Source organism: Hyperoodon ampullatus (assembly GCF_949752795.1).
Source record: "Hyperoodon ampullatus genome assembly, chromosome: 2".
NCBI classification, from domain to species: Eukaryota; Metazoa; Chordata; class Mammalia; order Artiodactyla; family Ziphiidae; genus Hyperoodon; species Hyperoodon ampullatus.
In genome coordinates, this window is record NC_136915.1 from 77536724 (window position 1) to 77825081 (window position 288358).

General features: G+C 37.4%; 2 protein-coding genes across 4 annotated transcripts; one reads left to right on the forward strand and one right to left on the reverse strand.

Annotated features, from left to right (window-relative positions):
- Positions 1-13383: 13383 nt before the first annotated feature.
- Positions 13384-50799, reverse strand: SELENOF (selenoprotein F; the record flags this gene model as incomplete). 2 transcript variants are annotated; one of them, XM_079697445.1, is made up of 5 exons in its annotated part: positions 13384-14251; positions 16986-17035; positions 25262-25325; positions 41592-41759; positions 50716-50799. In XM_079697445.1, 5 exons carry the CDS (start codon positions 50797-50799, stop codon positions 14120-14122), a joined length of 498 nt encoding a protein of 165 aa, XP_079553571.1. In that variant the 3' UTR covers positions 13384-14119. The 2 variants fall into 2 exon arrangements, with proteins under 2 accessions (XP_079553571.1, XP_079553572.1); XM_079697446.1 differs by lacking the exon at positions 16986-17035.
- Positions 50800-51753: 954 nt separating this feature from the next.
- On the forward strand, positions 51754-240254 carry HS2ST1 (heparan sulfate 2-O-sulfotransferase 1; the record flags this gene model as incomplete). 2 transcript variants are annotated; one of them, XM_079697448.1, is made up of 7 exons in its annotated part: positions 51754-51877; positions 201592-201830; positions 211486-211571; positions 224164-224302; positions 236344-236441; positions 238622-238779; positions 240025-240254. In XM_079697448.1, the coding sequence occupies 7 exons, from the start codon at positions 51754-51756 to the stop codon at positions 240252-240254; spliced, it is 1074 nt and encodes a 357-aa protein (XP_079553574.1). The 2 variants fall into 2 exon arrangements, with proteins under 2 accessions (XP_079553574.1, XP_079553575.1); XM_079697449.1 differs by having other exon boundaries at positions 240028-240254.
- Positions 240255-288358: the final 48104 nt, after the last annotated feature.

Sequence of the window (288358 nt, forward strand, 5' to 3'; positions counted from 1 at the left end):
TCTGTCTGGTGTATTTTTTATTTCAGTTATTGTATTCTTCAACTCTGTTTGGTCCTTTATATTTTCTAACTCTGTTGAAATTCTGTGTTTATTCATTCTTTCAAGTTCATTGAGATTCTTTATCTTTAAAAATAAGAGCATCTTTATCTTTATGAAGTTTGTTGAGCATCCTTATCAACTTCATGGAGCATCTTTACCTTGAACTCTTTATCAAGTAGATTGCTATCTCTACTTCATTTAGTTCTTTTTCTGAGGTTATGTCTGGTTCCTTCATTTGGAACATATTCCTCTGTCTCATTTTGCCCAATTCTCTGTGTTTCTTTGTATGTGTTAAATAGGTTGGTTACATTTCCCAGTTTTGGAGAAGTGGCCATATGTAGAAAACATTCTATGGGACCCAACAGCATGCTCCCCTCTGGTCACCATAGTTCTATGTTCTAGGGGTGTCCCTATGTGGGCTGTGTGCACCCTTCTGTTTTGGTCGGCCAACTACTGTGAGTGTGCTGGTAGGCAGGGCTGGCCTCTGGCCTGGTTGGCTGTGAGGCTATGCCTTGTGTGGTGGCTGTGGGTACACTGGAGGGAGGGATAGGCTTCCTGCTCTGTTGGCTGCATAGGAGGGGCACTGGTGCTAGCCCACTGGTGGGAGGGCCTGGTACTAACAGGCTAGAGGGAGTGTTCCAAAATGGCTCTTTCAAGTGCCAGTGTTATTGCAGTTAAACACCACTTGAAAAGGCCTGCTAACATCTCCATCCCCAGGGGGTGTCCCAGTTACCTCCTGTCTCTCTGGGAAGCTCTCCAAGATCAGCAAGTGGGTCTGACTCAGACTCCTTTTAAACTACTGCCTCTGCCCTGGGACTTGGAGTGTGTGAGATTTTGAATGAGCCCTTTCAGAGAAGAATCTGTTTCCTGTAGCCTTCTGGGTCTTCCAAATGTAAGCCCCACTGGTTTTCGAAGCCAGGCATTCTCACTTTTCCCATTTGGGCCCCCTGGGCTGTGGAGTGTGGAGTTCAGTCCCTTTGCTCCCTGGAGAGAACTTCTTCAATTGTGATTTCCTCCCATTTGTGGGTCAGTGACCCAGGGGTGGGACTCCTGACTGTACCACATCTCTGTCCCTCCTACCTGTTTCATAGTGGTTTTTTCCTTTATGTCTTTAGTTGTGGAAAATCTTTTATGTTAGTCTTTAGGTGGTTCTCATAGATAGTTACTCTGTAAGTAGTTGTAGTCTTGGTGTGTCCATGGGTAGAAATGAGTTCTGGGTCCTCCTACTTTGCCACCTTTTCCAGTGAGGAGTACTTAAAGAAGGGACTATTTACAACAGTAGCTACATAAACCAGACACACTATCATTGCAGCAAGATTCCAAGGGATGGCAGTGTACCCCAGGGCTAGTGAGAGCAATGAACTATTACTACTCCTAGATGGGATTGGGGTAGAGAATGGAGCAGTTTTCCAAACCCAAACAGAGCTGATGGAGGGGGCCACCAACTGTAGCTGTGGTCTTTGAACCTAGCCACTGATCCAGGGGAATCAATACCCTAACCTCTCTGTCCTTTCATCCCTTTTCTGCTACTTTCCTATTGGCTGAACCCAACAGGAAGCCAGAGCACAGGAAACCTGTTGATGTAGTCCATCCACACAGGCCAGCCTGCCAGGACACAAACAGGGAGAGGGAAGTGCAAGAACAAGCAGAGAATAGTGACAGATCTTGAAGGTCTTCTAGTCCCATGGTTAATTTTTTTTTGCAACAGAAATGTTTATTCTTTATATATTAGACTTAAGAAGGAGCCCAATGGAGAGCAATGGAGATGAAATTGGATGAGTGTGGAATGAGCACTTGCTGAGTGTCCCTCAGTCTCTATGGCAAACTCTAAGGCACTGCCACAGAAGCCCCTCTGCTAGTAGAACATAGTTTGAATGTCACTGGTAGTTTAAACTGTTCATTTTACAGATGAGGAAACCGAGATTCCAAAAACTGATTAAGTAACTTGCTAAAAGTCACCCAGTGAGTTAATGGCAGAGTTGAGTTCACTAGAACTCAGGCCTGTTGGTCACCAGTTCAGTGCTCAAGCACTATTTAGGCACAGAGGGTATAGTAGGAAATTCCCAGAAATGGGAGGCTACGGTGGGGAGGCAGGGCAGCACAGTTCAAGTTCACACTTAGACAGCTCTAGGTTCCAATCCTGATTGTGGGACTTTTAGGCCAATTTATTGTTAAATCTCTCATCCTTATTTGCCTCATTAGTAAATTGGAAATAAAAATGCCTAATGTTTATAGCTGTTGGGAGGATAAACAATATAATATTTATTAAGTACTTAGTATTGTATCTGGCACTGAAACCTCATCAATAACAGCTGGATATTATTAATAGTAACTCTGTTTAAGGATCTCTAAAATTATGCAAACAGTTCATTGACATACTTTGAGAAATGTCCAAGACCAGAATGTGACCAACCAGGGAAAAGTCTCATAACGGACATTTGTAGATTTTGCTAGGAAGCTGGCATTCTTCCCCCTTGGAGAACCTCTCCCTTATTCCTAGTCCCTGTTGCTTGTGGTGACTGATCCAACCCCAGCACCAGGATGGTGTGACCCAGGCCTAAGCCAATCAGTGAAAAGTCCATCCTCCTACCCATAAGGCATCAACCCAAAGATGGGTACGTCATCCAACTCGTCAGTTTAGAGTAAACCCTAGGATTTTGGCAAGAGTTACTGGAAAAGAAGTGTTCTTCTCAACTAAGACTGTTAGCAGAAAGGAATGAAATCAGCATGGAGATGCTGGAGATACATGTGACACCCAAAAGTGAAGCCATCTCAGAGGATCCAAAGGCAAGAGCTTAGAGAATCCTGATGACATCACCTGAGCCCCTAAGTTAGGAGCTAGCAAACTTTTTCTAGAAAGAGCCACATAACAAATACTTTAGGTTTTGCTGGTTATAAGGTCTATCTTGCAAGTACTCAGTACTGCTGTTGTAGCTTGAAAGTAGCCATAGACAATACTTGAAAGAACAAGCATGTCTGTGTGCCAATAAAACTTTATTTACAAAAACAGGCAATGAGCTATAGTTTGCTTGCTCCTACCCTAGACCATACCTAAAGCCAGACAACCTTGGGACTTTTCAGTTAGGTTTGCCATTAAATTCCCCTTTTGGCTTAGTTTGAGTAATTTACAATGGGAAGAGTCCTGATACAAGTTTCCATTTGATAAAATATGATCTTAATTAATCTAGTAGGTCACAGATTGCATAATGGTGGAAAACCTGGTCATTTCTGTCACTAAATAGAAATTTTAGGGGGAAAAATCCTCTTTCTAGGTCTGTTCTACAACTGCTGGTTGTTTGGGGTCATGTGTTGCCACAGAAGTTGGATTTTTTTAAAATAAATTTATTTATTTTATTTATTTATTTTTGGCTGTGTTGGGTCTTCGTTGCTGCACGTGGGCTTTCTCTAGTTGCGGTGAGAGGGGGCTACTCTTCATTGCAGTGTGTGGGCTTCTCATTGTAGGGCTTCTCTTGTTGCAGAGCATGGGCTCTAGGCATGCAGGCTCCAGTAGTTGTGGCACGTGGGCTCAGTAGTTGTGGCTCGCGGGTTCTAGAGCGCAGGCTCAGTAGTTGTGGCGCACGGGCTTAGGTGCTCCGCGGCATGCGGGATCTTCCTAGACCAGGGCTCGAACCCGTGTCCCCTGAATTGGCAGGCGGATTCTTAACCACTGTGCCACCTGGGAAGCCCAGAAGTTGGATTTTAACTGGTGTTTATCTCCTTCTTGTCACGGAGGAGAAGCAAGTACTCCCACGAGTCTTTGCCTTAGAGCAAGTGGTCCACAAGAGACTAAAACACTCATTTGAGTGACTGCAGGACAAAATGATCCCAGAGGCTGTCATCCACAAATGCTTACAACCCTATAGAAGAGCTCTTACTCAGTCCATGTAAAAATTGGAGTGAGGGTTTGTTGTGTGGAGGGGAAGAACTGGATGTTTAGAAAAGTCAGTCCCAAATGTTCCTACTGAGGGAATTTATCACTCTTCTTTGGAAATGACTTTGCTCTAAGGAGGATCTTATGTTCCTTGGATCAGGACTACTTACTCTATATTTTCTGACTAATTTTTTGCAGTTAGTCAGACTTTCCTGGGATTAAGCCGACTTATTTGAAAGCTGAACACTGCAGTCCTGATCTCAAAACATTTAGTGGAGCTCCTTCTGGCAAGTTGCAGATATTATAAGTGTCCACTTGAGTTTCAGTGTTCACTGAGCAACCAAATGTGCTAGGAGCAGCAAAGAACCTAACAGTCGACTATGTCTTTTCCTGAAAACTGAATGGATATCACCAGTGTGGGATATATTCAAACACTAAATTGTACAGAGCAAATTTGAAATGCCATCCGTTAGAAGAATGAGATTACCTTAGTCAGTTTGGGCTGCTGTAACAAAGCATCCAGACTGAGTGGCCAAAAAACATAAGTTTATTTCTCACAGTCTGGAGGCTGAGAAGTCCAGGATCACCAGATTTGGTGTCTGGTGAGAGACAGCTGGCTTCCTGGTTCACGGATGACGTCTTCTTGTGTCCTCACGTGGATGAAGGGTTGAGAGCTCTCTTGGTGCTCTTTTATTTTTATTATTATTTTTAAATTATTATTATTACTATTTTTTGCGGTACGCGGGCCTCTCACTGTTGTGGCCTCTCCCGTTGTGGAGCACAGGCTCCGGATGCGCAGGCTCAGCGGCCATGGCTCATGGGCCCAGCCGCTCCGCGGCATGTGGGATTTTCCAGGACCGGGGCACAAACCTGCATCCCCTGCATCGGCAGGCGGACTCTCAACCACTGCGCCACCAGGGAAGCCCAATGAAAGGGTTTTTGGCTAAGATGGCGTTTAAAAAATTTTCCACTGTGGTTGCTTTTACATGGAGTATGCCTTGTCTCTTTGCCAGAGTTCTTATCACTCCCGATTAATTATATCTGACCTTGTTGTTACCCGCCTGGCCCCTGCTGCCATTTGAATTCCTAACACTTGACAGAGAGGAGGGGCAATGAGGGACAACTTGCAGTATCTGTGGGGTAGGCAGAGGAGAGGTAACAATGAAGGTTAGAAGAGAACTAGGAAAAAGTGGTGTTTTGAAAGCGAAAGGTGTTCTAAGATGGAAGTGAAGTCGGTACAGAAATTTCAAATAGAATGAGAACAAGGAGTTAGCAATTAGATTACTGTTTGAGGTGGGACAAAACTAGATTATAGTTGGGTTAAGCAATGCAAGGAATTGAACTAGGACTAGTAGCCAGTGTAGTTTTGACTAAAAAAAATAATGATTCAGACTTAGAATCCAACCTTCTCACTGAAATGCAGCTATCATCACCAGACTTATGTTTCTAGAAAAAAACAATCTTTCATTGAATCTTAGCTACATTGTCATACTGACTCCGAGACTGATTGAAGGATCTTAACTAAGTCATTGGGGGAAACGAAAGAGATGCCAAGAACTAAACAGGTTAATTTCTTGGCACAAGGAAGCGCATGAGGTCTTCTAGAAGCCACTAATGCATTTTACAGGATTGCTTAATTTCAGGAAATCCTGACTCATTGCCCCTGTAGAGTAAGAAGCAAAGGCTGGTCTCAGTTTACAATCCTGTAAACCAGCTTCGAGTAGAGCAGAGGTAATTCTTGGCAGAAATCTGTCTGTTTAGTGCCTATTTTAATTTGAAAATGTCTTGGTATGTGTATGTTTTATTTTCTTTGAGGAAAAAACAGGCTTTATTTGGGATGTTCTGGGAATAGTTAAGACTAAATGGGCAAGGAAATACCTTCTGGCTTAACTTTTGAATGGGAAATGGGGATACCATCATCAAATCTATGCAATCAGACAATGATTGCCTTGATAAATGGCCCAGGCAACAATTGAATAAAGAAAATGAGATGTTAGAATCAGTTTGCTAAACCAGGGTGCCAGTGTTGAGTAATGCAAGAACTGGAATGCTACTAATAGTGTCACTGAAAATTTAACCACTTTCTTATTTAATCCTCATAATAATGTAGAGTGTTCACTGTAGCTATTATTAACCCTATTTCACAGATGAGAAGAACATGAAAAAGAATAATTAGAAACTTGAGCCAAACTCACACAGTAGGTCAGCCACGATCCAGGGCTAGACTCCAAATAGGAGGATCAGTGTCACTCTAGATCTGTCCTTCATCTACTTCCTCTTCTGCGTTCCTCAGCAACTATTCCAAACCTTCTCTACTAATCCATTACTCACGCCTTTGTCTGCTTTCTCCAGTCCAGATGAATAACCTTGCCTCCTGTGTCACTGAGAAAGCAGAGGTCTCTAAACTGCCCATATTGTCCTCTTACCATGTTAAGCCCTTGCCCATCCTCATGCTTGTCCTCCACACTCTCCCTGCTGCTTGAAGCCAAGTCTCTCCACACATGTATTTGACCCAATGCCTTTCTCCTTCATTTTACTTCTTCATTGGCATCTTCCCCTCTGTTTATAAGACACTCAAGTTTCTCTCCTTTGACTCTCAAATCCAGTCTAGTTCCTTCCTCTCTTATTCAAGTTTTTCCAAACAGTTGTCTCTACTTCCTACCTCCCAATTTCTCTTCAGCTCACTTCTCCCCTCACTGCCCTGAAATTTGGTTTCGGGCAGTGTTATGGGCTGAATTGAGTCCCCCCAAATTCATATGTTGAATTCCTAACCCTCATTGCCTCAGCATGTGATGAGGGCACAGAAGAGACAAAGCTCCAATGCACCCAGTGATCGTGAGAAATCAACATGAGGCAAAATACTAAGAAGAGAGGGCAGAGGGACTACCTTCACGGATGGCATCAGGGAGTGTGAGACTGAAGCAAATGTATCATCTATTCCAAGAGACATCTCATGAAGGGGAAACAAAAGTCAGACGCCGATGGGAAAAAATGACAGGGAGTAAGAGAATCCCCAATTGTCGGTACCTTTTCCCCTCTTGGCTACTTACCAACAAGTGCCGTGATTCTAGCAAGTCATACATGATGGAAACCTGAAGATGTCACTTGCTTTGCTCTATGGTGATATGATCTATTGAAAATAACTGAGAACAAATACCTCAGCATTCTTAAACGCACCCACTCAAAAACTGAGGTGTTAGATCATATTTTTTCCTAGTTTACAAATAACTATGTAATGTCAGACAGGATAAAATACCTGGCTACACTGAGGACAGATTACATCCATTGTTTCCCCCTGTCCTAGTAGGCCAATAACTCTGCCAAAAAGATTACATTGATTTGACAAGAGGTTTTTTCTTCCAGAGCATGATAGTTTACTACCCAGTAACTTTTCCCCTTCCGTTTGCAAATCGGTTACAAAACATTTTTTTCTCAGTATTGTTTTGCCTTTCAGAAACTTCTGAACCAACTGACATCACTGTTTACACTCAAAAGATGACTTTCTTCTTTGTGACATCTGTTAAGTCTTTTCCTGTAAACAGTGTTAAATGACTCATTTAATCAGCTTTGATGGTATATACTGTGTACAGTCAAACATAAACACAATCTCATGTGTTACTGCTAATGAGGAAAACACCACCACCTTGACAAAGACATTGTGGCTTAGGTGGCTATGAGGAGGAGCCTGTCAAAAATTCTGTTAAAATTGAAAAAATGTCAGTCTGACAATCTCTGAACATAGGTTGTATAAAGAGCCTATAATAGTCTAGACTTACATTGAGCCTTTCCTTGCAAATCTTTATAAGTGAAAGTTAATCATTAATGCACAGAGTATTGCAAGATGTATATTAGAGTTCTCTAGAGAAACAGAATCAATAGAATCCCTTTTTCCCTATTTGTTTATACAGAGATATACAAATATTGAAACCATTAAGTTTTGGGATGGTTTGTTATCCAGCAATGGAAACTAGACCAGAAGAGCTTGGCTGGGATCTGGGGCTGGGCATTTGGGATAAGATCTTCCTGATTCTGAGTAGATATGCAAGGGGTAAGGCTGGACAACGATTTCACTCTATATGGGGAAAAATGAAAGAGTCCTGTATTGTTGGGCTAAGATGTAGAGATACGTGAGTTTAAAAGTAGATGAATTAGTCATTGCTCACAGGACTAGGTTAGGATCTGAAATCAGATCAGAGAGTCTGGGCTATAGGTCCAGATGTTCAAGCCAGGAAGGAAGAAATGGAAACACAATTCAGGCCAGAATAGATTTCAAAATCTGGAATGGCAGATAGAGCTGTCTAGTTGGGTCATATAGGTATTCAGGATGTGGGAGATCAGGTAACAGGAGCCAGGGACTTGGGTCAAAAGCCTGAATGTAGGTAGGAGGTAAAACCAGACCCAAGAACCCTGGTACTAGTTATAATAGAGGTGGCGACAGAAAGACTGCCATAGATATTGAGTCACATAGTTCCAAGGCTGGAGCTTCATGTTCTTTCCTTGGAGCTAGAATTGAGATTAGTGCTCAGCTTAAAGGTGGGGTGAGGACTGCCCGAGTGTGGTGTGGATTAATAGGCACCTCCTATGAGTCCACATAACTAGTGAATATTCTAAGAATCCTTTGAGCATAGAAACAAATGAACATTGGAATCTCATAAAACTTAACATTTTAGCTTAGGCTTGACTTTTTGTTCTCAAAGCAAGTTGATGAGTAGTTTTAAAGAGTGAATTGTATACTAGATGCTTCCAAAGAGGTTATTAGTGCACTAGATAAAGCACTTATGTGTTTACGTAGGCATAACAATCGTTGCTGACTGTGACATTTAGAGTTGAACTTACTGGATTTTGTCCCTCCCCTGCTTGAGGTTTTCTCCTTTTCTGGTTTTATTCTAAAAGCAACTTAGAATGCAGCTAAATTCTTAAGACAGCACCAACTGGGTCCTCCTTGCCTACCTTCCCAACCACATTTTCTACTATTCTCTCCTCAGGCTCACTAGTTTCCAGATGCATTGGCTTCTTTCAGGTGTGTGGAAATGCCTGACTTTCTACTAAGTCTGGGTCTTTTCATGTGCTCTACCTTCTAATTGGAAGGCATTTCAATTTATTCTTTTCCTGAATAGCTTCTGTTCATATTTCAGGCCTTGGTTTAAATGTCACATCCTTCAGAAATCTCTGAACTCACTAGTCCCCTTTATAACTCTCTTCTAGTAACTTTTTTCTTCATTGCTTTTACCATAATTGCAATGCTGTATTTGTTTAATGGTTGCCTCTCATTTGTTTAATGCGTCCTCTATTAGATATGGGAACATTAAAGTTTTTTTCATGACTGAAGCTGGGGAAGAGAAAAATGAATTAAAATCCAGTAAAGTGACAGAAGGCAGAAGAGGCAGGAAAAATTGAGAGAATAAAACATACCATCTAAAGAATTAAAAGAAATTGCAGTCTTAAGACTATTTAGTGGAGGGCACAGTGCTTATTAACACATCTCAATGGCCCCTGATGGTAAGACTGTAAAATGAGTACCCTTAATGAGAGATGAAGAATACAGGATGGGCAGAAATTAGAATTCTTGTACATTGCTGATGGGAATGTAAAATGGTGTAGCCACTTTGGAAAAGTTTGTCAGTTCCTCAAAAAGTTAAACATTAATAGTATATTACTCAGGAATTCCACTCCTAGGTTATGTATCTAAGAGAAACGAAAACATTTGCACACAAAAACTTGTATGTCAATGTATATAGCTGTGTTATTCACAGTTGCCAAAAAGTGGAAACAACCCAAATGTCTACCAAATAATGGATAAAATATGGTATATTTGTATAAAGGAATATTATTCAGCCACAAAAAAGAAATGAAGGACTGATACATGCTATAATATGGTTGAACCTTGAAGACATGCTAAGTGAAAGAAAACAGACACAAAAGGCACATATTGTGATCCTGCTTATATGAAATGTCCAGAATAGGCAAATCCATAGACAAAAATCCATAGAGACAACCTAGACAGGTTGTCAGGGACTGAGGGTAGGTGGGTGTGGGATTGACTGCCGATGCATATAGGATTTCTTTTTGGAGTGATGAAAATATTCTAAATTCAGATTGTAGTGATGGTTGGATAACTGTGAATATACTAAAAAACCATTGAATTGCATACTTCAAGTAGGTGAATTTCATATGTGAATTATGTCTCAATAAAAATGGTAAATTAGTCAATCCTCATTACTTACAGTAGTTATTATGTTCTATAAAGTCACTGCAAACACTGAATTGGCGAACACAGAACCATTGCTCTTAGGGGATACAAAGGGTTAGATTCCTGGAAGCCTCTGGTCACATTTTTGCCAACCTATCAATATATAACCTTGTTTTATGTGTTTCTGTTTAAAGGCACCTTTTTAAAAATAACTGATTTACTATCGATGAACTCATGGCCAACAGCACTGTAACTCATGCCTGAACAAAACATCTAAAACATTTGTTTTTCCCACAAGGCACATCGCAGCTTTCTTGCACTTATTAGTAACACTAGACAGCACTTTAGTACTATGCTTGGGGGCCATTCTAAAGAGCGAAATCACCAACAAAAAGCACAAAAATGCAAAAAATGTGGCATTAAATAGACTGTGAAAAGGATGCTTGTTCACAGCATGAGCTGAAGCAAGGCAGTGTCACTTTGTCTGACCTTGGCTGGGAATGTGTGCACTGGGGCACTCAAATTTTTCACTGCCTTGCGCATATCCGCGGATGACTTCAAAAGTGCCAAGAATATTGTGACTGTGGGGTTACAATTACATTTGAACAAGTAGGTGACTTTGCAAATATAGAATTTGTGAATAAGGATCAACTCTTAGTTTTTCTACCAAAATGTTTTTTTTTTAAGTTTTGGATTTTAAGGTCTAAACTTCAATCTCTTCGTAATGGTAGATAAAATGCTGCACATATTCATAGTCTGTTTCAGGAGTGGCTCACAGGAAAGAATTAGTTTTAGAGGTCTCAGACAATTCTTAGTTTTATTCCTTTCGTATTTCTAGGTAATGTTTCATGTTACTGATTCCTGGGCTAAGGACCAGTTTGAAGGTAAAATGTTTATTTTAATCAGCAAAAGTCTAATTTGAATTCTGGATCACAAACGCAGACCCTCTCCTCCCAGAAAAAAGTTCTCTGTCACCACAGGATATAATTAAAAGATACTTTAATTTTCAAGTAAAAGAAATACCTAGCTGTGCTCATATCTGTAGTCTGTACTCCTACTTCCCATATTTGTAGACATGCTTTCACATGCTAGCTACTGCCAATTTTAATTTCCAAAGTTTTGCAGTTTTGCTTTCAAAAATATTTTATGCATTTTATTAACTTTAATTTTAGACTGGCTTTCAAGTCTCAAATCCTCTTAAAACAGGAAATGTCAGTTCTTGCTCATAGCTCCTTGTAAGAGGCTTTTGCCAAATTCAGGAATTTAGAAACTCGTTAACTGTTTTAGGTTATAAGTAACATAATTCTGGCAGGGGGAGCAAATTTATAAATATCAACTGACTATTACATATCCATATTTGTGAACTTGAATAAGCTTAATCAAATGTCAAAATTCGGCTATAAAATGGTACTTTTTTGCCTCAGTATTTATACACCCCTTTCTTGGTAATCAAGATTTGTTTCTTTAAAAAGGTTTTAGCTGTTGATTGGAATTGGTGAAAAACAGTTGGATTGGCTAATTAACTCAAACCTCCCAATTAAAATAGTGGAGCTTGGTAGATAACACATTTATTCATCAACTCAAGAACTTAAAGCTTCAAGTTCTTCAAAGTTTAAGGTTCTTCAGCCTCTTTTGATCTCTAATAATAACTTGAATATAATAGACTTTTCAGGCTTCTCGCTTTAAATCCCAGTGCCAGATACTCATTTGATTGGCTCTTCCTGCTCAGAGAATAGTCCAATTAGTTTTCTATGCCAATCCCAGAAGTTCTGAAGTTTCACGCCTTCTATCCAACTATTTTTCTGTATGTGGCAGCAACTCTTCTCGTGCTGTTTTTTCCCACTGTTCATGATTGGCTTCACCTCCCTTTTGCTCTGAAGTAATAACCACCATTAGGGATTAATACATCATCCAAGGCCTTGTACTATCAAAGTGATGGCCCTCTGCATTACTATGGATGACCAAAAATAGACCACAGTTTGTTTGCCAGGACTTCTCATAGTATTTTTTCATTCTCAAGCTGGCTTAAAAAATGTCTTAAAATTTAAAATGACATGACATAAAATGCCAGTAAAGATGAATAATGGACATTTGCTAAATATTCTACAAACATTTTCTGGTAGAGTTGTCTTTAAGGCTTTCAAATATCCTTCATCAAGATAGTTTAATTCAAAATAAAAAATAAAAGTTTCCAGATTATAAGAATTTATCCTAAGACTGAGCTGACATAATAGGATATTAGACCAATTTGTTAAGTTAGTAAGGTTTAAATGACCTAAAGTCATTTGGATGAATGCTGCTCTTAGTGAATCACCCTTTAAGAAGTCACTTTCATCACATAGAAAGTTAAGCAAAGAAAAATCATTTAAAAAATGTTTTAATTTTTTAAATTTATTTTTATTTATTTATCTTTGGCTGTGCTGTGTCTTCATTGCTGTGGGCAGGCTTTCTCTAGTTGTGGCGAGCAGGGGCTACTCTTCATTGTGGTGCGGTGCGTGGGCTTCTCATTGTGGTGGCTACTCCTGTTGCAGAGCACAGGCTCTAGGCGCACAGGCTTCTGTAGTTGTGGCACACAGGCTCAGTAGTTGTGGCTCGTGGGCTCTAGAGCGCAGGCTCAGTAGTTGTGGCGAATGGACTTAGTTGCTCTGCAGCATGTGGGATCCTCCCGGACCAGGGATCGAACCCGTGTCCCCTGCATTGGCAGGTGGATTCATAACCACTGCGCCACCAGGGAAGTGGAAAAATCATTTTTAATAGCTCCTAGAAAACTATATATATATATATATATATATATATATATATATATATATATATATTTTTTTTTTTTTTTTTTTTGCTTGTACGCGGGCCTCTCACTGTTGTGGCCTCTCCCATTGTGGAGCACAGGCTCCGGACGCGCAGGCTCAGCAGCCATGGCTCACGGGCCCAGCCGCTCCGCGGCATGTGGGATCTTCCCAGACCGGGGGACGAACCTGCGTCCCCTGGATTGGCAGGCAGACTCTCAACCACTGTGCCACCAGGGAAGCCTCTAGAAAACTATATTTTAAGAGAAATTCCTTATATGATATAAATGAAAATGTGTTCATAAATGAAAGCACTTTGACAAATAAAAAAATCATAGACAAAATAGTATTACCTACAATAAGTTAGACATTTTAAACAATGTAGACATTTTAGTGTTTTTAGCTTAAAAAAAAAGGCTTATATGAAAAGAAAATGCACTGAGAAATATGTCATTTTTAAACATGGAAGAACAAATAGATTTCAAATTCAGATAGATTTTTGAAACGTTTTATTTATATTCTGGTCTTACAAATGATAATTTTTAACTTTACTCTTCTGTAAGAATGTAAAGCACAAAAATTTGCTAAATATCAGATCCACACAAATCCACAAAAAGGTTTTCTGTGTAGTCTTCATTAATGCGAATCTTTGTGTGAATGTTTCACTCTTACCGTAAATCTTGAATCTGTTTTACAATAATGAAGCCATACAGTTTTTATGCAGTGCATTCATTATAAGCTATAACGTTTCTATTAAAAGGAAAGCTGGGTAATACAAAAATATGAGAGGATCTGAGAAGCAGGCAATCTGTTGAGGCTCGGTATATCTTATTTGCTTTGTAGTTTTCTGTCTTCACTTTCAAAAAGCACACAGCACGTGAGGCACAGTAATCATCTCCCTTATTAACCTCCCTAATTAAAAAATCTGTTGTTCGTAAAACTGGACCAATTATCACAAATTATCATTTGCATAATTAACCACAAGACTATTACAAAGCATTTTGTTAGTGGTATCAACAAATGGAGGATGGAAACTTATAAAAAATGGGTTTTGTTAAGCTTGCCAACTCCTTACATAACATGGGTTGTGCTGCCACTTCAACTTTTAATTAGATGTTTAATGCCTCACAGTAAAAGACTGATCAATGGAAAAAAGCAAAACTAAATTATTTTCTAGGTGCTGCAATATTTCATTTGACAAGGTAAAAAAAGGATAGGACAAAATTTAAGCAAGATTTATATGCGTTCCAACTTTTCACTCAGGAATTCTTCAACACTGTCTGTGTTCCATTTGAGGATGCTTAGTTCTTCAGCAATGTTCCCATTGTCGTCCAAAAGCTTTAGCACAGGGTCTGAACCGCGAACATACTACAAAAAAGGGGAATATCATTTTCTGCTTAGAAAGAGCCTTTTCAGTTTCAACCAAAGTCCAAATCAATTCAATCCAGCTTAATTAAGTTTAATAGTAATAAGCTTTTAGACATAACATCACAACAGCTCTTAAAGGAAGTCTTTTAGAAAAGAGTGTAATGGGATTTCATCAAAAATGACAATTTAAAAAAATCACATTTTACTTCTGAAGAGAAACACCTGTTGGTATGAAGCAGTTTACCTGGGATTTAAGCTTATTCTTGAATGCAACAAGTATTTACTGCATACATGACACACTCCAACTCTCAAATGAGTTGAAAATCTAATGAAGGAGGCAGACAAGTTCAAAATATTGAATGAGAATGACTCTTAAGAGCCATGTTGAAATAGGCTGTGCATACAAACTATCAGACAATTCTGTATTGGACTTTCGTTAGATTTCTTAAACCAAAGAAAATTTATTCTGTTGTAATTAATTTATAATTCGGCTGGATTCCTGAATCTTCAGACCTACTAGTGGGTTCCAATATTTCACCAGAGAGCTCTGAGGAATTCTGACTCTGGGTAAATGTGATAACAAACCTGATCCCATTCGTTAAGTGATCAATCTTCAATGCTAAATTAAGGACCATGTAACTAAAAATGCAGCAGTGATGATGAAGGGAGCAGAGAAACTCAGCAATTATGCTTCAGTTTTTCTAGGTCCTCTAGAGTTGTGAACTTTAGAGATGGAGACAAGCTCTGCTGTGATTATTTGCATTTGGTATATTCTCAACCCATTTCTGGAATTTAGAAATTGGCCCCCGAAGCTAATAAACCAATAACATTACTACTAAAATCTTTTGGGTCAGTTTATCTACATAAATTATTCTTAAAAATTCAATTTTTTATTCAAAGACTCATTTTAGTCCAAAAATTAGAAACTACATAGCCCATAGTTGCAAAAATGTTCAAAATATTAAATCAAATCCAACAGTGTATAAAGAATTATATACCATGGCCAATTTGGATTTACTCCAAGTATGCAAAGCTGGTGCAAAATTTGAAAATGAATTAATGTCATCTATTACTACCAACAGGCTAAACAAGAAATCTTATACCAAGAGATGCAGAAGAAGCATCCTGTCACCTGCTACAACATGGATGAACCTTGAGGACATCATGCTAAAGTGAAATAAGCCAGTCATGAAAGGACAGATACTATACGATTCCACTCATATGAAGTATCTAAAGTAGTCAAAATCATAGAAATAAAGTAGATGGGTGGCTGCCACGGGCTGGAGGCAGGAGAGAGGGGGAATTACTGTTTAATGGGTATAGAGTTCCAGTTTTGTGAGACAAAAAAATTCTCCATCTGTTGCACAACAGTGTGAAAATACTTAACACTACTGAACTGTACCCATAACACTTAACTTACCAGTACTGAAATGCACCCTTAACATTTAACTTACCATCTTAACTATATTTTTTTTTTTTTTTTTTTTTTTTTTTTTTTTTTTGCGGTATGCGGGCCTCTCACTGTTGTGGCCACTCCCGTTGCAGAGCACAGGCTCCGGACGCGCAGGCTCAGCGGCCATGGCTCACGGGCCCAGCCGCTCCGCGGCATGTGGGATCTTCCCAGACCGGGGCACGAACCCGTATCCCCTGCATCGGCAGGCGGACTCCCAACCACTGCGCCACCAGGGAAGCCCTTAACTATTTTTAAGTTTTTCTTTTTTTACCATAATTAAAATTTTTAAAAGTGAGCAAAAGATCTCAGATACACCAAAGAAGATATACAGATGGCAAATAAGCATGTGGAAAGATTCTCAATTAGGGAACTGCAAATGAAAACAACAATGAGATAACATCACACACTTATTAGAATGGCTAAAATCCAAAACACTGACAATAACTAATGCTGATAAATGTGAAGCAATAACTCTTATTCATTATTAGTGGGAATGCAACATGATATAAGCATTTTGGAAAATAGTTTAGCTTTGTAAGAAACTGCCCAACACTCTTACTATATGATTCAGTAATCGTGCTCCTAGGTAATTACCCAAATAAGTTAAACATATGTCTACACAAAAATGTACACAGCACTGCTGCTCATAATTGCTAAAAATTGGAAGCGACCAACATGTCCTTCCATAGATGAATAGAAAAGCAAACCATGGTATAACAGAATACTATTCATATTATTCAGCATTAGAAAGAAATGAGCTATCCAGCTACAGAAAAGACACAAAAGAACTGTAAACGCATATTAAGTTAAATCTGAAATCTGAAAAGGCTACGTACTGTATGATTCCAACTATATGACAATCTGGAAGAGGCAAAACTACAGAGACAGTAAAAAGATCAGTGGTTCCCAGGAGTTTGGTGGGGTGTGGAGCACAGGGAATTTTGGGGGTAGTGAAACTTCTGTATGATACTGTAATGGTGGATACATGACATTTGGTAAAACTCCTAGAACTGTACAAAGTATAAGCTCTAATGCAAACTATGAAATTTAGTTAATAATAATGTATTAATATTGGTTCATCAATTGTAACAAATGTACATCAATGCAAGATGTTAATAAGGGAACTGGAGGGTGGGGGGTGGGAGTACATGGGAACTCTCGAATCAATTTTTCTGTAAACCTAAAACTGCACTAAAAAATAAAGTCAATTAAAATATCTGAATAATTTTTAATTAAAAAAAGAAAATGCTGGAAAAAAGGATCACATTAAAATTGCATTACCTTGATTTGTAGTCCTCTGAATAGTCTGGGTTTATCACTCCTGACGAAAGCTTAAAAGAAAAAAAGATTCAAATTGTTTACTTCCAAATCCAAGCTAGCTACAAAGATCAACACAAAAAGTAGAAATAAACTCAATAAATAAAAAATTAGATCCTATATGGAAAAACCAAGGAAACTAAAACACATATAAAATGGAAAGATATCCCATATTCTTCAATGGGAAGACTAAATATTTTAAGATGTTGATTTTTTCAGATTAATAAAAATCCCAAATTACAATGGGATTTTGAGGGCTTGACAAAATGACAGTAAAACTCAGCTATACAAATAAATGTTTGAGGGCTTCCGTGATGGCACAGTGGTTAAGAATCTGCCTGCCAATGCAGGGGACAGCGGTTTGAGCCCTGGTCTGGGAAGATCCCACATGCTGCGGAGCAACTAAGCCCATGCGCCACAACTACTGAGCCTGCGCTCTAGAGCCCGCGAGCCACAACTACTGAAGCCCATGCTCCACAACAAGAGAAGCCACCGCAGTGAGAAGCCCACGCCCCACAACAAAGAGTAGCCCCCTCTCACCACAACTAGAGAAAGCCCGCGCGCAGCAACAAAGACCCGATGCAGACAACAATAAATAAATTAAAAATAATAATAATAAAAGAATAAATGTTGGAGAATAGGGCAGTTTAGAAAAAGTAAAATACGGGAGGATTTGTTCAACTGTTTATTGATATACTATGTGATATTTATACCAGAATGATAAAACAAAGAAACCGATTAGGAAATCTAGAGAGAGAAAAATACCTAGATTTTTTAATATGGTAAAGCTAGCAAACCATAGAGAGAAAAGAGAGAGAGATTATGTGTGCATGCATCTGGGTGTGTGTGTGTGTGTGTTATTCAATAAATCCTTTTGAATATCTATTGTATACCAGATAGCAGATATAAAGCTATATAAAACAGACAGAATTCCTGCTCTTACGGAGTTTATAGTCTGATGAGGAGAAAGATGATAAACAAGCAATCACATCACTGATAATTTCAGTTGTGATAAGTGTTTTAAAAAAAAAGATTCAGAATACTACCACAGCATTTAACACAGACAGCTTGGAATATGGAATATAAAATTCTTCTCTTATGCATGATCCTAAAGAAAATGCTTTATAGATGTGCCTATATAAAAATGGACACTCAGTACAGCAAAACACTACTATAAACAAAGTTAAAAGTAAAAATGACATACTGGGAAAAATTATCTCTTACACAGTATGCAAGAGAGCTTCTATTAATAAGAAAAAAATAAATACTAGGTACTAGAGAAATGAACTAAGGAGAGGAACATGTAATATACAAATAAAATGGTCACTAAACATTTGAAATAAATGTTCAATCTCACAAATAATCAAAGAACTGTCAAAACAATGAGGTAACCTCATTTGGAGTGGCAAAAATTAAAAAGAATATTTAAGGTTAGACAGGGGGGTAGAGAAGATTTTGCCTGGGCTTAGCTGTGGGAGAAATATAAATGGACACATCCTTCCTGAAAGGTATTTAGCAAAATGAACCAAAAGTCTTAAAATGTGCATACTCTTTAGATCTGCAAGTCTCTTTCTAGGGACTTCTTTATTCTGAGGAAATAATTACACTATAATGCAAAGATATATAAGATCCTGCTAACCAAGTCTGGAGATCTGAAAATAATCTAAGTGTGTAAAAGGCTATTGGTTAAATAAATTAACATGGACCACTATGAAGTGAATCCAATCATTAAAAAATTATATTCATCTGTATTTAGTGATATAGATGCAAACTCATATATAAAGGTTTATAGATCAGTTTGTTCCCCATGGTTGTTATAAAAAGATAGATATATTGTTTTTATATATTTACACTAATGTTTTTATATATTTATCCATAAATATATATTTGCAAAGGAAAAAGCCTAGAAGCATTGAACGAAATCTTTAAAAAAATTAAGTGAGAAAATATAAAATACTTAGCACAATATACCTAACAGTTCAAAACAATAACTATTATTTTAACAGGGGTTATATCTGGAGCATAGGGTTTGGGGAAGTTTTAAATAAATGTTTTCCTTTTTGGGTGGTTGTTGATCTACATTTTACCAAGTTTTTAGTAATGATCACGTCTAACTGTCCAAGTTAAAATATTTTAGAATACATTAAAAAAGATAAATACAAGTGGGATGTTTCATTTGGATACCTTAAATGAGGACAGTTCTTAATTCCAGTTCTGTTATCATTTGCAACAGCTTCTAATTAGATTTTATAGTGACACACATGCTTTTGAGAACTTAGTTTTTAAACTTAGAATTAACTAGCAATAGCACTATAGACATGTTTCACTATGAAGAGCTTTATATATGTGCATCTAGGACAACTAAACAAAGATTAGTAAATGCTTTTTCTTTTTAAGGTTTTGCAGGCTTGTTGGAAGACACTCAGATATCCCATCTAAACTTCCCCTACTAAATTTAGTTCAAAATAAAACTGATTATATTATTCTGGCTTATTAGAATATCTTCTCTATTAACTTCATCATTTAAGAGTTGTCCAATACTCCTGAATCCCCAAACAAAAATGAGCTTATGATATGCTGTTGCATTTTATAACCATTCCTTTGGCAAATGCTATATGCACATCTGTGCAAAGCATAATTTAATACACAGTGTGGTCACTACTACATAAGAAACTTCTCTGGAGAAAAGAACTATTCTTAAGTATTTTTTTTGTATCTATAACAGAACCTATAACCTTCTGTCATTCAGAAGATTTTTTAACAGGCCGGAATGAGGGAATAAATTGAAAAGAAATATTAAGATGAGTCACTAATGTCTATTTTCATCAGTTCTTTTCTCTTCTCTCTGCTACGTATAAATCCACAAGCTCCTAATTTTGACTGAGGGGAATATCTATTAAATACCCTGCGGTAGCAAATCACATTTCACAGGCAGTAAATTCATCTTTTAAAATATATTTGAATACTTACTATATACACATGGCACTAGGATAGGCTATATGAGCATATAAGAGACTTGCAAAAAAGACCTCAGTAACTTATTTTACTAGTTTTCTTTCTGCTGTTTTAAAAATAACTAAGTGATATCAGTTTGGAGATTCCTAAAGAGATTAATTCAGTCACTCTATTTCAAGAAAATGTTCTCATGCTAATTTAATTATTTGTCAATTACTAAGGCAGATTTGTAAATAACACTTCAAAACGATCAAATATGCAGAAATGATTAGAAAACATTAAGTGGTAACATTGAATGTTTCAGTTTTGTCCTCAAGATTCTTATCAGCATGTCATTTGTGTAGCTGCCTAGGAGACCTTAGAGCCAAGTTTTGCTGTATACACTGCTTAGAAAGTCATGGTACTCTTCTTGTAAATCAGAGGCTCTTCAAAGTTAACTATGAAGAGTATTAAAAAATAAAAATTTATCTTCCTCCTCATTCCAAAAAGAGGATAAGTGGGGATGAGGGGTAATAGGAAGGATATGTCTTGAGGTCAAAGAAAAATGTTTGAACTATGTTATTTTCAAAATCATAAATAAGTGAAAATATAGAGGCAAAATACACTTGGCTAGATCTAACAATGTACCTTTGGTCACATTACAAGTAGTCATACAATGTACTCTATTGGTTTTAAGATTTAATAAATAAGGGCTTATGGCAGGTACAATTAAGATTTGTGAATTGCCATATAAAATTACATGGAATGATAATTAGATGTTTTCCCCTTGAGTAGAAATAAGTATATTTGAATCAGAATATAAACAAAAATGTCATATCATACCCAGAAACAACAATACAAAGAGAAGAGCAGCAGCAACAATAAACAACAGAACTGAATTCTCAATTGTGCTCAGTGAAAACTACTGGGTATCGAAGAGTATTTCTAAAACAAGAATATTTACTTACCAACTATCTGGAGTGCAAAATCATGAGTCATTTGGGTCCTCCCAACAAGACAATTTAAAAGCACTTAAAAACGTTCAGAGAACGGCAATTTAAATAAGAGAATTTGGGGAGACTGGAGGTACCATAATGAAGACAAGACAAACTAAAAAGATTATGACTTTTCAGATCAGAATAATAAAGTCAGAAAAGGACTATTTGAAGACTATAAATTCATAAAGGCTATATAACCAATGTAAACACAGGCTTTTCACCAGTTTCCCATTTGTCAAAAGTGGAGCCACCTTTGAATTAGATAAATTTAGCAAATCCATTCATTCATTCAATAAATACTTGAATTCCTCTTAATGTGAGGTGCAGTGTTAGCAAGATTTGGGATACATTAGTGATAAAAAAAAATTAAAAAATTCTGGGCTTTAAGGAGTTCCTAGTTTGGTAGAGGCAGAAGACCAGTAAATTAAATAAATACATTACAATATTATGTGGGAACTGCTATGGAACACAAAGGGGAGGGTCTAAAATTCTGTCCAAAGCCAACCCCAAAATAATGCTTGAACTAAATTTGGAATGAATAGGGGTTCGTCACAAAAATGGGTAAAGGCGTAAGTCAGGAAGAACATGCAGTGTGTGCAAAGACTTAGAGGTCAGGGTTCAGAGAACTGCAAACAGTTCTGCACATAAACTAGATATGTGAACCTAGAAAAGAGAATCCATGTCATGATAGGTCTTGTATATGATGCTGAATTTGACATTTATATGTGATGGGGAACTACAGGTAATTTTAAATAAGAGGGTCACATAATCAAATCTGTCTTATGGAAAAGGTTTTTTTTTTTTTTTGTAGTTGTGTAGAAGAGAGAATAGAAGAAAAGGGAAAAGAGACAGGCAGGCCAGATAATAAGTAATTAATCCTTCCAGATAAAGATGCTAAGGGGCTGATTAAAATCATAGAGAAGGGCAAAGATATGAAGGTTTATTAAGGAGGGGGAAGAGACACAACTTGGTAACTAACTGGGTATAAAGTGTGAAAGAAATACTGATCATGACTCTCGGGTTTCATGCTTATACTTTGCTTGATGATACTGCCATTTGTGGAAACAGGGAAGAAGATGGTATACTTTTATCAGAGAAGAGGATTAATTTAGTTTTTGAACATGCTGGGTTTAACGCCTCTCTACTAAAAATGTAGGCCACAATCTACAGGACTGTTAGAAATGTAGAATCTCAGGATGCAAACCAAATTTACAAAATTACACTCTGCATTTTAACAAGATCCCCAGGTGACTTATATGTACATTGGTTTAAGATACTATGAGACCATGCAAGTGGAAACATCAATTTGCAGTCAGAAATATGGTATCTAAAAAAAGAAAGATTTAATTTAAAGATACAGATTGGGAGTCATCAGGTGAACACTGCAGTTGAAACTGAGGGAGTGGGACATCATTCAAAAGAGTAAGAAAATAAGAACACAGACCCCGACTAACACCAATATTTGAAGTGTGGGTGGCAGATGAGATGCCAGGAAAGGAGAATAAAAAGACCTGTTCATACAAGTGAAGGGAAGAGTTTCAAATGCTAGAGAGTCATGTTATCTCATTTAATCCTCAAAACAGTCCTATGAGGTAGATATTAACTGATTTTACACCACCTATTAACCCATTTTATAAATGAGAAAATTGATGAAGATAGTGCTAATGAATCAGTATTCCTTCCAGCAAAACTCCAAGATAGCATCATAATCCTAGGCATCACTACCAGTCAACCAAAGTGGGTACGAGAGGCAAAAAGCTATTTGCTCTCAGTTCTACATTATTTTAAAATTCCTTTCTGTGTCTGAAGGTTTATGATTCTAATACGGAGGCTGGCAAACTATGGTCCATAGGCCATATTGGGCCTCCCTGATTTTATAAATAAAGTTTTACTGGAACACAGACACATGTATTCATTTAAATATTTTCTATGGCTGCTTCCATACTACAAAAACAAAGATCAATAGCTGCAATGGAGACCTTGTTGCCTATAAAGCTGAAAATCTTTACTATTTGGACTTTTACAGAAAAAGTTTGCCAAGACCTACAAAATTAGGGAAAATTTACATTTTTTGATAGAGACAGACTACAGATATATCCTTATCATGGTAAGACTCATGCTTGAGAAGGAAAACATACTTACTTAACATCATTACTTTTGATGTCACCACAAGTGATAAAACACTAGGTCCAATATACAATGAGATGTTTTTATACATACTGACTTTCCTACTTAACCATAACATGGAAAACGAAAGTATTTTAGGAGGTATACCTGGAATTAGCTAAGGCATATGATCTGGGACTTTTTTTTTTTTTTTTCATAAACCCTGAGTTATTCAATGTGGATAAGACATTTCAAATTTTAAATCCTTTTCTCTTCTGGAATAATTTAACATTTTTTTCTTCTGTTTTATGATGTGGCTAATTTAAATTAAGTAAACTTAAGAAAATGTATTACTTTCTCATGGGCTCTGAAAATACTGGTATTATACATAATTATATTAAATATGGTTATGGACTGTGGAATTAAACAATCTTTTTAATTTAAATAAGCTTGTACTAATTAAATATTTATACATAGAATTAAAATCCAATGTTTCAAAAGGAAAAGACAGTATGACTACAAATACCCACCAGTTTCATAATTTAACTATACATAAGAAATATATATATAGTTAAGTTGTAATCCAAGGATTAATAAACTTCACTCAATCTTTTAAAGACTGAACTAGCAACTGTAGAAATTATTACCATGGACATAAGAAAACCTGATATCACAAACAGGAGAGCTAATTGCAAGCTACTCTTGACCTTGTGAAAATATGAGTCACAAAAGATTATTAATAAGACAAGTCAGTAAATATGAATAATGAATATAATTAAAAAGCAAATGCCAAAACTTTTTAGGAATAAGAATGATCACATTATCATTCAGAGAACTGATATAAAAAAAGCCAAAACAACTCTGTTTTTTTTTTTTTTTTTTTTTTTGCGGTACGCGGGCCTCTCACCGCTGTGGCCTCTCCCGTTGAGGAGCACAGGCTCCGGACGCGCAGGCTCAGCGGCCATGGCTCACGGGCCCAGCCCCTCCGCGGCATGTGGGATCCTCCCGGAGCGGGGCACGAACCCGCGTCCCCTGCCTCGGCAGGCGGACTCTCAACCACTGTGCCACCAGGGAAGCCCCAAAACAACTCTGGTACAATACTGAGTTTAAGTGTTTGAGGCAAAATAAATCATACAGAGTAAAGAATTTTCTCCCTAAGCAGAAGTGGATGTTATATTCTGTACTACATCAGAATATGAGCTTATTCTGACAAAGAATGTATTTAATTAGATGTGCATCTGCTCTGGGTCTCATATAAAATGTCCCCAAGTCCCCAAGTTGCAATCCAAGGATTACATTTCCATGCCAAATGAGCAATATTTTATTATAAACAATTCTAGGTCAGCAATAAAGGGAATGTGCTAATACAGGCAATTTTATAAAATACTAAATCCAAAAAATTCTCTTGCCATTAAGTAAACAAGGCAAGAAATCATGGACAAGCAGCAGAAACAAAAACAAAATAAGGTATATAAATAGAGCACTTATGTATTTTAGTTAAAAAAAAAAAAAACCCAAAAAACAAAAACACAACTTCATTACCTTCATAAAACTGATTTTCAGCTGACATGCAAGGATGGAATAGAAAAGCTTTAGTCTAAGTCTTTTTGGAGATACAGAGCTCCATTACTGTTTGTTGTCAACCAAAAGAATACACTTTCACAATTATCCTTTCACATATTTATCTTTAATTCCTTTCACATATTTATCTTTAAGGTGAAGATACACCTGTATGACCTCCTCTCTTCTACACCTCAAGTTCTATGGTAATTAATTTTCTTCTTGATGGTTTGTTTTTTGTACACGTCTACTCTCACTTAATGCAATTGTTCCTTAGGAGTTTTATATAAATCAGTTTACATTAAAAATATTATTTAGAAGGATTACACTTCCACCTGGTAAAAGAAAGGCTCTCATAAAATTTGTACTTAGGAAAGTCTCTTTTTTTAAGAAAATAATCACCTCATCATGTGCTGTATTTAAATTTCATATTTTATTCTTGCTTAGAGTCAAGTAACTTAGTATTCAACAATTATTATAAAACTCCACTCCCATGAAGACAAATGTAGAAAAAATTCATATACTGTTGAGAAAGTATAACCTTAAATATTCTTATTCTTGGGAGTATTTAATGAAATTATTTTTGTGAAATGTTGATCTTAAATTATTAACTGAAATTTTACTAGAGTTGATTTTATATACCTTGGACTTGAGGGAACCTCCCCAATTTTCATCCACAGACTTCAAGAATAGCTCCTGCATACAGCTGCAAAAGGAAAAACAGGAGTTTAAAAAACTGGTTAAAATTTTAAAAATGTAGTTATAAAATAAAATTTCATAGCACAAACATTACAGTTAAGCAGATATACAGATCAAACAAATGTCAGAAGAGAAAATGGAGGCCTAAGGGTATTAAATAGTTGAGGAGTTCAAGCCCTACATGGAATATTCTCAAACTTAGCCAAAAAGATTGAAGAAGATACAGAGACTTGACAACGAACTTGAATAGGTAAGCTGTCCTAGGAAGTTCTTCACAAAATTTTAAAGACTTCCCACAGTTTTTTTAGGATGCTAAGCTGAACCCAGGTATGTATCCATCTATTCAACATAAATAATGAGAATTCTTTTTGGTTGTTTTTAAAATTAAGTGATCAATGTTTTAAAACTAAACAGTACAAAAACCCAATACCTTTAAAAAGTAATTAGAGTACTAAGTAAAGATATTACAGAAAAGCCAGTAAAATCTCATTATAAAGAACATAAATGCAAATATTTCCCTTAATGAAATTCAGCTGAAATGGTAAACACTGCTTCTCTAGCTATAGAACCTGCATGTTCTCTTTATAGTAAAAGCTCATTATAAAAAACTCAAATGCAATTATTTTATTGCAATGAATTTAGCTGAAACAGATTTAGTAGTAAACATCACTTTTTTTGTGTAGGTAGGGGAATGCTGTGACTCCGAGAAGGCAGACAATCATAAGAACATACTATATCCATTTTATTTCTTCTTAGCTTTTAGACTTTTTTTAACTTGTAGGTCCAAGAGCTAAAGATGGATTTTACTTTTCAAGTTCTAAAATAGCACAAAAAATCACATGCACTATGCATGTTTATTTTAGATACTTTGGCAAACACAGAAAAGCACAAAATAGAAATTTAAAAATCACCTTAATTCTAACTCCTCTCAAAATAATGACTTTAAAAAAACATTTTGGTGATTGTGGGTAGGTCAGTAAAGTTCTTAAGTTTTTGAGGGGCACAGATACTGAGAGTCTGATGGAATTTGTTTTAATTCAGGCTACTCATGGACTCTGAAACCACTGATGGATTTCAGATTAAGAACTCTGATGATCTCTAAGATTTTTAAATAAGATTTGGTTAATCTTGGTTAGACCCCCCCCCAAATCTTTAAAAGTATAAGGCCATATTACCAATGAGCTCATAAAAAGATGTTTCACATCTCTAATCATTAGGGAAATTAAATCAAAACCACAATGAGATACTACTTCACACTCATTAGAGACTATTATCAAAAAAAGAGAAAACAACAAGTGGTTGGCTAGGATGTAGAGAAAATTGAATCCTTGTGCACTGCTGTTGGGAATGTAAAGCGGTGCAGCCGCTGTGGAAAACAGAATGGTGGTTCCTTAAAAAATTAAAAATAGAATTATATGATCCAGCAATTCCACTTCTAGGTATACGCCCAAAAGAACTGAAAGCAGGGACTGGAATAGTTATTCGTATACCAATTATTATTCCCAATAGCCAAAAGGTGGAAGCAACCCAAATGTCTATTGACAGATGAATGGCTAAACAAAATGTGGTATATACATACAATGGAATAGTATTATTCAACCTTAAAAAGGAAGGAAATTATTACACATGCTATAACAAGGATGACCCTTGAAAACATTATGCTGAGAAATAAGGCAGCCACAAAGGATAAATACTTTTTGATTCCACTTATTGAGGTATTTCGAGCAGTCAAATTCAGAGACAGAAAGTAGAATGATGGTTGTCAGGGATTGGGGGGTGAGGAGTGGGGAGTTATTGCTTAATAACTGTGTTTCAGCTTGGGAAGATGAAAAAGTTCTGGAGATAGATGGTGATGAAGGTTGGACAACAATGTGAATGTACTTAATGTCAATGAATTGAACACTCAAAAACAGTTAAAATATTTAATTTTATGTATATTTTACCAGAATTAAGAAAATAAAAAATATAAGGCCATATTAAAATTTGGTTATTAGATTTATCTTTTATTTCCAAGTTTATGATCCCTTGGAAACTCTAAGTGGAGATTCCATTACCTGGAAATACGATGGCATTTCTCTACACCACTGTTTCCCAAAATTCTTCATATCTTGACACACTGAAAACGGTAATAATTGTTTGGAGCACTAGGGTAAAAGGAGGTGGCTGCTTATAACTGGAGATGACTAGCCTGGGGCCCTTGCTCACCCCAGTCTCCATTTGGTTGTCCCAGGGATTGAAGGATTCAGTATCCTAGCATACTTGTAACCCATTCTCTGTACCACAAAACACGAACTGATTAATTAAAAATATTAGAAACCTATTCTTTTAATGAATAGGCAGCTCAGATGTGAGCTTCTCAAGGAAAATTTCTGTTGACCTCCTACTCTGTTAGGGACTTTCCTAGTAAACTTCCACAGAATTCTGCTCTTATCATAATGTACTATAAATATCCTATAACTTGACTGTGGACAGGAAATGTCTTATAATTCCCCCCAGAACTGGACACAAAGCTGTTGTTCAATATGTGTGTGCTGAATGGACAGAACTGTTCATTTAACGGAATTAAATGACTCTTTTTTCATCGTGTAACTTTAAAAATATTTCAAGTTCCTTTCACATACTTTGTAGATTATGCTTAGTTCCAGTCCAGGGTAAACAAAAAGAAAATGTAACTCAAAGCTGCCTAACATTATTAAAGTCAAATTCTAAAAGCATTAATTTGTGATGCTAGTTCGGCATTTTATTTATGATTTGTAGTGTTCATAGGAAAACACTTGTTTTTCGCAGTGAATAAATATGCTAAATTAACTACAAATTGTGGTAAATTTTCAATGCCTTATAAAGTATTCATAAGCATCTTTGGCAACACATACATTCATACACAAGGAAATATATGCTACTTAGAATTTATCAAGGGCATGAAGTATGAAAGGATTAAAAAAGGTTAAAACTTGAAATTTCCTTGAATTTCACCTTTAGCATTTTTACTTTTTAAAGTAACATCACTGGCATACAAAAATGCTGACCTTCAAACATTTGCGGAAAAATAACAATAGAAGAAAAATCAAAGAAGCAACAAGTTATATAACTTTTATACAGCAAACTTATATTTTTGATACTAAGTTGGTAGGCCTCTTTTCTATATGCATTAGAGAAGCCTTATTCGTATAGACAATCTAACTCTTGGCACTATTCCATTAGGATCATATTATACTAGCCCAAATAATTTAAATGGAAATATACAGATACCGTTAGAAAAATATGAAAATGATGCACAAAACTGAATTTGCCCCTTGGGAATTCACACCTATTTCCATATTACTCATTACTGCTAGTTTTCCTAAACTTCTCATAGTGTCCTCTGGGTGGGAAGCAGAAATATCTAACTACCTCAGCTCTATAACTAATTTACCTTATTTGTAACAGGGTCTTTGAATATGCTAATTTCCCTCTCATTTAAAAATAAGTGATTTTAAATTTATTATTCTTAAAATAAATTTCAGGTTTGTAGTTAGCTAATATTTTTGCAATTAAAAATATATTTTAAGCATTACCAAGATTATTATTTATACCTATCTTAATTTTAAATTCTGTACAATTCATATATTTTCCTAATATTTTGGGACAATGTACTCCCTTCATTGTTGAAAGACTTCCCTGATAATTTACTTTTGGAATATAATGATTCTTTCCCACCTGACCAACCTCTTGTTATAAAATTTTAGTAAGGCTTATAATGAGGTTTTCCCATATAGAAAAAGGCCAAAACCTTTATTTACTTTGTGGTGATAACTTTGCTATAAGTCTATGTTGCTATAAAATGGATCAGATTAACAGCAAGACAAAAAAACTGGTCTATGCTGTTTTCTACCAGATAGCTAGATTCCTAGATAAGTTAACTTATAACACCAAACAAAGGCAACACATGTGAGTTACGTATATTTTCTAAAGAATTTTTTAAAAGTGTTGTATTCGTTAACTTTTACTGCCACCATCATACCACAACCATCACAACAAATCTGTAAACTTGGTCCAAGTCAGAAATATTCTACTACTTTCCAATACTGAGCACTTAATATATTTCTGTTGGTGATGACACCCATGGCTCTGAAGAAACATGACAGTAAGAAAACCTTGAAATAGCTAATTATTTGAACTAAGTCAAACTAAATATCAAATTTTCATACAGCATGGTATTGTTAAATTAAACAAGGAGGCCATCACACTGAGGTGGTTCTAGGGCATTAGCAGCCTATGTAACCAAACCGAAACCTAAGCCTATAAATGCTTCAAAGTTAAGAAATAAAACCTAAAATAAACAATCACAAATAGCCAACTAGGCTTTCCCAAAAAAGGCAACCACTTAAGCTATAGCCAATCAAAAAATTTCCTTGCTTTGTTTCTGCATCTTATCCATAAGTTTTGTCCCTAATTCCTGTTGGTGGGGCGCTCCTAACCACTTCTAGTTTGGTGTTACCCAATTTGAATTGATTTTTGCTCAAATTATTAAAAATGTTCATATACCTCAGTTTATCTTTTAAGGTACAGTGAAAAGAGCTTAAGTTATAAAATCAAATGTGCATGCGGGTCCAATTCTGGTTCTGTGACTTACAGGCAGCAAGTCATTCTCTTTGAGCTTCAGTTTACTGTCTGAACAAGAAATATTCCCTACCTTCCAGAGTTGCTAAATGGAGTTTAAAAAAAAAAAAAAAAAAAAGACAAAAACATGCAAAAAGCCTGGATTCTTTAGATGCTCAATAAGTAAGAATAGTGAATATTATAATATTTTCTTTCACACTATTGGTTATGTTTAAGGTATGCACCCATTTTCATAGAGCTTTAGGTAGCCCTGATAGCCTATTCAGGGCTATCATTCATTGTTCCTCTGTTATTAGAATAGCCACTTCAAAATTTCTCAAGCTTTCAAATTCAAATGACCTTAGAGCAGGGTTTTCAACCCTTACTGTATACTTGGATTACCTGAGAAGATTCTGAAAATTACTGATCCCTGGAACCCATCCCAGTCCAAGTAAATCAGGATAGTTGGGTTGAGATCTAGGCATCAGTATTTTAATTAATATTACTACTTTTAAAGCTATCCAAGTGATTGTAAAGGGCAGCCAGGGATGCCTTGGACTATACTCAACTATTAATGAGGCAAAAATTACAAAACAATCAAACAGTAGAGGCTTTTGCTCAAGAGACTAACCAAATTAATTCTAAAAGGTAAACCAGGTAAACACTGACCAGAGCAAGACAAATGCTGCAATACTCTTTTTCTTCTCATATGAAGTATTGCTTGCAGCCATACATTCTTATTTTTGAAATCCTCTTTTATTTAAAGCAAAACTTTAGAAAAAAAACTTTGAATATTAAGTAGCAATATGATGAAAATGATCTAATGTTAGGTGAACAAAAGGAAAAATTTTGACTGCTGAACAAATTCAGATCTGAGAAGTAACTATTTTATAGCTCTTCTGAAGGTCTGTTCTTAAATAAAATGTAGGAATTTAAAAATAAGTAAGTATGGCTATAACATGATGAAAGCTAGGTATTATTTAGAGATCTTAAATGAAAACCTATTATGATACGTTCAAGTATATGTGAGCCACTCTTTAAACATTAATTATATCCAGTGTAATTTCTTAAAGTCAACTTTACTCCTTTCACATACATCTGGTAGAGAAAAAATATCAACACATCATGCAGAAGCTATTTTTTTTTAGCAAAATTTAGTCAGTTAATTCTCAGGGAAAATGTTTCCAACTAAAACTATGTCTAGTGATCTGCTGATGTTTTAAATTTTAATTCATTATTTATCAAGGTCATTCCTGTATTTTGTGATTTTTTTTTTAAAGTGCCTGTAGTGATAGAAACAAAAAGCTACAATTACACATGGACAAATAAGCAGGGTACTAAATAGTTTGTGATCTTACAGTAAGCTTTTGTCAAGATTTTAGTTTGTCACCTTAAGTGTATAAGGCAAATAGTGTATTTATTAACATTTTCATACACACACTGACTGATGGCATTCTTGCATAGGAACGATGAATGAATATGGAGGAATAGGGAAATAAGTTGGGTTTTACAATTTTAGCAAACTAAGCTGGTAAATAATGCTCTAATATTATACCCCTGAGATTAAACTATTCATTTTTAGGTACTTTCTACCAAACTCTGAAAAAATATAAAACAACAACTGTGCCTAAGGAAGATCCCTAAGTTTAAAACTTATTCTACTACACTATTAAATTGCTATTCTTCTTTGAATCTCGTGTCTGACTTAAGATTGAGAAAACTAGAAACAAGCAAGGTAACATCTACCTTAATTCAAATTAGGCTCTAAAGAAGGTAGGAGTACACTGGGGGAATCTTTCCATAAAGATACAATTACTGTTCCACTAAAAAGCTCAATGAAAATGTATAAAACTAAACTAAAATAAAAATGTTTCTCTGACATCACCACGATCTAAATTAGACCATTTCAACTATGAAATTTGAGGAAAAAAAAAAAAGAACGAGGCTTCTTTCAATACTGTGATAAGAACTAGAATTTGTATATATACCTAAAACAAAGAGAATTTCATCAGCAAGAGGTTAAGACTGTAACTATTAGACTTTCACCTGGAAACAAATACACCCACAGATATAGACACACACACATTCCTATACATACTTCAGCTACAAGTATGAATAATTCATGGTATCATTTGGAAACAATGTATTCAATCCTACTAATACCTAGGGAATATCACACAATACAAAGAAATAACTTGACACAATGCCACTATATTTCCTGAGGCCAAAATATCCAAAGAATGGTAAAAATGACCCTAAGCTTGACTATCTTAGTAAGCAGTTTTTAAAATAAAACCAATTAGCTCCTTGGTAACATGTGTAAGTAAAGAAAATGGTAAAAAAATTCAATGTATTTTTCCTCCTAAATGTTTGAAAATTATAACGTATATCCCTGTTAACTTGAAAAACTGAGATCCTGTTAAAATACAGTTCAATATCCAACCGTTCAATAGCCTCAAAAAATGAACGTGAAAGTGCCATATATGGCAGGAAAACCTTTTCAAAAGAGAATTCAATTCTTTGTGTTAGTGTTCCCACTACCACTCCAATACTGAACACTGTCATAAAAAAAGGGGCAATTATTATTATCTTTAAGAAAGGTTACAAATATCTGAAATAAAAAACAAGAGTTGGCTCAAATGATTTTATTCTATTAAAATTAATCACCTAATACATTTTAAGAACATATACAAAAAAAGCCATAATAATCCAAAAGTTAAACAGTACACAAAAATTAAGAGCAACAATATAAAATTAGAACGAAAGAAACTAGGCCATTCCACACATTTTTATTTTTTGTGCACTCTCTGACAAGTATACTATCTATTTTAGGATTGACTATGGTACCAGATAAAATTCATGGCCTGCTAAATTAAAACTTAACACTTATTTCTTCAAAGAGAAAACTGAAAAGGCAGTTTGGAGCTAAGGGTTGTATGCTATATTAAAAATTATCCTCTATTGCTGTCCCTTTTCCCATCCACCACCATCGTCTTAAGGGGCTACCTTGTAGTTAGATGGAAGTCCTTTGTAGACTTACGTTGGGATTAGCAGTTTCTCAAATAAGAACACTGGAAAGCATCCTCACTCATCCCTTCCCCATTCCAATCCAGTCAGTCAATAAGTCCTGTAACTTTTATTGCCTAAATCTCTTTCAGATCTGTCCCTTCTCCATTTTTACTACCAGTGTGTTAGCTTAAGCCCCTGCATCTTGCCTCTGGAAATTGGCAATCTAAGTTCTTTTTCTGGCAACAGTATTCCCCTCTGCCCTGTCAACTATCATTCACAACACCAACAAAAGTTATTAAAATACAAATCTGATGTCAATTCACCATTTATAATCCTTATATTTTGTCCCCTGACTATAGGATAGAGTCCAAACTTCTTATCAAGGTACACTGGCCCTACTTACTTACCTATGATTATCTCTCCTCACAATAAGCTATCTGATTTATTTTAGACAGCCATCTCTCTCATGATGACCCTGTATCTTTGCATTTACTTTTCCTTCTGCCAGAGACGACCTTTTCCTAATTATTTTCCAACTTATTATAAGCATCAACTTCTACATAAGCAAGTGGTAATATTTACCTGGCCTGTCAAATGGTTATACCCTTCCTTTTACGTGCTTTCATACCACATATTTTGTTTACAGCACACATCTCACTGAATCCTTGAAAGAAATCAATGCATCTGGAAAAATAATAAAAGGAAACAGTACAGAAGGGTATAAAAGAAGAAGTAAAAATTTTCCTTTGCCTCCTATCTCATTCAATAACTTTTAAATTGTTTTTAGTTCTTCTACTGGTCACTTCCATAGTGATTAATATGGTTCTATCTATAGTTCTTGATTATGCCAACTTGAAGAGATTTATTGATTCCTTCCTCCTTCCAACTTTTATTTATTTTTTATTTCTAATTTTTTAGCAGCTATAACATTGGATATTATGCTTTAGCCCAACAGAATATCCTGCCAACTGCATTCTAGTAGTCCAATTTCCATGTCTATTTCTTCATCTCCTCCAGGACAGTGACTATTGTCTTATTTTGGCATTCTCAGAGCCTATAGTAAGAAGTAATAGTCAATATATAAACAGAAAGTTTATTTTGACTCTGAGGTAGGTATGTCTAGGAAAGGCAGTGGTAAGACAGCCTGGAGATAGATTATGAATTACTTTAAGGATTTATTTCCCTTTTAAATATTACAATCTGCAAAGGTGACAGAATGTTTTAACATGGTTAGATAGAAGCTGATGCTGATTTGTAAATACCTAAAAAAAATTGACTACATTTAGTTTTCATATTAAAGGCAGAGAAATGCCACATCTAGAAAATATAAAAAATAAATTTAAATAATATTTTCAGTCCACTGAATAACTGCACAAAAGAAACTTTAAAACTTTTGTTACACAAATATATGACACGTATGTTTATTGCTACTTGTTAGCTGTATGACTTTAGGCAAGATCTCCATGCCCCAGACTCAGCTATGAAATGGAGATGATAATGGTAGTTACCTCATAGAGTTGTTGTGAGGATTATACAAGTTAATTCATGTAAAGTCTTGGAACAGCACCTTCATATTGTAAGAACTTAATGAATGTTAGTAGCTATTATTATTAAGTAAATATTTGGTCATTATTTACTTCTGTTGCTACTCAGGAGTCTTACTTAGTGATTCTCACACTGAATTTTAACTGTTGCCAAACATTATTCAGATTTGTTTTTCTTTAAAGCTTCTTTCTGGACAATGTTTTTATATTATAATTAGAATAAACTGTTGAATTAAATTTGTTTCCTTTGAAGAAATCAATTCATGTATTTGATGCTACCGACACTACAAAACTGAAGCTATTTTAAGCAACTGTGAAATTTCTTTAGCAACTACAATTTCACGCAGTTAGCTTAACCTCCATTTCATCCTTCTATGTTTTAGACACCAGTAGCATTCTGCTTTTGATAAAAATTTGCCACTGTTTTGCATAATGCTGTTTAAGCTGACTTAAATTACTCTAAAGCTGGCTACAGAATTTCCATGTAAATTGAAAATAACAAAATGTTTCAATGCTCTTTTATCAGAAATAAGAAAAATTATGTGACTTACTTAAAATGTTTGGTTGGGCCTTCAATAAAGCCAAACTCATTAACATATTCTTCAAAAACACCAAGTAATGGAAGCTATTAAAGTCTGTGGTAAACTGAGGAGTAAAGATTTGGTAACTTTAAACAGAAACTAGCAATGGGACTGTGTTATTAAATTTGTTAACTATAAATGCAAAAGGGGCAGACCTTCAGAAATCCTGTCTGGTGTTTTACATTTAACTCATTCATTTTCCTACAGTAACTCTGTGAAGTAGGTATTACTATTAACATTTTCAAGATGGGAGGCAAAACAGTGTCGATGTTTAAAAACTTGGGGCTCTGGAGTCAGAGAGACTTGAGATGAAGCCAGGTTCTGGCACCAGTTTGGTGGGCAACGTCGAGCAGATTACACCCTAGTTTCCTCTTCTGTTAAATAGGGGTAATAGTATTTACCTTATAGAACTGTTGTGAGGATTAAATAGATAACATAGGTAAACCACTTTAGTACATAACCAAGGTAAAATAAACACTTAAAGCTGAGCCAATGTAATTATTACAACAAAACTGAAGATTTTTAAGGGAAATAAAATCCTTTTATCAAATACCTGAACTGTTGAGGTATTTTACAGAACCAGTAATGGTATAATTTGGTGATCTGCAGCCTAGGTTTCTACTGATATTCTGTAAATAAGACCAAGATGTTCCAAAATTCAAATAAAAGAAATCTCTTCTCAATCTGTAGAGTTTAAAAAAAAAAATTCACTTCTAAGTTTTTCTCTTCGAAATTTTCTTAAACCTTTGAAATCTGTTACTAAGTATTAGATTAAAAATTGAGCTCCACTTTATCAATGGTTTTGAATATTTTTTAGTAGCAAAACCTTTTCTCTTCAAATGCAATCTTTCATATGGCATTTTAAAATGATCAAAATGCTACACATTTTTAAAGTACAAATTTGCAGTATTTTCCTTATTAAAAATGTGTCAACCAAGGACTCAAAGAGTTGAAATCTAGGGTTATGTTTGACATAATTTACTTCTGTATTTTGCTGCACTTAAGCAAGTAATTACAAATGGTCAAAGTTTTCATACTACTAATTATTTTATCATAAGATATTTCTTCTTGATTCAACTGATCCAAGAGTTTGAAAGTGGAATAATAGAAAATTTTGTTCCAAATTTTTATTACTCGCAAATCTAATAGTTCATGTTATATCTCTTATCTATTTTCTTTTACCCTATTTTTCTAATAGCAATAATTATTACGCTATCCTCTGAGTTCTCCAAATTTGCTGTTTCTTTCTTGTTTTTTCTTCATCAGCAAATCAGATACTACTACTATTACTGTCATCACCACCAGCCCCAAGTATTTACCTGGTAATTATTACATGCCAGGCACTATTTTAAGCAGTGTATGTATATTAACTTATTTAATCCTCAAACCACCTTAGGAGATAGGAACTATTATTACCCCCAATTTATAAATGAGGAAACAGGCACAGAGTGATAAGTAATTAGTCCAAGTTACCAGCTTGAGTAGCAGGGGATCTGAACCTAGGTAGTTTGGTTTCAGAGCCTGTGCTCTTAAGCACTACTCTAAACTCCCCCCCCCCCCCAATACAATCAAGACTGAATGAACAGCAAATTAAGTTGAAATAAGTTGGTTATTGGTTCATATATATATAAGTAATTCGGCTAACTGGATTCTTTTCTCCCAAAAGGTACTCTGGTTCGGTAAGTAGCCAAACTTTCAGAATAGTAGTTCAGAGATAAAGTAGGTGTGAACGCAAAAGAATAGAAAGTACTAAAAACCAATTAAATAAAAATAATCTGAAAGAAGAAAAAAGCATTGGGACTATAAGATCTTAAAAAGAACAGGTACTAGCTAAGGAAATAGGAGCATATAACTAAGGAGAAATACAGAAGTTCTACAGTAACAATGTCTGGAAGAAGCTGAAATCATTAAGATATGAAAAGTTAAATGAGACAGGAAAAAAAAAGCACCTAGCTGAAAACATCAAGTTCAAATTCACAGAACTGGGAAGATTATAAAAATATGAGAAAAATAACCCATTTATTGAAATACTACATTTAACCTTATAACCCTTAGAAAATAGAAGTTAAAAAATTCTTAACAGAATCAAAATGATTTGATTGTTTGTTCTCACAGGAAAATCCCAGGAAACTTTTTTAACTGGATGGTCATGTACTCCTTGAAAAAGTGTCTATTAATCCTTGTGATCAGACTGGGAACACTAAAAATTTGTGCTAAATAATTAACATCTTTTTTAGATAGATTTGGGAAGCTTATGGTATCTTTATAAATAAAATACAGAAATGAAAATTCTATATTTGTAGTTAGATGAACAATTAGTGTTACTAATAGACTGATATCATGAAGACAAACTTTCTTATTTTTTATATATTTTATAAAAATATATAAAAAATTTATTTTATATATATATTTTATATATTTTATATTTTAGGATATATAAGTGAAATACATGAAAAAGGTATTTAACAAGCATCTACAAAGTTCAAGTATATTTTCAACATAATTAAAAAAATGACCTTTTAAAACTTGTTCTTAGTAAAAAGAGCCTTATTCAAGGAAAAAAACTTATGAAATACTGTAAGCTAAAGGCTGGGGATTCAGAAACATAAAACATAGTTCCAGGCTTCAAAGAGCATGAAACATTGGGAGAGAAAAAAAGCCAAACAACAGATACAATATAGTGGTGGTAAGTGCAAATCAAGGGTATCCTCAGGTGCTTTGGGAATACAGAGGTGTAGCTAATATAACTTGGAAGGGCCAAGCGTAGTGGGTAAGGAGGAGAAATTGGGGAAGAGTTCCCAGAATAGGGGACACTTGAGCTAAATCTTTAAAATGGCTCAAGGAGAAGTGATTTACTCTAGTCACTGAGGAAAAAAAAAATAGCCTGTTCTTTACCTAAGAGCTGCTTCATCCACCTGCTCCCTAGTGCAACTTTCCACATAGGTAGTGTGACAGCTAAAGGTTCTTACATTATTCCATAATCCTAGCTAATAACTGGTTAGTGACCCAACTTGAGCTAGTAACAATCCTTGTCTAAAATACTTCAAAATTGTAGATGGGGAGAATTAGTCCTTTTCTGGTGGGAAAAGCTATAAGATAGAAGACTTAGGAACTGGCTGTTATCAATACTATGTTTTCCCACCACAAGGAAAAAGTCAGTCAGTAGTGAAAAGAAGAATGGTCCCTCCCATTCCATCTTAAGATTCTATATATAACGGGCTTCCCTGGTGGCGCAGTGGTTGAGAGTCCGCCTGCCAATGCAGGGGACACGGGTTCGTGCCCCGGTCTGGGAAGATCCCACATGCCGCGGAGCGGCTGGGCCCGTGAGCCATGGCCGCTGAGCCTGTGTGTCCGGAGCCTGTGCTCCACAACGGGAGAGGCCACGACAGTGAGAGGCCCGCGTACCGCAAAAAAAAAAAAAAAAAAAAAAAAAAAAGATTCTATATATAAAAAGCTGAAGTCACTTATCCTACTTAGTAAATATTAATAGCACCAAGAATTAAATATTTTTTCTTTCATTAGTTTACCTTTTTTTACTTTAAGCTACAAATTAGAACGCTCCTCATAATTCAGTCAACATCCTTACTAATGTTTGTAAACTGTACCTAGGTATGTATTTATGAGCAAAACTAGTTAAAACAGTAGTAAAATAGCTTACAAAAAAAATCTCCTTCTAGGTAGTATTTGTGATGCTTACTTAGGTCTTTTATGATCAAAATGGGGGGTGGGGGGAGAGAAATAAGACCAAATAAAAATAATAAAGGAATATCTATTTGCAGAACAAGGGATTTTGAAGACATTTTCTGCATTTATTATGAATAAGGTTTTTTTTTTTTTTAACAGCAAATTTTGTGCTTCTGCCTATCAAAGGCTAAATTCAGCCTGTTGAATGAGTAAACATTCGAAAAATGATTAGCCTCATCCCTGGACAGACCTATAAAGCATGCAACTAAGCAAGAACTAAAATGAGTATTCAGGTAACATTTATTATAAATTGTGGAAACATTCCTGCATATAAACTACAATTTTTCTCTTCTAAAGAATTTATATTCCCAATGATTTACATACACACATGGCCATGTTTAAGTATTTTTAATATTTTTGATGTAAGGCACTAGTCTACATACTGCATATTTTTACTTTTATTAAAGTAGGACTAAATTAAACTATAATTTCAAAATTAAGCCTTAAGCCAGAGTTGAATGAGATAGAAAAACTATTATATATATTGTTACCTATAATTATGTACCAATAATCCAGACAGCAATACTGTACAGATTAAATCAAGTACCACTTCTATACTTGAATGCATTTTGCATCTAAATGGAGGCTTGCCTGACATGCCTTACTTTTATATTTCCAGTACTATTTTAAGTGTTCTAGTTCCACTAGGCTTATTAAAAAAAAACATTCATTTATTTTGTACAACACTGTGCTAGCAAATGCTTAATGAGAAGTACATCTTAACAGATTATGGGCAAGGACTTAAGAAAAAAACAATGGGTACAGTATAAAAGGTATATTAGGATACAGGCTCACTTGCACTGAGATATAATAATCATTTCAGTTTGTAATTAGTTAGGTATATATTAAATGGTGGACTACTTGCCTACTATTATTGCTGAAGAAGCAATAAATAGCTCAGTTAAAAATGAAAACTGAACAGGAATATAATGAATTTGCGAAGTGTGTGACTGAAGTTTGGTTCCACTAAAATTATACCACAGGGACTTCCCTGGCGGTCCAGTGGTTAAGACTCCACGCTTCCACTGCAGGAGGCTCGGGTTCCATCCCTGGTTAGGGAACTAAGATCCCTCATGCTACACGGCATGGCAAAAAAACAAAAAAAATTATACCATAAAACTGGTAATATTATAAAGAATTACTAAAGGGGCAATTAGTAAAAGCTTTTATATGCACTTGGTTTACAGTTTAGGCACATCTGATATCAAAGGGTAGAGTTTCTCAACTTACCCTTAATTACAAAGCGGGTGTGTGATAAAGATTATTTATTATAAAACACCCCTTGTTATTCAATCCCTGTAAGTTTGGTGTCTCACAAATAATCATTGTTAGTTGAGTAGTTGTACAGACCATAGAATAATAGCCTAAGGACGAGAGGATGAATCACACTTCAGCAATTTGTCCCATGTGAATATGTCATTGATAAAATGAAACAAGAAACAAGAGGGAAGGGCCCTACTAAACTAGTTAGGTCCTAGGTCTTAAATCTATTTAAAATCAAGTTTTAAAAACTTGTTTAGATTTTATTTACATGCAATAAAGACTAACTTATATGTATGGAAATCTTCTAAACATTAAAATATATCATTGGTATATGTGAACCAAGAAAATGAAAAACATGGAAGACTTGGAAGCCATTTGTGGGACACAGGAATTTCAGGTTTACAACTGAGAAATCAAGTGTAAATTCTGGTTGAACACTAACATGGTGAAAGCTTGTCGGCTTGTTTTTCTTACAAAACTAGAAAACTGTACTCAGTGTTAGAAGTAAACCTTTACTACCTAATAATGAGAAGATACAATTACTGTTTGAAAGCTTTACAAACCATAAAGCCTCAAACAGGATTCAGTAAGTACAACTGAAAGAGAATATTAAAAGGAAACAAAGCAGAGAGATGCTAATATTTTTTCTCAAACACAGGGACCTCATTAATTCAGCTTTATTTGGATGATATAAATGACCTTTTCAGTCTACTTTATAAATTAAAGAAGTCTAAGGGTTTAATGAAAAGATTTAAAAATTGAGCAAGTTTACTATTATTTTGAACAGTGGGTAAAATAGTAGCAGATTTTATTGGACTGTTAGAACTACCTACTCTTGGCTGTTTTCAGGTGTTAAAGGTGAGAGCAACTAAGCCCGTGCGCCACTGATACTGAGCCTGCGCTCTAGAGCCCGTGAGCCACAACTACTGAGCCCGCGTGCCACAACTGCTGAAGCCCGTGCGCCTAGAACCCGTGCTCTGCAGCGGGAGAGGCCACTGCAATGGGAGGTCTGTGCACAACGCCAAGGAGTGGCCCTCGCTCGCCGCAACTGGAGGGCCTGCGTGTAGTAGCAAAGACCCAACGCAGCCAAAAATAAATAAATTAAATAAATAAATTTATTAAAAAAAAAGAAAGTTATAATTTATTGTTGACAATTATGTGCCAGATAATAGGTGCTTTACTTTCATCTCAAATTTCATTATAAGACTGGGTTCTTATTACAAATGAATAAAAGCATCTAATTAATTATTCTTTGGCTTTATGTGGCCAGAAGTTAGGAAGACTGGATAGATTTACAATCTTAGCATGCTATAGTAATTCTGGTTCCCTTCTGCTGGACAACCATGGTAGGATGGTATATCAATCTGTAACCATACTTTTCCTCCCTATTTGCTTTGATTGATCTAATGGGTCTGCAAGAAATCAGTGGAGTTTCTAAAACTACAGAATGTAAAAGCTAAAGACTTCTTTATATTTAAGTTGATTAAGCAATTTAACATTTTACCTTATCTCAACTAAACCATAAAATGGAAGAGAGATACTATAAAACAATACCTTTTTGGTTTCAAATTGTGCTTCTTCCTGACAGCATCCTCTACAGTCAGGATCCAGTTGAAGAAGGTTGAACTGTCCAAGTAGATCACAGGAGCTGCAGAGCAAGTTGCTGGAGAAGCCTAACTCTCTGCAAGACTCTGATGAAAACTCTGCCCCGAACGCAGAGACCTGAAAACAAAAAATGAGAAAAAAAAAACCCCTTAACTTCATGTTTACATTACAAAGCTTCCAAAAAAGGAGAAACTAGGGTTGTCAAAATCTAACACACTACAGACAGTTCGTGAAATGCCTCATTTGGAGACAAATTCTTAATTATTTTTATACTTTATAACTTTATATGAGTCTTTGGTTCTTCCCACATCCCCAACAAATTTTTTTCTTAAAAATTTGTCATACTGCAGCTTGGCTAAAACATGGATTAACAAAAAAGATCATATATTATTTCTTTATGATATATATATTACATATCTTTTGAAGAAAAATGAATTTCCATTTCATTTTAAGAACTTAGCACCTGTTCATATGATGTATGGAGTAACATTAACTTCTAGGTCCCTTCTACACCCTACAAACTTATCTTCATTCACATCTAGCAGGGGAAGGGTACAGAAAGGGATGAAGTGGGGGAGAGCGGGAGCACATCAAAAATAAAACTTTGGGGTTTAGGTGCCAGTTCCACCACTTACAAGATGTGTGACTCTGGGCAAGATAACCTCCCTGAGTTTTAATTTCCTCACCGATAAAGCAAGAAACTTCCCACATAAAATAGACTGCAGTAAAGATTAAATGAAATGACTTATGTAAAGTAACCAAACAGAATGACTGGCAAAAGCAGGCTTCCAAAACTATTCTCTTCCTTTATCCATTCTTCTCTCATGTCTCAGTGAGTGTGGTATACCTACATCTGTCTAAGGTCAATACCTGTACCTCTGCTTTAACTTCTGTCTTCTGCCATCTCCACAGGGATTTAATTTCATTGATAACTCATATCTTCAGTGTACCCAAGACCCATAGTTCTAACTGCTCTCCCCACATTCTGTTATTTCTGAATTGTTACTACAGTATGGTTTCTGATCCCACCACACCACTCAGCTAAACTTGCCAAAAATCACTAAATGCAATGGCATTCAAAACTTTTCTGCTCCAGCTGCTTCTTCCATGGCTTTCCCTCTCCTTCTTCTGCTATGCATCTCTTAAATGCTGTTGTTTCCCATTTCTATTCTTGGCTCTCTCTTTGCTTTGCATACTTTCTATAGAGAACTGCATCTTTTCCATGGCTTCAAATACTCATTTATTGAAAACTCCCAAGTCTTTTTAAGTGTCAAGTTTCCAAAGCCAACAGCCTACCTGAGATCTTATTTAGATGTTGTACAGGCACTGCAAATTCAAACTCTCCAACAGTGAAACATCTTTTCTCCTTAAATCTATTCCTTCCAATGTATTCAGTATCTTGGCAAAATGACACCATTTTCCCTGACCGCCTAGTTGCCCCGGTCAGTTCATCCTAGACTCCACACTCTTCACCATTCTTACAATCAGTCAATTAACTTGTTTGTTAAAAAAACAAGTTTTGACAATTCTGTCTCTTAAAGAGCTCTCAAATCTTTTCCTGCCTCAGGGGATTAAATGGTCAGCTACTCCTATCTCTCATTACGTCTCCAATCCCACTCTACTTTTCAGCTATAATGAATTCCTATAGTACCTGAGAATATAAAACCCCTACTCAAATGTACATTTGCTCATACTTTTCTACTCTAAGGCTCTTTTACACTTTTCCACCTTGTTAAATTCTACTTATTTCTAAGAACCTGATTGGTATACCAGTCTTCTTAGGAAGCCTTCTCTGAAAAAAATCAGATCCCAGTATTTAGCCATTGTCTTTTCTGAGAATGAAATTTATGCACAGCTGTAAAATAGCACCACTCATGACACTGTACTATGTAAATCTAGGATTGTCGGATTCCCCGGTAATACTGTGAACTCTTTCAAGGGCAAACATTAAGTTATTTCTCTGTATTTCCAGCACTTGTGCTAATTCTCCTGTGTGTTAAGCAAATGAATTGGTCAAAACCACAGCCTCAAATAGGGGGCATTTCAGATTGTTTGACTGTGACTGGTTGATCTTCTAGACCAAGGGTCTGCAAATTTTATGTAAAGGGCCCCGTAGCAATTATGCTAGGCTTGGGTGGCTATATAGTTTCTGTTGGAACTACTCAACTCAGCTACTGCAGCACAAAAGCAGTCACAGAGAATAATAAATGAATGGGTGTCTGTGTTCCAATAACACTTTATTTACAAAAACAAGGCTTGCTGGATTTGGCCCACCAGCTGACTAATCATGCAGATTAAAACCCAATGGCATATCCCAATGTGAAAAACTTTAAGTACTGCTGGCATACTCTTCCAAAATGCTGATCATCCCATTGACCTAACAGTAAGTCAACATCCTAATTTGATACCATATACATACATCTTTTACCTTATCTCAGTAATAATGTGGACTGTATATCATAATATATCAAAATAGATCAAGTATCCCAGTCTAGTGGGAGGGACTTAAGACTCTCGCTACTACACTAGCACTTTGAGTAATTTATTTACTAGTAAAGTGATCTGCTTGATCAATTTCACAGGTTAATTTCTATTTTTTTCCCAAAGAAGGCCACACCAATATATACACATCATCCCACGTGTGACTAGCAGTCCTCCACTGAGGAGTGGGAGTCTATGTTCCCTCCCCTTCAACCTGCGCAGGGGCTTGTGACTGTTCTGACCAACAGAGTGTAAAGGAAGTGATACTACATGATTTCTGAGGGTAGGTCTTAAAAAAGGAAACAATCTCTGCTTGGCTAGTACTTGCAGGTGCTGTTATCTGTTTCTCTGTAATACTCGACTTTGGAATTTAGCCACCATGCTGTAAGGTAGCCTAAACTACAGAGAGAATGTAGAGAGGCCCATGTAGAGAGCACCTGAGGCCTCCAGCTGACAACCAGCATCAACTACTAGACATGTGAGTAAAAAGCCTTCACATTTTAGTCCTTCAGTCTCAGGCGGAGGTCTGAGACACCATGGAACACACAGGCATCCTGCTGTGCCCTGTCTGAATTGCTGACCCATAGAAATTTGAAAGCAAAATAAACAATGGTTTTACACCACTAAATTTTAGGGTGATTTGTAGCCATGGTAACTAAAACAGGCGATAAAAATGAAATAACTTTGAAACTGTGAACTGCTTAACAAACATAAGAAATTGTTACCAAAGCATGTTTCACAAAACAAGAATCTCAAATGAATAATCATGGGATCATAATACTTGGTTTTATTCTGGCATTTACTGAGCACCTACTGACAGGCAGCATGAACATGTGAAACATGTATTTGAGTCTGATGACATCTTGATTCAAATATCAGCACAGAGCAACCTTACTTCTTAACTTCTGAATAGGAATAATTACCACTTACTTCACAAAGTTTTGGGGATTAAAGGAGAAAAAGTACAGAAAGCATCTTGTATTCTGCCCAGTACACAGTGAGTACTTAATAAATTTTAGAATTATTCCCACCTTCCACTGTGAAAGCACACTTAAAAACTACAAAACACTACTTATTTTTAAGTCATTATATTAGACATGGGGTAGAGATAAGCACAGGGGAGATATAATGTATCTTTTAAATTTTTTAAAATAAATTTATTATTTACGTTTTTTAAATTTTTGGCTGTGCTGGGTCTTCGTTGCTGTGCGCCGGCTTTCTCTAGCTGCAGTGAGCGGGGGCTACTCTTCGTTGCAGTGTGCAGGCTTCTCATTGTCATGGCTTCTCTTGTTGCGGGAGCACGGGCTCTAGGCACGCAGGCTTCAGTAGTTGTGGCTCATGGGCTCTAGAGCACAGGCTCAGTAGTTGTGGAGCACGGGCTTAGTTGCTCCACAGCATGTGGGATCTTCCTGGACCAGGGATCGAACCCGTGTCCCTGGCATTGGCAGGCGGATTCTTATCCACTGCGCCACCAGGGAAGCCCTAGAATGTATCTTGAGTTCCATGAGTGAACTACTTTTTTCTCTTATATCATTGGTTTTGCAGACTTAAGGCTTTGAATCTAAGAACATCAGAACATATTTTTAAGCACTTCATAGGTAAGTACCAAATTCTAAATAATATAGAAGAGTTCAAAATTATAAATTATGCCCACCCACCTTTTTATTATCAAAAAGTAATGAACAGCATTTAAATGTGCACAGTAAGGCCAAATATTAAATTTTATTGTTGCTTTATTATTATTTTTGGCCACACCATGTGGCTTGTGGGATCTTAGTTCCCCGACCAGGGACTGCACCTGCGCCCTCAGCAGCGAAAGCTTGGAGTCGTACCCACTAGACCGCCAGGAAATTCTCCTAAATTTTAAAATAATTAGCCACCCTTCTAAGAAAGACATAGATTTTTTTTTTTTTTTTTTTTTTTTTTTTGCGGTATGTGGGCCTCTCACTGTTGTGGCCTCTCCCATTGTGGGGCACAGTCTACGGACGTGCAGGCTCCACGGCCATGGCTCACAGGCCTAGCCACTCCGCGGCATGTGGGATCTTCCCGGACCGCGGCACGAACCCGTGTCCCCTGCATCGGCAGGCGGACTCTCAACCACTGCGCCACCAGGGAAGCCCGAAAGACATAGATTTTAAGGACTGGGTGGGATAACCCTGACTGGGATAACCACTTAACAGTTTATGACTTCTCCAATTCAAAGTAGGATTGACAGGCTAAGAGACTCCTTTGCATTAGTCACTGATTTATTTTTCTGATATTACTGAGTTCTTTATAAACATAAGGGTTGTTGGCTGGGAAGCTGTAATAACTATAATGTAACATCACCTTTTCAGGCAAAAGCCTGGTATAGCTATACATTTTATTACACTTATACATTCACATGATTACCTGTCTCTTAACCAGTCTTTACTCAGAAAACTCATAGGTTTCTCATGTAATAATTCTGAACGGATTTCAAATCTGAGACGAAATACATGGATTTACAGACGAACCCCATGAAAACAAATACCAGAAACATAGCCTTTATGGCAAGCTCTTACAAAGCACCAGATACTTTGCTAAACACTTTACATCACTATTCTATTTAATCTTATCCCCCTATGAAAGGGGTATTATCCTCATTTTACAGGATAAAAGGGAGAGAAGGGAACAGAGGCTTAGGACAGTTGAGGTAATCTACCTTAAGACAATACAACAAACATTAGATGGCAGCATCAAGATTCTAATCCTGGCCTGCCCTCAAAACCCTTAACCACTGTTATTAACTACCACCTTTCACAGAATCCATGATACACCATTATTGTATGCACCACTAAAAATAACAAAAATGCTGACACTTGCGCCACCCATTGAAATAAGACCAATCCAGATGTTAACTTGTGAAGAAAAGGGGGTAGGCGTAGGGGATGGGGTGTGGTGTCTCAGAATCAATCATACATAAAATCATTTTATACTGCTTCCAGTACAGTGCCTTTCTTTTTAAATTAATTAATTTGTTTATTTTTGGTTGCATTGGGTCTTCATTGCTACACAGGGGCTTTCTCCCATGTCCCTTGCATTGGCAGGTGGATTCTTAACCACTGGACCACTAGGGAAATCCCTACAGTGTCCTTCTGAAAGAAGTAATATGTATGAGCTGAATGAAGAACTGAGTACCACTTAGTTCTGGGACACTCTAAAAAACAGCTCCTTTAGGCCATACGAAAATATTTTTTTCTAATGCTTAAGCATACTCAGAATGTATTTTCAATTAAATCATTTATATCCTCCCCGTTGTCACCTCATTGGAATATTGGTAACTATGTGTTGCTACTAACTTTAATTAGAGCTATTCAGAGGCACAGACAGTAATAAAAGCTCAACCTGTCTAGTCTGAGGACTCAGAGGTGTGAATTAACAAAGTAGGAGCTAAGTCTTCTGCCGATACCAGTAGCTCAACCTCAGGGCACCAAGAAAGTCTTCCTTCATTCCCTTTTTATTCATTTGTCAGGTTCCAAAGCTTTGGCTTATTTTTATTACTGCCAGCTACTTATTCCACCTGGCCTTTCTTCCCCCTCAGGCTAACTGTGAGATGCAGTTTTTCTAATTTCTTAAGAGTTTTTTCAACAGTCCTCTGTACTTCTCTTTTCATTTTCAAGATTTTATTGCCTTCTTTTCTTAAAAACACTAGTCATTACAGAAGAAAGAGACAGGAGTAAGCTTTAGAGAAGTTAAAACAGTTCAACAAAAAGATGAATTGCTCAGACCACCCTTTCTAAATATTTTCAGAGTCATTATGTATTTGTTGGAGGGGGTGGGGTTCATCACTGTTCTACATAACCTACTACAGATATCTTAATGACTTTGATAGCAAGGAACAAACACTAATGAACTAGAAGGCCTTTCAAACCTCTGAAGGATCTAAATGTACACTGAGGCACAATAAAACAATATATAAAAGAAAAGTGGCCCCTGTATTCTCTTTGGCTACACTCGGCATGGGAATGGAGGGATACAAACCACACACAGAGCTTTGGTGCAGTTGTGAATCTGTAATACAGCATAATGTATGACGACAGAATATGTAAGGGAGAGGGTATGTAAGACTTTGCAAATCTGGAAATGGGATGTAAGTTAAGCCTTGCATTTTATCTAAACACCTTACTTTAGGTCTGGTGAGAGGGAACATGGTATGTGAGAGGTACTAAAATGACCCCAATTTTCCACCTCTACCATTTTGCTCTCCCAGTAGAGGTAAATGCTGGGAATTAAGCCTGGAGAGACAAACAAGTAAGTATTAGGTCAAAGAGGCCCTGTTAAGGCATACTGAAGATAGACTTCAACTTAAAAGCAACTGAGAGCCATTGAGGAGTTTTAACGATGACCGACCTAAGTTTGAGAAAGATGACTTGGATGCACTGCAGAGACTGAATTAGGAAATGGGGGAAAATGAGATCAGGAGACCAGTTACAGAAGCTGTTGTGGCAATCAGAGGCAAGCAAAGATGGGGCCTGAATTTAGGTACTACCTGTGGAGGTAAAATTAAATGAACTGGCTTGGAGATTTTTAAGGGTTTAATGACTAACTGGGGTCAGAGAGTGAAAGGAAAGAATTTAAAATGAATAATTTCCGGCTTGGGCAATTGGGAAGCTGGCAAAAACAACAGCTTAGATTCTGATAATTAAATGGCGAACTAGGAGGTTGTTATTTCTAAGGAGAGAGAGGTTGGTGGCCTAAATAAGGGATTAATAATAAGTGGATGAATCTGAGAGATATTTAGGAAGTAAAATCAACAAGACTTGGTAATTACCTGGATGTGAGGTATGTAAGAAAAGGTAGGAGTCGAAGATGAGACCCAAGTTTCTGGCTTGAATTCTGTGGATGGTCACTTTGGTAGATTGTTTAATGGGCATAAATTCCTCCTACCTTGGTATGTACACTTCTTTGCAATGTGACTATGTCACTCTTCTCATGCAGAGATGGAGTCCATATCCCTAGCCCTGAAATCCAGGCTGGTCTTGTGACTTGCTTTGACAAATACTGTGATGTGAAAGTGATGTATGTGATTTCTGAGGCTAGGCTTTAGGAGGCATTGCAGCTTTTGCTCTGTAGGAGTGCTGCCTTGAGACTGCCACGAAAAGAAGTTGGTCTGGCCTATTGGAGAATGAGATGTCACATGGATGGGAACCTAGCTGACAGACAGCACCACTAAGAATGAAGCCATCCCGGACCCTTCAGTTCAGCTGACCTACCGGCTCAGCACAGCTGCGTAAATGAGGCCAGAGGAAACCAACAGAGAAAATGCTCAGCAGACACACAGAATTACAAGAAATCGTTATTTTAAGCTTTGGGGGTGGTTACACAGCCACAGATAATGAAACAATCAAAGAGAGTGAAATCAGGAGAAGGCAACTTGAAATGTTATTCTTTTTTATCTTTTCGAGGTGGTGAACGCAAATTACCTAAGACTGACAATAAATTCTTGAGTACGAAGTTTAGAAAGGGGTCTTCCAGTAATTTCTAAGGCACCAAATGACTGAATAATGGAGTATTGTAAAGCTAATTATAGAAGTAAAGAATCCACCTTTTAGGCAAGGTTACAAAAGGAAACAGGCAGGATCTTTAAACTCCTTGATTAAAGAAAAGCCCAGGTGTTTGTAGGGGCTTTCGGTATAGACCCTCACTGCTCCAAACCTTGGATAAATTAATTAAACCAGGTCTCTAGGAGAATACTTCTCAGCAGGTTCAATACAGAGAACTCGTGAAAAATTAGGTTGATAAAAGACACTTGTAAAAACTCCAACCATAGTGTATATTAAACAGTTTTATTATTCACATAAACATGGACTAAAAACTTCTAAGGAGAAATTAACAAACAGTAAGTTGTTTGTGAGTGAATAGGAAAATAAGTAGAATTTAGCCCTTCCCCATTCAAAGATAAAAAACGCATCTGTTCTATTAATTGATAAAAACGAAATAAAAACAACTTGGTTAAACACCGTCCGATTTTAAACGAGATGAAAGCTATCATTTTAGAAAATCAATTTCAAAAAAATTATGCTTTAGTATGAAACAGCTCCTTTTATTGCAACAATGTTAAGATCACAAATGGCACTGAGGTGTACCCAGCAGCATATGAATTCCACAGAACAGATATTAAAGGCTGTCTAAAAGTGACATACAGAGACCACAAACAACTGACAGAAAGAAGTAAAAAGGAAGTGCACCCTGGACCAAAGACCTCAGGGCTTTAAGATTTGGGAGCCTTGCCACAAGGACGATAGTTCCTTGCATTTCTGCCAATTTAAAAACAATCTTCATTCCTGTGCAAAACCTAGTGCCCTTTATCTCGTTCACGGTGTGTCTTACAAATTGTACTCAAGATAGTCTAAAATCAGGAGAAAAAACCGCTAGAAACCCGGGACGGGGAAAGATAAGTATCAAACGAGGAATTAAGCCACGTCGCACTCTGGCCGCAGCAATCGCTGAGGAAGCCCTATCCTCCCACCCTTTTCAACTGTGGCTCCCAAACGGGACCGAATGTTCTGTCTTCCTCGGCGCAATCCCTCCTACTCGCCCTGGGGCTGCAGCGGAGGTGACCTCCACTCACCGTCTGAAGCACAGTCACCAGCAGCAGCCGCAGCCCAAAAGCCGGCAAAGGCCACCCATCCAGCCCGGCCGCCATAGGTGCCATCTTCCGTAGGTCTCCGGCTGCCCCGAGGACCCCTCTGCTCGGGGCGTCTACTCCAGAGCCTGATCCAAAACAGGATGCTAAAGGCCGTTAACGTCAAGTCTCTTATTCTGCAGAGACGGGTGTTAACTAAGGGCATATGGAAGCTTAAAGGTGAATAAATACCTTTACATTTGATATAAATATGAAGTCGCTGGGTCCTTTCGATAACCCATTTCAGGCATTTTCCTAGACTCCCCAAATCTGTGTTTCCCTGGGCTCTTTCATTCACGACATTTCCTCAAGCAGCCAAGAAGCCCCGCCTTCTCCAGTTTCGGCCTGCCTCCTTCTCCAAGTTTACCCAATCGAATGCCGCTTTCGTTGACACCTTAGGCAAAGGAAACCAACCGTGACACGGGCCAAGAGCTAAACCCTGGGGCTCTTCGGTCCAATAAGCACAAGCGAACGGGAGCAGTGGGCGGAGCCTCTGGTTGCTGAGCAGCGTACGTGGATGCGTGCGCATGGTGGCCGAGGGGGATGGGCAGGGGGCGGGGCCGAGGGCGGCGCAGCCGCAGCCGCAACGTTGGCGGAGGAGCGCGCGGCGGCGAGCAAAGGAGGGAGGGAAGGAAGGAAGAGAGGGAGGCAGGCAGGCAGGCAGGCGGGCGCGGGGCTCGGGGACTGAGGCGGTAGAGGGAGGCGAGAGCCCGGCAGCCGCTTCGCACTGTGTTCGCTGCGCGGGCTTTTGGAGGGGCGGCCGTGGAGTCGGCCGAGGAGAAGCGGACACCGGCGGCGTTGGTGCTGGCGCCTGGGGGCGGGGGACTGGGGAAGCGAGAAGGGGGGTCGCTGCGGTGCTTCTTTCGCTGTCGCGCTCTCCTTGCCTTTCTCCCGGCTCGGTGGGCTCCTCCCGGCGTCTCCTTTGCCTCCGGGGCCCCGATCCCCGCCCCCCGCGGTATGTCTTGATCCCGAGCGGCGGGTTTCATGGGGCTCCTCAGGATTATGATGCCGCCCAAGTTGCAGCTGCTGGCGGTGGTGGCCTTCGCAGTGGCAATGCTCTTCTTGGAGAACCAGATCCAGAAACTGGAGGAGTCCCGGTCGAAGCTAGGTGAGGAGCCGTGCCACTCTGGGCTGAGTGGTGTGTGGAAGCGGCCGGGCCAGGGAGGCAGTGCTACCCGAGCAAGTGGGCGTTTGTCTAATATGAGATCTGGCTCCTCGGGAGGAGGCTGAAAGAGGTTGCAAAGAGAGATGGGACTGGGGCCATGGAGAATACAAGCTTCAAGAATGGTGTGAATTAAGCTTGGGTGGTATGCTGGGCTCGCGAGGTCACGGGGCAGAGGTTGCAAGGTTGGGCTTCCCGGAGCCAAACAGTTACCCTGAAGTAGGCATTCCATGGGGAGAGAGCAAGATAAGAGCGAACTCGTTGGGGAGTGGGTACTGACTGTTGGAGGAGACAGCAACGCTCAGGCTTGCGTGTTCTCTTAGAAGTCGTACAGAAAGCCTCGGCAGTGTCAGGCGAGGGGTATTCTAATTTGAGATGTGGGCACCTGGTTACGGAATCTTTTGGGGATGGGGAGGTTCGCGAAGGGATAGATGCGCAGAAATGGAGGGAGATGCTGGAATGACGGTGAGTAAAAGAAATACACTGTAGTGAGTTGCACTCTTGTGCTGGGGGCAGCAAGGGACCGCACAACTGACGGGAGAAATAGGCTGTGCCCAGGTAGGACAGGAAAGCAACTAAAAAGCTTCCGTGAGGTACTGAAACGAGGCATCCAAGCATTTAAATTCTTTTTTAGCGGCGCTAAACTGCCATTATTTTGAGCTTAAGAATAGGGATGTGTGTGTACGTTACTTCGCGGCAATGTTGGTGTAGTGAATTTAGGAGGAAAGGTTGAAGGGGAATTGCTTTAGTGAGATTTAAGTTTATGAAAAGAAGAGTGCAAAAAGTTTACCATAGGTTAAGTACCTTAAAGAGTTAACAGTGCTTACTTTAATTACGGAAGAGGTCTGAAGTACAAAAAGTTGGAGTGTGATGTTGTGAAAGACCCGAAGAATGCACAGATAATAGGTACTTTCAGATTAGTAGGGAACTTCGGCATTTGGGAAGAGCTCGGTGTGGGGAGGGAGTATTAAAAGAATGTCAGCAGTACATTTTGATTTAAAAACGTACATGGCACTGAAAAATCAGCTCAGGAGGCTGTAATTTGAATGTGGAAAAGTAATGTGAAGTATTTTTATGCGTACACTTTCACCTCAAAATCATTTAAAATACTTTTCAAAATGCAAATAATAAAATACCAGCAGCACTATAATTTAGACTAAGAAGTAACAGATGCTGCTGTGGGTGATGATTAATATTTAGGAAAAATGTATCAGAAAATAATTGAAATACTACAAGTAGTAGCTGACTATTTGCAGTTTTGATAGACTTTGCAAAAAGCCTTGGAGACATTTTAAAGAGCAGTGTATCAAAGAGCATCAAATAAATCTAGCTGAAGTGCAAGTAAATTTGAAGAGGAGCTAGGAATAATTCCACTCCTCAACTGTAGGGTAGAACTTGCCCTGTACAGTTTCGAACAGATATCAAATTTATTTACTATGATTTTATTAATATGAGTCTTGTATGATGGAAAAAAATTCACTTTAAATATTGAAGGTTGGCCAATACACTCTTTTTGTTTGTATCTATTTAGCAGCTTTGAGGGTATTGTGGCCTGATTAATGATCCAGCTTTACAGAGAAAAAAATGACTGCTCTTAAAGAAAGTTGAAAGTTATATTAAATTAAAATTTGTATTAATTCTTTGTTGTGTTGCTCTTTGAATTTCTTAGACACATTACAGTAGGTTGGGATAATTCAAATGTTAATTTTCCTTTGTTGCCTAACATTTTTTTTTCCATAATGCTTGAAAGTGTTTTCTGTAGGCACAACCTTAATGATTTTAAAAAGAGTTATCTGAGGATGTAGAAAGCCACAGGTAGTAGTGTTTTTTCATGATTTTTTACAGGAAAGGAACCTTTATATTCCATTAGAAATAGTAAATATGGATTAAACTAAATAATTCTCAAAAAGGAGCCTCAGATACAAAACACTAGAAGGAGCTAATAATGGAGATTCAAAATTATGGCAAATAAAATATATAACTTCGTATCAGCAGAGTTTTGATTAAAAATAAGTCTTATGAAACAGGCAGTACTAAAACAGATGTTGTCAGTTAGTAATCTTCCTTAGGAAAGGAACACAGAAGGAGGCATATTTTGACAATCAGACTCTGTACTAGACACTTTCATATTTGATATTCTTATTTAATCTTCCAAGAACACCATAGAAAGCCATTTTTACAGATGCGGGAACAGGTTCAGAGGTTATATAACTTGACCACATAGCTGGTAATTGGCAGAACCAGGACTGGAACCCAGGTATGTGTGATTCCAAATCAAGTTCCCCTTTAATTATACCAGGCTGCTTGGGACTTTATATTGACATTACACTAAGATGTAGCAGTTTGAATAGAATTTTTAAACTGTAATACCAATGTTTAATTGCATTTATTGCTAAGAATGAATGTCATTCTTAGAAAATTCAATTTCTGACACAAAGGAATTAGTTTAGTGTAATGTCTGTTGCTTGTTTATACCCGTGTAACGAACATAATTATATTACCCAATGAAAGGACTGAAATAGATAGCTTATTTCTGCTACAGGGGAAAAAAAACTCTGTGGTGGTTTTCTGTAAGTGGTAAAATCACAACATTAAAAGCATTTTTGTTTTGACATCAGAAAAACTTAAACACACATCACTTTTCAGAAACTTTTGTGGTGTCATCCGTCACACAGAATTTTGACTTACAGTGTAGTCAAATTTATTAAACTTTGCATTTATGGCTTAAAAAAAAAGAAAAAGTTAAACATTTTGCTCTTAAAAGTTTTCATTGTTTATCTTTTCTGTTATAGAAGATTCCAAAGGATTGCATTTTCTGATAATGCTTTGTATGCACCTTGGTTTCAGAATATTTTGATGGTGAGATCTCTAATAGAGCGATAGTTGTATTCAAAACTTAGGTGTATTCATTGACCACTTGGGACATTAAGTAAATAAACAGGAATTCCTAAAAACCAATGTCACATAATAGAGTTTTCTTTTATCTTTTTTTTTTTCAACGAATATTGGATGGCAGTATACACGTTACTTTGCATCTTGCTTTTTTCATTTAATATCATAGACTGTCTTTCCAGGTCAATAAATATAAATTTGACTTACTCATTCTAATAGCTGTATAATATTATATAGTATACATGAATCATAAATTCTCCAGCCATTATGCCAATAATGAACATTCAGTTTATCTCTCCCCCACCACTTAAAAAAATTTTTTTTTTACCATTTTCTTTCTTGGTATTATAAACAGTGTAACAAGAAACACCCTTATATAAGTTTATTTAACTCCTTATTTGTTGGTACTGTTTTCAGTAGGATAAATTCTCATGTTAAGCGATTACTGGAACAAAAGATGTATGTATTTTATAATTTAACAGATCTTAAAATCTGTTACTTTCCAAAAAATTTATTTCCCAAGGGTTACAATAACCTGCACTGTCAACACATACAAGCCCTGGATGGGATGCTGTCAGCTTTTAATTTTTGCCACTCTGAAGCTGTGAAATGGTATGTTGTTGCATTGATTTACATTTCCTCAACTTCTAATTAGGTTGAACATTTACTTGTTCATTTTCATTTGTCTGTTGGGTAGTAGTTTATCTTACCAATTTTTAGGGTTTTGAAAATATATTAGAAGTATTAATCTTTTATCTGTTTTATGTCTTGTATCTGTTTTTCTCCAGTTTTGTCATTTGTCCCTTGATTTTATGGTATATTTTGCTTATACAGAAGTTAAAAAATTTATGCAGTCAAATCTATGAATTTAGGCAAGTAGGTGCCTTACATTGCTTGAGAAGACTTCCCCCAACCAAGATTATGTTCATTCTCTATATTTTATTAGTATTTTATAACTTTTATTGTTTACATTTAGCTCTTTAAAGCAGTCATATGTTTATTGTAGTTTCTCTCAGTGAATGGCCACTTATGGCAAATATTATATTAATAATTTATCTTTTTTCCCCACTGTATGTTACAGTTCTTCTTTTTGTCATATATTACGTTTTCATATGTTCTTGGATTAATTTTGGACTCCATTTTTTTCCACTAATCAGAGATTCTTTAGATCTTAGGGACCCATATATAGGCTTCAAGGCATCCATGAATTCCCTGAAATTATATACATAGCTTTCATCAGATTTGCAAAGGAGTATGCAGTCTCCTTAATGGTAAGAATCACTGATTTGTAGTAGATGGTTTATATTTAATGGAGTGAGTGCATTTTTTGTTTTTAATATTAATGTATTACAACATGCAACTTGTGAATTAAATTTAGGATACAAGCACATTAGTTATGAACAATTTCTCTGGGGTGTTATACTGAAAAAACTTTGTTAAAATGTATACAAACTTAATTTTTCTAATGAGGTACAGTCTATAACATGGAGTCAAAATGAACACTGTCACTTAGGTTACTAATTAGTTGCTTAGCTGTTACTTAGAACTCTGCATGTCAGAATTTGTTGCTTTTACAAAGTAATTCTTTCTGAATCTTGAGAACACACTGTTGCTAATGCTGGCTGGTGGAACAGTCAATGAAACCTTTGTTACATAAATGTAAGAATTATGTGCCTGATAACTTTATTTTCTATACGGCCTAAGCATTTAAAATAATATTTGTTGTTCATATGCTTATAACACAACTAAATAAATTTATGGATGCATTAGGACATAATGTTTTAAATGAGGACAGTAACTCAGAATGGATATGTAGGCATCTTCACTGGTCAAAATTATGTTAATCCCTATGTTCTTAAAACCCTCCTAAACTAATGAACTAACTCCAGGGCCAAGGTTGAGACTGCTGTTTGGAATTTGGTAGTTTTTACAAGTGCCTGAAACCATACATACCTATAAAATATTCCCAAGAATGATAGATTTCTCTACTTATGAAATTGTTTGCAAACCTTACAGTAGTTACTGTTTAGAGGACTTATGGTTTAATTGGAATGCAGTTATTCTAGAATTGCTAATTGGTGTCTCACTTATGAGTCCTAGATAGGTTATCTAGTGCCATGGAGTAGTCAGCTGCTACAGTTGATCTCAATTAAAGTAATCCTAGGATATCTCTCTACCACTCTGTTAAGCCTTCTAAGAGATTTTGGCACTTAGTGAAATTGAAATAGTAATGAATATTCAAACACTGCTCTCCAAAATGACCACTTTTGAAGGGTGTACTTATAGATGGACTTTATAATCAATGGTTCACTATAGCCTAATTATTTATAATTATCTGCCCACCTACTAGTAACTGCGTTTCTGTACTTTGCCTTTCTGCCTGTTAATTATAGATTAACTGCCTGTTGGACCACTTGTGCACCTGATTCTGTTCCCTCACCTACTTAGAGACGTGGTTCCAGAAGTTTTCCCTCATTCTCCTATAGTTATCATTTCTCCCTTTCTGCTGGATTCTTCTCATTAGCATGTGAACATGCTATTATTTCTCCCAACCAGAAACAAAATGGTATTTTTCTCTTGACTCCTCTTTCTCAGCCAACCTCTGTCTCATATTTCAGCTTCCTTTAGCAGTAAAACTTTAAAAAATTGTCTATTCTCACTGTCGCTGATTACCACAATCACCAGTAACTTCCCTAAATCCTACGGTCAATTCTTGGTCTTCATCTTACTTGACCAATCAGCAGAACTTGACACAGTTGATCACTTCCTCCTTTTTGGTAGACTTTCTTTACTTGGTTTCCAATATATCATACTCTTGGTTTTCTTCCCCCAGCACTGGTCATTTCTCTGTCTCCTGTGTTTGATTCTTTTTTTTTTCTCTTCAACCCCTTAACATAAGAATACTCCAGGGCTCAGTCCTTGGAACTCTTCTCTATTTACTCTTCCTTAGTTGGTGACTTATATGCTGACAGCTTCTAAATATGTATTTCTAATTGAGCCCTATTTCCTAAACATTAGATTCATGTAAGTGAGCTGCTTACTTGAAATTATCTTTGAGTAATTAATAGACTTCTCAAACTCAGTATGGCCAAAACAAACCTTCTGATACCTCTGTACACTGCCTCAACACCACCACCCCTCAAACTCATTTTGTCTCTGACCTTCTTTATCTCAGTTGATAACAGCTCTATCCTTCCATTCGCTAGGGTTTTACTTTCCTTTTTCTCATGCTTTGCATCTAGTCTGTCAGAAATATCTTGTTAACTTTATCTTCAAAATATTTCTAGGATATGACTACTACTCAACACTTCTACTCTTATCACCCTAATTCTACTCTTATCACCCTAATTCAAGATACCATCATCTCTTCCCTGGATTACTGCCATGTCGTAACTAGTCTGTTTGATTCCACACTTGCCTCCCTACAGACTATTCTTTTTTTTTTTTTCTTCAGTACGCGGGCTTCTCACTGTTGTGGCCTCTCCCGTTGTGGAGCACAGGCTCCGGACGCGCAGGCTCAGCGGCCATGGCTCATGGGCCCAGCCGCTCCGCGACATGTGGGATCTTCCCAGACCGGGGCACGAACCCGTGTGCCCTGCATCGGCGGGTGGACTCTCAACCACTGCACCACCAGGGAAGCCCCAGACTATTCTTAATATAACATTTCGGGTGGTCCTTCTAAAATGTAAAAAAAATCATGTCACTCCTCTGCATAAAACTCTTTAGAAGCTTCCTTAAGAATTAGAGTAATGCTAGCTGCTTTTAAAACAAAGTCCACAATTTTATTGGCTAAACACAATAAATGGCCCCTTTTTTCCCCCATGATGTTTTAGGTGATCATTTTGGTGGATGGTTTTCCTCTTCACAAGTTATTCAGGGTCTTGGGTACTTCCTGTCATGTAGTTATGCCATCCCCTCTGGCTTTGGAGCTCTCTGCTGTCAGCCTGGGGAAGAAGCAAGAGAAGGGTGAGGAGGTGCATACCCCTTTCTCAACTTCTTTGACTTCTTTTACCCTCAGTCTCTTGATGAGGACTAGTTACCATCTATCAATATATGCAAGGGGGGAGGCTGGGATATGGGTTTTTTAGCTGGCAGTGACTTAGTTGCAGCTGTGTCCTATGGAAGGTGGGGGCATACATTTGAATTTTTTGAATCCTTTTGAATAAATCTTACAATTTATTTAGACTTGTTTTGTGACTCAGAATATAAACTGTCTTGATTAATGTTCTGTGTGAACATGAAAAATGTATATTCTGTTGTTACAGGGTAGAGTATGCTGTAACTGTCAGGTCGAGTTGTTCCAGTCTTCTGTATCCTTGATTTTCTTTCTGCCTACTTGTTCCATCAGTTATAGAGAGAGGGGTTTTGAAGTCTCTGGTTATGATTGTGGGTTTGTCTATTTCTCCTTAGAGTTCTGTTACTTTTTGCTTCATGTTTTTTTGAAGTACTGTGATTAGCTGTATGAATGTTTAGGGCTATCATGTCTTCTTGATTAATTAACCCCTTTTTCATTATGAGATGACAGTGTTTGTCCTTGGTAATATTCTTTGCTTGAAACCTACCTGGTCTGTTATTAATATAGTCACTTCAGTTTTGATTAGTGTTAGCGTGGTGTATCTTTCCCATTCTTTTAGTATTAATCTATTTAAAGTGGATTTCTTGTAGGCAGCAAGTAGTTGGGGCTTGTATCCAATTTCACAATCTCTCTTATAAATGAGGGTGTTTAGAGCATTTACTTTTAATATAATTATTGATGTGGTTTGAGTCTCAGTTACTGTTTGTTTTCTTTTTGTTCCATCTGTTACCCTTTTTCTGTTTTTCTGCCTTCTATAAAATTAACTGAGGATTTTGATTCTATTTCATCTCATTTGATGACCTATTAGCAGTGCTGTTTGTTGTGTTTTTTTAATGGTTGCTTTAGGGTTTATGGTATACATTATACTACTTAAGGTATAGTATAAGAACCTTAGTCATTGTACTTCCATTTTCTCTCTTCCGGTTTTTCACTATTGTTTTATATTTTACTTGTACATATAAGTCCTGTGATACATTGTTATTATTTTTGTTTCAGGCAATCAGTTATCTTTTAAAAAGATTAAACAAATTTTATAGTATTTTATATTTACTCATACATGTATCATTCCCAGTGCTTTTCATTTCTTTGTGGAGATGCAGATTTCCATCTGGTACTCTTTTCCGTCATCCTCAAGGATATCTTTTAAAATTACTTGTACTGAAAATCTACTTGGTGATGAATTCTTTTCACTTTTGTATGTCTAAAAAAGTCTTTGTCTTACTGTGTAAGAAATTTTTGTTGGGTATAGAATTCTAGGTTGACATTTTTTCTTTCAGTACTTTAAAGATGTTGCTCCCTTGTCTTTTGGCCTGCATTATGAGATGAGAAGACTGCCATTGTTCTTACCTTTGTTAAGCTGTACATAATGCCTTTTTTCCCTTTGACTGCCTTTAAGATTTTCACTAGGTTTTAAGTCGTTATAATGAACCTTGCTGTAGTTTCTTCACTTTTTTGTGACTGGGGTTTGTTGAGCTTCTTGGATTTGTGGGTTTATAGTTTTCATTAAATTTGGAAAGCTTTGGACATTATTACTTCATATAGTTTTTATGTACCATTTCTCTTCTTCAGGAACTCAGATCACATGTATATTGGCTACATTAGCTGTCATAACAGTTCAGTGATGTTTTATTGATTTTTCCCAGGCTTTTTTCTTTTTGTATTGTTTTAAATAGTTTTTTACTGCTATGCCTTCAATTCACCAATGCTTTCTTCTGTGGTATGTAATCTGCTTTTAATTCCATTCAGTGTATTTTTCATCTTAGGCATTTCTTTTCCATTTCTAGAATTTCATTTTGGGCCTTAAAAAACAAACAAAAAAAGACTTCTGTTTCTCTCCTTAATATGCTTTTACTTTATTTTGTTGAACAAATGGAATATTATTATAATGACTCTTTTGATGTTCTTGTCTACTAATTCTGCTATCTGTGTCATTTTGGGATTGCTTTCTATTGATTTATTTTTTTCTTTATTATGGAACACATTTTCCTGCTTTTTTTTACATGCCTGGTAAGTTTTAATTTGATGCCAGACATTATGAATTGTACCCTTTTCGGTGCTGAATATTTTCAGATTCCTAAACATATTCTTAGGCTTTGTTTTGGGACACATTCAACTTACCTTGAAACAGTTGGATCCTTCTAGGTTTGCTTTTAAGTTTGTTAGATGGGATCAGGATAGCCTTTAGTCTACGATTAATTTTGCCCCACTGCTGAGGCAGTACCCTTGCAGTTCGTTTCAGAGTACTCTACCCAGTGCCCTGTGTATTACAAGGTTTCCCCACCCTGGCTAGTGGGAATGATGGTTGAGTGAATCCCAGAAATTTTTCCACCTGCCCCTTTCGGGTGACCTCAGTTTCTTCACACATATGCACTGATTGGTACTCTGCTGAAAATTCTCTTTTTTTGCAGCTTTGTCTTCCTTATTACTCTGCCCAGCAAACTCCAGCTACCTTGGCCTCCCTGAACTCCCAATTCTGGCTCCTTAAGTTAGGGAGACTGTTGGGCTCTGAGTTCCCCCTCTCTGTACTGTAGCCTGGAAACTCTTCAAACAGTCATATGACTCACCTCATTTCTTTTCTCTTTCTTAAGGATCACCATCCTGTACTGATTTCCTGTCTAAAGTTCAGTGCCTGAAAACTGTTGTTACATATTTTATCTGTTCTTTTTCAGTTGTTTCAGGTGGGAGGATAAATCCCCTGTTGCTCCATCTTGGCTGGAAATGGAAGCCAGGTGGCCTAGTTATCTTTGATTGTATGTCCCTAGGTTGACTTAGGGGAAAGTAGTGAAGTTGGATAATTTGAATTACGATTGACAACTAAAACTAATATTATAAACTTAGGGGCAAAATAATGTTTTATCCTTCTCTGTTTCCTTATAATTTCTAGCATGGTGTTGCACACAGGCCCTTAGTAAATTGTTTACTCAAAGTTAGAGGCAAGTCTTACCCACAGTAGCCATATCTCCTTCCTTCCCCATTGAAGTTTCAAGAGGACTTCAGTTAATTCTTTTGCCTGTTACCAATTTTACTCTAACTTCAAGAAACCAGTTCTTATTTCATCCCTTTAGATGCAGCTGAGCCAAGTGAAGGCTCTTTCAAACTGGGCAATGAAGTCTCTGGCTCTAGAAGAGGTTTCTGCTTTTCCTGTCAGTATGGTTCTTGAGCTAATTGATCACATCCTTGCTGGGATGGGTGAATGCATAGTCCTTTTCTTTCCTGTATTCCTTTTGTAATACCCCTATTGCAAGCAAAGTAGTAGAGAAGGAAATCATAAGGGATGTTGGTACCAGTAGTAGTTGTGATCATTATGTTGCATCAACAGAAAGCATACCTAGTTTACCTTAAGGTGAACAATTTTATTATAGTTACCAGATCTTCAACTTTGCATGATATAATTCTTGCTAAAGATAGTTATATTGTAATGAATCCCTATGGGTACTATAAAGTGTCAGGGGCAACCATTTTTAATTGAAATTGTTGGATTCTCCTTTTGGGAGATAGTGATTTGAAAAATTGCAAATTGATTTGGTACTTATATAAGAATTTAAAACTGGATTTAGAGGGAAAGAAATGCCCATTTTGCTAAATTCCAGTAGAATTTAGGAATCATCCATTGTCACCTTATCACATATCACCTTACATGTTTCTATTCTTTATTCCTAAGTTTGTGACATAGCTAAAAATAAGTGATTTGTACAGTAAAGCACACAAAAATGAATTTAGAGATTCATTAGATGGTGTCTGAGTTGGAAAATACCTTAAAATTTTGCTCAGTATGGTTATGGAATGAGGCTAAGGGGTTATGCAGGTACAGACTAGCTCTTGGCATATTTATTTCTAATCATAAATTATGCTTGAGTTGATTAATGAATATAATTTAGAGATGTTATTGGTTCATTGATAACATGCTCCTGGTATATATATTCCCTTTATGCTTTGAAGCAAAACAGTATGGGAAATGGCCTGATCAATCTAGTTGATTTTTTTCCTGATAAAATAAGTCAGTAGGTGTTGGTATCCGGCTCTCCATAGTTGTCTTTATACAATGAATTCTGTTCTGAGTTCTCTGTTACTGTTGTGCTTTCAAAATAATGCCTTGTTACAGTATACTTTTATTTTAGTTAATAGTAACTTAAAAAATATATAAAGTTAAAAAAAAACTAGCTGCACAGCATAAACATTATAACTAAAATCCTACTGCAAAAAAATGACTTTTTATTTGGTCTTCAATAAAGAGAGTTGTAAATTCTCCATATTGCTGTTTTTTCAAAGAGCTTGGTGATTAAGTAGGGCTGTTTATGGTTCTTTACATTTCTAAGGTATGACAGAAAAGGACAATATCTTAAGAATTTAGTGATAAGAAGAATATTTTGAATATTTGGAGGAATATTGGAGCTTTGAGTGAATTGAGTTGTTGGATTTAAATAAAATCAATAAAATCCTCCTTCAGCCTTGCATTTGTTAGTTATTTCAGCTTTGTCCATGTCAAACTGAAACTAGTTCAGCAATCAGATTTGATACTAAGATTCTTGATCAAATATGACTGAGAAATTTATGATTATTTTGTATTTGGATGTTAGAAAGCTGCTTTCAGTTGCCAGCGTTTTTTAATTTCACCATAGTTCTATTGCTTTTGGACAAAATGCACCCATCTCTTTAATAAAGTGTTACATGTTCCCAGTGTGTTATACATCTGGCAGAAAACCAACTTAGCTCTGTTGTTTCCTGCATAGAAGAGCTGATTAGAAAGACTGACTTGACATGATCTTAAGGTATGTTTTAATAGACAGCTTCTTCATTTTGTTGAAGAGGATAGAATAAAAACCATTCATTTTTGTCCTCTAGACTATAAATATCGTATTTTCCCTTCATGTTTTGAAGGTTAAAACAAAGAAAAAAGGCAAACTTGTGATGCTATTTTAGTGTCTCAAAATACGAGGAAAATTAGGGGTATGTATGACTTTTTGCTTCTGAACCTGGGTATAGTTAGTGATGATAGTTACTGTTTGACTTGGGATGAGCCTGTCCAGGAATGTCTGATCAATGAGATGTAATTATGTGCCTTTCTTGCCTTTGCACTTGGTTGGAACTCTGTGACTAATTAAGCCTGTGACTAGTTATAATCTAGTCTTCCTCATGACCACTTTGACTTCCCTTTGGTCTTTTTTTTACTTGTTTAGAATCTTTCCCTACTTTGCCCTTGGACCCATGTTTCTTAAATGGTTTTCTGCCTTTCCCACCAATGGCAAGCCATCATGACCTCTAAACCTTCTACTGTAACAGGCAGTGATAACCAACAGTTGTTGAATACTAATTGTGTACTGGGCATATTTTAGGTATTTTATAAATTTGTAACTTACTTAATATGAAGGATGCTTATTCTGCTGTCCTCAGAGTTACTGGGAAGATCACATAATCTTCAAATGGTATAAGGAATGTGAAAATGTTTGTAAGGTATAAAAACTACAATTTTGAGTTGTTGTTAATAGTGATAATAATACACCTGCTTTCTCTTTGATGTTGTCTTTTGGTCTAACGTAGTTTAGACTTTACACTTCTTCCTGCTGTAGGCTTTCCGCAGGGCCCTACCTCATAGGATCACAGTTGTCTGATAAGTGTTCAGATAAATCAAATGACAATGTTACATGAGTTATAGATTTGACATTCAGATTAGCTATTCATTTCTTTCCTCTCTTAGGAAGGAGTAATAATCACTGTGAATTCATATTATTATTTGCTCTTAAAGATAGACATCTAGGGGCTTCCCTGGTGGCGCAGTGGTTGAGAGTCCGCCTGCCGATGCAAGGGACACGGGTTCGTGCCCCGGTCCGGGAGGATCCCACATGGCGCGGAGAGGCTGTGCCCGTGAGCCATGGCCGCTGAGCCTGCACGTCCGGAGCCTGTGCTCCGCAATGGGAGAGGCCACAGCAGTGAGAGGCCCGCATACCGAAAAAAAAAAAAAAAAAAAAAGATAGACGTCTATTTACTTTCATGTAGATTATAGAATAGCCCTTGCCTTTTATTTTTTATTTTTTAAATTTTTGGCTGCGTTGGGTCTTCGTTGCTGCACGCGCGGACTTCCTATAGCTGTGGTGAGTGGGGGCCACTCTTCGTTGCAGTGCGCAGGCTTCTCATTGCAGTGGCTTCTCTTGTTGCGGAGCACGGGCTCTAGCTGTGTGGGCTTCCGTAGTTGTGGCACATGGACTTATTTGCTCCATGGCATGTGGGATCTTCGCGGACCAGGGATCGAACTTGTGTCTCCTGCATTGTCAGGTGGTTTCTTAACCACTGTGCCACCAGGGAAGTTCCAGCCCTGGCCTTTGCCCGGCCTTTTAACATGACCAAACTTTCTTCCCTCTTTCCTACTAATCCTCGCCAGCTTGGCCGTTTGAGGATACATTTTTTTAAAAAGGCAGATTAAATTTGGTTTGTGAAAGGAATTTCAGTGTGTGTGTGTATGCGCATATATGTATTAAATAACTCCTTAGATTCTAAGTAGTTTTTTAAAAAAAAGCATTAATGATGGTCAAATTAGTGAAGGAAAAAACCCTGTTTCTCCACTATGGAAAAAGTTTTACGTGGTAGTTCCTTTATTGTCAGTTATCCCACAGTGATTCATTGTCATATTCTCAAATAGAAAACATGTGCTTTGTATCCTTAGTTTTAATTTAGGAATTTCAACTTTTTCTTATTTTTTCACTCAGATATAGAATACAGTAGGTTGTACTTTTATATTAATTGCTGGGATCATGAGAATCCCAAAGACCAGAATTCTTGGCTTATACAGAGTTTCAAAGGTTTTTTGTTTTTTGGTTTTTTTTTAAGTCAGGTCAACAATTATTTGCCATTCTGAAATCAGAAAATTTGGTAGGCCAGAGTGATAGAGGCTTTGAGAAATAAACTGGTGTGATCACCTCTTTCATCATATATTACTGCTATTTGTTTTTTCTGGCATTAGAATGTTATTCTTAAGTACTGGTCAGCCATGCTGAAGGTTTAACATAAAATTGCTATACACAATTTCATGAATAAGCAATGATCTGATTTGCATATTATAGTAACTTTTATGTTTATGAAACATAAAACTTTTAATTTTCCTAATTAGCAGTGAAAACATTTTGACCAAGATGCTGAATTTGTTGGGGGCTCTATTTACTTACATTTTAACTGCACATTTAAGACTTTTCTTAATTTATTTCTTAGTGAGTTTGCCAATCCAGAATTGAGGATGTTAGAATTGAAGAACTCTGTAAACCTTTTGCACTTCACCTAACCTTCCCCTATCCTCGTATGAAGTTACTGTCTTTTTTTTTCCACATTTATTATTAATTTATCTTGTCCTGAAAAATTGTTGAGGAGATTTACAGATGTACATGTAATATAGTAAGAGAGAAGAAGGCAGACTGAAGTAGGAAAAGAAGTATTTGTGTAAATATTAACTGCCGTTTTAGGTTTTTTAGCCCATTTTCTTTTGGACATTGAGGTATTAAAATACTAGAAAGTTTTCTATAGATTGTCTTTTAAACAACAATGAAATATAATCCTTACTTCAGACTCTGAGATAAATTTTGGAGTAATAGCATATCTGCTGCCTTTTTATTTAAGGAGCCAGGGAAAGCATTTTCCATACTTGCATTTTGGTCACAGAATAAAAGTGGGAAAGTCTTATTAATTTAGTAATAACAAGGATAGTTTGGGAAGATCAGGAAACTAATTATAAGAATTGAGTCTGGGATATTGTAGCATAAATGATTTGTGATGATGCTGTTCTTACTGGGATACCGGAGGCTCTGATTGTGATTTAAGGTTGTTTTCAATGTGAAGTCCATCAAGGTAGAAATTTATATATTGATTATTAATTACATTTTGACAGAGAATTTAAGATCATGTAATTTGTAATTTCAAATTTGTAATTTGAAAAAGAATTTATGATATGTAAGTAATCTTTTTCTTTTATGCTTTTTAAGAAAATCTGATAAAGTAGTTTATGGCTGATTAATATAAGAAAAATATGGATTGAGTTGACATTTCTAAGCTACAGTATTCATATATGATTTAAAATAAGTGCTGTTAGATTAACATTAAAGGCTAATATGAAATTGCCAAAGCTTAAATTAAAGATAGTTTCGAGGAGAGCTGTTGCCTTTCTTTTTTCTTAAACATTCCTCTGGTTGTCCATGGTATAGTACATAAAATTTCACATGGTAAATGTCATATACCCATTTATTTTGTATTCAAAGTAATTGACCCTTTATTCTCTCCCTTTCCAAACTGTGGATGCTTTGTTTTAAAAAAAATGTATTAAGAGTATTTTCATAATTTTCCTTAGATAGTAGTTGGCTTTTTAATTTGGTTCATGGTATTTTTATGCATGCAATAGATTTTGATTTTGATATAGTCAGAATCATTTATCCTTTAGGTTTTTTGCCTTTGGTTACATGTCTTAAGTGAAGATTAAATCGTGTGTGTGTGTGTGTGTGTGTGTGTATAAAATCTTCTCTAAATATGTGGTAATGATATGTGGTAATGGTATTTTACCTTAATTTATTCTTTCTGTAGGGCTCTTCCTTTCTTTATGTAAATCTGGTTTCTGACATACATCATTTTCTGTCTCTCTAAAGAACTTTTAACATTTCTTGCAGGGCAGGTCTACTGGTGACAAATTCTCTCAATTTATGTTTCTCTGAAAAAAATCTTGATTTGTCCTTTACCTTTGAAGGATCATTTTGCTAGATACAGAATTCTAGGTTGGTATTATTTTTGTTTTGTTTGTTTCTTTGTTTTTTCCCTTTCAAGAATCTCAGTATTTCACTTCAGCCTGTTCTTGCTTGCATGACTTCTGAAGAGGATACTGATGTAATGCTCAATGTTGTTCCTCTTAGGTAAGGTGTTTTTTCCTCTGGCTTCTTTTAAGATTTTCTCTGTATTTGATTTTCTGCAGTTTGAATATGATATGCCTAAGTGTAGGGTTTTTTGTTTGTTTTTTTATTTGTTTTTTGGTATTTATCCTGCTTCGTGGTCTCTGAGCTTCATGGATCTGTGGTTTTAATTTTTATTTATTTATTTATTTATTTGGATCTGTGGTTTTTTAATATCTATCATTTATTTTGGAAAATGCTCAGCTATTAGTAGTACTGCAAATATTTTTTCTGTTTTTCCTCTTCTTCTGATATTCCCATTATGCATAGTTACACCTGTTGTAGTTGTCCCACAGTTCTTGGACATTCTGTTCTGTGTTTTTGATTTTTTTTCCTCTTTGCTTTTCTTTTTGGGAGGTTTCTATTGATGTTTCTTCAAGCTTACTGATTCTTTTCTCAGCTGTGTCAGCCTATTGATGAACTGATCAGAAGCGTTCTTCATTTCTGTTACAGTGTTACTGATTTTTGTCATTTCCTTTTGACTCTGTCATAGGGTTTTCATGTCTCTGCTTACATTGCTTACATTATCTACCAGTTTTTGCATGATGTCTACTTTTTCCATTAAAGTTCTTAGCATTAATTAAGCATAGTTATTAAATTCTCAGTGTGGCAATTCTAAAAATCTCTGTCAAATCTGAGTCTGGTTCTGATCCTTACTTTGTATCTTCAGACTATGTTTTTTTGCATTTTAGCATGCCTTATAATTTTTTTGTTGATAGCCGGACATAGTGTATTGACTGAAAGGAACGGAAGTAGATCGGCCTTTAGTGTGAGGTTTTATGTTAAATGGCTAGGAGTTAATTGTTTGCTGTAACTGTGGTGTCAGAGGCTAAAATTTCCTCTTTTGTGCTTGTTGTCTTTGGGCTTCCTTAGTAACTCCTGAGGCTTGTAGTTCTTCCCGCTATACTCTCTTATATAGGAGCTTTATTGATGGTAGATGAGGTGTAGAGGAGAGGAAGCATTCTATAATCCTATGATTAGGTCTCAGTCTTTTAGTGAGCCTCTGTTTCTTGGCTGTGACTTTCCTGAGTAGTTCTTAGCGCTCCTGTCCTCCTCCAACATTTAGGTGAGTCAAGAAGGCTAGAGAGGAAATTAGGTATTTTCCTTCCCCCAGGTTGGTTAGTCTTCGGTAAAAAATTTCCTTTGAGGGCAGGACTTTGTTATGGAGAACAGAGGGAGTGCTGGGCTATTTTAAAATAGTTATTCCCCCCTCTGCTAAAAGTATGAGGGGATTTTTCGCAGATCTTCATAATGGAACCTGTTGGTGCACCTAGAGATAAAACTCAGGAAAGAGTGCCCATTCCCTGAGTTTTTAGCTCTCAAGCTAGTTCACACTGAACTTTCAGCAAGTTGTCAATTATAGTTTAAGTGTTCCTAAGGATACTGGCCCCAAACTGTGGGTTTCTGATCCCTGTAAGCTGTGATTCTCTGTCTCTCCAGTTTTAGGGCAGCGGTTTGCCTTGGACCTCAATCCTCTGATGGATCTAAGAAGAGTTGTTGATTTCCGTTTGTTCAGCCTTTTTTCTTGTCGGGAGAATGGTAGTAATGACTTGTAAGCACTTTACATGTCAGACCAGAAACCTTTAATGATATTTTATAAATTGTCATGTAATTTTATTCTTTTAGTTTTTGGCTTTTATTTTTCAGTCCATTTGGAATTTAGTTTTGTGAGGATATAGGGAATAAGGTATGCTTGTGGGCCATCCTGTTTCACTGCTTTGTCTAATAATTCTTGTTAGGGTTATACTACTTTCAGTTCTTAACAGTTTATATTCTTTAGTGCCTGATATGGTTAATCATTCCTACATGATTCGTTGTTTTACATGTCTGTTTATTATTCTAGTTGAACCTCAGAATTGTTTTGTTAAATAAAAGAAAAAAAATTAATATTATAAATAGAACTGCTTAAGATTAGTAATATGATTAGAATGATAGTGTTATGTTTGGACTTCCCCATCTGTAAACATATTTCTCTTTGTTTATTCAGGTCTTCTTTTACATTTTGGAAGTTTATAATTTACTTTGTCTCAGTCATGCAAGTTTCTTGTGAGATGTATTTTCTGCATTTTAAAAATCTTTTTATTTTGAAATAATTTTAGACTCTAATGGAAGTTGCACAAATATAGTACAGAGTTCTTGTGTACCTTGTACCTAGCTTCCTCCAGGGATAACATCTTATAAGACTATAGTACAATTATCAAAGCCAGGAAATTGACATTGGTATACTATTAACTATAGACTTTACTTGGATTTCATCAATTTTTACATCATTCTTTAAAAAAAAAAATCTCTCTCTGATATTATTGGAATGGCCGTCCACTACACACTTCTTCCCATCCCCACCCCCACCTCCCTTTTCTATTTTTTTCTTTTCCTTCTCTTTGCTGGAGAGGGAGAATGTTATTAATTTTCAGGGAGCTGCTTTTTAAATAGATTTTAAATTCTAAAGGTTTTTCAGTTGCTTTCATTCTTAGGATTGTAATCTTCTCATTTGCTAATAATGTTATTTTTGTTTCTATAGCATGCCATCTTGCATTGGCAGGGTTTCTAAATTTTACTTATTTTGTGCTTGATTTTTACATAATTTTCCTTGGGCTTTACCTTTAAGGAATATTAGCTACAAATGTATAATACTGATTTCACTAATATCTGGCATTAAAATTAATTATTGATAGGTAATGAGTGCTTTTACCATGTTTCAGGAATTCTGATCACCTTAAATGAATCATCTCATTTTATCATCACAATTTCCTAAGACAGATGTCAACATTTCCTTATTTACAGATGAGTAGTAATTGGCTTAGGTTAAATAATTTACTTACTTAAGGTCACATTAAGAGGGGACTCAAACCCAAGTTTTAAAATTTTGTATTCATTTTGCATTTAACCATTCTTTCATATTAACCCCTACAGCAGTAGAAAAGATGAATATTAAGGTACTCAGATGAATTTGATTCTAGGGCATGCATTTATTCTATGGAAGTGGCAGAGAATTGAATAAATTAAGTTTTCTAGAACTCAGATTAAACACTTTTTACAAACTGATATTTTAATGTTTAAGTAGACATCAAAAATATGTTTGTTTTTTAAAGGATGGAAGTACTTAAGCCTGCTCTCCTCTCCCTCCCTTTCTTCCTTCCACAGGTATTTGTTGGGAGGTATAGCCAATATTGAGTATCTAAATATGTCAAAATGTTTTTAGTTAAATGGGTGTAGAATTAAGTGTGGTAGTCCACTGAAATTACTTTATACTTAATTATGAAGAACAGTGTGTAGTTACCTTTTGAGGAACATTAAAAGTTAATTCCTCTGCGGTTTAAATTTAGTATGCATTCTTATTTCTGATGACTTCAGATGATGTCAAGGTTTTAACTGTGACTTAGAGTGAATGAATCATAAAATAATAGTATCTTTTATTTGAAAGGAGCCATAAAGGACGTTCTACTTAGCTTCCTTCCCAGTGTAGGAATGCTTCCTTCACTGACATTTTTTAGCTGTTATTTGTGGGAAAAGGGTTAATTTTTTATTTATAGTTGCAGTCTTTAACAGTTTTCTTAATTCTTTGTCACTCTTGTATTTGTCCTTGTCAGATTGCGTTTTCTTATATCTTGTGCCTATATATTCCTTTCAAATCTGAGCTGATAAGTTTTAGTGTAGCTATATTGTTTCCTTTGGGTAGCTTTGTCTTCTGCACTGGCATTCATTGGTACCTTCTCTTCTACCTTTCTTACATTTATTTAAGTGACTTCATTAGGTAGAAGCTGTAAAAACCACACTTGTGCTTACAGATCTTAATGTCATAAATTCTTTAAAATGCATTTTACTTCTGTCATTAACCTTTGTTACATGTGTACTCAAACAACAGTCATTCTCTGAGATCTAACTAGATCATTTATTAAATGTTCTTAGCTTTGCATGCTTTACACTGAGTTGTTGCCATAGCATTAATACTCAGAAGTCCTCTGGAAGGAAAGGTAAGATTATATGTTAATTTCTTCTGGTCAAAGGAAAGATACAGGGTTTCCCTGGTGGCGCAGTGGTTGAGAGTCCGCCTGCTGATGCAGGGGACACGGGTTCGTGCCCCGGTCCGGGAAGATCCCACATGCCACGGAGCGGCTGGGCCCATGAGCCATGGCTGCTGAGCCAGCGCCTCCGGAGCCTATGCTCTGCAATGGGAGAGGCCATAACAGTGAGAGGCCCGCATAGCACAAAAAAAAAAAAAAAAAAAAAAAAAAAAGGAAGGATACATTGGTAGAACAGAGTGTATAAAGTGTAATTCAGTTTTATGTTTGAAAATAGACTGTATGTAGAGACATCTTTTTTCTGGAAGTTCTGCACTAAGTTAATGAGAAACTGGGTGAGCTTATTTACTTAGTTGTAAACAGCTTGAAATTTGGAAATTAAAGTGTATATAGATTTTTCTGTATGGGAATGGGATATCTTCTAGACTTGATTAAAGCACTGTTGCTTAATTTTTTAATGAGAATCTTTTCCCCTAATGCTTAAAATATCAATCACTTTCAATTAAGTTGCTGTGAATAATTCTTCCTGTCCATTTCTCTTCAGTTTTTCATTCTCTTCCCAACTGAGTTCTTTATACTTGCTCTCTTTTGACAGGTTTTTGTTGGTTTTTTTTGGTAGGTGAGGACTCCCTACATAGATTTTGTGGTACCCCAGTTATGAAAAACAGTGGGATAAATGTTCACATGTTATAACTTCCCTTTTTTTGGCTGGGGTGGGGTGGATTAGTAAGACAAAACAGAACAACAAAACAGTGAATGTTGGCAAGTGTTCAAATATTTCTTTATTTGTCTCATTCACCTTGGCTCAGTTCAGTAACTGCTTATGAGTAAGTTTTTCAGTCTTAGAATTAAGGAGCTGAGAATAATGTGTGGGTAACTGATTAGTATCCACCTCACAGAGATGTTGGATGGATTGATTCTTAGAGAGCCTAGGAAATGTCAAAACAGTATAAATGCAAACTACCATTATGACAAAGTAAAGGCTACTTTGAAAAAAAATGTAATTCAACTTGTAAAAGAAACTTCCTTTAAGGGAGAAGACTGGATTTGAGTTTCTGTATGGTCTTTCCTTCTGAATACTAATTAGTACCTGAACATACGTAAAACTTAAGTGTTGTTTTTTAAAAATATATATATATAATTGTGAAGTGTTTATGCAAATAGATTCAATTTAAATTTCTTGCTGTATAAAATGTGTAGGAGGGCTTCTTGAGGTTTGCTTTCAGATGAGGTGTTTTCTCATTGATAGTGATGAATTTCATCATTACCATTTGGACTTTTATCAACATTTTCGTGAAGGACAAGAGTCAAATATAAGTCCTTAGGGAAAATAAATGTTTCATCTCACACTTATTACAGGGTACAGACTAGTTGCAAGTCTATACAGCCATCAGTTATATAGGAAGGTGTTTTCATTCCTCCTAGTTTTATGGCTTATCTCTTGTATCTGATGGATTTGCTGAGAGTTTGTTTCTGTGGTGGGAAAGTTCAAGTTCATATGAGCTGAAGTATGTCAGGCTCACATAGACAAAGGTTACTGTGTGTTGTCCTACAAAAAAAGCAGACTACTTAATTTTTTTTACTGCATGTCATGTGTGTGTTTGTGATTTCTCTTTGTGGGATACCGAAATCAGGTGTATACTGTTAGGATCTCAGAGCTGTGGTTCGCAACCTTAGTTACTTGTGGGAATCACCTTGGAAACTTTCAAAAGTTTGCTGGTGCTGTTGCCTGGGTCCCACCCTTCAAAGATTGATTTGATAGGTCTGGGGTGTGACCTGGGCCTCAGTTCCCTCAGTGAATCTCATGTGCACATAAGGTTGAAAACCTCTGTTCTAGAGACTCATACTGGACCTACTTAATTAGAATGCGTGCTAACTTTTTTTTTGTTTTTTTAAGCACCTGAAAATTCTTGTCATAGTTACAAGACTAATATATCATGAATATTTTAAATTATGTTTAAATTATGAGTTTACCATAGTCACCTTAAAATAGGCGTTGTTAATGCTACCTATATTTTGAAAGTTGTTTACCAGATATGGTCAAAAGACCAAAAGGCTTAACAATTAACTGCCTTTAATAGTGAGCTGTTATTTCCTTCAAAATACAGAAAGTAACAAGATAGGCAGAAAAATAACTGTTTACTTGGTCAGCCCCCAAACTTACATAATTCAGGGAGATGAATAAAATCCCAGTTAGTCCATTTCTTGCTAGCACTGGTTTTTCACAAGGAGTTTTGTAAATCGACTATGTACATTCTAGTCCTGTTTCTCTCAGTCTCAAAACCTGAACAGAGATATTTGAAGTTGTGTGTGCAAACGTTACTAGAAAAGCTTCATCATTCAAATACTTAATTACTGCTTACTAAACGTATACATTTAAAAGCTTCTATATGTAACTTCTCATATGTTATTTTCAAATTCAGTAGGCTATGGTAGGAAGTCCAATTAGATTGAAAGTTATATTTAATGTTCTATGCAGAGTAATTGATGTCACTTGGGGAAAGGCTGGTGGCTGTCTTCTTATTTCAGCATATTTGGGTATGAGAAAATTAATTACACTAAAATTCTCATGATTTTGGAAAATGATGACTATTAAAAACACATTGAGACTACAGTCCTGCAGCCTGTGGACCAAAAACCACATTCACAGAAAGATAGACAAGATGAAAAGGCAGAAGGCTATGTACCAGATGAAAGAACAAGGTAAAACCCCAGAAAAACAACTAAATGAAGTAGAGATAGGCAACCTTCTAGGAAAAGAATTCAGAATAATGATAGTGAAGATGATCCAGGACCTCGGAAAAAGAATGGAGGCAAAGATCGAGACGATGCAAGAAATGATTAACAAAGATCTAGAAGAATTAAAGAACAAACAGGGTTTCCCTGGTGGTGCAGTGGTTGAGAATCTGACTGCCAATGCAGGGGACACGGGTTCGAGCCCTAGGCTGGGAAGATCCCACATGCCGCGGAGCAACTAGGCCTGTGAGCCACAACTACTGAGCTTGCGCGTCTGGAGCCTGCGCGTTTGGAGCCTGTGCTCCGCAGCAAGAGAGGCCGTGATAGAGGCCCGTGCATCGTGATGAAGAGTGAACCCCGCTTGCTGCAACTAGAGAAAGCCCTCACACAGAAATGAAGACTCAACACAGCCAAAAATAAATTTAAAAAAAGAACAAACAAACAGAGATGAACAGTACAAAAACTGAAATGAAAACCACACTAGAAGGAATCAATAGCAGAATAACTGAGGCAGAAGAACAGATAAGTGACCTGGAAGACAGAATGGTGGAATTCACTGCTGCGGAACAGAATAAAGAAAAAAGAATGAAAAGAAAGGAAGACAGCCTAAGAGACCTCTGGGACAACATTAAATGCAACAACATTCGCATTATAGGGGTCCCAGAAGGAGAAGACAGAGAGAGAAAGGACCCAAGAAAATATTTGAGGAGATTATAGTCAAAAACTTGCCTAACATGGGAAAGGAAATAACCACCTAAATCCAGGAAGTGCAGAGAGTCCCATACAGGATAAACCCAAGGAGAAACACGCTGAGACACATAGTAATCAAATTGGCAAAAATTAAAGACAAAAATTATTGAAAGCAGCAAGGGAAAAATGACAAATAACATACAAGGGAACTCCCATAAGGTTAACAGCTGATTTCTCAGCAGAAACTCTACAAGCCAGAAGGGAGTGGCATGATATACTTAAAGTAATGAAAGGGAAGAAACTACAACCAAGATTACTGTACCAGGCAAGGATCTCATTCAGATTCGATGGAGAAATCAAAAGCTTTACAGACAAGCAAAAGCTAAGAGAATTCAGCACCAGCAAACCAGCTCTACAAGAAATGCTAAAGGAACTTCTCTAAGTGGGAAACACAAGAGAAGAAAAGGACGTACAAAAACAAACCCAAAACAATTAAGAAAATGGTAATAGGAACATACATATCAATAATTACCTTAAACGTGAATGGATTAAATGCTCTAACCAAAGGACACAGTCTTGCTGAATGGGTACAAAAACAAGACCCATCTATATGCTGCCTACAAGAGACCCACTTCAGACGGAGGGACACATACAGACTGAAAGTGAGGGGATGGAAAAAGATATTCCATGCAAATGGAAATCAAAAGAAAGCTGGAGTAGCAATACTCAGATAAAATAGACTTGAAAATAAAGAATGTTACAAGAGACAAGGAAGGACACTACATAATGATCAAGGGATCAATCCAAAAGAAGATATAACAATTATAAATATATATGCACCCAACATAGGAGCACCTCAATACATAAGGCAACTAACAGCTCTAAAAGAGGAAATCGACAGTGACACAATAATAGTGGGGGGCTTTAATACCTCACTTACACCAGTGCACAGATCATCCAAACAGAAAATTAATAAGGAAACACACGTGTTAAATGACACAATAGACCAGATAGTTTAATTGATATTTATAGGACATTCCATCCAAAAACAGCAGATTACACTTTCTTCTCAAGTGCGCACGGAACATTCTCCAGGATAGATCACATCTTGGTTCACAAATCAAGCCTCGGTAAATTTAAGAAAAGTGAAATCATATGAAGCATCTTTTCTGACCACAATGCTATGAGATTAGAAATAAATTACAGGGAAAAAAACATAAAAAACACAAACACATGGAGGCTAAACAATAAGTAACTAAATAACCAAAAGATCACTGAAGAAATCAAAAAATACCTAGAGACAAATGACAATGAAAACACAACGATCCAAAACCTATGGGATGCAGCAAAAGCAGTTCTAAGAGGGAAGTTTATAGCTATACAAGCCTACCTCAAGAAACAAGAAAAATCTCAAATAAGCAATCTAACCTTACACCTAAAGGAACTAGAGAAAGAAGAACAAACCAAACCCAAAGTTAGCAGAAAGAAAGAAAGAAATAAAGATCAGAGCAGAAATAAATGAAATAGAAACAAAGAAAACAGTAGCAAAGATCAATAAAACTAAAAGCTGGTTCTTTGAGAAGATAAACAAAATTGATAAACCATTAGCCAGACTCATCAGGAAAAAGAGGGAGAGGACTCAAACCAATAAAATTAGAAATGAAAAAGGAGAAGTTACAACAGACACTGCAGAAATACAAAGCATCCTTAGAGACTACTACAAGCAACTCTATGCCAATAAAATGGACAACCTGGAAGAAATGGACAAATTCTTAGAAAGGTATAGCCTTCCAAGACTGAATCAGGAAGAAACAAGATATGAACAGACCAATGATAAGTAATGAAACTTTGATTAAAAATCTTCCAAGAAACAAAAGTCCAGGCCCAGATGGCTTCACAGGTGAATTCTATCAAACATTTAGAGAAGAACCAACACCCATCCTTCTCAAACTCTTCCAAAAATTGCAGAGGAAGGAACACTCCCAAACCCATTCTGTGAGGCCACCATCACCCTGATACCCAAACCAGACAAAGACACTACAAAAAAAGAAAATTACAGACCAATATCACTGATGAATATTGTTGCAAAAATCCTCAGCAAAATACTAGCAAACAGAATCCAACAACACGTTAAACAGATCATACACCATGATCAAGTGGGATTTATCCCAGGGATGCAAGGATTCTTCAATATATGCAAATCAATCAATGTGATACACCATATATTAATAAATGGAAGAAGAAAAACCATATGATCATTTCAATAGATGCAGAAAAAGCTTTTGACAAAATTCAACACTGATTTATGATAAAAAACTCTTCAGAAAGTGGGTATAGAGGGAACCTACCTCAACATAATAAAGGCCATATACGACAAACCCACAAGCAACATCATTCTGAATGGTGAAAAACTGAAAGCATTTCCTCTAAGATCAGGAACAAGACAAGGATGTCCACTCTCACCACTATTGTTCAACATAGTTTTGGAAGTCCTAGCCACGGCAATCATAGAAGGAAAAGAAATTAAAGGAATACAAATTGGAAAAGAAGAAGTAAAACTGTCACTGTTTGCAGGTGACATGATACTATATAGAGAGAATCCTAAAGATGCTACCAGAAAACAACTAGAGCTAATCAATGGATGTGGTAAAGTTGCAGGGTACAAAATTAATGAACAGAAATCTCTTGCATTCCTATACACTAATGATGAAAAATCTGAAAGAGAAATTAAGGAAACATTCCCATCTACCACTGCAATAAAAAGAATAAAATACCTAGGAATAAACTGACCTAGGGAGACAAAAGACCTGTATGCAGAAAACTATAAGAGACTGATGAAAGAAATTAAAGATGCTACCAACAGATGGAGAGATATACCATGTTCCTGGATTGGAAGAATCAGTATTATGAAAATGACAGTACTACCCAAAGCACTCTACAGATTCAATGAAATCCCTATGAAATTACGAATAGCATTTTTATGGAACTAGAACAAAATATCTTAAAATTTGTATGGAGATACAGAAGACCCCGAATAGCCAAAGCAGTCTTGAGGGAAAGAATCGGAGCTGGAGGAATCAGACTCCCTGACTTCAGACTATACTACAAAGCTACAGTAATCAAGACAATATGGTACTGGCACCAAAACAGAAATATAGATCAGTGGAAGAAAATAGAAAGCCTAGAGATAAATCCACTCACCTATGGTCAACTAATCTATGAGAAAGGAGGGAAGGATATACAATGGAGAAAAGACAGTCTCTTCAATAAGTGGTGCTGGGAAAACTGGACAGCTACATGTAAAAGAATGAAATTAGAACACTCCCTAACATCATACACAAAAATAAACTCAAAATGGATTAGAGACCTAAATGTAAGACCAGACACTATAAAATTCTTAGAGGAAAACATAGGAAGAACACTCTGACATAAATCACAGCAAGATTGTTTTTAATCCACCTCCTACAGTAATGGAAATAAAACCAAAAATAAACAAATGGGACCTAATGAAACTTAAAAGCTTTTGCACAGCAAAGGAAACCATAAACAAGACGAAAAGACAACTCTCAAAATGGGAGAAAATATTTGCAAATGAAACAACAAAGGATTAATCTCTAAAATATACAAACAGCTCTTGGAGATCAATATCAAAAAAACAAACAATCCAGTTTAGAAATGGGCAGAAGACCTAAATAGACATTTCACCAAGGAAGACATACAGATGGGCAAGAGACACATGAAAAGATGCTCAACATTACTAATAATTAGAGAAATGCAAATCAAAACTACAGTGAGGTATCACCTCATACCAGTTAGAATGGGCATCATCAGTAAATCTATAAACAACAAATGTTGGAGAGGGTGTGGAGAAAAGGGAACCCTCTTGCACTGTTGGTGGGAATGTAAATTGATATAGCCACTACTGAGAACAATATGGAGGTTCCTTAAAAAACTAAAAATAGAATTACCACATGACCCAGCAATCCCACTACTGGGCTTATACCCAGAGAAGACCATAATTCAAAAAGACACATGCACCCCAATGTTCATTGCAGCACTATTTACAATAGGCAGGTCATGGAAGCAACCTAAATGCCCAACGACAGACGAATGGATAAAGAAGATGTGGTACATATATACAATGGAATGTTACTAAGCCATGAAAAGGAACGAAATTGGGTCATTTGTAGAGATGTGGATGCTTCTGGAGACTGTCATACAGAGTGAAATAAGTCAGAAAGAGAAAAACATATATTAAGGCATATATGTGAAACCTAGAAAAATGGTACAGAAGAAACCGGTTTGCAGAGCAGAAATTGAGACACAGATGTAGAGAACAAACATATGGACACCTAGGGGGGAAAGCGGCGGGGGGGTGGGGATGGTGGTGTGCTGAATTGGGTAGTTGGGATTGACATGTATACACTTATGTATATAAAATGGATGAGTAATAAGAGCCTGCTGTATAAAAAAAAAATAAAAAACACATTGAAAGGTAGAAAAGCTGCTCCCACACTGATCAAAAGTGTGTTGCCCAAACGTGTAATTTGCTGTAGAACTGGAAAAAAATTAAGGATAATTTTAGAAGCATCTCCAAGGATAGTTACTGATACAGGTACTTCTTGGCAAAATTATAATTTGTTTTTAGTACTTGCCTGTTTTCTGGAGTCTTTCCTACTCTGTATGCCCTGGATTTGTCTTCCTATGAAATGTATAACATTTCCAAACCATTTCTTCTTTCCCCTTGACCACAATTGCTCTTAGCTATAGATTGTTCCTTGGTGGGGTGGTGGTGAGGAGCAGGGGAAGTTAGGCGAGTGGGTTGAGAGACAAAGCAATTTTTATCATTTTTCCCTCAAGCATATACTTAATTTATGGCCTGTTTACCCACTACTTGGATTTATTAAATAGTAATATATTTTCACATTCGTAATAAAACATTACAGGTATGTCAGAGCCTCTGGTACTTCTCACTGAACCCATTTCCCTCTCCTGCACAGGTAACCAGTGTGTGGGGTTTATCTTTTTCAGAAATATTTTCATAAACCAAATCAATCTCTTAAGTAATAAATCAAAACGAGTGAAATTTAGGAGGGAAGTGTTTTTGAGCAGAAAGTTGATACCCCACTAAGGATTTAGTGATGAAACCAATTCTGCATCTAGCCTTTTTCATCTTTCTGTATATGCATGTTCAGTACTAATTGTTTAAAAACTTTCCTGTTAAAAAATTGTAGAAGCTTGAGAACCTAGGCTATAGGGAGACACAAAGGGTTAATTCTACTTTGTTAAAATTTACTAATGTGTGTCTAAATGTGATTATGGCTTGTTGACAAAGAACCATTGGATGAACAGAATCCAGTGTTTACGGTACTAGGTTGTTGGCAGGCACAGTTAACAGTGCCTGCACACCAAAACAAGCCAACTCTTTTTTCTTCAGTAAATTCTCTGTCAAATAAGAGATCAGTCCCTTTAAATTTTAGATAATGAATAGAATTCATTTAGACTTTAATTCACAGTGCACAGTTAAAATAGGTTATTGTTGATTAGATTATCTTGGTTCTACATGCTATTCTCTTTGGTTCACATGAAAAGGGCTGAAGTAAAGCTGAAGAGGGTCGAACAAAGATCATAAATTTGGGCTTCCCTGGTGGTGCAGTGGTTGAGAGTCTGCCTGCCGATGCAGGGGACACGGGTTCATGCCCCAGTCTGGGAAGATCCCACATGCCGCGGAGCGGCTGGGCCCGTGAGCCATGGCCATTGAGCCTGCGCGTCCGGAGCCTGTGCTCCGCAACGGGAGAGGCCACAACAGTGAGAGGCCCGTGTACAGCAAAAAAAAAAAAAAAAGATCATAAATTTTTTTAGAGTTCAAAAATATGAGCAAAATTATTTCAGAAATAATGGAAATATTTAGTATCATTCATAAGAAAATCAAGTCCTTTTGGGAGGACTTGTCACTAATTTAGGTATTTATTTTGTGGGAAATGAAAAAGGATCAATGTATGGGCTAGAGGCAGAGATTTCCTACTTCAAGCTGGGGCAGTGATTAGCTTCCACCCCTTCCACCACTCCCCAGCCCTCCCGTTCATCTAGGAAGAGTGAGCTTTTCTTCATTCAGAAGGTAAGATTAGTGTCACACTCTGTTTATTTAAAACATCAACAGCAAAACAACCTTTATCTTATTCCACTCTTCCTGCCCCCCAAATTAGTTTCCCTTCTAAACTCTACTGAGCAATTGCTTAATATTTCCATATCTCTTTGACTTGAAAACTAGGAGTCATCCTTGATTCTTTTTCCCTTTATATATAGTCAGTCACCAAACTTTATGGATTCTACCTCTTTGTCTTTTCTAGGCTTACTTTGAGCCTTAACATTTCATAACAAGTACGAGATATTCAAGGTTTCTTCCAGCTTTAAAATACTATGATGACCTTTAAGATCTAAAATTAAATGTTGGAATGTAGTATTAAAACCTTGTTGAAGGAATATTAATAATAAACTGTGAACAAAAAGTACAGATTTTAGATCAGATTCCTTCAAATGTATCCTAAAAAGTTCAGAATAAGACATTTAGAAATTTGTACTTAGTGTGAAGTCTTAGTATTAATATTACATATGAATCATTGAGTATTTATTAATATGGCTTAAGTGGCTAATATTGAGGTTTACATCTAACTTTTGCTGAAGAAAAAGCTTAGTTCTTATTGAAGAAAGAAGAGTAAATTTAGTATCTTAATCAGTCAGCATCTGGGCAGGTGGGACTAGACTTTCTAGCTACAGATACTGAGAGAACCTGGTGTGTCCCTAATGATAAAAATTTTAATTTAGATTTTTTATTTCTGAAGGCTTCTTACAAAAGACTTCAGAGTCACTTGGAAAGATTTAATGTCTGTCATTTCTTTGGGGGATCCTAAATTATGAAAAGACACTCTATTGATTGGCCTTAATGCAAATACTATAAAATTGAGAAAGAATTTGATAGTGGAAGGAGATGTCTGGGAGAGAGGATAGTAAACATAAAGTTTTGAGGACAGGTAGCTTTTGAGGATTTGACTTTTGAGGTAGAGTAGGAGGTAAATTTGAGCATATAAATCAGAAAATATTAAGTGCCAGAATGACATAAAAACTTTTGACCTAGTGATTTAAAAAATGAAACTTTAGTAAAAATTGACACGTTTTTCTAAATGGTACCTTGATATTTAGGATTTTTTTTTTTAATGTGGAGAGCATATTTGCTTGAAGGCTATAGTGAGTCTTTTTCTTTGACATAGCTATCAGGAATCATGAAAAATAATATTTTTACTTTCCCAGGCTTTTTTCTTACATTCATCAACTCAGATAGCCATGAAGCAACTCCTGTGTATACTGGACATTCTGCTGTCTTTGCCGTGCTTTCATTATAAGTTTAGCTGCACAATGAAGATTTATTCTTTTGGCCTATTTCTAATGTTCAAGCTTCTAGTTTCTACTTTCTACAAAAGTAGCACCTGTTATCTCTTACAGTCTTCTAAATTTTCTTGGGGGTTAATAATTTGTTTCCTTTTGAGCACCAGCTGCAAGCCCCAGGAGTCTGACTGACTTTCTGAAAGGAGTAGGTATTTGAAGTTCTCTTGAAGGAGAATGGGATTTGATCAAGGGTTCTAAGAATGGATAAGAATTGCCAGGGAAAATTCAGGCAGAGAGTATGACATGATCAAAGCCATGAACATGGGGCACGTAAGGTATATTCAATATATGAGATGTGATATGGCATGTTAAAAATGTACAGTATTGTTAGGAAATAGTGGGATACCATTGGGAAGATAGGGAAAAGATCATGGAATGTCATAAATTCCTGGTCAGTTAATAATATTACCTATCATTTATTGAACGTTTACTATGTGTCCAAGTCTGTGTTAGGCCCCTTATGAAATAGTCTCATTTAATTCTTACAAACAGTCCTGTGTTGTAGATATTATCCTCTGAAGAAACTGGGGCTTAGGGAGGTTAAATAGGTTAAAAAGACTCAAACAGCTAATAAGTTAGCTTTGAATCCACATCTCTCTTAAAATGTGCTGCCATATTAGTCCTCTTTAGCTGTTTGGTGTTGCTTTGCAGTGACCTGTGTATTTTTTATTTTTTTTATTTATTTTTTATTTTTTATTTTTATTTTTTTGCAGTATGCGGGCCTCTCACTGTTGTGGCCTCTCCCATTGAGGAGCACAGGCTCCGGACGCGCAGGCTCAGCGGCCACGGCCCACGGGCCCAGCCGCTCCGCGGCATGTGGGATCCTCCCAAACCGGGGCACGAACCCGCATCCCCTGCATCGGCAGGCGGACTCTCAACCACTGCGCCACCAGGGAAGCCCCTGACCTGTGTATTTTAGACAAGAAATTTGCAACAATCTTGAACAGCTTCTTATAGACTAGGTGATTGCTGTTATATTGGCCTGAGGGAAGAACCATGATTATTAATGTGCCAAGTTTCAGAAGAACTTCAAATATAAATACACTGCTACAGGAACATGAGCTGATGGCCCACAAAAGAAGACTGAATTTATTAATATTTTGGATAACAAAACACCCTCTTGGTATCCAAGGCTCTTTAAAAAAACAAAAAAACTAGGAAGTCTCTGGGACAAATGCTCAAACTGGTATGTTCAGGGAGACCCTCATTATCTAGGCCATAAATATTTGACAGTTTAGGTCTGGTGAAAAGCATCTGGTTTTAATAATATTGATAATATGGCTACCTACCTCTTGGCTCCTTGGATTTAGAAGGTGATTCATATGTGTTTTAATTGTATTCTAACCCAGAGGTAGCATTGTATCTTAATGGAATGTCGAACTGAAGTATTTTTGTTATTGTTGTAGTGGGTGAATGTCTTCCATTGAATCACAGCAATTTTAGTAACTGGTAGCCTATGAATTAAAGAAATTTAGACGTGAAGGCATCTTAGTAATCGTCCAATGGTCTTCTTGTACAGGTAAGGCAAATGAAGCATGGAACAAGAAGATGTGGCTGTAGTTGCTTATTCATTTAAGGCTGTTAGAACTAGAACTAGGACTAGAACTCTTTTTACCAAACTGCACTACCTCCAGTTTTTATAAGAGAGTGTTAGGTAGACTGTCACCCTAATAGTAGAAGTCTCTTACTGTTTATGAGGCTGGAGTTTAAAGCAATGATCTTACCTGGGTGAGATATAGGTAGCTGTGTATCAGAATTTCTTGGGCATCTTTCACAAATACATACATTGACTGCCACTTGGCTAGAGAGCCCATCGTATCAAGAGCACCTTTAATCATTAAGCATAGGCCCTGTGGCTAGAAACATGCAAAATATTCTTGTTTTGGAAATAGGTGTCTAGAAAACAGGTAGCTTGATAATCTAACTAATGATTGCATTGCAGACGGATACCATAAGGTTATCCTTTCCAGTGCTCACAAAGACATTTGATTGGATTATCATATGTTCTGAAAAACTAAGTAAAAAACTTTGACTTGTGAGACCTCTGATATTTCAACATGATTATGTTTATGGATATACAGATTATGAGATTTTATTGCATACCAACAAATTAGCCTGCTGTAGTTTCATGGAAGCTGGTAAGAAGACATGAGTATCAGCATTTTTGCACTGGTTTCCTGGGCTCCACCTACCATAGGTGACATGAAGTGGGCTGGATGACATCTGCACCTAGAGTGGGGTGCATTACTGGAGAGCAGCCTTGAGTTAAGGGAGCACAAATTTTTGCTCTAGAAGGAGGCACAATCTCTATCTTCCAAGGCTATTGCTTTACAACCACCCTTGAAAAGATAGTCTGGAGCAAAGAGCAGTCAGTGCCTCTGCTTGCAGGGCATGCAGAAATATGAGAGGCCAATGGAGAATTGTCTCCCCAAAGACATCATATTATATGAGACAAACTAGCTTATTGTCTATTCTCAATATAAATGAAATATGTTAAAAAATAAACAGGGTTTCAGAAGTGTGACCTCTGTGCACTTTTTTTTTATTTGGAGAGAAACTTTTTTGTTTGCATGTTACATGCCCCTGTAACTAAAGTAACATGAAAGTTAACTTGCTTAGTTTTTTTTTTGTTTGTTTGTTTTTTTTGCGGTACGCGGGCCTCTCACTGCTGTGGTCTCTCCCGTCGCGGAGCACAGGCTCCGGACACGCAGGCCCAGCGGCCATGGCTCACGGGCCCAGCCGCTCCAAGGCACGTGGGATCCTCCCGGACCGGGGCACGAACCCGTGTCCCCTGCATCAGCAGGCGGACTCTCAACCACTGCGCCACCAAGGAAGCCCAAACTTGCTTAGTTTTGATGAAGGGTGTTCTGGTCAACTGGATTTTCTTTTAAAATATTCAAATTCCTTTATGCCAAAAGAACACACCCTATTCCTTTTTATCTCTCCTCCCTCTTTTTTTTTTTTTTTTTTTTTTTGCGGTACGTGGGCCTCTCACTGTTGTGGCCTCTCCCGTTGCGGAGCACAGGCTCCAGATGCGCAGGCTCAGCGGCCATGGCTCATGGGCCCAGCCACTCCGCGGCATGTGGGGTCTTCCCGGACTGGGGCACGAACCCGCGTCCCCTGCATCGGCAGGCGGACTCTCAACCACTGCGCCACCAGGGAAGCCCTCTCCTCCCTCTTTTTATCTCGAAACGATTTTCCTCTGTGTTGTTTTATTTCAGCAAATGACTAGAGTGTGCCTGTCATGGACCAGATACTGTATACTAGTAGGGTATATACATGATTGTGTGTCCTTTATTCAGAGTTGTTATAGGCCAGGCATTTTTATTTTTATTTCATCCTCACACCAATCCTGTGCCACTTGAGAGGAGGAGACAGCATAGGCTAAAGGTTAGAAGGGTTTTCCTGGGAGAGTGAAAAACATTTACAAAGGGTTTACAGAAGACAGATAATGATAGGCAGCAAAGGATATTTCAAGAAGAGCAATATATGTGAAGGTCCAGAAGAGAGAAAGAAGGCAAAATTGTGAGTACTTCATGATACTGATACTAACCTTTTTTTTTTTTAATTAAAGTTTCAAATTTAAACCTGTTGAGGTCTTTGCAGATTGTATTCTATCAGGGAGTGAAGCTCTGCTTTTATGGATCTTGGTAGTTGTGCTTATCATATATGAAACCTTCCATGCAGACTTTTAAAATATCTTTTTTGGCAGGGGAGGGTGGAGGAGGGGGACAGATATTTCACTATATATCTTTTAGTGTTAGAATGCTACTGTATTAAAGGTAGCAGTTTTTGGAAGAGATGGCTTATGAGTTTGCTGTTGAAAGCATAGTTTTCATTCTGATATAGTTGTATATCAGTAACACAATTTTCAAAATAGCTTTCTTTAACCAAACCTCTATATTTGTCTGTTGACCAGAATTGTGGTTTGTTTTTCATTTGAAAAGCTTATCACTTGCTCCAGGCACAATATGGTTCATATTCTTAAGTTATCCATGACATTAGAAATTAAATGAAGTTTCCCCAGGCCATTTATTTTTAATCAGGATAGTAAAGGTGTTGCTAACTTTTAAACAAACCTCTAGCTATTAGAGGTTTTCATTAGCTATTGGTTTCTTCCAACAAATGCTTTAACTCTAGTATTAAAATTTTTAGCATATTAAAATATTGATTCAATTAACAGTTTAACCCTAGTTTTTCTAAATAAATTTTACTGCTCTAATTACGTGATTAATTTCATCACAAAACATTTCTCAAAAAGGTATACTCTTGATTAGAGGGTCATAGTGAGGATTAAATGAAAATGTATGTAAAGTACCTTATATAAAACTTGGCATATAAAAAGTTCTCAAGTGATAGTTACTATTCCTCTTACCATGTTATTGTTTTTAAAAGCTGATTAAGTTGGTGTTGCATGCATTTGCATTTAAGTGGCAAATATAAAAAGTTTAGAGTGGAGATTGTCTAAGCCTACGGTAATACAGTATCAGTAGCCTCATGTGGCCATTTAAATCTAAATTTAATTAAAACTCCTGTTTTTTGGTCCTACTAGCCACATTTTAAGTGCTTGGTAGCTGCATGTGGCTGGTAGCCACTCTTGATGGTGTAGGACATTTTCATTGTTGCAGAAAATTGTACTGGATAGTGCTGTTCTAACCTAGTGGTTTTTAGTATTTTTTTCTCCCAATCAGTAGAACATTTTATTCATGAGATTTTAACCAGAATCCCATACAAAAGGTTGTAAGATGCAGAGATGCTCTTCAGGAGATCCAAGAATCACTCCACTACTCCACTTAACCTCCCCATGGCCCTCACAACACAGGGCCCTTAGGTACATAATTAGAAAGTGGTCATTTGCTCTTCTTTTAATCCAACTCATAGAAGTGGAAAGAATTCTAGAAATAGAAAAATCTGTAAATAGAATAAGCACTACAGAAATAATTGATTGAGATAAGATGCTGAAACCGTTGGGTGAAAGATTTTTGGGACAGGATATGGAGAAACTTAGTTACCCAAATGATCAAACTTAACATTGTAGCATGAACTGGTATTATATGCATCTTGATGTGATGCACCAAGAAGAATAAAACTTCACCTGTGTGGTATTTCAGCCAATTTTTAAAAAATGATAATGAAGAAAAAAATCAGATGAATCCAAGTAGGGGATCTTCTACAGAACAATTGGCTTAGACTCTTGAAAAAATATTGGTAATATGAAAGACTAAATAAATAGGGAAATTAAAGGAAACAAGAGACATGGCAATTAACTGTGTGCTGGATCTTTCATTGGATCTTGGATTGGAGGGTAAGCCATATAGGACATTATTGGAATGATTGGAGAAATTTGAGAATGAATGGTATTAATAATAATAATAGTAATAATAGATTTTTATATGGTAATTATATTGTGGTTATGGAAGAAAATACCTGTGCTCTTAGGGGAGTACGTGTTGACATATTTAGGAGTGAAATGTCATAATGGTGCAAGTAACTTTCAAATGGTTCAACCAAAAAAAAAAAGTGTGTATGTGTAAAGAGAGAAAGCAAATGTGGCAAAATATTAACAATTGGTCAGTCTACATTTCTCAACCTTTTTGTAATGTTCAAAGATTTTTTTCACTACCACCCCCCACCCATGAACCAATTTTGCCCTTTTGGAGGCCTTATTTCCCCCACTGAGACTGAATGATCTAGATAAAGGATGTAAGAGTGCTTATTGTAGTTTCTTACAACCTTTTTTTAGGTTTGAATTTTTTCAAAATAAAAGGTTGGAGTAAAAGAAGTTGCTTCTTATTCTGTATGCTTAGCAGATAATTCCAGGAAATGTCCCTCCATCTTTTCTGCTTTATGATAGCAGTGGAATGGATTTGTGAGGTTTCTCAATAGTCCTTCAAGGGAAGGTGGTATTGAGCTGAATCTCTGATGAAGAGTTGCAACTTGATTCAACCGATTAGTAGGAAGACAGGCATTTCAGACAAGGAAACAATGTACATAAAAGCATCTTACTTTATATGTAACATATATGTTTCTATGTAGTTTATATGTTTCAGTGTTTGTTTCACCAGAATTTATTCACAGTAGATTATTCAGATTTGTTCTTTCCTTTTATGGCAAATTGCAGTGCATATAAGAAGTATTTGCACATCAATTCACTTAGCAGCGCTTTCCAGTGACACAGATGCTCTGAGTCTCAACAGGTAGGTAACTACAGGTAGAATCAATTAGAGGTTGCCTGTTTCCGTCTTTTTAACATTTTGGTGACCACCTAGATTCAGAAATTTGTTATAATTTGTAACATAATATCTGGTTAAGGTTCTTGAATTGTAATTTTAAGATCAAAAGACATTTATTTCAGAATAATGTCTCCATGAATAAATGATTAATTTATTCATTTAATATTAATATTATATTTATTAATATTTATTAATATTAAATATTAATAAATATAAAATTAATATTTTGCCACATTTGCTTTCTCTCTTTACACAGGGCTTACCAAATTGTTTAGTTATACATTATTCAACTAATATTGTAAATTAATTATAAATATTTTGTACACTTTAAGCAAACAGTATGAATTTTATTCCCCTTCTCTAGGAAATTGATGATAATTCACTGGTAGGATTGGCTACCAGTGTCAAAGACCAGGTCTGTTTTGTTCTGCTTTCTTGTCACGTGTGTTGCAAGGTGTTTTCAGGCTTCCTCTGTGAGTATCTTAATGGAAAATAAAATAGATGAAAAAAGGAATAAAGTTTTAGGATCAGGGAAAAATATAAATTAGAAAGTCAAGACTACAGGAACAGTTAGAACACGTTACGTTAGAATTCTTGATCATTTACTAAAGTTGAGCTGGAAAAATTTTTTGAGTTATAATTTACCTACAGTAAAATGTATAAATCTTAAGTGTATAGCTTGATTATTTGGGGCTGGGAATTTGATTCTGAGAATTTCCTTCTGTCTAAAGCCAAAAATAAAATGCACAAGTTTCTTGGGGGTGGCAAAACTTTTCCTAGTGCATATTTTTTTTCAATAAATTCATTTATTTGTTTTTATTTTTGGCTGTGTTGGGTGTTCGTTGCTGTGTGTGGGCCCCCTCTAGTTGCAGCAAGTGGAGGCTACTACTCGCTGTGGCGTGCAGGCTTCTCATTGTCATGACCTTTGCTGTTGAGCATGGGCTCTAGGCACGTGGGCTCAGCAGTTGTGGCTTGCGGATTCCAGAGTGCAGGCTCAGTAGTTGTGGCGCACAGGCCCAGCCGCTCTGCGGCATGTGGGATCCTTCCGGGCCAGGGCCTGAACCTGTGTCCCCTGCATTGGCAGGCAGACTCTTAACCACTGTGCCACCAGGGAAGCCCACCTAGTGCCTATTTCTGAAGAAAGTTCACTTGAAAGGGGTCTCATAAAGGGAGTATTGAATGATGTAGTGGGTTTCACAAAGCTCTTTTCTTACATCATCCTAGGTGAAAGCTAATGTCATGATGCTTAGGTGCAATTTTTATTGGGGGTGAATGTTGGGGAGCTAAATAAGTAATTTTTATTCAAAAATAAAACCTAGAGTGTATCAAGAAATGGTTGATCTCTCTCTCTCTCTCTCTCTCTCTCTCTCTCTCCATATATATATATAGATAGATAGATATAGATATACACATTCTCTCACATAAAATATGTATGTATATATATAAAGGTATATATATGTATAAAGGTTTATATAATATTATATATGCATATATATACAATTTCTTTAAATCTCTGTTGATAAGAATTGGGCAAGGAAAGGGCTTGAGTGCAGTTATTTTGGGTTATCAACTAGGAGTGGATTTATTGCTTTAAGAAATAAATATGCAAGTGATAATTTCCTTTTCTGGAAATTCAGAATTAAAAAATTTTCCTTTTGAATCCAAAGTTGTCCCACATTCAGAGGAAAGTAGGCCATAAGAGAATCTGCAGGTTAAGCTAGGATTCTTCTGAAGGAACAATTCTTTATCTGATAAAGTTGAAAAGGAATCAGTCAAGTCCTCAAAGTTCTTTAAAACATAGATGGCCTAGATACTTTTAGCTGGAAGATAGTTTCAAACAAATATTCCCAGTTGGCCATCATGGCTGTAGAAAAATATCTGTAATGCTCCCATAAAAATCTGGTTTTGAGCAGTGTGAACCTGCTGAAAAGGAACTGATGGTAAAAGGAAATTTTTTTTTCCCTTCAGATTATCTCCTTGTGATGCCTTTACTTCCAATCAGTTTCTATGATCTGACTTTTTGCTCTGTCATCTTGAGTTATAATTAAGAAAACAAACAAACCTATCAGTTAGGTGGAAAGGATTGGTGTCTTTACAGGGTGCCACTAAGAAGATTTTCCCACCAGGAAAAATACCACCTTTACTCGGTGGTAATCATCTCCATTGTAAATTATCCTGCTATTTAGAGAGGTTTAAACTGCTGCATGATTTTTTCTCTTTATACTTTGAATAACATTTTCTTGTTAGTTACACACAGATCCTTGCTAGTTGAATTTAAGGAATTAGAGAATGTATTTAGAAACTGTAGAATAGAACTTTTCTTCTCATCTCTGAATCTTTGGACATTAAAATGCATTTTATTTAACATTGAAGTCATTTATGATACTGTCATTTGAAATTACAGATGAGTAATGCTGTGAAAAGATCTGCCACATTTTGTTATGTTATGGGGGGGATATTAACCTAAATTAGCAAGAGTTGTGGACTACAAGTTGTATGTGCAAAGTGAATTTTTAGGTAATGAGCAAATTTATGAACATGTAGAGTCTAAATTTTTTGAATAAAATTTGTTATAAAAATCAGAGACAACTGTGAAAGAAAAAAATTCCTGACTTTTATTTAAATTCTTTCCATGGATTAGATTATTTAATTTGATGACTTAATCTCCACAAAAACTTTATATGGGTAAGTAATTAATTAATCAGCCCATTTTACACAGAAGAAAACATGGCTCCCATAGCATAAATGACCCACAGTCACACATCTAGCAAGTGATGGAATCAAGATTTAAACCTGGGCAGTCTTACTCTTAACCACTATGTTATGCTTCTCAAAATGAGTAGAGTTAACAGTATTGTGATATGTTGTCTCCCACCTTTCTCCTGAGGCTGAATTGCCAAGGTATCTGCTCTTTCATTTACTTTACTTCTCTGTTTACTTTTAACCCCAAATTTTCTCTTGTTTTAATAGTAATAAAATCTAGAGGAAATAGAAGAAATGTCAAGAGTTAAATATACTTGGGTTTAAATACCAAATGACAAAATTCTGATGAAGAAAATGCAAGGTTTAAATAAAGATATTCCATGTTCATGGATAGGAAGACTCAGTATGGTTAAGATATCATTTCTTCCCAACTTGATCTTTAGATTCAGTGTAATCCCAATCTAAATCCCATGAAGTTCTTTTGTGGATATTTACAAACTGATTCTAAGTTTATGTGGACAGGTAAAAGACCCAAAATAGCGAACACAGTATTAAAGATGAACAACGTTGGAGGACTGACACTATGGGACTTCAAGACTTACTGTAAAGCTACAGAAACCAAGATGGTGTAGTATATGGTGAAAAAATAGACAAGTAGACCAATGAAACAAAATAGCCCAGAAACAGCCTCACATAAATATAGTCAGTTGATCTTTGAGAAAGGAGCTGAGATATTTCAATGAGAGAAGGATAGTCTTTTCAACAAATGGTGTTGGAACAACAGGACATCCTCATGCAAAAAAAAAAAAAAAAAAAATCTATACACAAATCTTACATCTTTCACAAAAATTACCTCAATGTCGACCTAAATGTTAAGCAAAAAACTATAAAGCTCCCAGAAGATGATATAGGAGAAAATCTAGATTACCATAGGTTTGGTGATGCCTTTTTAGAAACAACACCAAAAGCATAATCTATGAAAGAAAAAATTGATAAATTGGACTTAATTAAAATGAAAAACTAATGGTCTGTGAAAGATACTGTTAAGAGATTGAAAAAACAAGAAAGTTTTTGCAAAACATATATGATAAAGGACTGGTACCCAAAATATACAAAGAACCCTTAAAACTCAACAATAAGAAAATGAACAACCCAATTAAAAATGAACCAAATATCTAAATGGACATCTCACCAAAGAAGACATTCAGATGACAAATAAGCATATGAAAAGATGCTCAACATCATATGTCATTAGGGAATTGCAAGTTAAAACAAAAATTTACCACTGTACACATATTAGAATTGTGAAAATCCAGAACACTGACAGCACCAAATGCTGGTGAGAGTATGGAGCAAGAGGAACTCTCATTTATCGCTGGTGGGAATGCAATATGGTACAGCCATTTTGAAGGGCACTTTGGCACTTTCTTTCAAAATTACATACAGTCACATACTCTTACCATGTGATCCAGTAATCACACTCTTTGATATTTACTCAAATGTGTCGAAAATTTATGTCTACACAAAAACCTGCTCATGAATGTTTATAACAACTTTATTCATAATCAAAACTAGAAGAACTAAGATGTCCTTCAGTAGGTGAATGGAAAAACAAACTGTGGTGCAGCTACACAATGGAATATTGTATAATATTCCATTATACAGTATAAAAAGAAATCAGCTATCAAGCCATGAGAAGATGTGGAGGAATTTTATATGCATAAAATCTATTAATTAAAAATCTCCCTAGACTATACAAGCAATACACTGAACTATGGTGTAAATCCAGCAATGTAAATGAATCTTAAAAATATAATGTTGATTGTAAGAAAGCAAGGCAAAAGGATTCATAAACTATGATGAAATTGTACTGTTTAAGGGTGGGTATGTAGATGGTAAAGCTATAAAGAAAAGCTAGGAAATGATTATTAAAAATCGGGATACTTTTTATCTCTAGAGAAGGGAGGTTTAAGGAAGAACACTTGAGAGGATTCTTCAGTACTGAAGAGTTCTATTTCCCACTTTGGTCATGGGTTATACAGGTGTTCATTTTATAACTCTACATTACACATATGGTTTTTCTTGAAATATGTATTTTTTATTGAAGTGGAATTCACATAGTATACAGTTAACCATTTTAAAGTATACAATTCAGTGGTATTTAGTGTATTCATAATGTGCAACCAACAGCTCTCTCTAGTTTCAAAATTTTTTTTTTATCATCCCATAAAGACACTCATATCCATTAGGTGATCTGATTTTTGTCTCTGTGGATTTTCCCATTCTGAATATATCATATAAAAGGAATCACACAGTATGTGACCGTTTCTGTCTGATTTCTTTCACTTATCATAATGTTTTTTTTTTTTTTTTTTTTTTTTCTTTTTCTTTTTGTGGTACGCGGGCCTCTCACTGTTGTGGCCTCTCCCGTTGCGGAGCACAGGCTCCGGACGCGCAGGCTCAGCAGCCATGGCTCACGGGCCCAGCCGCTCCGCGGCATGTGGGATCTTCCCGGACCGGGGCACGAACTCGTGTCCCCTGCATCGGCAGGCGGACTCTCAACCACTGTGCCACCAGGGAAGCCCTATCATAATGTTTTGAGATTCATTCAAGTTGTGACATGTATCCACACTTCATTCCTTTTTATAGCTGAGTAATATTCCATTATATACATATACCACAATTTGTTCATCCATTTATTCATTGAGGAACATCTGGGTTTCTACCCAGATAATATTATATTTAATACATATATTTTATTAAGTTTATAATTCTCATATAAACATTTGGAACATTTAGTTTTATGCACTATAATGTATGTAAGGTATATATTACAATGAAAAAGTAGGGGAAGGAAAAAGATCTTGCTGGGATCATATGTGCTGTATCACCAATGGCATTATAAATATTAAGAGATGCAAAGAAGAATTAAGCATGAAATTTACTTCCAAGAAATTTAGACATAATTAAGCCTTTCGCATTTTATTGTGAAGAGTTGAGGCTCCCCATGGAGTAATTTTAAGGTAGTAGAGATTGAGTTAATACAGTTATAAAATATGAAATTTATACACAGGTGATTGATATTAAGCTCACCTGGATACTGTGGTCAGCTAGGCATTTGTGATTTTAAGTGAATTACAAATGAAAATCTGTGATAATGATTTCTTCTCTTCCAAGGTTGTGATTCTCCTCTACTCCACAACCTGTAGAAGAATGAGGTGGTATAGAAAAAGGTGATTTTGTTGTATTTATTTTTGAACAAACTAAAGGGTAGAGACTAAGTTTTTTTTTTTTTTAATTAATTTTTATTGGAGTATAGTTGCTTTACAGGGTTGTGTAGAGGCTAAGTTTTTAGCTTAAAATAATAAGTTCTGAGAAACTTTGAATACCTTTCTATATTTTTTTTCTGTCAGAACATCAGAAAAATTGTGTTAATTAAATCCTAAAGCTAAAATATCTTTTAAAATACTCTTCAATAATTCTTTGTATTTTTTTTAATAATGAAAAAGTGACCATTTGTTTGCCAGTGTGAGTGTTAAAAGTATATATTGAGTTCAATTTTTTAATCTTTTTTATTGAAGTATAAATGACATACAATATCATATTAGTTTCAGGTGTACCTCATAGTGATTTGATATTTATATACATTTCAAAATGGTCACCATGATAAATCTAGTTCCCACCTGTCACCATACAAAGTTATTACAATATTATTGACTGTATTCCTTATGATGTACACCGTATTTCACTAATTTATTTGTTTTATAACTGCAGCTTTATACTTCTTAATCCCCTTCATCTATTTCACCCCTTCCCCACCTCCCTCTGCTCTGGTAACCAGCAGTTTGTTTTCTGTCTCTATGAGTCTGTTTCAGTTTTGTTTTGTTTTGTTTTTTAGATTACACATGTAAGTGAAATCATTCACTAATTGTCTTTGTCTGACTTATTTCACTTATTTCACTTAGAGTAATACCCTCTAGTTCCATCCATGTTGTCGCAGATGGCAAGGTTTCATTCTTTTATTTTTACGGCTGAATATTTCATTGTATATATACCATATTTTCTTTACCCATTTATCAATGGACACTTAGATTGTCTTCATATCTTGGCTATTGTAAATAATGCTGCAGTGAACATAGGGGTGCATATATCTTTTTGAGTTAGTGTTTTTGTTTTCTTCAGATAAATACTTAGAAGTGGGATTGCTGATCGTATGGTAGTTCAATTTTTAATTTTTTGAGGAACTTCCATGTTGTTTTCCATAGTGGCTACACCAATTTTTGATTCCATCAACAGTGCACAGGGTTCCCTTTTCTCCACATCCTTGCCTACATCTTTTTGATGATAGCCATTCTGACAGATGTGAAGTCTTATCTCATTGTGGGTTTGATTTACATTTCCATGATAATTAGTGAGGTTGAGCATTTTTTTCATGTTCCTGTTGGCCATCTGTGTGTTGTCTTTGGAAAAATGTTCAGGTTTTCTGCTTATTTTTTAATCAGATTGTTTTTTGGATATTAACTTGTATAAGATCTATATATTTTTTGGATATTAACCCCTTATTTGATATCTGATTTGCAAATTTTCTATTCAGTAAGTTGCCTTTTTATTTTGTTGATGATTTCCTTTGGTGTGCAAAGAAAGCTGTTTAGTTTAATGTAGTCCAATTTGTTTATTTTTGCTTTGGTTTCCCTTGCCTGAAGAGATAGTCCAAAACTATATCATTAAGATTGATGTCAAAGAACTTAACGCCTATGTTTTCGTCTAGAAGTATTGTGGTTTCAGGTCTTGCATTCAAGTCTTTAATCCATTTTTACTTTATTTTTGTATATGGTGTAAGATAGTGCTCCAGTTTTATTTTTCATTTTTTTGCATGTATCTGCCCAGTTTTCTCAACACCATCTGTTGAAGAGGTTGGCTTTTTCCCATTTTATATTCTGGCCTTCTTTGTCATAGATTAATTGTTTGTATATGTGTTGATTTATTTCTGGTCTCTCTGTTATATTCCATTGATCTTTGTGTCTTTTTTGTGCCAGTACTATGATGTTTTGGTTAGTATAGTTTGAAATCAGAGAGTATGATACTTCCAGTTTTTGTTTCTCAAGATCACTTTGGCTGTTCAGGATCTTTTGTGGTTCCATACAAATTTTAAGATTCTTCATTCTAGTTCTGTGAAAAATGCCATTGATATTTTGATAGGGATTTCATTGAATCTGTAGTTTGCTTTGGGTAGAATGGGCATTTTAACAATATTAATTCTTCCAGTCATGAGTATGGTATATCATTCTATTTATTTATGTCACTTTCAGTTTCTTTCATCAGTGTCTTATAGTTTTCTGAGTACACGTCTTTCACCTCCTTAGTTAAATTCATTCCTAGGTATTTTATTCTTTTTGATGCAGTTGTATGTGTGATTCTTTTCTTAATTTCTCTTTGTGATAACTTGTTATTAGTGTGTAGAAATGCAACTGATTTCTGTATATTTACTTTGTATCCTGAAGCTTTACTGAATTCATTTATTAGTTCTAATAGTTTTTTGTTGGAGTTTTTAGGGTTTTCTTTATATCAATATATTGTATTATGTCATCTGCAAATAGAGACAGTTTTACCTCTTCATTTCCAATTTGGATGCCTTTTATTTCTTCTTCTTGCTTAATTGCTATGGCTAAGACTACCAGTTCTATGTTGAATAGAAGTGGCAGGAGTGGCCATCCTTCTCTTGTTCTCAGTCTTAGAGGAAATGCTTTCAGCTTTTCAACGTTGAGTATGAAGTTAGCTGTGAGTTTGTCATATATGGCTTTTATTATGTTTTATGTTTTATTATGAGGTATGTTTCCTCCATACCTACTTTGTTGAGAATTTTTATCATGAATGGATGTTGAATTTTGTCAAAAGCTTTTTTTTTTTGCACGTATTGAGATGATAATATGAATTTTTCCCCTTGTTTTGTTAATGTGATGTATCACATTGATTGACTTGAGGATGTTGAGCCATCCTTGCATCCCTGGAATAAGTCCCACTTCATCATGGTATATGATTCTTTTACTGTATTGTTGAATTTGGTTTGCTAATATTTTGTTGAGGACTTTTGCTTCTATTTTTATCAGTGATACTGGTCTGTAATTTCCTTTTTTCATCGTGGCTTTGTCTGGTTTTGATAGTAGGGTAATACTGGCCTTCAAAAATGAGTTTGGAAGTGTTCCTTCCTCTTCAATTTTTTGGGAATAATTTTTAAAGGATACATATTAACTCTTTAAGTGTTTGGTAGAGTTCACCTGTGGAACTGTCTAGTCCTGAACTTTTTTGTTGGGAGTTTTTAAATTACTGATTAAATTTCATTACTAGTCATTGGTTTACTCAGATTTTATATTTTTCATGATTCAGTCTTGGAAGATTGCCTGTTTCTAGGCATTTATCCATTTCTTTTAGGTTGTCCAATTCACTGGCATATAGTTGTGAATAATAGTCTCTTATGAGTCTTTGTATTTCTGTGATATCAGTTGTAACTTCTCTTTCACTTCTGATTTTATTTATTTGGATCCTCTCTTTCCTCACTTGGGGAGGTGGGGAGTGCTGCGGCCACTGGTGCTCTCCAGTTTCAGCGATGTGGAGAGATAGTGCCACATCACTCCAGGGAGCATTTCTATCATCCCCCACCCCTCCAGCTGAAGTTTTTAGTTTTGAAAATGACTGTCCTTCACATACAGTCTTGGCACTTTTAAAAACTGCTGTTATTTCACTGGGTTTCAGGGCATGAGAGCCTTTTAAGCGGGGAGTCTCAGTTTCCTATTGCACTTTGGGACCCTTGGATGTCAGCATCTGGTTTTCTGAGCCAGACGTTTTGGGAGTTTGTCTATATGGTGTAGATCCCAGGGGCTGGGGTGCCTGATGTGGCGCACCAACCCTTCACGCCTCCAGGGGGAGTGCCTGTCTGATGAGATCCCTGTTGTGTGCAGCCACAGGTGTGAGGGTTTTGGCAAGAGTGTTTCTCTGCCTCCCCTACCCATCTCGATGTGGTCTTTTTTACCCTTTATTGTGGTGCAGGTGCTCAGCTGGTTCTCAGGTTCTTCTCTGAGAGCACTGATCCATATACAACTGTGTATTTGTTGTGTCTGTGGGAGGAAGTAAGTTCAGGCTCTTTGCGTGCCACCATCTTGAACCCCAGTTTATTGTTTTTATTATGTGGTTAGTAGTAGAGAGATTACTAGTAATAGATATATTATCTTAATATATAAAGAATGATAAACTCTCCTGGGTGCTTAGAGCTGCTTTTTTAAGTAGTCATGATGGATTTATTACCGGTACATTCACACTAGACCCCTTTGGAGCATCATGTATTTGCAGTATTACTGATAGTGTTTATAAAGTACTAAATGAACTTTTAAAGGTTAGATGAGTCTGGGTCATATTTTAATTGATTCCCTTAATCTCAGTCTAATTTCAAAAAGCATTTTATGCATTTTTCAGTGATACAATAAGATAATGTAAATAGCTAAGGAAATCTGTTTAACTGGAAAATGAGCATAAGGAAGATAAGTAGTTGTAAGGATGATATGAATCCTCAAAAATGTATGCCATGACAGACACCTTAAAAGACTCAGAAAAAAAAAAAAAAAACTCTTAAAAGCCCTGAGTTTCCTAATGGCAAATGAAAAGAGGGATTAGTGTTTAAAAGAGTAGTGGTGGGGGGTCTGTTTTTTGGCTTTTTGCCAAAACGTATTAGGGTTTTAAATAGCTGTAGATTAGTGCCTAAATTAGAAGAGCTAGTTGTTGTTTATTTCCAAGCATCCTGTAGACGGGGATTATGAAGTCATATACCCATTGCTAAAGGTCATAAGTTTTGTAGTTTCAATTTTAAAATGAGAATATATTTTTATTGTGGGTCACTCTGACATCTCATATTGGTTTTTTATATTATGCTGTCCACGATTGTTTTTAAGTTGCTCGTTTTATGCTAAAGCTATTATATTTTTGTGAATGCCAAAACCACCTCTCAAGATTCACACTATTTTTCAGTTCAACTGGGATTGTTATTGTTGAAGAAGGAGGCTTCAAGAAACTGTTGTAACTTCTGCCTTCGTATTTTGGAGAATTTCCTTCTGCTTGCCAGTGACTCTAACCTCAGTCTCTTCATTCATTGAGTGGTCTTTTTTGTGCTAGGTGCTTCTTTAACATTTTCAGGCTTTCTCTTGTTCCTTCAAATCACTCTTTTTGCTGGCTTATCTCTGCTTGGTTCCTTACCATTCATTAGTTCCCACTTGAGGCATGGCATTTCTCCCAGAACACGTGAATCTCTGTGGGGTCTTTCCCTGAGGAAGGCTCCTTGTTTTTCCGTATGTGGCTTTCCAGAATAGCTCCTTGCTGCCCTCTTCTGGCTGTGCCTTTAGTGTGTCATTGAGCATATTTTAGTTTTTAATCCTTAGAATTCTAGCAATATCTCGGATAGACTAGTGGTTCTCAAGATTAGCTGCACATTAGAATCATTTAAGGAAGTTTTAAGAAAAAACTACCAGTGCCTGGGCTCCACTTTTGGAGATTGTGATTTAATTGGTCTGGTGCAGGGTTTGTTGGGGTTGGGTATTGGTGTATTTCGTTTTTGTTTTTAACTCTCTAGGTGATTAAAATCTCCAGCTAGTGATTAAAATCTAACCACTGGGTTATATGACCCTTGGAATCCTGTATGGCTTGAACTACTTAGATATAGTCCTTATGCTTTTATGTATCATAATGGATTAAAACATTTAAATTGAGGAATACAAAACTGTTTCCACCCTCTTCTGGAAAGGCATGATTTAGACAAGGATATGATGTGGATAAGACCTTATAAAATATAGGGTCTGTATAATATCTACTGATACCAGAAGAGATTTTTGGGTATACTCTGTTTTATCATTTTCCTATTTGCTTTTAGCTTCATCTCTCAATTTTCACTTCCTTCTTTCTGTCTCAAGGGCTCAGCCCATAGACTTCTGCGAGGATTTGGCCATTGGAAGATACTCATACTAATGAGTATGGAGGGATCCCTTATACTATTATTTCTTAGTTGGGTTAGAAACCTGATGGGAGGGACTTCCTCGGCGGTTCAGTGGTTAAGATTCTGTGCTTCCACTGCAGGGGCCATGGGTTCAATCCCTGGTCAGTGAACTAGGATCCCGCATGCCACACAGCGTGGCCCAAAAAAAAGAAAAGGGGGGGGGGACCTGATGGGAAATACATATTTATAATGACTTCTTTAATAAAATGTGTTGTTAAATACCTTTTGTAATTAGCATCATTTTAATATGTCTTGTCTGGTAATTATTTTGTTAAGAATACTTTTCATATCTCTTTTGTTTTACATTTTAACCCATGGTACAAATCTCTCTTATTAAACTTAAATTTGGATTATTTTTTAAAATAATAGAATGTATTTCATTTTTAGGCATTTAGGATTAGAACTCTAGTGTAAAGGGGAGTTATTTGAACAAGAGCCTCTGTTTTTCGGAAGGAAAGTTAAAGTAAATTATATTGGCTGATTAGTTAAAGCGTATTACTGAGAATTTATCTAATTGATTCTCTTGATTTTTTTAAAAAACCATTAGGGTTCTTGAAAATACAATACTAAAACAGCCTACACTTGTGACATTTGCCAAGTTTATTAATATAATCATAGTTCTTAACTTAGTCCTCGAATGAGTTTTAGGATTTTTAGTTTTTTTAAGTCACATATTAACTAGTTCATAAATACATGGCCATTTCACGTATTTCTTTTGCTGTGGGATTCATTTATTCAGATGTAGGCTTTGCATGATATCCAAAGCAAATATATACATTTGGTAGCAGAGTTCTTGAAGTCCTGGCAAAAACACTAGGTATTTGTATGGTTTTGGCTTAGGTCATCTTCAGATTACCTATTTCTTTAGTCTTTGAAACATATGTGGTTTCTCTAACCTCTATTTCTGTGGGCTGGTTTTTTTTGAATTTTACTTATTTTTTATACATCAGGTTCTTATTAGTTATCTATTTTATACATATTGGTATATACATGTCAATCCCAATCTCCTAAGATCATTCTCCCCCCGCCCCCACTTGGTGACCATACGTTTGTTCTCTACATCTGTGTCTCTATTTCTGCCTTGCAAACCAGTTCATCTGTACCATTTTTCTAGGTTCCACATATGTGCGTTAATATAAGATACTTGTTTTTCTCTTTCTGAATTACTTCACTCTGTATGACAGTCTCTGGGTCCATCCACGTCACTACAAATGACCCAATTTCATTCCTTCTTATGGCTGAGTAATATTCCACTGTATATATGTACCACATCTTCTTTATCCCTTCGTCTGTCGTTGGGCATTTAGGTTGCTTCCATGACCTGCCTATTGTAAATAGTGCTGCAGTGAACATTGGGATGCATGTGTCTTTTTGAAATATGGTTTTCTCTGGGTATATGCCCAGTAGTGGGATTGCTGGGTCATATGATAATTCTATTTTTAGTGTTTTAAGGAACCTCCATACTGTTCTCAGTAGTGGCTGTATCAATTTACATTCCCAACAACAGTGCAAAGGGTTCCCTTTTCTCCACACCCTCTTCAACATTTGTTGTTTGTAGATTTTCTGATGATGCCCATTCTAACCGGTGTGAGCTGATACCTCATTGTAGTTTTGATTTGCATTTCTCTAATAATTAGTGATGTTGAGCATCTTTTCATTGTCTCTTTGCCATCTGTATGTCTTCTTTGGAGGAATGTCTATTTAGGTCTTCTGCCCATTTTTGATTGGGTTGTTTGTTTTTTTGATATTGAGCTGTATGAGCTATTAATATATTTTGGAGATTAATCCTTTGTCCGTTGATTCATTTGCAAATATTTTCTCCTCTTCTGAGGGATGTCTTTTCGTCTTGTTTATGGTTTCCTTTGCTATGCAAAAGCTTTTAAGTTTAATTAAGTCCCATTAGTTTATTTTTGTTTTTATTTCCATTACTCTAGGAGATGGGTCAAAAAAGATCTTGCTGTGATTTATGTCAAAGAGTGTTTTCCTCTAAGAGTTTTATAGTGTCTGGTCTTACATTTAGGTCTTTAATCCATTTAGATTTTATTTTTGTGTGTGGTGTTAGGGAGTGTTCTGATTTTATTCTTTTACATGTAGCTGTCCAGTTTTCCCAGCACCACTTATTGAAGAGACTGTCTTTTCTCTATTCTATATCCTTGCCCCTTTGTCATAGTTTAGTTGACCATAGGTGCGTGGGTTTATCTCTGGGCTTTCTCTCCTGTTCCATTGATCTATTTCTGCTTTTATGCCAGTACCATACTGTCTTGATTATTGTAGCTTTGTAGTATAGTCTCAAGCCATAGAGTCTGATTCCTCCAGCTCAATTCTTTTCCCTCAAGATTGCTTTGGCTGTTCAGGGTCTTTTGTGTCTCCCTACAAATTTTAAGATTTTTTGTTCTAGTTCTATAAAAAGTGCCATTGGTAATTTAATAGGGATTGCATTGAATCTGTAGATTGCTTTGGGTAATATAGTCATATACTATTCACAGTATTGATTCTTCCAATCAAAGAACATGGTATATCTCTCCATCTGTGTTATCTTTGATTTCTTTCATCAGGGTCTTATAGTTCTCTGAGTACAGGTCTTTTACTTCCTTTGTAGGTTTATTCCTAGATATTTTATTCTTTTTGTTGCAGTGGTGAATGGGATTGTTTCCTTAATTTCCCTTTCTGATATTTTGTTGTTAGTTTATAGGAATGCAAGAGATTTCTGTGCATTAATTTTGTATCCTGCTACTTTACCAAATTCATTGATTAGCTCTAGTAGTTTTCTGGTGACATCTTTAGGATTTTCTATGTATACTATCATGTCATCTTCAAACAGTGACAGTTTTACTTCTTCTTTTCCAATTTGTATTCTTTTTATTTCTTTTTCTTCTCTGATTACTGTGGCTAGAACTTCCAAAATGATGTTGAATAATAGTGGCAAGTGTGGACATCTTTGGTTTGTTTTTCACCATTGAGAATGATGTTTGCTGTGGATTTGTCATATGTGGCCTTCATTATGTTGAGCTAAGTTCCCTCTATGCCCACTTTCTGGAGAGTTTTTTTTTTTTTTATCATAAATGGGTGTTGAATTTTGTCAAAAGCTTTTTCTGCATCTGTTGAGATGATCATATGGCTTTTATTCTTCAGTTTGTTAATATGGTGTATCACTTTGATTGATTTGAGTATATTGAAGAATCCTTGCATCCCTGGGACGAATCCCACTTGATCATGGTGTATGAACCTTTTAATGTGTTGTTGGATTCTGTTTGCTAGTATTTTGTTGAGGATTTTTGCATCTATATCATCAGTAATATTGGTCTGTAGTTTTTTTGTAGTATCTTTGTCTGGTTTTGGTATTAGGGTGATGGTGGCCTTGTTGAATGAGTTTGGGAGTGTTCCTTCCTCTGCAATATTTTGGAAGAGTTTGAGAAGGATGGGTGTTAGCTCTTCTCTAAATGTTTGTTAGAATTCACCTGTGAAGTGCTGGACTTATGTTTGTTGGAAGATTTTTAATCACATTTTCAATTTCATTACTTGTGATTGGTCTGTTCATATTTTCTATTTCTTCCTGGTTCAGTCTTGGAAGGTTATACCTCTCTAAGAATTTGTCCATTTCTTCCAGGTTGTCCATTTTATTGGCATAGAGTTGCTTGTAGTAGTCTCTTAGGGTGCTTTGTATTTTTGCAGTGTCTGTTGTAACTTCTCCGTTTTCATTTCTAATTTTATTGATTTGAGTCCTCTCCCTCTTTTTCTTGATGAGTCTGCCTAAAGGTTTATCAATTTTGTCTGTCTTCTCAAAGAACCAGCTTTTACTTTATTGATCTTTGCTATTGTTTTCTTTGTTTCTATTTCATTTATTTTGCTATGATCTTTATTATTTTTTTCCTTCTACTATCTTTGGGTTTTGTTTGTTCTTCTTTCTCTAGTTCCTTTAAGTGTCAGGTTAGATTGTTTAAGTTTTTTCCTGTTTATTGAGGTAGTATTGTATTGCTATAAACTTCCCTCTCAGAACTGCTTCTGCTGCATCCCATAGGTTTTAGATCATCATGTTTTCATTGTCATTTGTCTCTAGATATTTTTTTATTTCTTCTTTGATTTCTTCAGTGATCTCTTGGTTATTTAGTATTTGGTTGTTTGGCCTGAGGTGACCCAGCACTGGAGGCTACAGGCTCTTTGGTGGGCTAATGGCAGACTCTGGGATGGCTCATGCCAAGGAATACTTCCCAGAACCTCTGAGGCCAGTGTCCTTGTCCCTGCAGTAAGCCACAGCCACCCCCCGCCTCTGCAGGAGACCCTCCAACACTAGCCGGTAGGTCTGCTTCAGTCTCCCCTGGCGTCACTGCTCCTTCCCCCTAGGTCCTGATGCACACACTACTTTGTGTGTGCCCTCCAAGAGTGGAGTCTCTGTTTTCCCCAGCCCTGTCTAGGCTGTGCAATGAAATCCCACTAGCCTTCAAAATCTGATTCTCTGGGAATTCCTCCTCCTGTTGCCGGACCCCCAGGTTGGGAGGCCTGACGTGGGCCTCAGAACCTTCACTCCAGTGGTATAATTGTTCTCCAGTTTGTGAGTCACCCACCCACCCAGTGGTTATGGGATTTGATTTTATTGTGATTGAGCCCCTCCTACCATCTCATTGCGGCTTCTCCTTTGTCTTTGGATGTGGGGTATCTTTTTTGGTGAGTTCCAGTGCCTTCCTGTCGATGATTGTTCAGCAGTAAGTTGTGAATCCAGTGGTCTCACAAGGGGGAGTGAGCACGTGTCCTTCCACTCCGCCATCTTGAACCAGTCTCTCTGTGGGCTGTTTAAATGTCTTTGGTTTGCTTAAAACAAAAAACAAAAAAACCGGACTTCACGCTGCTACACGTTAAGATTTAAGATGTTAAGAAATCATATATTTGGAAATTTAATTTCAACCCTGTTAAAAATAAGTGTAAACTGATTTTAATATCTTGATTGCATAGAGGCATGAATACAAAGTCATTAGTACCTTTTAGCTGAGTAGTGTAGAAATCTAGTTTTTTTCCTGAAGAAATTGAATAAAGATATTATCATCAAATTATTCTTTGTACCAATTTCGCGTAACTGAGTTTGTTCCAAATATACAATTTCTTGATGTATGTTTATCCTTTAGGTAGGAATGTCTATTTCTCATTTCCCATGGTTGCTGACAGGAAATGCTGAAAACTCACGTAAATTATTTCCTGCACCAGACCCTCACTATTTAAAGCTGTGATTCTCAACCCTATTTCCACCTAGGATAACCTAAGAAATTGGAGAAAAAAAAATTATGCCTAAGCCCCATTCTCAGATATTCTCATTTAATTGGACTAGGATAAGGATGGCTTTTAAACTAGAATTCTGGGGTTGGGACTTGGGCATTGGTATTTTTAAAAGCTTTCCAGATGATTTTTACTATTCAGCCAAGATTAAGAGCTATTGACTTAAAGATTGTTATAGCCTTTGTTGGCCATATCAAAGTTCTATGTAAGACCTCTGTATATTACCTTTCTTTGTTTTGAGTGAACATTTGGAATAGATGTTGCAGGCAAAGATTAAAAACAAAGTACAAGCTCTCCAAAGTATTGACTATATAGTCCAATCCAATCCAGATAGTAACCTAATTTTTTTGCAGTGTTAGTTGCATAGCCTAATGGTTAAGAGTTTTGGTCCTGGAACCACATGGACTTAAATCTTGGTTCCTTCCCTTTCTAGCCATTTGATTTAGGGTAAGATATTTTATCACTTCATCTCTAAAATGGAGAAAATAAACCTATCTCCATTATAGAGTTGTGGATTAAATGAATTGAAATATGTGAAGCACTTAGAACAGTGCCTGGAACTTAGTAAGCATTTGAAAATTATTACCCATGGTGATTGTGGTGGTAGTGATGGTGATAATCATTAGTTTTGATTACCAGTCCTTATTATTAGACATTTTTATTATTTCCAGTTTTTAAAAATTATAAATAATGCTATGATAAAAAAATTTTCATAAGTTATTTATTTATTGAAGTATAATTGATTTACAGTGTTGTGTGCCAATCTCTGCTGTACAGCAAAGTGACTCAGTTATACACATGTATAAATTCTTATACATTCTTTTTTGAATATTCTTTTCCATTATGGTTTATCACAGGATATTGAATATAGTTCCCCGTGCTATACATTAGGACCTTGTTGTTTATCCATTCTAAATGCAATAGTTTGCATCTACCCACCTGAAACTCCCAAACCATCCCTCTCTCTCCCCCTTGGCAACCACAAGTCTGTTCTTTATGAGTCTATTTCTGTTTTGTAGATAAGTTCATTTTGTGCCATGTTTTATTCCACATATAAGTGATATCATGTAGTATTTGTCTTTCCCTTTCTGACTTACTTCACTTAGTATGATAATCTCTAGTTGCATCCATGTTGCTGCAAATGACATTATTTTGTTCTTTTTATGGCTGAGTAGTATTCCATTGTACATATGTACCACATCTTCTTTATTCATTCATCTGTCAGTGGACATTTAGGTTGTTTCCATGTTTTGGCTATTGTGAACAGTGCTGCTGTGAACATAGGGGTGCATGTATCTTTTTTGAATTATAGTTTTGTCTGGGTATATTCCCAGGAGTGGGATTGCTGGATCATATGGTAATTCTAGTTTTAGTTTTCTATGGAAACTCCATACTGTTTTCTGTAGTGGCTATACCAACTTACATTCCCACCAACAGTGTAGGAGCGTTCCCTTTTCTCCACATTCTCTCCAGCATTTGTTATTTGTAGACTTATTAATGATGGCCATTCTGACTGGTGTGAGGTAGTGCCTTATTGTAGTTTTGATTTGCATTTCTCTAATAATTAGCAGTGTTGAGCATCTTTTCATATGCCTACTGGCCATCTGTATGTCTTCTTTACAGAAATGTCTATTAAGGTCTTCTGCCCATTTTTCAGTTGGGTTGTTTGATTTTTGTTGTTGTGTTGTATGAGCTGTTTGTATATTTTGGAGATTAAACCCTTGTTGCATCATTTGCAAATATTTTCTCCCGTTTTGTAGGCTATTTATTTATTTATTTATAATTTTTTTATGGTTTCCTTTGCTGTGCAAAAATTAGGTCCCATTTGTTTATTTTTGTGTTTATTTCTATTGCCTTGGGATACTGACGTAAGAAAACATTTGTATGATTTATGTCAGAGAATGTTTTGCCTGTTGTACCTCTTGGTTTTGTTGATTTTTTTATTGTTTTTTAATCTCTATTTTATTTATTTCCTTCTGGTCTTTTATTATTTTCTTCCTTCTGCTGACTTTAGGTTTTGTTTGTTCTTCTTTTTCTAATTCTTATAGGTGGTAGGTTAGGTTGTTTAGTTGAGATTTTTCTTGTTCTTTGTTGAAGGCATATATTGATATGAACTTCCCTTTAAGAACTGCTTTTGCTGTGTCCCATAGATTTTGTATGGTTGTGTTTTCATTGCTCTTTGTTTCAAGGTATTTTTTAATTTCCTTTTTGATTTCCTTGTTGACCCATTGGTCTTTCAGTAGCATGTTATTTTGTCTCCATGTAATCATTTTTTTCTCATTTCTTTTCCTGTGCTTAATTTCTGGTTTCATGCCATTGTGGTGAGAGAAGATGCTTGAAATAATTTCTGTACTCTTAAATTTGTTGAGGTTAGTTTTGTGCCCTAGGATGCGGTCAATCCTAGAGAATGTTCCGTGTGCACTTGAAAAGAATGTATATTCTGATTTTTTTCCAATGTAGTGTCCTGAAACATCAATTAAGTGTAACTGTTCTATTGTATCATTTAGAACCTCTGTTGCCTTATTGATTCTCTGTCTGGACGATCTGTCCATTGATGTGAGTGGGGTGTTAAAGTCTCCTTTTATTATATTCCTATTGATTTCTCCCTTCATGTCTATTAGCATTTGCTTTATGTATTTGGTGCTCCTGTATTAGGTGCATATATGTTGATGAGTGTAAAGTCCTCTTCTTGTATTGATCCTTTTATCATTATATAGTGTTCTTCTTTATCTTTCTTTATAGCCTTTGCTTCATCTTCATAAATTTTTATAAACCTCTCTGATTCCTAGAAGTAGTATTAGTTCATCAATCTTATTTGAAAAATTAAGGTTGGGAGTAGGCATTAAAAGGAGATTCTTAGAACTACCTCCCGTGAGAATTATCTCGTTAAGTTGATGTGGCTATTGTTAATCCAGGTTTGAGCTTTATGTTGGGACAACTAATTGGTCCTTAGAAAAATGCCACAGCAGTGTCTTTAAATAATGTAAAAAAATTCCCCTTACTTTATCTACCAATTAAAAAAAAATCACTAGCCTGTATTGAAGACCATGTGCCAAACACAGTTCTAAGCCTTTTGCATGTGTTATTACATTGATATTTACAACAAACCTAAGAAGTGTTTACAGAGGAGGAAACTGAGGTATAGAGAAGTGAAATAATTTTCTTCTAGATTATACAGCTGATAACAAGGTCAACCAGGACCTAAATGCAGTTTGATTTCACATTTTGTGCTCCCAAATCACAAGTATAAAGAGGGACTTTTCTTACTTGACTCACAACAATTTTATTTTTATCTATCTGAGGTTTTTCTCTTAAAAGCCTGTTCATAAACAAAGTTACATTTATCTGTCAGGTTTAAAATTCTATTTCTTAATTCTATACCCAGTTATAAGTATCTCGGTTTCTTCTGAAACCTTACTTAGGATTTCTCTTAAGAATGAATATTCCTTCTGTGCATTTTCTTTCTGAAGCAAACATCTTAATTTGTCTAATGGAGCCCATTTCTCTAATTCTGAATTGCTGTAGTAGCTTTATAAACAACTGTGTGTGTGTACAAAGATTGTAGGTTGAGGGAAGATTGCAGCTGCAAGTCATTCCTTCTTAGCTAATTTCATATAATTCTTCCCAATTCCAAGGTTGGGATGATTTAATGGTGTTTTTTTCTAAAGGCTAGACTTTTATAATAAGGTTATATTTTAAAACATATTGTAAACAGATACATTACTCTTATAGGTATTACCAAAATTTAGAATTATGATCATGTGAAGTAGAGGAGCTAATTTTATAAATTTATAAACACAATTTGATAAATTGTTCTTTGTTTAGTTGGCTTTTGATTTTTAACTGTAACGATTATTAAACTTGTTCATTAATAAGACTGACATATAAAATCTTTTAATTAAGTATTTAGTTATGGACATGTAATGTACAGCAAAGGGAATATAATCAATATTGTAATAACTTTGTATGGTGACAGAGGTAACTAGACTTATCTTGGTGATCATTTTGTAATGTATAAAAATACTGAATCACTCTGTTGTACACCTGAAACTTATATAATATTGTAAGTCAAACTTCATTTTATTTGTTTTTTATTTTTTAAAAGCCATTGAGCTGGACACTTTATTTTTTATTATTTATGTATGTATGTATGTATGTATGGCTGCGTTGGGTCTTCCTTGCTGTGCGAGGGCTTTTCTCTAGTTGCGGTGAGCAGGAACTACTCTTTGTTGCAGTGCACGGGCTTCTCGTTGCAGTGGCTTCTCTTGGCGTGTGGGCTCTAGGGCTCTAGACTTGCGGGCTTCAGTAGTTGTGGCACATGGGCTCAGTAGTTGTGGCTCACGGGCTTAGTTGCTCCGTGGCATGTGGGATATTCCCAGACCAGGGCTCAAACCTGTGTCCCCTGCATTGGCAGGCAGATTCTTAACTACTGCACCACCAGGGAAGTCCCCAAACTTCATTTAAAAAAAAAAATACTCCAAAAAAAGAGAGAGTATTTAAAGAGACAACTTTAACATTTTGTAACAGAATGATTAAATCCTGTTTAGGTTATTTGTTCTACCAATGGGCATTTTATAATTAATAATGTATTAATGAAGATAAACATGATTAATATAATTTCCTATGTAAGCAGTCTAAATACTGAGAAGAACTTGAAGGAAATATAGGTCAGTTATGAATCAAAAAACTGAATGAATAAGTCTGCCTAATGAAATCCAAATTAAAAGATTTTAAGCCTAATTTTAGCATTTCTATTTTTTATTCGGTTTTGCCAGTGATGGTATGGGTGTTCAAGTTTAAAGTTATTTTGGTTCTCACAGAGCTTTGCCTATTATTTATGAGAAAAAAAAGCATAAGAAAATTATACAAGTAAATTAAGAGATGATACATATATACAAATTTAGAGGCCTTAAAATGTATATAAAATTGCCTTTCTTTGATGTGATAGAATACTTTACAGGTCAAATATTTTAATATTTGTATATTTAATAAGTGCCAATTAGTACTTACAAGTCTCTCTTTTATGGAAAATGTCCTAAATTGACTTCACTGGATCACTTTATTGATCGAGGGGTAGATACCTGAAGTAAACTGGACTAATTCCATTTTCTTACTCAGGGATTACTTTTAAAACTAATTTTATTTGCTCATTTAGTCAGCAAATGTTTATTGAGGGCCCATTATATGATAGACATTGTTTTAATTTCTAGAGATACAGTGGTTGAAAACCTCTTCCTGCCTTCCTGAAACAAATAAATTGTAGCTTGACATAGAGATAGTGGCATCCGAGAGCAGAGGCTCATATGCTACTAAAGTCTACAGAGCTCCCCTGGTTCTTCCATACTGAAGCCTGATGATTTAATTCTTCAGTTCTGGGAGCTACCCCAGTATCCTTCTAATCTTTCCAATAAAGCTGACTGCCTCCCTCCCACTCTTATTTTTAATTTATTCAATTTTTGAAACCAAAGGAGCTTAGCTAATATATAAATTGGACCAGGAGCAGGGTTTTATGATAGAATCAGCTTTGGTCAGATGTCTACTCCTAGACCCGCCAGAATCCTAACCATGAAGATGTGGAATTTTAATACAAATGATAGCTTCTTTTACAGCTTCAATCTAGGGAAATGCGCATTTCACAGCAGGAAATTTGCACCGTTTTGACCTCTATAGACAAAGCAATTGCCCTAACGGTGTATATTCATCATATATGTTGTGTTTGGTTATGACTTTGAAATTTTATTCCATGGTATCATGTTTTTATTAAGAGCTTGTGGAATTTTGTGCAAAGAGAAGATCTAGTACTTATATTTAACAGACTGTCTGGAGTTGAATACTTCATTCTTAAGAGACTAAAAAAGCAAAATATTCTGGTCTCAGAAGATATGAAAACTATTACTTTTCAGAATAACTGATTTTGTGTTTTGGACTAGCTCTTTCAAGATTTTGGCCTTCAACCTTTTGTATTTGTCATAGCTCATTTATTATATCATAAATAGCTTGAAGGCAGTCACCATGTCACCATATTCTTTACCAACTTATAGAGAGTTGATGTTCAGTAAATGTTGACATGATTTGAATTTAACAAAAATTGACCAAATATAGTTTCATCATAGGTTTGGTTTAAATGCATTCATTATTGCAAGGTTATGAAGTATGTTTGAGTTTGACAAACAGTAGTCATTATTGAGGCCTGCAAAGAACAAGAGAGCTTTATTTGGGGTCTTACGAATTGCAGTTTGAGGCATAGATTTGGGTAAAACTGAAAGTATGTTCTGGGGAAGAGAAAGAGTTAGTTGGGCTTATAAGGGCAAAAGCCCCAAGGTTGTTAAAGTTGCCTGGTGAGAATTGTGATTGGCTCTGATGCAAGTCAGGAAATATTTAACCTTAAGGAATAACGAGTTATTTTGGGGTAGGGATCTGATAAGTAGATAGGCTGTCATGAGTTATTTTAGGTTAAGGGTCTGCTAAGTATCTTGAGGGGGACAATGAATGGTTAAAGGTCAGATTCTGTCCAGGCTGAGATGTGCATAAGTCACACTTTCTCATGGCCTCCCAGCTCCATTGTAGAGAGCTCTTTTAACAATACTGACTCTTTTAGCAATTTTTTATTTTCCTTTCACAAGTTGCAGAAGAATATTCAAGGCCCCTCCTATGTTAACTTCTTATTTTGAACTAATTTCAGACTTACAGAAAAGTTGCGAAAACAGTACAGAGTTTCCATGTATCCCTTCCCAGCTTCATCTGGTATAAACATCTTACATAAGCATTGTACAGTTATCAAAATTAGGAAATTAACCTTGGCACAATACTATTACCTAAACTACAGACCTTGTTTGAATTTCACTTGTTTTTCCACTAATGCTCTTTTTCTGATCCGGATCCAATCCAAGACCCCACATTGAATTTAGTTGTTATTTCATCTTTATTCTCCTGCAGTCTGTAATAATTCCGTAGACTTTGTCTTTCATGACCTCTATTGGATTTGTCCAATGTTTTCTCACTATTAGACTAAAGTTATGCTTATTTGACAAGAATACAGAAGTGATTTGTGCCTTTTATCGTGGCGTTCATGAAGTCAGTATATCTTACTTACTGGTGATGTCCATCTTGATCGCTTGGTTAAGGTGGTTTCTGCTGGGTTTCTCCACTGTAAAGCTACTGTCTTTCCCATTGTAGTTAATAAGTTTCCTGGGAGATACTTTGAGACTATGAAAATAACATCCAAGGACCCTTTATCTTTCTCTGTTCCCTTTATTTTTATTTTTTTAATTTTTATTGGAGTAGATTTGCCTTGCAGTGTTGTGTTTCTGTTCCCTTTAAACAGTGACCAAGACCTACTGATTTATCATTCAAAATGGATCTTTCTTTTTCCCTGAGTCCCATCTAATTTAGGTCAGTTTCCTTCAATTCATTTTTCAGAGGCCAGGTATGCAAAAACGCTAGGAATGCAAAAATGAAGAAGACCCAAGTCCTCTAATATCACCTAATAGTAGGCTTTGGCATTGGACACACCTAATTTCAAATCCTCAATTCGAATCTTGGAGTTGTGTGAAATTGTGCAAGTTGCTTGACTTCACTGAGCCACACATTATCTCACAGGATTAATAATAGGAATAAATATGAAATTCTAGAAAAGGCAAAACTAATCTGTAAGGATAGTGCATCATTGATTGCCTGGGGCCAAGGATGGGAAATTAACCTCAGAGGGGACTGAGGTAGCTTTTTGAGATGGAGGAAATATCTTATATCTTAATTATTTTTCCAAAACTCATCCTACTGTACATTTGAAATTAATGTATTTATTGTTTTAAATTATACCTCAATGAAGTTAATTTAAAAAACGAAGTTGTTCTCCTTGGTTTTTTATTTAATAGCACAAAATATTATTTGGAATCGATAAAAGTCTTTGGGCTTTGGAAATCATTTAGCTTTTCCATAGTTCAGGGGAGCCTTGTGACAGCTTAGCATTTGCAGAGTAAGAGTTAAGGCCTGTAGTCTTCATGTTTTACCATATCTTAGGTCTAAGGCTCTTAAGTTACTCTTTTTCTTAAGTGGATTCAAACCCTTGGGATCTTCTTTGGTCTCCTTAGACTCCAGAGCCTTTGGTCTTCTTAGAATCTTTCAGGTTGGTTATTCTGGCGGTGGGGCTGTTGTTAATTAGGGGGTCAAATTGAAGTCAACTTCTTGGGACTCTTAGAGTACAGAATCTTATCCTTCCCTTTGCAACTCCAGAACTACCTGGATCCTGACAAGCTCCTGGAACTTCTTGTTTGGTAATCTGTAGTTTTTAAGATTGATTTTGTTGGTGTACCTCTGTGTGTGTGTGTTTGTGTGTGTGTGTATATATTTACACATATATGTATATATACATATGTATGTGTGTGTGTGTTTATGCCTTACATTTAATTTATTCTCTCCCAGAGTACTTAAGGACTTAGATAGAGAAGTAATTTTTATGTGTATTTTAAAATCTTGCTTTCCATATAATTTAAAAATCATATCCTATGGAAAGGAGATTGGTGTTTTGTAATTCTGACTTTTCTTATTTTGATGCTGGGCAAAGGAAGGAGTGCTGTTGGGATTTGTGGTGTTCAAAATGCTAACTGGCAATGTAGAAAAGACAGCTTAATTTTGTTTTTCCTGACTGAAGTAAACTTAGTTGGTAGCTCTTCCCCTAGAAAGATCAAAGGTTGAAAGGATGAGCACAAACAATGACATATAGTTTTTTAGATAGTAATATATTTAAATAGATATTCTGTGTCTGTAGATAAGCTACTAAATGAGACTGCTTAAAGAAAAGGGCAGAGCTTTTGAATCAGACATATAGTGGGTGTTTAATAAAATTTTTTTTTTGATGATATGAAGATGACCTTGAATTGTGCTGGATAAATTACAAATATGTGTTCTACATAAATCTGAAGAAAAAAATCAGGATTGGATTTTTAACTGAGTTTTACCTGAGATTTAGTTTCATTTTAAGGTACTGTATATTTTATACCTTCTGCCAAAATTGTTAGTTTTTTCAATGTAACTGATGGCATTTAGTAAATCTTTATATATAAGCATTATTGATAGAGAAGTCTTATTAATTTTGTTCCCAGTTATATTCCTATAGGAACCTAAATTTTTTTTAAATTTATTTTTATTTTATTTATCTTTGGCTGAATTGGGTCTTTGCCACTGCACGGGAGCTCTCTCTAGTTGCGGCGAGTGGGGGCCGCTTTTTGTTGCGGTGTGTGGGCTTCTCATTACGGTGGTTTCTCTTGTTGCAGAGCACGGGCTCTAGGCGCGTGGGCCTCAGTAGTTGTGGCTCCTGGGTTGTAGAGTGCAGGCTTAGTAGTTATGGCGCATGGGCTTAGTTGCTCTGCAGCATGTGGGATCCTCCTGGACCAGGGCTCGAACCTGTGTCCCCTGCATTGGCAGGCGGATTCTTAACCACTGCGCCACCAGGGAAGCCCTGGAACCTAACTATTTTAGGATGTGATACAAAGGGCTAATAAATAAAAATCCCATCCTTCACTAACTGTTTCTACAGGCTATATACCTTTTGATCAAATACTTTGGAGGATTTAAATAGCTCCCATGAGATCTGGCTTTACAAACCCCAAATTAAAATGTGATGGCAAATTTTTCGTGTTGTCCTAATTCACTAGAATAAAACCAAAATACACTTTTATTAAACACATGATTAAAATTAGATTCTAATGCTGCAATTTAAATATCTGTAGTTGAAACACAGTTCGGAGTGATATATTTTAAGCTTCTGTTTCTGTTCAGTAATGAATAATTGTTATACATTCTAAGTTGGAAACCCTCATGGTGATAGATTTTGAGTGAGAACTTGTCAGTCATAGTAGCAGCTGCTTTTGACCACATTTATATTTAAATAGGAGAAAGTGACCTGTTTAGAATTTTAAAAGTTGTTGCCACGGCAAAGTAACTTGCTATCTCATCTTTTATCTTTGCCATTGAAGTGATCTATCTGGCTGCTCATTCCCAGGAGTGGAAAGGATGAACTGTTGTGTTGGAAAGCTTTCATTAGGACAATGCTGAATGCTTCCTAATGGGATATAAGTTAGAGAGACTAAAGTTTTCTGAAACCATTGGCTTTGTTAGGTATAATTAGAATTTATTCTTCTCAATTAAAAACAGGCAAAATAAAGCTAGAACGTTTTTAAAGGAGAAAAATGTGAGTCTAATTTAACATTACTTTTGACTAGTTCAATGAATAACATATCCAAATTATGTCATGAAAAGGGTTTTCTTCTATTTGAATAAGTGTCATTTTTAGAGCATGAGACAATGTGTAATTGCTCTTTTCTATATACAGTTGTATATCCATATTTTTTTAAAAGAAAGTGACAATGCCTCCTATGCCCCATGGCCTCTTATTTTTCCACCTGTTCTCTTGAAAACTGTGGCATTACAATCTGGCTGGTATAAGTGATTTTTGAAGACCAACTGAATATTTTGTTTTACATTAACTTATTTCTTATAGGAAGAATAGTAATTCAGCTCTTGCCAGACTAATTATCTACCCAAACCAAAACCTAGTCTTTTTCTTTACTTGTTCTTGTCATCAGACAATGTAGAATTGCTGGATAATCTCACTTCATTGTGCGCCTTTGAAAATCACATTTTTTTATTCAGGAGGCCTTTGTTGGCAAACGACTGTTTGCCATTTGCCATTACCTTCAATTTGTGTGATTTTGACTCAATATACACATTGAGCTGTGTGCAGTGTCTGAGTGCATTGTGAGGCTAACAGACATGTCTTTGATTAATATGAAATATTTTGCATCATATTGGCATAGCAGCTTTAAGACATACTACATATTGCCACTATTGCGATGACATTTACTGAGACAGAATTATGATTCCTTGGTCACCTGAGCATGTGAAAGACCATCTAATAAAATATCAAAAGTCTTGTATTTAAATGAGGTTACTCACTTAATACTTAAAAAACCTTTCAAATAGGAAAGGCCTTTAATCTCAAGGCCAAAAGAAAGCCAAGACAGTGTCATCAATTTATCAAGTCTTGTCTCTGTATTCTCTGAGCTATTTGGTAATGTTTTTAAGGATAATTACTTGAGAGAATGAATACATTACCTGAAGGTAACACTTTATTTTCTGTTTTTGAGACACGTGGAAATGTAGAGGTGTACATCAGAAATTAAAAAGTAACTGAGGAAAAGTTCAGAGTTGATTTGTGTGTTCATATACATATAAAAGCTAATAAAAATCTTTGAGAACTCTATATTTTAAAGTTTTTAGAGAATTTTAAGAATTTATCAACTATTATACACGTATGTTTTAATCAATAAATAATATTGGTCAGTGTCAAAAGATGGAGCAAATTCAAATGTATCCATACTACATTTTACTCTAAAAGGTAAGGAATACCTAGTATTAAAAGGCAATTTTCTATTCTGTTTTTTTTTAGGTCTAGAATATCAATTTTGAAATCCTTGAGAGATTTTCTTTTCCTTACGTCCTATATCCATATCTGGTGTTAAAAAGAAATGACAGGCCCCAAATGGAGTCACTTCTGTTAAGCCCCATGTTAGCAAACCAAGACTTACCACCTAACCTAATTGCAGTTATAACCTCCCCCAGGAAGGTATTCTTAACTGGTCAGTCTGAATCTTCTGATCAGCACCAATGAGATAATCTGCCACATAGCCCTCTTTTGTTTCCCATAGGTAGATTACATAAGCCTGAAATAATCCACTCTTTTCCTCTTCTGCCTTTTGTACACCTCCTTGGAGCACCTTTCTGCTTGCTAAATGGGATGCTGCCCAATTCATGAATTGTTCAATAAAGCCAATTAGATCTTCAGATTTACTTGGTTGAATTTTTGTTATTTAATAACAGTGGCTAAGAGTCAGAATCACTGTATTTAAATACACTGGCATCTCAATTATCAGATGCTATTGTAGTTGAATGTTTAATAAATCTCCGGTTATATAATTTGGCATGTTGCAGAAGACCTGAACATTGAGAATATGTATTTTGTCATAATTACTTTCCTAACTGAATAATTATTCATGTATAATAATAGAGATGGAATTGTTTTTAATTGAGAATATAATATATTGATACTGGTAAAATAGATATTGAACCGTATCTCAGTTCATTTCAACAGTGCTTTACTTAAAATATTCTAATTGGAAAACACTGATTCCTAGTTGTTGTTTTTTTAATGAGTCTATATCCTTATTTGGTTTTATATTTTTATTTTTTATTGTGATAAGATATATATAATATAAAAGTTTATCATTTTAGCCATTTTTAAGTGTACACTTCAGTGGCATTAAGTACATTCACACATCACCACTATCACCAGAACTTTTTCATTATCCCAAACTGAAACTCTACACCCATTAAACAATAATTTACCATTTCCCACTTCCCTCTAGTCCCTGGTAACCTCTGTTTTACTCTCTGTCTCTATGAATTTGACTCTTCCAGGTATCTCGTATAAGTGGAATCTTACAGTATTTGTGGTTTTGTGCCTGATTTATTTCATTTAACATAATGTCTCAAGGTTCATACTTATAACGTGTCAGAATTTCATTGCTTTTTAAGGCTGAATATTATACCACTGTTATGTATGTACTACGTTTTGTTTATCCATTCATCCATCAGTGGACACTTGGGTTGCTCCCACCTTTTGGCTATTGTGAATACTGCTGCTATGAACATGGGTGTACAAATATCTGTGCAGGTCCCTGGTTTTACTTCTTTTGATTATATACCCAGAAGTGGAATTGCTAGATGATATGGTAATTCTGTGTTTAACTTTTGAGGAACCACCGTACCATTTTTCATAGCAGCTGCCCCATTTTACATTCCCACCAGCAATACACAGGTGTTACAGTTTCTCCACATCCTTTCTAACACTTGTTTTTGTTTGTTTTGATAGTAGCCATTCTAATGGATGTCAAGTGTCAGATGTATCCTTGTTTGTCTTTATTTCTGCTTCAGATTGTTCCTCTTTGCAGGATTTATTGTTTTCCTTAGAAAATCTTTCAATATAAAAGGCAAATTACTACACTATATAAGCTATGGCATGAAAACTCTAATATATTGTTGCTTTAAAGGAGAAGAACTATCTCTAAGAATAGGAGAATTGCTAAATAAGTTCATTCATTCACTCATTCACTTATTCAAAAATATGTATTGAATACCTACTTAGTCCGTGCTGGTCAGTGAATATGCAGTGATAAGTAAGAAAATCATGGCTGCTTCCCTGAGGTTACTTGCAGTCTAATGGGAGAGACAGACAATAAATTAATGAACAAACAAAATATAATAACTGTCTGGAATATATCTATAAAACATTGTGATTCCTAAGACAATGTATACAGTATTTAGGGAAAATTGGTGGTAATTGTAAATAAAGCATGAATATTATATGTTGTATGTCTATCAGTTATAATCTCATTTTTAAAAATGCTTTTGAAAAGAGACTTAGATAATGTCAAAAAATGGAAGCAGTGATTCTAGGATGATGAGCCATTTCATTGCTTTTTTTCCCTCAATTTCCTAAAATTTCTACAGTGTGTGTATATTTTTACTTTAGAAATTGTAATAATTACATAAAGGAGAGTGATGCTGTTTAATTCTACTTTCTCTAATGTCAGTGGTGACCAATTAGTGAACATTTTGTTTACCTTGAATGTATGCCAAGTAAATTCAAAGTTTATTGTGATCAAAGAAAAATGTTAATTTTAGCTCAAGGAAAGTAGTTTTTATCTTCAGGTCATTTCCATCCAGCACTATCAGAATATCTTAGCCTAAATAAGAAGTACCATTTTAAAAACAGCTTAATTTTTATTAACGAAAACTTGTCATTTTATCAGTAGGGAACGAAATAGTGGAAAATTCACTGTAGGCAGTTCTTTCTGGCTTAAAAAAAGACGTTAATAATATATATGACCATAAGATATTACTGAATTTTGAATTACCCTATTTTTCTGAATTGATGTCACATTTTGATTTGAAGAGTACCTCTCAGCATAACAGGTATAGTGTTCACCTAGTAATAAAGTAGTGCTTCAGGAAGGGGCCCTGGAGAGGGAGCAGGGTGTTGCTATGGCAGAGGAGCAGAAATTGAAGCTATGGCAAGAATTTAAGCTTCAGATGCCTTTCAAGGAAGAAAGGAGAGCCAACCGGTCAGCCTTGACCCTCGCCTTCTCACTCCCTTTCATCCTGTATCTGGCATTCTGACTGTTGAAGACCACCACTGCTAGAGAACTTTTCAGTGGCCCCGTCCCCTCAGTTTTCCTTGACCAATACAGAAAATGCCCCTTCTTTAGAAATATGATTTCAACTGAGTAATAACCATTTATTAGGCACCTGATAATTACCAGGCACTGTTTGAACATTTAACAGGCAGTGTCTCGAAATATGTAAAAGTAGATATTAAAGATGAGAAAACTGGGGCCTAGCAATGTTATTCAGTTTCTCTGAAGTCACCAGTGAATATTATATGTTTCAGGTTTGAAAAAACAGTTACTAAGAAACCTAAAATAAAATTTACAGGACTTCCCTGGTGGTCCAGTGGTAAAGAATCCACCTTCCAATGCAGGGGACACAGGTTCCATCCCTGGTGGGGGAACTAAGATCCCATATGCTGCGGGGCAACTAAGCCCGCGCACCATAGCTGCAGAGCCCAAGCGCTCTGGAGCCTGTGAGCCACAACTACAGAGCCCACGCGCTCTGGAGTCCGTGTGCCACAACTAGAAAGAGAAAACCTGCACACCACAAACTAGAGAGAAGCCTGCACGCCACAGCTAGAGGGAAGCCCGCGCGCCAAAACAAAGAGCCCGTGCAACACAGTGAAGAGCCCGCGTGCTGCAACGAAAGATCCCACATGCCACAACTAAGACCGATGCAGGCAAAAAAAAAAAAAAAAAAAAAAAAAAATTCCAATAAGGCCTACAAATGGATGTATTCATAGATTTCTGATTCATTCATAGAATATTTGATTCAAAATCACCAGCTACATATTGATCTAACTTGCCTAGTTTATGTGATATCTGGCTTTGAATTGATTTTATTACCTCAGCTTTCTCTAAGAGGAAGCTTTTCTCAAAAGTCACTGTCCCCTGTTACTGCATCCTCCTCCCCTCCCATTGAAATCAGAGGAAATGGAGGTTAGGTGATTAATTAGAGCTTGAAAACAAAGGAAAATGAGAGATTTAAGATATGCTCAGCTTAATCCTATTTTCTAATGGGATTTTAGTAGCTTGATTTGAATTAAATGTTTAAAAGAAATGTCATTTCTTACAGATAATAGTTTAATCCAGTTGAATACAATAAATTGTTAAGTATCCTATTGGCATTTGGAGGAAATTAAAAGATGTATAAAATTTCCACAGTTTCCTGCATGTTGATATCCATTCACTCTGTCTTACTAGTATCCCTAATTACCAGTTAAATTATTTTACCTATATATTTTTTGTGTGGATATAGTTATTGAAAAGGTCATTGAAAGATTGGTATAGAGGCTCCCCTGTCTTAGCTTTGTCTATTAATTAATATTGTAAATTGGCATTCTGGTGTATAAATCAGGTTCCTCTGTGTTTGCTTAATAGGAATTAGTTCCTCAAAGTTGTTTATTAATTAATTTATTTATTTTTGATGTGTTGGGTCTTCGTTTCTGTGCAAGGGCTTTCTCTAGTTGTGGCAAGCGGGTGCCACTCTTCATCACGGTGCATGGGCCTCTCACTATCGTGGCCTCTCTTGTTGTGGAGCACAGGCTCCAGACGCGCAGGCTCAGTAGTTGTGGCTCACGGGCCTAGCTACTCCACGGCATGTGGGATCCTCCCAGGCCAGGGCTCGAACCTGTGTCCCCTGCATTAGCAGGCAGATTCTCAACCACTGCGCCACCAGGGAAGTCCCTCAAAATTGTTTATAAATCTGTGTAAAACCAGTTCTTGGTTCATCTTAAACCAGTTTTGTTTTTGCTCTGATGTTCTTTAGATAAAGTGCTGGAGTTCCTTCCTTTAAACCTGTTCTACAATGTTGCTTCTGGTATTTGCGGTCAAATAGTTTCTAAAAGTATATACATTTTAAATACATTTCTGACACCAAATAATCTCAACTCCAATCTTGGTAGACATTTACAATTGATTTTTTAAATGTGTTTGAGGTTAAATTTCCTCAGAATAAATAAATAAAACATCCTACGTTGTTTGCTTGACAAAATATCTGATACTCTCAGTCATGTTAGCTTAGGGAAATTTTATAGGGTCAAAGCTTCTAAAACGTTTTATAATATTTTACTGCATGTTTGTTTCCCCTTCTACCTTAATTCATACTACTACTAATTTTTTTTAACATCCATCATCACACATTGTGATACTTTATTTTCCCATGTGATAAGATCTACTGTTAGCAGCTTTCAAATGTACAATAAAGTATTATTAACTATAGTCAACGTTACATCCCCAGGACTTCTTTATTTTATAACTGAAAGTTTGTACCTTTAGATTACCTTGATGCATTTCGCTAACCCCCAACCCTGACCTAATAATTTTGATCTACAGCAACCATACAAAGGAAACCAACCACTTCTATTTACCTAGAAGGCAGGAATTGACATCTGTTTTTCTTTTTCTTTTTCTTTTTTTTTTTTTTAAAGAAAGTAACACAATTTATTCTACTTCAATGCAATCATCTTAAATTGATGGACTTTGCCTGGTATGTTGAGGTGTTTACCTGTTTGCAATGCATTATTGAGCTTGGCTATATTTCTTCAAAAATTAAAGCTCCCTCCCAGATTTTTCAGAACAGCCCTAATTTCATACAATCAAGGATTATTTTCTCTGACATATTGGCTAAATATTACTTCACTTCTAAACTTATTTCATTAAGACTGGTTCTTTAAATATGTGATTGAGGGTTTATGTCATCTAGTGGGTTTTTAAAATAACTTTTATGTAAATATGTATGTAAATTCACAAAACAAAAAGCATTCTTGGCCCATGTTTGTTACAGTTATCTTAGCTACATACTTTGTCAATTTTAGAGTTGAATTCGTTTCACCAAGTTGTTGTCTTACTGCTAAACAATTTTTCATCCTAAATACACTGTTATCCAGCTGGTCTTCTGATTCTCTTGCCTGTGGTAAGCATAATAATGGTCCCCCAAGGATGTTTATGTCCTAATCTCTGGAATTTGTTTACATGGCCTAGGAGAATTAAGGTAGCAGGTGAAATTAAGGTTGTTATCAACTGACTTTAAAATAGTGAGAGTGTCCTGGATTATCCAGGTGAGCCTAGTATAAACACAAAAATCCTTAAATGTGGAAGAAGGAGGCAGAAGTGTCAGTGTCAGAATGGTGCCATGTGAGAAAGACTTAACGTCTATTGCTGGCTTTGAAGATGAAGCTGGGGCATGAGCCAAGGATTGAGAGAAACTTCTATAAACTGGAAAAGGCAAGAAAATGAATTCTCTGGAGCCTAGAGGCTCTAGGAAGAAACACAACCCTGCTGAAAGCTTGATTTTCGCCCAGTGAGACCCGTTTTGGACTTCTTATCTTCAGAGCTATAAGATAATAAATTTGTGTTGTCTTTTGCCACTAAATTTATGGTAATTTCTTATGGCATCTATAGAAAAATAATACAGTCTGACTCCAATGACTTTTGCTTTTTGTTATTCACACTAGGCCTAGTTAGATACTCCCTCTTCCGCCTGGAACTGCTTTTTTTCCTGTCAACTTCAGAGCTACAGTCCTGCGGCTCTCCTCTGTTATTAGGGTTATATTGGCCGGGGTACTTAGTCTCAGACAAGAGAATCCACTGTAGCCAATTTTAGCACAGATGGATTTTTAAAAGACTTTATAATATAGGTAGTTGTTGGAGGGCTAAAAGGAACAGGCTGAGCTTCCAGGAAGGGCTCTCAAATGCACACTGCAGAACTAGACAGCCTAAGGAGCTGCTACCTCTGTTTGATCTAGAAGCCCCAGAATTGGGAGGCTGCTAGCACAACTGTGGCATTTTGCCTGTGCCATGACCAAAATCTTTTTTTTTTAATTTTTAATTTAATTATATATATATTTTTTAAACAGGTTCTTATTACTCATCCATTTTATACACATCAGTGAATACATGTCAATCCCAATCGCCCAATTCATCACCCCCCCACCCCACCCCCCCCGCGGCTTTCCCCCTTGGGGTCCATACGTTTGTTCTCTACATCTGTGTCTCATTTTCTGCCCTGCAAACCGGTTCATCTGTACCATTTTTCTAGGTTCCACATATCATGACCTAAATCTTATTGTAATGCACATTGCCATCAACCGTCTGACCCTGCCATTACCTTTCTGACCTCATCCCCTGTTCCTCTGTCCCCATTCATTTTGGTCTAGGAACATTGTCTTCTTGCTGTTCATAGACCATATCAGGCATGCTCCCGCTGTGGGACATTTGCTGTTCATTCCACCTGGAAACCTTTCCTCTGAAACCTGGATGATTTACTTCTTCACCTTCAACTCTTTGGTTAAATGACACTATTGTAGTAAGGCCTTCCCTTCCTATCCAGTTTAAAATTACAATCCTAACCCATCTGAGTACATCCAATCCTCTTTGCTATGTTTTTCTTCTTAGTATTAACCACCTTTTACTATACTATGTAATTTACTCACTTGGATTTTTTAAAAAATTATCTTGTTTCATCCCACTAGAGAAATTATTTTTCTTTGTTGATATATCTCTAAGAGTGTCTGTAACAGTGCTGAAACATTATGGGTGCTTAAATATTTGTTGAAGAAATGAGTACACGTTCCTGAAAATGCTTTTGTTTTTGCAGGAACTGGAAAGACTAGAGGATCCATTATGTCCTTTTTTTGTCCCTTGAGTTTCTTTGATTCTAAATAAGATTTCTACTGAATGTAGCTTTAATAATCTTTAATCTCTAGATTAAATGATTATTATTGTGAAATATAGCTTACTGGAGTGTTCCTTTGCTACAGGAATTACTTTCAATTTTACTTATACTGCTATATTTACTGTCACGTGCATGTTTCATGCACATCTAAATCTTTCGGTTTAGCAGAATATGAGGTAACTTCTCAATCTTTTCACACAGCGATTCATTAGTATAAATTCTGATGTTCATTTATGATAGAATAGGAATCTTTTTACTGACATGATTTGTTCAAAAACATCATAGAACAGTTGAACATAAATTTCAAAAGATACCTTTATTTTTGATTTTTGCAAAGGGACCATTATTATTAGATGCAGATATTTTAAAAAATTGTTTTGCTTAGCCCAGAGGAAAAAAAATAAACACTACTGACACTTATTTCATAGTAGACATGGGAAGTGAACTCATTGTTTACTCAAAGATTGATTATCCAGTTGTAGATATTTTAAAATACAGAACCTCTCTTTCATATTCCTGTTACCTGGCTTTATGTGCTTGTCAGCATTTCAGAGGTTAGCAATGAGAGGTAGTAAGACTTAGATCAATCTTAGAACTTCTTAGGAACTGAAGAAAAGTTTGTGAGTGCTAAATTAGAAGATAATGGTCAGGATTAGAGGGTTTTGTTTATCTGTATGTTTCAATTTTTCAATTATACTGTATTCTCACGGATAATTAATTGAGTAGATGGTAAGAATCCTTACTAATGCTTTCTCCTTAGTTCCATATTAAAATATAACTCTTGAATAAAAGTGACAAAAGTGGGCATCCTTGTCTTGTTCCTGATCTTAGACAGAGTGCTTTCCGCTTTTCACCATTGAGTATCTATGACCACTTTCTGGAGAGTTTTTATCATAAGTGGATGTTGAATTTTATCAGAAGCTTTTCTGAGATGATCACATGGTTTTTATTCTTCAATTTGTTAGTGTGGCGTATCACATTGATTGATAGGTGGATATTGAAAAATCCTTGCATCTCTTGGGATAATCCCACTTGATCATGGTGTAAGATCCTTTTGATGTATTGTTGGATTTGGTTAGCTAGTACTTTATTGAGAATTTTTTGCATCTGTGGTCATCAGTGTTATTGGCTGTCCTAGCCACAGCAATCAAAGAAGAAAAAGAAAAGGAATACAAATTGGAAAGGAAGAAGTAAAATTGTCACTGTTTGTAGATGGCACGATTCTATATGTAGACAATCCTAAAGATGCCACCAGAAAACTACTAGGGCTCATTAATGAATTCAGTAAAGTTGCAGGATACAAAATTAATATATAGAAATCTGTTGCATTTCTATACACTAAAAACGAAATATCAGAAAGAGAAATTATGGAAACAATCTCACTTACCATCGCATCAAAAAGAATAAACTACCTAGGAATAAACTTAACCTAAGGAGGCAAAAGTCCTGTACTCTGAAAAGTATAAGACGCTGATGAAAGAAATTGGAGTGGACACAGATAGAGAGATATACCATGTTCTTGGATTGGAAGAATCAATATTGTTAAAATTACCATACTACCCAAGGCACTTCTTCAGATTCAATGCAATCACTATTAAATTGCCAATGGCCTTTTTCACAGAACTAGAACAAAAAAAATGTTTAAATTGATATGGAAACACAAAAGACCCCAAATGGCCAAAACAATCTTGAGAAAGCTACAGTAATCAAAACAGTACGGTACTGGCACAAAAACAGACACATAGATCAGTGAAACAGTATAGAAAGCCAGAAATAAACCCATGCATTTATGGTCAATCTATGACAAAGGAGGCAAGAATATACAATGGAGAAAAAGACAGTCTCTTCAATAAGTGGTACTGGGAAAACTGGACAGCTACATGTAAAAGAATGAAATTAGAACATTCTCTAGCACCATATACAAAAATAAATTCAAAATGGATTAAAGACCTAAGTGTAAGACTGGATACTATAAAAGTCGTAGAGGAAAACAGGCAGAACACTCTGACATAAATTGCAGCAATATTTTTTTTGGATCTGTCTCCTAGAGAAATGGAAATAAAAGCAAAAATAAACAAATGGGGCCTAATTAAACTTAAAAGCTTCTGCACAGCAAAGGAAGCCATAAGCAAAATGAAAAGACAACCTACAAACTGGGAGAAAATATTTGCACATGATGTGATTGACAAGGGCTTAATTTCCAAAAGATGCAAATGCTCATACAGCTCAATATAAAAAAAAAATAAACAACCCAATCAAAAAATGACCAGAAGACTTAAATAGACATTTCTCCAAATAGACATACAGATAGCCAATAGGCACATGAAAAAATGCTCAGGACTTCCCTGGTGGCACAGTGGTTAAGAATCCGCCTGCCAGTGCAGGGGACATGGCTTCAAGCCCTGGTCTGGGAAGATCCCACATGCCGTGGAGCAACTAAGCCCGTGTGCCACAATGACTGAGCCTGAGCTCTAGCCTGTGAGCCACAACTACTGAGCCCATGTGCCACAACTACTGAGCCTGTGCACCTAGAGCCTGTGCTCTGCAACAAGAGAAGCCACTGCAATGAGAAGCCCATGCACCTCAACGAAGAGTAGCCCCCGCTCGCTGCAACTAGAGAAAGCCCACGCACAGCAATGAAGACCCAATGCAGCCAAAAATAAATAAATAAATTTATTGAAAAAAAAGAAAAAATGCTCAACACTGCTAATTATTAGAGAAATGCAAATCAAAACTACAATGAGGTATCACTTTGCACCAGTCAGAATGGCCATCATCCAAAAGTCTACAAATAATAAATGCTGGAGAGGGTGTGGAGAAAAGGGAACCCTCTTGTACTGTTGGTGGGAATGTAAATTGGTGCAGCCACTATAGAGAACAGTATGGAGATTCCTTAAAAAAACTAAAAATAGAGTTGCCATTTGATCCAGCAATCCCACTCTTAGGTATATATCTGGAAAAGACACACACACACCCCAATGTTTATTGCAGCAGTATTTACAGCAACCAAGACATGGAAGCAACCTAAATGTCCATCAGCAGATGACTGGGTAAAGAAGATGTGGTGTGTATGTATGTATGTGTATACACACACATACATACCTACATATATACAATGGAATACTACTCGGCCATAAAAAAAGAATGAAATAAGGCCATCTGCAGCAGCTTGAATGGACCTAGATATTATCATAATAGTGAAGTAAGACAGAAAGCCAAATATCATATATCACTTATATGTGGAATCTAAAAAAATGATACAAATGAATATATTTACAAAACAGAAGTAGACTCACAGACTTAGAAAATAAACTTATGGTTACCAAAAGGGAACGGGGTGGGGGGATAAATTAGGAGTTTGGGATTGACATATACACACTACTATATATAAAATAGATAAACAATAAGGACCTACTATATAGTACAGGGAAGTATATTCAATATCTTGTAATAACCTATAATGGAAAAGAATCTGTAAAAGAATAGAAAATATCAATAACTGAATCACTTTGCTGTACACCTGAAACTAAACACTGTTAATCAACTATACTTAAATTTTTTAAAAATTCAACTTTTTGTCTTTATGTATTCTCTGGTAGAAGGAGCAGTCTGGTTTATCCTATTTGTTTTGCTAAATGTGTCTGCCCTGTAAGTGATGTTGATTTTTATAAACCAGGAGAATTAATGGTAGGGAACAGTTTTATTCCACTTCTCCCTAAACCACCTACATGGACCAAATAATTAAGCATTCAATATCAAGAGCTTTGTATTTCCCATACTAGTAAGAAAAGGAAAGAGCACCAAGTGTTCTTTCCCTTGTTCCCATCACTGTTTTCAAGGCTAGATAATATTAACCTGAAGATTATCTCCTTTGTGGATATGGCTAATGGTGGATATATTGTTTAGAAAGCTTGGATCATGATTTGACTGCATCAAGGCTCCTGTGAGGGATCATAGGTGATCTCAGGCATTATTCATACAATATGTATTCAAATTGGTAGACCTACTTCATATTACTTGCAGTCCATAGATTAACCTCTGTGATAAAAGGTCCTGTTGGTAATTTATGCAACCATACTTAGAAATTTAGTAACCAACAAGAGTCTTTGAGGGATGGGGAACGGGGGGAGTGATGGTCACCCCTGTATCTACTATACATGCATATCTAGTACTTAGACCAAAATTATTTTCCCTTGGCAAAAATACAGCAGTGTTTTGTTTTTTGTTTTGCTTCTGTTTATATGTCTGCTAGAACATGCTATTTTAAAGTTTTGTTGTCTTTATTTCTAGATAATTTAAAAGTTGGTTACATACCCTCTTCTTAGGGGCTTATAAATGCAGTTTTACCACTAAGATATATATGCTTACTGTTTGACCCATCTAGATTCTATGTAGATGTCCTTGTATCTTAACAGTACTTAAACACACACACACAACTACATTGACACTTATAGTTTATAAATGTAGTGTTTTAAGAAGTATGTTAAAGAAGGGACCATTTATGGGACCTTTGTCCCATTTATGTCTGAATTACATTACTTGTGAAGCATCATTGCACATTTACATAAATGCACATTTTCCAAATTACACCAAGTGGGAAAACTTAATATAATCATTTCATAATCATATAATCTATTCAATATGATTGCATTTTCTCGATGCAATTTGGTAAAGTGTTTGTATAGATACAAAGTAATGTTCCACAGAATATGCAGTTTCATACATTTTGTTTTTCAGTGCTTTTCAGTTGGGTGTGTGTGAATGGTGTGTAGAGAAATTGGATGAGGTACGTGTTTTCTCTTCAATATGGGCAACAAAATTCCTTTGCTTTATTACATCCTAATAGGTCCCATAGTGACAACAGCTCCAAGTTGACTTTTGGCTAATTCTAGAGCAGCGGTCCGCAACCTTTTTGGCACCAGGGACCGGTTTCATGGAAGACAATTTTTCCACAGACCGGTCGGGGGAGGGATAGTTTTGGGATGATTCAAGCACATTACATTTATTGTGCACTTTATTTCTATTATTATTACATTGTAATGTATAATGAAATAGTAATACAACTCACCGTAATGCAGAATCAGTGGGAGCCCTGAGCTCGTTTTCACTTGCCACTCACTGATAGGGTTTTGATATGAGTCTGCAAACAGTTGGTTTATTATGATCTCTGTGCAGTCAGACCTCTCTGCTAATGATAATCTGTATTTACAGCCACTCCTCAGTGCTAGTAGCATCACTGCCTCAGCTCCACTTCAGATCCTCAGGCATTAGATTCTCATAAGGAGCGTGCAACCTAGATCCCTCGCATGCGCAGTTCACAGTAGGGTTCGCACTTCTATGACAATCTAACGCTGCCGCTGATCTGACAGGAGGTGGAGCTCAGGCAGTAATACGAGCAATGGGGAGCGGCTGTAAATACAGATGAAGGTTCGCTCGCTCGCCCGCTGCTGACCTCCTGCTGTGCAGCCCAGTTCCTACCAGGCCACAGACCAGTAGTGGTCCATGGCCCAGGGGTTGGGAAACTCTGTTCTAGAGTACTAAAGTACCTGTGATGATTAGAACTATAATGTGATATTGAAATTTTCAAAACAAAGTTTCCCCCACACCCTTCTTTGAGGATTCAGTTTCTTTAAAAATAATTTAATAATAGTGGTGGTTTCAGAGGAAAAGTGTGAAAGTGCACTGTAATCTTTGACTGTGAGATGTAAGAGTTTGCAGTGGGGTTGCAGTGATTAAGCCTAATGCTAGGACAAGTAAAGCTAATATTTTAGGCTCTTTTATTACAAAATGGAAGCTGTATTGTTTCTTGAAGAATTAAACTAAAAATGCATGCTTAAGAATTCTTAACACTCTGATTTGCAATATTTTGCTCAAATATCTTCAAATAATGTAAAGTACATACTTCTGTTAAATAATAAAGTTTTCTGGAATTCTTTTAACTGAGTAAGCGTACTTAGAATAGGAATGTGAATATTTCAGATTTCTAACTTTTTTTCTTTTTTCGGACATAACTTTCTTTGTAGCATTAACCATACTAATTCAGAATAAAGAATAAAGCTAGTTATTGCTTACATTTTTAAAAAAATAAAAGGTGCTATATGTGTTAAAAATAGTAAGTTTCAATTTGAAACTCACTCAAACAAACAGTTGTAGGAAGTTTTTCTCCTTCTTAATTCTGGCATCTTATTATTACTCTTGGAGATGAAAGAGTCCAAACCTGTATGGGTATTTAACTGTTGGAGTTCTTGTTTCTTGACTGGAAATTTTAAAAAAAAATTATAGTTGATTTTATAATTGACCTGTTTATTTTTAAAAGTATACATTTAAATATAAAAATTTAAATCCATTGTAAACCTTTTACCCTAAGCATTAACATCTCTATATAAAAATCGCTACTCTTATTGCATGTGTGATTACCTTAGTGTTTAAGAGTTCCAGTGAGTATTAATCTGTTTACCAGGATATGATCTACAGTTATTCACAGTCTGATACTTGAAAGCTTTTAAAAACACCAACATTATATTTTATTTCTCTCTGTATTTAGCAGTTCCTTGGCAAACATAGAGATGACATGGAGAGTAAGATAAAGGGGATTAGGTTTGGCCACTAGAGACCAAGCTGTTAGAAATTAGTTTGTCTAAAGAGAGAAGTGAAATGGTTTCCCTAATCTAGATGATTGATTTAACATGTTCCTCTAATGAATATTAGAACAACTATACAATATCAGTAACTGTGCTAGATAAATTCTGGAGATACAGTACTAAAGAGGATAACAAGTTTACTGCTTTGTTGGAGCTTACATTCTATTCAAGGGTAGCAAAAAAAAAAGTAAACGAGATAATTTCATAGAGTAATAAGCACTATGAAGGAAACAGTAGAGGATGGAGTGATAAAGAATGATTGGGGGAGCTATTTTAGATTCAGTGCTCATGGATGGTCTCACTGAAAAGATGATAATTAAAATGATGAGAGGACATCAATGATGTCTGGTTTCTTAAAATGGTAAGCTAAATTATTTAGATCAACTTTTTCACTGAAATTAAAGAAATATGCTGGATAAAAAGTATTTTTAAATGCTTTAGAAATACTTGAGCTCTAAAAATATAGCCACTTTTTGCATAACAGCCTATAACTTAACAGGGACTGGATGCTGAGCAGAATAGGAGAATAAAACGGAAAGGGATTTTTTAAAGAAGTAACTGAGAAGTGTGGCCATAGACTGCCTTTCATACATATTTGTGTTGCAGGTACATGTAGCCCAATTTAGCTGGAGATGGTCCAGTCTGGTCGTGTCTCCCAAAGCAAAATAAAGCTTCTGTATCTGAAGCACATTATCTTACAGTGAAACCCTGCAAATATATTGTCAAGCAAGTAGCCAAAGATAAGGCACACGAAGAAACAGACAACTGAACAGAACCAGTGAGAATAAACAGCAGAATCAGAAGTCCATAGACTTCAGATATTGAAATTATTAGACACAGATTTAAAACAACTGTGCTTACAAGTTATGACACACGTAAAAATGTCTGCAAGGAAACCATAAAAAACAACACAGCATATTTGTAAAGGAACCAGACTAAATTTTTAGAAATGAAAGACACAAAAATTCAGTGAGCCTTCTGGTTCAGGCTTTGTTGATTAGTTTGTATCAAGTGAACCCTGCTACTGAAACCATTATAAAAGTTGAGCCATGTATATAAAACAACCAGTCGAAGGCCTTGGAGAGCAACCAGTGTAGGCTGGACTTGGGGCACTATGATTCTTGAGAAAAGGAAAACTCATGAAGTGATCTCCTTATTTATTCTGTTTTTTTCCTTGGGGAAATTTTCCAATTCTTAGTGCCGGATAGAGCTCAAGCAGAAAGTGGCAGTTTTACTGCCACAAAGAAGCTGGGGACTGAGGCCAAATCCTGGATATGAGAGAAGTACAGAGAATTGAACATGCTACATATAATGTCCACATATAAACTCTCCCTCAAGTGTAGTCTTTAATAACAACCAGACCTAGAGCAGGACTTCAGACATCAGACAACATTGACTGTGAGGATAAAGAGCTGAGCAGAAGTTTTAGCAACTTTGGGCGAGACATATTTGGGTTCAAGTACGTCAAAAACTAGTAAGAAGCATACTTAAGCCATTAGCTTACAAAAATACACACACACGCACACACACACACACCTCCAGGATATATTCACCTGTGTATATTAATAGTTTCTTTGTTTTTAAGAGCTAACAATGAAAGAATCTGTTTAAAGTAATACAGTAATAGGCCAGACACTATGATCTTTTATCGTATAAAATATGGAAGAGTTAGGCTGTGTCCCAAATGCAAATACTGCTTTGAGTATTTAGACTATGAAACAATAGATCTTTGGGTCCTAACTGTACATTATCTGAACAGTACTATCAATGTATGATTCTTACTAAATTTCCTTGCTATATGCGATTGCTACAGGAGGTAAGAAGTAATTAGAGGTCAAGAATACCATTGTGTTGGTCTATACATAAATCTTTAAGTCATTTTTTTAAATCTAGTTAAGTTTCCAATTTATCTTTGCTTCTTGTATACAACCTACTTTTAAATGCTTAGGGAAATTTGATGTAAGCACTAAAATGTCCTCGGGATTGAACAGCGCAGTTAATGCATGACCAAATGCATTCAGTGTTCACAGGAACATACAGCCCTCAGGAGCATGCTTTTTGTAGGTCAATGAATTTTCTACAGAGCTATTGCTGAGAATTATTTTTAAATTACCTTCTCAAGTATGCTTGTCTAAGTCAATAAGCCTATTGTACTAGAAAGTTTCCAGGCGATACATAAAGCAAAACACTAAGTAAATTGTTATTCTCTCAAGTGACATAGTGTCTCTATTTTACTTACTGTTCACAATAATTTTACCACAGAAGCACAAAAGTCATTCCAGTTTTCTTCTGAGTGGGAATTATTAATTTGTTGGGGTTTTTTTTAATAAGATTGATTTAATTAATTGGATCTTGAGGTCTTGAATTCTCTTAGGTTTCTTTTTCCATACATACACTACAAATTTAATACAGCTTTTAAAAAGTGTTCTTTCCATCAGAATTTATTTTTACCATGTTTCAAGCATCTTGTATTGAACTTTAAAGTGAAATTCACTAAGTATTTTGTTACTTTCTCAAAAATCTAATAGCTGATTTTTGGAAATTTACCTAAAACTTTGTTACTTAAACTGTGGTCCTTGGAATAGCATGTTGTGGCCATCACCTGGGAGCTTATTAGAACTGCAGAATCTTGGGCCTTATCCTAGGTTTACCGATTTATAATCTGTATTTTAATAAGTTCAAGTGATTCCTGTACACATCAAAGTTTGAGAAGCACTGATCTAAAAGCTTGTTTCCTAGTGTTTATATTTAATCTACCTAACCCTTAAAAGGAAAGACCCCTGTACAAAGCCCAATAAAAAATCAAGGTGTTCTAAAAGCTTTCAGGGGATATCTCAGAGGCTGATGTAATCTGTACTTTTTAGAAAATAATAATGTTTATTTTGTTCCTAGTGATTGTACCATGTCATTTATTATACCCTCTTCCTTTCTTTTTGCTTGTCTAATCTAGTCTGGCATCTTTAGCTCTCAGCTCTTTGCTGTACTTTTTCAACTAATATCAGCCCTAACTTCTTCACCTGGGCACTTATCTTACATTTCTGCCATTCATCATGTCCCAAATAGTTATATCATCACCCTTTTCAGACTATGCTTTCTTTCCTAACTTCCTTTTGTTAATTATATATCTGTTGTAGATCCAGTAAAGTCTCACATCTTCTGAAGCTTTTCACAGTTTTTCTTGTATACAGTGATTTCCCCCTTGCTTTATTGCTGTAACCCCTTTTATCCCTTCTATAAGAGATGGAGATGGAATTCATGTCTTCAACACAACTCCCTATTTCTGTATTACTTCTTCTGTAAATAAAGTTTCTGGCAGAAAGCAGTATTTGGAATGCACCTTTTTAAATTAAAAAAATTACTCTAGAACATTAAGTTGAAAATAGCCTGCCAGCAAGTCCATCTTGCCAATTGGCTGACTGTGGATATTAGTTTTTAAGTTTATGTGTTTTACAGTTAACAAGGTTTCCATGTTATGTGGTAACCAACTCAACAAATTTTGACTCATCAAAAAACAAAACTAACTGAAAACCCCCAAAATGGAATGGTTCTTATGAAGCAAATAATCAGTGTCCTCACCCTTAAATACATAAGAAGAGTAATTAATATTTACATATGATTTCTTAGCATAAAGTGGACAGGCAGTTATTATGGTTGAATTAGATTATACAGAAATTAGAAACTAATAGATACTAACTTAAACACAATTTTAGGATGGAAGAAAGTTAAAGATCCTGACCCCCTTATTTTATATTAAAGGAAACTGAGACAGAACTTAAATGTTTGCTTCTACTTCATGCCAAAATAGTATGCAGAGCCTATCTCTCAGCTTTTGGGTTTCAGTCTAAAGTCCAGAAGCTTGAAGATATAAAATTTCCAAATTACGTTCACTTTCAATTTGGAATAAAAGGTCAGCTCTTGGATCAAATGACAGCCTTTGGCATCAGACTGTGCATATGACTAGTTTTAACACAAAGACTTCATGTTCTAAAAAATGATCCAAGGGTAGGAGATATTTAGTAGTTTGAGGTTAATGGATTATTGGGGACATCTAAAAATTGTGTGTTTAAAAGCTCATAAGATTTTGCCAAGTTTGACTCTATGCATTTTTTCAATTGTCTTTTTCTTTATGTATGGCAAGCATTGTACCTTTTATAGCTTTTGTATACCTCAGCTATATAGCACAGTGGGAATGTATTCAATTTTGCCTTGCGAAAATACTCCCCTCTTTTCTGGGTTATAGCTGCTGAAACAGTTTTAGCAATTTTACCCTCAGTTGTTTTTATTGAAGATTAGCCACATACTACTACTATTTTAAAGATATTAGTGGTAAAGATATTACCACTAACTCAGAATCAAAATTAATGTCTGCAATATATTGGTTTCCAGGGTTTGTTTCCTTTGTTGTTGCTGTTTTTTTGACGAGGTGGGTCAGTCTTTATTAGTGGGGGGGTGGTGAGGGGGGCGGTACCCATATGAGCCTAGGGCACTGTGAAGAGGAAGAGAAGCCTCAGTCCCATCTGGGGAGGGGGTTTCTGTAGTCGACATGAGCAAAGGCCTGAGTCACAGTAACTCCACTTGGAGATGGTCATCCAGACCCTCCACCACCTAGGCATATGGAGGGCCGGGGTAGTGAGAGGTACCCAGTGGAGCAGATGTGATAGAAGCTCGGTTTTAATTATAGTGGGGGGAAATTTTTGTTTTTGTTCAAATGAGCATAACCCTGATAATCTTAACTATATTAATTTGGGGAATAGGAAAAATAGATGAAAAGCTAGAGCAAAAATATTTTTTAAAAACTTGTTTTCTTGAAATGCTAAAATGTTTAGAGAGGACAGTCAGGAGAAGAGTGGTGCTGTATACGAATACCTTTGGATTTAGTGTAAATAGGCTGTTTCTCGTAATCTGTTCATCTTTTTTGAACCAGGTTCCTATCTCTAAAACATATCCATATAATCTCTGAGTTAAATTTTGTTAGTATCATGAGATTCAAATCTTTATTTCCTTTTGGGAAAAAAAGTCTGTTTAGTGGTGGTTTTATAAATCTTCCTTGCTGTTCATTTATTGATTCAAAAAATATTTATTGAGTGTCAGCCATATATCTCGAACATTTAACTTTAGAATCTAAACTATGATTATATGTCATTATTGACTGAGGAGATGCTTCTCTGTCAGAGTAGTACATCTTATAGAAAATATTGTTACAAGCTTTTATAAAGGAATATTTACTTCTGTATTGGAGTCACTATCATCTGAAGAATGACAAAATAAAATTTTATGTACAAATTTGAGTATGTTCCCTGAACTAATTTATACAGAGTTTGACATGAGAACATACAAGAAAACAATATCCCATCTAGGAATCCCCCTAGCAGGGAATTCATGATGAACACTAAGGTGCTGTAGAGCTTCAAGTTTTTCAAAGAATATCAAGAGTTGGAATGAGAGTTAAAAGTCACATATAGTTTACCCTCTCAATCAGTGTAGAAATCGACTCCATATTGTTTCTGATAGGCCAGCATCAGTCTTCTACTTCAAATTTCTAGAAACAGTAACATAAGTAAAGGATAATCAATTTCATTTTTTAGTAACTCTCATGATTAGAAAATTCCTTGTCAGTTGAACGAAAGGTGCCTCTTATTTTCCATTCTTTGGTCTCAGTTTTGACCTCTGTAATTAGCAGTTTAAGCCTAATCTAATCTGTCCTTCCATACATGGCAGTTGATAAGTTTAAAGATAGTTATCATGTTCCTTCAAGTAAGCTTTTTCAAAAAAATACCTAAGTGTATGTCTTTTGCTGTAAAACTCAAATTCAGAAGAATCATTTATCATGAATGAATTCTCTTTTGCCCACTTAGAGGCAGAATCCTCTTCTGTATATGTTGGCTTTGTCATTTTTCTTGAGCTTTTCATGTTTTATGCCTTCATAGTTTGAGAACTTTTAGGAAGTATCTGATCCTATAATTTTTCTCAATGTTCAAATCAATCCTCATAACTTTTTAGGTAAACAAAATATTTTAATCTCTTTTCATGTATTTTAAAAAACTGACCCTTAAGAGCTATTACATTTAATGGTACGATGAATAATAAGGTATAATCTTTAAAAAATTAGCGACAATAAAAGTCAAAATTGAATGATATTAGAAGCTCTGTGTTTAAATAGATGTCAGTGATTTATACCAATTGGCAAAATAACTCTCTGTACCAGTCCTTATATTCAATAATTAAAGATTAAATGAAAGAATATTTTTGTTACCGTTCATTAATGGAGAAAACTAGGGAGAAAAAAGATTCTAGGAAGATGCAGAGTAGCTATAAAGAGAAGAATCTTAAGAAAAAAAATAGTAACAAAGTTAATTGTGTTGAGGCATTAATGGCAAAATTCTGTACATTTGCCTTTGATGTTTTTCCAGCCCACTCAATCATAGGTTGTACAACAGGAGTGAGATAAATATTTTTAATGTTCTCCCATTATATTATATATTATTACTTGCTGGGTATGTGAGATGTAGATTATTTTTGTTGCGTGTTTAAGAGATTCTCTTTTTCTAGAAGAACCGAGACACTCCTAAAATTTAGTGAATGATATCACATGACAATCTTTGTTCTCCTCTAATCAGATTACCAAAATGTAGTGTATTTGGAAGAATTCTCCTCTAGTGAAATACATTTTTATAATAATGCATTAGGATGAGTATAACTGCAGAAAAGGATGGATTTCTAATAGGAACTTTGTGAGCAGTGGAAAATTACATGAACTTTGCTTCTACTTCTTTCCATGTAAAGAAAATATCCTCTTTCATTTTTAATTGAGGGAAGGGAAAGATGTATTTCTAGAGTTATATTATTTTGTATAAAAATATGGTTTTTCATAATATTTTAAATATTAGGTAAAACAAATTTTTGTCTAATCTGTTATTAAAACAAAATTTTAGATAAATATTTTTATAAAATTCTTGAAAATGCTGGCAAGTTTTGTAATAGGCTATTCAGTGTCCCAGTGAGATTTGGGGAAATGCTTACTGTTTTTCTCATATTGTTTTCCATTACCTTAAAATGCGCCACTAATGCCTAGGGATAATAGTGAATTAATGAAAAATTTTAGCATTGACCTAACCCACTCAGCTTAGTTTTTGCTGCCAAAATATCCAAGAGAAGACATTTAGTAATGCTGTGAGCCACAGGAGTTGCTGAGGTAGTTCACTGTTATGGCACTACCCAAATATGCAGGGAATCCTTAAACAAAGGGCATCAAAGTAAATAATGCACACAGAGCGCTTAGTGGTCAGCAGAGGCTGGTTTGCATATATAGGCAATGCCTGCCTACTGATTGATGAGGCCTATTACCATGAGACTATATTTATTAAAGACAACACTTCAGTAATTCTATGCACAAATGATTAATAGCTAAATGATTATTGATTTTAGTTAATTAGAAAGGTCAAGATGAAAATTCCGAATGAAATAGAATCATTTCATTATATTGACTTATTCTACTTGAAATTATTAAAGCTTAAAATTACTAAAAGTTAAGTCACGCTATGAATGTTCTAAGTAAAGTTTGAATGATTTTAGTTCTAATATTAACATATTATGATTAATCTGAAATGAATTTTCAAATATTTGCTAACATAAGATATTGGCTTAATGTCTTCATAAGCAAAATTTTTGCTCACTAGCAACTGCTGAGTTAAAGACAAGTCAAAATTATTAACATTCTGTTGTATAATTTCTCTAGTCCTTTTATTATGTTGTTACTAGTATTTTTTAACTTAAAACTTTTTTCCCCTCTACAATGAAATAGCAATCTTATAAAAGAGAAAGGATTTTACAGTAGGGCTTTTCAGCTAAGTGAGTAATGCTGTCCACTGCAGTTAGGAGGGTTAAATTCTTTTCTAACAATAACATAAGAGCTTGTTGGTCAACGAAAATTCTGTATGGATTGTACCTAAATAATCTCTTAATCTCTTTCCTTCAGCGCCACGGTCACACCAGAAGCTGATGGAAATCATTTAGGAACTTGGATTTATCAGAGTTTGAGACTATTTTGTTCTAGTTTAAAAAAAAAAAAAGCTATATTCTCGAATTCAGTTTCATACACATACCCTTACACACATGTATTCATGTAAAATCCTAAGAGATACAAATGTATGTAGGTGGATCTTTCCATCTACTCCAGATTTTCTGGTCCTTGGTTTCCTAGCACATGATAAAGAGGTCTACCAAATGTTTAATTTGAAGATCCTGCCAAGATTCCCACAATGATTGACTTGTGCATCTGGGTATTATAGAGAATAAACAGAAGGACATGAACTCGAGAAGTATGAGACAGTGTTACTGGTACTCTGCACTGCTGTCATAGCACGGCTGGTTAGTATGTGATAGAAGAAACCATCTCTTCTGTTTGACTTCTTGCGTGTTATTTTTTACTCAAAATTTTTTTCACCTCAAAATACTTGGCACTTGTCTGACATCTCCAGTGACATGCAACTATACAGTATTTTTTCCATTCTAAGCCTACTGCACAATACATGGCTTTTTAGTGTTTTTTGAGCAGTATGTTATAGTGTGGCATAGTTTATCATTTATGCACAATGTTAACACATAATACCATACTCTTGGTGCCCACGTTCTTGCTTCTCTTTCACTTAAACTTGATGGCATAGAATTCTTCTTTAAATGCTATACTTAGGATTTTTTGTGTACTCCTGTGCATCCATTTTTAAAACTGCCAACAATCTTAACTATGTTATCTTTATTTTTGGTAACATAAAATGGTATAAATCATTCTACCTCCTAACCTTATTTGCAAAATTAATCTGAAAGTAAAAGTTGCTTCTTTAAATTGTAGCATGTAATGACTAAAAAAAGTACTCAGATTTCTGAATTGTGGAGAGAGGAAAATAATACTGTATCAGAAAGAGGGTTACTTAAATCGGGCATTCTTGGGCACTGCTTTAAGTCTAGTCTTCCTGACAAGTGGTTTAAATCAAAGGTCTCCTGCATTAAATCTCAGAGAAGCCAAGTCCACTTACCTAAAATCGTCCCTAGGTAGAATCAACATATACGGGGTGACTAAAAAATAGTTAAAGTTCATGTCTTACAGGGAAATCTGTTTTATTATTTTTCTTTTCATAACTCATGTTCTTAAGACAAAATAATGATGACACATTATAGGACGTATACCATTTGTTAATGGCTCGTAGTTGAAAATTGATAATTAAGTCATATCTAGCACTTTAAAAATGAATACGATTGCTTGTGCCACGTTTTGGCAAAGCATTTATTCACTGTAATATTTTGAAATACAATTGCTGAGCAAGAATGACACGTGAATGCCTTGTTTAATTGCATTTACTCCACTATCAGTTATCTATAAACTTCAACACAATTCTTCAGTGAACTTTCTAAATTCATCAGTTAGTAACCTTTTTAGCCCAGTGCATAAAGTAATGTTTTGACAAGCCTTTTAAAAAGGCAAGTAGGTGAATTTATTAGGAAACAATGCAGAGTAAAATTAAAAAGATTTTGAATAGGTGTAATTTATATTTGGCTGGCTCTGCCTGAACAAGGTTAGGCAACTCACATTATATTAAAAATTCCTCATAACTAATATTAATCTAGGTGCTAATTCTATAACTACCCAAATGCAAAATGCAGAAGGAGTTTGAGATTAGGAAACAACTGTGTTCAATATTGCTAATGTCCAGCTGACTGGTACTACCAGCCAGTTTTGTACAATGTGTATTATGTGTCTACCTTTCCCCATCCTCTTACTCTGTATCTAGTATAATAAGTGTGATTGTTGCCCTCCTGTAGTCTTTGGAAAGTAGTGGAAAGAAAAGGTAAGCAGGCTCAAATTAAATGCAATAATAGGCATCAGAGGGCTATCCAAGAACATGGGAGCAACTGGCCTTGTTATGCTAGCCTCCTGACATTCAATTAGGCTAGTACTTATGGTCACAAAAGGGCTTCATGTTGCCATGGATAGGTACCATTTGTCAATTTAATGTCTATATTTATAATATTGGGTACCTCTCTCACGCCATAGATAGGGTGTACTGGATAGCTTTTGTTAAACTGTAACAGCAAAAAACTCCAGAAGCTCAGTGGCTTATTTATTCTATTCTCATTTATACTTTGCAGATCTGCTGTGGCTTTGCTCTATGCCCTCTTCCTGAGACGTATGAAGGAGAGGGAAAAAGAGTGATGGAACTTGTATGATGGCTCCTAAAACTTCTGCTTGGAACTGGCATATGCCACTTTCACATTTCATTGGTAGAAACAGCTCAAATGGAAGCAGGAAATATAACTCTCCTCTAGAGATAGGCCTGGTAAAGGAGGGGCAGCTAATATTAGGCTGGTAATAAAATCTATCACATAGGTGTTAACATTCCTGTCTCCCTACCCTCACCAACCACTGTCCCTATCCCTACTGTTTATGGTAGAGAGGTACAGAAATTTTTTTTAGCTTTTATAGATTGATTGTTTTTCTTAGTTACTATTTATATATTATAGAACCAAAATTAGGAAGTAACAGTAAAATCAGTGACACTGGTGAATGTAGAGAGATTAATTTAGAGAGCATATCCTGTTATTCATATTCATACTGGTGACCTCTTCTGAGTTACTACAAAAATAAAAAGTTGACAGTAATGCAGAAAAAATTACCTTTTCCTCCTCTTTCCTTTTTGATAGAGTACCTTTCAGGAGATTAAGGAACCAGTAGAGAAATTTAGATGAACAAATTACTTTGTATTATACATTTGTATATCTCATGTTAGATATTTTCTTAAGTAGACTAAAAGTAGATGTTCTGCTTTTGTATTCATATGGATATAAATTTGAAATATTTTGAAGTTCCAAAGCTTTTAAAGTAAGGTTTCTTATTTGCTATTTAAAATGAAATAAAAGCACATAAAAATGAAAATAGACTTCCATGCTTCACTTTGGTAAAAGTAATATACATTTTCTTATTTTTACTGTTAGGTATTTGGTTTTTGTATTGCCCTCCATAAGCCAACTTGCATTCTGCTTAATACTTAGTTATTACTGTAGAATGTTATTGTGGTAATGTGAACTGACTTCAGTGTATTGCATACATATTTTAATGAAATATTCTGCCTGGTCCTGATCAGAAGGGAAGTATATTTACATAATGCTAATCAAGCATTTGTTGTAGCATTTGGAAAGGGCAGTACTGTAATTTTAGTGGCTACATGTATTATCTGTCACACAAATTTAGCAGCCAACTGTCTAAAATACAAATCACTGTATTCTGGAAATTGTCAAGGTTAATTATAAGTCCTATTGCCTTTTTATAAAAAGCATACCTTATGATACATCTTAATATATTTTGGGTCCCATTTCATTTGTAGATTGTGGAGTTTTGTTTTTTGATATACTAGAATAGTTCTCTGCATTGTTTGTTCAGTCATTTCCTGCACCTGGTTTGTATATGTTGAATTTATTTTTAATTTAAAAATTATTTTTGAATTTTGCTTGGTTTGCATTTTTTGGTTTAAAACCAACTGTACATTTTGGAAAGTAGACCCTTTCAAAAGTGTTTTAAAAAGCAAAACCATTCATTCATTCAGCAGACTACTGACTGATTACAGTCTTTTAGGTCATGGGATGTTCTCTCGAGAAAGACTGATAATAAATATACAATATAGGTTCTAGAGTGGAGGTTTGTACTAGTGATTTTATATGTTATAAAGCCAGGTTCCGTTTCATTTATTAAACTGTTTCTGGGGATTTGGTAACATTATAATGGTCTTATACTTCTGCATGGGCTTCTTGAGACCCAGTCTTTAGACTAACTCATTAAGAACTTACCAACACCAGATCTGAAACAGTATTCTTGCATACAAGTTTTCAGTACATTTCCCTCCCCACTGTAAATGGAAAAAGTGATTCTTTTATCCATACAGATTAATGAGATTGTTGAGCTGAACATTATCTCATTGGAACAAAGTCCAACAAAGCCTAAAGGTTACTCCTTCCTTATATAGTGACAGGGACTTGGTATTGATATTTTTTCAGGCTCCTCTCCTGCTCATCCTTTACTAAAACAGATAGAAAACAGTGCTTAATTAGTTTTTCAGGCAGTTTACTAAGATTAGAAAATTGGTCTCTAGACACTAGGTATAGACAGAAGACAAGGTGGGAAATTTGGTGTTGTCAGAGTGAACCTTAATAAACCACATATTAAATAGATGGCTTCATAGAGGCTGTGCTCTATTTACAATAGCCAGGACACGGAAGCAACCTAAGTGTCCATCGACAGATGAATGGATAAAGAAGATGTGGCACATATATACAATAGAATATTACTCAGCCATAAAAAGAAACGAAATTAAGTTATTTTCAGTGAGGTGGATGGACCTAGAGTCTGTCATACAGAGTGAAGTAAGTCAGAAAGAGAAAAACAAATACCATATGCTAACACATGTATGTGGGATCTAAAAAAAAAAAAATGGTTCTGAAGAACATAGGGGCAGGACAGGAATAAAGATGCAGACATAGAGAATGGACTTGAGGACACGGGGAGGGGGAAGGGTAAGCTGGAACGAAGTGAGAGAGTGGCATGGACATATATACACTACCAAATGTAAAATAGATAGCTAGTGGGAAGCAGCTGCATAGTACAGGGAGATCAGCTTGGTGCTTTGTGACCACCTAGAGGGGTGGGATAGGGAGGGTGGGAGGGAGACGTTAGAGGGAGGAGATATGGAAATATATGTATATGTATAGCTTATTCACTTTGTTATAAATCAGAAACTAACACACCATTGTAAAACAATCATACTCCAATAAAAATGTTAAAAAAAGATGGCTTTTTTCCTTTTTAAAAAAATCCTTGATGATTTCTGTTAAGTTGTCAGCACATTTCAGATGTTATGATTGTAATAATAAATGCTGTGTTTAGTTGCTAGAGTGATTGAAACAGAATTGTTAGTTTACTCTATGCAGTCTTCTCTCTAAAATTAAATCATTAAATTCCAACTCTCATTTTGCATCACTGCAGAATATCATCCAATTAATCCAAAATATTTGTGGAAATTTAAAAAAATTTTGAGTAATTGTATTTAATTTGTTTTGCTTTTTAACTGTTATTTTTAAATAGTTATTTATAACTTCCCTGAATATACAGAATTTGAGGCAGCTTACAGTGGGTAAAACATTCTGGACTATAAAAAAACATTAATTAGAGTAAGAGATAAAGGGAAAAGAAAAGACTGAACGTGTATGTAAACCGTAAAGGCCACATTATTTATTATATAGAGCTTTTAAGAAAATTAAAAAGGGGGGTCTAGCAATTTTAAAATTGCTTTCGTATTAATATGTTAAGTGTTATATGCTCTATTATTAACAATGCTGGATTTTCTGCTTAGAATTAGAAACCTATCATTAACAAATATTTGCCACCTAATGAATGTAAGGGACTTTGGATGACAGGATGTGGAATTACAAAGTGATATTGAGACAATGACAGGATGTGCCTGTGTGTGTATGTGTGCATGTGTGTGTCTGTCTAGTATCATGTGTCTAGTGTTAGCTACTTTGGGGAGGATTGGTACAGAAGATTAGTGCTAGGTAGGAAAAAATAATGAAATGCTAGCTAAATAGAATGTTCAACTAGAACATAATATTCTAAAGACTGATAATTTTCACCTTTTCTATTAAGTAAACAAAAAATAACTATAATTGTATTACCGTTTGTTGGCGTGATACTAAAGCTATCCACATGGCTGAGATTATCTGTGTCATAAAATAATGGAACTAACAGGTTACACCAGAAATTAATAATATATGAATATTGCTATGTGAATATTACTAAACTATTAATTATGTGTGACTATATAAATCTATATAACTGTAACTAACATATCTGTCTTTATAGTTTACAGTGCACTTTTATATGTGCTATTTTATTTAAGAGAATGTTGGATTTAGGATAGAGTTTGATAGTTTGTGTATGGTCCCAAGTTACTTATTCTTCTCTGTTAGTGAGAGAATCCATGCCAGCACTAAAGAATTGATATCCTCAAGCTTGATGATGGTTACACTGTTCTCACTAAATCAAATTTCTTAGTAATTTTTGGCTTAGATACTAAAATAGGATTTGTTTCTAAAAATTCCACGAGGACTTTGACTCTTCTCACTTAAATACCCTCCAGAATGTGGGATATTAGTTCCTATCTCCTGCCTCTCACCCTCCCCTCACCCCTGCCTTATATATGGTTTCTTTCTTTGTGGTTACTGCACGGTGAAAATGAGCCTCAGGCTCCTCTCAAGTGGATAGGTCTATCAATCAAAATAAATTTTCCTTTCTAGTTTCTGTCTGCTCAGATTTTAAGTATGCTTCCTTATGTTTACATATCCTAACTTACCTTAATAGTAACTTGACAAAGTCTTCATTCTGGTTAGTATTCCTGCTCTGGAAGTTGTGTCTGCTTACACTTTCTTCTAATAAAATTATACACTTCAGTTCCAGCAACCTTGAACCACCTGTTACTGGCAGACCACCTAGAGCAAGCTCTTTGCCTTTTCCTGAGATAGTCTGTATGCACTCCAACAGAGACGTCATGAACATTGTAGTTGGTTTTTCTGTTTGTTTTTGTGATAAAAAACATAACATGAGAGCTACTCTCTTAACAAACTTTTAAATGTGCAGTACAATATTTATAGCTATAAGGACAATGTTGTATAGTAGAGCTCTAGAACTTTTTTATCTTGCATAACTGAAATTCTATACCCAATTGAACAGCAACTCCCCATTTCCTCCTCCCCCCAGTCCCTGGCATCCACCATTCTACTTTCTGCTTTTATGAGTTTTACTACTTTAGATACCTCATATGAGTGGAATCATGAAGTATTTGTCCTCCTGTGACTGGCTTATTTCATAGAGCATAATTTCCTTCAAGTTCAGCCATTTTGTTGTATATGCAGGATTTCCTTTTTTTTTTTTTAAGGCTAAATAATATTTCATTATATATATCACATTTCCTTTGTCTGTTCATCCATTAGCAGAATCAATGGATATTTAGGTTGTTTCCACCTCTTGGATATTGTGAATCGTACTACAATGAACATGGGAGTGCTATTATCTCTTTGAGATCCTTATTTCATTTCTTTTGGATAAATACTCAGAAGTAGGATTGCTGGACCATATGGTACTTCTGTATTTAATTTTCTGAGGAATCTTCATACTGTTTTACATAGCAGTTGCACCATTTTACGTTCTCACCAACGGTGCCAAGGGGTTCCAATTTCTCCACATCTTCACCAGCATTTAAAAGAAAATAATAGCCGTACAAACAGGTGTGAGGTAACATCTTATTGTGGTTTTTGATTTGCATTTCCCTGATGATGGGTGATGTTGAATATGTTTTCCAATACATGTATGTCTTTTGTATGCCATTTGCATGTCTTTTTTGGTGAAGTGTGTATTCAAGTCCCTTGCCTATTTTTGAATTGAGTTATATTTTTGCATTGAGTTGTCGGATATTCTTATATATTTCGGGTATTGACCCCTTATCAGACATATGATTTGTAAATATCTTCTTCCATTCTGTAGGTTGCCTTTCACTTTTTAAATTTTCCTTATGCTATGCAGATTCTTTTTAGTTTGGTGTAGCCCTTGTCTATTTTTGCTTTTGTTGCCTGTCTTTTGGTGTCATATCCAGGAAATCATTGCCAAGATCATTGTCATGAAACTTTTTCCCCTATGTTTTCTTCTAGGAGTTTTATAGTTTCATGTTTCACATTTAAGTCTTTAATACATTTTGAATTGAGTTTTGTGTATGTGTAAGGTAAAGGTCCAATTTCATTCTTTTGCATGTGGATATCCAGTTTTCCTGGCACAATTTGTTAAAGAAACTATCCTTTCCCTATTCTGTAATTCTGGCACTCTTAGATCATTTGGCTCTATATGTGCACATTTATTTCTGGGCTCTCTGTTCTGTTCCATTGGTCTATATGTCTGTCTTTATGCCAATACCATACTGTTCTCATTACTGTGGTTTTATAATATGTTTTGAAATTGGGAGGTGTGAGACCTCCAGCTTTGTTCTTTCTCATGGTTGTTTTGGCTATTGGGGGCCCTTTGAGATTCCATATGAGTTTTAGGATTGTTTTTTCTATTTCTGTAAAATTGCCATTGAGATTTTGACAGGGATTGCCTTGAATCTGTAAATCACTTTGAGAGATTTTAACAATATTAAATTTTCCAATCCATGAATGTGGGATGTCTCTTCATTTATTTGTCTTCTTTAATTTTTTTCAACACTGTTTTGTAGTTGTCAATGTACAAGTCGTTTTCCTTCTCGGTTAAGAGTTAGGCAAGATGAAATGAGTCCCTCAGGTGTTCTTTCCAAAAAGCCAGAACCTTGGATGCACCTCTATCTCCCACCCCTGCCCCCGACCAGGAGAAGTTCCAAGACAGGGTGTTCTCCTGGGCTGATCTGTTCTGCCTTGGTGGAGGAACTGTTGCTGGTATAGTGAAACTTTCTTCTTACCCATTTCGCTGCAACTCTTCTTGGCTTTGTGCTGCCTGGGGTACTGCAACTTCTTCACTGGAATCTGGAAATCTTTTAAAGGTATTTTGGTCTTTATGTTGTTGTTAAATTGGTGTTTCCATGGGGAAATGAGAGCTGGGATATCTTGTTCTACTGCCTGGCTAATGTCACTCCAACATTGTACTCTTAACCTTATAAACAATGAACACTAATCAAGTACCGACTATATGCCAGGCTCTCGTTTAGAGTTTGGGTTATAAAGATGAACTAGCTGTGCTTGTTATCCTTAAGGACCACCTCTGGTTTGGAAGACAGACATGTAAATAGTGAATAACTGTAAAATGTTTTCTGCTATCATCTAGCAGAAAACTAGATGTAACTTAATGTAACTTAATGTCTAGAGGATGGATGTTTTCAAGGAAGGTGTGATTTGAACTGGACCTTGAAATTTGAGCAGGAAGTTTAGAAAGGCATTCCAGGGAGAAGGAACAGTAGTTAAGAGTAGCGGGAACCATATATGACTGTGTAAAACAGGGAATAGGGAGAAATCCACCAAGGAGAAGGAAATGGGCATAGAAAACTGGAAGTGGTTGTTTGGGGCTTGATTTACTAAGAGCTTTGTTTGCGAACCTAAGGAGTTTGGACTCGGCATTGAGAAATTTTTTATAAATTGGATAAAATAATAACCTCCCTCACTCTCTCTGTTCATAAAATTCTATCTCCCTTGTGGAACATGAACAACAATTAACCGTTAATGCATACTGCATTTAGGGGAACCAGTTGCAGCATCCAAGTTAGAGATGAAAAAAAAGTGAGACCATGACATTGGCCTTATAGATGGAAAGACAGGCTTTCACAGAGATTTCTGGGATGAAGCCAAGAATTAATAGTCAGATGAAAGTAGGAAGCAAGAGAGGTATTAAAAAGGTACCTTATAGAGTCATAGGCAATTAGTAGAGGCAGGAAAATGCAGGATAAGAAAGCAACAAAGTAAAAAACAGATTTTAAAATATCAGAGATAGACACATTAGAAAAAACTCAAAGTTTTGTTGCTTACTCTAATTCTCGAATTTTGTAGAGTCTTCAGAGTGAAAGAAAACAGAAGGAGGTGAATTGTGAATTAGTATTTGAGCCAAACTTAATTGAGTTATGTGCCTGCTAAGCTCAAAAGCATTTATTTTACTACAATGCCATCCTGCCTGGCCCCGCTCTTTAAATTTCCTGCAGACATCTACCTGTGTTTCCCTCCCCACAATTATGCATCTAAGACAGTAGATGTGATGAAATATAGAACGAGTTTCCAAATTACAAAAAAAGGTTTTGTTCTGTGAAATTCGTTATTTATTTGTAATTCAGAGTTCGTTTTCATGTGGAAATTACATTTAATGAACAATATCAACTCACCCAGAAAACTAACTGCTGTTGACATTAATTACATGGCATAGATAGAAGCCAGACACTTTTTATCTTAGGCTTATATCTTAGCTCTGTTTCTTACCAGCTTTGTCATCTTGAACAACTTTCTAAACCTCTCCATGGTATAATTTCCTCATCTGTAAGAACAGTACCTACTTTGTAGTGTTATTGTTAATATCTTTGAGCAACTTTTTAGACAGGATACTGTCCTGGTGATGACCAAGTGAAATAAAAAATTACCTTGCATAAAAATATATTAGGATATGTGGGAATAGTGACAGTATGATGATCTAGATTTATTTTCAGGCTTCTTCAAATCTGTTATAGAGAAGTATTAATGAACAGCAAATTATTCTGAACATGAAATAGAGATCCTGAACTTCTTTTCTGTCAAGTCAACAGGGCACCAGTTCCATTATATTTTTGTTCAGTTAGTTATTAACATTTACTTTGACAAAAATTGTATCCCTAGTATTCTTAATACCATTTGAAAGGTTTAATTCCGTAAACATGTTCTTGTTTCTTTTCATTCCTCAATTCATTCAACAATAATAGAATTACGGCATTAATTTATAGGACAGCTATCTGTCTTATCTAGCAAACTCAGCATAATTTAAATCTTAATATGATATTAAGCACCTCTATCAGGGTAGACAAGAATTTTCTTATTTGATAACAGTACCGTCCAAAGCCAAAAGTAGGTTGTCAGAATGACAGATTTAGGTCTCAGGTATGTGCTTGGAGGAGCTGATGCTGTAACTTTCCTCTTTATACCTGATTTTGGAGGTGCAAGTAACATACCTAGGACATATGAATTTATATTTTTTTGTGGCTGAGGAAAGTTGACTTGAATTCTTACTCAGTTCATGTTTTGTATTTGCATAGTAACATAATTATCAAGGTGTTCCTTCAGTATATGTGCAATGCATTTATTCGTAACTAATTGATTCACACCTCTGCACAACGTTGTCTTGCAGTGCTTTCAGGGAATAGAAACTGCCAGTAATGTTTGGAAGTTTCCCACATTTCTTTTCTTCATTTGGGGATTTCTTCCCCATCAGTATTCTACCTTTTTATTGGCACTTGTATTCAAATGATAAATTTTTCTATCACTGTCAACATGTTTTAACTCAGCAATACCTTCCTTTGGTATCACATTTTTGTTAGGTGTCTTCTAGAAGGACATTGGGAAGAAAATGCCGTAAGGCGGCCCATCTTACTCACTGCCTGGTTTAGAGTGATACAGTTTTTTTTTGTTTTTGTGTTTATTTTTTTGTGGTACGCGGGCTTCTCACTGTTGTGGCCTCTCCCGTTGCGGAGCACAGGCTCCGGACGCGCAGGCCCAGCGGCCATGGCTTACAGGCCCAGCCGCTCCGCGGCATGTGGGATCCTCCCGGACCGGGGCACGAACCTGTGTCCCCTGCATCGGCAGGCGGACCCCCAACCACTTGCGCCACCAGGGAAGCCCAGTGATACAGTTTTGAATTTGAAAATTCAAACCCATGAAAAGTCATTTAGCTCTTTTTCTCAGTGAGAATGCAGGTTTTTCTAGTTATTATATCTTCATTTAATTCAGAATTTAAAGCCAAATGTGCCGACCCGCTCTGGATAGACCCAGTTAAAAACAGAAGGCACAGCTTTTGGAAATCTTAGCTTCTCATTGGTGATATTTAATCTTAAGGTCATTACCTTTCATCTCCCATTAGAAACCTGGATGGGAGATGTCAGTTTTAGGGAAGTTGGTATAATGCAATTGTTTTCCAAATTAATCAGTCAGTCAGTTAATTCATTAACCAATTCATCATTCTTACCCTCTTTTTCTTCTTTTCTGTCCCCCTCACTTCCTCTTTTTTTCTTTCCTCCTCCCCACTTCCCTCTTTTCAGTAGAATTCTTTTTCAAATAAAATACAGAAACACAGCACAATGTATTCTATTACAGTGTCCATTTCAGAGAATAATTTGGCTTATACACTATTGGCACTTAAGGGAATGATGTCAGTACAATATGGAAGTAGAACTGGTTTATAGTGGTATTTCCCAGCACCTCCAAATTGTAGCAGTTGGTTACAAAACAGACTGAACATTGAGCCTGAATGCCTGCAGCCCATTCACTGCACATCCTGCCTTTTCGTTCTCTTTGACTACACACTGTATCTTAGAAGTATTTATTCTCTGTGCTTCACAATTTTCATTCACTTTGCCCTTTTCTCCATAGTCCAGCTGTTTCTTATATCCCCTTCTGTCAAACTCTCTTTACTTCTATTTTAAAAACAATGCTCTATATTTACTAAATATATTTATAGTGTGTGACTTTGCAGAACGCAAGGCTTGTTTGTAGGAAATACAATCGGCCCTCCTTATCTGTGGGTTCTGCATCTGTGCATTCAACCAACCAAGGATGGAAAATTTTCAGAAAAAAAAATTCCAGAAAATTCCAAAAAGCAAACTTGAATTTGCAGCATGCTGGCAACTATTTACATGGTATTTACATTGTACTAGGTATTATAAGTAATCTAGAGATGATTTAAGGTATATAGGAGGATGTACATAGGTTATATGCAAATGCTATGCCATTTTACATGAGGGACTTGAACATCCTAGGATTTTGATATCTGTGGGAGTCCTGGAACCAATCCACCGAGAATATTGAGGGAAGACTGTAATACCTTATAACTTAAATGCCTGTATTTATTTATTTAAATTTATTTGTTTTTATTTTTGGCTGTGTTGGGTCTTCGTTGCTGTGCGCGGGCTTTCTCTAGTTTTGGTGAGTGGGGACTACTCTTCGTTGCGGTGCACGGGCTTCTCATTGTTGTGCCTTCTCTTGTTGCGGAGCACAGGCTCTAGGTGCGCGGGCTTCAGTAGTTGTGGCTCACAAGCTCTAGAGCACAGGCTCAGTAGTTGTGGAGCACGGGCTTAGTTGCTCTGCGGCATGTGGGATCTTCCTGGGCCAGGGATCGAACCCCTGTCCCCTGCATTGGCAGGCAGATTCTTAACCACTGTGCCACCAGGGAAGCCCTGCAGATGTCTTTTTAAATAAGCTTTCTCTTTGGGAAGAGAGGAAGTGTATAAAAACATTCAGTACCTAAAAGTAAAGGAGTTGGAGACAGAGAGACTCATTTTTAGATTCTTTAATAATCTGGGCATGAGATGACAAGGGTCTGTTTTGGGGCAAGGAATCAAATAGCCATTGTATTTCTATTCTAGTAACAGAAGCACTGTGGAGCTATGATCAAGAGGAATTGGATGACAGAAAAGTGAGGAAAAGTGGAAAGTTCACAAAGATCTATATAGAAGTTTACATGTATATATCTGATTACCTGAAACACAGGAGGAGGAATAAAATTGAAGACAAAACTACTAAATTTGGTTTTAGATAAACTAAGCTTTTGGCATGCATTGAAATGGTAACTTGGTTTTTTCCTTTAGTCTGTTATTGTAATAAATTATACTGAGAAGTTTTCCAATTAATAAACTATCCCATTATTTCTAGGATAAACACTTCCTAGTCTTTTTTCCAGCCTTATTGAGATATAATTGACATATAACATTGTATTAATTTACATTATAGCATAATGATTTGATGTATGTATATCTTGTGAAATGATCACCCCAGTAAGTTTAGTTAACGTTCATCACGTCACAGTTACAGTTTTTTTCCTTAACTTACAAGTTATGAGAACTAAGATTTACTCTCTCAGCAACTTTCAAATATACAGTATTGTTAATGCTAGTCACCATGCTGTATATTACATCCCCAGAGCTTATTCATCTTATAACTGGAAATTTGTTCCTAAAGTATCATTCTTTATCAGCTAGAATCATATCCTACAGGTAGATCAAAATAAGTGGTGATATGGTTTGAAAAAGCATATTGTTTCTAAATCTTAACTACTGTAACCCTTCTTAGTCTGTACTAGTGCTACTACTATCAACATTACATTTAAAATCTTCTAATGCTTTGAATTTTTTACGTCTGTGCTTATAAGGTATATTGGTCTATAAGATTCTTTTATTGTACTATGTGTGTCCAGTTTTATTATTAAAATTGGTATAAAGGTATCAAATGCTTCATGGCATTTCTTCTCCCTTCTATAATTTGACTCATTTTAAAAGACAGAGTTTGTAAAACTCACTGGAGAACGATCTGGATTGGATGACTTTTGAGACAAGGTATGTGTTGATGTAAAGATGGTGGAGATTTTTGACTACCAGTTAAGTTTCTTTCATGGTTATTGGTTTTTTTTTTTTTTTTTTTTTCAGGTTTTCTTTCTTTGACGGGAGGTGGGGATGTCAGTTTTTATCACATATTTTCTTGGTACTTGGTCATTTCACATGGTATGTTGTGTTTAAGGTGTCTGAGAGTCTGGAATTTAGGAAAGTTAGCCTGGAGATAAGGATTTAGTCATCAATGTGGGAGTGAATAAAGTTTCTAGGCCAAGACTCTAAAATTAAGAGTGAAGGGAACCAAGAACAAAATTTGCATTAGTAGCTTCTATGTCTTTCTCTCTTTTTTAAATTACCGTTTTCTTCACTTTTATTGTGTTCTATAGTTTAACCATTATAACCAATATGTTATACCTACTTGGCAAGGAGAATATTCTAAATATTAACTCCTCTTGCTTGGCAGTGCTTGGCAAGCATGATAGCAAAAGGGAATGGCGGGCTTCCCTGGTGGTGCAGTGGTTGAGAGTCCGCCTGCCGATGCAGGGGACACGGGTTCGTGCCCCGGTCCGGGAAGATCCCGCATGCCGCAGAGCGGCTGGGCCCATGAGCCATGGCCGCTGAGCCTGTGCGTCCGGAGCCTGTGCTCCCCAACGGAAGAGGCCACAACAGTGAGAGGCCCGCGTACCGCAAAGCAAAAAAAAAAAAAAAAGGAAACAGTCTTTAGGTCAACAAGAGGTTTCAGTGAGAGTAGACTTGATGAAAATAGTTCTTTGCGTATTACAGTATAAGGTACATGTTTTTGTTTTTGTTTTTTTAGCCAGTGTATCCTTTCCCCCGTCTTATCCTAAGTTTCAGAGGGAAATCAGACCCCAAATCTGAAACTTCAGATTTTGTATTTTATTAATCTGTCCCACTCAAATGAGACAAATATGAATGGTTGTTCCTTCATTATTAGGGAGACTGAGGTTCAAGGAATGAATTTTATCTAAGGTTTTTCCATCCTTGACTCTTTCACTTATACTTTTATTTTTAGTTTTCAAGGTAAAATGTACAGTGGTTTGGAATTCTAGCTGCGTGTTCCAGTCATCATTTTATTACGTCTCAACTCTGTAGGTACCCTTCATTGGCTGATCTGGACAAATGGAGATGAACCCTTTAAATGTTTTTCCTTTGCCTGCTGGCACAGCGTCAGGTCTTATCAGGTGAGGGTGCTGGCACAGTCTCACTGAAGGAGGAAGGGGTCTTCTTTCATGGTCCTGGAGTGCTTGCAGCTTCCCTGGCTCCTGCCATGCATGATGGTCAGCAACACCTAATAACCAGGAGCTTCCTTCTGTACCCTGTACCACTCCCGCCTCCACACACCTGACAGTTTTGTAGCAGAGTGCCTCTGCTGCTACCACTGTTGCAGCAGCAGTGTTTGGCTTCTGCAGTATATGGCAACCAGCAGCTTCTGGGTGGTTTCATAATGGACTACTTGCTGTAAGGCACCTCCCCATGAATGGCTTTCCTTAGCACCCTAGAGAATAGATCTTCAGCAAGTTGTGCTGGTGCAGCACCACAGGAACTTCTTTACCATCCAGCGAGCCATGTGACCTTTCCAACAATATCTGGATCTTAGCGAGGCATGGGATGTGGAGTTCTTTTCTGGTCACTCTATTTCAGTCCTAGGGGTAGTGGTTGCTCCTTGTATCTGCTATTTTTATATTCATTAGTGTTTTCTTTACTTCTTAATAATCAGTTTCTTATGTGATCTTATGTCATGTTAATAAATCAGATGTCCTTCTACTAATAATGAGTTTTAAAAAACCCTCCGTGGAATTAAAATCACTTTGCAGTATATAGTACTGGGCATAAATTTATTAATTTCTTTAGTAATTTTATGAAGTAGGTTGTAAGTATCATCACCCTATTTTCTATAGGAAGAAATTAAAGCTCTAAAGTTCAAAGAGTATTCCTTAATACCTGTGGCTATTTCTTAACTCAGTGGTAGGTTCACTAGCACATATATCACTTGATCTGTTGAAACTGTTATGCACAATGCCAGGCATATCTTTCATAGATACCTTACATATCATCCCTTCCCCGAGCCCTGCTCCCACACCTCACTATCTTGACTAACTTTGTGAGGTATCATCGAAAACCACCATACATTAAGTTGAAGGCATTTATATTCCTATGTCACATTAGCATCACTTTAGCTTACTAGATAGTATTTTGTTTTTAGTTGATTGCAAATGTTGATTTCTCTTTTTTTCAGTTTGCAAAGCTATATGACAGGAAATCGGTAGCTAAATATCACTTTATGATTTCCATCTGTTCAAGTACAATAGTGTTTATAGCACAGTCCAGATTGCAGTATGATAGAAATGTCCTATTATAGCAGAGAGAATTTAAAATGATCATTGTATATTCTAATGAGAAAACATTTTTAAACAAGTATTTCCCTTAATTTCAAAGCAGAGTAACTGAATGCTACAATTTGATGACAGCATCTGCTCTTCAGTGTGTGTCTTTGCTGTCAACAATAAAAACTTTTTTCTGACTCGCATAGAAATTGATCAGTTTCCTCACATGTATACTAATAATGGAAGCTGAGCAGTCAGGGAGATTGTGTTAAGTCCATTTGACTATCTTAAAAAATTTTTTTTTCTATTACCATGGAGAATATCGTCCATTATTTTGTGTGGCTTAACTATGGGGGTGGGATGGGGCTGTGATTTTGAGTTTCTTATTATATAACAATATAGTTTTTGCTAAATTTTATTCTAAGAGTATGTTCACATTTACTAAATAGAAATAATTTTCCTTATCACATGGAACTCTAGCCATTTCAAATCTCTTTGGCTCTAAAGTTGAGGGATAGAAGAAAGGAGATAAAAATGATGATGGTCCTTGGAGTGTCATAAAGTGTTGAATAATTCCATCATTTTTAGTTCTCACGATGTGTGTTTGCCTCTATTCCACTGTTACAAATGCGTCTCTCCTTCTCAGGTCTGATCAGCCACAATCTGGTCATTTATGTATTTTTTTCCTACTCCAGTAGATGCAGTGCTAAAGTGAATCAATGTGCTACAGCACTCTTAATCACAAAGCAGCACTATGTTTCCTGAGTTTTGAACAGATTTTAGATACTGCAGTTCTTAATTTGATTAATTATTTTTATTGTCCCTTTTCTTTAGGTCTGTTTTAGCTTGCTAGGGCTGCCATGACAAATTACCTCAATATGGGTGGCTTAGACAACATGAATTTATTTTCTTACAGTTCTGGAGCCTAGAGGTCTGAGATAAAGGTGTTGGCAGCATCGATTTTTTTTTTTTTTCCTGAGGCCTCTCCCCTCATCTTTACGATGTCTGTCTTCTCCCTCTGTATTCATGAAGTGCTTGTCTGTGTCCTAATCTCCTCTTTTTAAAGAGACACCCGTCACCTTGGATTAGGACCAACTCAAATGACCTCATTTTACCTTAATTACCTCTTTAAAGACTCTATCTCCAAATCCAGTCACGTTCTGAGCTACTGGAGGTTAGGACTTTAACATATGAATTTGGGGGCTGTAAGCAGACAACTCTTAGGCTTTCTGTGCTCTTCCACACTACAGAACTGATTCCAGGTGTGTGAGTTTGTTCACACCAACCAGTTTTCTAACTCCAGACACCAGCTGGGTGTTGTAAAATTCAATTATGATACTAGTTTTCTGGAGTTAGCATCAGTCCCACAAGTCTGTTCCCACCCACCTCCCCCATGCCAGTCAAAAGTTCACTTGTCACCTATGCTTCTGACCAAACAGCTATAGATTAGAAGTTGCCACACCCCCTCCTCAGGTTTGATAATTTGCTAGAATGGCTCACAGAACTCAGAAGAAGTTGACTTACTAGATTACTGGTTTATCATAAAAAGATACAATTCAGGAACAGCCAGATGGAAGAGATACATAGGACAAGGTATGGGGGAAGGCATATGGAGCTTCCATGCCCTCTCCAGGTGTGCCACCCTCCCAGCACCTCCATGTGTTCAGCAATCTGGCAGCTGTCCAAAACTCCTTTGGTTAGGGTTGGTTTTTTTTTTTTTTTTTTTTTCAAAAAATGTAGGCTTCATTACATAAGTATGAGTGATTAAATCACTGGCAGTTACCTCCAGCCCAGCCCTCCCCAGATTCCCCTAACCAGGCATCCGTCCTGAGGTTGTCTAGGGGCTTTCCAAAAATTACCTCGTTAACAAATACTCAAATGTGGTTAAAAAGGCCTTGTTATGAATAACATAAGACACTCTTTTCACCTTTATGGCTCTGGAGCTGTTTCAGAAACAAAGGACAAAAGATCAAATATAACAAAAGATGCTCCTTTCATTCTGTTCACTTAGGAAATTACAAGGGTTTTAGGAGCTCTCACCAGGAGCTGGGGTGAAGACCAAATATATACAGTTGACCCTTGAACAACATGGGTTTGAACTGAGCGAGTCCACTTATATGGAAATTGTTTTCAAAACGAAATGATACAGCACTACATAATTTGTGGTTGGTTGAACCCATGGATGCAGAACTGTGAATACAGAGGAACACAGATAAGGAAGGCCGACTTTAAGTTATTTGTGCATTTCAACTGCACGAAGGTTCAGTGCCCCTAACCCCCACGTTGTCCAAGGGTCAATTGTATTTAAATTTATCATATTTAAATTACATTATCACAGGGAGGACACAATTCAGCCCATAACAGGATCTTTAGACTTCATACAAATGAAGTGTGACCATAAGCACTTTTGAGCATCATTCTATAAAGAGGCAACAAAGAGTCTTCTCCCCTAGCTTTAATACTAAGTTCCTTTGTGTCCTAGCTGCAGCTTGCCTCCCAATTAGGCTGCCTTTTCCCCCCTATCCCAGATACTGGCTAAGAAGTTAGTTAAGGGATAATTTAAGGGATTTAGTGGAGAGAGCTTATCTGAAGGATTCCACTGATTTGCCTTTAGTAGCATGTTCTTTCATTACATACAAATAGATTGCTCATAGGCCCATCCCACCAGCCTTACAGATATTCCCTCCCCCCATTCCTGGCATACTTTTTTTGAGTTTGCAAGAAGCACACAATTTAGACCTCATTCAGAGACTACATGATACTGAGTCCTCCTTTCAGCCAATAATTGCATGCTCTACAAGGATTCCATCTTCTTTGATGAATTCCTTTTTGGGGATAATGAAGAATTATAGTCTTATAAGCCAGAGTACTCAGCTTGCTTGTCAGATTCATAATTTTCAAACAAAATAAGTCTTATCTGAAAGTTGGTAGTTGGCATATTTTTTTTGTATAAATGGTGGTACTACAGATCCATCAACTCTATATTTCAACCAAAATTTCTCATTTATTTTATACCAATTAGAAGATGGTGTCCTGCTTCTTATGTGGAGTTCAAGATCACAGAACTGTCTGTTGACAGTTTTGTGCTTTGAGATAATTTATATGTATGGAGGGAGCAAGTATGCTGTTTTGGCACAGGATTTCCAAAATTCTTAAGTAGAATTCATTAAGTAGTTTCACAAAGTAGAAAAATAGATATTTTTATTTTTTGAAGATAATCTTTCTTCATATTGAAATTATAATTTAAATGCAAGCTAACCCTAAAGTACATTTTACCTATCATGTTAATAAGATTTAAAATATTTCCAACACACAGTTTTAAGGGGTATGGGAAAATAGACATGCTCATACTTTGTTATGAGACAGTACAGTCAATTTTGCCATGATTTGACATGTATTCCTAAAAATCACTGCACTAGGCAAACAAAGGGCTTGTAAGAAAAATGAGGTTAGAAGCACAATGCTCAAAAACTTCATCAGTGGCACACATAAAATATAAAAGATTCTAGTAAAATTGTAACACAGCATTGCACATGTTAAACAGTTAAACTACAATAAATATGGCACTTTATGTTGAAAAAGACATGACGCTTGCTTGTGAAAGTGGGTCTTGGAAGAGTTGCACCTTGTGAGTCATTGTGAAGTGGTGGAAGGAAGGTTATCTGAAATGGGATGGAAATTTGTAACATCAGGTATAGATGGGTGTGGCTTATGACACAGGCAGTAAACTGAGGTAGCTGGTTGATGTTTAAGGTATGTGTGATTTGTGTATTCCTACCCTGCTTGGTTTAGCTGGATGTATTTTTCTGCATTTATCTAGAGCTTCTTGGGGATGAAAGGGCATAAGCAAATGCAAAATCTGTGTTGTGCTCAGATTGTTCCTAATATATCAGTTGTGTTGGAACAAACTCACATTTCAAAGTGAACGTTACAGCAGAACTGATAAATTGGTATAACTTTTATGGAGAGTAATTTTAGAATATATATCAAATTTTAAATGTACATACCCTTGTACCCACAAATTCTAGTTATCCTAGAGATAAATAAATACTTATGCAAAATGATCTATTTACAAGGATATTCATTGCAGCAATTGTTTGTCATAAAAGAGATTATAAATGTCATTATATGACATTTAATCTCCTTTAAATGTCATTAACAGATCAGTGGTTAAATAAGTTATAGTTCATGCATTCTGAGGAATACTGTGCTGCTGTTAAGGACAACCACTTATACAAACTGATGTGTAATGTTTTCAAGCTATGTTTAAAAAGTGGGGTTTAGAACAGTGTGCATAATGTGCTATCACTTGCATAAAAAATAATATATGTGTGCTTACATGAACAGAATGAAACTGAGGCACATGCTAATACATTGATAATGCTAGACTTTTAGTTTCTTAAGGGCAAGAACTTGTTTTACTCTCTCCTTAACAGGTTACATAGTCCCTCATTCTTACTAGGTGCAAACTAAGGATACGTTGAATGGGATAAATGAATACGTCTCTTAACATACGCGTCTGTAAGAAAATTTGATACACAAAATTCCAAATGTGAAACAGACTGAGGATGATTGAATCGCAAAGTTATTCATTTGTGTTACTGTTTTCTTCAAGCAGTGAGCTTTTTCCTATACTACTTAGAACATTATTCTGTTTCCAGGATTTTGATTTAAATGTATCTTTTGGGGTCATGCTACAGGAACATGTCCATCTTGGAGAAACTAAGTGATGAAGAGGCACTGGAGAAATTAGAGGAGGGGGAAAACAGGACAAAGGGCAGACATGTTAAGTCTTTAATATTTGAAGAGCTGTCATTAGGAGGCATTAATTTAAGTTAGTTCTGTGTTTCTCCAGAGAAAAAAAAATAAGGCTAATGGATACAGAAGATACAGGGAGACAGATTTCAGCCCAACATGCTAATAGCTATTAACAGTTGAAAGAACGTTGTCATAAAGGCATTTGGTAGCAATAGTTTGTACAGAGATTCCTGTCAGGCTTAATGGTGAAATGAAGAGATTTGTAGTCCTTTTTTAGAATCAAGTAGATCTGGATTTGAATGCTCTGCTACTTAGGGACTGTTGTGACCTTGGGCAAGAAACAACTTAAAAAATTCCTTGACTATGAAACAAGTATAATGTATCTTATAATATTGCTGTGAGGATTTAGAAAAAGTAAAGTACCCAACACCATGTTATATTAGACTCTCAATTAATGGTCACTGTTGCCATTGAAATAGGAACTTTTTTCAGTACAGTGTTATATAATACTATTTGGTTTCTAAGTTTCATTCTAAAGCTGATATTCTGTAAGTTTTATTTTACATATTTTAAGTATACATTTGTATATGTCTGATTGAATTATCATAGCAAAAATGTAATTTTGAATTGTGAGAAATTATTTAGTAAATGTCCCAATAGTGTGCTAATCATGCTTAATGTATATTTTAATAATGAAAAGATATATTTTGCAGTTATGGTAATTACCTAAGGTTAAACGGCAACAAATATCACAGTAGAGATGGTATCAGCCAGGGTTCCGTTAATAAAACAGAAAGTCACTATGCATTTTAACAGAGGGAATTTAATATAGGTAATTGGTTACATAGGTATTGGAGGGTTGAATGAGCAAATGTCATTTGCAGATCTCCAGCCCGAGGATCACAGGGCAGAGTATAGAAGGGTAAATTTGGAATTAAGAGACAATAGCCTAAGAAATGGCACAGAGATCTGTAGAATATCTCTATTATTGTATTTTAATACCACATTTATATATTTTTTTCATGCTGAAACTTGCATTTTTGAAATTCTTTTGTCTCTAGAAGGGACTTAGCTGTACACGTACTTTTCATCAGTGATTTAAGATGCGTTCTTTTCAGAAAGGATGACTGTGTTCACTAAAAATTCAACACAACTTACGATCCCCCACCTCAACTCTTTGTTAAAAATTTGACGTAAAGTTTCATGAGTCTCTAGAAAACCTTTCCCTTCTTTATTAAATGGGATTCTTCCAGGTATTTAAGATTTTCAGAATGTAACCTGAATTAAAAATTATGACCTGAAATATGACTTCGTTTTTGCAATCCCAAACTTATGACTTGAGTAAAATTACTAGTGTGGGTTTTTTTGTTTCTTGCAGTTAGAGCAGGGTGGACTTGTAGAGATAAGGCTGTCTTTATGATTTAAAAGATAATGTGTTTAAAAAAGATATGTCCTTATCCTCCTTTTCAAAAGTGAGCTAATAGATTACGGATTGCAATTTTATTAAGAATAGTTTGGGGGGCTTCCCTGGTAGCGCAGTGGTTGAGAGTCCGCCTGCCGATGCAGGGGACGTGGTTTGTGCCCCGGTCTGGGAAGATCCCACATGCCGCGGAGCGACTGGGCCCGTGAGCCATGGCCGCTGACCCTGCGCGTCCGGAGCCTGTGCTCCACCACGGGAGAGGCCACAACAGTGAGAGGCCCGCGTACCACAAAAAAAAAAAAAAAAGAATAGTTTGGTATTTTTGAAGAAAGTAATTTTTTTTCCAGATACTGGTATCCATAGTAGGTGTGCTGATATAATTAAGACACGCAGCTCTGTTACAACTAGACATGTCCATTAAATTTCAGTTAGTTATACAGTTTCCACTGAAGCCACGATTATTTGTTGGCCCTTGCTTTCACTGAGATATGTTCTTGTTTTCTAAAGAGGAATACTTGTAGTTGTTCTAAAAGCATGCTTTAGCATGCAGCTTTTGTAAAAATATGGTAGGACCATACTTTTAAAACACCTTTTCTTTTGCCTGAGGGCAGGCATTGGGTGAATGATTGGTCACACACAGCACTGTAGTGATGTATAGTTGTTAAGTAAATGTTCGTAAATAGTCTTAATACTTTTTAAATACCTTAATACCTTTATTTAAGGAGGTAAGGTGTTACATTATTAAGACAAATATTCTAAGCTTTTTACAAAATTATTCAAAATTTATAGTCTTCATTAAATAAGGAATATCTTATTAAATTAAAAAAAAACACACAAAAAACATATTGACAGAGTTTCTGAGAAGTCCTTTTTGATGGTCCTTTCTAATTCCCTGATAACCTCAGTGGCATTTCAGGTGTGGAGTTTAGGGGATGTTTGGCAGCTTTAGATGTGTGAAGCCTGCACTACAACCCCTGGATGAATGGCAACATGAAACTAGAGTCTTCAATTACCAGCTTAAAAGAAAAAAAAAAAGATATTAGGGATAAAAATCAGAAAATTCTTGATTAAAGTATCCTGAAATTTAATGGAACTCATTCATTAATATGTTGATTTTAATAGTGAAATATAATGTCAACTTATTTTTCTGATTTATGTTAATCATAGTGAATCCTCCACAACAATATTACATATGTTGATAATAGTCTGAAACAGACTGAAATGTGTATAGAAACATTTTTCTTCATATTTCTACCGTCGGTGAAGATGAGGAAAGTCAATTACGTAACACTAGTTGAGAGCAGTGCAGATTCTTGGTTATGGAATGCCATCAGAATGCCAGTGTCAGTATCAAGCACTGTATAGCTCCCTATGCTAACCCTTTCTTCAACTGGAATTCTGTCTAACTAACTGGTATTTATTCCCATGAGCTGCTTCCACACCCTTTATATACTGTCTACTTTTTTTGATCAAATAAGAACAATTGCATTATTAAATTATTGTGGTTTTATATACTAACTTACTCAATGTCTTGGAGATTTGTAAGATAAACACTATAATTAAATCACTTTACTACCGATCAGGATATAGTAGACAACACGTTTGAAAATTATAGGAAAGAGGCATGATTTTGGAAACATGAATGGGGACTCAACATATAAAGCTTAGATCATTCTTTATCAACTAGAATCATATCCTAGAGATAGATCAAAATAAGTGGTGATATGGTTTGAAAAAGCATATTTAACATGATAGCATAATTTTATATTGGGAAAATGAAAATAAAACATATTGTTTATAATACAGTCCACAGGAGTAATGTTCAGTAACTGGTGGTGATAAAATGTTATAGATCCTCAACTGAGAAAGGTGGCAAAAAATTTTTTTTTAATGTTTATCAGAATAAGACATCAGTTTTGTTTTTTTTGGGTTTTTTTAATGTTTATCAGAATAGGACATAAGTGTTAAGAAATATTGCCTTAGATTATATCTGGATGTTTCTGGCATTAACTGTTACCTCCTACTTCTGCCAGGTCTGGTAAGATTCCTTTGAAAGGCCAAACAATAGAGAATAACAACAGAGAATATCTACTTTAAGTAGAACATTCAGACATCTCTCTTAGGCAAGTGATTTTCATGTCAGGAGAAGTCCAGATTGAAACTCCCAGCTGATGTAAATCTGGGCAGTGATTTCTAAACAGTACACCAGGGAACTTCAGAGTCCCACAAAGGTGCTTCGGGGCCAACTCTGAGAGCCAGGGGACAAGCCTACTGGGCTTTGAATCACCCTTCAGATCAGAGCACTTTCACATTTTTGTTTTTTACTTACTTGGTTTATTTGCAAAAGACTTTACTAGGGGAAGAAAATAATTCCACTGTCTTTAAAAAACTAATACGTTGTATAAGTTTATCTTTATAAAGCAAGTGTTTATAGCTGAAATTGTACAGTGTTGCTGTCTTTAAGCTTATTTTCTATTCTTTTCCTTACTATTGTTTTTTTTTTTCTACTGCACCAGTGTTTTGTAAATTGGGAAAAAAATCATCCTGATATAGCCCACATGTTGTTAAGTCACTGTAGACAGTAGTAGATTTTGCTTCATGTTGGCCTTAAAACCATATGCAATATTGTTATGTATTAAAATATATATTTTTTTGATCATTCAAAAAATAATAATAATTTGGGTAACCACCGATGAGCATCCCCACAGATAACACCATTTTACCTTTTATGGTTGGCACACTCAGTTTGGGAAAATTTATTTTTCTAAAGAGCTTTCACTTTCTGTTCTTCCACGTGGAACTGACAGCATTGTTTTACTTACCATCCTGTAAATAAATTGTGGGAAAATTAGAAAGTGAAATAAAACCTCTCATTTTTGATATTTTAATATGGATATATGCTATATATATATTGGATACACACACACTTGCAGAGACTAGCAACATATTCTTAAAGAAATTTCTAAAGAGTGGGTACTCTATTAGTGGAACAGACTAAGACTACTGTTATTGCTGTTCTTTCCCCAGGGCTAAAGGTGATACTGGCCCACCATTTTTACACTGGGTGGTTGAAATGGATTATATGAAACAAACCAGTGAAACAGGAAAACTGACATTTCTGAAGTTTACTGCCACCATTTTTTGTTTAACAAACCAGTGAAACAGGAAAACTGACATTTCTGAAGTTTACTGCCACCATTTGTTTATTTTTCTACTGAAAAATGTTTTCTCTGAAAAGTACAGTTTTGGGGTTTTTTTAACCTCTACTGAAATCAGAGGCTATTTTTTACAAAAGTAACAAAACAAAATTTGCCCTAGTGTTTTATTCCTGGATGAAATAACCGTATGTCCTTAGTTTGGACATGAGAAAGAAACCTTCCTAAATGTTTGTTTTTTTTAAGATTGAATTCGTTGTGGCGGTAGTGGTGCAGGGGGTGCTTGTAGTTTTTGTTTGTATTTTGTTTTGATGGTGTGATAGGATGAAGATGATGTTTGAGAGAAGTCAATCAAAAACAAGTCTTGCCTGTGAAACAATAAATTATCCAAAGAGTTCCTGACCCTGATTTTCTACCTTGAGATTATTCTATAATTTCCTTGACATCTGATAGAAAATTATGGGTTACAGTGTGCTTTACATCTCAGTTCATACTTTTCCCTAGGCCACCTGAACTCTAGGGTCTCTAGGGTCCCTGTGTACAGAGTTAACTATGGGCACACGTTGGTTTAAAATTGTTATTTGGGTTTTTTTTGGTTTTGTTTCTTTTTTGGTAACACTTTTGCAAGCCGTGCTGCACAGTTTTGCCACACTAATCTTAAGAATGTTTTCCTTTTGTCACTGCTCTCCTCTGTAACATTTGCTATTTCCTTATTTCCTGCCTAATCAAATCTTAAACTAGGCTTCTAGACCTTTCATAATCCTTCCCATTCTTTTTATCCCCTGAATTTTCTATTGTATTCCAAGATTTATTGGCTCTAAAGAAGCAGGTCTCTGCCTAATTCCACTGACATGCCATATTCATTACCACCCCAATGCTTTCACTACTGTTATTCCTCTGTTCTGAAATGCCCTGTGCTATGGACTGAATTGTGTGCCCCCCACACACATTCATACACTGAAACCCTAACTTCCAGTGTGTTGGTTTTTAGAGCTGGGACCTTTAGGATGATTAGGTTTATATGAGGTCATGAGGTCATTAGGTTTATGTGAGGTCATGAGGTGGCGCCTTTATGATGGGATTTAGTGCCTTTTTAAGAGAAAGAGACACCAGAGCCTTCTCTCCACCATGTGGGGACACAGTGAGAAGGTGGCCACCTTCAAGCCAGGAAAAGAGTTCTCACCAGGAACCAAGTTGGCAGCACCTTGAATTTGGATTTCCCAGCCTCTGGAACCATGAGAAATAAATGTTGTTGAAGCCACCCAGTCCGTAACATTTTGTAATAGCATCCTTAGCAGACTAATAACCCTGCTGAATTGCTTTCCTCCATCTTAAAATTCTACTCATTTTTCAAAGCCCAGCTCAATCTTAACTTCTATATAAAAGCAATCCAAGGTCTCATTTATCCCCCTTTCTTCTGAAATGTATAGCTTTTGTTATCTGAGCCATACAGTTGTATACTTGGTTATATGCTGCTTTATATTTTTAATGATTCCTTGTACCCTTCTTATTAAAATGAGACATCCCTCTGTATATTGGAGGCTAAAATAACAAAAAGGAGAGGGACCCAATTCAGCTGAGGCACTACAGACAGAAAGATGATATTAGGGAAAAGTGGCTGGAAGATCTATCTAGATGAGGAAGCTGAAGCTCCAAAAGGTGAAGAAACATTTCAAAGCATGCATACAAATGGGTATTGATGAGGTTTAAATGTATTGGTCTTATAAATAGAATTGAGTTTGACTTATAATAATAGGCACTCTACATTTTGGTTTCATTTTAGAAAAAATGAAAACAAATTAGTGCACACTTTTTCTTTCAAATGAGGGGGAAGAAAAACTCTCCGGTAGTTACAAATGTTAGTCCTACCTTGTTCCCATCTATGCTTTTGCTGGTTTATAGGACTTACAGAAAGAATTACAAATCCCTGGGCTCCTTATTTAACAAGTCCCTATCACTGACCAGGATGACTGATTAACTGTTTTGCAGTGAGCATTAAATCAGGAGAGAAATACACAAAAGTCCATTTGGCTTTTATGCTCACAGAATCTTTCCAAATTCAGAAAAAAAAAAAAAAAATATATATATATATATATACACACACACACCTTTCCACTTGACATTAAAACAGTCAAGTTAATTTGCTAATAGCTTATTCAAAAATTGATAAATCAATATTTTGAAGTAAGTCACAGAGTATTTAACTTATCAATATCTCTTTTTGAATTTTTCCTAAGTAACAGAAATTAATTTATTTGTATCTTAAGGAAGATATTAATCCTTAAGTAACCTAAATTTAACCATGCAATACTTACACTTTACTATTCCTTACTTTATTAATAAGAAAACAAAATGTTTGTGTTTTTGTTCCCCAGTATCCTGAATATAAAATAGTGCTGTAGTAACTGTAACTGATCTTATGTGTGGGGTATAGTGGGAAGTGTATTGTATTGAAAGTCAGTTCTTTGATTCTCAAGTCTCATAAACTGAGAATAAGTTGTTTGTTTCTCTAAGCCTCTGTTTTCACCTGCAGAATGAAATACGCCTAGATCAGGAGAAATACTTATGCCCCAGCCCTTATCAAGACCCATTAAGTCAGAATCTCTGAAGGTGAAGCCCAGGTGTTCACATATTCTAAAGCTTCCCAGATGATTCTCATGTGGAGCCAGGGTTGAGATCTACTGAACTAGATGATCTGGAAGACAGTGCTAATCAGAGTGTGGTTCATAGACTGCCTGCCAATCTTTGAAGTATTTATTTCCAGTCCACAAGGATATGTGGAGCTTGTGCCAGAATGCAAATCAACTAAAGCACTAGTACACTATTTAATTTGGCTGAATTTTTTTTTTTTTTGTAGCAAGACTTGTTTAAAGAAGTAGTGAATTTAATTTACACTCATGCACAAGGTCCTTATTTGGTCTCAAATGAGCGCTTTGAGTAGCACTTCTCTAAGATCTTTACTAGTTCTTAATTCTGTGACTGAATACTTAGTATAAATTTGTTTAAAATTTACTGATTTAAATTGTTATTGCAGTATTATTTAAGATGATAATGAACAGAAGAATGTTACTTAGTGGAAATGGCAAAGTTTGAAAGGCTAAAAATGTTGTGTGACCATTTTTGAAAGAAGAAATTAGAAAGTTTAGGTGTTGGCCTTCTAAGATGGAGAGTGTTCCACTCTGTGACCATGATATTATAATTCTAATATTTTATGGCATAATTTACTGCTTCAATGCACCATTTTTTCTTCATGGTCACAAGAGATAATTGAATTTCACATGGTTAATTATTAAAAATGATTGCAAAGCAGTTTTAAAATGTAAAAAATTCTGTGATATATTTAAATAGGACTCCAATAATGATAGCTGGAGAAAATTAAGAAAATAATTGCTCTTAAATGTATTAATCAATAAACATTGTTCTGCAAATAGCTCATACCAAAAGGTTTGTTCGTGAGTGGACTGAGAATACCAGGCTCATGAGAAAGTTTTCAGTATTATAGAGAAAATTGATTGTATGATGTGAAGCTTATAAATTTATAAACTTCTTTGTATTTGAAGATAGTTTAATAAACAGTATTGGATGAAAATCAATCTATTTTGGAATAACTGTGGTATGTCAGTTCTCTTCCCCAGCCCTGCATAATTTTGTACGTTAAAGCTCAAAAATGGGTCTGAATATTAAAATGCTAATTTAATTGAAGGTCTAATTTGAGCCATTAACTTTAAGACAAAGTTAAGGTCATATTTATTTCTGTTATTGATACATGTGAGACTTTCTTTTTTGTTGTTTTGATTCATTTATAGATTATTATAATAAGTTATTTTATCTCAGATCAAATATTCATAGATTATTCTATATTGGTAGTGACAGCTTTTTAGTGGCAGGGGTTAATTTCCAAAGTAATCAGGATTCTTTTTATCCATGGTCCTGCTTACTACTTATCTACTCTGAGCCCTTGTTTTTAATAAAAATGCATTTGGCTTTTCTTTTCCTTTTATTGCCTTTTTTTCAATTATTTTGACAGTGAAAGCAGTCTCAATAACAGATATTCTTGGCCTAAAGAGCTATGAAATGTATATATGAAAGACCAGTGTAATTTAAAAGTTTTGAATAGGCTCCATATTAACTCCCACAGATTTTCTGGATGAACAGCTGGTTCAATTTGACTGTCTGTGATTACTGCCCTTTATAAAAATAATTTCCTTCCTTTCTTCATTCCCAATCTTTGGTTTTTTCTAATCCATTTAGTGTGTTGTAAACCCAGTCCTAATCATGATGAGCCTCTGGGTTGAAAAATAATGATAAATGCCATTATTTCAAAGTTTTAATAAATTGTGGAACCTGAGATTATATATATTTTTGAGTAACTAGGGACGATATACATAGCTAGGATAGTAAAATGAACCCCTATACCACCAAGCTACAGCAGCTAATCAGCTCACATACAATTTTACTTCATCTATACCTCCCCCCACTGTAGCAAGTCTCTAGACGTCATATCATTTTAACCATAAATATTCCTCTGATGCCTGACACATAATTGGTGAGCTAGAATGGATGAAAGTCCAAGAACCCCACTGGATACTCAGAAGTAATAAGTAATGAAAAATCTTTGCTAGAAGGAAATATGAGTTTTCTGCTGGAGTTCAAAGACTTTGTCACATGGTAACTACTAAGACTCTTCAGTGTGAGTATGAAATGCCCTCACAGCAGCTCCACAGTAAACCTCTGAAATTATCTTCTTTCTCTGACTCTTCAGTGCAAATTTTAATTTAAAATGGTAAATTTTTTAGTTTGTATAATGCCATTACTGTGTTGAGTGGACTTAAAATTCCTTATAATGAATAACAATATTCAGTACCACAGTGAGCAGTTATGAGCTTAATCATGACAAAGGAATGGAAAAGTGGTAGTTGAAAGATTGCATTACCTATCTAGTAAGTAATATTTGGCAAATATGAAAGGATTAACTTTCAAAGATAAAAAAATAGTTCTTAATCTTGATCAAAGCTGAAAATTGAGTAAACCACCTACCCTTTAATTTGTTTCAAAGTGTTGAAAAAAAATTGAATTTGTGGTAAGAACAGCTTAATGAGATATCAGTGAAGGTCATAGTAAGTTATGCCATGATAAATGAAAATGTGAACTCTTTAGATTGCAAATATTAGTATTACAAGAAAATAGCCAATATACAGTATATACTGGGAGAATCATTATTCAGGAGCAATTGGGCATTGTTTTCCTTCAGTTTCTGTGATCTATGTTCCCCAGGGTAACTATTATGGTCTTCCCAGATTCTGAAAGGGAGAAAATAAATTAATAATGGGTTGATAATTTTATTCTTCAAGCTGTTGTAATTCTTATTCTTAAGAGGTTTTAAATTATTCACTAAAATTATCCTCAAGTTGTAAATGTGCTAAGTGTGACTATTTAATGAACTAGTTTTCAAAAATGCAAATACAGTGTGTTAGGCTAGTAGAACGAGGCTCTAAGAAATCAAAATCTCATTTTGAAAAAATCTTGAAGTTTCAAAACCTTTGAAATCCTATCAGTTGAGAAACTATTACTTATTTTACTTTGTATTTATGGTAAGCTTTTCCTTTTAAAAGATTATTTAAGATTGGATCAGAGAGTTGAAGTGTCAGTAATCTTTGCAAAATTAAAGAGATAAAAATACCCATTGTGGTAAGCTGAATAATGGTCTCCCAGAACCAGAGAATTTGTGACTTTATGAGACAGAAGGGACTTTGCAGATGTGATTAAGTTAAGGATCTTGAGATGGGGGGATTAACCTGGATTATCTAGGTAGTCCCAGTGTGATCTCAGGGGTCTTTGTAAGAGGGAGGAAGGAGTGTCAGAGTCAGAAAAGGAGATGTGATGATAGAATCTGGGGTCATAATCAGAAGGAGATTTGTAGATGCTATGATACTGGCTTTGAAGGTAGAAGTAGAAGCCATGAGCCAAGGAATGCATACAGCCCTTCGAAGGTGGAAGATGCCTCTAGGGAATGGATTTTACCGTAGAGCCTCCAGAAGGAATGCAGCTTTGCTAACATCTTAATTTTAGGACTTCTCATATCCAGAACTATAAGATAATGAGTTTGTGTTCTTATGAGCCACTAAGTTTTGTGGTAATTTGCTACAGGAGCAATAGCAAACTAATATACCCATGAACAATTTTCAACAGTGACACTGACCTCTTGGTATTATAAACATTCTTCTAAAACTTTTTTAAAAATATCTTTCCTTAAAAAACGTATTCTCCTTTGAGATTCAGACTTTTCATGTACTCAAGGAAAATAAATGAGTCCTGTTCCAAATTATTTTTTTCTCTTAGGGGTAGCACACATTTAAGTTCCATGGCCCAGAAGATTTTCTGATGTTCGTTCCTACATGACCGTGAAAGAATGATATTATCGTGATAATTTGGCAAGTGGCTTCTTGGCTTGGTCTACTTTTAGTGTAGATCATAATATTTATTAATTTTTCATGCATCTACTCTGTATCTATCATTGCTGTAGATACCTTATATACTACTCTGAGTTCCACAATAACCTTGCAAGTTTGATGCTATCTATATTTTACGAGTGAGTATCATGAGTATGACCCTGTTACTCATTAGTTTGGAATCAATTAATATTTGTTGTGTAAATCTTCACCTCCCAGCAGGATTTAAAATTCAACTTCCAGTACTATTGTAAAACAGGTTGCTCAGGAAAGTGAATATCTTACATTTTTAGCACAGTTGATTTAAATGGGAAGATAAGAAATACCATTCACAATATAGTTGAGATTTGAGATGGGCTTTGAAGGATGAGTAGGTTTCTGACAGTAGTTGGAGGGAGGATATTCCAAGTGCAGTGAATACAGAGCAAAGGCTTAAAGATGTGAAAACATAGACTAGGTTATGGAGACAAAATAGTTTGGCTAGAAGATTTATTTAGGGAGAAAGTGGGAGATAATACAGGGATGAAGTGCTTAGATATTTTCATTTTTTGGTAGAATTTTATTTTTAATTTGGTGAACTAATTGTAAAATTATCTTAATCAGACTATTTAATCTAGAATATCTGGATTGCAAGCTCTTTGAAGACAAGTCTAATTTGCTGAATGAGTGAGTGAATGAATGAATGCTGGCCTAGAGTTTTCAGGGAAAACCTTGGATATGTTCGACATGTGTTTTAAACCACAGTGACGTATGTGATTTTTGAGAGATTTTCATCTGAATGGTTAAATTAAAAGGTTTTGATTTTAAAAAGATAAGCTCCAGTTATCTAGAAAATTCTCTTGTATATGTCACTTCATTTCCCAACAATATTTGTTAAATGAAGTATTACTCATTTGGTAATTGAAGTGTTTTTTCTTGTTCCAGTGAAATGAATACTATAATGCATTTGTTTCCCTGATTGTCTAATTTATCACATTCATGGATACTGACATTTTCTTTATGTGCTCCAAACTTCTGCTTTTTTGTCATTTGAATGTGCTCATTTTCTGGTTGTAACAGAAGTACCTGAATGTTTACTAATTATATAATATTGTGAATTGTGAATATCTTGGAGATAATTCTCTTTTGCTTCAAAAATGAAAAATATCTCCCTGTGATGTGAGATAGCCGTTGAAGGTTGCTAAGTTGGTTTGAGTTGGGTAACTGTTATAATTACTCAGTAATTATATCTTTTATATCTTTTATATCTTGCCGTTGAAAAGTACAGGTTAAAATAAGTTCTATTCATTCCATTTATTCTGCATGTTTGTAATTATAATACAAAATAAAATTCTCTGGCTCAATAAGACTGCATAAGTTGTCCTCAATATTTTTCTCTTAAAGACATTTTAGAAATTAAAAGAATACAGAAAAGTACAAAGAACGAGATAAATCACTCCTGTCAGAATTATCAAATATTAGCACTCAGGCATATTTACTTCCAGACTTTTAGACATAGCTACATTTTAAAAAATTATTTCTTAAAATACAGATAATTTCAAATAAAGCTAAAGTTCCTTTTGACACCATCCCAATCTCTCTTATAGAGATCTCCTTTGTCTCTTTCAGAAGTAACATAACTATTGTATATTGGATGTGTATTTATCTAGTATTTTTTGGTAAATATTTTTATTCACATGTATGTAACCATAGAAAAAATATTTTTATTTATTTGCAGAGATGTTTATCATAATGTATGTGTGATTCTATAGTTTACATATTTCGCTCAATTTTAACAGCTAGCCATGTTGATATTTATAAATCTAGTTCTTTTAACTACTATGTTATATATATGCACTTTCATTTATTCTGCTGATGAACTTTTACTTTCTATCCAGTTTTTTAAAAAAAACAAATTCTAAGCAATTCACCTGTCAATATTATTGTTCATGTTTCTTTGTATGCACGAGCAAAGGCTTTTCTAGTAGGTGCCTAGAAATAAAATTGCTTCCCACAGGACACGCATCTTTATGTTGCCAAAATGCCCTCAGTGATTGTACCAATTTTCACTCACAACATGTTGTATGTGTTTGTGTGTATGTGTATAATTTTTATTTTGAGTAGAATTGAGATCCTACTATCTGTATACTTTTGTGTCTCCATTTAACATTTTATTGGGAATTTGTTTCTTGGTCAGTGTTGTATTCATTCATCTAGTAGCATTTGACTTGGGATACTTTTAATGGGAGAAGAATGCAATGAAAAGCTTTATAGAATTAGTGATTAATATACTTTATTTTCACCAATGGAATTTTAGTTATAAATAGCCATAGACTTAACTATACTCCCTCTTAATATTACAGTGTAAAAAATTGTCAGATTATGTTTGGTTAGGTCATGATCATCCATTTGATCAAGATGGCTTTGGTCTGTTCTTTGACAATATGCTGTGTTCTTAACACTCAGCAGTTATCTCATATTGAGTCTTTTACTACTGCAGAAAATAGTGAAATATATCAACGAATGTACAGATGAGCAAAGTCCATCACTATCAATGAAATAATTATTTTAAGTACATGAGATATTTAATAGTCCATGCATTTTCTTTTGAGTTTGGAGTCCCATCCTGGAATCTCAACATACGTGTATGTAATTTACTACTCTTATTTATTAGTTGAACATCTATCTACCTTTAGGGTTACTGTCATGAGGACGTTTCAAAATTAAATGTCAAATGAAAAACATAAGTTCAATAAAGGTAATGGAAAGGTTACAAGACTAAAGCTAAGAATATTGTATGTGGGCTTCCCTGGTGGCGCAGTGGTTGAGAGTCCGCCTGCCGATGCAGGGGACACGGGTTCATGCCCCGGTCTGGGAAGATCCCACATGCCGCGGAGCGGCTGGGCCCGTGAGCCATGGCCGCTGAGCCTGCGCGTCCGGAGCCTGTGCTCCACAAGGGGAGAGGCCACAGCAGTGAGAGGCCCACATACCGCAAAAAAAAAAAAAAAAAAAAAAAAAAAAAAAAAAAAGAATATTGTATGTGACGTTTTCTGGAAAATCCGGTAAAAATTATGGTTAGAAGAGACCATAGAGATAATCCAACCGTAACCCTCCATTTTATAGGTAAGGAAAAATTCTGTTGAAGGGTGTCAGCCAAACCTGTTGGAAAAAAAGGTTTCAGTGAAGGCTTCTGCACTCTTACTCTTGTTCTTGAGGATCCAAAAAGTTCCATAACTTAATGTATGTACCAGGTTTATCAGAATATATTTTTATGGCCAAAGAAATGAAACCAGCTAAATGTCCATCAGTAGGATTGATTAAATAAATTATGGTACATCTACACTGTGAAGTGCCTTGCTGCTTAAAGAACGAGGAAGGTCTTTATGTTTCGATAAGGAAAAACCTTTAAGATATATTTACGTTAAAAAGAAATAAAGGCAAGGTGAAGAAAGTATATATTATCTGAATATTAGTGTCAAAAAAAGAGGTATTTAGTTGTTTTAGCTCATATATGCATAAAATGATCTCTGAAGGGGTAACTAATAACAGTGGTTACATATTGTGAAGGGTGAAAATTGGGTAGATGGATACAGGACCTTTTAAGACTTTTTGTTGCATAGTCTTTTAAAAGTATTTCTTCATGTTTGAAGCTTTTTTCCTTTCAAAGTAATCTGTAAATTTAACATAATCTCAGGTACATACAGTTGTAAATTGCTTTTAATTTTCTGATGGAAAAAGTAAATTGGTAAAAATAATCATGAACCTTTTTTTAACCCTCATAGTGAAAAAGTATGCAGTACATTATTGTTAACTATAAGCATAATTGTTGTACATCTCATGTCCAAAACTTTTTTATCTTGCATAACTGAAACTCTGGACCCATTGAACAGCAACTCCCCATTTCCCCTCCCCCCGTTTCCCTGGCAACCACCATTCTATTTTCTGTTTCTATCAGTTTGACTATTTTAGATACCTCATATGAGTGGAATCATGCAGTATCTGTCCTTTTGTGACTGGTTTATTTTATTTAGCGTAACATCCTCCAGGTTCATCCATATTGTCACATATGACAGGATTTCTTTTTGTTCAAGGCTAAGTAATATTTGTGTGTGTGTGCGTGTGTGTGTGTGTGTGTGTGTGGTGTATATAACACATTATCCATTTTTTCTGTCTTTGGGCATTCAGGTTGTTTCCACCTCTTGGGTATTGTGAATCATGCTATAATGATCATGGGAGTGCAGATATCTTTTTTTGATCCTGACTTCAATTCCTTTGGATAAATACCCAGAAGTAGGATTGCGGTATCATATGGTGCTTCTATATTTAATTTTTTGAGGAACCTCAGTACTGTTTTCCATAGTGACTGTACCGTTCTACATTCCCAGCAACAGAGCACAAGGGTTCCATTTTCTCTACATCCTCATCAACACTTGTTATTTTCTGGTTTTGTTTGTTTGTTTGTTTTCCATAATGTTCATCCTAACAGGTGTGAGGTGATAGCTCATTGTGGCTTTGATTTGCATTTCCCTGATGATGAGTAATGTTGTGCATCTTTTCCTATACTTGCTGTTTACTTGTATGTCTTTTTTGGAGAAGTGTCTATTCAAGTTCTTTGCCCATTTTTAAATGGGCTTTTGTATTTTTGGTTTTGAGTTATAGGAGTCCCTTATATATTATGGATAATAATTCCTTATCAGATATATGGTTGGCACATACTTCCCCTGATTCCATAGGATGTGTTTTTACTCTATTGGTTTCCTTTGCTGTGTGAAAGCTTTCTAACTTGATGTAGTCCTACTTGTCTATTTTTGTTTTTGTTGCCTGAGCTTTTGATGTTATATCCAAGAAGTCATTGCCAAGATCAGTGTCATGAAGATTTTCCCCTATGTTTATTTCTAGGAGTTCTGTGGTTTTAATTCTTACATTGAAGTCTTTAATCCATTTTGAGTTGCTATTTATTTTTATAGCACTTATTTTAAAAATAAACATGGAAAGCCCATTTTCAATTTATGCTCTTCTTAGTATTTTTGGATAGATAGATTTTAGCTGTGTTAAATAGAGAGGAAGTGCTCTCTTGCATTGCCCACCAAACATGCCTAAACACATAAGCCTTTTTCCTTCAAAACAAATTAACTTCCTAATAAAGAGAGCCTACATAGTATTTAGTTTTGCCAGAGAATCAAGATGATAAATATATCCTTGGAGATTATGTATTTACATAGTCATCATTGAATAGATTCTAATGGGCTATATTTTGTAGTACTATATGTTTGAGAATATGTTAAATAAAATACTGTGTAAAAAATATATGATTCATAGGAATTTCCTTCTCAGATTTTTTTTAAAGCTTAATGTCACATGGAAAATTAAATGACTACATGTTTGCTAAAAGCAAGTCCGAAACCCTGCTGTCTTCACTGTGGCCATTTAAAATGAAGGTGAGGGCTTCCCTGGTGGTGCAGTGGTTGAGAGTCCGCCTGCAGATGCAGGGGACACGGGTTCGTGCCCCGGTCCGGGAAGATCCCACATGCCGCGGAGTGGCTGGGCCCGTGAGCCATGGCCGCTGAGCCTGTGCGTCCGGAGCCTGTGCTCCACAAGGGGAGAGGTCACAACAGTGAGAGGCCCGCGTAACGCAAAAAAAATAATAAAATAAAATAAAATGAAGGTGAAGGGATTCCCTGGCGGTCCAGTGGTTAGGCCTCCAAACTTCCACTGCCAGGTGGAGAGTGGGGGGTTCCGTACTTGGTCAGGGAACTAAGATCCCACAAGCTGCATGGCGTGGCCAAAAAAAAAAAAAAAAAGGTGAAGAAGAATCATGTTATTATTTTATTCTCCCTCTTTTTCCCCCTTTCAATATTAAATTTTGCCCATGGAATAACAGACACATTTGTATGAGGGGATGCATATAACAAATCTTTCCATATAGAAAACAGTTCCATTAATTATACCTTCAATTCAAACTATGTTAAAGGGGAAAGAAGTGTTGGAAGGCAGGATCTCCATGATAATTTAAGTACTATTTTGTGGGGAGAGGGGCTGATGGGAAGGGTTAATAACCTAGATCTTTATCCTCAGAATTAATCCTATTTCCCATTGATGATTCTGGGTAGAAAGCAAGAAATTTTGAAAAATCTAAGAGCTGTTAAGCTTTTAAGTTTAGCATTGTATATGTTCTATGTGGTTACGTTATAGGTAGCTCTAAGTTAAGCCTTTAGCTTGAACTACTTTATGAGATCAAATAAAACTGTTTAAATAACTGACTTAATAATCAACAAAAAATTTCATCCTAAATATATTGTAAAGCAAAACAGGTACTGGATTTATTTTTTTTCCTATCTCAGAGAACCAACTGATGGCAATTTGGTGTTTACTATATCCTAAAGTAGTTAGACGTATAAGTAAATAAAGACATATCCTGCATTGATAGTCTGTGCCCTGCTTTGAGTGTGGTCACTTGGAACCAAAGTGATATCTTTCTCATTGAAAAAAAGTGGATGTGGATGTTTTTATGTGCATAAAAACTGCTTTTAAAATAGGACTTTACCAAATGCATCAAGTCTTTGTTTCTATATATCAGCTTTAGTATTTATCAACAAATGTGTATATGTAGCCACAAAATGCATGTATAGAAATGTATTTTTTTTAATTTTAGTTGGGTGACTATATTTGTGCTATAACATTCTGTGAGACTAAATATTCTTCGGATTCCAAAAGTAATATTTATTTTAGAAAACTTGGAGATAACTGAAAAGCACCCTTATATTTTTAAGTCTCAGAGCAATTAAGGTAAAATGCTTTATATGTAGAACCATTGAAAGCTGGGCTTAGAACAAATCTTTGGTAAATAAATAATCAACAGGCAAAAACACTCAGCAGGGGAAGCGTTCTGTGGCATTAATAACACTATTCAGTCATATAATTTTGAAATGTGGCATTACTTTTGTTATGTGGGACTAGAAAATAAGATAAAGGCCAACAAGAAAAGAGCAGTTACAGTCAATGCCCACATTTTTGGACATTACAGCTCTACTCGTTCTTAGCTTCCTAGTTGGCACCGTTATTACTTCTGTCATCTTTATTATATATATTTTATTGATTCCCTAGAATGAAAACATAGGAAAGCAGCAGCTAGATACCAGGCATGAAATATCAGGATATACTTCTGTCGTACACAAGCGAATGATGTTTTTGAAACTCCATATAAAAAACTCCACATAGGTAATTGGTTTTACTGTTCTCCTTTGAAGTGTGAAGTACTTTGATAATTACCACAGGTTGTTATTTGAGTTAGCAGCAATTTTCTGGTTGTCTTAGTCTCTCTGAGAAGCTATTCTTAAAGATTTGAATAAACTGAGATAATAAATGAGACTAAAGGGGAGAAATAATAGGTCGGGCCTTTTTTTTAAGGAAGGTAGCAATTATTTATTGCCTATGATGTCTTCATCGGGAATCCAATTTTTAGCTCTTCTTAATCCATATTATCTTTGATTCCTACTTTTCAATTCAAGAAGGGAAATGAATGACATTTTTTGTACCTCAGTATAGACATCAATATGTATATGCTTGGCTTTTGTACTTTTAAAAGCCTGTACCAGCTGCAACTATTCAAAAAAAAATGTTTTCAATAATACGGGAGAACTAGCAAGTTTGTAAAGTTAAGGGGAAAAGGCAATATACAAAAGTGTTCTCATTATGATAACTGTTCTTAAAAAGTGTAGGGAAAAAAAAAACAGTAAAGAAATATTCCCAGATATTCCCAGTGGTTACATTTGGATGGTGAGATTATATGTTATTTTTCCTCTTCTTTCTGGTTCTGTAAATCCATCTTTTCCAGGAGTTTATTAGCTTTTACATTAGAAAAAAAAAAGTGAATTCAAAAGACCCTAGGAATCCTTCTTATTCAATGGGATTAAGCTCCTGTTTTGTTGTTTGATGCATGTGGGAATTGTACCTTAAATATTTTAAGTCAAAATATATGTGTGCATTCACTCATGCACATATCAAAAGTGTAAAATAATTCTTTTCCTTAAGGATGTGTCTACCTATAAGAGTTTTAGAAAGCCCACCCATAATACTTAATCTGTATTCACTTTGGGCTTCTTTAAAATGTAACAAAGAAAATTAAGACCTTTGCAAAGCAATCTAGATCTCCAGATTTTTTTCTTCAAGTCTTTTGGGTTGTTTTGTCCATATCTGATCCAAGAACAATTTTTACTGGGTCTTCCCAATCTTCCAATTTGATTTTTACAAAAGCAGCAACCCTCTTACTTCTGGTATTCATGTATCATTGATTTATGCAATTACACTATTAAATATAACTAGTGTAAACCAGTTTGGGAACAAACAGTTGGCTGAACTTTATGAAACTAGCACCTTTGTGGTTCATTACTCTATATATTGCACGGTGTATACTCTTTGAGGGGGAGAGAGTCAGAGTCTGGTTTCTTAGTGTGATGATTTTGAGATTCATACATGGTATATATATATGAACAGGTCTTTCCTTTTATTGAGTAGTAATCCATTGTATAAATATACCTCCATTTGTTTAGTCATTTACTTGCTGATGGACATATTGGTGTTTCCTATTTGGGGCTGTTAAAAATAAAAGTGAATGTTTGGGCACAAGACTTAAGTGGATATGTGTCTTATTTATTTTTCTTGGGTAAATACCCAGGAGTGGAATGACTGGGTTTTATTATTAGATGTATGTTTAACTTTTTAAGAAACTGTCAAACTTTTCTAGAGTGGTGGTCCTCTTTTATATTCCCACCAGCAGTTCATGAGAATTCCAGTTCCTTCACATCCTTGTGGAAGTGTCATATGGTCAGTCTTTAATTTTTGCCATTCTGTAAGTATGTGCGGTATCTCATTGTGCTTTTAATTTTCTTTTCCCTAATGACTAAGAATTTTGAACATCTTTTCACATTCTTATCTGCCTTCTGTATCTTTTTTTGGAAAGTGTCCAAATCTTTTGTCCATTAAAAAAATTATATTGATTTTCTCTATATACTAGGTGCAGATATTTTCTTGGCCATATATTTTGCAAATATGATCTCCCATTCTGTGGCTTTCTTTTTGATTTTTGTGTCTTTTCATTTCAGTGAAGTTGAATGTATTGATTTTTGCTTTTGTAGTTCTTGTGTTGTTTTCAAGAAATCTTTGCCAAACCCAGGATTACTAGAATTATGTTTCTTCTAGAAGTTTTATTATTTTAGTTCCTACACTTAGGTCTATGATCCATTTTGAATTCATTTTTGTATATGATATAGAGTAAGAAGGAAGGTTCTTTTTAATTTTAAAAAATATATGGCTATCAAGTTCTTCCTATACCTTTTTTTTAAAAAAAGTGATCAGTTCTTCTATTAAATTGCCATGCAAACTTTGTTAAAAATCAATTGATCATATATGTGTGGTTGTATTTCTGGATTCACTGTTCTGTTCCTTTGATTTTGATGTCTGTCTTTATACCAATATCACACTATCTTGATTACTGTAACTTGGTTATAAGTCTTGAGATGAAGTAGTATAGGTCCTCCAGTTCTGTTCTTTATTAAAATTGTTTTGGCTATTTTAGATCATTTGTACTTGTAGATAGGTTTTAGAATTATACCAGATATTTATACCAAAAAGTCTGCTGGGTTTTGATTGGAATCGCATGACATTTATGTATACATTTGGGGAAAATTGACATCTTAACAATAGTCTTTAAATGGTGAACATGGTATGTATACTTCTCTAGGTCTTATTTAATTTTTCTCAGTAATGGTTTATAATTTTTACTGTAGAGGTCTTGCATATCTTTTTGAGAATTTATCCTTGTTAAAATACTATTTCAAATGGTATTTAAATTTCTAAAATTTCTGATTATTAGTATATAGAAATAAGTTAATTTGTGTATATTGATTTTTGTATTCTGCAGTCTTGCTTAAACTCACTTATTAACTCCAATAGCTTTTCTGTAGACTTAGGAATTTCTACACAATCATGCTGTCTGTGATAAAAGACAGTTTTACTTCTTGCTCCCTACTCTATATGCCTTTATTCATTAGTTTACTTTCTCTTACCTTACTGAACTGACTGGAGTTTCTAGGACAGTGTTGCACAAAAGTGGTGAGAGATGTTGCACAAAACATCACCTGATTTCCAATCTTCAGGTGAAAATATGCAGTCTTTCAATAAAGTATGATGTTAACTGTGTTGTTTTTTTTTAAAGATACTCTTTTATCAGTTTGAGGAATTTTCTCCTATTCCTAGTTTGCTGAGATTTTTATCATGAATGGATGTTGGATTTTGTCGAATGCTTTCTCTGTGTATATTAAGATGATTACATGGTTTTTCTTTTTTAGATGGTTAATATGGTGAATTTCATTGACTTGAATGTTAAACCGACCATATGTTTCTGGGAAAAACTATATGGATGATAATTATCCTATATATATTGTGTTCACTTCACTAAATTTTGTTAATTTTTGCCTCTATGTTCATAAGGGATTTGGTCTCTAGTGTTGTAATATGTCTCATTTTGATATCAGAGTAATGCTGGCTTCATAGAATAGGCTGGGAAGTGTTCTCCTCAGTTTTCTTTAAGAGTGTGTGTCAATTGGTGTTTTTCTTTAATGTTTGGTAAAATTTCCTAGGGAAGCCACCTGGGCCTATTGTTTTATCTGAGGGAAGTTTTGTTACTTTGTTTTGTGGGAAGGTTTTTATCTATGAATTTAATTTCTTTAGTAGGTAAAAGGTTATTCAGTTTAGTTATCTATTCTTGAGTGAGCTTTGTTAAGTTTTGATTTTCAAGGGATTAGGCCATTTTTCTAAGTTGTCAAATGTATTGGCACAGAGTTGTTTATATAATATTCCCTCATTTTCTATACTGCCTTCTCCTTATTCCTGATATTCATAATTTGTGTCTTTTCTCTTTTTTCTGTATTAGTCTAACTAGAGGTTTATCAATTTTTATTGTATTTATTCAATCAATAGATTTACTCAATATGACCCAGCTTTGGTTTTATTGATTTTTCTGTATTGTTTTTCTGTTTTCTATTTCAATGATTTCTGCTTTTGTTTACTCTTTTTCTGTTTTCTTAGGGTGGAGCTTAATCCATTGATATTAGATCTTCCTTCTTTTCTAATATAATCATATCATGGTATTAGTTTTCCTCTAAGCACTGCTTTAGGTACATCTTACAAATTTTGGTATGTTTCATTTTTGTTAGGTTCAAAATGCTTTTCTAATTTCCTTTTAGGCTTTTCCTTTGTCCTGTGGGTTACTTGAAGCATATTATTTAGTCCAAATATTTGTGGGCTTTTAAAATGTCTTTTCTGTTATTGATCATTTAATTCTGGTGTAGTCAGGGAAGGTACTTTGTATGATTTGAATCTTTCAAATTTATTGAGCCTTGTTTTATGATTCATAAAGTTTCAGGTGCACTTGAAAGAGTATGTATCTGTATTCTCTATTAGTCTATAAAAGCCAATTGGCCAATTAATTGATAGTATTGTTCAAGTTTTCTATATCTTTACTGATTTTCTGGCTATGTATTCAATTAGTTATTGAGAGAATAATGATGAAATCACTGATTTTACTTGTGGATTTGTCTATTTTATTTTTAGTTTTTTGTGTGGTTTGAAACTCTCTTAGATGCACAGATAGTTAGGATTGTTATTCCATTGACTCCTTTATTATTATGAAATAACCTTTTTTATCCCTAGAAATATTTTTTGCTCTGAAATCCATTTTGTTATTAACATGGTCACTCTAGTTTTCTTTTGAATTTTGTTAACATGATACATTTTTTCCATCTTTTTAGCTCATTTATTCCTGTCATCTTAAAGTGAGTTTCTTGTAGGCAGGATATAGTTGAATCTTCCTTTTTTTGTCCAGTTTGACAATCTCTGTCTTTTCATTGGGTTGTGTGCACATTTACTCTTAATGTGCAAATATCAATTTTTGTAATTATAAATGATTTAAGAATTAGAATAATTGTTACATCTCATTAGGTAACCTTGTTCCTAAATTTTAATTTTCCTTAAAACCACTTTGTTTTATTTAGACTTATTATTTCCAGTTTATCTTAACCCACTAAAAAAAAAAAAAAAAAAAAAAAAAGCCAAAATGGAGAAACAAACTGGAACTCAATAAGAAATACAGTGGCCTCCAAAGATGAGAAATTATGCTATGCAGAATTCTTCCATAATATCTTAGTTATGTATGAAATGGAGAATGATACCTCTAGGGTCATAAACCAGAGTTAACAAAAATGTATTTGCTAGGTTCCAGTGTTGTTCTAGTATGCCTTGTCTCCATTTGGTACAGTTTTCAGGTCACTCAGACTCATATCACCTTGGGAGCTTTTGAAAAATACTCATTCATAGTACTTTCCCAGACCTTCAGAATCTATTATGCCCTAGAATCTTTTTTTTTTTTTAATGTATTTATTTATTTATTTTTGGCTGTGTTGGGTCTTCGTTGCTGCGTGCGGGCTTTCTCTAGTTGCGACGAGCAGGGGCTGCTCTTCGTTGTGGTGCGCGGGCTTCTCACTGCAGTGGCTTCTTTGTTGCAGAGCACAGGCTCTAGCTGTGTGGGCTTCAATAGTTGTGACACACTGTCTTAGTAGTTGTGGCTAGTGGGCTCTAGAGCGCAGGCTCAGTAGTTGTGGTGCACGGGCTTAGTTGCTCTGCGGCATGTGGGATCTTCCCGGACCAGGGCTTGAACCCGTGTCCCCTGCATTGGCAAGCAGATTCTTAACCACTGCACCACCAGGGAAGTCCCTAGAATCTATTTTAAGATAACATAACTCTCCTTATGACTTGTGGATTCATCTCAACTTGGAAATCATGGTTCTACTTGTTATTTGACTCCTTTAATCTTCAACTTCTCTGCTCCTTATCTTCTCTCACACAGTCTTGGCACCATTAGAGGAAAAAAACTCTGAGGGTAAGCTTTGACCATGCCATGTGTGACACTGATTCCTAGGTTAGTAGGGCTCAAATCATATCACACATTCATTTCTTTTTTAGAATAGTTCTTTCTTGGATTGCTCAGTGAGGAACTCTATCTTCTGTATGCATTAATTTAGTAATACCATATTGTTTTCATTAAGCAAATTTATTTCATACCTACTCTATGCTGGGTAATGGTCATCACCATTCTTTTTGAAAAAGAAGGTAGCTTTTTAAAAACTTGTGCTACCCCCTTTCCCCATTTAAAAAAAGTCACATTAAATCTACTGTGATTTTTCAGATTTCTACAATTTCACTGATCCCAGTGTGGAATTAGAATGTACTTATTTTTGTTACCTGCTTGAAATAGATTAACAAGGTTATAGAATAAACAGTTTTGAGTACTTGTGTGTGTTGCCTCATCTCCATTAATTTCATCAGCTCATACCTTTACATAATGAATATAGTTTTATTTTTGGCATAGGAAAATAAACCCCTCCCCCACATTAGTGAACTGGAAAACTAATATTGGATAGGTGCAGATTGTTTTACAATAACTTATTTTAAAGTACATATTAAAATGACCATTAACAGTATTGTGTAGTAAATGTTGAGTTGTTGGCAAGGTAAAGAATGTTCTACTTAATTGAGAATTTTATCTATATGATACTTGGATTATCAGTGCTTCACATAATTAAAATACAGTAAAACACACTTAAGATCCAAGTGATCAAATGTTAGTCTATCGATTGATATTACTGTCTAGAACTGTCCTGTATCTCAGATCATTACTGAGAATACCAATCATCATTACACTATGGGCACGTGGAATACAGCAGAAACTAACACAACATTGTAAAGCAATTATACTCCAATAAAGATGTTTAAATAAACAAGTAAATAAATAAATGAGTGTATAAATGGGGAAAAAAAGAATTATAGTTAACAGGTTGCTGGATAATGACTGTTTTTTGTTACTTAAGACATAATGCAAAAAAGAAGAATTTTGGAAATTGGCATTTAAAGATGAACTTCTCTATAATCTTAAAACCTGTAACTAATTTTTAAAGACCCATGAAAAGCATGAATCCAACTAAAAAGCTATAATGTAACACAGTTTCTCAGAAGATATAAAACTCCAAAACACAAAAATTACTGTTAAATTTTTTTCAGTCTTGACAATGGGTAATGTGTATTGTACCTGAACTTAATTAATATTTTTGCAAGTTAATACTGGAAACTGTAGTCTGATCAGAATTTCTTCATGCACAGTAGAATGCTGCAAAATGAATACCTATGGTTCTTGAATTAGTGGTTGTATCCAAAAGTAATGGTATCAGACTAAAAGGGTAGGAAGCAGTGAAGGTCAGTCAGAATTAATAAATGCTGCATATCAAAGAGTTACATAACAGTTTATTCTCAAGAACAATTTAAACATTTCATTTGTGCATCTATAATGATGGTTATAGCATCCTTGAAGGAGGAACTGCCACCCTTAGGAGAATGGTTGGTAGAGAGCCATGAAGGCAATGGCACACCCACCTAGCCCAGCAGAATCAGTGCCATGAGTTAAAGGGTAATGTATGTCTTGAGTAGAACCCTCTCACAACTAGTTTATATCAAGAAATTGAGTAGCATTGTTTTCTACCTATCTAAACTATATTTAAAATTACTGTAAATTCCAAATTAATAGGGATACTAATTAATTAGTTACCTAGAAAAGAGAATATTCTCTGCCTATCTTGTTAATAAACCAATAGAAATATTCTCTAGAATACTCATTCTCAAAGTGTTCCCGGACTATCATGTCAGCATCACCTGGGAACTTGATAGAAAATTATTGGACCCTGAATTAACAACTGGAGAAGGTGGGAAGTCAGGAATCTGTATTTCAACAAACTCTGCAAGTCATTCTGATGCATGCTCAAATTGAAAACCACTGCTCTAGAATATGGCATATATCAAGCTCCAGTGAAGTAATGGCAAGTTTTCAGCATCAGTAATTCTCATTTTCAAACAGCTGCTGCATAGGTTTTAGTTAATGATCTCCAAACCCAGCTGGAGTTGATTCATAGTTACTCCATATTCTTTTTGCTTACTAGTCAACGGAGCACTAGGTGCAGTTGTTGAAGTGTGAAAATAATTCAGCTTTGCAGAAAATATTGGCATTTCTTTTTTGATTTTGAAAATGCTTTAATCTTTTTGATATGGTATTTATTTCAACAATCAAAGCACATCTTTTTTTTTTTTTTTTTTTTTTGCAATACGTGGGCCTCTCCCTGTTGTGGCCTCTCCCGTTGCGGAGCACAGGCTCCAGACGGGCAGGCTCAGCGGCCATGGCTCACAGGCCCAGCCGCTCCGCGGCATGTGGGATCTTCCCAGACCCGGGCACGAACCTGTGTCCTCTGCATCGGCAGGCGGACCCTCAACCACTGCGCCACCAGGGAAGCCCAAAGCACATATATTTTAATGGCAGTTTGAACCTCTGTTAAAAGTTGAGGAAGTCTCTGAATCTTCCTGCCAGTTTAATATCAAAATTAATGTCTTAGCTGGATTACAAAGCTTACGTATAATTAGTCCTGCTTATTGTATTTTTCCTCTGGTGTTTACATTTTAAGAACAATTTTTAAGTCTCTTCTGTGAATAACCTTCTACCTTCTTCACATCTTCTACATTAACACATCTTCATTTTTACTTTAGAGAAGAATTCTAGCAGAGATTTATTTTAGTTAAATGTATTCTATAGTAGTAAGGCTCAAATATGTGCTTTGTAAATTACAAAACTCATCAAGCTCTCAAGAAGCATTCCAAAGGGGGAAAGGGGGAGAGGGATAAATTGGGAAACTGGGATTAACATATACACACTACTATATATAAAATAGATAACTAGTAAAACCTACCGTATAGTACAGGCAATTCTACTCAATACTCTGTAATGATCTATATGGGAAAAGAATCTAAAAAAGAGTAGATACATGTATATGTATAAATGGTTCACTTTGCTGTATACCTGAAACTGACACAACATTGTAAATCAACTATACTCCAATACAAATTAACTTTTAAAAACAAAAGCATTCCAAAGGCATATCAGTAAGATGTGAAGGAAGGATATATATGTCTTACAACTGCTTTACATGTTGAAGTGTACTAAATATGGGTATTTAAAAATGGACAACGTGGCCAAAAAAAAACACCTAAAATGTTCATTAGTAGGTAAGTTCATGATCTTGCAGTGTATTGCAGAATTGTTTTTGGTTCTATTGCACATGTGTTATAGGTAAAAGAGATCTTTAGATCAAAGGATGGTGGTCTCAAAATCCTGTTTCGATGTTCTTGATTTTTAACTCTGTAGTTTGCCTTCATGATCTCATTCACTCCTTTGACATCAGCTGCTGCCTTTGTGTTATGATTCCTAAATTTCTATCTTTAGTTCAGGACTTTTTCCTGAGATGTATGTCTTCAGCAACTTATATATTACTACCTGGATGTTCCATAGGCATCTTAAAACTCACTATGTCCGAAAACTGATGATCCAAGTTTCCCTCACAACAAACCTGTGGATGTATATGGAATCAGAGTTACATAATAACTTGTTTTTCACTTGGTCTTGATCCCATATGTTCGCCCAGTACCTCATTCTCCATTAATGCCATTCTGATATTTGTATCATTGTATCATTATATACTTTACCACCTTGCACTCACAGTTACCAAAAAGCAAAAGAAAACAAAAACACTATTTTCATATGAGAATGTCCTTTATAAAGCAGGCAAATCAATTAGCTTTATTAAGTCTTGACTATTTAGTGATGTCTTTTTAATATTCTGTGAAAAAATGGAAAGTACATCAAGTGCTTCTGCAAACCAAAGTACAACAGTTGTTTTGAGGAAAAGCACTTGTGTTGTTTGAGTTGCAAGCCCAATAAGCCACTTTTCCACATAGAACACTGTTTTAACTTGAAAGAATGGCCAACAGATAAACTGTTCCATTTATTCAGTCTTGGGTAGTTTGCAGACATTTTCTCAGAAATAAACAAAATGAATATGTCACATAGAGGAAAACAACTGATAATATGTGTTGCCAATTAGAGAATCTGAGAAAACTTGTATTTGTTACCAATATTGAAAAGACTATTTTGATGAGATTGGTGATGATATAATGAATGTGATTTTTTTTTTGGAATTGTATAATTAAACATGTTAACATTTGGAGGATCTGCTAAACTTCATAAACTAGTATTTTTCAAATGATGGTACAAGATAGATCAATGTAACAATGTATAAAATGTTTACTAATATCGTTTTATATTATATATCATATTACAACTAGCCTTTAAGAAATAACACTTATTGAGTTTTAGTGTAGTGTAAAAAACTTATGTGAAAAGATTATTAAAATATTCCTTTTTCCAACTGTGCATCTGTATAAAATCTGTGTAAGTCTGATTTCTTCATAGACTCCAGCCCAAATAATATATGGTAACATTTTGAATGGAAAACAGTTATGAGAATCCAGTTAACTTCCATTAAGCAAGACATTTAGAAATATATGCAAAAATGTTAAAAAGTTATTCTTTTTACTAAATTTTCTTTGTGAAAATAGTATTTTCACAAAACTGTCATTTATGCTAACATGTTTTATTATATTATTATTTTTGAATCAATTAAATATTTTTTAAGTGTTACAGTTTTCATTTCTAATATGACATTGGTAGATATAACCCACATGAATGAAAGCTCTTTGGAGTCCCTAATTTTTAAGTGTATAAAGAGAGAGGTTCTGAGACTAATAAGTTTGAGAACCACTGACTTACAAGATACAGTTCATATCCCAGTATGATGATTAAGACGCTGTGTCTCAGCCTCTACCCACTTGTCTGCCTCATGTTTTACTTTGCCCTTACCCATTCTGTCATATTCTGAGCTTATCAAGAACCACATTTAGGGTCTAAATGCACCGTGCAAGCACAGGGAGATCAGCTCGGTGCTTTGTGACCACCTAGGTGGGGGGGATAGGGAGAGTGGGAAGGAGGGAGACTCAAGAAGGAAGAGATATGGAGATGTATGTATATGTATAGCTGATTCACTTTGTTATAAAGCAGAAACTAACACGTCATTTTAAAGCAAGTATACTCCAATAAAGATGTTAAAAAATAATAAATCAATCAATAAATAAATGCACCATGCAGTATTATGCCTCCAAGGGTTTTGCTCAGGCTTTCCCCTCTGCCTAGAATGACTTTCTTTTTCTACTCAGAAGATACTTTCTTTCTCAATCATCTCCTCTGAGTCCTTTCCTAACTATCCCATTTACGGGACCTCCACTGCATCGTATAAAATTTTATTATAATGCCATGCCACCAAACTCTCCAAGATTAGACTTATCTCCAGGACATGGCGCAATAACTATAAATTAATAGATTCTCAGTAAGTGTTTATGGAATTAGTTAATGAATCCAGTGTGAAGAACTTCATTATAAATTATCACAACATTCTCATTACTTAAAGCTACATAGTACAGTATGAATCTGCTCATTATTTGAATTTTTGCTGTAATCATAAGAGATATATTCTTTGTCTTTCTCAAGGTAAACAAGATATACCTGTGTGTCACTGAATAAGACAGGATTATGGGAAGAGTATGTAAGCATTCCACGCCCTGTTCTTGCTTAATTGTCACCGGCCTGCTTCTGTCTTTATTTCTGCTCTTTCCTACATTGTTAGAGGCTAGGTGGAGAGAATCCTTCAAAACAATCTATACGCTAGCAGAGAAATTGATATCATAGCTTTACAGAATTTACCTAGTGGTAACTGACCCCAGAGGCCCTGTGGCTTCAGCTCTCATCAGTGCAGAAATCCTTTCTACATCATCTTTTGGTGGGTCCTCATTGCAGCCTCTAGATGAGTATCTCTATAGAGACTGATAGCTTACCTCCCCCTAAACTGCATATATCTTTTCTTCGCACTACTAATTATTTAAAAGCCCGTTCTCTCTTGAGCCATAGTCTATCTTGTCTTCTGGAGTAATTCTATAGAAAGGGTGCCTCCTTTTCACAATAACTTTTCAAATATTTCAAGATAACTTTTAGTACTTTTATGGAATTTCTCCTCTAGCTACGTGCACTGGGTTTTTTAAAGCAGTTCTTTGTGTGGCATGGTCCATCCAGCTCATTCCCATTCTGAATGTATTCTATTCTGTGTGTATGCCAGAAATGATACATAATATTCCCTGTGTGACAAATATAGATTTCCTAGGAACTGTGCCTTCCAGTGGTTTAAAACAGTAATTACTATGTTTTGGTTAGGAATATACACTTTGGTATCAGATTGACGGTTTGGATTCTGACTTTGTTCCTAAAAACTCTGTAACTAATCTGAGTCTATATTTCCATATTATTACCTTATAGGTAATAGGTGTAGGGTTACTATAGGAATTAAATGAAATAATATATGTTTAAACACACAGCAGCATTGCTTCTGGCCCATAATAAAGGCTCAATAAGTGGAACAGTTATTACTATGATAATTATATGCTTATCAGTATAGCTACAATTGTCATAGATTTTTTTAGCTGTTTCACACTACTGTTGTTAAATAATTTTATAATCAAATTATACTAGTGTATTTGTTATTTATCAGCTTAGTCACTCTGCAGGCTTTCATGGCTTCCCCAATGACCCATCTCCATATTTTGAAACCCAGCCCCATCTTTTCAAGGCTCAGTTTATCCAGTGTATCTTTCTCCATAAGTTTTTTACCCCAATTCTTGGCTTCAAAAGTGTTTTGCTCTCTGTTATGGCATTTATTACAATGGCATTTGTTTGATTTTGTATGATGGAAATTTAAAATACGAATAGATTACTTGAGAAGTATGTATTGATAAAAAAGGTGTGAGGGATGTTTTGAGATGTCTTATCTTGGTAAAGCCTGAGACAAGGGAAAAGTATATTGGTTGGAATTCCCATTTTCTATCAGAGTATTCATTTCAAGTGATTGAGATATGTAAAGAATGAAGTCTTAAAGTCAGCTCACCTATGATTTTTAACTATAATACTCTGTATTTTAAAAACAGGTACTAGCAAAAAAAAAAGGTACTTCTATAATATCATCATGCCGTATTTAACTGTGCAGCTCTACTCCTTCCTCATATAGAAGCGGACTAAATCTCAGTTGACAAGTATAAAGTGGTGCACAGGCTCTGGAGTCAGATTGACCTTGGACAGTATCCTGACCTTAGTATTCAGCTGGTGATCATTTAACTTCTTTGAGACTCAGTTTCCTCATTTAGATGAGAATAATAATAGTGCCTCTTAGGGTTGTTTTAAAAATCAAAACTTGAGATAATGCGTATAAAACGCTGAACACAGAGCATGCATATAATAGAAGATACATTTAAAATACACAGTGAGAACTCACTGTTAGCTATTAGCAATATTATTATTTCATATAGGTGATGAATACATTTCTCAGATTGGTAACAAAGGAAGGCTGTTATAAGAATTTCACGTTTTAAAATTTGTGTAATAACTGTACAAAACTGTAATCAAGTTTGAAAAGTATATTACGTAAAATATAATGCATATTCCTTTAACTTAGTAACCTTAGCAATAAAAAGAAAAGAATTATATTGGTGGTTATTGGATCAATGGGATATTTAACAGCTACTTTAATATTCTTACCTAATAGATCCTCTTAAGAGCATTAACCAGTATATTTTTAGTAATAATTCATTAGTGAGATGAAATTTGGAAAGAAAGTTTTATTTCTATTTTGCAATACATTTTCATTTATGTTAATAATCAGTGTATAATTAATGCCCAAACATAATGTATATGTAAAACATGTATCTACAAGGGTCTAGAAAAGTCGTTGCACATGGGGTCACAGGTCTTTTACCTCCTTATATAAGGTTATTCCTAAGTAGTTTATTCTTTTCAATGTAATTGTAAGTGGGATTGTTTCTTTAAATTTTTCTTTCTGATAGTTCATGTTGTATAGAAATGCAACAGATTTCTGTATATTAATTTTGTATTCTGCAACTTTACTGAATTCATTAATGAGCTCAAGTAGTTTTTTGGTAGCATCTTTAGGATTTTCTATGTATAGTATCATGTCATCTGCAATGAATGACAGTGTTATTTTTTCCTTCCCAATTTGAATTCATTTTATTTCTTTTTCTTGTCTGGTTGCTGTGGCTAGGACTTTCAACACGATGTTGAATAAAAGTGCAGAGAGTGGGCATCCTTGTCTTGTTCCTAATGTGAGAGGAAACGCTTTCAGCTTTTCACCATTGCGTATGATGTTAGTTTTGGGCTTATCATATATGGCCTTTATTATGTTGAGGTATGTTCCCTCTATATCTACTTTCTGGAGAGTTTTTTTAATCATAAATGGATGTTGAATTTTGTCAAAAGCTTTTTCTGCATCTATTGAGATCATCAGATGGTTTTTGTTCTTCAATTTGTTAATGTTGTGTATCATATTAATTCATTTGTGGCTATTGAACCATCCTTGCATCCCTGATATAAATTCCATTTGATTATGATGTATGATCCTTTTAATGTATTTTTGTATTCAGCTTGCCAATATTTTGTTGAGGATTTTTGCATCTATGTTCATCAGTGATATTGGCCTATAATTTTCTTTTTTGTGGTATATTTGTCTGGTTTTGGTATCAGGGTGATGTTGGCCTCATAGAGTGAGTTTGGAAGCATTCCTTCCTCTGCAGTTTCTTGGGATAGTTTAAGAAGGATAAATGAGGCGGGTCCAGTGACTAGAGCAGGCTCGCTGGTGGGTGGGGCTGAGTCTCAGGGGATTCTGGGGCTATTGTCTGCCTACTGGTGGGCAGAGCTGGTTTCCTGTGTCTCTGGCTGCAGGGCTCTGGGAGTTCTGGGTCTAGTGCCTGCACACTGGTGTGTGCAGCTGGGCCCTGGGCCCTCTGGTGGGTAGGGCCGTGTCCAGGGGCTGCTGTGGGCTCATGGGTGTTAAGGTACCCTGTCTGCTGGTGGGTGGGGCTGTGTCCCCACCTAGTTAGTTGCTTGGCCTGAGGAGTCCCAGTACTGGTGGGTGGGGGTGGGGGAAGCTGGGTCCTGACATTAATAAGCTAGAGGGAGGATTCCAGAATGGCTCTTGTTAACACCAGTGTCCACATGGTAGAACAAGCTCCCCAAAATGGCTGCCACCAGTGTCTTTGCCCCAGGGTGATCTCCAGTTGCCTTCTATCTCTCTTGGAGACTCTCCAAGATCAGCAGGTGGGTCTGACCCAGGTTCCTTTCAATTTACTGCTTCTGCCCTGGGTCCCGGAGCAGGTGAGATTTTGTATGTGTCCTTTCAGAGCGGAGTCTCTATTTCCTACAGTCCTCTGGGTCTCCAGAAAGTAAGCACCACTGGTCTTAAAAGTCAGATGCTCTGGGGGCTCATCTTCCTGGTACAGGACCCCTGGGCTGCAAAGCCCATTGTGGGGCTCAGACCCCTCATTCCTTGGGGATAACCTCTGCAGTTGTAATAATTCTCCCATTTGTGGGTCACCCAACCCAAGGGTATGGGCCTTGACTATACCACAACTCCACCTCTCCTGTCCATCTCATTTTGGTTCCTTCTTTATACCTTTAGTTGTAGAAGATCTTTTCTGGGAGGTTCTGGTCTTTTCCATCAATAGTTGTTCTGTAAATAGTTGTAATTTTGACGTGCTCATGAGGGAAGGTAGGCTTAGGGTCTTTGTACTCTGCCATCTTGGGAATTCCTCTTGCTTTATTTTCATTTTCATTCACTTCAATGTATTTTTTTATTTCCCTTGATACTTCTTTTGTTTTCTGTTTTTCTCTTTTCTTTTTTCTGCATTCCTGTGAATTACTTTTATATTAAAAATTACCTTTTGATTTATCCATAGTGTTTTTGAGTTTAATGTCTTTGTATAGCTTTTTACATGGTTGCTTTATGTATTATGTCATATAAATATCACTTTTCACAGTTTACTGGTGTCATCGGTTTACCAATTCAAGTGAAGTACAGAAACTTTACTTTCATTTACATCCCTTTACTATCTGCCACTTACAGTATAATTGTATTAAATATTTACTCTGCATACATTTAAAATCACATCACATCATGTTACAATTTTTGCTTTGTCTGTCAAACATATTTTTGAAAACTTGAAGGGAAGGAATGTTTATTGTATTTACCCATGTGTTTATTCTTTCCTTTTTTTTTTCTGGTGTTTTAAGATTTCTTCTTTTGTCTTTTTTTTTTTCCTGTCTAGAGAACTTCCTTTAATCAATCTTAGGGTAGATCTAGTGGCAGTAAATTACTGTAGCTTTCTTTTGTATAAGAATATCTTATTTTCCCCTTCATTCTTGAAGGTGATTTTCTTTGGGTATAGGATTCTTTTATTTAACCACCTGAAAAACATTGTGCCACTTCGTTCTGGCTCCATGACTTCTGATGAGAAATCTGCTGTTATTCCAGTTTTTTCTATAGTAGGCTTCATTTTCTCTGGCTAATTTCAAGATTTTTTCTTTATTTTTAGTTTTCAGAAGCTTAATTATGATGTATCTTGCTATGGATGTCTTTGGTTTATCTCATTTGGAGTTTGTTCAGCATCTTAAATCTTTATGTCTCTTGTCAAATGTCAAGTTTTCAGCCATGATTTCTTTGAGAACTCTTTCAGCCCTGCTTTCTTTCCCCTTTCCTTCCAAGACTCTGTGACACCAATGTTAGATCCTTTGTTATATCCCACAGTTCCCCAAGGCTCTGTTCCTTTTTTTCCTCCCAGTATATTCTCTCATTTTTATTCTGATTGGGTAATTTCTTTTATTCAACATTCTAGTTCACTAAATTTCTCTCCTTCCTTTCCATTCTGCTATTGATTCTATTCACTGAGCTTTTCATCTTGATTATTTTGTTTTTGAGTTCTAAAATTTCTATTAGTTCTTCTTTATGTATTCTATTTCATTAATGAGCTTATTTGCTGAGGCTTTCTATTTTTTCATTTGGTTCAAGCTTATTTGTAATTGTTCATGAAAACATTTTTATCATGAATGCTTTAAATCTTTGATAATTCTAACATCTCTGTACCCTTGATATTGTCGTTTCTTGATTATCTCTATTCATTGAGTTTGAGATCCTCTTGGTTCTTGATACGTTGAGTACAATTTGATTGAAACCTGGATGTTTTTATATTATGTTGTGAGACTCTGGATCTTTTTTTTCTTTTAAATTGAATGAAAGATTCTTTAAATTCTGTAGTGCTTTATGGTTTTCAAAAGTTTCACACACATGATTTCATATAAGAACTCTTTTTTCCCCCTTACCCCTATACTGCCCCTCCCCCTTTCCCTCTCTCCACTGCTAGCCACTAGTTTGTTCTCTATATCTGTGGAGACTCTGAATTTTATTTAAACCTTCTGTTTTAGTTGACTTTTTCCAGTAGTGCTCTGGCAAGGGAAGGGGTGCTGCTTTGTTACTGCCAAGTGGTGATAGAAGTCCAGGTTCCCTTGTTGGCCTCCATCAACACCTGGTGAGCTCATTGTTACCGCTGGGCAGGCATGGGAGTGGCCTCTTTATACTGGGGGATGGTGAAAGTCCTGATTCTCCACTAGTTCTCCTCTGACACCACCAAGTGGGGAGGGGCGGGGGCCTCTCATCACTGCCACGTGGAGGCAGGCTTTCTGATTCCTTGCTTGGTCTTCCCTGACACTGCAGACATGCCTTGTTACCCGCTGCCTGGGATGAAAGTCCTGGCTTCCTACTTCGTCTTCCCTGGCACCGCTCCATCAGGGATATTGGGCATCTGATCACACCCTTGTGAGGGTGGAAGTCTAGGCTACCCACTGGGCCTGTGCGAATGGAAGTGGGACCACAGTCTTTTTCTGAGGAGTTTGACTAAAGTAGAGTGATTATTATCTAAAGTTTTCTGTCTTACTATACTGTCTCTTGGTGCTTTGGCAAGAGAGAGCAGGCTTTTGTTGGGTTTCTTTTTGTTTATGCCTGCTCCTCGGTTGCTCGCTTCTACTGCTCCAAGTCTGGGATATATGAGGCTAAAAAAACTTAGGGAACTCACCACTGTGTCATTCCTTGGGTCCCAAGGGCCCTAAGTAGTCTGTTTTCTTCTCTCCAGCTTTTAAGTCTTATGTTTGTCTTATATATAATGTCCAGGGTTTTTAGTTGTACTTCATGGGAGGAATAGCAAAACATAGGTTTACACTATCTTCCTTGAAGTGGAAGGTGCTCTCAACTCCTTTTTATAGGATGATCCACTTAAACATACTTATAAGTTTTAATGATAACACATGCACCCTTGTTGACGGCCTGGAAACCACACAAGAAAGCATTTGCCAGTGTTGGGAGTCCAGCCTTTAGTCATCCATATAGAAATTTATTTTGTCAGTCCCCATGGTGATTGACTTCAAGGAGACTGACTCAGGCTAAAAATATTCATAAGAAAGTGATGTATATAATCAGGCAACCAATTTATTTAATTCATAATGATTACAAAGTGCTACTTCCATGAGGATCAGATAGTGTCTCGCTAGACAGTACATTCACAGTAAGTGGTGCTGCAAAAGGAATCAGTTAACCTTATAATAGCTTTCTTTTGGTGCAACTTTGTTGCTTCCTACTTCTCATTATAAACACAGTTTATGGGGAATAAATTATACTTCAGAACAGTATTTGGGGATTTACACAACTCAGGACTTATCCCTAGAAAGTGCTAAGGATCCACTTTAATTCAGATATTTGATGGCTCCAAGCTCTTAGAGCCCAAATTATCTAGCTCTGCAATAGGCACACTTGCCAGGGAGTCCTATCAGGTCAAGTTTTGTGCCAAGGCACCCTCCCCATAGACATTTTTTCAGTAGATGCTGCCAGTTTCCTCTGTGATTTCTCTTTGCCTGAAATTCTTACTTGTGAGTAACCTCTTTTTTCAATATACATACTAATGCCTCTAGGCAGTTTACTATCAGGCCTTACTGTCCAAGAGCCATTTTTTTTTTAGAAGTAATTAAACTGGGGTCATGGAGCCCCCTGCCGATATTTGGGCTCTAAGAGGAAGCCCTGAAATGCACAAGTCACCCGTACTGGAGACAGGGTCCATAGTTTTCATAATATTCTCCAAGAAGTCTGTGACCCAAAATATCATTATGAGCCACTAATGAATATTTTTGCTCTGTTCTGTTATACGTATGTAGTGTAAATCTGTTAGAAACCACCTTTATTAACTACTGAAATCTTAATATTGTTATTGTCAATTTCTATGTTTTCTTTCTATAATTATATATAATAAAAATTTTGTCTTTTTTTTCTTTATGTTCTTTGCCTTTTATTTATTATTTATTACCTATTATCTAATTATATATTTTTTACTTTAACATGCAGAAGTTTCAGTATTTGAAAGCAAGGCAATTTACTGGTCTTTCCATTTGCGTTTTTTTTTTAATCCCTATAATCCTAAAATGTTACCCACTATACAGATATACTACACATTTTGAACATTTGTAAAATGTTTATTTTCTGCTGAGACCATTGCACAATTGAGCTTTGGTGGGGGCAGAAGATTATATTCATGGGTCCTTTAATTTGTGCAGAATACAAAACATTTCTCTAAATTATTTAATACATTGAACATTTATTTAAATGTTCAAAGAGAAAAGGTGTTTCCCCAAATAATGACCTTAATGTTAAAAAAAAACTAGTCAAAGAATATGTTGCAATTTTTAAAAAAATCTTTTCTTCAGTTATTTTTCTTTTTTCTGTAGTCTAATATATACATCTTTGTGACTTTAATCCTTTGTAAGACTTAGGTTGGTATATTTAATGCAGTGTTTTATACTTAGCTTGATCATTATGTTCTTTCAATAAATAAGCCTTTAATGCCCTGTCAATGCAGAAATAGGTAATTATTGCTATTATGAATGGCCTTTTAAAAGACTTGTGTTTGTTGGTAATCTGCCATGTGGAAAGGTCACTGAACTGAGATGTATGCCACCTTCAATCGGAGCCTAGAAGAACTAGAAGTGCCATGAAGTTCAGTGTCCATCTTCAGTGTTTGGAATATTAGTGCCAGTTGTGCTTGGCCTGCCTGTAATATCATGACTCAGACTGCACTCCATGTTATTTGCAGGCTGTACATTTTGTGGTAGTTCTGAAATAACTTGCATAGCAGATTCTCTATAATTCATTACTCAAACATGAAAAAAGCATTACTTCAAAATGCATCTTTAGTATTTTAAATATGCTGCCTACATTCTCTAAGTGTACTCCAAATATGCTGTAACTAATAAAGTTCCCCACTGATTTAAGAGAGTCTCAGAAGTTATACTAACTAGGTAAAGAGCTTCTTTGATTAAAAAAAAAAAAAAAAAAAGGAACTATTGAGTACTTACTAAGTAAAGAAAATGGCCATATTGCAAACATCCTTACTGGTTTTAAGTATTGTCACAGGAGAAAAGAGATAGTAGTTCACCATCAACAGTAGTTACTGTTATTTTTCAACTAAGTGAGATTTGATTTTATAGACTAATATTACTAGCAAAAATTATCTTAATACTCTACACTATTTTTATCTTTTTATGTAGTTTTAGGCATAACACTACATTAGTAATTATCTTGTTTGCTTAAGCAAAGTAAAAACATTTGAAAAATAGAAAATGCATATAAATGTATTATTTGAATGAGGAAAGTAGTTACCTGAATTTGCATCTTTTCATAATTTAAGAAACGTTTTAAAATTGTGTGAAATATACAGTTCATATGCTTTAATACACATAGTGAACCAAGAACAATGATTAATTTTAAAAACATGCTAGTTTCATGCTCCAGCTAGAGTTTTAGCACCTTAAAAAATAAAAAATCCATAGACTAAATAATAACTTCTTTTAAAAAAATAACAAAATTGTTTCTTTTCCAAATGCTTGATTTCAAAAAACTAGTGAAAGTAAATTCAGCATTGTTGGTTGTAGGTGTAGCCATTAAAAGTATAGGTAATTTCATGTATGTCTGGCCTGCTGTAGGAAACCTCTCACACTTCTGTCAGCCCTTAAATGACAACAGTACTGTTTTATTTCCCTTAGTAGAAAAAGGAGGGTGTATGGACGTAATAATACCATAATAGTTTTGGACTGTGGTGACAGTTTGAGGTTGTTTGGAAGATAAAATTCCTTTAAAATTATTGAATATAATATGCTTAGGCTCTCCATAAATACATGTTGAATTTAATGAGACAGCTTCCATATCCTATGGAGATGCTTGAGCAGCATACATTACTTTGATTATAGATTCATTTGCAAAGTACTGTCAATCTGAAAAATATTATGCTTTCTAAACATGTGGTATATGTTTCTTAAAAGTCTGTCCAGATTTCTTTTTCTTTCTATTTCTTCTTCGTGTTTTTCTATACATTGTCTTTTTTTTCTTGGCCCTTAAATGTTGGTATTTCCTAAGATTCTGTTCTAAGATTACTGTCTCTTTCCATGCTATGTATTCTACATTATCTAGGTAGTTTCATCCATTCCTGTGGTTTTCCCAGATGTCTTTCTTCTGCATGAACCTTTATTCTCAGCACTTGACCTATGTGCCCAATTATCTTTATCTCCTGTGTGTCCCGGACAATCCAACAGTATGTTCAACATTAAGCTCATCTCTTTTTCTCCACATTCCCAACTAACTCTCCCCCATGAAAATGGATACATTTGTATGCATATATGTGCTTCTCTTCCTGCTTTGGAAAGCACACTGCTAGTAAGCAGCAAGCCTGAAACTTTAATTCAAGTCTTCTGAATGTGAATCCTCAGCTCAGAGCATACTGTATTAACATAGTGGCCATATCTTCTGAACCAAAATTTAAGATGCATAGTCAGACAATATTTGAAGCCTGAACTTGTTATTGTAATTATACCACATTGCTTTTTCATGTCACTTTACTAAATTGTCACCAGTATGGTAGGTAGATGCTAACACACATATAATGTAAAATTGCAATTATGTATGAGACATGCAGTATGAGGTATGTACACATATTTTGTGTGTGTGTGTGTGTGTGTGTGTGTGTGTGATTTAACCTAGTTAGGGAGATTAGATGATGCTTCCCTTGCAAGTGATGATTAAATTCAATGTGAAGTTTGAGGAGTTCACTAGGTAGGGTCGAGGTTGAGGGAGAATGGATGAGAGTTCAAGGCAGGTAAGACAGCTTGCACAGAGATCTGGTGGTAGGAGGGTGCATGCTGTGTGTGAACAGTTGTCTTTGTGCAAAGTAACTTGCAATCTTGTTATTTTTTCCCCTCATTTCTTCTCCTTTTCTTTCTTTATTTGAAGCTGAAGTTTTCGAAAGCAAAATGTTACTGCTTTTCAAACTGCTTGGTGGACAGTGATTTGAATTAGAGGAACCATGGAATTTAAGGAATAAACATAACCAGGACTTATCTGTAATGCAACACCAAAAAGAAAAAGGTTTTATTATGGTGTTGTTTCTACTGTTGTTACCTAAAAATCACACCAGCATTTATATAATCACTGTCCTGCTACATTTTGATAAAGCAGGCAGTAACTACATCCTAAGTAATAAATTTCAAAATCATTGCCTAAATTATAAGTTATTTATTTTCTAAGTGTATTTTTTACTGTGAAGTTTAGTATTCTATTCATTCTGTCTTTATGTGTTTGAAAATTAGTCCAGGCTGTAGAAATTCTATTGGAATGAAAAGTGTCTTTTGAACTACACTGAAGAACTGTCTGGTCTGTGGAGTTCTAAACTTGATGACTGTTTATTCTTTCATTCTTCATATGCATATGTATTATCCTTCAGAGGTAATTCTGAACTTTTGGCCCTCAAAACATTTTTTCAGCTGCTCTTAGCCCAGTTCTTGAATAGGAAAACTATGTTCCAGGAATAGGAAATTATTTTCAGTGTTTACAACTTCCTTATAGTGTCTTTTAAAACTAAGTTCATAATCTGTTTTTCTTTGCAGAAAGGGCTATTGCAAGACATGAAGTTCGAGAGATTGAGCAGCGACATACGATGGATAGCCCTCGGCAAGATGCAGCTTTAGATGAGGAAGAAGACATGGTGATCATTTATAACAGAGTCCCCAAAACTGCAAGCACCTCTTTTACCAATATTGCCTATGACCTATGTGCAAAGAATAAATACCATGTTCTTCACATCAACACTACCAAAAATAATCCAGTAATGTCACTGCAAGATCAGGTAAATACCACGTAGGGGATGCGTAATATTTTCTGACACTTCCTAACTCAAATTTTTTATCTCAAGGAGATAAAGCATTTTAAGGGATATATATGCTGAGCCCAGTGGATTGTAAGTTTCTTGGGGGAAAGGACCAACCGAACTTACCTATAATTTTACATTCTTCACATTCTTGAATTTTTGAAGAGAATATTGATTCTCTTCAGTATGGTATCCTTTTAAAAATGTGAAATATTTTTAGCAGATGCCCCGCAATAAAAATCATTATATTGTCTCCACTTATGATTGAGAAATCTTTATTTGATGAATACCTATATTCTATATGGTTCAGTTTTGTGACTAGACTCCTGCATTTCATCTTATCTTTACTGTAATTTATGTAAGTATTAGCTATAAACGCCTGACAAACAGGGATTGCGGCTTATATTTTTAACATAATCTTGCCTTTCAAGTTGTTAAGAATCTTTAGATAAACAGGTAGATAGATAATTTTATGAAATGGTTTTAAGAAAAGTGGAGCAAGTTATCATGAAATGAAATTGACTCCCCTCTTTAGCAATAGTTTCAGATATTTTCTTCACACCTGGAGTTCTGACTATGATTATAAAGTTCTCTCTACAAATACTGAAGGGAATGGGAATTGGGCCCCATGAGACGAAAAGATAATATTTGAAAAGACTATGTAGGATCAAATACCATATTGAGGTAACTTATTAGAAAGGCATTTGTGATAGTCATATAGTTAGAATGTATTTATCTGTTTGAAGATAGCTGAACTTGTTTTATTGTCACAGAATTGATTGTTATCCCACTATTTAGCATACCTATAATCCTCGCACTGAAGCAAGAGAATAACATTGATACACAAGGTTAGGATCACTTTCTTGCTAGAGAGCTATTTTTAAAGGCTAATTGTATATGGCATATCATCTGTCCATGTAATTCTTGGCTCTCTGAATTATCCCTAATTACTCTTTTTTATAAAACCAAAAATCTACATTCATCAGCCAAATCAAATAACTCTTCTGTAAATGAGAAGAAACATGAGCTTATTTAGCTAAGTGGGTCATAAAAACTATTCATTATGTAATATTGTATATCTCAAGGGCAAGTATCTTAAATCATCAGGTTTTATACAGTGTGTAGTAGATTTTAAGTGTATTTGCATGATTGCTTTTCAGAATATATCTTGGTTTAAAAGGAACGTTTCTTAGCACTCACATAATAATTTTAGATTTCTTCAGTAGTATTGTTTAGAAAAATAAAGTCAGCTTGTTTGTTCAGATTTTTAGAATTTGTGTCCAAATTTTCTGTCCAGCATTACAAAGTTGTCTGGCAGCTATGAGATTTCTGAAAATGACGTTGACCTTTTTTTTTTTCCTCATGAAATATAAATCTACAGAAGCTCACCACATAAGACATTTATAGGCATCATGTAGTGGTACATTTCCCCGGTTGCATTTGGATGAGATAAAACTTCTGTTTTTCTTTCAATAGCTTGTCATGTTTGTTTGTGTGTGTGTGTGTGTGTGTGTGTGTGTGTAAATATATGCAGCAAAAGAGAAGCGTAAACACTATCTTAAAGGCAACTGGATTACATAATGAACAACACTTAAAACATGTTTGGGCAGAGTAGAAGAATAGTCTTAATCACTAGCTGGCATACTTCAAAATGTCAGCTGGTAGTTCAACACCTGGTCTTAATTAGGAATAGCTTATATACCAAATGTTCTCTAATATACCATATCTAAATTATTTGCTGGTCTCTTGTTCTGTGTAGAAGCAGTTCTTCAAACAAGTCATAGGTATCGCTTCCCTTCCCTTTGCATGACATATTAGATAGTGTTTTAATTTCACTTTCAATCTAGTAAGTTTCATTTAGATGTGAAGTTTTGAATTACTAGATGCCTTGAAAATAATTTTTAAAATATCCCCTGAACCCCATCTTGTATAACACACTTGATTTTAATACCATATTTTTATTGTCCTTGTGAACTGTTCTCAACTGCCCTATTATTTATATAGGAATTAATAAATGACCTATTTTGCTCTTCTTTCTTCTCTGAGAAATAGTTTCTAATCTGTATCTAACTCAAGTGAGACTTAAAAGATGAGATTTTTATTAAATCTGCTGTTGTCCCAATCTTCCATGTAAAGCCCAGTTTACTCATAAAAATATTTTGGGATGTAATAGGTGATTACACCCTTTATTCCCTCACCTTCCAACCTCAGCAGTCCAGTCTGCTCAATATGTATCTGCCTTTAGCCCCAGCTCTTTCCTAGATGTATTTTGTACTGGGGACTGTGCTAAACTGTTTACATGCTTAATTATTTCTCACAAAAATTTTAGAGGCAAAGCCCAAATGTTTCTAGTCTGGTATAAAAGTATTCAATGTGTAACAGTTATGGGTATTCTTAGAAACAGTTCTCAACCCTGCTTGCAAGTTTTCATTTATTTATTGCATATGTAACGTATACAGAGATTATGCTACATTCTTTGAGGAATTGCCAAAGAAATAAAAAGCAAGGCTGTGTCTTTCAAGGAGCTTATTTATAATTTACTAGGGAATGTAAAACATAATCGCAGGAACTATGAGTACTATTCAAAGAAAACATCAATTTATGGTGTTCTCACCAAAATGTTTAACCTGGACCTCATCTTGAGAAAACAGGCAAATCCATATTATAGAACATTCTCTAGAACAGCTGTCCTGAACTCTTCTAAAGTGTCAATGTCATGACAACCAAAAAAAAAGGGGTGGGGGGAGATGGACTAGAGGAGACTAAAGAGACATGAAAACCAAATGTAGTTTGTGACCCATGATTGGATCCTTGATCAAAAATGTCTGCTACTTCGATTCAGAAACAAATAAGTGTGCGTGTGCATAGAGAAAAAGGGGGAAAGAAGGAGATAAACAGAAGTGACAAAACGTTAACAGTTACCCTTGGTGAAGAGTGTACAGATGTTGACTACTATTCTTTCAACTTTTCCGTAGTTTAGGAATTTTTCAAAATTAAGGAGTTTGAGGAACAGTTAGAACAAGGAGATTAGAAGATAAACATTTGAGAATATAAGGCATGAGAAGACTAAGTGATAAGAATGAGGTGGACTCAGTCATGAAAGTTATATTTTTGAGATATGGGCTTTACTCCATTAATAGACAGGAATTGGCAGGAGACAGGTAATCAGCTCTTCTAGTTGGAAAATGAAGTTTACTCTGCTATCACAAAATATCTCTGTATTACAGAACATCTTGTCTTTAAAGTAACTATGCAAATAGGTGTAAGTGGCAGCATCTTTTATGATCTTTCTTAATTCTTTTCTGCTCTCACATATTTAGGTCTGATCATATTTAAGATCTTTCTAAGAAACTGGAAATATCCAGAATTTGCATTCTCTGTAGAACAGTGTAGTAATTTTTTTTTCTTTTTAATTTACTGTTAAACCAACTTTTGGTCATTTGCAGTAGCGCATATGGTTTGATATTAGTTGCAGATACTGATTTTTCAGAACAACACTTGAGATGAATGCTTCTCAACCTATAATGTTTATACTGAACACCAGTTAAAATACAGATTCCTATTCAGAAGGACTAAGATAAAGCCTGATATTCTGAATTTCTAAAAAGCTTCCTGTTAATGCCAAAACTGATGCTTCTGCTCCTTGAACCAAAGTTTGAGTAGCAAAAATATAGAATAGGATTCTCAGTGAAGTGATGGGAAGATGCATATTATAATCTTCACAGGATGGTGAGTTACTTATCTTTAAATTCGTATTCCTACCTCCACAAGAAAATCCAAATCCCTTATCTAGGCCAACAGGTCCTTCTTAATCAAGCCCTTGTCCATTGTCCCTCGCTTCAACCTCTAATTTACTAGCCCCACTGGCTTTTTGGTTCTCTGAATGCACCAAGCCTTTCCCGCTTCAAGGCCACTATACTTATTTCCTCTTAGAACGCACTTCTCCTGGCTTCTCACAATTGGCTTCGTGTTATCCATTTAAGGTTTCAGCTTAATGACCTCTTCATAGCAAAACCTTACTTGGCCATCCTATATATTAAATACCTCTTCCAAGTTACTGTGTACCAGCATTCTTTCAGTATCTTTCCTATTACTTATTGCTCTATTTGTTTATTGTCTTTTTCTCTATTATAACTTAAACTCCTTAAGGGCAGGAACCTTGCCTTGTTCACCTTGTATCTCTGTGCTTAGAACCGTGCCTGAGACATAGTAGATACATAAATTTTTTGTTGAATGAATGAATGAACAAATGAACCCATTTAGATTCTGAAGGCAGTTCTTAGCTGAGCATGATGCCATGATGATAACTGCTGGCAGAGGCAGCCCCTCTGATTGATAGCAGTATGAGCATGACCTCTCCTTACCTCAGGTGATTTGGGACACATACACGCCCTCCCACAAAAAAAAAGTGATTGAACAACAGTTCTGAATTTTAGTGAAGACAGTATATTATGTTCTATTGCTGCTGAACCTTTCTTATATTTTATCCAACTAATACTCAGTTTTTCTCTTTGCATAGAAAACTTTCTGTCTAGTGTAGTCTCATAAAACTACCCACAGCTGTACAATGAATGTTTACTTTAAGTATATGCATGAGTAGGAGTTTGGTATGTATAATTACCCAAGTTAATAGTAGTGTTCACTCAATAGGTAGTAATTACAAAGTTGGAATTTGGCCAGGATGTTCGGGATGACATTCCTACTTGTAGATAGTGAAAACAAGTTATTTTGTGATCACAGATAATCATAATGTTGAGATTAATCTCATTAAGAATATAAGTCTAGATATAGTGTTAGTGCGATGGTGCTTTCTCAGCTTTTCCTACAGCACTGGTTCAGGTCTGGTTCAACTAGCAAATAAATCACAACACCACTCCCTACGTTGTTGCTTGTGTTTTCCCTCAAGGCATCTTGTGGTTACTTGCTAGCCTGACTCTGCCTGAGTTATAAAATCTGACAAAAATCACAGTTTAGAATCTGCTCCAGGCTAACCATAAAAACATCTCTTTTCCTGTACTATATCTAACTACTACTTCTGAAACATCTTCTTGATAGCCTTTTGCAATCAGAGTATGGAAATTCTCTTTGGATAAGGTCACTATGGTGACTCTATTTCTTTTCCCCAAGAGTTTTCAGTGTCTTCAGACTCAACCTCATTTGATACTATTAGCTTTGCTCCTTTTTGCCTCTCACTTTATCGTTCATTAGGGCCAATTATCCTAGTCAGTAAGAATCTATAAAATGAACTGAGTAAAAGCTTGCTCACCTGATCTGCATTTTCCCCTACTCCTCTCTATTCCAGAGTTTTATCTCAAGGTCTTGGGCAGAATGCTCCACTGTAGAGGAAAACCAGTAGAAAAACTGAGAGACAAGTGGTACAGAAGAGGCGAGAAGGCAGAAAATGACAGGGCAGGAACTGCAGCTAGACTGGTGAAAGGGAACAAGTGAAGATGAAGAGAGGAGGGCAGGGAAAACTATGGAGAACTAAGAGGATAAATATTAAACATGGCTAAAAGGAGTAGTGGCTAAATTAATACTTTGAAAGGAAAATTTTAAAAAATACTGTTCTTCAAAGAGGATTAATTAGATCGTTATGTCCTTGGAGATCACTTTTGAAGAGATTAGGATGGTATAGAATTTCAGTTGTATGTAAATGACACTTCTAAATGCTCAGACCATTCTCCAGATTAGTGTGAACCACCACTTTAACCTTATTGACAGCATTTGTTTGCTTAGCACTTTTTTCTTTCCTGTGAAGGGAAGGTAAATCTCAGCTCAGCATCTTTTGATTTATTGCAAATTGTAAATCAGCCACAGCTTTATTAATGAGACTTTAACAGATTGCCTGAGTTAAATGTTGATGAGATGAAAGAAAAAAAATACATATACATATATATTAAGTACGTAGCCTTCAGTATTCTCTTAGTTGGAGATTAGAGAAAGATTCTGTGGGCTTTGGAGACTTAGCAATAATATAGTGTAGAGAATTTAAAAGCAATAATAACCCACCTGAATTTATGTCAGAATTAATTTAGTAAAATAAAATTCAAAGTCCTACAGAGGGGCTTCCCTGGTGGCGCAGTGGTTGAGAATCTGCCTGCCAATGCAGGGGACGCGGGTTCGAGCCGTGGTCTGGGAGGATCCCACATGCCGCGGAGCGGCTAGGCCCGTGAGCCACAACTACTGAGCCTGCGCATCTGGAGCCTGTGCTCTGCAACAAGAGAGTCCACGACAGTGAGAGGCCCACGCACCGTGATGAAGAGTGGCCCCCGCTTGCCACAACTAGAGATAGCCCTCGCACAGAAACGAAGACCCGACACAGCAAAAATTAATTAATTAATTAATAAACTCCTACCCCCAACATCTTCTTTAAAAAAAAACAAAAGTTAGAGCCTCCTGACTTTAAAAAAAAAAAAAGGTCCTACAGAGGCATTTAGACTGGATCTCTTAGTTTTGACCAGAAGTGTTCAACCCCTGAGGTTACCCAAGACAATAAAAAGGCAAGAGTAAGTCAGTGGCCATTGTTGAAAAATGGTTATTCAGTATGAGCAATATGAGAGTAGTGAACAGGGTGGATTGGAAGTTGAGATTATAATGAATGTAATGAGGAAAATAAACAATTGAGAGAGATATATCAACAGAGCTTTGAGATCTTGGAGGCTGAGGAGTTTTGAATGACTGGATCTCAGGGGTTTCCTGAGCAGTGGATAAAGCCTGAAATTCTCAGTGTCCAAGTTTGTTGATCAGAATTATAGTACAAACGATATCTGTCTGCTCTTCTTTCAAATCCTTCTGGTTCCCCCCTCCCTTGTTTAAATTGGACAATAATAGATTAAAGAAATTAGTGGTATAGAAGGATGATTGGACCAAAATCTGAGGTATGTGGTTCTTGGGCTTCAGTTTCTTTATCTATAAAATAACAAGTACAGGATATCGTGGGCCCTTTCACCTCTAAAATGCTGATTCTATAAACAAGAGAGTTTGAGTTTGGTGACAGCAGTAGAAGATTCATGCCTTGTTCTGTTCTGTTCCCTGAGTCCACCTGGAGGCATAACCCTTTTACTTATTTTGTTACTTTTTATACTGTGTTTCTTGGCATGCTTTGGTTCTGATGTGCTTCAGGCATCACTGTGTGTGGGTAGATGAAGAAGACTGAGTAGCAGGGTCATTCTGCTCCCATCCCCCATTCTTTTTTATATATTGTGGTAGCTTATAAGATAATCTTTAAAAAATTGTTCTATTTCAGTATACTTTTTTCCATATCACAAAAGCAGTGACTATGAGAATATAGCCTTGCTAAAGAGCTTCTGTAGACCTCAAGCCTCCTTAGCAGATGCTGCGGAAACAAGCTTCACGTTGATAAAACCAAGAGCTAGGTCCTGGGCCCACACACGCTAAAGTCTTGTTCCTTGGTGTGGCCCATTGACCTGGCCATCACGTGGAAACTTGTTAGAAGTCCAGAAACTTGGGCCCCACTCCAGACCTTCTGAATCAGAATCTGTGTTTTAACAAGAGTCCCAGGTGACTCATTTGCACATTGAGTTTGGGAAGCCCGGCAGCAGTCCAGATCTCATCCAGCTTCCTGGGCTCTTCACCTCACATCGAAGGACACGTGGCAGATGAAGTGTGTCTTTAGGAGGATTTAGTTTGATCTTGACTGTTCTTTGGAAGGGTGGAGGAAAAAAGGATACTTGAAGTTTACACCTAAGTCTTTCATCACAGTGTACTATGATCCTCTAACATTTGGCTTATATAGCACAGTTTTGTCAGACTTCAGTCTGGCATCTCCTTTCATTTCCCTCTTACACCATCACATCCATATTAAATCACCTTCTGGAAAATAGAGCTGAGTTGTAAGTATGTCTTAAGCACCGTTGAACCATCACCTACCATTCCTATTCTCTTTGCCTTCTATTTCTCCCTCATTTGGTGCTGAAATACTGAAACTGATTTTCATAGAATCAAAATCTTGTTTAATTTACCATTAAGTGAAAATTATAAGGATTTTTCATATTCAACATGTAAAATTTTTTAAGGATTCAGTTTATGGGTTATATAATTTTTTATTTTCTGTTTCTTTTTCACTTGTCACTTGATATTTTTATTCTATTTGATGCCTTACTTGAAGAAGAAATAAGAAAGAACCTGGGAATCTCAAATCACACATTTGTTTGGCTCTTCTGTTTTGGTGGGGAAAAACTGTAAATATCTGCAAAAATATAATTGTGTATTCTCTAATGCAGAATAATTTTGTTATCTACATCCAATTTTCAGATGTTAAGGATGTGTGTGTGTAAGATAATAACATACGGTTCATTTCATTTCCCTTCTAAAAACTCCATTATTTTTCGTAGTATACGAGTTATTGATGCTTCCCCTGAAAAATAAATTCTACTTCCAGAATCTTCCATTTTTCCTTAGTTCACATCCTCCGATATAAGGTTGCTTCTGCACTGTTTCCCTTCTCTGTCCTTACCAATGGGCCTTATCCAGGAGGTAGCGATTATTCATGGCTATTAACTTATTGACTGACCTGGTAAGAAGTGCTCCAGAATATCTCCATGTGACTAACTCTATTCTAAAATGTAAATGAAAGATTGATAAATTGTCAAAAGTATGTGATTGACAGTCCTGTGTGTTAGAGGCTGAGGTCACAGCTTGCAGATGCTTTCAGTGCAGCAGGGGGCACTGGGCCCCCAACCCCTCACCCATCCCCACCCTGTCTTTAGTCTCCAGAAGAGATTCTCAAGCACCTACTGTTGATCATGCAGAGATTTTCTTATCAGAAATTTATACCATTTTTCTTTGAGAAATTATGTATCACTGTCTTGCAGCTGGTTTATAAAGTTCTGTATTAACCAGTTTTTAACATTTTTATAATATATTTACAGTTAAATAATTTTTATATTAACTAATCTTTTGTATACATTTCATTCCAATAGATTAAAATAGTAATATTTAGATATTTTTAAAATTTTATGTGTATCACACCCCTAATTTTATTAAGCTTTTTTATCAAGTTAATGATATCTGCTCAAGCTTATGATATCTGCTCTTAGCTCTTTAAAGTCTTCTGTTTTTCATCCTTTCTTTAATCATTTGGATTAAGGATTAGTTGATATTTGTTATTTGTGAGTTATTAATAAATGAGAATTTTTATGAATAACAAGTCTCTGAGAAGAATACAGATTTGCATAGACTATCCCCATACTGAAGTGCTGCCTGCTTCAGCTTAGGTGTTGGTACCCACCCTCCCCTCCCTTCCCTTCCCTTCCCCTCCCCTCCCTTCCCCTCCCCTCCCTTCCCCTCCCCTCCCTTCCCTTCCCCTCCCCTCCCTTCCCCTCCCCATATAAATGTACTCACTATACAGTGTCGTAAATGGTTGCCTTGTGCAGTTTTGTTTTCAGGATCCTCTTTCACTCTTTTCTGAGTGTGGTGATAGTAGCTTCTCTATGATGAATTAGCAATTACAGGTCACACTATGCTTTCCTTAGTTGAAGCCTGTATTTCAAGCTCTGTAATCGTCAGAGTGCTGTGATTGCTTTTGAATGTCTAAATGAAAAGTATTTTGCTATCACCAAACTTCATTTTCTTTCAATTGTACTTAAATAATGAGTATGTTCTCCTTTTTTAGGTGCGCTTTGTAAAGAATATAACTTCCTGGAAAGAGATGAAACCAGGGTTTTATCATGGGCACATTTCTTATTTGGATTTTGCAAAGTAAGTTATATCTAAAATGATACACGAAAGAATGCTTTGTACTATAGCAACCTAAAAAGGAATCAATTTATTAAATTATTATGATTTTGATATTAAAAAAACGTACTGGCTTGTGTTTGCTACTTTTAGATATGTAATTTAAATATACCTTCTAGTGTTTTACTGCCCTCTAGTGTTCATAAATTGATAATTGTCATATTAATTTTAGAAATTCAAGGTAGATTAAATTTAGGTAATGCCCTTTAAAGTTATTTATTATTATTATGTTTCTGCTTCCTGTATAGTCAAATGACACTATTTTAGGAGAGCCCCAAGTTTTAACCTAGAGGCCAATCAGAGTATGACTTACCACGTCACTAACTGAGAACAGAGAAAGCAAAGGAGCCATTACTCAGTTATTGGTGCCCTAAAGTGTCTGCTTCTCAGCCAAGACACATTTCCCCTCGGGCTACCTTGTTTTAGCTTTTAAAATGAGATATATTCTAAGGAAACTTTTTTCTTTTCCTGAGTGAATGGCGTTTTTGTTTTTTTTTTAACATCTTTATTGGAGTATAATTGCTTTACAATGATGTGTTAGTTTCTGCTTTATAACAAAGTGAATCAGCTATACATATATCATATCAGATATACATATATCCCCATATCCCCTCCCTCTTGCGCCTCCCTCCCACTCTCCCTATCCCACCCCTCTAGGTGGTCACAAAACACCAAGCTGATCTCCCTATGCTATGCAGCTGCTTCCTACTAGGTATCTATTTTACATTTGGTAGTGTATATATGTCCATGCCACTCTCTCACTTCATCCCAGCTTACTGTTCCCCCTCACCGTGTCCTCAAGTCCATTCTCTAGGTCCTGCCCCTAGTTTCTTCAGAACCTTTTTTTTTTTTTAGATTCCATATGTATGTGTTAGCATACAGTATTTATTTTTCTCTTTCTGACTTACTGTATGACAGTCAGACTAACTCTGTATGACAGTCTCCAGGTCCATCCACCTCACTACAAATAACTCAATTTTGTCTCTTTTTATGGCCAAGTAATATTCCATTGTATATATGTGCCACATCTTCTTTATCCATTCATCTGTCAGTGGCCACTTAGGTTGCTTCCATGTCCTGGCTATTGTAAACAGAGCTGAAATGAACATTGTGGTACATGAATTTTTGAATTATGGTTTTCTCAGGGTATATGCCCAGTAGTGGGATTGCTGGTTTGTATGGTAGTCATATTTTTAGTTTTGTAAGTAACCTCCATACTGTTCTCCATAGTGGCTGTATCCATTTACATTCCCACCAACAGTGCAAGAGGGTTCCCTCTTCTCCACACCCTCTCCAGCATTTATTGTTTGCAGATGTTTTGATGATGGCCATTCTGACTGGTGTGAGGTGATACCTCATTGTAGTTTTGATTTGTATTTCTCTGATTAGTGATGTTGAGCATCCTTTCATGTGTTTGTTGGCAATCTGTATATCTTCTTTGGAGAAATGTCTATTTAGGTCTTCTGCCCATTTTTGGATTGGGTTGTTTGTTTTTTTGAAGTTGAGCTGCATGAGCTGTTTATAAATTTTGGAGATTAATCCTTTGTCAGTTGCTTCATTTGCAAATATTTTCTCCCATTCTTAGGGCTGTCCTTTCGTCTTGTTTATGGTTTCCTTTGCTGTGCAAAAGCTTTTATGTTTCATTAGGTCCCATTTGTTTATTTTTGTTGTTATTTCCATTACTCTAGGAGGTGGGTCAAAAAGGATCTTGCTGTGATTTATGTAATAAAGTGTTCTGTCTATGTTTTCCTCTAAGAGTTTTATAGTGCCTGGCCTGACATTTAGGTCTTTATCCACTTTGAGTTTATTTTTGTATATGGTGTTAGGGAGTGTTCTAATTTCATTCTTTTACATGTAGCTGTCCAGTTTTCCCAGCACCACTTATTGAAGAGGCTGTCTTTTCTCCATTGTATACTCTTGACTCCTTTATCAAAGATAAAGTGACCATATGTGCGTGGTTTTATCTCTGGGCTTTCTATCCTGTTCCATTGATCTATATTTCTGTTTGGGTACCAGTACCATACTGTCTTGATTACTATAGCTTTGTAGTATAGTCTGAAGTCAGGGAATCTGCTTCCTCCAGCTACATTTTTCTTTCTCAATATTGCTTTGGCTATTTGGGGTCTTTTGTGTTTCCACACAAATTGTGAAATTTTTTGTTCTAGTTCTGTGAAAAATGCCAGTGGTAGTTTGATAGGGATTGCAGTGAATCTGTAGATTGTTTTGGGTAGTATAGTCATTTTCACAATGTTGATTCTTCCAATCCAAGAACATGGTATATCTCTCCATCTGTTTGTGTCATCTTCAATTACTTTCATCAGTGTCTTATAGTTTTCTGCATACAGGTAGTTTGTCTCCTTAGGTAGGTTTATTCCTAGGTATTTTATTCTTTTTGTTGCAGTGGCAAATGGGAGTGCTTCCTTAATTTCTGTTTCAGATTTTTCATCATTAGTGTATAGGAATGCAAGAGATTTCTGTGCATTAATTTTGTATTCCGCTACTTTACCAAATTCATTGATTAGCTCTAGTAGTTTTCTGGTAGCATCTTTACGATTCTCTATGTGTAATGTCATGTCATCTGCAAACAGTGACAGTTTTACTTCTTCTTTTCCAATTTGGATTCCTTTTATTTCGTTTTCTTCTCTGATTGTTGTGGCTAAAACTTCCAAAACTATGTTGAATAATAGTGGTGAGAGTGGACACCGTTGTCTTGTTCCTGATCTCAGAGGAAATGCTTTCAGTTTTTCACCATTGAGAATGATGTTGGCTGTGGGTTTGTCATATATGGCCTTTATTATGTTGAGGTAAGTTCCCTCTGTGCCTACTTTCTGGAGGGTTTTTATCATAAATGGGTGTTGAATTTTGTCCAAAGCTTTTTCTGCATCTATTTAGATGATCATATGGTTTTTATTCTTCAATTTGTTAATATGGTGTATCACATTGATGGATTTTCATATATTGAAGAATCCTGGCATTCTTGGGATAAACCCCACTTGATCATGGTGTAGGATCCTTTTAATGTGCTGTTGGATTCTGTTGTCTAGTATTTTGTTGAGGATTTTTGCATCCATGTTCATCAGTGATATTAGCCTCTAGTTTTCTGTTTTTGTGACATCTTTGTCTGGTTTTGGTCAGGGTGATGGTGGCCTCGTAGAATGAGTTTGGGAGTGTTCCTCCTTCTGCTATATTTTGGAAGAGTTTAAGAAGGATAGGTGTTAGCTCTTCTCTAAATGTTTGATAGAATTCACCTGTGAAGCCATCTGGTCCTGGGCTTTTGTTTGTTGGAAGATTTTTAATCATAGTCTCAATTTCAGTGCTTGTGATTGGTCTGTTTAAATGTTCTATTTCTTCCTGGTTCAGTCTCGGAAGGTTGTGCTTTTCTAAGAATTTGCCTGTTTCTTCCAGGTTGTCCATTTTATTGGCATATAGTTGCTTGCAGTAATCTCTCATGATCCTTTGTATTTCTACAGTGTCAGTTGTACTTCTCCCTTTTCATTTCTAATTCTCTTGATTTGAATCTTCTCCCTTTTTTTCTCGATGGGTCTGGCTAATGGTTTATCAATTTTGTTTATCTTCTCAAAGAACCAGGTTTTAGTTTTATTGATCTTTGTTATTGTTTCCTTCATTTTTTTTTCATTTATTTCTGATCTGATCTTTATGATTTCTTTCTTTCTGCTAACTTTGGGGGTTTTTTGTTCTTCTTTCTATAATTGCTTTAGGTGTAAGTTTAGGTTGTTTGCGATGTTTCTTGTTTCTTGAGGTAGGATTGTATTGCTATAAACTTCCCTCTTAGAACTGCTTTTGCTGCATCCCGTAGGTTTTGGGTCATTGTGTTTTCATTGTCATTTGTTTCTAGGTATTTTTTGATTTCCTTAAAGGCACTTTTTTTTTAAGTGAATTTCCTTTATAGTGATTTGCCTGAATCTGGACATAACTAACTCTCATTTTCCATGTTTTTGGGGAGGCATGGGATCAAGTTATTCCTATCATAATTCTCTGAAGAAAAGTTCATAAAACAGGCTTACATACAGTATCCAAGCACTATGGGGCTCCCCCTAGAGTCTGTGCCGCATTAAGTACTAATCAGAAAATTGGTCAAAAGGAATATTTTGTAAACATATGTGGCTTGGTGAATCCATTTAAACGTTTTATGTAACACATTGAGTATCATTATAGGAAAACCTCAAATGCAGATCTTTTCCCTAATAAAACTCTGCACTAACTTCAGAAACATTAAAAATAGATTTTTAAATTATTTAAGCTTAGACATGTTTGCTCAATCATTGCATTAGCAGTCATGACTTCAAAGTAATACATCCTCATGTATTTGTCAACTTGAATGAGCATTCTGTGTAAAATCCAAAAATTTAATTGATATCCCACTGTCATTTTAACTTCTCAATTTTGAAAAGGACTTGAATGAAATATTACTGATTCACATTGATAATAAATCCGAACTTTTTTGAAGAGCCCATAATTAAAAGGAATCTCCCAAATATTACATACATAGAACAATATATTCTTATTGCTAGTTTCTTCCATAGCACTCAACATCTTACAGTAAAGTGGTTGCTTTAAAGTTAGATATACATTTTTCTTTAAATAATTCATACAGCAATATTGAAAACATTTTATAGGCAGCTTTAAAATAAACAAATTATTTTTTTTTACAGAGGCATTGGACCAATTTCATAAACTTCATTCATATGCATATTTTCCCTCAGGGCTGCATTATCCTTCAATTGAATGTTTGTTACCTTTTCACCTAAATGATTTATTTTTTTTCCACACACAGCTTGGTTTCTCATACTTGAGGTTTTCATTATTAAAATAATATATTGAGTGCTTTTGCTTTGGGCAGAAGTCTTATACTTAGAATGAAGCTCTGGTGTATGCTAGGGTTTTTGCAGTTAAAAAAATATAAAGGTTCTTGGAAAGATTAATCTCATTTTTTAAATATTAACATGAACATTTAAGGGTTTGAATATTTTCCTAATGTGTTTGATTTTATTGGAAACAATATGTATTGTGAAAAACTTTAATAGACCTTTACAAGATGTTAAACAAATACCTTAAAAAAATCAACAGGCGGAAATGTATTTTGATGTATATAGTCACAAACTATTTTAGATGTAACTGCTATCTTTTAAAATAATTTTTAGTTTGTCATACTCACCACGAATGAGTAAGGAAGAGGAAAGGAACATCACTTTACCAATGTTTTAAATATTTTACTCTTTAAAACATATCCTTGACTGGTGTAGTACTTTGTGGAGTCCATTAAAATACTTGCCTTCAGGAGAAAACCGTCAAATATGATGAAAGAGATATTTAGTCACATAGCTTTTCAATTGCCTTAGCAGAAACACTAAAGAGAGTACAAACTCAGGATACCCCAGGAAACCCAGGCAGTAAGATAAAGTATTAAAAGTGGTTTCTAATTTAGACTGATTACTAAGAAGCACACATTTTATTTGCAAGCTTATATCTGCTCAAGCTGTGTTTTGGTTACAGTTATCTGTTTTGGTTTATCTGTTTTTATTCAGAACTTTAGAATAATAACAAAAATATCTTCTTGTTACATATTTGCATTCCTGTCCTGTCTTATTCTTTTTTGTCTTAACTCTATCCTTATTTTTTTAAGCACATTTCTTAGTTCTTCCTTCCATTTTTCCCTTTAGTGTTTAATTACTGTTTTTTTAAATTGGTGAACAAACCATTTTAAAATAATGCAGATATGCTAACATCATAAATTTATAAATTTTCCAGTGGAAAAAAATTGTGTAGGTTAGACATTTTCAAATTGTCCTAGGGTGCAGGCAATATAAAGTTGAATAACTTGCAGTTCTTGTCCTCAGTGAGGTCACTGAAACCCCCTTTTTTTACTATTATTATCCCTTCTTTATGGTTCATTATAAACAGTGAAAATATTACAGATTATTCTCCCTTTTAAATTTATACCACTCATTTATCAGCAGCATCTGTCACTCCCATTTTGATTTTCTTCAAATTTTATACAAAAGAAAAACATTTGAACATCTCTTACAAAAACCTTTTTCAGAACATTTTCCTTTATAAAGGATAATGTCCAGCTAAAAGAAAACTATTTTAATGCTGTTTTTGATCAGACTCTGCTGAGATTTTTTTTATGATCTAGCTACCTAGGGTCATATGTCAGCATCCGGTCTTAGAAAGATATTTGGAAATTATTCTTGATCCAACAGTCGGTTTTATTCAGGTCCACATCAGGTGTGTACCTTTGTGGTCATCCCCAGGAATGAGTATGGGTTTTCATCACCTTCATTTTGGTTTCTCTGTATCACCCCTGTTGTCTTTTTCAGAACAATTGAGGTAAATCAGTAAGGAAACAGATATGTCAGGACAAGTTTGGTAGTATGTAGATTCATGTGAGATTGTCCCTTTTGCCTTGTACTTATTTGCTGAACCAGTTGAAGTTTGCACCACTTTCTACAACTTTCAACAAATATGTCACAAACACTGTAGAAACATTTTTAAAATTATTTTAATCATTGCAAGTAATATGCGAGAGTTGGCTTTTTATTGATTTGTATTACTAGCTCTTTCTGTAGCATTGATCATGTAGATGCTAAGGAGTAATCTCTCAAGTCAGATTTCTAGTTAAATCCCCCTCAGTTCCTTCCCAGCTCAGCAGTCTCAGCCACATGACTTCGGATCTTCAGTTTCCCCATTTGTAAAATGAGGATAATTAAAGTAACTACTTCATGGGTGGTTGTGAGGATTAAATATGATAACGTATGTGAAGCAGTTAGTTTGTGACTCACACAGAGCCGTGTTAGGCTCTTTTAAAACTCTGTCTTCATTCAGTTACCATGTTGTCTTACTGGTGTTTTCTTCTCCCTGTCTGAGTCTGTGCTGGCCCTCCTTATTCCCAAGTCCTAATAAGGCATTGCTCAAGATTCTCTCTTTGCCTCCAATGTTCTCTTTTGGGAAGTTTACCCATTTTTATTTATCAAGACATCCAAGCAAGAAACTTTAGAGTCATCTTGAACAATGCTTTTCTTTGCCACATATATCTAGTCAGTCACCAAGTCTTTAGAACCTGGCTTCTTTCACTTAGCATAATGCTTTTGACATTCATCCAATTTGATGCATGTATCAGTAGTTAGTTCCTTACTGAGTAGTAAGGATGGAGGCACCACCATCCTTACTGTCCTTCTACCAGTTCCTGGATACTTGGGTTGTTTCCAGCTTTTGGTGATTATGAATAAAGTTGTCAGAACATTTGCATACAGGTTTTGTGTGGACACAATGTCTTCATTTCTCTTGGGGAGAACCTAGAAGTGGGATTGCTGGATTGTATGGTAGCTCTGTAAGACACGGCTATGCTGTTTTCCCAAGTGGCTTTATTATTTTGCAGTCTCACCAAAAGTGCACGAGAGTTCCAGTTGCTGTGTATCCTTATCAGCCTTTGGTATTGTTGGACCACAGTCCCCCCTTTTTAAAATTTGGGCCACTTTAATAGATGAATGCTCTTTTTAAGAGATAAATAATTATTTTAAAAATCTTTTATTCTTAACATCATTATCAGTGGGACCAATAAATACCAACAGGTCATTCACTGTTTTTGAAACAAGACAATGGGAACTTACCACTAGAAGGATTTGAAGCTTTCTATGAACACTTTAGGGATAAGAGAGTCCAGAATAAATATGTACAGTCCTCCCTTGTTATTTGCAGGTTCCGCATCCACAGATTCATCCAACCACAGGTTGACTGTATAAGATATCTTTGTTCCCCCTGTGAGACTGCTGATTAACTAGAAGTGTTAAATCTGGTATGAAGCAGAAATCTCAAAGTGTTAATGCTTCCCAAAGGCTATTCAGCCCTCCTTCAGCTTCATCATCTTCCATTTAGGCTTTGTCTAGCCAGTTGACAAGGTTCCTTTCAAAAGTTCTGAGTGTGCACTTGTTCTTTTAGCTATTCTTGCTGTTCATTCATCTATCTAGGCTATACAGAGTGTGGGTGTAAGGAAATGTGCCTGGTTTGTCTCTGTTGCTGTCGTACATGTATACTGACATGGCAAGAATAAGGTTTCTTACCAACCTGCTGCTCAGAGTATATCTTTTCCCTTTTGATCGCCATATAGCATTGCAGATTCCTACCAAATCTGCTGTTCTCTTCCTAGGAAGATTATGTTCTAATGGGTCAATGATAGTTTAGTTTCCTGGAGGGAAAATGGCTTTTCTAACTCTTCCATCTGAGCCCTCCTGAGGAACAGCTCAGATGACTGACCAGGGTTAAAGCTGGAGTCTGCAACTACAGAACGTATTTTTCCACTGGTACAAAACTACCCGTTTGGCAAAAGTTTTAAACATACAAACTTAAGAGGATGCTTGTTTCCTAACTAGCTGAGCTGAATGGCCTGATGCTCTTTTTTTTTTTTTTTTTTTTTTTGCGGTACGCGGGCCTCTCACTGTTGTGGCCTCTCCCGTTGCGGAGCACAGGCTCTGGATGCGCAGGCTCAGCGGCCATGGCTCACGGGCCCAGCCGCTCCGCGGCATATGGGATCCTCCCAGACCGGGGCACGAACCCGTATCCCCTGCATCAGCAGGCGGACTCTCAACCACTGCGCCACCAGGGAGGCCCCTGATGCTCTTTTATCAGGCCTATTTTCAGTTATAATTCCTTGCCTTTATGTCTATACAGCCATACCCTAACTTATAAATAATAGTTCTTATCCATTTTCAGAATAAGTTCACATAGGTTATCTCATTAAAATCATGTTTCATACATATAAGCACCACCCAAAGCCATGCCCCAGAAAGTCATTTCCCAGACAGCAGGAAGAGTTTTGTCAAGTGCCATATCCCCCTTTCACTTCTACTTGGTAAGAATTGCTATCTGTTCCACATGTCAGGGACTAGCAGAAAGCAAAAAAGAAGAGGCATTGGTAGGAGATGTTCCGGGACGAGGTAATTCCCAAGGGAATAGTTCACGTGGATCAGTGGCTAATAATGGAGATGATAAAGGAGGTTCCCAGGGAATCCCACAGTCTTAAGAATGGAGTCATTGCCCCACTGCCCTGTGCTTCCCCCTTTTAGATTCCTCTTACAAGACTCAGCTCTAGCAGTTAAGGTAGCAACTATGTATCCCTGATACCTCCCTACCTACCCTCTTCTCACTAGTGGGTGCACTGTCCCACAAAAAGGCTTTTTTTTTTTTTTTTGCGGTACGCAGGCCTCTCACTGTTGTGGCCTCTCCCGTTGCGGAGCACAGGCTCCGGACGCGCAGGCCCAGCGGCCATGGCTCACGGACCCAGCCACTCCGCGGCATGTGGGATCCTCCCGGACCGGGGCACGAACCCGTGTCCCCTGCATCAGCAGGCGGACTGTCAACCACTGCGCCACCAGGGAAGCCCCAGAAAGGCTTTTGTAAGTGGCCAATTAACAACGGTCTATTCAACCTAATTTTAATATCCAACACCTATGTTTCTGACACCTTACTGAACACTAGTGATAAAACCAAGAACAAGAGAGAAACAATCCTCTGCCCTCATGGAGCTTCTACCCTGATACCTAATTTAACAGTGCCGTATATTTGCAACAATACTGTTTCTTCCATTAAAAATTTGTGAAATTTTTTACTGAATTGTTGGTTTTATAGGTTTATGAGTTGTTCAGTGAAAAAAAAATGTCCCAAGTTCTAATAAACCAACTCACAAATTTAATATAATAATGTTTTACCAAAAAGTTCTGTGTAGTTGTCAGTATTTCCATATGTACAAAGGATTTTAGTGACTTAGACTTACACTTACTTAATGGTGAGAAAAGGACTAGAATTCAGGAGAGTTGACCCCTTTTTACACACAAAGCAATTTTATAGAATACAGCCTGTTTGTAAGTTAGGACTTCCTGTTCAGTTAATTTACAATAATTCAGAAGCTAAAAGAATCGAGTTATATCCAGGCACCTGCTCTTTTCTCTCCTGTGGTCTCTTTTCACTACTCATTTGCTTAAGCATTTAGTATAAAACATTTATAGAATGCCTGCTGTGTGTAAGACATTTATTGTAACAGGCAGAAGTAAGGGGAAAATGTGAAACTAGTTAGGTTAGCTGTGTGCTTTTTAGTGCCTTTGAAAAAATATTTTAGTAAGAAGGGAAATTTGTTATAAGCAGTTAGCTAAATTGAGGGTTTCTGTGGACAGACGAGTGAACATATCAAGATTGTCAAGAGAATAAGCAACTTTACTGAGTCATACAACTTAAGCTTACTTTTCTCATTTCTCACTGTGATTCCCAGTTTTAGAGAGATTGCTGATATTTTTTTAATCTTTCAAATAGTACTAACCAGCGGGCAAGTATTTATGTATACCAGGCCCTGTGAAATATATAAAGGAAGTGTGAAGCACTGTGCCTACCCTGAGGTGGCTTATAATGCTATTGGGGAGGAAAGACTTACAAGAGAAACACTAGCAGGACAAGCCAAGAGTAAAACTGCCTGATAGCAATAGCTCCTGGGTGCAGGTGTCAAATGAAAGCAGATAGTACTGTATGCTGGAGTCATCAGAAAGACTTCCTAGACTTCACAAGATTTTGTTATTGCCTGCTTCAGTTTATTCCAAAACAACAGCCAATAACCTTTTATCCCCCAGCTTTATTGACACATAATTGACATATAACATGGTGTAAGTTTACATCACATCACGATGTGATGATTTGCTATACACACCTATTGTGAGATGTTTACCACAGTAAGGTTAGTTAACACATCCTCACCTCACATGAGTACCATTTTGTTGTTGCTGCTGTCGTGATGAGAACATTTAAAACCTACTGACATAGCAACTTTCAAGTATACAGTGTGTACAGTATTGTTCATTATAGTCACCATGCTGTACATCAGATTCCATATCGTGACACTTCTCTGCTGACTCAGGAAGGCCTCCCTCCTGATACTTAACATGCTCTACAAGGCCCACGTGATCTGCACGTCCTCTACCACCACCCCCATCTCTCCACTCCCATTCTCTGTTACTGTCCCCTTCCTGATTCTGCTGCAGCCAGATTGACCTCCTTGCTGGTCCTCACAAATGCCTGGCACTTAGCTGCTTTGGGGCCTTCATACTTCGAAGTCTTATCTTCCTGGAATACTTTCTCCTAGACATCTACATGGCTCTCTTCTCATCACATAATAATAGTGCTGCCTCCCTGGAAAACCCTGTTTTGAATTGTACTCTCCCCACTTCTCCCTATTGCATGCACTGCATCATTTCTCTCCTTAGTATTTTTACCATCTAATATATTTACTTATTTATTGGTTTATGTTCTGTCTCTCCCAAGGAGAATGTTAACTCCAGAAGGACGAGGAATTTTGTCCTTTTTTTTCACTGCTGTTTTCCTAATATTAGAATAGTTCCTGGCATATATTGGATACACAAAAAGGTACTTTTTGAATGAATGCATGTAATAGAAAGAATAGGAAAATGAGAAAGGCATTCTAGTTAAGGAAGACAGAATGAGCAAAGGCATGTAAGGAGAAATAGGAGTTGTTGGGAAGCAGAAGAGGTGGGCCTAACTGTAACAGATAGATGTTTCTTGTTTGAGGAGAGTTGAAAATAAAGTTACAGAAGTAAGGTGGAACCCAAGACATAAGGCAAGCAGATATTAACAACCAAACAAAGGAGTTTGGGTTTGAAGTCAACGTAAACAGTAGGGGTATTTCAGGTTGCTAAGAAGAGTGATCTAATAAATGAGGAAATATCAGTTGAGAATTGGTATGAAGGTAGACTGAAAGGGAGAGAGACTGGATGCAAGAAAACCAATTCTTATTATAAAACCATCAATTATTGCAGTAATCCAAGCAAGAGGCCTACAAAGAGGGCAGTTGTGACAAGAAAGGAAGTGAGGAAGACAGGTCAAATCTCTGAGAAAGCCTACAAAAGAAAAAATCAGAAGGACTTGGTAACCGTGCTAAAGAAGAATAAAGGAGAGCAGGATAACACTAAGGTTTAAGGCTGGGATAAGTGAGGATATTAGAACAGGGATCAGCTAGACAATTCTAGGATCTGCAAGGGTGGCTAAAGTATACTCCTTCTGTGTTCCTCCAACTCTCTATCATTCCCTAAGGAAATAATGCTGAAGACTTAATGTTTTTCACTTCTATCTTGTCTTTAAAATTAGCGTCACAGAAGTTAGGCTCAAATGATCGTGCTTGTGTGGACTTCTGCTGTATCCATTGACAATGTTTATCTAGTTTGGTGGGTCAGAAGTGAGAAATCATTGCTATGTGAAATTGAAATGCTTTACGTAATTCTTGCTAGTAAAATTTAAAATTATTTGTCACTCAATTTTCCCTTCTCTCCTTTATCTTCAGCTGTAATTTTAAAATTCTTATTTCTTATTTACTTTATTGTAATATAATCTTAAAATATTTTCTAATCTCCACATACTGTATTTTATTTAAATTAACTCATGTTTTTTACCATATAGAATTAATACCTCAAACTTCAATTTCAGGACACCCCAAACAGAATGAAAGGGTTGATTTCACCTTCTAAATTTTTCTCTATTTCAGATTTGGTGTGAAGAAGAAGCCAATTTACATTAATGTCATAAGGGATCCTATTGAGAGGCTAGTTTCTTACTATTACTTTCTGAGATTTGGAGATGATTATAGACCAGGGTTAAGAAGACGAAAACAAGGGGACAAAAAGGTAATATTTTAGTTTTAGAATTTTTATAAAGATAATTGTTTATGAAATGCAATGAACAGTGAATGCTTTTAAAATTTATTAATGATTATAAATATATTCCTTGCTTATTGTGGAAAATTTCAAAAGAACCCAAAAGTATGAAGAAGTAAAAATAAAACTACTTTGTAGTTGATATTTTGGAGTATATATAATATTTTGTCCTTTTAAAAAATATTTTACTTTTGTTCTGGAGGTGAATATTTGTTTTATTATAGCCCTATTAATAATTTTCTATGAGATCACTATAATAATTCATTAGTATGATATATTTGTGTACATAGTTTGGTTCTCTTAATCTTGATGATGGCAGTTTACGTTGATTTGTGATCATCTGTTTAGGGACACTATTTTGTTAAAGCAGCTTATTTTTTCAGGCAAGATGAGAATAATAGCTTAACAGGGTTCTTACTTAGCAGGTTCAGATTTGAGTTGTCTTCTATTTAAGTGCGTCCTCCAGAGTAGCCCCAGACTTGTTTTTCTAAGAAACCAAACTTTGTCACTTTTCTGGTGGAATACCTTTACCAGGACCTCATTGCTCACAGGATTGCCCAAGGCACAGGAGACGCAGTCTGACATAGCCTGAGACCTCCTTCTCCTGCCTCATTTTCCCCTCAGGCACCTAGTGCATCACTGGGTGCTTTACCTGAAATGTCACCGTCCTCCAAACTTATTACTTCATACTTTTTGCACACGTGTTGTTCCCTATATTTAGAATGTCTCTCCTTCACTCTGAAAACTCTTTGTTCACCTTTAATATCCAGCTCAAATGTTACCTCTTTCATAAAGTCTTTTCTGGCAGTGAGCCATGTCCCTTTCAAAGTTCCCAGAGCACTCCATTCAAATCGCTATTTTTAAAATATTTATTTTGTGGTACTTGAATTATTTGTTTACATATATGTCTACTCCAAAAGGCTGTGAACGTCCTGAAGCAGGCGCTATATTTCCTTCACCTTTGTCTCCTCCATATCTGGTACGAGTACGGTACCTAGTTCATCTGTAAGCATTCAGCAAATGGCTCAGTGAGGGAATTCTGCACCTTTTAAACCAAAAGTGTTGCATAGTGTTGATGCTAGATACTTGATGTATTATAGTAATTAACACCCAACAATTAATCTTTTTCTAAGTTGGATGTGCCCTCTGTCACATGAGAAGGCAATGGTCCTGTTGTTTTATTTACCTGTTTATGTTTTCTAGAAATTGCTGTTTTTTTCCTTAGTCTCAAGGCTTTAGACAGAAGGTACTGATCCAAACAGTACCCTTTTTTTTAGCGTCTACTCATCTCTTAGTATTATATAATCTTCTAGAAAAAATATATATAATTATATTATTATGGAGAGTCTGTAAAATTTTGTAAAATCTGTAATATAATGCTTTTGTGACCTAGTACTTTAAAATTTATTGTTAGTTATTTCTAAATTCACTTCAATGCTAACTACTTTCTTTTTTAATTTTAGCCCTATCATTTATACTAGCTCTTATTCAGTAATTCTTAGTATCCATCTCCCTCCTTCAGCTAAAGGAATGTTAGTGTTGGTAAGGAAAAGATTCACAGTCACGTAGGTTCCTACATCTGTCACGTCACGTCAGCCCTGGATACCGTGGTTTTGTGGTTGCTATCCTATATAGTTTAGGGAAATAGGTAAAAATAATACTTAATATAACAACAATAATAGCTCACATCTATTGAGTGCTTCTTGTTTATCAAGCTCTGTTTTAAGTCACATATTATGTATTTTTTCAGGTGGCCTGTACAACAATTTTATGGGATAGTTGCTGTTGTTGTGTCCATTTTACAGATAAGGAAACTAGGGCACAGAAAGGTTAAGTACCTTGCCCAGTGTTATACTACCAGTAAATGGTGGTGCAGGAATTTAAACCCAAGCACTCCAATTCCAGAGCTCACAGTCTTAACCTCTCTATACCCTTGAAAAAGGAGGGAGGGAAAGCAACATGTCACTCGATATTTTTGTATGAGAGATGTTCCAAAGTTGTATATTCAATGCTCACAGAAAAACCCAGGCAGATATTTTAACATAGTCTCCCTTTCATCTTTGAAAGCTTTAGGTAGGTATGCCCTCTCCGGCCAGGAGATTTAACCATTCTTCACCCTAATGATGATAGGGTGATTGGTTTGTTTTTTTTATGTCATTATAAAGTACATATTAATACACCTGTTTATTTAGATGTAATATTAGTAACATCAGCAAAATACTATTGTGTTACCTTAATTCTCATGAGGACAGGGCCATCTTCAAATGCTTTATCAAAGTAAAGAATTACTTTGTTTTGTGATAGGCAAAATAGACCTTTTCAGTCTTGAAACATATTGAAACACACGTTTTTAATAATTTGGTTCGTTTCTCATGACATAAATGTTGGTAACATTCTGGCACCTAATAAGTTAAATAAGGTTGTTATATTGCAAATAATTCCATAATATCTTTAACTGGCAAGAATTTTCTTTAATAAACTCATAATCTGTAAAGTTGGTAAGACTTCATGGCATATAACATTTTGGAAGATGGCAGGGTATTTGAAGATAACAGGGATAAAAAAGTGGCTATGATGATGCAGGGAATACCTGGCAAAGACTAAGCCTGGAAATACCTTACAATGGCTTCATTTCCAATTTCTGGTTACACTGTCAATAATTTCAAAGCCATTTTAGTCATATGTATATGCCTGTGATAGCTTTCAGTTGATCTTGTAAGGAACATAAGCTTTGTTTTATTTGGGAGATTTCAAATACTCTGTTTTTCAAACTTTATACCTAGAGTTTTGCGTAATTTAATCTCTGTCCCAGTACCTGGAAAATAGGGATATTTAGTAATCCAAAGGTCAGCATTCAAGAACTACAATATATAAATCAGTGGTTCTCAAACTTTTTAGTCTCAGAACTCCTTTTACTCTTTTTATTGAGGACTGCCAAGGAGCTTTTATCTATGTGGGTTATATCTATTTCTGTTAATATTTACCAATATCAGTAAATTTGCCAATTGACTGAGAAAAATTTAAAATAGTAACTAATTTAATAGTAACAGTAGGAGACCATAATATGGTAACATAAATAATATATTTTAATGCAAATAACCATTTTCAGAAAAAGGTATAAATAGTGGCATTTTACATTTTTACAAATTTTTTAAACACCTGATTTAATATAATATAGACAGCTGGATTTTCATATCTGTTGCTGAATCAGTCTATTTAATACATTCTTTTGGTGAAGTGTATGAATAAAATTCAGCTTTACACAGATATGTAACTAGAAAAGGCAGTATTTTAATAGCCTTTTCAGAAAATTGTGGAAATTCTTCTTCAATATTACACTAAAACTTAACTAGTAGTAGTTTCTTAAAGTTATTGAAGTGTGGAATCTGAAACCATAGCAGTTAACCTTTTATGTTCTGTTGCATTAAAATCCACTGATATATTTTATACTTTGAATGGATTTTTTAACCAAGCATAATTTTTTAACCTCATGTATTGGTCATTTGGAACACATTAGTTCACTGAGTTATGTGGATCTTCCAAGTGTTGGCACATTTTATTATACAATATCAAAAATTCACATTCGTTAATGTCACCACTTATCTCATCAGAAAAGTCTTTAAGTATTGGGAAACTGTCAGGCTTATGGTGACAGATGAAGTAAAAATAAATTTAAATTTTTATATTTTTTAGTTTGAAAGCTTAGCTTTTATCACTGGCACCCACAGGATTTCTCCACCTTGACACTATTGTTGCTTTTGGCCAGAGAATTCCTTGTTGTGAGGGCTGCCTACACATTGTAGGATGTTTAGCAGCATCTCTGACCTCTACCTAGTAGCATCTCCCCTAAACCCCCCAGGTGTGAGAACGAAGAAGTTCTCCAAACATTGCCAGATGTCACCTGGGGGTCAAAACAGCGCCAGTTGAGAACCGCTGGGCTACTAAGACTGTCAGTTATTTTCTTTCAAGTGGCAGGCCCACTTTGTTCATTTTGAGAAAACATTAACCAAATACCCAAGTTTGAATAGTTTGTCTCTCAGGCCTTCTTTCAGCATAGGCCTTCTTATAGCTTCCAAATAACTACACCTATAATTCTCATCACTCACATTTTCTAAATATGTAAATATTTATCTTATGAATACTTCAGTTTTGTACTATCCTATAGATTATTAAGCATTTTTATTAATTATTGTTTTATTAGCAGAACACCAAGGGGGTTATACTTATGGAAAGAGTGTATAGTTACATGCTGTAAATAACAATCTAAAGGAGAATCAGTTTTTGCTTAAGAAATACTCATTGATCTCAGAGATCACAATTCCTACCCCAATTTGCTTTTCGTATTTCTTACTCTAAACTAACTAGACTTATTGACAGCTGTAGGAATTATAATGAATTCAGAATATTATACCTAAAAATATGTATTAGTTTATAAAAGATATTAATGAGGTTAGAAGAATTCCATACTTAGCCACTACCTGATCCTACTACTGGCTTACAAAATACTGCTTCAGTAGTCCTTTGCAATTCATAATCCCCTGACTGTGGTTTGCTTATGGAACATGGATTTTACACAAAAGCATTTGAGAACTTATTACTGTTTGCTTAGAAAGTGTTTTATATGTAAAAAGCACCACAGGAAAGCAATATATATCTTTGCAGTTCATATTTAAAGGTTTGATAACTCTTTGTTGTAGACCAGTTTCTTTATCTCAGTAAAAGGTACAATCCAGAGTCAGCCTTGACCTGTCATCTTCCCAGGCTTCTGATCAAACTACTATATATCTGGTTCCTTTCACCAAAAGAGAGAAAATGGAAAGAAAAGTTCGTTGTAATGAAGTTGAAGAAAGAGATGATGAGTTCAAATTGGACATTATTTTTAGTCATGTATAAGCAGATGGAAATATCCACTAGAAATGTATTTGTGTCTCAAGAAATAAATCTGAACTTAATCATAGATTTGGGAGTCATCAGAATTAGGTGGGAGTTGAAACAAGGGATTGAATGAAATTGCACTTGGGAGACATATAGAGTATGAAGAGAGGACCAAACGAAAAAGGAAGAAGAAGAAGAGGGGGTGCAAATATGTAGCTCTGGGGAATGACAACATTTAAAGGGTAGGCAAAGGGAGGGAAGCACACCAAGAAGACTGAGGTTGGAGAATCAGAAGACAAACCTGGCGAGTCCTTGAAATGCATGGAAAAATAATTTCAATCACGAAGAGGTTAGTGAATTGAGAATTTAAAACTTTCCCTTAGACTTGTCAATGGGGAGGTCAGAGAAGGTGTTTATGTGGAATCCAAAGGGTTGAGGAGTAACCGTGAGAAGTTAAGACTGAGAGGAAAGACTACTCTTGAGATAGAAGTTTGGCTTTGAAGGGAGCAAAAAACATGAGAAATGTTTTACTAAAGAAGACAGATACTTGGGCATATTAATATACCTGAAGAGAGCAAGGGGTGATGATGGAAGAAACTGGAGGAAAATTGGTGAAGCAGGGTCTCAGAAGGGAGTGAGAAAGGGTATTTAAGGATAGGAGGAAATACTTTTTTACAGATGAGGGCAGTAGGGGCTGCAGATGCAGATAAGCTTTTATCTGAGCAGGAACCAAGGGAGCTCACTCTCAGCTTCAGTTTTCTGTATAAAATATGAAGCAAGGTCATTTGTAGAAAAGGGTTTGAATGTAAATATCATTGCCATCACTATCAAGCATCAAATTTTGTTTATTTTAACCTACAATTCTAGGAATTAAATATTTAAACTAATAATCTAAATAGTCTAAAGAATATTTTGATATTTCCTGTTTTTAAAAACATTTGTATGTAGTTCACAAAAAATTGCTCTTTCTAAGCATAGATGGTGTTTAAGTGAAAAAGCTGATCATAACTTTTTGTTTCTCTGGTGTACTGAACTGAGTTTTGTTTTTGCTTTTTATTTTAAGAAGAAATTTTATAAGAGAAAAACATTTATTTATAGAAAATTCTATTTCTGAAATGTGGTCAGAATGTTTAGGAGAAGGTGAATAGAAGTTAGCAAATGAGTGGGAAAGTTCTGGTGGGCAGCACTTGATTGACAATCGTCTTCTGTGCTGTGAGTAGAGAAGCCCAAGGGCTGATGTCACTGTTGGAGTCAGTGGAGAAGTTCATCTTGATTAAGACGCCAGTGGATTGATTCATTGAGCTGTATGCGGTCAAGATGGTATTGAGTTTCATTAACTTGATTTCACTCACTAGGAAATGCTTGGTTTACTTTATGCATCACATATTTATAGAGAAAAAGAGGGACTTCCCTGGTGGCGCAGTGGTTAAGAATCCGCCTGCCAATGCAGAGGACACGGGTTTGAGCCCTGGTCCAGGAAGTTCCCACATGCTGCTGAGCAGCTAAGCCCATGCACCACAACTACTGAGCCTGCGCTCTAGAGCCCGTGAGCCACAACTACTGAGCCCGTGTGCCACAACTTCTGAGCTTGTGTGCCACAACTACTGAAGCCCTTGAGCCTAGAGCCTGTGCTCTGCAACAAGAGAAGCCACCGTGATGAGAGAAGCCCGCGCACCACAATGAAGAGTAACCCCTGCTTGCTGCAACTAGAGAAGGCCCGCACGCAGCAACAAAGACCAAACGCAGCCAAAAATAATAATAAATAAATAAAATAATAAAGTATGAAAAAAATTTTTAAAAAGGAGAATTTCTGTTTTACATTAAGATCTAGCACACACATGTATGTTTGCCAATTTTTGATTATTTGTATTTGTTTTTTTTTTTCTTTACATCTTCCTTGCTATGGCCTATCTTTGGGTTGTTTCTTTTAAGTTGATAGGAGTGAAACACCTCTGCCAAATGATAAGAAGGAACTATAAAGGAGGCAAAACCCAAACTATTTTTCCACTTTTATATTATCTAATAAAATGTTTGGTAGGTGAATTAGGGTAGATGCTTCTGAAACAAAGAAATTAAAATGCTTAGGTAGATTTTTTCTGTCATACATAAAAGCCTAAAGGTGAGGGGCGCAGGATTTTAGAGCAGCTTTGCTGCACACAGTCATTCAGGGAGCTGGGTTCCTGCCATATGGTTACTCTGCTACCATTCAGGGGCTTGCCCTTGTGTGCTCGGTTTAATTTGGGTCACCACGACATCTGCCTTCCAGCTCATGGGAAGGAAGGAAGTTAGAGGCCCACCAGTTTCCTTTTAACCAAGTGACCCAGAACTTGCTCACATCACTTTTGCCCCCAGTCTCCTGGCAAGAACTTAGTCATATGGCCATACCTAACTGCAAGAGAGGCTAAACTCTATGACTGTGGAAGAAGGGAAGAAGGGATTTTGGTGGTAACTCTTATACTGCCAGAGTAGGCTAGCAGATTTTAAACTACTGGCCAAAAATAAACTTGAAGATTATCTACAGATTTTGTTTGAAATACTAAAATACTTTTAGTATTTTAGAACACAGGAAGAAGGAGTTGGCTAACTAGAGAACTTGGGTCAAAATAGCCATCCTGCATGCTTATTCATTAACCAGTTTTAATTCCAATAGTGGATATTTAAATTTCCAAATTTTTCCATATAGTGACTCTATGGAAACTTTTAATACTGCAGCCTCTTTCAATGTCCTATTTTCTTATTGGGTTGGCCAAAAAGTTCCTTTGGTTTTTAAGTAAAAATATTAGACACATTTTTCGTTTTCACTGAGAACTTTATTGAACAACGTATTCACCATTTTATTCCACTACCTTCTGCCATTTTTCAGGCAACTTCATAATTCCATCTTTCCAAAACTTTTTAAAGAACCATTCTAGGTGCCTTTTACAGTCTTCCAGGGAATTGAAATTTTTTGCATTAAGAGAATTTTGTAAACACCGGAATAAATGGGAATCCAAAGGTGCAATGTGTGGTGAATACGGTGGGTGAATCAGAACTTCCCAGCCAAGCTGTAACAGTTTTTTGCCTGGTCATCCAAGAAACATGTGGCCTTGCCATATTCTGATGGAAGATTATGTGTCTTCTGTTGACTAATTCCAGACGCTTTTCGTCGAGTGCTGCTTTCAGTTGGTCTAATTGGGAGCAGTACTTGTTGGACTTAATTGTTTGGTGTTCCGAAAGGAGCTCATAATAGAGGACTCCCTTCCATCCCACCATATACACATCACCTTCTTTAGATGAAGACCGGCCTTTGGTGAGGTTGGTGGTGGTTCATTTCACTTGCTGCACGATCTCTTCCGTTCCATATTATTGTACAGTATTCACTTTTCATCGCCCATCACAATTTGTTTTAAAGACAGAACATTTTCTTTACGTTTAAGTACCGAATAGCATGAGAAAATATAGTCAAGAAGGTTTTTTTTCGCTTAACTTATGTGGAACCCTAACATCAAAGCGATTCACATAACCAAGCTGGTGCAAATGATTTTCAGCGCTTGATTAGGATATTTTGAGTATGTCGGCTATCTCCCGCGTGGTATAACCTTGATTGTTCTCAATTAATGTCTCGATTTGATCACTATCAACTTCAACTGGTCTACCTGACCGTGGAGCACTGTCCAGCGAGAAATCTCCAGCACAAAACTTCGCAAACCACTTTGGACACATTCGATCAGTCACAGCACCTTCTCCATACACTGCACAAATCTTTTCTTGCGTTTCAGTTGTGTTTTTACCTTTCTTGAAATAATAAAGCATAATATGCTGAAAATGTTGCTTTTTTTCTTCCATCTTCAATATTAAAATGACTACACAAAAATTCACCAATTTTGATGTTTTTTAAAAATGCATGCTGATACGACAGCTGTCACAGTACAATTTAACAAAATTGTTTTGAATGAAGTTAAAGACAACTAAGCACTACTAGAGCCATCTTATGGAAAAAAACGAACAAACCTTTTGGCCAACCCAATACATTTAAGCAAAATCTTTTTAATGTCTTTGAATCTTACACGCACACATACACACACACAGTGGTGGTACAGTTTATGAGTTCACTCACAATCACCTTAGTAATTCATTTCTTTTTCATCTGATACTCTATTCAGATGGAGGTATAATGAAGCAGAGCACCTCTTCTGAACTTCAGAAGCACTGTACTGTGATTTAGGATTTGTTTGAAATTGAGTAGGCGTGAAATCAGAAACCTTCTGATATATCACCACTGGGTTTATTGGAACCTGAGATACGGTAGAGGTAGATACATAGGTTGTTTTCTTTTTATGAGCTGCAAGGTGGCATAAATGATAATAAAACCACTTTTTAGAAAGTGACTTAGACCAGCAAATCTAAATCAGACCATCTAGTAAATTTCAGACATACTGTAATGGCCATTGCAATGGGGTGGATTGAGTGTTAAGTGTAAACTGAGATGTTTTCACTTAAAAAAATAGATAGATTGATATGGATGTGTGTGTGTGTGTATATATATTGGGGGGTGGGGGGGAAATCCTAAGAGAATTTGAGACAACTCTAAGGAACTGTCAAAATGCTTCATGAAAAAATTTTACTGCCCCTGTCTTCATCTCAACTAGAATTGTACCTTTAATGCTCATGCAAAATCTCAGAAGTGCGGTCTTTCCAGCCATTTACAAATATTGATTATGCAAACAATTGATATAACAATGTATTGTATGCTCTGGAGGACACAATGATTGTGCAAACAGTTGGTATAGCAATATATTGTATGCTGTGGAGGACACAAATGCATACTATACTGCATGATCCCTACAATAAGTGTTTTCTATAGTTCAGGAGAGAACATAATACAATTTATTTTCTGAAGTACATGAAGCAAGTTGTATAAATAACATACCTGGGTCCTAAGAGCTGACTATTACAAGGCAGTATTTAATTCATTTCTATGAGTTTTAAAAAAATGAGTGACTTTAGGCCAGAGTAGTCATTGGAAAGCTAGTCTTCATGTAAACTAGATTGGTGGAGGGAAGCACTTTCAGAGGAAGAAAATGTAGTCAGCAAAATATATGGATTTGCAGGTACATATGACATGCTTGAGAAACTGTAAAACAGGTTAACCTGGTAAAGATGGAAGTTATACATGGAGATAAGGCTAGACTTGCACACTGAGGTCAGATTATGAAGCATTCTTTAAAGCCAGGATAAAGAGTTTGTATTTCTCTTTTTAAAAAGATATTGGAAGCTATTGAAGTTTTCTGAGTAGAGGATGTTAGAAGTGACTACTTAGACTAATCTGGTAGTCTAAGAGCAGATTGAAGGAAGGGAGGGAAGGGAGCCCAATTAGGAAGTGATTGTAAGAATGGAAACATGACATGGTAAGATCCTGATGGAAGTAAGATTGGGAAAAAAAAAAGATGCATTGGAAAGACATTACCTCAAGGATGTTAAGTGAGGGAGAGGAAAAATAAAGAAATGTTCTGAGATCTTGAGTCTGAATTACAAGGGGCAATGTCATCCTATTGCCAGAAATATTGAATATGAGGTAATACTGGAAATTCAAATGAAAAGGCATACTAGGTATCAGAAGATAGGTAAGAGGTGATGGATCTGGGGGTACAGATTTGGAAGTCTTTTGCCTAGAAATTATAAATGAAGCCAAGGAAGTGTGAATAAGCTAAGGAAGGGAGTGGGTAAAGAGAAGACAGCTGAGTTTCCATACTTGGTAGAAGGACCAAAACATGCCTTAAAAGAAGATAGTGATAGTACATTCAGAAAGGCACAGAGAACCAACAAAAAGCCAAAAAGGGGAGTGTTCAAAGAAATAGACAACGCTGTGGAGGTCAAGGAGAACAAGAACCAACAAAACATTGTATTTGAATATTAGGGAGGAGAGGTGGGGAGAGAAAGACAGACGTAGACACATCCCATTTATTGAGTGCCTACAGTGAACCACTCTTTGTGGTAGATTCTTTTATATCCATGATTTTATTTTTTCCTCAAAGTAAGATTATGTCTTCCTTTTTCAGATGAGGAAACTAACACAGAACTTACGTTTTTCTGGGTTCAAGATTCAAACCCAAGTCATAAATCTTTTTTCTATATCATGGTGCAGGTCATCTGTAAAAGAAATGGGCAAATCAATTGTGGACTGCAGTTTGCTGTTGCCTCTTAAATGTTGCCAGAATAAAGATAATTATTCCACTATACCTCTAGCCATAGTCAGATCTAAGGGTTTGGGGTCCTATTCTTACTAGATTTTTGGTTGAAAGGGACCTTTGAATTTATCTAATTTTATAGATTAGAAAGTGAGGTTTGGAGGCCATAAAGACTTACTCAAGATAGGGTCACACCTGGTTCTAGAAACTCAGGAGTCTGGACTCTGGATGCGTTCTCTTTCTACTTTTATGTACCCCCTCTTCTCAGAAATAACAGGTGGTATTTATAGATGTCTACTCCAACAGCCTGAGCTCTTAAGTTTGTTCTCTGCCATCTTAATATCATTTCAAATAGATAACACCTACTGTAAAAATGCCTGTGACAGACAGTAAGTACTAAAGAAAGTGAAGTTGATTTAATTTTAGATCCATAACCTGTGAGTCTCTTTCCCTTTTAATTAATTTAGTTAGATGCATTTGGAGAGGAGGGCATGCAAGTCATAAGTATCCAGGGTCACTTTTGCTTTGTACAATGATTTTTTTGTTTGTTTTAATGAGAAAAGGGGAAAAGACTTAAGTGTAGTCCTACCTTATATTCTTTTCAAATAATTGTTTCACAAAGAGTATCTTTAACCTTGTTTTTATTTAATTTACTTCAGTAAGGGGATAGAAAATATAAATACACAAATTCAACATAAACCAGTACTTAATTTCAAGGATAAGTTGTTATCTGGGGGATGTTCCATTCATATAGTAAAAGAATCTTATAAACACTGGTATAAAACAAAGATGAGAGAACAACCCATGTTTGACTTTGCTCAGTATCTCAAGTATGTTTTTGTAACCTATCACTTTAATTCACTACTCGCCCCATCCACTGCCATTTATTTAATAACTTACCACATTAAGATATTTGGTAGGTGAGACTCGGGTTTATGGCTCACATGTGCTGCTTTGTCTTTTTTCCAGACCTTTGATGAATGTGTAGCTGAGGGCGGCTCAGACTGTGCTCCAGAGAAGCTTTGGCTTCAAATCCCATTCTTCTGTGGCCACAGCTCGGAATGCTGGTAGGGAGATAAAGCTAGCTTCAATCAGTAATCTATTTATTATCTCTATAATCTGTATTTCACAAGGGTGAGGGCTAGGTGTAAGGAAGTTCGTGAAAGACCAGACCAAAAATAACATGTAATTAAGTAATACCTAGTTTTTAGTTACCTTTAAGTGCATTGAAAGATTCTTCATGTAAAACATGCTTGCAATGATTTCTCAGATGCTGGTTTTTAAATTTTTTTGTTTTTGGTGTTATGTGTCTTGCTATGTTCTAACAGTGGTCTTAATTAGAGGTCAGGGGTCCTTTCATAAACCTCATTTTCTCCTAAGCTTATTGTTTGAGCCATCCATTTTAGATCAAGAAGAGGCTTAGTGGGTAAATTATTCACCTGGATTTCCTGTTACACTGATATGACTTTGAGAGAAGCCAAGGTAAAATAAAGATATTTTATCTTTAATAGAGTTCATTTCCTCAGAATGTGCTGAGTTTTCAGTTTAAAAAAATAATGGTACGTATTTGTTCTAATCAATCATTTTAATAGGAAAAGTAGAGAAAAACAGGAACACATTCAAAGTTAGTATCTTCCTTAAAACCATGAGCGATATAAGGAATGCCTTCTGTTCTTTCCATCATTATTTGAGATATAGTATTAGATTACTGTGAACCTTAAGGTCCTACTTAATAGATTATATCAACGCATAGTACAGTTGACCCTTTGAACAGCACAGGTTTGAACTTCGCGGGTCCACTTACATGCAGATTTTTTAAAATAAATATGTATTACAGTACTACATGATCCGTGGTTGGCTGAATCCTCGGATGTGGAGCTGGGGATATGGCGGGCTGACTGTAAAGTTATATGCAGATTTTCAAGTGGGGAATGGGGGATCGGGTCTGGTTGGCACCCCTAGATGCTCGTGTTGTTCAAAGGTCAACTGTAATAACGTAAGAATTGGAAGCTTAGAAAGAATGTCTTCTCAATTTTTGATCATTTCCTTACAACAGGGATCAGTAGATTACAACCCGGACACCAAATTTGGCCCATCACCTGCTTTTATAAATAGTTTTATTGGAAGACAACCACATCTATTTATTTACTTATTGTCTGTAGCTGTTTTCACACTGCAAGAGCAGAGTTAAGTAACCAAGTGACCAAGACTATATGACCTGCAGACCCATCTCCGGCTTTACTCTCTGGCTCTTTAGAGGAAAGGTTGCCACCCCTACCTTAGAGCAGTAGAGAGTATATCTCTCCATTGGGCATTACTGAGGAGATTTTAATCACACTTCTTTAGTATGCCTCCTCGATTCATAGAACTGGGAGGCACCTGAGAAATCAACTCATTTGCTTCCCCAGCTTCCCACCGCCCACGCCAGCTTTTTCATGGCTGAGAAAACAAGCTCAGAAAGGTGAAGTCATCAGCTCAATATCACACTGCTTAAAGGCAGAGCTTGGCATTAGGGTTAGGGAATGTCAGTGCTAAAAAGAACCCAAAGGCATAGTTTATTTAGGGCCAAATCTCTATTAACAGTCATTAGCTAAAAACGTGAAAAATAAAAATAAAAGATTCTTAGCAGAACCATTTCTTATCCTATTTCTCTTTTTAAGAAATATCAGAAAAACCTAAACTCATAAATTAAATGAAGATAATCGCTACACAAAATTCCTTAGAACTTCCTAGAGAGCTCTTAAAAATGAACGAAGTTTAGAGTACAGTTGACCCTGGAACAAGGCGGGGGTTAATCCCGGTATAATTTATAGTTGGTCCTTTGTATCCACGATTCCTTCGATCTGCGGATTCAACCAACCATGGTCCATGTAGTGCTGTAGTATCTACTATTGAAAGATATTTGTGCAGGTCAAGCCCATGTTGTTCAAGGGACAGCTGTAGTTAACAAAAATTAAATGCACTCATACTAAATCAGATGGGAGGATATGTATACACATTTCTTAACTGTTCAAATTAAGTGTCCTCTACTAAAATCTGAGTTAGCCCTGCATAGTTGAGCAGAAACTGGGGACAGAGGCAAAGGAAATTAGAAACAGGTGTACCTCCCAAAGGACATTAATAAAAGGGCATTAAGGCTTTGGATGGACATGTGTTTATCTGTTTTTTCCATAATATACAGTGTCAAAGGCATCAAAAGTATTTAGCAGATTTCACAACCAATTTTTATTCCTTTTTTTGGTTTTAGGAATGTAGGAAGCAGGTGGGCTATGGATCAAGCCAAATATAACCTAGTTAATGAGTACTTTCTGGTGGGAGTTACTGAAGAGCTTGAAGATTTTATCATGTTATTGGAGGCAGCTTTGCCCCGGTTCTTCAGGGGTGCTACAGAGCTCTATCGTACAGGTATATAAGGATGGGTTTCTTTTTCAAGCTGTCCTTAACTTTGTTTGCCACTTGCAAAATATGTGTGATTTGAAGTTTGTTGAATAAAACTCCAGAAAGGCAGGTACGTTGTCTGTTTCTCCTCACCATTTTCAATACAAAACAGTACATGGCACACAGATGGTATTCATTAAATATTTTTTAATGAATAAACATGCACGAGATTATAATTAAAAGGCATTGTAGGTATAGTGGAAAGATACAAACTACAGGGCCAGCCTTAGAAATGTGTGATATTCAGTAATGCCAGCCATACATTCCACCCTTTAGACATGTCTAGTGCTATTTAGGTAGGGGTAGGATGGGGAGACTGAGTCACATTGATAATGATCCTGTGCTATGTCACAGTGCTCCTAAAAAAATGCTTCAGCAGCCGTGACAGTATTACATATCTGAAAGTGACCGTGCTGGTCCAATCTAATTCTGATTTTTTTTTTTTTTCTGTTCTTTGGTAAGATACAATCAGAGGAACTCTTTTCCTGGAGTGTGCATGTGCCCTAGCTTTTAACACATAGGTAGGTATAGAGAATAGGTTATGATAAATCAGCACTAAGTTTGAAAATAGGTATTTTTTCATGTCTTTAAAAACAAACTAGTCAGAGCACCAAGCATTTGAAAATACAGCATGTAAGGTGACAGCCTACACTTTACCAAGTGGCCATTCTTACTTTTTTTTAAAATAAATTTATTTATTTTTGGCTGCATTGGGTCTTCGTTGCTGTGCGCGGGCTTTCTCTAGTTGCAGCGAGCGGTGGCTGCTCTTCGTTGCGGTGCACGGGCTTCTCATTGCAGTGGATTCTCTTGTTGCGGAGCACGGGCTCTAGATGCGCGGGCTTCAGTAGTTGTGGAGCATGGGCTTAGTTGCTCTGCAGCATGTGGGATCTTCCCGGACCAGGGCTCGAACTTGTGTCCCCTCCACTGGCAGGCAGATTCCCAACCACTGCGCCACCAGGGAAGTCCACGATTCTTACTTTTATTATTTGACATCTCATTAAGTCTTTAACAAGGGTAAGGATTTGCATTACAAAGGAATAAATCACAGTTCTAGTATGATTAGGGCACTGTTTTTGCCTGAATGATATTAATACAAAACAATTATGCTCTTCCATGTGTCATATTAACTTAAACCATCTCTTCAAATAAACAGGCATTGATCTTTTGTGTGTTCTCAGAATTTATTTACCTTTTCTCTTTTTCCTTTGTAAGTAGGAAAGAAATCTCATCTTAGGAAAACCACAGAGAAGAAACTCCCTACTAAACAAACTATTGCAAAACTACAGCAATCTGACATTTGGAAAATGGAGAATGAGTTCTATGAGTTTGCACTAGAGCAGTTCCAATTCATCAGAGCCCATGCTGTACGAGAAAAAGATGGAGACCTCTACATCCTTGCACAGAACTTTTTCTATGAAAAGATTTACCCTAAATCGAACTGAGTACAAGGTGTGGCAGTTAGATTCTTGAACTACAACTTTGACCCTGTCTTCACCTTAGTTCTCAGCTCCACAACTTGGATTGCTGATGGGTGTGTAAGATAATTTGTATTGAACTGAGTTAGGATACAGATAGTGACGTCAAGGAAGTAGATTCTGGCTGATATGTCAGTGGTCTAGGAAGTTTAAGTTTCAGCCTTTTTTTTTTTTTTCTGGTTAAATTTTGGTGGGAGTTATAACCTCCTGCCTGGACAAAAGCTACACATCACCTAAAATAAACACATAGCAGGTCTAATTGAAGGCTAAATAATGAAATACAATTTCAGAAAAAGTTCTGATACTCTGTTTTTGATAAAGCATTTTTTTTTCAACTAACCATGAATGAAGATGCATCCATTTGCTACTTCCACCTTCACCTGGAGGCTTGGGTTATACACCTCTACTGGATAGTGTTATTAACTGTTTGGCAGTGTGTACTTTGTTTTTGTGAATCACGTCCCATGAAATTTATTGAAATGTTTGGTCACATTTGCTAAGACTGTATCTGCTGTAGTTGGAACTGCCCATATTTATGTAGGTCATTTTAATTTTCTTAAAAAATGATTATTAGTGTTAAAAATCAATTTAAATCATTATTAATACTGTAAAAAGAATCAAAGCAGTATTTCTCATTCCTGTCTCCCCAGTATCTAAGATTGGGGAAACACTTCAAAGAATATTGACATTGCCTGAAGTTTTGGTTAAGGCTTCCACACATTAATATCAAAAAAGTAAGTTTAGTATTTGTTTCTCCATGGGTTATTTGTAAAGGTGTAAACTGAGGTATTGGTGAGTCCATATTATAACTCCATTTAGTGAGCTGTGGTATGGGTAGGATTTTCCTACTTCTTCTGTACTTTGACTTGTAGACTATTTTTACTAAGGTGCTTTATAATGTGTTTTAAAGCATTGCATTTACAAAAAGAAAAAAATGGAAAATGCTGTAAATATTGCATATTTTATGTATTTGGACCAAAAGATTATAAGTAATTAGACAAAAGTGGTTTTGCACCAATTTTATTATGTCAAGTAAAACCATCAGACCTACTGTTCTTGTATTTCTCATTTAACTTTACTGTTAAGACATCACTGCAATGAACTTCAATAACCTTTCAATTTTGATACACAGTACATTATTCATAATTGGGGGCAGTAGTTATAGTGGAAAGAGTACTGAATGAGGAGTCAGAAAACTTGATTTCTTGTCCTGGCTCTGCCACTTACCAGCTGTGTGATCTTGGGCAAGTCACTTAATCTCTCTCTGCCTCAGCTTCCTCATCCTGCAGTGAGGATGATAATACCTGTCCTACCTACCTCACAGGGGTGTTGTGAGGATTAAATGAGATGGCATGTGAAAGCACTTTGAAAACTGTAAGACGGTATATAAATGTAAGGTATTATGGAAACATCTTTAACATATAGTTTCATACCATTCGTTTTTTAACAAAGAAAGAGAAGAGTCCACCTATAAGCTGGTTGAAAAAACAGTTAATCTCTTGATATAAATTTGTGTTTAATAAATATCTTCTCAGTGTTTTATCTTCCCTGTTTCAACAACTATTGAAATATTGAAACACCTGTGAACTCTTACAGTTTCCTGAGCAGCTGCTTGAGTTCAGGAGGTTCCCTGTTTGAAAAAAGATTTCATTAGCTGACTCAGGGCAAGGGAAAATTTGCTCTTCAAATTTGGAAGATTTTTCTGTTTTTATTTTACATTACCGTTCAGAAAGGGTAGCTATTTTATACCTCTGTTTTTTAAGGTATACTTTGCAGAGTTTGATTTCCCTGTGCATTCTTTACCTTCTTCCACTTCTTAGAGTAGCAGAGATAAAGAATTTTAGAGACATTTTCTAAAAGGATAATCTTTAATATGTTTAGTTTAAATAAATATCCCCGAACAAGGCCTCACCAAACTATGTAAGCATTTTAGTCAGGTGGCTTTAAAGGTTATTAATTGCATAGAAGGAGGAGGGAGCACTACTTATCAAAAGACATTTATAGACAAATTTAAAGAAAAGCTGAAGGAAGTTGACAGAAAGAGTCATTGTAGCACCCTTTCCCCCCAATAATAGGACAATATTAAGGGAATATCAACAGGCATACTTTTCTTGCTTGGCTTTCTTTTTGGTGTATTTAATACCTTTTATAGGTGTTTGTTGAGAATATATACAAATGATTTCCTTGCCCAAAGTAAAGCACCACCTCAGGATGGGGCATCTGACATTTGTCTGCTAAGGAACCCTAGTATGCAGGTTATTCTTGGAGTCCAGCTAAAATCCTCTTGAGGTGCATCAGCTCTTTTAGGTAACTGGAGTAGCACATAGTACACTAGATCTGGGGTCAGTGAACTTTTCCTATAAAGGTTCAGGGAGTAAATACTATTTTAGGCTTTGCACACCATTGGTCTCCATCACAACTACTCAACTCTGCCATGCTAGTACAAAAGCAGTCATAGACAACACATAAATGAATGAGCATGTCTGTGTCCCAATAAAACTTTATTACTGAAACAGGTGACATGCCAGATATGGACCATGGGTTGTACTTTACAAACCCCTGTAACAGATTATTATTTATGGAGAAATCACTTTTGAATCTGTACTCTAGTGGCCTAAAAGAGTTTATATACTTCCAAAAAAAGCTCCTAACTTCTATCCAAAGAATAGCTTTCTGATTCAGGCAGTTTCTCCCACAGTTTCATAAACTTTTACGACTTCGATTGCTTCCAGGTGGGCGTGTTTTCTTTCGCGGTTTAACAGTTCAGAATAGGGGCATTTATGCTATCATCTTTTAGGGTGGGTTAAAAGTATCCTTCCTGGAGACTGAGGAAGGGTTAGATTTAATTCCATGTGGTCCAGTACAGTCCTAGGAATCTGACAAGTGCAGAGTCCTTATAATACCTAACATTATAATCAAATAAATAGAACCACTGAGACAATAATGTATTTTTTTAAAGTGGCAAATGTGGTTTTCTTTTTTCAGCCTTTGTGCTTTTTCAGTATTTTGAGCATAGGGGAAAATTTTTTTTTCTATAATACAAAAGCAAATTAACCACTTTGAATTTTAAAAGATAATGTTATATGTGTATGTGTACATATATATATCTATATATGTTTATTTCCTAAAAGAGGAAAAAGTACCTTTTTGTTCAACTTGTATCAACTCCTATTTTCTAATTGCTGTGAAATGGCAACTGTTGATAAATTATTGTGACTGTTTTAAAATGTAATGGGGAGGATATATTTTCATTTTACCCAACTTTAATCTGTAAAGTATCACTTAAATATATCTGATAGCAACACTTAAAATATTGCATGGGGATTACTTTTCTATCATCCGTACGCATTTGTGCAACTTTGAACATATTGGGTGATTCTGAATTCCTGATGATTGGATTTAAATTACTGAAAATCAGAGAAAAACTTACTGACTTTTAAACTTTGCATTTTATTTTTTATTCTTAAAATTCAATTAATGCCTATAATTTGAAGTCCGCTGTTGCTCTTTCTCAATATTATGTCCTATCAGAGATTCCTAAAATTGTTAGTGCCATCAGTGATTTACAAACAGTATTTTGATATTGCAGATTATTTGCTCATTGTATTTGCATAGTTAGAAAGAAAATAGTTTGTAGACAATGATTCTCTTTTTCTAATAAAATGAAATAAAAATTCTAAAAGCACTAAAGAATTTAACTAAAGGCTGGTTCCCAAATGCATAGCTGGTATTTTAATTTACATTCAAATTCTACATAGAGAACATCTGTGTAAACCATCTCTCTGGGTTTTCCCATTGATCATTCTCAAACACACCTACGGTCCTAGAATCCTTTATTATGAGAAGCACCCGGTATTGTAACCTTTTATGAAGTTTGTCTTTAAGAGGCCCAGGTGCTTCTACTTCATGAGTTGAAAATTCGACTCTTCATAAATTAGTGCTATTTGCTCTGAGAGGAAGCAAGGCAATTGCTGTTAAATTTTTGCATCCATTTATGCTATGCAAAGCTGCTGGATGATGCCAACTAAACTGCTGCTCAGGCAGCCTTTTGAGGGAAAAAGCAACCCTGTTTCAGATGCACTGCCAATTCAGCTCCTCTGGAGTGGAGCTTGCTTTCTGATTTCCCGGAGTGGGAATTTTAAAGAATGAAATGGGCGATCAGTTAGATTTATTCTACAGTTTAAGTTCATGCAACTTTTTGACCTTTCCAGTACTATTTATAAAAGGACTCTGATGGTGATGATCTCTTTAAAACACATCACTGGTAAGCCTATGGTTTAGACACACTGGTGCTGTCTTATTTTTCAGACAGCTTCTTTAGCTTTCTATTGAGAGTCAGGTGTATGAGCATCTCTAAAGCAGTGTCAAATGTAATTTTGACAAACATGGATTGTATATTTTGACTTTTATTTTATAAGTACACAGACAGCTGAAGAGTGCCTTTTTTCCTCACAATCCATGTTGGAAGATGCTCACTCCTTCCTCTCTCTCTGCTTTCTCTTCTCTCCCCTTCCCCTGTTCAGTTGATTCATTTATGCAATACTGTTTCCAACTTGAAACCATTTTGTCACATCTGTTGGAGAGATAATCACTCCTTTTCCTTAACATTCTGCCAGCTTTCTGTTGTTGAAGTGTTTCAATTGATTACCTGATGCAAAAGCTATAAAATAAACACTCAGTGGGAAGGGCAAAAATTGTTTGGTGTCCTGTTTTAATATTTTCTTCCGCAGCCTTGTCGCTGAAGGATATTTTCCAAGTGGACTCAGTGTTCAGCGTCATCAACTTAACCCTCAGATATCACCGCCACCAGAGAGGTACGCATCGTCACTGATCTGTCGTGGTTTTCTGGCTTATTTGTGACTTGCAGACTGACAGGTCTTTGCTGCTTTTTGCTTTGTACTCCACCATTGGCAGTGAAATTTCACATAGAAGATTTACAAGGTATACTTAGGATATACTCTTAATTAGAATTAAAAAGGAAATGAGGAAAGGGCTATCAACTTAGAATAAAAAGGAAATTTGAAAGAAAAAAGTTAATCTGATTAACATTTATTGCACAGTTTAGACACGTCCATAATATTTCTTTGAGAATACACATTTCTGATAATTATGCTTTTCACCCTTAAAGGAGAAACTCTCAACATAGATTTCCAGTTCTCAGCCACTGACTCATTGTTCTAAGCAAGTATCGTATGATATTGGGTTGAATAAAATACCAGTTCAGTGGTACATTGTCTAAACAGGGAATCTGGTCTGTACCCACAGAGGCAGAACAGAGAGCATGGATTTGAGAGTCAAATGGACCTGCATTTAGCAGTGTGACTTCAGTCAGTCAAGAGAACAGTATCGTTGTAAAGGTTGGACAAGGTAGATACAAAGTGCTGGCCCAGGGTAGACTAATAACTGGTAGCTTTTATAGGCTGGGTTAGACTATTGTCAGGAAGCTGACCTGCCCTTCTGACCCTGCTGAATACTGGTTGTCACTTTAGAGAAGATGTTTTTATAAATATTTTTGAATACCACCGAATTTTACTTTTTTACTGATAACCTACCAGTGCCTTTTACTTACGTCAAGAATAGCATAGCTATTCTTGATTCTGATACCTGCTGTTGTTTCCACCTACAAATTTTCTATGAGAAAAGGGGGTGTGGCTGATTGTTCTAAAGGAGAGCTTGCTTGTTCCAGAAGTGGCTGTGTCCACATATTATTATACTTGAACACTGTGGACTGCAAAGTAGCACATACATAAAATCAGGATACCTGGAATAAAATGATTTGCATTCTTTCAACTCTGTGAGAAAAGAGGACATTTGCCTTAGTTATAAATTAATTAATCATGTTAGAATTCCAAGTTTTTGGGATATCTGAAAAATAAACTTAGTACATAATCATTGTTGCCTATGCATATGCATATTTTCACTGTACTCTTATCATCACTAGCTCTTTTTTAAAGCAGCAGTTGAACTTTCTGAATTTTCTTGCAGTAGTAACAAGTGCAAAATGCATATTCCAAATCACTGTCCCCTTGTTTTCTTTCTCTGAAGGCATCTGCCCACCCGTTACCTAGCCTTGCCTCCGTTATACCCTGTCTCACCTTTGTTACCACAGAGCACAGGGTGGCACCCTGCAACAAAATAAAAAAATAATAACAGCATCACAGCAAAATTGACTTCAAAATGCAAGTTTTTCCCCTTTCTACTTCAGGAATAACCAGTCAAACAAATAAGAAAACTTTATAAAGTCACTATTTGTGGTTTGCTGTATTTCTTCTAGTAGCATGAGACTAAAAGTTAAAAATATTTCGAGGGTCTATTTAAGGTAAAATGGATTTCTTGATAATATATTTAGTTCCTAAGACCCGTGAGGGGGAAACAAAAGGAAAAATGTCCAAGGATTTTTTTTTTCCTTTCACCTGTTTCATTCTATGAGAGAGAATACTAAGTCCCTTGAATAGATTATTTTTTGGTCTGAAAACAAGGACAATGGGAATTCATGAAAAGATCATCCCTAAGAGTTGGCTAGTTGTTACTCCTTTCTTCCCACCTTTTGGTCCTATGTTTATTCGAAACCAGATGACCAGCTTGGTGAGATCACCATACCCATTTTTGTAAACCTTTGTTCTCTTTGTGTTTTACCTTGAAAACTGAGGTCTCAAACTTTATTTGATTTCCCGTATTTCCATAAGAGTCAGTACTTGCCTCCTTTCCCCCCAGTCCTTCACCATATGCCTATCGCTTCTGGAGATTCTCATAACTGGACAACTGAAAGTCACTTGAAAGATGCAATCACAAGGTATAGAGAGTTCTATGACTGGCTGTGAGAAACGGGCAGTTTGTATGGTGGTTAGAATAAGGGCTCTGGAGCACCACCACTTACTAGCTATTTGATCTTGAGCAAATTAACCGTCCCCACGTCTGAATTGTCTCATCTGCAAAATGGGAATAACACATATCAACAGTAAGTGTGAGGACTGAGATAATATATATGTAAACGTAGTACTTACTTGGTTCCTGTTATATAGTAAGTGTTAAAGAAGTGCTAACATTTAAATAAGAAAGCAAAAGATGAGGAACCACCTATTTGGACCTACTGTGTTGCATTGTGTATCCACTCAGTCACTCATTAACATATGCCAGGTGTGAGGAATAGGAAAGATGAACAAAAGAGGCATGGCCTTTGTTGAGAAGAGAGGGTGTAAAGAAGAAATACAAAGCATCGTGCAAAAATCTCATTCTTACCTTACTGATAAACCACCTCTTTTTGTGGTTGAGGATACGTAACCTGCACCAACCCCCAGTCCCCTGGACCTTTTAAAACACTTAAGAGCTTCATCTCTTAGTTATAACCTTGCAATAGCAGAAAAACCAATCTCACCCAGGTAATCAAGTTCTAGACGCCTAGTACCTATTACTTTGCTCTAAAATGTAGATTTCCATCTTCATCTCTATGACAGGCTTCATTTCATGACAAATGAATCTGTCCTCCCACTTCTCTAGACGCCTAATTGGGTTCATAGGTTAAAATGATAAGGTTTTACTGTGAGAGGCATTGTTGATCTTCAGACATAATTTTTAATTCTATTACATTTTAATTCCAAAGTCATTTAAACAATGAGAAAGACAAATAAAACAATGCTTTATTTGTGGTCCCAATCTAACAAATGGGTTGTATTCTCAGAATTCATTATAAGCTGGTTGTTTGAAATCCATGTGGAACCAACATACATGTGGGCCAACCTAACCCACAAAAGTTAGTATAATCTAAACATTCAAGGATTTATCCCTTCCTTAGAGCAGAGGAACCTGAGGGCTGTGTCCTTTGGGGAGATTACTGTGTTTTTCTGCCGTTTTCCCCAAGGAGATTTTTCAATCTTGAGTCCTAAAGATAAGTAGTTCATATTTTAACCTGTGTGGGCTGTAAGCAGAGGATGAGGTAGTCACTTTTGAGTTTTGTTTTGTTTTGTTTTTTATAAATTTATTTATTTAATTTATTTATTTTTGGCTGTGTTGAGTCTTTGTTGCTGTGTGCGGGCTTTCTCTAGTTGCAGCGACCGGGGGCTACTCTTTGTTGAGGTTCACGAGCTTCTCACTGCGGTGGCTTCTCTTGTTGTGGAGCACTGGCTCTAGGTGTGCGGGCTTTGGTAGTTGTGGTGCACGGGCTCAGCAGTTGTGGCTCGCAAGCTCTAGAGCACAGGCTCAGCAGTTGTGGTGCACGGGCTTAGTTGCTCCGCGGCATGTAGGATCTTCCCGGACCAGGGCTCGAACTCGTGTCCCCTGCATTGGCAGGCGGATTCTTAACCACTGCGCCACCAGCGAAGCCCGACTATTGAGTTTTGAAAGATCGTTGCAGCAGTGTAGAGAACGTGCTCTCGGGCTGAAAGCTGGGGACATGAGAACCTCTAAGGAGTTTACTGCAGTTGTCAAGGAAGTGTTGATAAGGTTGGGGAGAAGCAGATGCATCTCAGTGCCAGAAACCCCAACATTTGGTGACAGATGGGATGTGATCAGTAAATGGAGAATGGGGGCAATATTTGGGTTTGCAAAACAGCGTCTGTACAGATGCTCAACATCCTTTGCCTTTGCCCCAATTATGCAATGGTGATTGTTTTCCAGGTGAAAGTTTATAAAACAGACCAGTGTCTGCCCAGAGAACCTTGCACCACAAAGACAGATTCACTGTCTCACTGTTAAATGCTTCATTCCCATGCCTCTTTTTGCTCATTCAGATTTTGTGACCTGGGTTAGGGTTTGGCAAAGAATTTCCCTAAAAGCACCCGTACTGCCCTGCGGTTTGATGTCAAAGGCATCTAGTGAAACACACCAATCAACTTTAGCCTCTCCCTTATCTGTGTGACTTCCCTAAAGCTGAAGCTTCAAAATTAAAGTCATGCCTGGAAATGTTTCACATCATTATCACTGAGAGAGTTTGTAGGGAAATAGAGAAAACCTGGTTGGATTGATTTTCATTTTAGGGTTTCAGTCAAAGGTTTGGGCAACTAGATTACTAGAGCTGTCAGCCTAACAGTGATGCTGGAAAAGAAACAGAATGAGCTCTAAGTACAGTAAGACTGTCCAGATTTTTTGCTAAGTACTACCCCTCCTCCCCGCCAATAAGCAGGAAACATAATGACACATATTTTGAACTATAAGAATGTTAAGAAATTCCTCTCCCTGAGCAGTCCACTGAGAGGCTGGAGTCAGGCAGATCCAAGACTGATTATCCTGGGATTCTAGAACCACAGTTCCGTTCTTTCTCTTTCTCCCTCTCCCTCTCCTTCTTTCTTCCCTTTTTCCAATTTAAATCATTCTGTCTCTTAGTAGAAACTTGACATCAAAGAATTTCTTGACACTTAAACACTCAATTTGTGATTTTTGAAAAGATTGTACCTTCTTAAAGTAGAAAATTAAAGCTTTAACCTGTATCTAATTGAGTGTTAGAATCTGGCATAGGTAGACCTACAGTACCCAACTGATCTGGCATCAGACCTTTGGTTTTACTTCGCAAATATGAACCAATTTGGCCTACATCAGGGTATTTCACATAGCATCCCTAGAGATTTATTTATAGTGTTTGTGGCAATAACATTCAATTTGTATCTGTTTTACTGATTCTGGGTGTTCCCTTAATAACACAGCCAGACTGAGATATAAAAAAAAAAAAAAAAAATGCAGAGTGTTTTCAGAGTCTTATGTGTTAGAAACTGATATTTTTTAAGCATCTCTCAAAACTGACTGGCTGAAGTGTACCTTTTCTGGGTAACAGAGCTCACCAGTAATTCCATTTGAAGTGAGCAGAGCCTTTCTGAAAATGGCTGAGGGGAAATAAGTAACATTTTATTCAACCAAGAGTAACCAGAGACTTTTTTCTTTTTTTCCTTTAAAAGTAATTTAAATTCTCCAGAGGACTGGTAATTAGGTCTCTTGGCAGAGCATGCTTATCTGATCAGACTGTCATGCCCGTAAAACAGTGAAAATGCAAGATGTTGATTCTTTCGTATGTGTTTTTAAAGGAGGCGATGGACTTCAAACTCCCTTCTTGCTCTTTCTCACTCGTGCTCTGTTTCTGTCTCTCATATGCGGGCTTTTCAAAGAAAACTTTAGACAAGAACAATGTTTAAAAAGTGGGCCAGTTATATTTTTGCTTCTCTATTTCTACCATGCTGATGGTCCCCTACTTGATTATTTAAACACTGGTCCAAATCCAGATGGAATTAGATGCCCCTTACTGCAGTCAGACAGTCTGTAATGTTTGATACGGATCTTCTGAGTGGACAAGATGAGATTAGATTGGTCTCTCTGGGAGCCAACCCTATTCATTTTGTAAGAAAGTTATCCTGGAGGCCTGAGGACTGCCAAGAGCAAAGTGGAAACAGAGCCCAGTCTTTTCCTCTTATCAAGATCCACAGTTGGTTCCACATTAAGCAGTGGAGCACTCGATGGTAAAAGGATTTGAATAATGAATTGGATCAGAAGCCAAGAAGGAGGTCTCCGCCACCCACGACTGGAATATGAATTTCATGTGTTGTAACTTTATTACCATTTTTTGTTTAACTTATGACAGAGACCTAAATCTCTGGCATGGAGTCAATGGCTATTTTTAGGTATTGGGTTTTTTTCATTTAATTGATATTTATTGAGCCCCACTATGTGCCAGTCACTGCACTACAGACCTCTCCGTGCACTATGAGCTTTAACCCTTAGAATAATCCTCATATTTAATTCATCCTTTACAATTGTAGAGCATGTTATACTTTATGAGGCACTTGCATATTTATCTTCCCATTATACTCTCACCTGAAAGGTGGGTATCATTGTCCTCATTTTACAACTGAGAAAACTGACACAGCTAGTAAGAGGAAGAGGGGCTAACCCAGCCCTCATGATTTTTGCCCACCAAACTCTGATGTCTTTCCTGCTATGTTTCTGTCTCTCCCAAGTGAGCAAAGGCTCTGATACAGATTAACAGTTAGTTGCAGTGGTTCTCGAAGTGTACTCCTATCTCTGGACCAGTAGCATCAGCATCACCTGGGAACTTGTTGAAAGGCTGATGCTTAGGCACCAGACCTTCTGAGTAGGGTCAGCAATCTGCGTGTTAACAAGTCCTCCAGGTGGTTCTGACACAGACTAAAGTTCAAGACCCACCGGGCTAGAGCACTGGTCTAAAGATGAGAGGACAAGCTCACCTAGGTTAAGTGACCTGTGAAAGGCCTCTCATAATAAAGAAGTTGTAAGCTAAGATTTGAACCCAGGTCTGTCTGGCTCCAACATCACCTGCTTCCTATTTTGGGTTCCTTACTATAGTCTTAGATTTTCCATGTTGGTAAATTCCTTTCTGAAATACCCTTTGGGGGAGGGGAGAGGTGGCCGATAAGAAGACAAAGGTCTCTGGATGTGTTCTTCTGGAGAAAGGCACAAATTCTGCCCCATCTAATGAGTTTCTGCTTTCTGGGTGAGATGAACAGGAAGGGTGGTCCTCAAAATGGCAACTAGAATGTCCAAGTCAGGAAATCCGGGAATACAGCTGAGGGTCCAAAATAGCTATCCAGAGTAAGCACATGGCACCCGGATCGTTCCTGGCCCAAGTTCTTTGTTCACTCTTGATATTTCACTGTGATGGAGTTAATGGCGGGGGGGCTCCTTGTTCCCTGCTTTGCGATACTTGTGCAGCCATGGCTTGAGGCAGAGTGGGAATACCTGCAGTTCCTTGGAAATCCCTGGTGCTCTCCTCACTGGCCGAGATCCATAGCCTGTGGTCACACATGGACTCTTCCAGCTGTGTGGAGTAAACAAAAGTGCCCACCTGTTTCTCATGAGTTTTGTCTGCGTTTTTTTTTTTTTTTTCTTTCCTCCTTGAAGCAAGAGCCCAAACCAAGGTTTAGTCCATAGCTCAGAGGTCTTCCAGGGAAATCAGAACTGGTCCCCATCCTGCATAGCAAGGCCTTCCTTCCACAGGCTCTAGAGATCAGCAAAGCAGCAGAATGAGCCCTTGGGTACAATGTGTTTGTTCTCTTCAACACATTCTTTTTGAAAGAAGGAAACTGCTGCCCATGTACAGAACACTTCCTATATGCTGGCACTGTGCTAAGTGCTTTGTGTATGTTATTTCATCCTATTAAAACTCCAAAGAAGATACTACTATTAGCCCCATTTTACAGATGAGGAAAATGAGGCTTACAGAGGTCCAGTTGTTTTCCCACAATCGCATGGCTGGGAAGTGGTGAAGTAGGATTCAAATCCAGGTCTGAGTGCAAATTTCTAGCTCTCGACCACTGTGGGAAACAGGCTCTAACAGCTGTGAGGTTGGCGGAGAAGGTCTGTTTTGAAAGTCTTGCCACATTCTATTTCAGCCTCTTTCCTCCAGCCCCACAGGGCTTGGCAACAGGAGAAGTGGGACCCTGGAGCTATGGCACTCATCCATATGGGCCACAGCTGTGGTTGTAACTCAGCAAAGGCCTCCACCGGGAAGGCTTGCAACTAGAAGTTGGGAGGGGCATGCTTAGGCCATTTTGGTTTTTTGAAATGCTTCCTCCAAGTCTCTATTTCTTACTTCATACCTCGTACCCCAGTAGATAAACAGTAGTTTGTTGTTGTTACTGTCTAAAGAGTAACCAGATTCAGTGTTTGGAAAATCACTGTAGGTGCTTTGGGTCTGCTTTCAGTGTGCAGGCCAGTCCGAGTCCTGGGTTCCTGGGCCAGCAAGGGCATCTTAGGAGTTCTCCCAGGGCACTCCGGTTCTGGTAGGGACACCAGGGGCAAACCTTGCCTTTGCACAACAGACATCATGGCAGGAGGTGGTCCAGGCTGCTCTGGGGAGGTGGAAGGTTCAAAGCCTCCCTCCAGGTGCTGCTTGGAGCAGACTTGGCCCCGACCCAAAGTGGGGACCCAGGAAAGTCTAGCTGTCTCCCAGCGTCTGTGCCCTCTCCCACACTCTCCCTCTACGTACCGAGGGCCTTTCTGCAAAGAAGGGTTTGGAGATATCCAGGGCTAGTGAATCTAACCACCCTCCCCCCGCCAGGGTGGGGAAGCAGAGCTGGAAATTTGCAGTGTATACATAGCCCGAAGCCAAAGGACTAAAACCTCTGCCTCATTGGGTGGGAGTCCGGCACCCTGGGGCAGGGAGGGGCGGCACCTTGGCAAGTGAGTAGGAGGGCCTCCTGCCCCCAGAGTTCACTTTGTAGGTGGTACCTGCTTTGAACTGTCCAGAGACCTATGAAGCTGGTTATATCCCCTGTTACCGCCTCTCCGCTACCGCTGCAACACACCTCCCCTGCCCCCAGCATTCCCTGTGTGTGTCGGGGAGGTTTCTCAGAACCTCCCTCACTGACAGATCAGACCCATCCGAGTCAGATGGAGCCTCCCATTTAGTCACTTAGGCCTCTGGAGTCTGGGTGGCCCAGGCCTCATGCCAAACCCACTACTGCTAATAGCAATACGATTATAATGGCTTTTATTCTTAAATGTCCTCTCTTCCAGGAGCCCCAAGGTCTTTAACAAACGGAAGAATTATGCTGCAGGCCAAAAAAATAGAAACTGAGAGAAAACATACACCTTATTCCAATTCTACTCCTCCTTCGCGGCCTTGCACGGATGCTTTGAAGGGTGGATGTTAAAGATTTATAAATTTGGGTGGGTATGGATGGGGAAAGGGGACCTGAGGCTTCTTATGGCCTCAGACCCCACCAGCTTTTCCATCTTCTTTCTCTGGTTTGGCAGCTCCAAGACCTTGGAACTCTATGTGGGTAGTTTAACAGACTTGTGTCTTGGAAGAAGACATGAAGTTCAGTATGATTACGTTTGCCTCTCATGCCTCAGAGGTGCCTCTGGAGCCCAGCTTATTGCTGTACAGCTTAAGACAGGCAAGAAACGAGGAGCTGGACAACATCACATCCAGTTCCGACCGCCCCTTTTCTCACCAGGGGTTCGGGCAGTGTCTACCAGGTTTTGTTTTCTCCCTGTTGGAGGAGAGAATACTATCTATCAAGATTTGATCTTCTGGTTGAAACTTATTCTTCACACTGTTGACAGAATTGTCTTCCATAGAGAATTTGCTCCCTCCCTCAAAAAGTCTCAGTGGCTTCCCACCACTGTGGGAAGGGGTTTCAGCTCCTTTAAGGAAGCATTCAAAACCTTCTATGATATGCCCCTACCTCTTTCTCAGCCTTCTTTAGCCCTATAGCTCTCTTGTAACCTGGGGACACCAGACCACTCACATATACTTTCATGCCTTTGCCCAGTTTCTTTTCCCAATTCTCTATGGAAATCCTTCTCACCATTCAAGGCCTGGATCAAACAGCATTCCTCTGGGACAGTTTCTTTAATCCTGAGGGTCAGAATCTATTGTTCCTGCCGCTATACCCACATAACCCACTGCTTGCGCCTATGTTCAATAACAGTGACGTGTGAAGCACATGCTTTGGAATGAGACAGACCTGAATCCAAGTCCTGGCTCTGTCAGTTACCTGCCGTTTGATTTTCGGAAAATCACCAATCTCTAAGTTTTCCTGTGCTACAGAGAGTAAAACCAAAGCCTACAGAGGATTAAATGAGGTCATATCTATAAAATTCTTGGGAGAAGAAAATTGTGGGCAAGCTGAAGGCCTTGATGTTTCCCAATGCTGCATTCTAGGTGCCGTCATTAGCACCTGCCTGTCCCCCACACTGTGTGGTCAGCTCTAGGTCAGGCCCTGCTGGCCATCTTGACACTTACCCCACCCAACTCCAACGCCATGTCTTATGCAGAGTGGGCATTCAACAGACATTTCAGACATTTGTAAAGCACTTAATTCCTTTGTTCCTCAGTTTCTCTCTCTGAACAGTAGTGACAAAGAGTAGCGAAAGGAACATTCTGGGCTCTAAAGAAAACCTCCCCAAGCACTCCTCCCAAGACCAGAGCCTGTTGTTAATTGGAAAATAAATGGCTCTCAGCTGAGCAGCCTTCGCCTTTCATGGGGCCTCCTGCAAGGCAGTGGCTGCTAGGGAGAGTTACACCTCCTCTGAGGATAATAATGACTGCCCTACACTCCTTTGGAAGAATGTTGGAAGATAAATGAGGTAATCCCCCTGACAGCTTTCTGAGCTCTTATGAAAAAGATACCCTTGAAATATAGGATACAGGTGTGCCTTGCTTCGGTTTGTGAATTGGGGGGATTTTATGAAAATCTGCACCTACAAAACAGACAAATTAAGGGGTGAAAATTAGCATCACAAACAGCCTCTTGGCTTGACAAAAAGATTCACAGCGGGATCCCTTTAAATAGCTAGCTCCCCTAGTGCATTTAAAATATGACTCAATTTATAAAGAATTTGATTTACGTATACCCAGCGAGGAACATGTCTACTGCAGAAGGGGAGGCACATACGTTTTTTATAATAAAGATTGATAACTGTGGGGTTTTAAAAATATAAAATATTTCTTTCTTCTCATGATCTTTAATCATGCAGTTAACACTTCCACTGCTAGGAAGCAGCTCTGAAAACTGCAGATGTGTCTGCGGGGAGTTGGGGCAGACCCTCCGGAGTACAGCTCCAGGAGAGAGCAGGCAGGATGGGCTCTGCTCGGCTGACATCGATGGGAATAAAGAAAGAACTGGCTTGAGATCACATCTGAATGCGATGTGCTGTTCCTAATTGGGTTAAAGCCTTTCCAACTTAATATAAGATTAAAAATCACCAAGCAGTGAATCTTTAATGTCTGAAAAAGTAAAAATCAACCTTATTTAGAGGAGGGACCATATGTAACAGATGCAGAAGCCAGTAGATATGAATGAGCTCATTGTTCAAATTTCCTCTTTAGGAGTATTTAGGTATGTTGTGTGTGTGTGCGTGTGTGTGTGTGCGCGTGTGTGTGTGTGCGCGCGCGCGCGTGCGTGCCAGCTGCTGCTTAGCAAGGTTGAGGGGAGTGCGCTAGTGGGAATAATGACCTCCCAAAGATGTCCATGCCCTAATCCCCAGAACCTGTGAATGTGTGATGCTACACAACAAGGGAGAATTAAGGTTGCAGATGGAATCAAGTTTACTAATTAGCTGACCTTAAAATCAGGAAAGTAGCCTGGATTATCGGGGTGGGGGTGGGGGTGGGGGTGGGGGCCCAGGCCCAGGCCCAGGCCCAGGCCCAGGCCCAGGCCCAGACCCAGACCCAGGCCCAGGCCCAGGCCCAGTGTAATCACAAGCGTTCTTAAAAGATGGAAGAGGAAGAAAAATCAGTGTCAGGTGATGCAATGTGAAAAAGCCTCGACTTGTTGTTTCTGGCTTTGAAGTCAGAAGGGGGCCATGAGCCAAGGAATATGGGCAGTTTCTAGAAGCTGACAAAGTAAGAAAATGGATTCCAGAAAGGAACACAGCTCTGATGACACCTTGATTTTAGCCCAGTGAGACTCATTTTGGCTATCTGACCTCAAGGACTATAACATGATTAATCTGTGTTATGTCACTACGTTTATGGCAACTGGTTGCAGCAGCCATACGGGGCTGGGGTTGAGGGTGCGGCGGTTCTCTAGCTCACTGGGCCTCTGCTGAAGAGGCAGGAGATGTGCAGGACCTTTGAGTGCTTCCGTGAACATGGATGCAACTTCACATTCAATGGCTACCAGTCCCTGTGCCTCATACCACATTCTAACCAAGAGGTAAGGGGCAGTAGAAAATGGGAACACTGTGGCCTGACCCTTTGTCGACTTAAAAAAAATGCACAATGTGAGAGTTGTGAGTCAAGTTTTTGTTGTTGTTTTTTTTTGCGGTACGTGGGTCTCTGTTGTGGCCTCTCCCGTTGCGGAGCACAGGCTCCGGACGTGCAGGCTCAGTGGCCATGGCTCACGGGCCCAGCCGCTCCGCGGCATGTGGGATCTTCCCAGACCGGGGCACGAGCCCGCGTCCCCTGCATCGGCAGGCAGACTCAACCACTGCGCCACCAGGGAAGCCCATGAGTCAAGTTTTATTTGGGGCAAAATGAGGACTATAGCCTGGGAGGCAGCATTTCACAGAGTTCTGAGAAACTGCTCCTAAGAGACAGGGATTAAGGTCGGTGTATAGGAGATTTTGGAGAAGGGGGAGTACATACAATCAAGCACGCATTTTTTTGCAGAAAGTTTCTGCTAAGTCACGAGGAGCAGTCGTCACCATGAAGGATTTTAGTGCTTTTCTAGATCTGAGGATATACAAGAATTGGGCTCACAATATTGACTCCTGAAAATATCTATCTGAAGACCCATTCTGCCAGTTTTTCCAGAGCACAGAGGGCCTCATTTCTGCTCTCCGCCCTGAACTTCTTTCAGAGGGTGTTGAAAATCACCAGCTGCAGCAGCACATGATTTAATCCTTATAGAGGTAGTTGGCAAGCGCCAATGGCAAGTGCCAATTTGCTGTTGACACCTTGCATCATCCTACATGTCACATAAGCAAGGAAAAGTCCTAGACTTCCTTCTGCTGCTGCTGACTCTTCTACTTCCTATTTGTAGGCCAGCCCCTTACAGCCAATGGCACATACATGAACAATTCCGAGTTTTTCCCTTGTTTCTAGGCCCATCCTGACCTCAGAATCCTCCTCTCTAAGCAGAGACCCGGTTCTAGGACACCAACCCTCTTGGAACTCCTCATGTCTCTCAGCCCCTCCCTTTGTCCTCCCAGAGCAGGCAGATGTGACTGGCTGGCCTGACAACCTGGAAAGCCTGGAAAGTGATTTCTATTGGAGGGGCAATGGAACACGTGTCTGCCTTTGAGATCTGCTGAACCCCAGGGGGACTGCCCTCCCCTCTGTGCATGCATCCCCCCACCCCCCATGGCAAGCGCACTTGGGGGGGCTCCATTAGTGAGCATCTGACTGGTGGGCGTGGAGGGTGTGAAGGGGAGTAAGATCAAGTCAGAGGAGAAGGAGCAGGAAGCCTTGTTTGGTTATAAGTTCAGCTGCATCCCCCCCACCCAGCTTTTCTAGCAATCAATGCTTTGATCCCTCAGCTGGTCCCAAACCTACCACACGGAGTGAGTGTGTGATTAATTGGCCCCAACAGTTTTCATGAGTAGAGTATCCTTGAGAGAGTCAAAGTTCTGAATTCCAAAATCCTCTGTGGTGAGAGATATATGAGTGTGAATCTCTCCTCTTACCACCTGTGTGATGTGCAGCAAATTAACTTCTCTCTCATTTTCTTCATCTCTAAAATATGGCTAATAATAGTACCTACCTCATGGAATTGTTGTAAGGATGAAATGAGATGATCCTATAAGCCCTAAGCATAGTCAGTCGTTTATAGGAACAGGAGGGGAGGACAACTACTATTGCTATTATTATTTGTGTTGTTATAAAAGGATGGTAAAATGGACCCTTTCTGTTGTAGTTTCAGCTTAAGACAAGTGCCAATTTCTTCCTTTTTTTTTTTTTTTTTTTTTTTTTTTGTGGTACGAGGGCCTCTCACTGTTGTGGCCTCTCCCGTTGCGGAGCACAGGCTCCAGACGCGCAGGCTCAGTGGCCATGGCTCACGGGCCCAGCCGCTCCGAGGCAGATGGGATCCTCCCAGACCGGGGCATGAACCCGCATCCCCTGCATTGGCAGGTGGACTCCCAACCACTGCACCACCAGGGAAGCCCTCTTCCATTTTTTGGAGTGAGATGCTGGCCACCACAGCGGGATGTGCAGAGGAGCCGGCCTAGAGCGGGTGTTCCAACCATTAGCTGACTGACCATCAGAAGATTCAGAGGCCAAAACAGTGGCAAAGATTGGAGAGAAAATGTCTTTCAAAAGAATTTTTTGTGTTCGATGGCACCCCTCCCTCACCAGCAGTCTGTGAGCATGTTTCCCAAGGACCTGAGGGTTCCAATGGGAGGGAGGCCTGGAGTTGTCTTCCAGGCCAAAGAGGACTTTCTGTAGGGGCAGTGGGACCCCAAAATGGGTGGGGAATGGTCTGCAGAACTCCAGAGGCTGAAGGGGGGTGTAAGCATCTGGGTGGAGGAGGACACAAGAGCCCCTCTTTCTTTTTTTTGTAACTACCCTTTTTAAAAAATATATACATATTCCTTTCTTTTTTTTTTTTTTTTGCCACGCCACGCAGCTTGTGGGATCTTAGCTCACTGACCAGGGATTGAACTGGGGCCCTTGGCAGTGAAAGAACAGAGTCCTAACCACTGGACTGCCAGGGGATTTTCCAGATCTCCTCTTTCTGCTTCCACTCTCTAAGGTGTCCGGGCTTACAGAACCTCGCTCTGCCAAGGTCCAAGCTAACCACGTCCAACCCAGGGGCAGTCATTCGCACCCCACCCCCCTTCAGTCTCAAGAGCCCTTAAGTTCCATCCCCTGGAGCTCGACCTCCATCCTCTGCCTCCCACGCTGGAAGCAGGAGGGAGAAGTGAGTTGGTCTTTTGAATTTTTACGTGGAACTGGACATGTTAGTTCCTGAACTGTGTCTGTTCCTGTGATTAGAAGTGACCAGAGATGTAATTATCTCAACTGAAAGGATAAGTTCTAGGGCGCCTGAGATTTCACAGGGATGCAGGGCATAATAGCTCACAAGGTTGGCCTAAACGGGCAGCGGGGCAGGGAACAAATACAAGTATTTTCTAATGACACCCTCTATTTCTGACTTGTTAAAGATACCGATTATGTTATTTCTGTTGTCATTCTCACTGTTTTCATTTCTGGCTCCATGGACACCCAGGCAAGCAAACACTCTTTTCAGCTAGAGCCTCAGCCTCCCATCATTGTTCAAGCTCCTACTTGGTGAACTTCCATGAACCTCATGCAAACGCTTGGGAATTATTCCAAACTGCCGATTTAAGGCCTAGACTAGACTAGAGGCTGATGTCGCTGGATGTCCTCCTCTAACAGGCCAGGAGAGGAAGGAGTGGGGAAAGGGAAGAGTTTAAACCACAAAATAGCATCTCTTCCTGTAGAGATGTCGTGCTTTTCCCCTTATTTTAATAAACAGAATTAGAGAGATTATTCAAATATTCATTATTGGAGTCCCTGTAGTTACAAGGTTGTGTAGGGAAATGCAAGTCATGATAACGCAAAAATATTTATTCATGGGCAGCCACCATGGCCTATCCCCCACCCATCGTACGAAGCCCTTTTTGGCTCAGTCTACTGATGTCTGTGGGTTGTTATAAACATCTGATAGGACAATGCAAGCTAAGCAAATCTATTTCAGAGTCAAATTTCAAATCTTGCAAAAGATTGAGGAGAATGAAGTTGGAGAACTGCTCAAATCATAGCAATTAAAAATAGGGGTGTGCCAGTTAACAACAGGAAAAACTAAGAATTGGCAGAGATAGTGACCCCAGAGGCACCTCAAAAGGAAAAATATATCTATCAAACCACTATGAGAAGTCTTTGGGAAAACTCATAAAGCTCTTGCATACTTTTGTAAAAATGGCCCATCAAGTAAGATTGGCTATGAAAGTAAAATACAAAGCAAAGGACGCAGTGCTACTGTACAAATATTTGGAAATTTTTCCCTAAAAAGGGCTCATTTTTTTTCAGCCTAAGAATGTGTATATGTAATTATAATTGAAATTGTGTTCAATATAAGCTTTTTCAAAGCTTAATTTCATAATTTTGAGTTTTCTTTTTCAAGTTCAAGCCCCAATCACCTTTTTCCCCCTCCTATTTATTATAAAAGAGCCCCTTAAGTAGTTTCCTATTAAGTGGCTGTCTGGAATTATTCAATAACGAAGACTTTCTGCTCCTAACGCCCTGATCTGAAGTACATTCTTTGCATACAGAGAACTTCACCAAGGCCAGAACCAGAGAAGGCACTTGACTGACACCTGTACAACCCAGAGAGTCACTATAGGGAACCCCCAGAAGGAGGAAAACCTCTGCCCTAAGGACAAATTCCAGCTTCTGCCTAACGGACAAAGGAGGCCAATTTTCTGTTCATCTTTTGAGTGGCCAGTTTGTCCCTACTTCCAATCACCAACATGCAGAATTCCCCAAACCCTGTGTCAGTGATCCCCACTATGAGATTTTAAGTGACACACACACACAAAGTTTATGTCCCCTGTATTTTTTATTGCTCTTGTTTGCATTTTCTCTGCCTGGAAACCCAACTCCCACCCTGTTCAGTGAAATACCAGGCGCTGATCTTCCCTGCTGGAGGCACCTGCCTGGCCTCCCAGCCCCTGGCCTGTGCCCCTGCCCAGCCTTAGCCCTGAGGGCCTCTGAAGGCAGAAGGAAGATTCCAGCCCCAATGAGGTGAGGAAAAAAGAGAGGCCCAGCTTCTCAGCCTCACTGGGTATTGCGGGCGTAGACGGGCTTGCTTCCAGGCCCTCTCTTGCAGGAGGGGGGTGGAGGGTGGGAAGAGGTGTTGTTCTCCTTTCTCTGGACCTCGCCTCCCTCCATCAGTTGCTCAGAGGCTTGGGATTCCGTGAGGAGAGAAATGATGGAAGGGGGTTTCTCACATGCTCCAGTTCTGCTCCAGTCCCTTCCTCCGCTGACACCTGTGCCCCCTCCCACCCGCTCCGCCCCGCTGAGGACCCCGATGAGTCCGTTTTCTTTCCTCCTTGGGACGGAGTGAGGTAGGAGAAGCTTTGACCGCCTCCTAGAGGTCAGGGTGGGTCCTGCACAGTCCAAAGGGCACGCTGCCTCTGACCAACTTTGTCACCTCACCCACCCGGGGAGAGGGCATGAATCTAGGACCACAGCTCCAGTGTGCAAGAAACGTGACTTTTGGTTCAAATCAATGCCAGTTCCATTTCAAATCCCATTCTGCTGGGTGGCGGACAATTTCGGTTACTGCTGGATCGTTTTCTATCCCTGGGGATTGGGTCCCCCTTCTGGATGGCTCGTTACTGCCACAGCAGCAGTGGGTGTGGGAGGCTGGGGGCGGTGGCAGGGACTGTAGAGAGGGGACCTCTGACCCGGTCAAGCATTCACGGCAGCCTCCCACGTCTGCATCCCCCCGGCCATTCCCGTCAGTCTCTGACCGACACAGGGTTGCAGCCGCGCTAGCTCACTCCCTGTGGCAAGACCTGAACTGAACTGACTCTTTTCTGCTACTTCCCGCCTCCCTGGAGGGCCTGGGGGAAACTCTCCCTCCCTCTTACAGGGCCTCTGGGTTGTGGGAACTCCGGGGGTGCGGGGAGGGCAGGGTGCTGTCACAGGACTCTCCATCTGGGGCCTCCAGGAGTCCCTCCCACTCCGCTGCTCCTGCGCATGCGAGGTCGGGGTGGGCAGTCCCCTGGCTGTTGCTGTTCTGGGGGCGTAGGGGGAAGGGCAGAGGTGTCCTTTGTTCTTCTGCCCCCGAACCTCTGTGGTTTCCCTCATTCCCCTCGGTCCTGAGAGGCGGGACCCTCATCAGAGTCTTCTGATTTTCCCTCTGCTCTCCTTGTCCCCCATCCAGTCCGGGGACTTGATCCCATCTCAGGGCGGGGTCCACCGAATCTTGTATAGCTTCACGTTTGAGTCTGAAAACCTAAATATTTGGATCTTGGGTGCCCTGATTCCACTGGGGCAACCTTCCTTCCAGACAGAAATGCCTCCTGGCTCCCTGCCACATGTGGGAGAGTCACCATGCAACAGAGGTACTACTGTATTTATCAACACATTGTCCACATACACAGCAAATGGACACATACCACCAGTCGTGGGAAGGCAGACCCGGGCTGGGGAAAAGCAGAGCCAGTGCTCCATGAATATGCAATTATAGGCTAGAAAGCCTAGACGATTCCATTTTGTTGCTAGTTTAAGCGTGTAGGTATATCTCCTTGGCCCAACTCAAAACGTAGATGTTTATTCCATTTTGTGAGCGGGTCACTGGGCAATTTCAGCTTTCTTTTCATTTGGAAAAGAATCTCAGCTTCTTGTGAGTAGTTAAGTTTATTCAACATATAAATCTCTTAAAACCCATGCACTTAAATGCTTGTGGTTGTGTGGGGTATTCTCAGTGTCAGGGATGAGCAGAGTTGAAGGCATTTGGGGTCAGTCTACTTTCTTTAAATCTTCTCCAAACATTTTAGGTTTGGCAAAACTTGAATTGCATTTTGCCAACCCCCTGCGCCTGTAATTTGTAAACCCCTGTGTATTTTCAGGGAAATGTAGTCCATATGTTTCTGATTGATTTACACTTAACTCATCTAAATGTTGTTTTGCTAGTGTTATTTGATGTCCAAAGGGCCTCAGAGCCTGTTTCTGTCTGTCTAAGCTGCTTTTTCCCTCATGAGACTTGGGAAGATCTGTTTTGCCAAGAGTAAACTAAGTCGAACACGGCAGCACCCCTTCCTGCCCCCATCCTCCACATTTGGATCAGACTTGGGTTGTGTCTGAAACACTGATCTGAGGGAGTTGCATGCAGCTTTGAAGTTGACCAAACACTCTACACCGAATTTCACTATGAGGAATCAGAACCCAAAGCCTCCCCCTTGGGGACCATGACCAATAACACCAGCACAGAGACCAGTAGCCAGGCCAGGCCAACTTTCCAGCCTGGCCTGTCCCTAATGGCACTGGCACTCCGCTGCCACCAGCCAACCACCCCATCTCGATGGCCCCTTCCATTAGGACATGTCCATCAAAGCTTCACTGGGAGGAGTAGAATACAGTGAATAAAAGCTATCGGCCCTCTTGCTAGATCTTGCAGAGCAAGACTGTGGTTTTCAAACAAAACAAACAAAAGAAATCCTCAGCTAGCGCCCCACGTCACTGAACCTTAATTTTAATAGTCCGCATTTGCTTTGCAAATGAGTCCAAAAATTACCAAGCCACAAACCCTGGAAGCAATCTTCCTCACTGCCAGAAGGAGTGGGCAGAAGGAATCAGGCCGGCCCCTTCTGCTCCACTGCGGTAGAAGTGGGGTGAGGGTGTTGCTGGAATCTAGATGGCGCCCACAGTTTTGGACACATGATAACTAGAAATGGGGACATACTCATTGCAACTCTTTGATTCATCGTTGAGGGAAATAGCGCTTCATTTCAGAGGAAACGCTGTAATGGGCATTCGATCATGTTCAAGTACAGCCTATTCGGAATGAAGATATTTGAGATAAAGAGGAAACAGGTGGCTCCGTAAAACACCATGAGGGGTTGTCTCCTCTAGATGAAGAGTTGCATCTCTGAGATTACTATGGCATTGACTTAGAGGCCAGCCTGAGAGGCTTCTGTTTCTTGTTGGACCCTGAAAGGAACTGGGGAACATAGGTTCTAGGTGAAGGGGACACAGACACAGCATTTAATTGGGGAAAAGTAGGCTGACACTGAAACGTGGGGCAAGTTAGGGGCTAAGGACAAAGATAGCTCAGACTCCCTACCTCCAAGGTTTAAGCTTTTTGTTTCTATTTTGTGCTACCTTTAAGCTCTCAGAAAATCTTGATCACTGTTATAGGTTGGTCTTGATTATGTTCTGCTGTAGGGGAGGGGGCCTGTGTTTATGCTGGGGGGATCCAGCGGGACTGAGAAGGAATGGAACACAGTCCAGGGCAATATGATAAGTGACAAACAGAACTGAACTCTAGAATGTGAACATATTCCTGGGGCATTTACCTGGGTTGGGAGGGACACACTGAAGACTGGCTTTCCTGTAGCCTCCGGGCATGGATGCTGAGTTAAGGGCAGAGTTCATCCTTGATGGCTGCAGAACCTGGGGACACCAGCCTCACATTAGTGTTAACTCGAGTGAGTGGTCTAGTGGTATTATTTGCAAATCTTACTTACCCTGGGCAACTGTGGTGCTGCCACAAGGTCCCCCATGCTGGAGCCATGCAGGACACAGCCACATGGGCCACACAGCTTCTCCGGCCTCCCTGAGCCAACAGTGTGCCTGTCTGGACTGCATGCTATCCCCCAACCCTACTGTATATGAACTGCATTTTACTGTCAAGCCGTCAACCCACATTGAATGCTGGGAAGTGCATCTCCTGTTAGCATGTTGTGAGGCCATCTCTTACAATCTTACAGTCTCCCTTGGTGACTCTCTAAGGAGAAACTTCTTCCTGATCTTAGTACCAGAAGTAGTTTAGCTTCTCCTGAGGGTGTGGTTGTATTTTGTTTGTGTGTTTACTTTTTTTTTCATTTTTAAGTTATAAATTTTAAAAAATTGTGGTTAAATACACATGACATAGAATTTACCATCTTAACCATTTTTAGGTTTACAGTTCAGTGGCATTAGGCACACTCACCATATTATGCAACCATCACCACTGTCTATCTCCTGAACTCTTTTCATCTTCCCAAACTGAAACCCTGTACCCGTTAGATGTTAACTCCCCATTTCTTTCTCCCCTAGCCCCTGGAAACCGTCATTCTACATTCTGTCTTGATGAATCTGACTACTACAGGTACCTCATAAGTGGAATCATATACAGTAAGTCCCCTACATATGAACCTTCAAGTTGCAAACTTTCAAAGATGCGAACTTGCATGCCAGCCTCTGTATGCCAGCCGTTGTACTGTACTACTGTACTTTTCAAGGTACTGTACTGTAAAATTAAAAATGTTTTCTTTATTTTGTGTGTGTGTTTGTTTTTTATGTATTACTTGTGTGAAAAGCATTATAAACCTGTTACAGTACAGTACTATATAGCCAATTGTGTTCGTTGTGTACCTGGGCTAACTTTGTTGGACTTATGAACAAATTGGACTCATGAACGCACTCTTGGAACAGAACTCATGTGTAGGGGGCTTACGGTAGTATTTGTCCTCTTGTGACTGGCTCATTTCACAGGCTTGGTTTGTTCTGCTCTTTTTTTTTTTTTTTTTTTTTTTTGCGGTACGCGGGCCTCTCACTGTTGTGGCCTCTCCCGTTGCAGAGCACAGGCTCCAGACGCGCAGGCACGGCGGCCACGGCTCACGGGCCCAGCCGCTCCGCGGCACGTGGGATCCTCCCGGACCGGGGCACGAACCCGTGTCCCCTGCATTGGCAGGCGGACTCTCAACCACTGCGCCACCAGGGAAGCCCTCTGCTCTTTTTATGGTCACTGAATTCTCAAACAAATCTTATCCTCTTCATGCCCACCCTCAACCTTTTGTTTGGCCATGGCAGCTAGAAAACAAAGCCGAATCTATGCCTGATGCACAATAAGCATATGTGATTGGGATTTTTGTTGTAGTCACATCTTTTATTCCATTTTCTTTTTATTTCTAACCTACCTGTAGTTTATTGTATAGGTGTTTCTGCTGTTAGGTGTCTCCAACCCCCTTTGTAACAAGGAAGGGTGCACATTTAAAAATACCCACAGTAGGTGATGGCAGTGTTTAGGGGGTCGGGCCATGCACTCAGTGAAGTGGGGTCTCCAGGCCAGCAGGATGCCAGTCCGTGTGGTCAGGTCCATCCTTGCTGGGATGCACATGGTGCCATGGCCTTGGTGAGTTTGTCAGGGCGCTGCTGGTCTTTTCTGCGCTGACTTCCTCACTCTGAAGGCAGTGCATTCAGCCCATGGCTTAGAAGCCCAGGGACTTTTCTTATAACCAGATGCACACACACTAGCAATACCTCCCTCCCTCAGGGACCCCACTTAGCACTGTCTCTCAGACGTACGTGCTTTGCATGCTGGTGTGGGCTAGCCACGCTGACCAGGGCGCAGAGGAAGTTAGGGGATAGCATTGGGGCTGAGGCCAGGGTTGGAGTATTTAAAGCTAATGCTACCAAGCTAGGATCTGAGTTGTCTTTATTGGAGTTATGTTTCCACATGAGAAATTTGTTGGTGGCCATTAGGCCCTGAGGAGTCTTTCTTTTGGCTCATTCTGAGCTGTCCTCAAAGCCTGAGCCAGTGCTGGTTGGGACCCATAGGGCTTCTCCTTATAACCATCACCACCTTCAGACCTCCTCATTATACGTCGTCTAACTGCAAGGAGGTGATCCATGCAGGCCGTAAGCAGGACCGACCTACACAGGCTATAAGGGTTGAGGGGGGAGTCTGTATTCAGAAGACCTCCAAACCCATCCCCGCTGTTTACCAGCAGTGTGGCCAGTCACTTCACCTCTCTGAGACTCCATCTCCTCTTCTGTAAACTGGGGACGGTAACTCCCTTCTCTCTGGATTGTTGTCAGATTGAGGGGGGTAACCACACCCTAATAACATGTTATTATTATACATCATCACCTGAATCCTCAGATGCTACCCAGCTCTTCTGCACCAATTTTGTGTTTCCTCTATTGACCTAATTTTTTAAAATCTCAGAGTTAGTGCTGATCCTTGAAAGGTCTTCTGGACCACTGGTTCCCTAATTTGGTTGCACAGGCAGAGCTTTGAGAGGCATTTAACGTGGAAGCCAAGGAATCTGTATTTTTAAGTTGCTTTCCTAGTGGTTCGGTTTTGTCTGCAGATGGGGGTTTGAGTTCCTCTTGCCCAGACCCTCCCTTGGACACTAGGCAAAAATTCCTTTTTTTGATTCCAAGTGGGTGGAAACCTGTCCCACGTTACAGACTTTAACAAGCAAGACTCCGTCCCTCTGGGGGCCCTGCCAGTGTCTGATATCCTTTCACTGCCCCATTTTCCCATCACATTCTCTGCTTATTTCTCTAAAGATCTTGAATAGCTTGTGATTACCAGGCACCGATTCCTTTGTCTCCCGGTCGCTTACTCTCCCCTCCTCTCCTTCGGGAGGTGAGTTCAGCCCTTTATCTCCTTATGATTCTCTGAGGCTCCACTCCAACTCCGGCCCTTCCTTCCTTCCCCACACTTTCTCCTGTCTGGAATTTGGGTTTATTTTTCTTCCTGCCTAACTACTTCTAATATACTAAGTCAATAAACAGATTCTCTGTGGTTACATATGGCAAACAGCTGAAATTTACAGTTGAGAGTAAAATTTCCTCATTTGGGGGAAAAAAGTCATTTCACAGATTTAGAAAGCAGTCATTCTGATCTCCAGGGCAAATAAAAGTGTTTTATAACCTTCCGCAAAAGCTTATGCCTTGATTAAATTTTTATTATGAATTATTAATTAGAGCAAGGAAGCACGGTGTCCTAAACTTTTGCTTAAATTTGCTCCAGATTGAGACACAAACCAAAGGTGGCAAGAAACCCTGAAGGGGAGGTTTAATGATGAGCAACACATATACACTATCCGAGCACTTTCATCTGCCAAAGGCTCCAAACCAGCCAAGCAAATGAGTCCATGTGGCCAGGCCCAAACAGAGGCCAGCAATGGGCCTGGAAGAAGTAGGACCTCTTCAGCCTCCCTCCTGGGTTCTGTGTTTGGGTTTCATGGGGTGATGGGAATTTGGACACACATGCTATTCACTTCACAAGAGGCTGTGATTAGGTGGAGAGTGGTGGGAAGCAGAGTAGAAAGGCAGCCTGGTATCTCAGAGCCTGAGCCAGAGGTCGGGGGAAGTCATCACTATGCTCATGGTTGAGTGATGGGCTCAGCCAGGGCTGCCCAGTACAGTTGTCCAGGTTGCCTGGAGAAAGGGGCCTGGGGAGACAGAAGTCCAGCTCATGGTCTGCTTGCCAAGCCTCGCCCCTTGCTGTAGGGCCATGTCCACTAGGAGGAAGGAGCATCTTTTTCTGATTTGAACAAGGGAGTCATACGCTGGTTAAGCCTTGCTTGGAGGCAGATAGTATAATATGGGGTAGGTAGGAGGGATGGGCCTGCCTTCTTCCAGAAAGGCATCTTTTTCTTAGAATACAGAGGGGTGGTTTGGGCACATGGTGGCCTAGAATTCAACCAATAGATGCTAGGGATGCAAACATGAACTGGACTCTGTCTTCAGAGAGCTCACAGTAACTTGGGGAAGAGAAAAACAAGCAGAGTATTACAACACAGTGGTGACAATTGTGGTCCAAGAGGTCTATGCATGTGGCTGCCCAACCAGACTGAATTGGACAGGAGAGAATCAGGGAAGCTTTCTTGAGGATGATGTCTAAACGAGTCTTGAAAAGAGGAAGTGGGTTGAGAATGAGGGTGTGGAGCGTGGAAAGGCACTGCAGGCAAGGGGATGGCATGATGGAAGTAACAGAGGATGAAGAGAGGTCTACCTGACGAGAAGAAAGGGATGCTCTCAGAGGGACGCTCTCCCCACTATATGTGGTTGTGGTTCAAGCCATTTTCAAATATGAGCATTTATTCAAACCTGAAAGAAGAGACGATGCCCATTCCCCTTCTCCACTGGCCAACGTTGGAGGGCTTGGGCAGAATGCCAAGTTCCCAACACTGTGCTGGGCACTTGACGTGTCCCAAGGCTAGTTACTTCCCCTTCCCGTTTCCTCCTGCCCATTTTCAATATGAAAACAGGGATAAAAGACATATATGTGTCTTTTACAACACAAAAAAGAACTCACAGAAACATGAAGTAGAGGGTAATGACTTGGCTCTTTGGCAATGGGCAGCCCCCCGTGATTCTGTGTCCTCACCTCTGAGTTGGCGTCTGAGAGCATACTGAGTTTGTGCCCCAGCAAGCAGCTGGCGTCCCTGGATTAATCACTCCAGAGGAGGAGAGGAAAGGAGAGCTCTTCAACTGAGCAGGAAGCAAAAGTTGCCGTTATCTGATTATCTTTAGGGGTTCCCTATCTCTGTGTGTGCATATCCAGGCTCCCAGTCATGCATAGAGAAGAGTCTGCATGGAGACTCTGTGGCATTTATTTGGCTCTTATTTATACTGAATTCAGTGCTCATGGAAAGTGGCATGTTGACAACACTGCTTCCTAGCATGACATCACATAAATAAGTTTGAAGATACTGCTTAATAAGAACTCTGTAAAGATAAGAGAAATGGCAGAAGGAATTGCAGGATGCTGTTTTCTCCCTAATATCTGCCATGAATCATTGCTCAGAAGGAAGGCGGAGAACAGAGGCACCCGGACAGCACACTGGCCCTGGAGGGTAGGAGAGCGGCTTCCTTAGAGGGCACATCCTAGCTTCCTCCCATCGCTTTGGTGTGAGGCTGGGCTGAGAGGGTGGAGGAGGGCTGCGGGTTGGCCTGAAGGGTGAGGTAGCCATTGCTGGCATCTAGTTTTGTAATCCTCTATACTGAGTAAGTCCATCAGAACGCTGCCTCCACTCATTAACTAGCATGTGATACATGCTTATTGCGAGGCCAGCGTGGTGGGGGAAGTCTGAGAGAAGGAGATCATTCTGTCGCCACAAAGATGACAGAATGTTTGTTCTGTTCTCAACCCTCTGGGATTTCTCTTTCCAGAAAAAGGCAGTACAGTCGTCCCTCAGTATCCTGGGGGATTGCTTCCAGGATCCCCTGTGGATAACAAATCCGTGAATACCCAAATCCTCGGTTGCTCAAGTCTCATATAAAACGGAGTAGTATTTGTGTAGAACCTACACACTTCCTCCTGTATAATTTAAGTCATCTCTAGATTACTTATGATACCTAGTACAATGTAAATGCTATGTACATGGTTGCTGGAGTGTGGCAAATTCAAGTTTTGCTTTTCAAAACTTTCTGGAATTTGTTTTTTCCTGAATGTTTTTGATCCATGGTTGGTTGAATCCATGGATGCAGAGGACCAACTGCACTCTTTCCCTGTCTCCCCTACAACCCCAGGGAAAATAAGGTGCAAGATTAGGGAGAAAAGGCTCTTGGGAAAACAATGCTTTATTCCTTTCTTATACACGTTTTTTCCTGGAATATAGCTCAATTATGGGTCCCCAGGAGGCCTCCCTCCGCAGGATTTTTTTTTTTTTTTTAAGAGATGGTGTCAGGCCAGGGCTTCAGGGCAGGTGACAAAGACTTTGAGTTGCTGCCCCGCTGAGCCCATTGCTTTCCTAAAGGGAGCCCCTGCTTCAGGGCTGGGTGTGAGGGAGGGAGGTGGGTCTGAGGGCAGCTGGTTCAGTATCTGACCCCAAGTGATCTTGTTTGAGGAAGACTCCAGCCATCCCCCAACAGAACATTGTAGAAGCTGAAGAGTCTGCTGGTGGGAAGGAAGAAGAGTGGGAGGAGGGAATGGGCAATGGGTGGCCTCACTTCTCGATGACAGATGGAAAATAAAAGGTGTGTCTGCCACCCATGGAAAGTGCTCCTCAGCTGCCTGGTAGAGCCAGTCAGAAGGAGCTTGAGGATGGAAGCATGTGACTGGGGAATGAGAGGGGAATGCCAGGAAACGAGAGGAGTTTAGACTGGGACAGGAACTGAGGAAGAACGTAAGTGAGGGAGATGGTACTTCAGTGAAGCCTGTGGCCTCTGAAACCTTAAAGGGCAGGGTTTGATTCTGGTCCACGGAATGCCTCAATGGGGTCTTAGACATTATTTAGCTTTAAGCCCTGAGTTAGAGTTGAGGAAACAGATCCAGAGAAGTCTGAACATGCCGTTGGTCACATGGTAAGTTTGTGGCCAAGTAGGGTCCAAGATCTAAGCTGCAGTTCCTGGTCTTATCTTTGCTGGGGACATTTGAAGTTCCTTTAGCTTGCCCCTCTGAGGTAGGGGAAGAGCCTGTGAAGAAAACTTTGACCTCGGAGTCAGGTAACCTTGGCTTTGGGGTGGCTACTTCACCCACATGTTTCCCCAGGCTTTCCAGACAAGGGCAGAGCCCCATCCCCTGGCTCCCAGGCTAGTGACCCACCGAGGGTCAGTGGGAAGAGAGGGTTCCTAGCTGATTTGGAGCCTTTTGGTGTGTCTCTCCCTTTGTTCTTTTGGTGTTGGTAGTTACTGGGCAACACAACACAACACAACCCTTGAGGAGGAGATAAACTGCCTCAGATAGGAAGGGTTTATCTCTGAGGTTATTGCAAATATGCCTGACTCTTTAATCTAGTTCTGTCCAGAGCTGAACTGGTAGCCAGATAAACTGTTTGCTGCCTGATTTCATGTATTTATCAAGTCTAAACTGTGATCAGAAGGCAATTATCCCCTGGGAGGCCAGTGGCTCAAGAGATAAGCAGTGCCCAGCAGGTCTGTTTCTGCCACAGGTCCATAAGTTGTCACTCCAGCCCCCATAGAGTTCCTTCACTTTCCCCACCATCCTAAATTTCAGAGGAGGTTCGATGTTCCAACATGTCTGTTTTGGTGTTCTCTTGCCCATAACTGAAAATAAAATCCAATGGTTTTTATAGATGGATGAATCCTTTTTAAAGGCCCTTTTGTTATCACCACAGGGTTTGTGAGCACTAAAAGTGGGTTTTAAGGGACTAGAGAGACCTTAGATCAGAATTTGCTGATTGTGGAAGGGACCAAGTGACCACCTGACACAGCCCCTTCGTACTGTAGATGGGTAAGCCAAAGCACAGAGGGATTCAAGGTCTTAGGTGAAAGGAATGTGCTCTTCAGAGTTGAGCAGACCTGGGTTTGAAGCTTGGCTTTGATGCTGACCTGCTCTCTGACCTTGAGTAACCTCCAGGAGCCCGTATTGACTCATCTATCATGTGGAGATAACAATTTGGACCTCAGAGCGTGGTTGTGAGAGGTAAAAACTGGTTGCCCTTGGTCAAGGTCACACAGATACTTGGGGGCAGAGCCAACGTCAGAACCCTGGTATCCTGGAGCCCAGATCTCTCTTGTTTCCATTACACTGCAGGATCTTTCTCCCTGGAGGCCTTCAATTTACCATTAAATAAAAAGTAAAAAGTCATCTTTGTCCCACCCAACGTTATAATTCAGTGTTTCTCAGAGGTAGCCCCTCCAGAGGGTCTGAGGTTCCGTTCTGCTCTGGACTCATATTTATACGATGACAGCGTCTATATTTTTTCGGGATGAATTAATAATCGACTTGCCATTGTATTTAGGAAAAACCAGACATCACCTCATGGATGTCTCATCCAGAGGGAGCGTCATTTATTCCACTCATTCTGGAAAATTTTCTATTTATTTTCTGTTTGGTAGCAGCAGGAACAGGAGTCTTGGGAGACTTTTTGCTCAGCCAAAGGGTATTACTGGTTCACAGGACGACAAGGTCGGGGCCTGAGTCTGAGGTCTCAGGACTGGAGTCAGCCTGCCCTTGCAGCCCTCGCCAGGGCGTTGTCTCCGCCTCGGACACTAGGTGGCGCCAAAGGAACATCCTCGCGGCCCCAGGCGCGGTCGCAGCCGGGGAGAACTCGCCTGGGCGCCGCGGAATTCTCGGGGTTTCCACACAGGGTCAGGCTGGCCACCTCTCGCCACACTGTCCTCCCACTAAAAGGACGACTCCTCTCTGGGGGAAGGCCTGGTATTGTCCTGCCTGGCGATGGGAGTCATGCTCCATCTGGTGTTAGGATTCTCCAATTCAGCATTTTAAACACCAAAGGGGCTAAGCTTGTTTGTTCCTCATCCGTCGTCTCCCCTCCCACCCCCTTCCTATGTCATTAACGGTACATTTGCTTTGAGTGGCATCGTTACGAGGGTTTGGGGGCGCTAAATATACCTCCCCATCTTTCTATTTTTAAAAGGCTACAGACGTGATACAAATTACGCTTGCATGACGGGCGCCTCCGAATCGGCCTAGAGAGGTTGCCGTGGGGACCGTGGAGTAGGAGGGAGTCTCTGCCTGCCGAAGGTGTCACGATGCTCTTCAGCCCGGCGCGTCCCGGACCAGTGTCTCCTCCGGCCCTGCCGCCGCGAGCGCCCCCTGGAGGCGGGCAGGGAGCGGGGCCCGGGCGCGGCCGCCGCAGCCCAGGGCCCGCCTCCGCTTTTCAGTTCCTCTCCTCGGGATCCCATACGGATGCCCAGCTGCCTCTCAAATCACAATAAAGCTTCCCCACTTCAAAGTCAGTTGCTGTCCTCTCACGTCCCTGTCTGCATCGCCCTTTCCACCTCGCCCGTTTCCTCTGCCCCATCTGCACAAATGGCTTCCCAGCCCCACTGGTTTCTCCGGTGGTCCCAGCTCCCGCTCGCTCCTCCAGTTCTCGGCTCCTTCCTCCAAGGGCCCCTCACGGGTCTTGATCCCCCGGGGCACTGATCTAGGCCGGATCCCGGGCTCCTCCCCACACCACGGCGTCCCTCCACTCCCCGATTCTGATTCTGGAGAATCAGGAAATAAGGCAAGTCTGGTCTCTTTCCTTCCTTCTCAGGGCGGAAAGCACACTTCAGGTATCCTTCTTTTCCTGTTTACTAGGGCCATCAGATCTGGAAGGGATTTGAGGATAAGGGCAGTTTCTTTTCTCCTTCCTCCCTCTCTCCCTCCCTGCCTTCCTTCCCCAGAAGTTGCCTTTTTACTAGTAAGTACAATGTCCTAGGAGTGCAGGCCTGGCAAGTTGACGGAAATTTCAACTACATTAAGCCTCAGCTGTGAGGCCAAATGGACACTAGGTAGAGCGTGATGAGTTGGCAGAAGAAAAAGGGAAAGGGAGGACAAGGAAGGGTTACAAGAACCAGGGCCTTGTGTTTGTGGGTCTTGCGATGTCTGAATTCTGTCTCTGGGTCTGAGAGCTCTGGGATTGTGGGTAAGTTACTTCACTTCCTGAGCCTCGGTTTCCTGTTCTGTAAAATGGGAGTACTACTGCCTATGTCATAGGATTGTGGTGAGGATTATGAACTAATATGTATGTGAAGTGCTCTCTGGGCAGATAAGGAAGGCTAAACTATGATAGCTGTTAGCATGATCAAATAGAAGCCATTGCTGTAGTCTCTCACCAAACTGATTTTACAGACATCCAGAAGTACCTGCTTTTCCCCCCTTGTTTGGGGTTAGGAGTAACTTTCTCTGAATTATGAGTGTTTGCCTTTGTTTTATGGGCTATGATGTCCTCTCCTTGCTATAAAGGAAAAGAGGGTAACTGGCTTTTTTTTTTTTTTTTCCTTCCCAGGACTCTTGAAGAGGGATTCCTGATGTAGCCACGCCACTGGAGATAAATGGTGTAACTCAGGGGCATGTCAGCTTCCTCAAGTGTACCACGGGGATTTCACACAGGCTTCTCCCTTTCAAAAAATATTTTGGGACACCAGATATTGCTGTACCATCTCACTGGAATGGACCTGCACGTGGCAGCAAGTCCATCGCTTAGCTTCTGGTGAAAGTCAGAGTTTGTAAACTGAGCTCATTTATGAATAAATACTACAAACGTGACTGTTACAGCTAGCCATCCTCTTGTACATGTGACTCAATTTATTCATGCTCTGCAAAAGATGGCTCCTTTGCTTGCCAGCAGCCTTAAACAGTATTTCATTAAAACTGGCTTAATTACTATTAAAAGAGGGCCCAATCAAAACTATACATTCCTCCTATATGTGTATGTATACATGGAGCAGTATATATAACATACATTGCTAAGTGTGTGTATGTATGTGCATGTCTGTGCATGTGTATATATGAATGTGTGGGGGTATATATATATACATATATGCTTAGTAATTTACTTACATGGTGTAAATTGTTGGGAAAAATACCCAGGATCCAGCTGCCTTTCTGTTGCTAGATCAGAGTAGAGGCCACCTCCTGAGGGTGTGGTATTGGTGGCTTCTCACTGATTCTACAGTGGAAGTCCCAGCTGCACAGAGCTGCAGTGTCGGGAGCCACCGTCTAGGGAGAGGCAGATTCTGACCTCTGCTCTGCTCTCAGGACGTCCCTTTTCCTTCTCAGCAATGCTGAGATGCTTGAGCTGGCAAGTGTTGGGGGAAAGTGTCCTTGCAAAAAGAGATGTGGCCTTCGGACTTTTGTTTCTGGGGCTGGCTGTCTAGCTTTCCTAATGAGCAAATGTGTTCTCTTTAAGGAAGCAAACAAAGCAAAAACATCAACTCATCTGGATTTTATTCATTTGTTTTAAGTACAAACAAAAGGAGAGAGAAGTGGTTATTTCTGTACCAACTATTTCGAATTCAAGTTACTCCATCGCTTGGGATGTTTGGATGGTGTTTGTCACCCTAGGACCCACAGAGCTAGTTCCCACTGTTATTCGGCAAGGCTTTTTTTCTTTCCAAAATTCCCAGCATTCCTTTAAGGCCCATTTAGCTGCGGGTTTTGTTTATTCTCTCGGCAATCAGCATTTAAAATAAGACAAACAAGCATTTTTCCTGGTCTGTGAATCCCCACCGGCCAGCCTCCACCTGCATACCTGAAGCCAGTGTGTCCAATTGAATTTCTCTGTAACCCATATCCCCTTCAGAGACCTGCCCCCTTCGTATACCAAGCTGGAAATAGAGAACTTAAGCAGGGCAAATGTAATTTTAAGAATTGCTAATGATGCTAGAAATCTGCAATGCAATTAGCATCATTGGATTTGGCGCTCCTCCGAAGGCACAAAACTCCTTGTCATCCTGCGGTGGCAGCAGTGGCAAGCGCCTCCTCGCGTGCCTGGGCGGCCTGGGGTGCTGGCAGCCGCTTTGCACCGAAATAGGAGCATTTGGTTAGGCTTCCTCTCTTTCTCTGTCTCTCTGACTTCTTTGTCTCTTTTCTGAGTTGCAGAGGGATGGACCTGTGCATAGATTATATCCATCGCCTTCAGTCCCCCAGTGGAGTCACTCCATTTTCTAGGTAATTGGGGCCCCTGCTTTGTGCACTCACTTTTCTCCCTTGGATTTCAGTGCTCCAGTTCAACCAATGTTCCCCCTGTCCTGGAACTCCAGTAATTCTGGAGCTGTTAACTGGCCCCTCACACCCCAGGAATTGTGGCGCCCTCTGACCCCGCATTACCCACTATAAGATATACTTTCCTTTCTCTTTCTTTCCTTCTCTAACTTCCCTTTCTTTGCTGCTCTCTGTGGTTCAGATGTAGTATGAAGAGTTAAACATAGGGATGTGAAGGGAGCCAGAGGGAGAGAGGGAGTGAGAACGCAAAAAAGAGAAAATGAATGATTGGATTCAAAATAAACCTTTACTTTTTCATAAGAAAATTATTTTTGCTCTCGGGAAAAATAACGTGGGCCAGGCATGGAAACCATGTTAGCTGGCTAAAAGGCTGCCAAATCCAGAATTTGATCTTGATGGGTCTGTTCAATTTAGCAAAGGTTTTGACTCTGGGGATCCTCTTTCAGATACAGAGGTCCAAATCAGAAGCTTGTAGAGGGGAGCTACTCTTCCCAGATTCCAGATGTGTCTGTGAGACAACACGTTCTGGGGCAAATTGATTTCACCCTTGGGAAACTGGAGATTTTTCAAAGTTTTAGTCTGCAAAGCCAGCTAATGCAATTCCCCATTAGAGCATTAAAGTGTGCCCTTATTAATTCAAACATAAAGGCAACAAAATAAGCTGTTAAATTTAAAATATAATACATATATAATGAGGAGAATGTGTGAAAGCCTTATTCAAATGAAAATACAGGAGTGTTTGAACTACTGAGGTATCTTTTGTATTGAATTATGAGCATATGTAATAGATTTAATTATTAATTTCCCCATTGTTCTATGCACACAGACAGGGTTCAAGGCACAGTCATTCTCTGGCTTTCATAGATCTAATTTGTATAATTATTGCCTGAATAAAGAATTGCTCCAATTCCTAGCTCTCTTTCTTTTTCTCCCCCTTCTAAATACTATTTCAATGCCACATTCCAAAAGGGGAGCACCTGCCACTTCTTCAAAGTCAGCTGATCATTTGGAATGATGGACGGCACTGCTGCCGATGACGTTCCCCTTTCAAGTCTCTTTGTCTAAGTGAATTATCGTGCATCCTTTTAATTTTATTGAACAAATTACATTTGTCAAGGTCTATCTTTGTAAATAAATGATAACTAGAGACACATGGATGCGTATTTCTGCTGTTCAAGGGCTCTTGTTCCATTTCTGGAAGCCAGATGAACATGGAACAAAGGAGAAACTTTCCTCTAAAAGCAATTATCTTTCTGCATTCCCATCAGTATAATTATATTGCAGGGAATTTTAAGAAGCTGTAGAAGTAGAATTGAATGCTTAAAACTGTGTTTGCTGAATTGCTATGCAAAAGTTGAGCAGGCTGTATGGCATCACATGAAACAGTCTAACTGTCTCCTGACCACGTTTCTCCAAGTTTAGAGTGTGCCTGAAGAATGGAGACACTGTGGAGAGGGGGTGGTGAGGAGGTGGGTCAGATTTAGGGGTTCGTGTGTTTCTTGAAGGGAATATTTAATGACATTTCTGAAATCTGAGGGCTATAAGCAAGGTGACTGGGGATGTATGCAATAAACTACCCATCTCCAGTCTATTTGGAAAGCTTCTGATTTGTGGATTGCTCTCTGCCTGGAACAGAAACCTACAAGCTTAGTAACTAATCCATTAATGTGGTGGAATAAGGAGGGGATTCTTCATGAAATCATGGTAGAAGCAATTACATTGCCCCCAAAAGCAAGTGAGCAGCTGCTTTAGAGAGATATTGAATGTGGTTTGTGTGGCTGCCGTGTCAATGCTCCATGTCAACAAGGATCGTTTCTTCATCATGGGCTCCCCCATATTTTAGTGAAGTAAACTGTATTATCTTATCACGGATGATTATCAGTACTCTCATCCCTCCCCTTCCCAATTTTTACCAAACCATCTGGTGGACGTTCAGGGGAAATAAAAGCACCGGTGTGAAATGACAATGGAGAATGCCAGAATCAGGGGTTAGCTTAGTACTGGCTGGTAGGTTTTGAGTTACTAGACAACTGAATGTATAACATCTTAGAGATACTGAAAAAAAGAAACCCAGAAGCAGGGATGACCTTGTATTCTCAAAGAGAGATGGGTACTGTAATGGCCTATATGGGAAAAGAATTTTCAAAAGAATGGGTATATATATATGTAAAACTGATTCCCTTTGCTGTACCTGAAACTAACACAACATTGCAAATCAACTATACTCCAATAAAAAGTAAAACAAAAACGAAAACAGAGAGATGGGTAAAAGAGTGAGTTAAAAGCCAGGAAATAATATTCCCCGTTCACAAGAGACTGTGGAGCTGTGGAAGGAGCATGGGCCCAGGCATTGGAATCAGGAGCGGCTACTTGGCCTCCTGCAACTGTAGGAGGGGGTCTGGACCAAATGATCGAATAGCCTATGTTGAGATTCTGGGTCCAAGACCATGAATCCCATTATATGGGGCATTGATCTCCATAGGAAAGTAGTGGAGGGAAGAGCCAAGTACTGGACTTGAGTTGCTAGAGCTCTATAAATATGCTGAAAAGCAAAAGTGATTTATTTGCTTAACAGTATGAGTCTAGTGTTTTCTATCTCCAATTTCTGTGGCTGAGGTTTGTTTGCTTCAGTAATAGCTGAAATCCAAGGGTTCATTGAAGATAACATGATCAGAAAGTGGTAGGTCTATAAAATAGGCTAAAAATTGTGCCTTGGGCACCTTTGTGATGGAAAAGACTCCTCTCTCTGGAGAAAGTGGCCGATAAGACTGACTTGTGTGATTCAGACCGTCTCACTAAGCAGGCAGTGAGGGGAATGGGCAGAGAGGGCCAGCATGTCTGGCTTAGTATTGAATTCACCTCCCCCCCCAAAAGTGCCTGGTGCTGGGAACAGAAGGTCACATAAGACATGGTCCCTGTTATCGGACCACGTTGCCTGAGTCTGATGTAGAAGTCAGGTAGGAACATCAGTGATTGTAGGACAGAGTGGTAAAGGCCATGACAAGGTTCTTGGGGCTGAGGAGGAGGTTTGCTGGGGGAGCACAGTGGAGGAGCACCCAACTCAGCCTGGGGGGCTGGAGGTGGTCAGCAAAAGTCACGGAAGAAAGTGAAGCTTGAGTGGACATGGTCAGATAAAAGTGGGGGGGAGGGGAGCAGTAATGGAGAGAAGGCTATGTGAAGACCGGTGACATAAAGCAGCCAGGCACGTTCAGGAAGCTGCTAATATTTCAAGATGACCAAGAAGGAGGGTGAGAGTGGGAGAGTGGAAGGAGATGAAGCTAAGGAAATCAGCATATGTCAGATGAGGAAGAGTAGGGGGCCTTGCCAGGAGGCTTAAATTTGATGCTGCATGTTATGGGAAAGCGTTGAAGGAGTCTCACAGGTGAGTGAGATGATCAAGCTTTGGAAGGCTTATACCGGGAGCCAGGACCAACAAAAAATAGTGCTGCCAAAGATATTGAAATATAGAGCTTTTCCCTTTATTCTTCAGTCTCTCAACCTGTCGTGGTGTTTTTTAAAATTTGCCATTTAATGTCACCCTCCTCAGGCACAGGGACACTCGTGGGACAAGTGCAGACCCTTACAGGAGCCTGGGGTTCTAACCCCAAGACTTGGGATACTAGTGGCCCACTGGTGGCTGGGCTTCTCCCCCAGGGGCTGCCAGACCAATGGGCTGTGGCCACCTAGGGGTGGGAAAGTAGAGGCGGCATCTCTCCTTCCCAGAGGTCCGGTGCACCCAAGGGTATTGCAGTGTCTGTGTCAGGATGCAATAGGTATCTGGGTCTGGGGTGGTCCCAAGGCTCGCCTGCATTATGTCACCTGCCAAATGCACCGGGACACTATCAGCCTAGGGTGGAGATAGCCACGACCCCGTCTACCCCTAGACACCATGAGGTGTGCTCACCCAATCCTGACCCTCCTCACATCTGTGCCTGGACCCCTGCTGGTGGTGGAGTTGGCAGTGGTCACTGGGAGGGCTTAGAAAGAAGGGAGGCGGGGCAGAGCCCAGGGTGCCAGAGCTCAGGTGAGTGAGTGGCTGAGAACCTGTCCCAGGAGGTGGGAGGTGGCAGAAGGCCTGGCCCAGATGAACCAAGGCCCTAAGCCCCCAATGCATGGTCTGTTGTCCCACGGACTTCACTTCCAAAACACTAAGTTGTTAAGAATTTCAAGATGGCAACCACAGAACTTTAAAGCTCAAGTGGGGGGCCCTTCTCTGCATCTGTAGTGGTCACTTACCTGTGAAGCTTATTGGCAGCAGGGGGCTATAGAAAGCCTCAAGGCAGGAAACCCATTAGGGAGGGACCAGAGCCACCTGGGTGATGAGTCATGAGAACCACAGCCAAGGCGGTGGTGGTGGGAATGGAGAGGAAGTGGAGATGGGAAATAATAGGAGCATGGAGGTGGGCAAGTCAGTGGGATACAGTGGGTGACTTCCAGATTTCAAGTGTGTGCACTGGTACTTTATGAAATACATTCCCACGACTTTTCTCATTTAATCCATAAAATAGTCCTGTGGGATATATATTTTTGTTCTTTCCATTTTATGGTGGGGAAATAGCTCAGAGAAATAAGGTAATTTCCCCAAGTGCCTCCAGTCAGAAGACTTGGCATTCAACCCAAGGAATTTTATTTCAATTGCATATTCTATCCACTGTGACATTTGGCCTCTCTGCTGCTCTGGATAACTCTGGCCTGGGTTTTTAGTTCGTTTTTTTCGTTTGTACATTCATTGCTTCATTGAGCAAATATTTATTAAGTGACCACAATGTGCCAGGTGCTCATCTAGGAGCTGGAGATACATTGGTAAGCAATCCAGACAAGGCCTCTGCTCTCATGGAGTGCACGTTCTAGCATGGCCCAGGTGCCAAATTTAATCAGAGATTCCCATGGGGCTTTGAAGGCTGGTAGAAGCCATTATTTGTTTTCCTCTTCTGTTTCGTGTCCCGGTTTCTAGTGAATTAGAGTTTGATTAGCTGCAACAGAGCAATCGTGACAACAGGGAGGGGAATAAAGTGTCCTTTCAACCACCCCTATCCAAAAGCCTGTGTAATTAGAAAAATCAAACCCTAGTGCCTGTCCTCTCTACCTGGATTGGCAGAGGTCTGTCCCATTCTACAGGTAAATAATTATGTTGTTTTGTTCTTTCATTAAAAAAAATATTTTATCTGTTTCAAAGAGCATTATAAATCTCAGGCTAGGAGACTGGATAATCCTGTTGAAGGATAAATTTCATATAGTATTAAATTGTTGCTGAGCCAACAGCAACGGTTCTGAATAGTGTTAAGTTGACTCAACAGTATGGGTCAGGAAGGCACCTAACTGGCTGGTGACTCAGCCCTTCCCTATGCCTTGCACTGCAGAAGACCGCAGGAAGGCGTGTGGTAGATGGTGTTAGGATGAACCAGTTTTCTGCCTTGGTGCACAGCCCCTGAACTAGAATGTCTGCCAGATGGCACAGGTGCTGGGACATGAGCATTCAGAGTATGATGCAACTACGGGAAGTTTGGAGACTGAAATCCTTTTACGGGCAATGCTTAATTTGACAGGAAACAACATTATAAAAAGATTAATCACCAAGCAGTAGTCATGGGGAACAAAAATCATACTCTGGCAGGAGAACTTTCTGAGCTTGATGATGTCTCTATGGCTTGTGAGAGGCTCTAGGGGAAATGTAACATGAAAATCTGTGGTCCCAGTAGATGCAAACAGTCTATCCACTCCAGAATGTCTCGGCCTGGCCCTTGGATTCTGAGTTGATGGCCAAGAGGGGGTTGGAGGAATAAGTATAGGGGTTGTTTCTAGAAAGTCGGGTTGATAGTAGGTCTGGGGAGAGTGATGAATCAAGAAGCCTGATTCAAACCAAGAGGCATGAAGGGATCTGAAGACCATCTGGGTACTAAGCGGACCTCTCTTGGGCGCGCCATCATCCTTCTGGGCTGGATTGGTGGCCATGCTGTGCAGGAGGCCTTCTTATGTACCTGCTGAGTGAGGCGTGCCTCTTCCTTTCCTGCCCCTCAACATTGTTCTGCTCTCTCATAGCTCCTCTCCATAGGGACAGAAGCTTCCACTGACTTAACACATCAACATATGAAGTTCAAGTGCTTTTCAAAACATTTTATTATTGCCTGAGGGTTTGTGAAGCAGCTTACCTTAGACTCCAACTGGCTTCAAGAGGTTTGTGCCTGCCTTGTTTTCCAGAAGAATCACGCCACGGGCCCAGCACATTCCTCACACACATCCCCACCCTTCCTCTGCCTCCCTCTCCAAGGAGTGTGATGACGCTCATGGGAAGGCCATGAGGAATCTTAATTTCAGCCTTTATACCGTTGCATGGCCAGTTTAGAGAGGGACATCATCTCCTTTAAAAATTTGTTTTAAATTGTATGTTACATGGGTGGACTCTGCCCACCAGGGTCATGCAATGAGCACATAACTAGGTGAGTGAAGCTTCCCCTGCTGCTCTATCAAGTGAGAAACCTCATGGACCACATTCTGGGTCCTTCCTGAGACCCTTCCAGATATCAAGTTCTTAACTTCTGTCAGCAGCCAGGCCTCTGTGTCTACATTCATGTTGCGATCATGACGTGATAGTTTGGCCATCCCAAGGAAATAATATTCATTTATTAACATCTTGTTAAAATTATTTAAATAGGTATACCAGTGTTGAGTAGTAGTATTATGTAAAAATCATGAATCTTGAGCAAATTTGACCCATTTATGATGTATCTTCAGAGACCCATATTAGTTTGTGTGTATGCGTAAGAGGGCAGGTTGGATATTAAACATCAAAAGGACTTGATATGCAACAAATAATAATAATAGTAATAATAACAGAACCATGACAGGTTCTGTTGCCATTTTCTTTCTGTACCTAGCGTAGGATTTGCAATATAAAAACTGATGCATATAATAAATTGGATAGGTAGATTAAGCAAATACTAGAATAAAGAACTCTATGATAACAAACCACAGCACACAGTCAAAACGAGTGAGATAAATTTCATTCATGAAGAGATTTTGATTTTAGCCCCTTATAAGAGAACTGTAAGATAGGGGAAGCATCTAATCTTGAGGCAGGTAGATAGTGGCGAGCTGGCAAATCATGAATAATTTTCAAATCAGTCTGTGGCTACACGTGGTGATCTTCAAGTCACCTTACTGCTTGGGGTGGCAGGGGTGGCTGAAGCCATTGTGGTGAAATAGACTAAAAAACAGAAGATGCAAAGCTCTTGCATTCCTTCCTCCCATCCCATTTCTGCTCTTCAATTGCTCTGAGACCTAAGATTCCTCTCCTGAAGTTTCTTAGAGCTACAAAGTCCCACGTCTTCCCAGAGCTGAGTCCTGCCACCCTCCTCACTCAGCAGGTGAAGCTGGCCGCCTACTTTCTGCTGGAGCGGATTCTGGGAGAGGCCTGGCTGCCACCCTCTCAGACATCCCTGATGACCTGTGGTCCAGTGACAGTGAGGCCCAGCAAGGAGGTGGCTGTCATCTTGGCAGCCGGGCTTCTCTGAGGCCCTGTGGCTTTGGAGACACAGCAGCCAAGAAGAGAACAGCCACCCTAGGTTTCTGGAGGGTCCTTGAACTGTGGCATGATGAGAAACCCCATGTTAGGAGGAGCTGTCAAGGAGGGACGAGTGGTCCTGGCCACAGCAGGACTCAAGGAGTGGTGCCGGGCCACAGGTGTGTTTCTACCTAATTGGAGTGGAGGGTTTGTGGTGAGAGTTGGTGGGCAAGGCAGTGTTTGTATTTTGCAAATCAGACACTCTTCTGAAATCCCTTCTCCCACAGCCCCCTACCCTCAAATGTGGCCTTGACTGTGTGAATCTAAAATATTCCAACAGTATGTTAATGGCACTAAATTGTCATGGCACAGCACCATGTGTATTTTGAGCACTGCCTTTCAGCCATCCCATGGATTCTCTGTATTTGCTGCAAAATGTTTTCCTACAAGCACAAAGGTTGTCCAAATGTTGTAGAAATTTGTGTCAGCCATAAGGTATTCCTATACTTGCATGGATGCATTTAGACATCTATCGACCCCCTACCACCTGCCAGACCACCATGCTGAGGATAAGACCAAGACAGACATGAGGTTACCATCTTTCTGAAAAGTCAACAAATTCATCAAGAATCACAGTGATGTGATGTGAAGGTTATGCTCAGTGAAGTATAAAATAACAGTAGGTAATATTTATTCAGTATTTTGCTATGTATTGCTAGGCAATGTTCTCAGTGTTTCTGAAGATTCTCTCATTGAATCCTGACTGCAACCATATGAGGTAAGTTCTATTTTATCCACATTTTAAATGAGGAAATGGAGGTGCAGCAAGGTTCTGTAGCTTCTGAGCCATACAGCTATTTAACGGTGGAACCAAGACCGCAGGAGAACATATCTGGAGGGAAACCAAGCCTAGGAATTAGAGAGCTTGGTTCTAGTCAGCTGGTGAGCAGTACTGATTGAGGTAACCCCAAATGGGAGGACCTCCATTCATTCATTCATTCAAAAGTATTTATCAGGCATCTTCATAGGCAAAACATCAAGGGACGGGGTGATAGCTGGTGGAACAAGAGATGGTTAATGTAGAGTGTTTGCAGTTAGGAAGATGCAATCCAGTAGCCAACACTGTATTAAGTAGTTAAGCATATAAAAGATCAGAATTGTTCCTTGGTCTCAAATTGATTCGCATTGTAAGAGAGGTTTGGAGGCAGACAAGTTGGCTTATGCTTGCACATGCACACGCAGTGTGATGTTGTGGAGGGTAGCCTTAAGAAGGGAGGGAGCTGTACCTCTGGCCCAGATCTCAGTACACTTGAGCTGTGTGACTATAAGCAAGCTGCAGACTTATAGAACATTAGAAGTGAAGGCCCAGATCCCTCATTTTACGGATGAAAGTTGTCATAGCTAGAGAAATGTTTGAAGAACTGACAGATTCTGTGATTCACGTGTCCTTTCCAGCCTGGAATATTGTATGAATCTTGGAAATGATTGTTGAAGTTTTCAATACATAAATAACATACAAGGCAGGGGCTTTGGTGATCTGCTAGTTTGGAAATTGAGTACAGTTGTTCTCCATATTCACGGGTTCCAGAGGGCTGGCTGTACTACACCATTTTATATAAGGGACTCGAGCATCTGTGGTTTTTGGTATTTGCAGAGAGGTGGGGGGGCCTTGGAACCAACCCTCCACAGATATGGAAGGACAACTGTACCACGAAGTCTTCCTAGAGTCAGTAAGAGGAACCTTCAAAGAAAGACAGGAAAGCAGCACAGAAAACACAAAGGAGACGCTCCCAGCACTTGGGGAAACTTGGGCAGGAGCTTGGAGGTGACATGGAAGAAAATGGTGGGACTGCTAGAAGCTATTATTGGCTGGGATGAAGGAGGGCTGCAAGAAATAGTGCGGGGCCAAAGGGTAGCATTTGGAAGGTTTGGGAAAGAAGAGGAGGAAGAACAGGAGGAATGTTTCCCTAAGCTTAAACATTTTTCTTGTTCATTAACACCAGACTCATGTCTTATGCCAATTATCTGCATAAAGGTGCCTTGGGCTTTCGGTACTATGCTTGGTTGCTTCAGGAAGTGGATAAGGAGCGTCTAGTACAGGCAGACCTTGGAGATATTGTGGGTTCAGCTTCACACCACCTCAATAAAGTGGATATTGTAATAAAATAAGTCACACGAATTTTTTGGTTTCCCAGAGCATATAAAAATTAGGTTTATACTATATCGTAGTCTATTAAATGTGCAATAGCATTATGTCTAAAAATAAGTACATACCTTAATTTTAAAAGTTTATTGTTAAAAATGTTAACCATCATCTGACAACGCAGGGTTTCCACAAACCTTCAATTTGTAAAAACCGCAATATCGGCAAAGTGCAATAAAGCAAAGCACAATAAAATGTCTGCCTCATTCTGCCTCATGGTTCAGGAAACCGTGGTAGAGACAAGGCCTCCAACCTCCTACATGGACCGGAATTTTTATAATCTACTTGCACAACCAACTTTTAACATTCATCTGGAGCCTTTATTTCTTCATCCAGAACCCACTTTAAATTGGGTCCTGCTCACCCGCTAGAGCTGGGGGCAAGAATGAAGAGAGAGGAGGGTTTCCTTTTAGACATGACTGTATGCTGAGCATCATCAATAGTGGAGCCAGAATAAAGAGGAAGAAATGGGGGAAGGAAGGTGAAGATTCACATAGAGGGCACTCCTCGGCAGCTCCACTCCCTTTGGGCCAGATGGCCCCCCCTGGTTGATGCTGCTTTAAAAGCCATGCTGGTCATTTATTATGATCGTTTTGTCCGTCATTCAAGTCTGGACATGATTTTTTTCTCATGTTCTTCTTTCGACACAAAAGCAACTATGGCTCTGATTCCAAGCACAGTCAATGAGCAGGTGTGGGGCGCAGGGTCCTAGAAGTCACCTGTCCTAATAGTGTTATCTTGGCAACACTGTTCTGTCTGTCCTAGTCAGGGAGGAATAAAGGCAGAAGGCCCATCACATACACTTTAAATATAGACCTATTCTGAGATAAGGAGAGGATGCTTTCTTCTGGAGAACTTTGCCTCAAGCCTTGAATATATTCTCTCAAGAGTAGAACCTAGGTATTCCCTCAGGCTGCCAGAGCATTTAAGTGTTACCTGTGTAGTACATAAAAGCTATTTGCTGTAAAAAATAATTACACCAAGCTTGGAATCTGAAGAGTTAGGTCTGAGATCTGGCTCTTTTACTTCCTAGCTATGGTTAAGTTGCATTCTTCACGGTGTAGTAATGAAGGACAAATGAGAAACGTTATGACATCACTTTAGAAACTGTAAAGCTGTGCAAATATTAGTTGCTTTGTTATCTTACCTAGCAATACTCAGGGATTGTCCTTGTCTAGGTTCCAGGTAAGTAGCCAGGATCTGTGTAACTTAAGTCTTGGCAGGTTAGATTTCAACTGAAGGGTGAAATCAGATGATAGAGGCTCTAGTACGGGCTTCATTGGGAAGACCTAGAATAACACGGTGGGTGAACCACGTACACTGCTGTTGAACAGTTGCTTTGGGTGGTAACTATTCATTCCTTCTCACCAGGGATTAGGTGAGAAGGATTGTATTTTATACCAGAGACTGTATTTAATTCCTCCTCCCACCCCAGCATCTTGCCTTGGGTGTTCCTGGAGGCTTGGCCCCCTAACAGCTCCTTCTTCTCCCAGGGGTTCAGCCGCAGGTACTCCTTAAGACTCTCCCCTCCTCGGAGATGTCTCTCGCCTCTGTCTTCCAAGCCTGGTCCCAGTGACTGGCCCTTGGCTCAGTTTCGGTTCCTGTCTCCATGTCCTCCTTGGATTCCATATGCTTCAGAGTCTCCCTGGCTTCCCAGGGCCCCCTCCCCTCACATTTTCCTCACCTGAGCAGGGGTGTGGGCTACTCGTGTCCCACCTTCCCACCTTGGGGCAGGCCGCCTTCTGTGGCAGCGCATCTTTAGAAGCATTTGGACAGAAGGTCTTCTCGTGGTCCTGAGCATTTGTCACCCGCACTTTCTGATGTGCAGGGCACGCCACTCCCCGTGGCTACCCTTTGGCTCCGGGGACTCTTCCATGGTTCGCTAGTTAGTTACACTGAAGGTCCCCCAGGTGCCTGTTACGTTTTGCTGAGAACAGGGAGTCGCTTCGTTCTGTCTGGGGGGCGACCTCTGAGCCTCAGCTCTGGGTGCTTTTCCTAGGCTGCTACTCACTGCTGGGTCTCACCAACTCTACACCACCTTCTTAACGCGGTCTTCTGTATCTTCCTA